General features: G+C 40.1%; 5 protein-coding genes, 2 non-coding genes and 1 pseudogene across 24 annotated transcripts; 4 read left to right on the top strand and 4 right to left on the bottom strand.

Annotated features, from left to right (window-relative positions):
* Positions 1-26,653: 26,653 nt before the first annotated feature.
* On the bottom strand, positions 26,654-37,228 carry LOC136157111 (protein adenylyltransferase SelO-like). The gene is made up of 6 exons (XM_065919141.1): positions 37,160-37,228; positions 33,078-33,124; positions 32,251-32,325; positions 28,121-28,250; positions 26,909-26,990; positions 26,654-26,662 (listed from the first exon to the last, which is right to left on the bottom strand). Exons 3-6 carry the CDS (start codon positions 32,270-32,272, stop codon positions 26,654-26,656), a joined length of 243 nt encoding a protein of 80 aa, XP_065775213.1. The 5' UTR covers positions 32,273-32,325; positions 33,078-33,124; positions 37,160-37,228.
* On the bottom strand, positions 29,508-30,665 carry LOC136158993 (unconventional myosin-Va pseudogene; annotated as a pseudogene).
* Positions 37,229-37,595: 367 nt separating the features above from the next.
* On the bottom strand, positions 37,596-44,693 carry LOC136157110 (protein adenylyltransferase SelO-like). Its single transcript, XM_065919140.1, has 7 exons — positions 44,627-44,693; positions 41,682-41,800; positions 40,923-41,051; positions 39,228-39,301; positions 39,093-39,149; positions 38,890-38,988; positions 37,596-37,602 (listed from the first exon to the last, which is right to left on the bottom strand). The coding sequence occupies exons 1-7, from the start codon at positions 44,691-44,693 to the stop codon at positions 37,596-37,598; spliced, it is 552 nt and encodes a 183-aa protein (XP_065775212.1).
* A 370-nt stretch (positions 44,694-45,063) lies between these two features.
* Positions 45,064-85,398, top strand: PDSS1 (decaprenyl diphosphate synthase subunit 1). Of its 2 annotated transcripts, none has more exons than XM_065921027.1 (11): positions 45,064-45,103; positions 49,665-49,729; positions 51,146-51,266; positions 54,413-54,543; positions 66,725-66,866; positions 69,132-69,243; positions 69,367-69,476; positions 75,964-76,044; positions 76,141-76,254; positions 81,557-81,637; positions 84,946-85,398. In XM_065921027.1, exons 2-11 carry the CDS (start codon positions 49,665-49,667, stop codon positions 85,084-85,086), a joined length of 1,098 nt encoding a protein of 365 aa, XP_065777099.1. In that variant the 5' UTR covers positions 45,064-45,103; the 3' UTR covers positions 85,087-85,398. The 2 variants fall into 2 exon arrangements, with proteins under 2 accessions (XP_065777099.1, XP_065777098.1); XM_065921026.1 differs by lacking the exon at positions 45,064-45,103 and adding an exon at positions 45,393-45,593.
* Positions 85,389-165,556, bottom strand: ABI1 (abl interactor 1). Of its 12 annotated transcripts, XM_065921025.1 has the most exons (12): positions 165,293-165,556; positions 134,600-134,767; positions 110,051-110,227; positions 107,998-108,012; positions 107,164-107,264; positions 105,873-106,013; positions 102,364-102,464; positions 101,370-101,450; positions 97,667-97,843; positions 94,593-94,679; positions 90,846-91,031; positions 85,389-87,338 (listed from the first exon to the last, which is right to left on the bottom strand). In XM_065921025.1, the coding sequence occupies exons 1-12, from the start codon at positions 165,407-165,409 to the stop codon at positions 87,163-87,165; spliced, it is 1,527 nt and encodes a 508-aa protein (XP_065777097.1). In that variant the 5' UTR covers positions 165,410-165,556; the 3' UTR covers positions 85,389-87,162. The 12 variants fall into 12 exon arrangements, with proteins under 12 accessions (XP_065777097.1, XP_065777086.1, XP_065777085.1 ...); XM_065921014.1 differs by lacking the exon at positions 101,370-101,450 and having other exon boundaries at positions 97,667-97,840; positions 165,293-165,555; XM_065921013.1 differs by lacking the exon at positions 101,370-101,450 and having other exon boundaries at positions 165,293-165,554.
* Positions 165,557-170,287: 4,731 nt separating this feature from the next.
* LOC136162006 (U6 spliceosomal RNA) lies at positions 170,288-170,394 on the top strand. Its single transcript, XR_010661858.1, has one exon. It is a non-coding gene; the product is annotated as a U6 spliceosomal RNA (small nuclear RNA).
* Positions 170,395-181,634: 11,240 nt separating this feature from the next.
* ACBD5 (acyl-CoA binding domain containing 5) lies at positions 181,635-212,944 on the top strand. 6 transcript variants are annotated; one of them, XM_065921007.1, is made up of 14 exons: positions 181,635-181,772; positions 183,263-183,431; positions 187,261-187,381; positions 188,969-189,041; positions 190,979-191,093; positions 191,191-191,223; positions 195,088-195,222; positions 196,121-196,324; positions 197,077-197,183; positions 198,631-198,898; positions 200,678-200,877; positions 202,242-202,286; positions 202,930-203,039; positions 210,975-212,944. In XM_065921007.1, exons 1-14 carry the CDS (start codon positions 181,683-181,685, stop codon positions 210,985-210,987), a joined length of 1,683 nt encoding a protein of 560 aa, XP_065777079.1. In that variant the 5' UTR covers positions 181,635-181,682; the 3' UTR covers positions 210,988-212,944. The 6 variants fall into 6 exon arrangements, with proteins under 6 accessions (XP_065777079.1, XP_065777081.1, XP_065777080.1 ...); XM_065921012.1 differs by lacking the exon at positions 181,635-181,772 and adding an exon at positions 181,871-181,921; XM_065921010.1 differs by lacking the exon at positions 181,635-181,772 and adding an exon at positions 182,917-183,073.
* Positions 187,702-187,808, top strand: LOC136161989 (U6 spliceosomal RNA). The gene has a single exon (XR_010661842.1). It is a non-coding gene; the product is annotated as a U6 spliceosomal RNA (small nuclear RNA).
* Positions 212,945-222,501: the final 9,557 nt, after the last annotated feature.

The raw sequence follows: 222,501 nt of genomic DNA, 5'->3' as shown, positions 1-222,501 counted from the left end.
TTGACATTTAAGACAAAAAGCAATTTCAGATTTTAAAACCAAAATATTTAATCATTAAACCTGGTAAGGTGCACTCAATTTTTCCTAAACACTGGGACCAATGGCCATGGAAAGGAAGGGCTCAGAGAGCAAGACCAGGGGACTGAGATAGGGAAAGGGAGAGATGTGTTTATTACGGGCTCCAGTGGTGACCCCTAAACCATCAATTCAAACATACAGAAATATAAAAGTGCAAACTTTAAAATGTTCTTGAGTTTTAGCATTCGATGATACATATTTTAGAAAAACTACAGAAGAGAATTAGCTGATTTTGTGGTCAAAATATTGATGCAGTTTTAGTGGACCGAAAGGTTGAATGCACTGTTTCTGTCTATCCCTGCCTTTGTTACGGGATACAAATGAAGACACTAGGAAGCAGATGGTCCAGACAGCCCTTGCTTTGCAGAGTTCGGCCTGCACAAGTTCCAGTTAGCACAATGTAGTTAACACTAGACTCCCCAGCATGGTTCGTATATGCTGCCATGGTATGTTAACCAGTAATTAGTTTTAACTAGTAAGTAATTATACAGAGTACAAACTTTGCTGTTAGCTTTTCAACCCACAAATCACTATATAAGGAACAGATACGTATCATGATCAGTGACCAGTTACATCCCTTCTTTCAATGCCTGTTAGGGATTGATCACTGAATATTTGTTATTCAGTTTATGTACAGACAGAAAAGTGTCTTAAGGTGATAAGGTATTATACATATGTGTCAAGTCATTAATGTTTGGAGATACAGAAATATTCATAGATTAATTGAAACTATGTCAGAATTCCTTTTAAATACTTGGGGATATATAAATTATACTTCAATGAAAACAATAACTAGAAATGGAAAGTGTATAAGGGTATAAATGAAGCAAGACTGATCATGCATTGATAATAAATTGGTTGAATGGTAAATCAGGTTCATTAAACTATTCTCTTTATTTTGGTAAATGATTGAAAATTACCATAATAGACAAAGCTTGAGGAGTACAATTAAATTATATTATTTGATATGACCCAAATTTCTAGGTACATGGTGTTAGATTGCTAGTATTATATAAAAATTTATAAATTCATTAAAAGATTGTCATAAATTTTTTTTTAGTTATTGAGAATAACTCAGGTGGTTTATTTATTTATTAATTAAAACAAAAATGATCACAAAGATGTTCCAGAGAGTAGGCCAAGTTTATTTGGTTTAAAAAAAATACATTACCATTATTATAGAGTGCAGTATTGTCAAGAAAATATAGGTGATCATTAAGAATTTATCAAATAGATTGTTCTATCCTGAATTTGATGACAGAAGTATTCCTTAATTGATTTGCCCCAAATTAAGATGAGCAGCTAACCCTGAGATCTCTGACCCAGGAAGGAGTTGGGGAGGAATAGCCTGCTCTCAGCTGCAGAATGCTTCTGGAAAGGATGGCGGAGAACTTGCTGGAGGAGGTGGACCTGGGAAACAATTTAAACTAGCTAAATACAGATTCTCTTACTAGGACCCTTATAAATTTTCTAAATTTTTGAAACAACTAGGTAAATTTTAAATGTATATGAAGCTGCTTAAACATTTTCTGTTTCACTACAACTTCAGCTACGGCTGTTACTTAAGATTTCTGTTCTTCCACAGAAAGTTCCTTAGGTACTAGTTTTTTTGCTAAAATAGGAGAGTGAATATGTACAGTGTCAATGAAGAATATGTATATATCATGATCATTTCTTAACTCCTTCACAGCATTAAGAGAATTATAATTTTCTAAAATAGTTATAAAAATAAGAGGATGTCAGTGATTTACACTATTTCCAGATCAAGGGTATGGATTCCAACTGATGCTGCTTCCTCATTTGCAATTTTGCCCTGTGACGTAAAGTGAGGCATCAAAGAACTCACCTCTTTCAACAATAAATTCTAGGATCGAAATGTGTATTTTCATTTAGTTATAATTAAGTCATGGGGATATACTGCATGGTGACTATAGTTAATAATACTTTACTGTATATTTGAAAGTTGCTAAGAGAATCTCAAAAAAAGAACAGCTCTCTAAAGTCCTCATCACAAGAAAAAAGTAGCTATGTATGGGGATGGATGTCAACTCGACTTACTGTGGTAAGCATTTCACAAAATACACAAGTATCAAATCATTATGCTGTACATCTGAAATTAACAAAATGTTACATGCCAACTATACCTCAATTTTAAAAAGTAAGGATAACACATAGTAAACCTATCTATCTCACCTGCTAGTTTAAAAGCTCCCTGAATATATTTTTATACTTTTCCACAGCACCTTGCAGAGAGTGGATTCTCAAGAAATGTTTGATGCAGAAGAGTAAACACAAGAGGTATGTGTCAAGGGTTATAGGTCTGAAGGTTTGACAAAATCTTCTTCTTTTCCTGCAATGAGAATTTAACCCCTGGCTAACTTTCTGGGTCCGTTCCCCTGATAACCTGATGAGTGTTTTGTCCACTGTATCACCATACAACATGGCTCATGACTGATAAATAACACTTGGCCTGGGATAACTGTAAACACCTGAGAGAAGGCCGGGGTCCCTTTCCTGTGAGGACTCGTGGGATAAGGCAGGTCTCTTGTGGGGATATTGGGAACTACGCCCACGGAGTTGTTATAGGAGCCACTGGTTTGTGTGGAACATTCAGCTCTTCAGCCAGGGCCACCCCTGCGCCTTCCCAGTGTGGATCATGTCCTCCTGCACCTGAGCTTTACCGCTGCCCCTTCCTGCCTGTGTGGACACTGCAAGAACTGCAGAGGAGGAACCTGATGGTGCTTGCTGGTAAGCTGTGTTTCTGTCCTATGTCTTTCTGATCAAGTGGGGCCAAGAGCAGCCTGTAGTAATCTTAGGAAGCTGAATGTCTACTTGAACCGAGGAAGATACCTCCCCACCCACGGTGGACACTGCATCCTTACTTATATAATTTTGAGGAGAGAGAGAAAACAGGGAATGAACAAAAGAGAGGGAAGGAAGGCAAAACAAGCCAACAAAACACCTTATTATAAACACTGTTTAGTTCCCCAGCTTAGACTGATTTATCTAAATATAATACTGACAACTCCTTTCTCTTTGTTTTTCCTTAATACTCTAAGAAGGTTACACTTTAAAATATTTTATTTTCTAAGATGAAAGGCTGGATTTTGTCAGGCTAATTGAACTACTGAAATGAAAAGTCAATGCAAGCTCCACATTAGAAATGGCAAGAACAGTTTCTCTGTCATGCCCGCTCTGGTGGGTTGTGGGGACTACACAGTACGCTGTGATGAAGAAGATTCTGAGGCTGTGACCCATCTGGGACAGAAAGAGTGTCGTGATCATCGACAACATCTGCAGGATCGAAGAGGGACAGCACGAGTGCCGGGATCATTCCTCTTCTAAAAAATATATTGTGTGTAATGCATCTTTAAACAATTAGGGAATATTTGAGATGCAGAAGGTATACAGAATAATAAAAACAAACACCTGTGTACCCTGTGTACTCAGCTTCCTAACCCAAACTTCCTCCTTGTTGCTAACCCATCATCCGTCCAAAGATGATGTTATCATCTCTGTTCATTTTTGTTACTTTTATCATATGTGCATATATCCCTAAAAACAAGATTTTACATGTGTTACATGAAATTGGGGTGGTGACACATTGTATGTATTCCTTTGCTTATTTTGCTAACATTATATGTGAGATTCATCCAAGCCGAAGAGTGTAGATGGTGCCTTCATCTTCATGGATGTCAAGACTCATTTCAGTGGACCCAGGTCACTAGAGCCATGGAAGCCTGGTGAAAACAAAACCTAACTCCCTCTGGAGAGATGCTCAAATCAGGTTTCACCAGATTTCTGAGACTAAAATCCAAAACCCCCAACGTGAACAGTGAATAGCAGAACCAGACCCTCAAGAGTTCAAATAATGTAGGTATGTGATATCAAATGAATACTTAAATTTTTAAACACATTAAAGAATAAATTTTGAAATAGAAGAAAATGCTCCACTGCTTTAAAGAAAAGAAAGAGAGAACAGGCAGTGAGAATCCTGGGAAGCTAGTGCTAGCAATGATGTGGTTTAGTAAGTCTGCAAAGAAGAAAAATAAGTGTGTTTAAAAGATGATACATTTAAAAATGAATAAAAATAAGTCCAGAAAAGTCAATGACCTTACCTCTGAAAAATCGTTCCTTTCTGCTTTTTGCACTGCAGATTCTGCCATCCAGTTCTTCAGCACGTACCTAGGAATAACAGCTTAAATAAAGAGGGAGAGAGGTGTATCATGGGACAATGATTACTAAGTTGACACAGGCCATATGAAATTACCACTGAAATGAGATAACCTTTATGAACTTTGCTGGAAGGCCCAAATGAGAACAATGATCAACATCAGTCAATTCTGATTGTTTACAAACAATGTACAGTATTCTGACCTTGTGGCACAGAAAAAACTTTGTTTAGCATTATGAGCAATATTATGGTTTATCTTTTCAGTGTTTCATCGATTTGGTTTTTCACCATGTTCAGTTCACTAAGCCTTTTATAAAGTGCAGAGAAAGTAGCAAATTCATCCTGTAGCCCAAGTGAAGAGAGGAAAAAAGTTGCTGCTTTTATCTTCAAACAGAATTAAGGTCTGACTCTAAGACTGTTCAATGATGATGTTGCCAAGGGCAAACAGGAAGGGTTACATGCAAGCAAAACTCTCTGTAAATTTATATTTTTTACAGTAACCATGCATTTTTTTCATACTAAAAAGTATTATAATAATGGGACATTGCAGAAACTATGTCTTTTATTTGAGATGAACCTTTTCCAAAATAATTTATCAAGTGGGTGGAGAGGAGGCAAGTTTATCCCCAGTGGCATAACAGGAATTCAGAGAGGACTCCCAATATCACCATTTTGTTATTCTCACCAGCATTCTTCTGAGTTACTTGAATGGACAGAACATACAAATTCCATTTCAACTTGGTTTTAAAGATCTGCAGAGACATGACAGATAATCTGAAATACAACTTCTAAAACAGAACTTCCCTGTGACCCAAGTAATCCTATTTCTTTAGGAACATAGTCTATGGAAGCAAATTTAAACAAATTCAAAAGCATTATTTATAGTATGGAAAATTAGAAACAACATAAATACCTAATAATAGGGGACTAAGTGAAACATTACACGCCCTTTTGTTAGGTAGTTAGAATAGGGAAAAGGAGTCCAGAATGGCAGCGGCTAAAAGACCTGGAAGGGAAAAGCCTGCGAAAATAGAACAAAGGAAGGTCCGAGGACCTGAGTGACAACCTCAGGTAAAACAACACTCCTGGCTGGCCCAATTTACATAAGACAGGCCCAGGGACACAGAAACACATAAAAAGAGGAGCCAAAGCCCTCTTCTCTGTCTCCCGCGCAATGGGGCGCTCTTCTCTTCGCGTCTTTGGGTCAACGTGCCCTCATGCCTCGAAGATGGATTTTCCTGCTATTATCTAAATAAATTGAGCTGTAACACTGATTTATTTAAGAGCTATAACACAGTCTGTCCTCCGTGAGCTGTGACCTGCCAAGGGGCTTTAATGTCCGTCACTCCAAATTTTTGTTGTGACGGGACAAAGAACCGAGGAGCATACACTCGCCTGACATCTATGGTGCCGTGACTCGGGTTTAACCTGGCTGAAACTGTTATGCCCGATGTCCGAATCCCCGAGCGGGAAGAGAGGAGGCTTCCAAGACAATGCAACTCGCAAAAAAAGGGAAGTTTATTACTGACTCGAGCCAGGGCCTTCTGCCGCATCCATCACACTGGTGCAGGGTCAGAAAAGCCCTGAGCCCAAGCTGTTATACAAATTTATAAGATATGCATAAGCGATTAGTAGCTGGCTTAAGCGGATTGGTTACATGTTTGCAAAGCAATTCTATTGGTACAGACTTTCGCGGGCTTTTTCAAACCTGGGCGTTCGCAGGCTTTTCAGCTCTCCCTTTGTTTCTTACTGGGCGCATATTGATTGGCTGGCTCCAGGTTACCTGATGGGGGTAGGGAATCTTACCATTTCGGGGGAAGCTAAAACTTAGGTCCAGGCTGCCTGTCATGGTATTAACCCTGGCAGCCTCACATTCCACCCTGTCTTCTTGTTCCTATAGAGGAGTCTTTCTCTTCATCCTGGGCTACCATCTGATATTGCTGCCTCAATACCATAATCTGAATGGTATTTAGACGTTCTTTAATAAATGACATTAGCCGGTTTAAAATACAAGGGCCAAATGTAAGTGTTAATAATAGCACTATAAGTGGGCCCAGGAGGGTGGAAACTAAGGTGGTCAGCCAGGGGGAGCGTTGAAACCAAGACTCAAACCATCCCTGTTGGGCCTCCCGTTCCCTCTTTCGTTGCATCAGCCCTTCTCTCACTTTTGCCATAGATTCCCTTACCACTCCTGTATGGTCTGCATAGAAACAACATTCTTCTCCCAGAGCCGCGCAGACCCCACCCTGTTGGAGAAAAATCAAGTCTAATCCTCTCCTATTCTGCAAGACCACCTCAGACAAGGAAGTCAAAGACTTCTCTAAGTGGCTGATTGATTTTTCTATGCGAGTTATATCTTCATCTATGGCGGCTCGTAGGGAGGAAAACCCTTGGCCTTGCAGAGACAGTGAAGTTATTCCTATCCCTGCTCCTGCCAGCCCAAGACTGAACAAGGCTGCCATGGTAATCGCACTGATTGGCTCTCTCTTTTGTCTTAGCAATTCCCGGTCCCAATGTGAGTACATAACCTCTTCAGAGTGGTATAGGATTTTTGGCATTACAGCAACCAGGACACAGAATTCTTGACTCTGGTTAAAAACCGTCACATTTAAACATGGGGTTAGCCCAGTATGTGAACAAATCCACCAACCCCCAACCTCTGGCACAATCCAATTTTTGCCATGGAAGCGTAGGTTACTAATAGTCTGGGCACAGAGGGGAGTTTTATCACGTGGCACTGTGCCCAAACAAAGTCCCTGTCCCCAAACTTCATTCATTGTGAGGCCAACCTTGCGTTCTTCCCATCGGCATTGGGGTGGGTTCTGGCCTGAAGACAAGTGGTAAGAGACATTGAGGCCTATGGCCTCATAGAAGGGTGGGTGAAGATTATAACAAACCCAACAGGACTGGGTCGCATTAGGGTTGGTATGGTTTAAGACCGTAAAGGCTGCATTCACTAAGGCCCATAGGGGGTCCTGAATTGTTGAGCTAATGGTAACAGCCAGAGGGCCAGGGGTTTCTGTCAGTTTGCCTTTAAGGCTCAGGGTAGAGGAGATGTTAAATGTTCCCAGCGAGCTTGGTCTGAAGGTGGTTGGCTTGGGGGTCGCCTAGTGCCCCTGTAATGTTTTGACCAGATTAGGACCTAAACTATGTACCTGCACTGGCTCAATAACCTGTTTAATGATTAAAAGCTCGCCTGGGTAGGGGCTGGGCCAATTTACATGAAGCTGAAAACCCCAAGTCAGTCCTGAGGTCCAGCGGTTTTCTTTTTTCACCCGTTCCTGGTTAAATTGTACTCGTACCTGAGGGCCCTGGTGTCTACGGTCCTTGAAGGTGAAGCTAACTAGATCTCTGTTTCCGACATCCCACCTCTTGGGTCACACAACTCCAGCTCCTGCAATAATAGCTTTCTATGCCACCACAGGTTTTCCAGTTATTTCTTACATAGCCCGGGCAAGCCCAGAACCCCAACCTATGGTTTTTTATCCCATCCCTATAGTACTTATCATAGAGACCGTCCTGCTTTGCGAAGAGGCTTGAGAGGTCGAAGTTCAGGTCCGGCCACCAGGTGTTCGGAGGGTGGATTCCTGAGGTCTCATTGAGCAGCTCATGAGTTTGCCCGTCGTTGAGTTTCCAGGTGATCTTAGCAGGTTGATGGGGGTTATGACTGGTCGCTCCTGGGTCGATGAGAGCTGCCATCAGCAGGCGAATTAGGAGGCCTCCCGGCGGGCGAGTTTCAGTTTCAAAGGATTTGACGGGTGAGGACTCGCCTTCCATTCTGCTCGCGCTTTTTCCTGTTCTTCCGGTGTGGCTTGCCGCACGTGATTGCAGTGAACCCAGGGTCCAATTCCATCGACCTTGACAGCAGTAGGAGTGGTAAGGAGAACAACATAAGGGCCTTTCCATCTAGGTTCTAATACTCTAGATTGGTGTCGTTTTACCCAAACCCAATCACCTGGGCCAATATTATGTGAGGGGAGGGCCCTCTTGTTTTCGCCCTCGTGTATCTCTTGAATCAGTTTCCAAACATGGTTATGCACCTTACTTAATGCCATCAGAGTTTGCTGGAATTGTCCCAAAGTAGGGGGTGGCAGGCATTTTCCTTCAAAAATAGGATACACAGGAGGGGGTTTTCCATACAGAATCTCAAAAGTAGTAAGATTCAGCTTATAAGGGGTGTTACGCGCCCGAAAGAGCGCAAAGAGAAGGAGGGTCACCCAGTCCCCACCAGTCTCTATTGCCAACTTTGTGAAAGTTTCTTTTAGGGTCCGATTCATTCTCTCAACCTGTCCTGAGCTCTGGGGATTATATTCGCAATGTAACTTCCATTTCATCCCAGAGCTTGGGCCAGCCCTTGTACAATCTGGCTCACAAAGACAGGTCCGTTATCAGAGCCCATAGTCACTGGCAGCCCATACCTAGGCACTATCTCCTCTAAGATCTTTTTAGCAACCACTATTGCTGTCTCTCCCTTAGTGGGGAAAGCTTCCACCCACCCTGAGAAGGTATCTACCAGAACCAACAGATAGCGGTACCCGTACTTGCCTGGCCTTACCTCAGTGAAATCTATCTCCCAGTGTTGCCCTGGCTTTTCCCCTCGGTACCTCGTTCCCGAGTGCTGCTTCTTCTCTGCCCTTATCAGCTGGCACGCTTCGCAGGCTTGAATTATCTCTGGTACAGTTGCGTTTTGTCGAGGGAACCTCAGGCAGGCCATCTGGAGAAGTGTTAGGGTCTTTCTTTCTCCCAAGTGTGTAGTTGTGTGCAGGTGTTCACACAGGTGGCGACCCAGGGTGGCAGGCAGTATCAGGTTGTTGTTTTGGTCTCGGTACCATCCATCTTGGTCATCCTTCTGGAGGGTGGTATCCTTGTTGATCCAGGCGAGATCAGGGAGGGAATATTCGGGAACTGGTGGCAGAGTCCTCATACCAGGAGGTGGAAGTCCCACGGCTAATATGGGGACAGCATAGTCCCGGCTAGCCGCTTCTCAAGCGGCCGCATCAGCGGCACGATTGCCCCGAGCCTTAAGGTCTTCTCCTTTCTGGTGACCGGGGACATGTACTATAGCTACTGCCCGGGGTAGTTGGACAGCCTCCAGGAGCCTGCGGATCTCGGCCAGATTTTTGACCTCTTTTCCCTCAGCTGTCCGAAATCCCCTTTCTTGGTATATGGGACCTTGAATATGGGCAGTGCTGAAAGCATATCGGCTGTCAGTATAAATGGTGACTCTCTTCCCTTTGGCTTGCTCTAGAGCCTGTATTAGGGCAATCAATTCTGCTTTTTGTGCAGAAGTGTTTGGGGAAGTGTCTCAGCCCATATCGTCTGCCCTAAATCATCAACTATGGCGGCTCCCGCCTTCCTTTGCCCATCTTATACATAACTGCTCCCATTGGTGAACCATACTAGCTCACTGTTGCTTAAGGGAACATCAGTTAAGTCTTTTCATGCCGCCAGGGCCTCAGCCAGTATCTCATTGCAATCATGGAGAGGGCGGTCCTTCTCTGGGTTGGGTAGGAGCGTGGCCGGATTTAGGAAGCAAGGGGTCTGAAAATGCACCCGTGGGGCATCGAGCAGCAAGGCCTGGTAGTGTGTCAAGCGGGCATTGGAGATCCACTTACCCGGCGGCTGCTTTAAAACCCCTTCAACAGCATGGGGGGTGTAAACCGAGAGTTGCTGTCCATACGTCAACTTGTCAGCGTCGCGGACGAGGAGGGCTGTAGCTGCAATGATGTGAAGGCAAGGGGGCCACCCAGCGACCACCGGGTCTAATCGCTTCGAAAGGTATGCTACCGGCCGCTTCCATGGTCCCCATTGTTGCGTCAAGACCCCCTTTCCTATTCCTTGCTTTTCATCTACAAACAGCTGGAATGGCTTATTTGGGTTAGGCAGGGCAAGGGCTGGGGCTTCTATTAGGGCCTGTCTAAGTGTCTGGAAAGCCTGTTTCATTGGCTCAATCCAAGTCCAGTTTGGGGTCTCTTTACTTCCCTCATACAAGGGCTGGGCCTTCTCAGTAAACCCCATAATCCACAGTCTGCAATATCCAACAGTCCCCAGAAACTCTCTCACCTGGCGAGGGGTTTTGGGCTCTAGTATCTGCAATATTGTTTCTTTCATGGCCTGGGTTAGCCACCTTTGCCCCTGCCTGATCTTATACCCCAAATAGGTGACCTCTTGCCAGGCTATTTGTGCCTTCTTTGCGCTAGCGCGATACCCCAAGATGCCTAGGGTCTGTAAGAGGTCCCCGGTGGCACGGCTGCATGCCTCCTCTGTGGTTCCAGCCAACATGAGGTCATCTACATATTGTAGCAGAATGACCTCTGGGTGGCAAGCCCGATATTCGCAGAGGTCCTCACTCAGAGCCTCATTAAACAAGGTAGGGGAGTTCTTGAACCCCTGTGGGAGGCGGGTCCAAGTTAATTGTACTACCGGTTGACCCTCCCCCTCAGTCCACTCAAAAGCAAATATCTCCTGGCTCTGGGCCGCCAGGGGTAGGCTGAAAAAGGCATCCTTCAAGTCCAACACAGTGTACCAAGTGTACTCAGGCAGTAAACTGCTCAGGAGCGTATATGGGTTAGGGACAGTTGGGTGTATGTCACTCACCCATTTGTTGACTTCTCGCAGGTCTTGGACAGGTCTGTAATCTGTCCCCCCTGGCTTCTTCACCGGCAGTAAGGGGTGTTCCAAGGGGATTGGCATTGCCTGAGAATTCCGGCATCCATGAGACATCGAATGTGGGGAGTGATCCCCTGCCGAGCTTCCTGGCTCATGGGGTACTGTTTCACCCTCACAGGAACTACCTCGGCCTTTAGCTCGGATGTCTCTGTTTGGCTAGTCCCATTCCTGCCATTTCTGCCCAGGCCAATGGGTATTTATGGACCCACAGTTGTACATCTAGTGCTATGGTCTCTGAGGGCTTAGGCGCAAAAAGTCTGTATTCATCTCTTAAGGTTAGGGACAAGACATGTATCGGTTGTCCAAGTCCATCCGTGACTGACATTCCCCCAGGGTCAAAATGGATCTGAGCATTAACTTTAGTCAACAAGTCTCTTCCAAGTAGAGGGGCTGGGCATTCTGGTATCACCAAAAACGAATGGGACACCTGGTGGGTCCCCAGATTTACTTTCCGTTCTGTGGTCCAACAATATCTTTTTGTCCCCGTGGCTCCTTGCACTAAGCTGGTTTTTTTAGACATTGGTCCCAGTTTTTTATTTAAAACAGAGTGTTGGGCGCCAGTATCTACCATGAAGCCAACGGGTTTCCCCTCCACATGTATGGTTACCCAGGACTCGGGGAGGGGTGCCGAGTCTTGACTCCCCTAGTCACTGTCTTCCCCCGCATATAGAACTCGAGTTCCAGGGGAAATTTTCTCTCTGTGGGTCATTCCTCTCTTTGAGTCCCTCTTAGGGCACTCATTTTTCCAGTGCCCCTGTTCTTTGCAGTAGGCGCACTGATCCTTCTTTAGGGCCTGCCTTTTTGGTTTTTCTTTTTCTCCCGTCCGGGGGTCTCGAGGTTCCCTCAATTCTGTTCCGGCCTTTATCCCCGCAGAAAGAATCTGGGCTAGCTCCCTCTGGTTCTTCCGGTTTTCCCTCGCCCTATGTTCCCTATCTTCTTTCCTGATCTTCTCAGCTAATTCCCTTTCCTCCCGTCGAATTCGTTCTTCCCTTTCTTCTGGGGTCTCCCTATTATTAAATACCTTTTCAGCTACTTTCAGTAAATCCTGTATTGTCTGTTCTCCCAATCCCTCTACCTTTTGTAATTTCTTCCTAATATCTGGGGCTGCCTGATTTACAAACGCTAACAGAACTGCAGCCCGTGACTCCTCAGCCTGGGGGTCCATAGGTGTATATTGCCTGAAAGCTTCCATCAGCCTCTCTAGGAAGGCTGCTGGGCTCTCAGTGGGCTCTTGCCTTACTAGATTTACCTTTGCCAGATTCGTCGGCTTTCTTGCTGCAGCCCGCAGGCCAGCCATTAGAGTCTGGCGGTACACTCGGAGACGCTCCCTACCTTCCACCCGCTCAAAATCCCAGTTAGGCCGCAACAGAGGAAACCCCTCGTCCAGAGATGAGGCTGGGCGGTTGGTCTCCCGTCGGCCCCTGGGACCCATTTCCGTGCCTCTGCCAGGATTCGCTCCCGTTCTTCCGTGGTGAAGAGCACCTGCAACAGCTGCTGACAATCGTCCCAGGTGGGGTTATGAGTGAACAAAATGGAATCTAAGAGGTCAATGAGGCCTTGGGGTTTCTCTGAGAAAGGAGGGTTCTGGGTTTTCCAATTGTACAGGTCACTCGTGGAAAAGGGCCAGTACTGATAGGTTCACTCTCCGTCCGGGTTAGCTGGTCCCACTCGGACGGGGAGCGCCTGAACAGTGGATGAAGGTAACTCTGGGTCCCCAGGGTCTTGCTTACCCTTATCTCCCTTAGTTTTCCCCCGGGTCCCTGATGCCGGTGTCCCCTCATGGTCGGTTCCCGTTGGCCCTCTTAAACCTCTCGGTTCACCCGTGGGAGCTTCTCTCCTCGGAGGGGGTTGCAAGGAGGGCACATAAGGCAGAGGCCTTGTCTCTGTTTCTAGATCTATCAGGTTTGGATAAGATGATTCCTGAAGGGCTGGTTTTGGGTCCTCTTTCTTTTTGGTTTCCTCCGGAGGGGTCTCCATCACCAGGACCTGTGAATTGGAGGAACTAGGAAGTGTGTGAACAAAAGGTTTTAACCATTTAGGTGGATTTTCCACTAGATCCTGCCAGACCATGACATAGGGGACCTGACTCGGATGGTCCCAGGGATCAGAAGCCATAATCTTCTCCTTCACAGCCTGTATGATGGACGGTTGAAAGGTGCCTTCCGGAGGCCATCCAACCCAAAAGGCGGGCCACTCTGCAGAACAAAAAGTTATTAATTTCCTTTTCTTGACTAGCAAAGACAAGTTATGGGCCCTGGCCCTGACATCCGAAAAATGGTCAGTCATGAGAGAAAGTGGGGTAGATTCTCTCTGACCCATGGTCAAAGAATAAATGGTAAGGAAGAAAGAGAGAGGAAGTCACTGAGAACGACCACCAAAAATCCTACCGGGAGTGGTGGCAGCCAAGAGGTTGGGCTTATGGTATGCTTTTGGAACTGTTTATGTGCCTACGTCGTTGCACGGAAGTTTTCTTGCTGGGGGCGGGCACCCTAGGGGTTTCTAGCCCGTTCCGTGACCCCCTTATCCTCTCACGGGAGTCTTCAAGTGGCAGGCGCCCTAATGGCCTTTAAGTGCCTGACCCGTGCCCACAAGAAGAATTTTAGGCCACGTCCTCAGTTAGGGATGTTAAAGGAGAGTTTCACCTGGTCGGGCTCTAGTTACTGAGGCTCACTTATTGTAGGGCCTTCAGAGTCCGCCAGAGTGTAGCCCTGGCCAGGATTCATCAATTGCCCCACAACCGTTCGCCTGTTCACTGAAACTCCCGAAAAGAAAAGGAGTTGAGGGCAGATCAGAGAAGAAGAGAAGGAGAATAAGTCAGAAGAGAAAAGAACGATGCCCCAGAAGAGAACGAGAATAGAGACAATGCCGGCACACACAAAAAGACGGAGAGCCGAACACAAACACACGGACAAACAAACGTCGGCCGACGACACAGCGCTGGATTTTCAGGCCCCCTGAATTTTCTTGCCTCCCGGTAGCAGATTCACCTTACCGAATGGCGTCCGCTGTTCACCAGACTCGGGGTCGGGAGAGGAACTTTCTTCCCCGCGGAGTCGGCTGCCTCCCAGCGCGTCCGCTGGCCTCGGCCTTATGCCAGCTGGCCCCCCCTTTATAGAAAGCCTTCCTGCAGAGTCGGCTGCCTCCCAGCGCGTCCGCTGGCCTCGGCCTTACGCTGGCTAGTCCCCCTTTATAGAAAGCCTTCCTTCTGCGCCAGATACCCTCCTGCTCCCCAGCAGGGCCTTGAATTTACTCTGCTCTTTCCTGAGCACCGGTGTTATTATTTATCCTTCCCCTTTGTCCTGTAAGCGTTCTCTTCTCCCGGTCAAGGGATCCCAGACGAGCCCCCAAATGTTATGCCCGATGTCCGAATCCCCAAGCGGGAAGAGAGAAGGCTTCCAAGACAATGCAACTCGGAACAAAAGGGAAGTTTATTACTGACTCGAGCCAGGGCCTTCTGCCGCATCCATCACACTGGTGCAGGGTCAGAAAAGCCCTGAGCCCAAGCTGTTACGCAAATTTATAAGATAGGCATAAGCAATTAGTAGCTGGCTTAAGCGGATTGGTTACATGTTTGCAAAGCAATTCTATTGGTACAGACTTTCGCGGGCTTTTTCAAACCTGGGCGTTCGCGGGCTTTTCAGCTCTCCCTTTGTTTCTTACTGGGCGCATATTGATTGGCTGGCTCCAGGTTACCTGATGGGGGTAGGGAATCTTACCATTTCGGGGGAAGCTAAAACTTAGGTCCAGGCTGCCTGTCATGGTATTAACCCTGGCAGCCTCACAGAAACAACCTCCGCGCGGTAGCGGGAACACAAGGAAAACCCAGCGCAGGGGAAGGCCCGTCGTGCTGGAAACCAGGGCAGCGAAAAACAAACTCAGCAGAAAGCCCACGCGGTTCAGATTCCAGAAGACCTCCAGTTAAGGTAGGAGGTCCTCGCTCCTGTGGCTGGAGGGACTTGCATAACAAAATCTTAATTCCTTTGCAATCTCTCATTTCTCGTTTCCTTGACCCCCCCGCGCACAGGCGGGTGGCAGTGGGCGCAATTGAGGGACTCTGGCCAGGCTACCCTTCGGTATGTCCCAAAGGCACTGTCTGCTGGGCCCCAGTAGCGGTTACCCAAGGCAGTGGTGGTTCTTCTGTCCCTACTCTTCTCTGTGCCGAGAATCAGGCCAAAGAAAACTGAGCATCGGTCAGATATCTAGCAAATTTTTCAGTAGGCTATGAAGGGGATTCCTTGGCACGTTTGTCCCACTGCTTTTTCCTCTTTTCCTTCAGCTCTTTCTCCTGGGACTCGAGCCCGACTGAAACCCAGGATGCCCAGCTCAGGCTCTGAGGTCTTACTGCAAAAATTCAGTGAGAGACAAAGCAATAAGTGGGAGGTGGATTTGCTAGGATTCAGAGAAGCGCCCATGCCCACTCTACAGGTTATGGGCCATGGAATGTGGCCTGGCTAGGTTTTGCAAGTGGGGTGAATTCATATGCCAATGAGTGGGAGGATCATCCCAGCCATTGGGGAACCACCCACACCTCCCTCTTTCAACAGTGCCTTAGAGTTCTGCCATCTCTGGGTGTATCTTTTGGCTTATGGATTGGGGATTAAGGTTTATTTGAATTTGACCTGTCATCTTGGACCCAATTGATTTTAATCGTGATGCGTTATACCCATGTGCTATGTCATTCTTTCAAAGGTTGTGCTCTTTCCCTCCTGTTTCATGCTCCTTTCCTCAGCCCCATCCAGGCCCACAGTGTTGCCTCTACAATCTACTAGAGGGATAGCCAGAAAATAGCTCGTCTTGGGAGGAAAGTACTGTATAATATCCAACCCCTTAATCCTACCTAGCACTGGTCACACTGGAGATCTTGGGGACGCCCAAACTCCAGTCCGGGGTTCCTAGGAGGTCATCACGCCTTGACCTGCCTAGGGATCTGGTCCTGGAAAAGTTGTCATGCCTCAACCTGCTTGGGGATCCGCTATTCCCAAGGGTCCCAGGAGGTCGTCATGCCTCAATCTGCCCAGGGACCCAATTCTTGGGAGGCCATCACACCTCGACCTGCCCAGGGATTCAATCTCTAGGAGGCTGTCACGCCTCAGCCTGCCTGGGGATCTGCACCCTGACCCAGGGACGCCTGGCTCTCAGGTTGCGACAGTACTAGGTAGGATGAGCTTACATCATGGTATCTATTCCCATCCACAGTGGACAAACCAGCAATGAGTTACAACCCCTTAATTCTACCCAGCACTGGTCACGCTGGAGATCTTGGGGACGCCCAAACTCCAGCCCGGGGGTCCCAGGTCATCACGCCTTGATCTGCCTAGGGATCTGATCCTCGAAAGGTTGTCACGCCTCAACCTGCTCAGGGATCCGCCAGTCCCATGGGTCCCAGGAGGTTGTCATGCCTCGACCTGCCCAGGGATTCGATCTCTAGGAGGCTGTCATGCCTCAGCCTGCCTGGATATCTGTATCCTGGCCTGGGGACGCCTGGCTCTCAGGTTGTGACAGTACTGGGTAGGATAAGCTTCAAAAAGTCTATTGTGGTTTGCCACAAATGCCATCAACTGGAACACTGGGTGGCACTCTGCCCTGGGGACCCAAGAGCCTGAAGGTCAAGCGCCAAGCCTTCCCTCACGATGGTTCAGGAGGACTGAAGTGGCCCGCTCCAGCCAGCCCGCCTGTCACAGATAACCATCATGGGGCTAGAGTCAAGGGTGCAACTGGATGTGGCAGGTAGGTCTGAGAATTTCTTGGTTGATACAGGGGCTACCTACTCTGTCTTGATCTCCTACTCTGGAGCCTTCTCCTCCCAAACCTGTACCATTTTGGGTGCTACAGGAAAAGCAACTACTAAAAGATTCACCCAAGTACTTCTTTGTTGCTGGGATGGACAGATATTTTCCCATGAGTTTCTGGTGGTCCCTGAGTGTCCTACTCCCTTAATGGGAAGAGACATACTCACTAAACTGGGGACCACCCTTGTGATGGGAAGCTTTTCAGCCCTTGGGGCCCTACAGCTTCTGGTTACTACTAAAGAACCCATTACACCTTCTTCAATAGAGAGGGACCAGAAACTATGGGAGGACAAAATTAACCCCCAGGTGTGGGACCAGGGGATTCTTGGACAAGCCCACCAAGACCTCAGGGGTTCAGAGATAGCCCCCACTTGTTTGGACAGGCCTTTAGCCAGGATCTCCTAGATCTGGACATGGGACCTAATGGGAAAACATTACAATATGTAGATGACCTACTAATCTGCTCTCCAGATGAGAAAAGTGCCCAACAACATGGAATTCGGGTTCTAAAGTTTTTGGCAGAAAGGGGATATAAAGTCTCTCATGCTAAGGCACAGATGGTCAAGACAAAGGTCACTTACCTGGGAGTTCAGATTACACATGGGTCCAGGAGGCTGTCCTCTGATCCAGTACAAGGAATCCTCCAGTTGCCCTCCCCCATGACTCGAAAACAATTGCGAGCTTTCCTGGGGCTAACTGGGTATTGTAGAATCTGGATACCCAGCTATGGTCGAATTGCCCAGCCCTTATATAAAAGCTTAAAGGGACGAGATGATTCAATCCCACTAAAGTGGGGAACTCCTCAAAAGAAGTCAGAGGCTACACTAAAACAGGCCTTAACTCAGGCACCTGCCTTGAGGTTGCCAGATCCAAAAAAGCATTCCAACTTTATGTCCATGAAAGAGAGGGAATAGCATTGGACATGTTAACTCAAAGGTCGGGATCTGAGCCCCAGCCTGTAGCTTACTTATCCAAGAGACTTGATCCAATTGCCCAAGGCTGGCCCCCCTGCCTTTAAAATCTTGCAGCTATTGCGATCATGATAGAAGATGCTTTAAAACTCTCCTTTGGGGGCAAAGTAACTGTTTTTACCAGCCACCAAGTAAAAAAACTCCTAAATGGGAGAGGCCATTTATGGATGTCTGATCAGAAAATCCTCAGATATCAGGTAATACTGATGGAAAATCCAGGCCTCACTATATCCCCTTATGAGGTTCTTTACCCAGCCACCCTCCTGCCTACCCCCGAGGGCTCTCTCCCCTTTCACTCCTGTCTAGAAACCTTGGACCACTGGACAAAACCCCAAGAGGGATTGTCAGAAGATCTTCTGACCAATCCTGAGGAAATCTGGTACACTGATGGAAGCAGCTTTGTCTTGGGTGGGAAAAGAAGAGCCGGATATGCAGTAGTCTCCAATTTTGAGACCATAGAGGCTAAGCCTCTGCCACCAGGTACTTCAGCCCAATTAGCTGAGCTCATAACCCTGACTTGAGTTTTAGAGCTGGGAAAAGAAAAAAGAATAGCCATTTACACTGACTCCAAGTATGACTTTCTGGTGCTACATGCACATGCAGCTATTTGGAAAGAAAGGAGCCATTTGACCACCCGAGGGTCCCCAATCAAATATGGTGATCAAATCCTTAGACTCTTGGCAGCAGTCCATCTGCCCACTGAGGCTTCAGTCTCCCACTGTAAAGGACACCAAAAAGAGAGCACTGACGTGGCACGAGGGAACCAAGCAGCTGAGCAGGCAGCTAAGAGAGCAGCATTACAGAACCATGACCTAATAGGGGTTGCCACCTTAGTTCCACAGACTAACTTGCCAAAAACTCCTTCATATACTGAAGGTGAAACTCTTAAAGCTAAGAGTGAGGGCTTTCAAGAAGATCATATGGGGTGGTTCCAAAAGGAGGGGCTCCTTTTTCTGCCTGGGAACCTCCAATGAAAGTTGGTTAACTCCTTACATGCCACCACTCATTTAGGAGAAAAGGTCCTCCAAAGATTACTAGAAAGGTCTTTCAGAGGAACAGGCTTCCAAACAACTATAAGACAAGTGGTCTCCTCTTGTCCCACTTGCCAATTAAACAACCCCCAAGGAGCTCAGAGACCCCAGCTGGCCCAGCCTGTCCAACGTCGTGGGGCCTATCCAGGAGAGGACTGGCAGATGGACTTCACCCAGATGCCAGTTTCTCAAGGGTATAAATACCTATTAGTCAGATACATTCACAGAATAGATTGAAGGCTTTCCCACCCGGACTGAGAAGGCTGAGGAGATAGTAAAAAAAAACTACTCCATAAAAAAAAAAAAAAAAAAAAACTACTCCATGAACTCATTCCAAGATTTGGTCTGCCCAGGTCATTACAAAGTGACAATGGGGTGTCATTTACTTCTAAGGTCACCCAAGGGGTCTCTAAAGCATCTCCATTGTGCCTGGAGGCCTCAGTCTTCAGGAAAAGTAGAAAGAGCCAACCAATTCTTAAAATCAACGATAAAGAAGATAACCCAAGAGACCTCCCTGGGATGGAAGGAGGCTTTACCAATAGCTCTCCTCCATACCCGTATTGCCCCTAAGGAACAGGTTGGTTTTAGTCCTTATGAGATGCTATATGGGAGACCTTTTGTTTATGTCAATGACTTCTTCCTAGATCCAGAGGTTCAGACCCTCCAGTCTTATACCATGGCCACTGGGCAATTTCAACAGGATATATGCTTGTGAGGTATGAACCAGGACCCAATAGATTCCAAGGAGTCACCACTACATGCTCCAGGGACTCAAGTCCTAACTAAAGTCTGGAAAGATGGGTCCCCAAAGGCTCAACTCCAGCCCACATGGAAGGGCCCCTGCCCTGTAATACTTTCTACTCCCACAGTGGTCAGGGTGCCAGGACATGACTCCTGGATTCACTACTCACGAGTCAAGCCGTGGAAGAAAACAGAAGAGGACACTCAATACACCTGTGAACCCTGGGAGATCTCAGATACCTATTCAGAACTACAAATGAGTGCCATTCTACGGAACACCCCCAAAATCTGTCTCTGGGGATAAGATTTCTCAAGACAGCTCTAAAGAGCCAACAAAGCTTGGCACAAATAATTCTCCAAAACAGACAGGAGATAAATCTTCTGATCTCTGAACAAGGAGAGACTTGAGCCATCCTGGCAATGTAAATTTAAAATTGACTAATGCCCCTACTAGTCCTTATTATGCCATACTGATGCTGCTTGTGATTGTTCCATGTACCTGTCAATTGTCTAACCTGTCTTGTCTCTGCCCAGGTCAAGCTGCAACATGCAGTGCCAGCTCAACAAAGATACAAAACTACAGCCGACCACGGAAAATATCACTCACCCTTAGGTGGACACCGCTATGAGGACTCTGAGGCCTGAGACTAGCAAGAGGGGGAGGCCCAATGCCCCTCACCATCCCAGTTCAGCAGGAAGTAGCCAGAGAGACCTCGATGCCCCTATTCCCAAAGAATTGGGCCTCCCATCTCTTGAGAGGGGAATGTTAGGTAGTTAGAGTAGGGAAAAGGAGTCCAGAATGGCGGTGGCTAAAAGACTTGGAAGGGAAAGCCCACAAAAATAGAACAAAGGAAGGTCTGAGGACCAGAATGAGAACCTCAGGTAAAACAAACAACACTCCTGGCTGGCCCAATTTACATAAGACAGGCCCAGGGACAGAGAAACATATAAAAAGAAGAGCCAAAGCCCTCTTTTCTCTCTCTCCAGTGCCATGGGGCGCTCTTCTCTTTGCGTCTTTGGGTCAATGTGCCCTTATGCCTCGAAGATGGATTTTCCTGCTATTTAAATAAACAGAGCTGTAACACTGAGCTGTAACACGGTCTGTCCTCTGAGAGCTGTGACCTGCCAAGGGAAAAGCCCCCGTCACTCCAAATTTTTGTTGTGACGAGACAAAGAACCGAGGAGCATACACTCGCCTGACACTTTCAAAGATATATTATGCAGTCACTAAAAATGTTACATTATAAAGGATGAAGTAGGAAAAGTGTTTATTTTTAGTTAAAAAAGCTCTAAAATTAAAAAAAAAGCTCTAAAATTATACCACAATGATTACTACAATATTTTCTCATTATCAATACACACAGAAAAAGAGAGGCCAGTAGGAAATGCATCAAAGAGTGATAGCAATTGTGTTTGAGTATGGGAGTCTTTTTATTCTTTCCACAAATTTGCATTTTCCAAATTTTAAAGAATTCATAGAGAACTCTTTTAAAATAAAAACACATACAGACAATAAATATATACAGTCCTTAGATGAAAAAGAAATTGGCATGCAAAGAAAACTGTGGAAGCAGTCAGATTAGGCAGAGGGAGTATAGTCACCCAATTTAAAGTTTGACAATCTTAACACATTAGAGAGACCTGGCAGTGGAATGCTGTGAAAATATGCTGGGACTGGGAGCTGCAAACAGAAGTACCTTGGATCAAATTACACATATACAAACTATTTGAAATCAGAAAATTGTAGATCTGCTTATAGAATTCTTTGACCAGTTACCTAATTCCATACAGTTTTTTAATCTGGTCTGGAACTTTCCCATTGCTCATTGTAGAAATTGAGTACACTGTTCAGCACTTATTATTTCTTTAACTCAAAGCTGCAGCCTTGAATTCACTGAAATATCTTTCATTTTTCCATCTCATTCATCCATCTCATGACCAAACAAATCCAAATCCTAAAGACAGGCATCATATTTTCTTCTTTCAATTTCTTTTTTTCTCTTAATTGCTGAGACTATCCATATTGAGCTGCCCTATAAATTCTGTATGACTACATCAATGTACGTAAGTGGCTGGCAACTGAACCCATGCTGAGCCCCAGATAGATTATTCACTTCCTTGTAAAAACTCTGCTTGCTTTTATTTCTACAATGTTGTCCTGAGTCAAAAAGCAATCTCATCCACTAACTTAGTGTGGAATATTTGCATCACCCTTATTTCATCCACATGGATCAGCCACGCTGATACCAACTTACTAGCTCTCCTCAAGAGTCCTCGGTAAGGCAGGAGAACTCCAGGAGTTGAGTCCTTCTGTCTTAACTTATTTGATCTGTTAGATCCCACAGTGCAAAAAGAACTAACTTCCATTTTTTTTCTTCCATTTCTTTTACCAAGCATGATGTCGCATGGTAAACTGAAAGCAGTATATAAAAGTGGTATTTTTTTTTTTAGCTCTATCATTTAGTGGATGTGTACTTTGGCCCAGGCACTGTAACAAGATAACTTACAAATATTATTGCACACGATCACAACATTCCTGCAAAATATGTCCCCTTTTCAAACAGCTGAGAACCTTGAAACTATATTATATAGCAAAAAAAATGGCAAGATGAGATTCATCTGTCAGATTCCAAAACTCATGTTCTTTGCACCATAAATGACATAATCTTCCTTGTCTCTCCACCATCTTTGAAGACCATATTATTTAAACATCAATTGGCAAATACATTGAAAGCATGGGTATCATACTCAAATTAAAAGTCACCTGCTGAAACTAGAAAGGCTTCTATTTGACACTTCAACTCCACTAAAATATATTCATCTAGAGTTACTGTAGTTAAAAACAAAACAACAAATTCAGTTCCTTCAAGTATTTACTTCCAGGTTTCAAAACCTATCACTTTTATATAGAAATCTTTAAAGACAAAAAAATCAAAAGGATTACTTACCTGTCATTCTTTTTCTTCTTTCAGAATCTGAATCATTGATGTTACTAAAAAAATGAACAAAACAAAGGACAGAATTAATCAGTCTCCCCAAATCATATCTTTTTTTCCAAAAGGGTGAATATTATTTCTTAAGACAAATATTGAAAAATTTTTTTTAATTACACTGAATCAGTATCTGAAAGGAAGACAGAAAATACTGTTTGATTAAACAATACATAAAATAATGCCTTATTTAGTTATTTGTGCTGTGCTGTGCTAAGTCGTTCAGTTATGTCCTAACTTTGCAACCCCATGGTCTGTAGCCTGCCAGGCTCCTCTGTCCATGGGATTCTCCAGGCAAGAATACTGGAGTGGGTTGCCATTCCTGTCTCCAGGGGATCTTCCCCACCCAGGGATTGAACCTAGGACTCCCGCATTGCCCACAAATTTTTTACTCTGTGAGCCACCAGGGAAGCCCATTTAGTTATTTGAGATAAGCCCAAAACTTTTATTTTTACCAATTAAATAATTCTGTCTTAAAAAATTTAAACTCCCTGGCACCCATTTTTATCTTAAGCACAGTTTTCTGAAAATAACTTGTTCTTTGTTACTCATGGACACCTTTATGAAAACCCTCAGCTGCCATTAAACTGTGAAAGGCTATTTGCTCCTGTGCATGCTGTGGTCTCCCTCTTCAACTCTTTCATGTCCTACCTACAATTTCATACTCTTTCATGTTTGTTGCTTCAGATTCATTGTGACGGGTATGAAGCAGAGTAACTTCTGACAGTTGTGTAAGATATGAGGACAGTTAACAGACACTGGAAGAAAGCCCAGGACATGCTGTCTTTCCAGAGCTTCAAGGCTTTGAGGGGGTGGGTCCTTGGGCTGTGTTATCAGAGTTGAGGTGAACAGAAGGGTACTCTCTGTGTGGGTGAGATGTTAGCACACACACCTCATCCAGAGCAGACTTCCCGGGAGTTAGAAGGAAATGTTGGAAAATGGAAAGGAAGTGAGGAATCTGATGGGTTGATGATGCTAAAGTAACACATTACATGCTCTTTCAAGAAGTGATTAGGTCACTTTACCTCTTCAGTCTCGAAAGGTACTGGGACACCCATGCAGGAAAGAGTTTGTGCTTTGAGATCATTTTCAGTGCCCAGAATTCCTAGAAGAAAATACAGTAATAGACTGCTTATTAATATTTGTTCAGTTTATTTTAACTGTATGTTCCTTAAATTGTATGTTCCAATATTAATAATTTATAACATCCAGATTTCTTTTAAGGTTCTCTATTTCAAGCAGAAGCAGTAAAAATGAATAATGTTTTCCTTTTCTTTATAAAACATTCAACTCTAATTCATGGAAATCCATGGAATAGAATGATTTAAGAGAAATAAAAAAATATACAAAGTTCTTATAAATAGACATTACATGTGAATACATATCAAAACCCTTCCTTTAAATAGGGAACTTTCTTAATTTATAATTTACTTTGAAAATCTAATTTGTAACTTTTATTTAGTTATCTACTAATTCATTATGTCAGCTATGTGCTAGGAACTGTTAGTTGAGAATGATATAAAAATTAATAGGACATAGCCTCTACTTTTTAAAAGGAAAATGTGTAAACAAATAATTCAGTGCCATTTGAGAAGTGTTATAGAAATATGCATAATGGTTAAAGAAACAGAAATAAGCAATTAGCTCTAGCTAAGTGTTACAGGGTTGAGAAAGTTTCAAATTCAGAAGACACAGAAATGAACTATTAAAATAAATAAAGGCATATGATCTCCTCTCCTAGATTTTCCCAATATTCAGTAATTTAAATATTAACACTTGTCAAGAACTTGTTCAGATCATGTTAACATTACTTTGTCTCAGTTTTCTACACATTAAATGATAATTAGTTCTGATAGGCAAATCATTACTAATTTTAAAATTATATCCAAGATGCTTAATAGTTAACATTTTGCTGAATAAGTAGACATTCTTTTCTTTAAATCACTCCTAAAAACATAATTTATGGCTATTTCACACCTGGGAGAACTATATATATATATATATATATATATATATATATATATATATATAATTTTATGTAGATATATACATGTATATATTTCTTTAGTTAACACAGAAAAGATCATAAGATATAATGAAGAAACTGAGATTTTTAAAAATATGGCTACGTTTTTATCTGAAATAATAAAAACAATGATCAATATAAAAGATTCACACCCTATAAGTAGATCTATATTTATAAAAATCTATAATAAGTAGGAGTCTTCTGGTTAGTTCAGTTCAGTTGCTCAGTTGTGTCCGACTCTTTGCAACCCCATGGACAGCAAGACACCAGGCTTCCCTGTCCATCACCAACTCCCGGAGTTTACTCAAACTCATGTCCATCATGTAGATGATGCCATCCAATCATCTCATCCTCTGTTGTCACCTTTTCCTCCTGCCTTCAATCTTTCCCAGTATCAGGGTCTTTTCCAATGAATCCGTTCTTCGCATCCAAGTATTGGAGTTTCAGCTTCCGCATCAGTCCTGCCAATGAATATTCAGGACTGATTTCCTTTAGGATGGACTGGTTGGATCTCCTTGCAGTCCAAGGGACTTTCAAGAGTCTTCTCGAACACCACAGTTCAAAAGCATCAATTCTTCAGTGCTCAGCTTTCTTTACAGTCCAACTCTCACATCCATACATGACTACTGGAAAAACCATAGTTTTGATTAGACAGACCTTTGTCGGCAAAGTAATCTCTGCTTTTAAATATGCTCTCTAGGTTGGTCATAACTTTTCTTCCAAGAGGTAAGCATCTTTTTATTTCATGGCTGCAGTCACCATCTGCAGTGATTTTGGAGCCCAAAAAAATAAAGTCTGTCACTGTCTCCATTGTTTCCCCATCTATTTGCCATGAAGTGATGGAACCAAATGCCATGATCTTAGTTTTCTGAATGTTGAGTTTTAAGTCAACTTTTTACTCTCGTCTTTCACTTTCATCAAGAGGCTCTTTAGTTCTTCTTTGCTTTCTGCCATAAGGGTGGTGTCATCTGCATATCTGAGGTTATTGATATTTCTCCCACCAATCTTGATTTCAGCTTGTGCTTCATCCAGTCCAGCATTTTGCAAGATGTACTCTGCATATAAGTTAAACAAGCAGGGTGACAATATACAGCCTTGTGTGTGTATATTGTACACTCCTTTCCCAATTTGGAACCATTCTGTTGTTCCATGTCCATTTCTACCTGTTGCTTCTTGACCTGCATACAGATTTCTCAGGAGGCAGGTCAGGTGGTCTGGTATTCTCATCTCTTGAAGAATTTTTCAGTTTATTGTGATCCACCCAGTCAAAGGCTTTGGCATAGTCAATAAAGCAAAAGTAGATGTTTTTTTGGAACTCTCTGGCTTTTGGATCTCTCAATGATCCAGCAGATGTTGGCAATCTGATCTCTGGTTCCTCTGCCTTTTCTAAACCTAGCTTGAACATCTGGAAGTTCATAGTTCACGTACTGTTGAAGTCTTGCTTGGAGAATTTTCAGTATTACTTCTGGTTAATATCCATATTATTCCATAAATGCAATAGATTAGTATTGAAATAAAAAGATGACACATATTCTTAAAACTAAATTAAGAACAGCCACTTTGGTAACAGTTCAGCAGTTTCTTTAAAAATTAAACATACATTTACTAAACAACCCAGCACTTCTACTCCTCATATCTACTCAAGAGAAATGAAAACATGTTCACACAAAAACTTGTACATGAATGTTCATAGCAGTATTTATTCACAATAGCCAGAAAATGGGAATGATCCAAATGTCCATCAACTAGTAACTGGATAAACAAAACATGGTCTATCCTTATAAGGGAGTTATAAAGTAATGAAGAGGAAATAATATTTTAAGATCTACTTAAGAGATCTTAAAAGTAATAAAGAGGAAAGAACCACTGATATAGGTTACAACATGGGTGAACCTAAAAAATATGCTAAGTGAAGAAGCCAGCACTAAAGACTACATATCATATGATTCCATTTATAGAGAACGTCTAGAAAGGGAAACCTTCAGAGACAGAAAGATTAGTAGTTGCTTGAGGACAGAAGCAGAAAAAAGGAATTCACTGCAAATGGGCACAAAGGGTCTTTTAGAGTGATGGAATTGCTCTAAAATCGAACTGTGGCACAGCTGCACAAATCTGCACATTATTTAAAAATCATTGAATTATACACTTAAAATGAGTGGAATTTTAGGGTATGTAAATTATGCCTTAACAAACCTGTTAAAGAAAAGTGAGTTAAGAAAAAAGACAAAAGGCATGAATAAATACCTGAGGAATGACTAGTTCCTGTAATTGGCTTTGAGTGATCTCACTGAGCTGCCGAAATGTCATTGTAAAGTCAGCTTCTGTCTTTTCCATGAGCTAATGAAAATAATTACATTTAGCAGCCTCAGTCATTCCAAGAATATAGTGTATTTGGTCAAATGTTAATCAGGAAATAAGATAAAATGATAACAAACTCACATGTAAGAGAAATGTAATTAAATCATCATCACCCTCAATTTTTCCAAGTAATCCCAATTTGACTTTGAACAGTTCTCTAAATCTAAAAGGAAAAACGCCAATTTAATTTGTTATTAAAATTCTTGCTATTTTAAGAATTGCCCTCAAACCAAGCAGGATGCTTTAATATGTGTTCAAACAAACAAAACTTGTATAATAAGGAACGGGACACTCCTTAAGAATCTGAGTGGCACTGTAGGGAGAAAAAAAGAGAGCATAGGTAAACCTTAATTTAATATTCACATTCTTGAATTACATTTTATGTGAACAAAGTGAACTTTCTTATATATTAAATAATGTTCGATTATGTGCTACTGATTCTATTTAGTGATTTAATTATATATCATATCTTAGAGAAAATTGTCCATATAAATTTACTGTCTCTAAGATTTGAAAACAGTACAGGTCAAATCATGTCACTCTTGAAATATCACTATATACAATTAGCTTAGAGGATGTCTCTCCATAATACCAAAAGAATTTGGCATATTTGACCCAAAACAATGCATGAGATACCTCACCCAGTACAATGATATTTTATTTGCCTGAATGGGATGGAGGGGAAAATAATGTGCAAATAGATGCTTAGTGAGGGAAAATATCTGAAAAACTTGTTCTCTTTTAACAATAGAGAAGGTGGCAGAGAAGGAAAGATAACTGTGGGGGGGTGGGAAATGCAGTAGTTTCCAAATCAAAGCGGGTAGGGTAGGGGGGAATGAGTGAGTTGCTCAAATCATTAAAAGGTAAGGAAAGTAGGGGGAAAGTTAAATCAAAGATAATGCTCAATGTAAAACAGAAGGAATAAAATATGTCAATTATTATAATCAATGTGAATAGCCTATATATGTCTGTTAAATAAGAAGTCTGACTACTTAGAAATTCAGAAAAACAGTAACAACCTATGGATCAAATAAGAAATAAACTGATTTCATAACACCTAAAAAACAATAAATAGGAGAACACTTAATCCTTATAACTATGGAAAAAGGCCAACACTGTACCCTCTCCCCCCAAAAATATATATATAAACATATATGTAGTTTGGAAGTCTTCATTATTAAATATTAAAGATTGTTTTTAAAATGTTTCTTGGTTTTCAAAAAGTGATCACTATACAGATAAATTTTCACACTGATTTAATTAATTTAATTAGTAGATTTTAGGTTTACTCACAGCTGCTTTTGCCTAGGATTCAATAATGGGTTTAGCACTTGTAACAACTTGTTTAAATTAAACATCCCAATATTGGCCTGATTTCCTATTTTATATCTTCTTCCATCATCAGATGTGTTTGGTACAAAATCTGTTTAGAACAAAAATACAACCGTTTTACAATGATGACAATTATAATAGTTCTTTCTTCATTTTTAAGTTTACATTTAAACTTAATGAATTTATATTTATTAGATAAAAACATTTCTGACATTTAAACATTTAACTCAAGAGTAATGTAAATATTTAATACCCATGCTCATGAAAATCTTTTAAAATATGAATATTTGCCTAATAGAGGCACACATTTCTAACCTATGAGAATTTCCAGGTTATCACGTGTACTTCACTCACCAACTCAACAGCATGTTCCCTCACCCTGATCCTATAACAGATCAGTAAGGGGCGAGGTTAAATTACTTGACCAAGGGCACAGATTAAGGATCCACCAGAAGTCAGAGCTCAGACTCATGTCTGTCTGACAACGAAGGCCCTTCTTCCCTACATGGCATCTTCTCTTAATAAGTAATTCTTTGGCTTTCTGGTTTTTTTGCCACTCCTAGGGGCTTGCAGGATCTTAGTTCCCAGGCCAGGGATTGAACCTGTGCCCTTGGCAGTGAAAGCTCGGAGTCCTAATCTCTGGACCACCCATGGATGGGAATTTCCATCTTTGAGGACTCAATATTGCATCCCTGTGGCACCTGGAAGATTGAGTAGCACATAATACAACTGTTTAATCAATGAACCCAATTCTTTCTACTACCTCAGCATTGTGTTAGCCATAATGGTTTATCTAAAATAAACCAGTGATAATTTTTTTTTTTTTTTTTTTTTTTTTTTTACAGTTTAAACAAATGAATTGGATTTTAATTCTCAGTGTGTAGTCATCTCTACATGGGGAAGAATATGTAAATCATAGTGAAGACACCATATCTCTCCAGTCATCTAATTTTTTTTCCCAGTAATCACTGCTAACAATTTCTTCAGTAACTTTTAAACCATATTCCACAGGACAAATAAACTTATCAATTCTGTTATGTGTGTCATGGGTCAAACAAGCTCTTCACTGCAGACTCACCAATCCAACTTTCACATCTAATATTTCCCACGTCTATTTATACAGCTCACACATATACCCAAGTTCTCTCCTCCCCCATCCCTTCCACACACACAAACAATCACTGTGAACCACGGATCTGAATCCACGTTTCTTCACTGACAGCTCAAAATTCTACTCTAGACAGTGTATCCCTCCAATAATTATCTCTCTGATAATTATTAATGTTAGTTAATAGAGAGACTTCAAACACATTGGTTCCATAAAGCATCAATAAAACTAAAACACAAATCAACTGTCATCACAGGAAGCTTGCTCTGAACTCACAGGGATTGTGCAGCTGTCTGAATCTCGAGACATAAACACAACATTGCCTAAGTGAAGGATGCCAGCAAGTATTCGGAAAATTCCCATCTGATAAGATTCACTAATTCCTAGCAAAGTGCAGGCCTGCCTGGTATGCGCCATCTCCTTGGCATCATCTACTCCTTCAATCATAGGACTGCCACCTTGATTCGTGTAATGAAAGTTATTTGCATCTCCTAATCGTAGCACTTTAAATTCAGGTAAGTTTGCTGAGGCACAAAGTTGATAGAAGATATGATAGTTTCTCTCCTCTTCTGCCTGGAACACCACTCTGGATTTTTCTAAAAGGTAAGTTCTCATATTGGCACCGATGATTCGATATCTCTTATCAAAACCAATCTCAATGTACTTCCCAAAACGGCTACTATTATCATTCCTGGTTGTTTTAGCATTTCCAATTGACTCCATGATGGGGTTGGAAGCCAGCACCTTTTCCTCAACATTGGCTTCACTGGCAGAACCACTGACTGTTGCAAAGTATCTCATGGCATACTTAGCTGAGACTGTTTTTCCTGCCCCAGACTCTCCACTTACAATGATGGACTGATTTCGTTCATCTCTGGCCATTTGCTTGTAAGCTTCTTCAGCTACTGCAAAGATATGTGGATCCATATCACCCATGTTCTGACCACTATATGCATTAATAATATCTTCTCCATAAATAGGCAGCTGTTCATAAGGATTTATAGCTACTAGGACTATACCACAATATGTATAAATAAGTTTGGAATCAATAAAGCGAACTCTGAGATTATGGAGTACAGCAGGCTCGTGAAGATAACTGAGGGCTGTGAGGTCATTTTCACCCACAAGTATGTCAGGGTTTCTTAAATGAGGCAGTTCCTTGGTCTTTGGATCCAGACGATATTCCAAATCCTTTCCATCCTCAAGGTGAAGCAGGAGAACTTTATCTCCTGGCTTATAATCTTTGAGCAGCTCTGCTGACTTCCAAACTTCCTCAGGATCAGGTATCCAAACCCTGGCAAACTTTGTGTAGAGCTCGGACGCGGCCATGGCGGGCCCCTCGGCGCCGACGCCCCCCGCCTGTGCGGAGGCCGCACCTCGCCTGGGCGGCCGCCCGCGCGGACTCAATTTTTTTTTTTAGTGAAATAAAGAATATACATGTAAATCATACATACCTGGATTATAGGCCTCCATAAAACCAAATGGATCATAGTCCATTGTAATGGATAACAAACTGAAGTTATCAGTATTACAAACACCTAATTACAACAAAATGCCAAAAGCATGATAATAAAATAATAAAGCATTTTTAACTGTATAAAACTATACAGAATAGGAAAGGTCATGAAGATGCATTTGTTTTAGAAATGAAAAAAATTAGTTTATCAACAGAAAGTTTTAACTGGTGAAGTCAAGTAGCTTAATATATATTAAAACTGTATTTTAAAATTAAATTTAGCCTTTTGTTGTATACTTCCCCTCCCCAAAGATTTCAAATACTACAGAGACAAAAGCCCCAAGAAATAAAAGTTCCTTTCATTTGTCCTGAATTTCTAGCATTATTTCAAAATATATGTAGTTTGGAATGGAACTGAGACTACTAAAGAAGTAACATTAATTTTCAAAGGTTGTGAGAGTGGGGGAAAGGTAAAATATCCATATTGGTACATATCCATATACCCCATAACTAACAGTCCTTAGCTGCAGACCACCAGCAGTGTGGGGAGGGAGTGTGACCTCCTAGGGGAGGGGGTTGTGGCAGAGTGTGGGGAAGGAGGGAGGCTGGGCGTGCATACACCAGCTTAATGTAGGAGAGTTGGACGTGGTGGCAGCAGTGCCCAGGGGAGACAGTTTCACCCTTTTTCACAGCAGGATGACTCTGCTTGTCAAAGTGTTCAGTATATATATATATATATATATAGACTCTCTAATCCAGTCATTCCACTTTTAGGAGTTTATCCTCAGAAACTCACCTTCAAATACAGCTGTATGGTGGTCACTGCAGCACAGTTCATAAAAGCAAAAACTCCCTGCTCACCACCCCAACCCATCCCAAGTGAGACACAGTGAGTATGTAATTAAGGCAGAGTTCAAGAGGTTTTGCAGCGTGAGAACCCTCTTTGGTATTTAGTCAGAGATCTTAGTATATATATGATTTGCTTTTCAGTATTCTCAGTTCAGGCAGATATTCCTTCCAGTGTAACCCTACACAGTGAATGGCTTCCAACACACACAAGCCAGCCCTATTTTTGTAGATGTATGAATACCATCCAAAGAATTGAGATGAAATCGTTACTAATGATCCTGGAAGATCAAGAATATCTTGGAAGACAGAACTCACAGGCACTTCTGTATATTTTAAATTCTTTACCATAAGCAGATAGTGCTTTTATGATTAAAGTTTTTTTAAAAAGGTTTTTAAAAGACCTAATATATACTCACAAGGTTAACAAGTTTTACAGGTAACAACACCCTCATCAAATCAAGGATGCTTATTCTATTTTGTGTATCTGTTCCATTCAAAATCATTTTAAACATGAGAGAATTGTTTCTCTTTTGCTAAAAACAAATTCATATATTATAAATGTTATCCCTGCTCACTGGTGGGAATATTTTAAAATAGACACAAAAAAGAAGTCTTCTGGCTTCAACAGATTGATTCTACTTTCTTATCAGAAGACTGAAACATCAGTAGATAACTTACCGTGAGCAAAATCAACAGACATCCTCAAGGCAATGAGCTGTGCCGTCTCAAACACCACAATAGAAAAAAAAAATCCTAAAATAAAATTAAGAAGATTTTCAGATTTCTCAGTAGTGTAATATGCTTTTAGGATCTTTCTGTTTCCAACATGAAAAGATCCTCTCAAAAGTGGGCCAAAAGATGATTAAAGGGATGGAAATTAGTACATGTAAGAAAACAACAGAAGAACATAGAATTATTGACCCAGAAATAACATATAAAAGACTCAGGTACAGTATTATGATCAGATTTTCTCCATGTACAGTAAGAAAAGGAAAAACATTAGAATTAAGCATAAAGGAGTTAAATGTAAACAAAATGAGTTATTAAACTTTGAAATGAGTCACCAAGAAAAATAATGGAATTTCTTTCTTTGGGGCTGTTACAAGAAAGAAAAAGTTTATGCAGATCAAAAAATTTCCATAAGAATAGAAAATCACATTTGCTTACGATGTACTTATTTTTTTTTTACAACCACTACTGTAGAAATATCTATATATCAAATGTGTGAGAAAAGAATATATGTGACCAAGTTACAAAACACAACATACGTAGTCAGGATGTAGTCACATCTGTTCTCTTTTTCTAGACACCTTTCAAACAGAACAACTTCCTTATCCATGTCTTGTTTGCGAGATGGTTCATCATCTTTTCCTTTCAGAACATGTTCAAAGTGCTCTACGTTTCCCTTTTTAACTTTAGTTTTTTAAGCACTAGGTTGTAACCACTGATGGTGGCCAGCCAATAGAGAAAACAGAGTATTGCCCTTTGTTTTAAAAAAAACTTACCATCTACTAAGGGGAAGTACTCCTGTATGATGAAGTCTAATAACAACCTAGAGATAAAGGGGAGATAGCCATCAGTGTTCCTCAGAATACGATATCGAATATCAATCATCTCAGTCCACTCCTGACATTCATGAATTCATTAGAATGCATGCTTATCATTTTAAAAAATAAAATAAGATTTTACGCCCAGCCACAGAGAAATATTTCTTCAATACCAATCACAACTGGCAATATGTTTCTAAGATCATATTAGATGCCATCTTATTATAATGCAACTCAGATTGGTTCAACGAACATCTACAGAGAACCTCCAAGTGCTAGGAAAAAGAATGACAAAACCCAAAACCAGACATTGAAGAGCATAGAGTCTATTGGGGAGAAAAATGTCTAAAGAAATAATGACCTCAATGTCTAATACATGCAATCACAGAAATATATAAAAAGGACAAAGATAACAGAGCAAGGAACAATTATCTATGTGTAGAAGGTCGTGTAAGGTTTCACAAATAAGGTTTCAAAGAAATTGGTCAATGTTTGAAGTTTAAATATTGAAGTTGTGTATCATGTTCCATTCCCTACTTTAAGTGACTACTCTGGTTAGTCGACTACTGGTGTTTCTTGCATTGGATGAGAGAGAATCCTGAAAAAAAGCTAGGGATTGCAGATATGATTTGGGAATTATTTAAACCCATTCAGAACAATAGGAATGGATTAGAATTTATTTAGAGTGGATTAGAGACCTGTTTCAGGCACTTGGGAAATAAAAAGGAATACATACATGGTTGTGGTAGCCAACATAGGCATTTTCAGGATAAACAGGTCACTAATATACATCAAATGTCAGAGAGAGAAGTGAAATATAATTGAAGGATGACCACCAGATGGAACAATTTCAGTGATCTGGTAAATCTGAGTGCAATGACCACCCCCCAGAAAAATGAGAAGTTAGAAGCAGCGCCCTTTGAGAGGAGACCCCTCTCTCAATAAGCTCGGATGACCCTTAGTTCAGTGTTGCTGTTGTTCAGTCGCCAAGTCGAGTCTGACTCTTTGAGACCCCATGGACTGAGGTATGCCCTGTCCTTCACTGTCTCTTGGTATTTGCTCAAATTCATGTCTACCAAGTCAGTGCTGCTATCTAACCATCTCCTCCTCTACTGTCCCCCTCTTTTGCCTTCAATCTTTCCCAGCATCAGGTTCTTTTCCAATGAGTCAGTTCTTTGCATCAGATGGTCAGAGTATTGGAGCTTCAGCTTCAGCATCAGTCCTTCCAATGAATATTCAGGACTGATTTCCTTTAGGATGGACTGGTTTGATCTTCTTGCTGTCCAAGGGGCTGTCAAGAGTCTTCTCCAGCACCACTGAGTCCAGTAAACACTTGCTAAAGAGACTTGGGAGAAAAGTCATGACAATGGTGATGACTTCTCTGCTCTTCTCTCTCTCCATACTCTTCGTGGACCAGGAATTTGGATTTACTAAGCTGATAACTTCTCTGATAGCTCAGTTGGTAAAGAATCCGCCTGCAATGCAGGAGACCTGGGTTCGATCCTTGGATTGGGAAGATCCCCTGAAGAAGGGAAAGGCTACCCACTCCAGTATTCTGGTCTGGAGAATTCCATGGACTCTATAAGTCCATGGGGTTGCAAAGAGTTGGACACAACTGAGTGACTTTCTCTTCACTTTCACTTTCAAGCTGATAACTACAGTGAGGATCCATGATCCAAATGATTCTAGTTTGTCCAAGAGAATTTTCTTATATTATTTCTAAGTGGCTTTTTAACAAATGTAAACAGAATTCCTCTTAAAGGAGGAAACGTTTTTGTTTGAAGAAACATCTTGCTAAGTCAGCTTTGAGGAAGACAGAATTTTGTGAGGGCTGATTCCGTAGGCCCCAAGACATCGGAGTTTGGTGGAAGCTACACTGCGTGACAGAAGGGGAAGAGCTTTTGATCTTTTGAGGGAGTTGTTCCTCTGTCTCACCTGAAGAAATCTTCAGTAAGATTTGTTCATAAATGCTTTGTGCAGTTTCAGTCTGTCGTTTGTTTGCTTTTACCCTGTTGAAGGGACTGGGTCAACCCAGTATGAAACAGGCATCACACATGTCAAAACTGGAGTCCGGGAAAGAAGACACATGAGCCAGAGCACGCATCCTGGGAACTCCAAATGTTGGAGGAGAGCTCTGGAACCTCGTGAGGCTGAAGAATTCAGGAGTTTGAGTTGCTTCCACCCAGTGTCTGGGTGGCACAGAGGCCCTCAGTTCCAGCTGGGTTTCATACTAGATAAAAACACTCCTTGAGAAGAGGGTCTATTGTTGGGAGCCATTATGGGAGGTCCCGCCCGTGACAAGGTCATGAAGAAAATACTGGGCAGGCAAGGCCATCCGGGATCCCATCCATGACGAGGTCATGAGGAAAATACCTGACAGGCAAGGTTGTCTAGGATAAGGGACCCTCCAGGTTGGCCTCGGCCTCTACCCCACCCTGTATCCTCCCCCTTTTCTGCTGTTGTTCTTGTTTGCCCTGCTGCGGATTCTTGTGTTGCCTGCCGAGAGCTCTCCTGCTCCTCTTTCACTGAATGAGGACCAACTTAAAATCCTAGTTAATAAATCTCCTGGACGTTGGTACCCTATGAAGGGGGCAGGGATGAAGGAAATGCTTCAATTCAAACCCTTTTGCTGGCATTCTGGCTTGTTTGATAAATGTGTGCTCTCATTGCACAAAATGCTCATAATTGTTCTAAACATCCTAAGCACAGTACGCTAACAAAAGAAACTATTAAGCATAGGCCCCTTCGCGGGGTGAGAAAAGCTCCACAAATATTATAGCCATAAATGTGCCTAATAGAAAATAGTTTAGATAGAGATTAGCTGGTGACTTCTTGCAGGTAATTAACTTTTAGACTAAGAGCCTGTTTTATGCCATATCTGTTGTTTTTGCAATCCTTTGCATTTCTGTTCTGTAAAAATGTAATCCTATCTAGTTCCCATGGAGATGACACCTAATAGAAAGAAAATAGATTAACCACAGAAAAGACAGGGTTGGCTACTGAAGTTGCTTAAAGTTGCACCAGGTGCAAGCCATAAATTGTCAACAGGCCTGAAAGCCAAAAGATATTATACATAGAGATTAACCATTAAAAAGGCCCAAATAGGCACAGAGCCCTTTGGGGGGCGAGGAAGCCCTATTAGAAAATACAAAAAATATTGTTTTAAAAGTGGCTATTAGATCAACGTTTGACTGATGTTAATGTGCTGAGGTTGTGCAGTGGGAACTATTGCTAATATAGTTAAAGATATAGTAAAATAAGAGTTTAGCCCTAGTGTAAAAAGAAGATAATTGTTAATTTTAACCAGGAGTGCTAAACAGGGGCTGCCTCACCAGAGCCGCAGAGTCTTTGTGTGTTAAACTTTTTAGATAAATTTAGCTGAGAATTTCTGCAAAAAGACTGACTTTTATGTTAACAGGATTGTATTTCTATTATGTTGCGACTTGCTATACCATGCAACTGCCAATTTTCTGTTTTCTGCTAACCTCAAGGCTAGAAGATAACGTACAAAAAAATCTATGGGAAAAGACTCTCATAAACAAAAAATACACAAAGCACACCTGGTTTCGTGAAGGACAAGCTGATGTAATGTTAAACTAAGTCTGTATGCTTATCTGCCCCTTAGAAATGTACCAACTTAGGGTATAAAGGCGATGTTGAAAAATAAAGCAACTGCCAGACTCTGCCGCATATCCTGGTCTCTCTCTCTCTCTCTCTCTTTCCCTAGCAGACCTGGCCCCATCAAGGCCGGTCCTACGTGTCTCTCTCTCGCTGACACCGGTGATCCTGAGGGTTCCCCTGGATCCTGCTGGGGCTGGACCCCGGCAGTCTACTGGGTCTAAACACATCTTTTTCAACCTCCTAGAAACCCACACGATGGTAGACACACAGCATATCTAATAGATGTTAAAAATATCTATTAATTGAAATTTGAGGTCTTACTTACAAGAAAACCAAAAATATTTTAACTTCACAGCACATAAACAAGTGTTTCTTCCCACTGTCTTCTACCATGAAAAAAAAAACACTGGTTTTCTAACCTTAGTAAATCCAGTTCACCATAATGAGTCAAAATTTCTAACGGTCCAATTCCAAACCAGGACTTTGCAACACACACACACTACTGCACCTGGAAAAGAAACACTTATTTTAGCATCAACTATTTTAAACTGTGCAAAAACAGCATAACATGCTCTTCTTAAAAATGAAATTACTTTAATAAAAAAGAATAGAGTGACTGAATTTATCAGAAAAATAATTAATTTACATCCTACAAAGGGCCAAGGCTTTCATCTCTTTCTTTACCTAGTAAAGCATGTAAGGCTGGCGGCCATTCTCAATAGCTCTGCTTTATAAGTAGTTAAATATTATTGGTTTTCAGGTCTTCTCCCTCGCCAGAGATTTAGAGACAGGTTTCCTTTGCTCTTTCTCTTTTTACTACTCTAGGGCACTTTCTGATGTTTTACTTCTGGCCTACTAACAGCTGAGGGGAAAGGTAACCAAACTTACTGGACGTAAACAGGAAGTAAGAGCAATTAGGATCTGAGGAAAGGTCTTGGGGTGGGGGTGGGGCAGTGTTGGGGGGGGTTGGGGGGTGGTCTCCTGGGAAGGAAGTGTATGAATGTTGGTGCACTGGTTTTATGACGTTTGGGGATGTTTTGCATTGGTTGTCCATGAATTTCCCATGTTCACTTCCCAGATGCTTTGCTATTTCAAAAGGATGGCTTAGTGATATAAGCATATGAGAAAGGATATTCTACTATCATATCATAATGCTGAACTTACATCATGAAGATCCACAGGTCACATTTCTGATCTTTTGGTTTTTAGTATTTTAAAGTCTTTACTGAATTTGTTACAATATTGCTTTTCATATTTTGGCTTTTTGGCTACAAGCCATGTGGGATCCTAGCTCCCTAGGGGTTGAACCTGCACCCCTTGCACTGGAAAGCGAAGTTTTAACCACTAAATCATCAGAGAAGTCCCCACAGGCCATGTTTTAGACTGCTGAGATGCCCAATATCTGTTATTCCCAAAGAAGTTAGTCTGATTTTATGTAAGCACTCTAAGAACTGTCATTACCTTGTTCTTTTGCAAGGTTTCCACTGTAGAATTGATCTCTCCATACCACAACATCACTCACAACCAGACCGAAAGGTAAGAGAACCATCCAAGTTGTACTTTTAACTGCTAGCAGGCTATCAAGAAGTTATAAGCTATACCTAGTTATGTATGGATGTGAGAGATGGACCATAAAGAAAGCTGAGCACTGAAGAATTGATGCCTTTGAACTGTGATGTTGGAGAAGACTCTTGAGAGTCCCTTGAACTGCAAGGAGATCCAACCAGTCCATCCTAAAGGAGATCAGTCCTGAATATTCATTGGCAGGACTGATGCTGAAGCTGAAGCTCCAATACTTTTGCCACCTGATGTGAAGAACTGACTCATTGGAAAAGACCCTGATGCTGGGAAAGGTTGAAGGCAGAAGGAGATGGGGACAACACAGGATGAGATGGTTGGATAGCATCAGCAACTCAATGGACATGAGTTTGAGCAAGCTCTGGGAGTTGGTGGTGAACAGGGAAGCCTGGCGTGCTGCAGTCCATGGGGTTGCAAAGAGTTGGACACGACTGAGCATCGGAACTGAACTGAAAACTGTAGGAAATAATGAGAAGTCACGCTCTTGTGGGTGTATCTGCTCACTTCACTGATGTGTTTCTGAAGGTAATGGGGTGCAGTCCTAAAAGCTAGCTTACAGGAAAGGAATTACCTTGCAGCTCTGCTGGTGGGAGTTCTGAGATAATGCAGAGCCTCACTACACAGAAATTCCCTTACAGAGGAACGAAGGACGACTCTGCCATTGCCATTTCTATGGGTAAAACGATAAAAAAGATTTTCAGTTACAATTCAGATAACATTAATTCTTACTTAGATGACTAAAATTAAAAAAAAAAAAAAAAACCCAAAATGTACCGGGAGTATGGGGTCTTTCCTGAGCCTTTTAACTGGAGCTCCCATTTTTCATCTTGCCTTAGGGGAAAAAAAAAACAACTAAATATTAGAAGATTTGTGTTAATATTTAGCAGAAAAGGTACTCTACAAGAAAACATGTAGTCCCTGTTCATGTAAATTCCAATAAGATGGACTCTTCCATCCCCAAACTGATCTGCCCATATCCCAAACTAAAAGGGAAAAGAGAAAATTATTCATGTTTATTAAACTTTAAAGTGTTTACTGTAATCTTATATTCAAAATTTCTTTGTCAAATGATACTGGAACAGTGTATTTTTAAGATTATAATGATCAACAACCTGAATAAAGGTGAAAATAAAATTCAATCCATAAGTTAAATTCATTTAAAAAATATAAATTAAAAAATATATATATATAAATTTAAGACATATAATTAATTTCTTCATCAATTTATAGCTGGGCTCAAGCTTGTTTGGGGTAGAATACTGACAACTGATCTATTTAATTCTAGAACATGAACTAGGAACAACTGTCAGTAGAAAATTTACCTGTACTATACATATACAATATAAAACCAGGAACATACATTACCTGGAAAAAACTGCTTTTGAATGGACACGATTAACTGTTTCCAGATTTTTGCATTCAGATTTGTTTGTGGTTGTTCAACTCCCGGCTATGCCACTTACTAGTTGTGGAAATTTGTTTGTTACTTAATCTCAGTGAGACTGACTTTTCACTTACATAAAATGGGAAAACCCTTGCCAGATTGTTGTAAGAATGAATGTTAATACATTAAAAATGTCTTGCACCATGTCCAACACACCCAAGTGCTCAAAAGATGGTAATTATTATTATTGTTAATGGTTACTTGCTAAGTTAAAGAGCACCCTATTTTCTTAAATTAATCAAACTCACAAGAAAGTCACAGCAATTTCAACAATTGGTTCTGATTTCTTTTATTTTTTTTTAGATCAGTCAGATTCCACACCTTGAACTTGCTTCAACATCTTGCTTTACTTCTAGAAGGCAACATTAGATATAAAGCAACATGTTTGCTTTATTTCTAATTGCTTTCTCATGTACAACATCCCCAATTAATCCCAATTTAATTTCTACCAGTTTCTATTAAAAGCAGTTCTAAAACTTTGCTCTACAGCTATTCTGGCAAAATTATATTTGTTCTTCTGAGGCTTTTATATTGATGCATCAGGCAACCTGACTTTGCTTAAATCTCTTGCCAAAAACTCCACAGAATGATTTTTTTTAGCAGTAATTCACAGAGCTATTATATTGTGCTGCCTGAGTTTCCTGAGTTCCATCAGAGAAACTTAAAAAATCACATCAGCTAATGCATATAAACATTTCATGACACATTCTTCTAGAAACATCTTGGTGAAGTTTCAATATACTAATATTAGAGAAATTAATGCAAGGAGAAGGAAATGGCAACCCATTCCAGTATTCTTGTTGGGGGAATCCCATGGATGGAGAAGCCTGGTGGGCTATAGTTCATGGGGTTGGAGAGAGTCGGACACGACTGAAGTGACTTAGCATGCATGCACTTCTGTAATGGGATAACATTTCCACCAGCTGCTTATATTTGCATAAGGAAGTGATACTGGGGCTATTTTTAAAAATTAATTAATTTATTTGGCTGTGCCAGGTCTTAGGCACTCGGGATATTCAATGTGTTGTGGCATGCGGAATCTTTTAGTTGTGGCATGTGGGATCTAGTTCCCTGAGAAGGCTTCAAACCCGGGTCCCTTGCATTGGGAGTGCTGAGTCTTAGCCAGTGGACCACCAGGAGAGTCCTGGTACTATTTTTACCTGGTGGTCGCCATATCTGTGAGCCAATGGAGTGGATCCAAATACTATCTTTCTACCACTTACAAGCTGGATAAAATCATCTGTTTCTGAGACAGATAAATCAAGGTCCAAAATATATTCCAGCACTTCCTGAGGCAGGGAAAAAAACAAAAAACAAAAAACTTCTTACAAACTTAATCCTTTGATAGTTTTTGAGAAAATAAACTTTATGGAAGAAGGAAAATTAAAAGAATAAACTTCTTACAAAATTACATTAATATCTTACCAGAAGAGACGTACCATACTTTCTAAGATTATTTATGCTACTTGGGAAAATTAGTTCTATTAGATAGTTCTAAAATTTTTGTGGATTTCTTATTATGCATGGTAAAATAATGTTCTTCCTAGCACATATTCTTTCAAGGAAGTAGAAAAAAGTAAATGTCCTATTTTTTTTAATCTCAAATTCATTTATATCTTGAGAGAACAATTTAGAATTTGTTATTAGAGCCCCTTTCTAAGAATTTAACTCATTTACCTCTTTTTTTTTCCCACAAAAGTGTATTTTCCTTGTAAGATAATTTTAAAATGAAACTGAGTTCTAGTCCCGGGAATAAGTATAAAAAAGTGATTTCTAAGAATGACATTCTCCAAGTTATAAAGTTTAAACACAAATCATTTATCAATAGACTAACAAGTTAACTCCAAAAAAAGTTACTAATTTTTTAGACAAAATTATAGTGAGTTAAGTATTTGTGTTGTGAAAAAGTAAAGCCTAACCTTTGAAACTGCTACAAGACGTACTCTTGATTGGAAAGGAGTGGAGAAGGCAATTGAAAAAACACAGTTTTTCACTTTATGCACATTATTTTCTTTAACAGGATCAGTTGGCAACACAGCTGATTAAAAAAAAAAAGACCTTCTTAATGTTCTCATTTGTTGCATATACAGCATTAATAATCCTTAGAAAGGCTACAGTTCTTCAAGAAAATCGACTGAAACTACTGTTTTGTTCACACTTTGCTATTTAAAGCTATCCTATTATTTTCAACCATTTTCTGATTCCAATCTCATGAGAAACTTCAAAACATTTGATACATGCCTGTTCACAATGCTAGAAATTTAAAAATTGCCTCTAAAGAGATATGTTTCATAAGGTACACTAAAGTACATATTTTAAAAGTTGTAGAGGAAAAAGGAGAACTTTGAACATGTTTACTTTTAAGTATAATTCTTAAAACCTTAATGTTTTCCTAATCTAAAGCAATTAAAACAAAAATATGAAAGAGACCAGGTGTATTACTAAAAGATATAAGAAACACAAAAATCTATGTTTCTGGATAAAGATATTATCAAGTTGTCACTGTCACCAAATTATTTACCAAACATAATGGAAATACAATCAAAATCCTAGTAGAATTTCTTTTTTGAAGAAACAAAGTGTAAATATAGGAAAATAAACTTTTTTTTAAAATAAGAGAGAGAGGAGCTTATCATTTTCAAACTTATAAAAATATTGCTATCCCCAAAATAGATGCAAAAATCAACGGGACTCCAAAAGCACAGAAAAAGTAATGTAAGAGTTCCCTGTATAATGAAAATGATTATTTTGAATCTGTGGAGAAAGGTGGCATCAGGTTGATTTGCTAAACTGTTTGGAATACCTCCTATTTATTCCACCTAAGCCTAGGTGAACTAAATACCAGTTATAATAGAAACAAGAGAATTCTTATATCTCCTCCATGGGAATAAAAAACAGGCAAATGTGGGTCAGATTTAGGTCTTCATAGTTTTCCCTAAGTACATGGTGAATAAGGCAGCATCGTGGGGAATTATCCACCAAGAAAACCTCTGATTAGTAGTAGATGATCCAAAAGCTTGTTCCTGCTAGGAGAGCCACTATGTGGAAATAGACTAAATTATATAATAAAGGCATTTTCTTTTATGGTGCTATACAATTTCAGTAGCGCATGACAAGTATATGATATTCAACTGATGGTTATGATTTCGTACTGATGGGCTCATACTTTGGCAAGGTAGTTCAGCTAATACCTGTGATCATTGACCACGGAATAAAAAAGATTGTTTCACAGGCACCCAGTCCTCACCCTTGTTACAGTTAGCCAACTCATCAGTCAGAGACCAAGACCCCAGCAAAAATTCCAAATATACGTTAATCCTTTTCAGAGAAATTGGTAATAGAAGTAAGGGTATCGTTCCAATTCTTCAGAATTCAGTGGGGCCTTGGAATATGAAATGCACAAAAATTGCTAACCTTTCAGTGCAACTATGTTTGAACTGCTTCTCTCAGTAAATGTTCTTATCACAGTTATATCGATAATTTTATCAGCTATCAAATAACCTCAAAATGAGGTATTTCTATGCAGTACTATGAAACAAGACATGGTTAATACATATATAACATTTTATATATAATCCTTCCTTGGCTGTAAAACCTAGTCCTACCTAGTGTTATGAACAGTATCTTCATGATGGAAATGTAGCCAATTCTGCAATATCAAAATAACTTTGAAAATATTTTTAGCAATACACTTATTCCAGTTTTATCAGTGTTGCTAGTTGTTTCTTTTGTTTAAATGCAGTGAAAAAGACTGCACAAAAGGAATCTCTTCTTTGGCAGTTAATTGCTCAGCATAGACAGTGTGTTAACTTCCTAGACTCATGCTTGACTTAGTTGGGTCAGAAGAATTACTTTGTATTCTCTGGTGTCCAATTGGTGGGTCATTGTTCATCAGAAGTTTATTTATAATGTTGGAGGCCTTGACTAATTTCAGCTGCTTTCCCTACTTAGCCTTGCCATTACTACATCTTTGTAAGAGCCAGGTTGTTGCTTTAATCTGGCAAACAATGTCTCAATGAAAGTGGCTTAACAGAATCATACAGAGCCCTGTTTTATCAACTATGTGAGCTTGGGCAAGACACTTAAGATGCCTATCTAGAAAAAAGGGCAAAGGATACTGTTTGAAGTCACAGGATTGTTGCAAGTTCAAAGGTTTACTGCAATTCTATTTTGGCAAATTCTACCTGTTGATTATTTCTTAATATGTAAACCTAGATCAAGATAAGCCACCAGGTGCATAGTAACAACCTTAATCTAAAGCACCTGACACATTTTTTACATAATTTTCAATATTGGAGTGGGGGAACACCTCAATAAAATGGACATTAAAAAACTGTATTATATTCTTTTATTCAGTTGAAAAACACTTTGAAGATAAATCTAAAAATACTGTGCTCAGCTTTTTGGGTACTTATGTTTTTTTAAGTGCAAAATGCATGGGTGAGAAGAACAAGAAAAAAATATCAAGAGAATCACAGTTGTCTGCTTGCTAGTCTGTTTTCTCATAGGAGAGTTGTTTTTTGTTTTTGTTTTTGAGGAGGACACAGCAAGTTTCTATTTCTGTATCCCTGATGCTTACACTGTCTCTGATCAACTTTGTGCGTTTATGTGCTTGTGTTGATTGATTATATCACAACTTCAGTTATAAAGGCTCAGACAGTAAAGAACCTGCCTATGCGGGAGACCTGGGTTCAATCCCTGGGTGGGGAAGATCCTCAGGAGAAGAGAATGGCTCCCACTCCAGTATTCTTGTCTGGAGAATTCCATGGACAGAAGAACCTGGAGGTCCACAGTCCAAAGACGCCCTGTCAGTACCATGACAAGAATAGATGTGGACATATGATTAAGGAAAGGGCTTTCTAACCCTTCTCGGGTATTAGTCTTGTCCATTCTCCAGTATCCCCTGGGCTGGTTACAAGTAGCTTCAACATTATCAAATAGGAAACAACTCCACACAGCTCAGTACACGCACGCGCGGGACTCACACATCCAGAAGTGAGCAAGACCGCCAAACTAGACCACGATATATCTATGAGGTTTTCAGAGGAGAGAGTCCAGAAGTCGAGAGACGAAGTTAATCTAGCTCCTCTTTCACAATAGCCCTGCTCGGGGTTTGACCTGTTCCTGAAAGATGCGAAAGGTTGGCATTTCCTTGCAAGCTAGGTCTCCATAAAGGACCGACAACGGCGTGGCAAGTGACGCCCAAGAGAAGCAGCGGCGGAAACTGGAGCCTCCAAATTAGGCAGCAAAACGGGAACCCGATCCTCCGCGTCCTATTTTCGCCTAAAAACACAGAAGGAAAGTTAAGGAGTGTTCGTCGGGCGCCCTGTAGCATTTCCAGGTGACAGCTGGTTTCCGCCAGGGGTAATTTTGGCGGTGATTGACGGAGGCACGGGCTGGACAGGGTCGGGAGAGGCCGCTTCCCGGGAGGAAGATCCCGTTGGCTTCTCCCGGGCCGGCGGCCGGCGGAGGTACGAAGGGTCCAACCGCCGCGGAGTACCCTTTGTGGCCGCCCCTCCAGCTCTCCAGCTAGACAGTCCTCCATGAGGAGAGCGAAGGAGCGGGGCGTGCGACGCCAAGCTCTTCCGGTGCCGGACTTCCGGCTCCGGGTCATGGGAGGAGGGTCCGCCGGGCCAGAGGCGGAGCCGCCGCCCTGCCGCGACTTTCAGACTCGGACCATGGCCTCGTGCTGGTGGCGGTGGCGGTGGCGGCGCGGCTGCTCGTGGAGGCCGGCGGCGCGGAGCCCCGGGCCCAACTCCGCAGACCACGCGGCACTCTCTGCGCCGCGGGCTGCCGCCGCCGCTGCCAGTGTCGCCGTCGCCCGCACGCAGGTGAGGTCGGGGAGCGCACGCCGCGGCCGGCCGCAGAGGTCACGGCGCCAATGACAGCGGCGCCGCGGAATGAATGGGGCGCAAGCTGCACGCGCGGCGGGCGGGGAACGTGGGGCCGCGCTGGGATGCCACCCTGGGTTGGCGGGGCTCCGAGGATGGGACCGAGCAGAGGGGTGGGCCCCCGGCGTCCGCCTGAAATGGGGGTGCCCCGCGCGCGGCTGCTGAGCGGAGTTCTGGGACCGGGGAGCGTCTTGGGTGTCAGGAAGGGGCAACGAGGAACCGGGTCCAGGGCAACGCAGGTGTGGCCCAATTTTCTCCTGGAGTCTGTGTAACGCGTGGAGAGCGTCTGCAGGTGTTTCCTTTCGAGTTAACAGTCAAGGCTTCGGGGGCAACCGAACTTAATTGGGATTTTAGGGCCAAAGGTGCTCTGAGCGCTCAGAGGTGCGGAGGGCTGGGGTAGCCTCGGAATAGGTCTCGTGGAGACCGTGGGGCTGATGCTCAGAGTGAACAGGAGATCGGTTGTGCGGTAGTTGCTTCGGAGGGAGGGCACAACTGAACGGGCTGGAAGAAGAGGCCCAAGGGTGTCGCAGAAATGGAGAAACCTTGATGTTTAAGTCTGACTTCTTGAAGTAGAGTCAGAGTCTGAGTACTAACCGTGGACTCTGGTGTTCTCTCCTGCTGCCTTTGGACTCCATCTCTTTTTTTCTCCCTTTGTAGTCAGTTTAGCTTCTGTGTATTGACAAGTTTCTGGCTCTGTGAATCCTGTTCTGCACTCTAGTGATTAACTTGCTGTAGGCTAAGCTCGTATTGGATAGTATAACCACGCAAGATCGATGGACTCACTGTCTTTTGGAGACTTCTCCCGTCACATAGTAATTGTTATGTGTTTGTTCTCATCTGCAAGGCTCATTTTTTTAAAAGTTTATCTCCCAATATGAAATACATAGCATTTCTAAGTACCTGCTTTTGGATGCATATGGGTACATAAATCACAGCTTATTCAGAACAGACACTTGAAGAGAGAATGGCAGTTGGGCTGGTCTACAGAAGAGACAATAAAGAGAGAATATGGGGAATAGAGAGACTGTGGGATCCGTGTAGGTGCTGTCCTAGCCAGGCTTCAGATATTCCTAGTACTGCAAATGAGGATGTTACTTGCAGAGAGGGATGCACCCACCACTGATGACAGATTCTTCTTTGATGCTCCTGTTTTAAAAAAAAAACAATCCATGCCCATTAAGCAATTATCTTAGCTACATAAAGGGTGCTTTCCTGGAGAGAATTGTTGGAGGAGCTTTGCCGATAATGCCAGTTCTGTATGTCTCTCTTTTTTATTCATTTTATTTATTTATTTATTGGCTGTGCTGGATCTTGCTGCGTGGGCTTTTCTCTAATTGCAGCGAGCGGGGACCACTGTCCAGTTGTAGTGCATTGGCTTCTCTTGTTGCGGAGCATGGGCTCTAGGGCGTGAAGGCTTCGGTAGTTTTGTCTCATGGGCTCAGTAGTTGGTCTCCCTGGCTCTAGAGTACAGGCTCAGTAATTGTAGCACGTGGGCTTCATTGCTGCCCAGCATTTGGGATCTTTGGGACCAGGGATCGAACTCGTGTCTCCTGCATTGGCAGGCAAATTCTTTTAACTCTGAGCCACCAGGGAAACCCCAATACCGTCTATTTCTGATTTTTGTGTCAGTGGTATTTTTCACTGTAAATTACTTCTGGTGTCTGCCTTAGGAGAGGGTGTGTTTTGGCCAGTTCAAGTCTCACAGGGCCTAAAGGCCCTTAGGGACAAAGTGCAGCAACAGTAAAGCCACGCCGGGCTCTGCCAGCAAAACTCCACTCTTAACTACTGTTTGTACGTTCTCTCAACCTCTTCACTGGGAGTGTTCGCATATCTTGTGATAGGACAAAAACCAGGGTTTGCCTGATTGTGCCAAATCACTGGTGTGTCTTGATTCTTACTCAACCTTTTTTTTTTTTTAAGTAACTTCATGGGAGGCAAGTTGAATTTCAGGGGAGAGTATGAGATGGAAAGATAGAAAATCAGATTTGGGAGATGGTTGATGTTTGCACTAGTCATGGCCCCTAGGTGGCCCCGGTTCCACAACACCCTTTTAATACAGCTTTTCTGTGTTATCTCTAACCTCACTTCACAACACCTCAGCTGAAGATAGCTTGGCTGATAGCTTGGCTGAGTACATCCTATAAATGTTCATAGCTAGGAGCTTTACGTGTAATTGCTCAATTAGTCCCAGCATCTTTGCCATAGATTTTATCAGAAAGCTGTCTCAAGGTAACTAGTAGGAAATGTTGGGATTTGAGCCAAAATCCACCTTCTAGGCTTTGAACAAGTTACACGTTGCTCAGTGATTAAGAGCCCTCTGTGCTAGCTGTGTAATTTTAACTCTTCACTGCACTTAGAGATTAGGTTTCAAATTGAATAAGTATTATAATAAATACTAAATTCATGTGAATTATTTACGTGCGAAGGCTGAAGAAGTAGGTTAAGTGTCACGTTGGGTTGAATTCAAAGGAGGTTTGTTAGTTTTTTTCTTTAGGACATTGTAATGCCTGGGATGTCATTAATGGATTTGTAGTGCCATGGGGAAGGTAAAACTCTGGGCCACCTTCTTCAACCACTGCCTGCCAGGCAAAGTCAGCGTTTACTGTCATTTTATTTTATTTATTTTTTAAAGAGTGGGCCATTTAAAAAATTATTTGACTGTCTTGGGTCTTAGTCGAAACACATTGGATCCTTCCTTGCAACATAGGGAGGATGCCTTGCTTCAAGGTATGTTGGATCCTGGTTCCCTGATGAGGGATCGAACCCACATGCCCTGCATTGCCAGGTGGATTCTCCCCCACTTGTCCACCAAGGAAGTCCCTATTGTCATTTTAATACGTCTAAAGCAGTGTGTGTTCACTAGAGAAAACTCAGAAAATATGAATTAAAAATGAAAAGCAAAAAAAAACTCCCATGATCTGATTTATTCCAAAATAACCATTTTTAATATCCCCCCCTTATATGCTTCCAAACCCTGGGTTTTATTTGTATAGTTATACAAAATTTTTAGTGGAATCACATAGTGCACAGTGTTCTGTAGGTGCTTTTTTCTTTTGATGTGTTGTAAACGTATCCGTATTATCAGTTTTTCAGACTTCTCTGAATTTCAAGTTCCCTGGCTGTATAATACGCAGCTGTCAGAGTTGAGCCGACGTTTTTGGAAAGTCTTGGTTGTGAGACCAACACAGTGGATCCATTTTCCTCTTGCTAGTGCTAAGTCTGTCCTTGGTCAAAATATTTTCTTTAAATATCCTATAAGAGTCCTTCCTACTCCAGATTAGTAGTTTTTGAAATGCCTGTGTCCCTGAATTCTTCAAGTTTGGCTGCTCTACCCCTGGCTCACCAGTGCCTGTCACATTTGCTGGCCCGCAGTAGTGCTCAGCAATTGTTGTCTGTTGTCACCACAGCCTCAGTCTCCTCAAAGCCATCTTCTGTTGTTCCTGATCACTGATTAAGTTAGTATTATCAAAATGTGCTGCTGAACTTGTTTGTTAATACTACTTTTCAAGAAGTACCATTCCCAAGTATATTCAGGAACGGTGGCTTGACATAGGCAGTGTTTGTATAACTAAAGTTCTCAACCCTGAAATCCTCTTTCACTGTCTGGGCAGGTGCTTTGGGGATCTTGATTATTGTCTTAAACCAATTTAAGATTTTAAGAGTGTAAGCCACACTAATCCTTACTACTCTCTGCCCAGTGTTAGTTAAATGGAAGGGAATTTCAGATCTGGAAAGATAGGTATAAATGTGGAGCAGTCTTTGGGGGAAGGGATAGATTATAGATGTTTTCTATTTCCTGCTTTTTTTCATATTTATATTTTCTGTAATGACAGATATTGCTTTTGTAACATGGAGGGGAGACATCATTTTTTCTGAAGTTTGCAGTCTCTAAATGGACAACTAAAAGATAAAATATTACTATTTTTTATAAATTACAGGAATTCTTATTTAGTGTTACAAAAGTTTTTCATAAATATTCTCTTAGAAGTTTCTTAATATTTTATTTTATAGATGTCCTATTGTAATCTTATGAAGAGTTTAACATCTGCCTTTCCAAATATGTATCGTGTATCACGGTAAGTTTATTATCCGTATTGCAGCTAAAATTATTAGTCATATATGTTGCCAGTAAATGTCTATTCTAAATTGTGGTGGGCTATTCACTTCAGGAAATTGAATGTGTTATTTAAGTGTCATAATACCTGCTTTATGTGATCTTGGTCTTCTTAAAAAAAAAAAAACAGTCATCCATTGGTGGGGCGGGGGGAGGAGGGGACATTGGTTCTAGAGCACTCTCACCTCAGATACCAAAATTAGGGATGCTCAAGTTCTTTATTGAAGAAGGCAATGGCACCCCACTCCAGTACTCTTGCCTGAAAAATCCCATGGATGGAGGAGCCTGGTAGGCTACAGTGTATGGGGTCTCGAAGAGTCGGACATGACTGAGCGATTTCACTTTCACTTTTCACTTTCATGCACTGGAGAAGGAAATGGCAACCTACTCCAGTGTTCTTGCCTGAAGAATCCCAGGGATGGCGGAGCCTGGTGGGCTGCCGTCTATGGGGTTGCACAGAGTCGGATACGACTGAAGTGACTTAGCAGCAGCAGCAGCAGCAGCAGAAAGTTCTTTATATAAAATGGCATAATATTTGCATATAAGCTACACACATCATCTTTTATACTTTGTCATTTTTAGATGACTTATAATACCTAATATAAATGCTATGCAACAGTTGCCTGAGCACGGTAAATTCAAATTTTGCTTTTTGAAACTTTCTGGAATTAAAATACACACACACATGTATTTTTCAATATGAGGTTGTTTGAATCCAAAGATGTAGAACCTGTAGATACAGAGGCCCAACTGTATAATAAAATGTAAACTTGGACTTCTCTGGTAGCTCAGGGTAAAGAATCCGCCTGATTCGATCCCTGATTGGGGAAGATCCCATATGCCTCAGAGCAACTAAGCCATGCACCAGAAGTTTTGAGCCAGTACCCTAGAGACCAGAAGCTAAAACTAATGAACCTTTGTGCTGCAGCTCCTGAAGCCCGTGTACCCTAGAGCTCATGCTCTGCAGCAAGAGAAGCCACTGCAATGAGAACCTGATACACTGCAACTAGAGAAAAGCCCTTACAGCAAGTGAAGACCCAGCACAGCCCAAAAAAAAAAATCTGACCTTTAAAAAAATGTTTACACTCAGAACACAGTGAACGTGGTTTATATTTCTTTTGATTTTGTGGCTCCCTAGGTCCTGGCTACGAAAATTGGTGTAGTGTTAAGCAGGATCAGAATTCTATATGATCTTTGAAATTATAATGAGCTTTTTGCATTCATGCTTAATTCCCAGCAAGTATCTAGGCTTAAATTTTCCATCTTCCAGCTCTGTTACATATATATGTATATGCATAGGTCTGTATAATTCTTACTTAAAAATGAAGTAACTCGGTAAAACAGTGACCAGCCTTCCATTGTGTGCGTTTCTGCTTAGGTTCCATCACACGACGCTGGGAGCTTGCAGCTGCAGTAAGACACAGAGCGGTGAGAAATACAGCGACCCTTTTAAGCTTGGCTGGAGAGACTTGAAAGGTCTCTATGAGGACATCAGGAAGGTAAGAGATTTTTGATGATACTCTGAAGTTAGGTTGATTTCTTTGAATTACGAAAAAACTGCAGGTTTCCCCGTGGGTGGCATGCCATTGCAGACCTGATTCCCAAATGTCTGGTTTTAAATGTTTCTTGAGCAGTGAGTATGGCGCAGTATGAAAGATGCGATACATGTCACCACCCAGAGGCAGGAATGGGAAACTTGAAAAAAAGAAGGTTCAGGCCACAAGTGCATGTCCACAAAGTCCTCTGACTCTTTCCCCCCAGGTCGGTCGCCTGCACCGGGCCTGGGGCAGCTCTGAAGCCTCCCGCGCTTCCTGCCACTGTCCTCCCCTCTGGTTCTGAATATCAGGGCCCCAGACAGGGCTTTCTTCATCAAGCATTCTGTTCCCCAAGCTTTCAGTGGCCCAGAGCCTCACGTGGAGTCTCCTCTGCTGCCTAAGGTGCTCAGGTGCCCCTGGCCAGCTTCCTCCCCATTTCAAGGTTCTGCATTTACCTTCTCCAGCCCCCGCCCCGCTCTCCTGTCTCCACGCCTCCACCGCTTCCAGTCCGAGGAACCACGGAGAAGCTGTGGAGGAGGAGCTCCCAGAACGCCTGCTCTGGGCCCGTTACAGTCCCCGCCACGACTGTAGCCTGCCTCCTCGCCTCCTCCAGCATCGTCCCTGTGTCTCTGGTTAAGTTCCATGCCCTTTGCCTCCCCCTTGGGGCCCTAGATTTTCTCCCCCAAGTCCCTGTTCTCCATGTTTGTCTGCAGACTTGCCCTCCTCATTCTCTTCTGGACCCATTTCAGATGCTCCAGCTTCTTCCTGTTCATCTTGTAAAGGACCATCCCATCACCCTGTGTCCTCCCGGTTCCGTTCCAGTATTCCCAGCCTTTCTCTGTCCTGCCCCTTCACCACGGCTCCACCACCGCCCTTTGCCTTCCTGTCCAGCCTCTCACCTGAAACTGCCGTTGCCCGCTTCTACTAAATCCAACAGGCCCTGCTGGCTTGTATCTTCCAGACTCTGAACGCTGGACCGTGTTCACCACAGCCCTTCTGTGAAGCCGGCCCTTGGCTTCTGCACTGTCCCTGTGCTCCTCAGGCCATTCCTCAGTCGGCTTCCAGGGCTCCTCTCTGTCCCCTCCAGTCCACCCCCTTTGATGTTGCTGTTCCCTGGGGTCGTTTGCTCCTCTGCTCCGTCTTCAGTTTACCCATTTCCGTGCTCAAGACTCCCGTGTAAAGGCCCTGGCCTAGAATGAACATTCTCTCCTAAACTCTGCCTGCTCCCTGGGCAGCGCTATGGAGTTGTCCATCACTGGCTCACACTGGCAGATCCAAAGCTCCGCTTCTTCCTATGAATTGTTTTTTCTCTCGTTTATTGTGTTGATGCGAGGTTGTCACCCCAGACCTTGGGGAGGACCCTCGACTCGGCCCTCTCCTTCCCCTCCACACCCTCCTCATCTCATCTCGCTCTCTCTCTTTTGAAAGTTGTTTTTATTTATTTTTGGTTGTGCTGGATCTTTGTTGCTGCACGAGGGTTTGTCTCTAGTTGAAGCAAGCGGGGTGCTGCTCTCGAGTTGGAGCACCCAGGCTTTTCACCGTGGTGATTTCTCTTGCAGAGCCTGGGCTCTAGGTGCACAGGCTCCAGTAGCTGTGGTTCTCCGGCTTAGCTGCTCTGCGGCACGTGGGACCTTCCCGGACCAGGGATCGGACCGGTGTCGCTGGCACTGGCAAGCAGGTTCTTACCCGCCGGACCCTCAGGGAAGTCCCACGTCGGTATCTGGCCTTCAGTCGCCAGCCCTGGGTTTCCGTCACCCCGCCGCCCCTGCCCTCGCCCCCGCCCCGGCCTCAGGCTGAGCCAGAGGTGCCTCCTGTGCGCTCCCAGCAGCAGCCCTCACGTCCAGGACAGGAGTCCTCACCCTGCCGCGCTCCACTGCGGTCCTGTTTCCCTTCCCCGGCCTAGACTCTGAGCTCCCTGTAGACCGCAGGTTGTCCCTCTGCGTTTATTATTGCCCTTGGCCCCGGGGAGGGAGTGCGCTTGAGCCCCGTGAGGGGCTGCCGGGCCCGTTTGTTGCTCCTGGGACACAAGCTCTGATTCTTCCCAGCACGTCCCTGAGGGACAGAGACAGGAGACCCACGTGCCCACCCCCAGGACAGCTCTCCCTCCTCTCCAGGAAGCAAAGTCCTCCTTAGCCTCTGTTCCCAGGCATAGCTTGTCTCCTCCATGAAGTGCTCGGTTTTTCTCATCCACACTGATCGCTCCATTCTTTGAACCTTAATGCATTTAACATACGGCCATTATTCAAGTTGCCACCATATCATTCACTGATTATTTCATATTTTAAAAAATTTTGCTTCCCTAATGCCATCGTAGGAGAAGGCAATGGCACCCCACTCCAGTACTCTTGCCTGGAAAAATCCCATGGACGGAGGAGCCTGGTGGGTTGCAGTCCATGCGGTCGCTAAGAGTCGGACACAACGGAGCGACTTCACTCTCACTTTTCACTTTCATGCACTGGAGAAGGAAATGGCAACCCACTCCAGTGTTCTTGCCTGGAGAATCCCAGGGACAGGGGAGCCCGGTGGGATGCCATCTATGGGGTTGGACAGCGTCGGACACGACTGAAGCAACTTAGCAGCAGCAGCAGCAATGCCATCGTAAGCTCCTTGCAGTCATGTGTAGCTTTCGTTGTACACTTTCCCTGTGAACCTTTGGCTTGTGCAGCTGAGAAATGCCTGAACCAGACTCTGATGCTGCCCTTGTCTCTTCTCATCTCGTCTGCCACCCCCTGACCTTCTGCTTCACTGGCTCCTACACTCCGCCTCTTTGTCCTCCTGCCTCTGTCCTCCAGGCTGCAAGCAGCCCTGTTTCTTTCCCGCTCCAGCTGTCTCCAGCCATCTGGCGTTCCCCCTCCGCCACTGTCACTCAGGGTCTCCGCCAGCAGCAGGCCCCCCAGCACCCCAGCCCCTGGCGGGGGGTGGCCAGACGCTGCTTGCGGCCTAGCCGCGGGAGCCAGCTTTGTGGCCACACAGTGTTGGCACCTCTTCCCACCAAGTGTTGGATTTCCCCGTTGAAATGAATGAGCTAAAATCAAAGCTGTGTGAAAGAAATTCCACTGACGTTTTGTGTAGTTATGCCGCCCTGTTGACGCAGAGAAACTTTGTTTCAGGAACTCTTCATCTCTACAGCAGAACTCAAGGAAATGTCTGAATACTACTTTGATGGAAAAGGAAAAGCCTTTCGACCAATTATCGTGGTGCTAATGGCCCGAGCCTGTAACATTCATCATAATAACTCCCGGTGGGTTATTTATTTTCTCTCCTCTGTTCTCTGTTCGGCAAACCTTTCTTCCCAAGGTTACCATTTATTTTCTTGTTTAACTAGTACCTTGTGTCTGCGAACTCGCTTTGTGGTGGGTAATTTCCAGCTTTGTGTTCCCAAGGTCACCCTGGAGTCTAGTCTGGGCATCTTCCTTTTCCACACTTTTTAATATCCATGGAAGAACAACTTCAGCAGCAAATAAACATTTTAGAAAGAATTTTCAAAGCTACATTGAGTTTTCTCATGCAGAAGTAAAGAATGCCAGCATGTATGCATACTTGTAACTGTGGTACACACGGGGCCCTTATTCCGAAGGTTAATGGTTATAAAGTCATGAGTTAGGCCCAGATTCTGGCCACCACACCCCCTGCAGAACCTGACTTCCTGTGGCCTTCAGAAACATGCCAAAGAAAATTTTTCTTAAAAGAAGACATTTTGGTTTTTGGTCTTCCAATTTCTGTGTTGCAAATATATGTAAAATTTTCAACTATTAAAACAACTGCCATGTTTTAATATTAAAGGAAACCTTGAAATGACAGAGGACTTACCTATTGCCATTATTCTTAAAACTCTTTGATAACTGGAGTGTCTTCACTGTGTTTATTTTTACATCATGCAATCTACTGATGGACACTCCAGTGGACCATAATGTGCTGGCACGTTTTCCTGGTGTTGAATGTTTGCATTCTGCTCCCTTTTATCTGTAGTTAGCTCAAGAAAAGATGTAGACCTTAGGGAGGGCCTAAGGTTTGCCATGCTGGGAAAGACCAAAGGCAGAAGAGGATGACGGACGGTGAGTGGTTGGATGTTATCACCCAGAGTTCAATGGGTATGAACTTGGGCAAACTCTGGGAGATGGTGAGGGACAGGGATGCCTGGCGTGATGCAGTCCATAGGGTCACGAAGAGTCGTTCAAGACTTGACAACTGAACAACAGCAGCAAAGCTTTGCCAGCACCAAATTTAAGGACGTTGTAAGAGTGGGTGTCAGGTGTTGCTTCTTAGCACACGCTGTGCCACTCCAGCTCCAGGACAGGACTCTGCCCAGGGGTGCCTCCCATTTGCCCTGAGACTTTCTAAGTGCTCACAGGTGAGCCTGAACAAGCAGCGGGACCTCTGGGGGCGGCTGTTTTCCCATCATCAGGACCACTTCACCCAGAAGGCAGAGCAGCAGAAATGCTCCCTCTGCACCATACTTGAAATGCCTCTCATGAGGTCTGGAACTGGGTTCCTCAGCCTTGCCCCTGCTGACATTTGGGGCCAGCGCAGAGTCGGACACAACTGAAGCGACTTAGCAGCAGCAGCAGCAGTCCTTTGCTATGGGGACTGTTCTGGGTCTTGTAGGGCATTTGGCAGCTGTACCTGGCCTCCATCCATTAGATACCAGTGGTACCCCTTCCCCAGTCGATGACAACTGAAAAATGTCTCCAGACAATGCCAGGTGTCCCTTGAGGAGCAGAATCATCCCTGGTTGAGAACCTCTGGTCTAGAGATAATGTTTATATCTTTAATTCCTCAGATTAACTTCTGATACAGCTCATCACCCTCAGAGATGACATGGGAAGGAAAGCGTTCTGCGTTGCTTGCTTTAAATCCTGTCAGCTGTTATCCCCATTGTCAGAGCCTTCAGTTTATGTCATTGAAACTGTAGAAATTGTTGGTTTGCAGGAATAAATGGGATACAGAAAAGGCATTGCTGGTTTAAAAAGTTAAGTTCCGTTCTGCCTTCCCTGGGGATATCCTGTCTCCAGCTTCATTCTCCCTGTGGTGGGGGCAGGGCTGACTGAAGACTCAGCACAGAGCTGTATCCAGCATTGAGATGTGTGTCGTGACTGGTGTGCATTCTGCTGGCACAGTCGCCTAGCACGTTACTCTCCAAGTCCCAACTTCTTGGGAATACTCACTTCCTAAGGACTCCTGTGGATCAGGCATTTAATGGACCGGGTGTCTTCCCACTTAAAGCAGGAGCAGGTTGGGAGCAGCGGGAGAGCTTCTGGAGAGCCAGGGCCATCTGTGGTTTTGCTGTAAGAGGTTTATTAGAACAACGTGAGCAAAGGTGGCTGAAGATCCTAGGCGGGGCCCCACACGCCTCTTTGCAGCGGAGGCCTCAGAACCTATTCACCTCTTGAACTACCTCCTTATCAGTGTCAGCAGAATTGCTTCATCATTTGACAGTTGAAGTTGAATGGCTCCTCTAAGGCTTGTCAGACATCTTCAGCCTACTTCTGTGTATTAAATAAGTTAAGGGTAATCCTGGAGGGGACTTTAGAAAACAAAATAGAAACCTTAAGAAATAGGGGGGGAAATGACCTTCTATTGCTTTATGTTTTTCCTTCATTAAGCTTTTTCACTTGTCCATTATACATTCACTACTAGATTGTTGAGAATTCTTAACCTGAGGTCCATGGAAGTTGTGGGGAGGGGGTCTGTGAGCCCCTGGAAATCACATGCAAAATTTGTACATTTGCATTTTTCTGGGGAAAGTTATCATTCAGTTGCTCAGTCACATCCAACTCTTTGAAACCTCATGGACTGCAGCACGCCAGGCCTCCGTGTCCATCCACCACTCCCGGAGCCTGCTCAAACCCATGTCCATTAAGTCGGTGATGCCATCCAACCATCTCATCCTCTGTCGTCCGCTTCTCCTCCTGCCTTCAGTCTTTCCCAGCATCAGGGTCTTTTCCAAGGAATCAGTTCTTCACATCAGGTGACCACAGTATTGGAGCTTCAGGTCAGTCCTTCCAAAGAATATTCAGAACTGATTTCCTTTAGGATGGACTGGTTGGATCTCCTTGCAGTCCAAGGAACTCTAAAGAGTCTTCTCCAACACCACACTTCAAAAGCATCAATTCTTCGGTGCTCAGCTTTCTTTACGGTCCAACTCTCACATCCATACATGACTACTGGAAAAACCATAGCTTTGACTGGACGGACCTTTGTTGGCAAAGTAATGTCTCTACTTTTTAATATGCTGTCTAGGTTGGCCATAGGAGCAGCATCTTTTAATTTTGTAGCTGCAGTCACCATCTGCAGTGATTTTGGAGCCCAAGAAAATAAAGTCTGTCACTCTTTCCACTGTTTCCCTATCTATTGCCATGAAGTGACAGGGTCGGATGCCATGATATTCGTTTTTTGAATGTTGAGTTTCAAGCCAGCTTTTTCACTGTCTTCTTTCATTTTCATCAAGAGCTTCTTTAGTTCTTCACTTTCTGCCATAAGGGTGGTGTCATCTGCATATCTGAAGTTATTGATATTTCTCCCTCCAATCTTGATTCCAGCTTGTGCTTCAACCACTCCGGCATTTCACATGATATATTTGGCACATAAGTTAAACAGGGTGATGTACTCCTTGACATACTCCTTTCCCAGTATGGAACCAATCTGCTGTTCCAAATCCGGTTCTAACTGTTGCTTCTTGACCTGCATACAGATTTCTCAGGAGGCAGGTCAGGTGGTCTGGTATTCCCATCTCTTGAAGAATTTTCCACAGTTTGTTGTGATCCACACAGTCAAAGGCTTTGGCATAGTCAATAAAGCAGAATATAGATGTTTTTCTGGAATTTTCTTGCTTTTTCTGTGATCCAACAGATGTTGGCAATTTGATCTCTGGTTCCTCTGCTTTTTCTAAATATAAACCTTTTCTAAGGGAAAGTATACATGGCTTATATTGTCAAAGGGTGGTGTGGCCCCAGAAGCTTAAGACTTAATCTTTTGTTTTCTTCTGTGTATCCTGGCAACCGCAGCACCTGGCCAGGTGCAGATAAGGAGACTTGAGTCCAGAACACAGAGCCGTGGTGGACTCCAAGCCATGTGCCCAGAGCCTGCCTTAAATGAAGGACCTTCTGCCCACACCGCTGGAAAGCCTTTGCTTCTCAGGCTCCTCAAGGGCTGTCCCAGCAGCCTAGAGTCCTCTCACCTGAGCCCGTCCACTTCCGGGGACTGGTTGACGAAGGACCATGCTAGCACCGGGACACATGGTGAAATGGCAGCAGCTTCAGACAGGCCTGCCTCGCAGAAATCCCTCCCCCACCTCACGCGTTCGTCCCGGGGGGCCAGAGGAGACAGCCTGTGCTCTGAACCTGAGAGTCTGCTTCCTGGAGCACCGCGCCCTCCAAAGGGTTCAGCAAAACCCAACTAGCTACCTGTGAGTCAGAGCTCACTTGAAGAGAGAATCCAGTTGAAAAACAGGCTCTGTGAGAAATAAGATTTCTGTGAAATGCTCTGCTTACTGACTATAGCACAATTAGTGTCTCCTCTCCAACAAGCCAAACCTGACCTCCTTAAATTTAAAGGTACCTGTTCTTACCATTGGTGTTGACATCGCCTGTTTCCCTTGGAAGCCTTCCAGCCCTGGAGAGTGGATGCCAGTACCAGTGACTGAGATAACAGGCCGCCTCCAGTTACTCAGGGCACGGATCTGTGGATCGCGACTGTACAGGCAGTCAGGTGCCACTGAATCCTGTGGTGCGCTTTGCAAACCAGACATTGATTAGATAGAACAGATCTATGCTGCGGTTTTGGTTTTGTTTTTGTTTTTGTTCAATAACGCAGTCTTCACATTAGTTAACAGGTCAAGTTTTCAAAGGTGAGAAAAGTCTTTTTTTAGTTCTACCACTTTATTGCTACCAACCCATCTCCCTCCACCCTCGTGCACACAGGCTCAGTCATGTAACCTCATGGACTGCAGCCTGCCAGGCTCCTCTGTCCAGGGACTTTTCCAGGCAAGAATACTGGAGTGGGTTGCCATTTCCTTCTCCTGAAAAAAGTCTTAAATTCAGTGGAAGTAACTTTTGTGATTCTCATGACAGCAAAGGAAATTACAAAAGCTTACTGTAGGAAAGCTGTAACAAAATAGTCATAACAGCACCAGCTCACTTGAATGATTCCTAGGGTCAGGCCGCTAAAGATTCTAGACCCATTCCTGGTCTAGAATGTGTGTGTTTTGAATCATTGAGCCAGCTACTGCTGTGGCTGTTTGTGGGTTAGGAAGTTTGGTGCCCCAGGAAATATTTTTGTCTTTAAGCCAGGAGATAACACTTTTGATGTGTCCATACTCATTATTAACATGGATCTACAAGTAAATATCAGTAACCTCAGATATGCAGATGACACCACCCTTGTGGCAGAAAGTGAAGAGGAACTAAAAAGCCTCTTGATGAAAGTGAAAGAGGAGAGTGAAAAAGTTGGCTTAAAGCATAACATTCAGAAAACTAAGATCATGGCATCTGGTCCCATCACTTCATGGGAAATGGATGGGGAGGCAGTGGAAACGGTGTCAGACTTTAATTTTTTGGGCTCCAAAATCACTGCAGATGGTGATTGCAGCCATGAAATTAAGAGACGCTTAGTCCTTGGAAGGAAGGTTATGACCAACCTAGATAGCATATTAAAAAACAGAGACATTACTTTGTCAACAAAGGTCCGTCTGGTCAAGGCTATGGTTTTTCCAGTGATCATGTATGGATGTGAGAGTTGGACTGTGAAGAAAGCTGAGTGCCGAAAAATTGATGCTTTTGAACTGTGTTGTTGGAGAAGACTCTTGAGAGTCCCTTGGACTGCAAGGAGATCCAACCAGTCCATCCTAAAGGAGATCAGTCCTGGGTGTTCATTGGAAGGACTAATGCTGAAGCTGAAACTCCAGTACTTTGGCCACCTGATGCGAAGAGTTGACTCATTGGAAAAGACCCTGATGCTGGGAGGGATTGGGGGGCAGGAGGAGAAGCGGACGACAGAGAATGAGGTGGTTGGATGGCATCACCGATTCAATGCACATGAGTTTGAGTAAACTCTAGGAGTTGGTGATGGACAGGGAGGCCTGGCATGCTGCGATTCATGGGGTCGCAAAGAGTCGGACACAACTGAGCGGCTGAACTGACTGACAAGTAAAGTCTGTAACAGAGGATGCCTACTGATGTAGAGAAGGCTTTAGTAAACAGAGGTTTGTCCATTTCATGGGTGAGGTCAAGCTCCAACCTAAAGGAACATCCCTGAAATCAGGACGACTGTAGGACTCACTCTTCTGGCTCCTGGCCCCCAGGGGAGGCTGAGTCCATCACTGAAGGAATCACCTTCTGCACTTTCATCAGCTGGGTCCAGTTTGCAAAACCCAAGTACTGCATCATTCAATGTCATCATGGGTCCTGTGGAGGAAGCCATCGTGGACAGGCTACAGGTCTTAGATGTCACCATGGGGGTCCCTCTCCACACGTCTCAGGACTCTGAATGCAGTGCTTCAGAGGCAAGAAAACTGCCAAGAGCATGAGCCCTGCATCGTTTACAAGGCAGCTTTGCAGGCATCTGTTTTTATCTGGAGGTTGATCTGAAATATTCAAGAGCTGCTGCTCTGGGATGTCAGTTCTTTTCTCCTGATTTTAGAACTGTTAATGGATTCATGACTGTAGGGTCAAGATTAAAACCACCACTCCCTTCAGAGAAAGATAGTTTTCACACTAGTCTGGTGCGCTTGTTTGAGTTTTCAGAGGAGGGTGACCCGCAGAGCGAGTCGGAGCTCGCAGGCGTCTCTGCTGTCCCTGAGATGTGGGGGGCACCACTGACGTTCATGGCAGTGGCGTCCCCAGCGTGCCAGTGAAGAGTAGAGCGGAACAGCAGGTTGCAGAGGCCAGAGGCCAAGGCCAGGACACAGCAAACTGGGGAAGAGGGAGAGATGCGGTGAGTGAGAGACGGGGAGGAACCCTTCCGTGGCCCCCTCACCCCAAGTTCAACAACATGCCACTGCAGAAGGGGAGACACTTCAAGGTTGTATCAATAATGTAGAAAAACAAGCTTTTAGACAGAAGCAGTAAAATCAAGTCATTTTAGGTATGAGATCACTGAAAAGGAAACATTTGAGCATCAACAGAAGAGGCTGGGGAAAGCAAGAAACTATTCAGCTGAAAAATTGCTCCCCGAAAGGCATCCACGTCCTAAGCCTTGGGACCTATGTGTTGCATTTTGTGGCAAGAAAATGGTCTTTGCAGGCGTGCTTTCAGCAAAGGATTGTGAAGTGGAGGCGTCATCCTGGATTTTCTGATGGGCCCTAAATGCAGTCACTGGTATCCCTAAAGAGGGGGCGGAGGAGACCGCTCACACAGAAGGGCATGTGAAGATGAAATGGAGGGGCTTGAAGGGGGCGCCTTCCAGCTTGTGGCCACAAGCAAAGGTCCCCAGCAGCCAGCAGAACTGGGAGTGAGGAGAGGACCCTGCCCTTGAGCCCCTGCAGGGAGCCCAGCCTTGCCAACACCTTGGTTTCAGTTCAGGGCAAGTTTTTGGACTTGTGGTCTCCAGAACGGTGGGAGAATTTTTGTCAATATAAACCAGCACCTTTGTGGTGACCTGTCACAGAGCCACAGGAAGCTAGTACAAACGCCGTTGTTCGCGTCGTGTCGTGTCCATGCGGGCCGTGTGCCCGGCGGGCTTCTCGCTACCTCTGGAGGCGCCTCTTCGGGATGCACCCCAGCAGGAAAGCAGAACCCCTTCCATGGTGTCGGTCGTTGAGGGGCCCACACTCGTAGCAGCCCGCCACCCGGCTCAGTGGCAGATAAGATAGAATCTAAAGTGCATCTCTGTGGATATATTGTTCAGTGTACTGAAAACCTGGCTATATATACTTCCATCAGGTAACAGTTCACATCCTGAAGAATTTTAGAGACAGAGACTTCGTTTGCCTTTTAAATAGAGAATTTCTTCAGTACCAAACTGATCGTGTCCATTCCTATCCTTGAAAACTCGAGATAACGTGGAGTGTCAGAGAAGAGGTCACCCTCCTGTGACTGCGCCCTTCAGAGCAGGGGACACGGCCTGCCCGCAAGCTGTGAAGAGCCTTGGAGAGAAGCTGGCCCGAGACCTTGCTGGAACTGAGCCGCCAAGTGCAGGTCACCTTTCAGGCAGACTTCTCATGCCTGCAGTTTCGAATCTTGGCCACAGGGGGGCAGCAGAGACCACGCTTCTGTCAAACTCCTCCTTAGGAACCGCTTCCTTTTGGGGCTTGCGGTAAGGCAAGTGAATGCCCCCCACTCACAGATCAGCATTTCCCTGACTTTGTGCGTCAGACTCAGTGGGCCTGCCACTTCAGAATCCCAGTTCCTGAGCCCTGTCATGAGAGATTCCAATAGCTGAATCGGAGGAACTTTCAGTCTGCATTTTCAAGAATATTGGTTTTTGACAAGATAGGCAAGAGGTGAGATTTAAGGAATACTAGAATAGCAGACCACTGCCTGGTACTGCCTCTCAAGAGGCACCAGAATACTGCCTCTTGAGAAAACTGTATGCAGGTCAGGAAGCAACAGTTAGAGCTGGACATGGAACAACAGACTGGTTCCCAATAGGAAAAGGAGTATGTCAAGGCTGTGTATTGTCACCCTGCTTATTTAACTTCTATGCAGAGTACATCATGAGAAATGCTGGGCTGGAAGAAGCACAAACTGGAATCAAGATTGCCGGGAGAAATGTTAATAACCTCAGATATGCAGATGATACCACCCTTATGGCAGAGAGTGAAGAGAAACTAAAAAGCCTCTTGATGAAAGTGAAAGAGGAGAGTGAAAAAGTTGGCTTAAAGCATAACATTCAGAAAACTAAGATCCTGGCATCTGGTCCCATCACCTCATGGGAAATAGATGGGGAGACAGTGGAAACAGTGTCAGACTTCATTTTGGGGCTCCAAAATCACTGTGGATGGTGACTGCAGCCATGAAATTAAAAGACGCTTACTTCTTGGAAGGAAAGTTATGACCAACCTAGAGAGCATATTAAATAAAAAGCAGTATCATTACTTTGCCAACAAAGGTCCGTCTGGTCAAGGTTGTGGTTTTTCCAGTGGTCATGTATGGATGTGAGAGTTGGACTGTGAAGAAAGCTGAGCGCCAAAAAATTGATGCTTTTGAACTGTGGTGTTGGAGAAGACTCTTGAGAGTCCCTTGGACTGCAAGGAGATCCAACCAGTCCATCCTAAAGGAGATCAGTCCTGGATGTTCATTGGAAAGACTGATGCTGAAGCTGAAACTCCAGTACTTTGGCCACCTGATGTGAAGAGCTGACTCATTGGAAAAGACCCTGATGCTGGGAGGGATTTGGAGGCAGGAGGAGAAGGGGACGACAGAGGATGAGATGGCTGGATGGCATCACCGACTCAATGGGCATGAGTTTGAGTAAACTCTGGGAGTTTGTGATGGACAGGGAGGCCTGGCGTGCTGCGATTCATGGGGTCGCAGAGTCGGAAACGACTGAGCGACTGAACTGAACTGAAGCTAGTGCTAACAAACAAAGTGAAACGCTTCTCTTTAGAATTGTCAGAAGAGAGAAACAGAAGAACATAATGAAATATTTGGAAGTAGAGCCTCCTGTAACCCACCTGAGAACTCTCTGGTCTTACAATCCCTGTAGTTTTAGGAATGGATATGCCTCTGACCCTGTTAAAGTGACAACCACATTTACTATTTAAATTTATCTGCCTCCTTCCCTTGTTGCAAGTCAGGGTAATCCATTGACAAGGTCTGATTTTCTTTTTGGAGCCACCTTTCTCACTCTCGGGTTTGCTTGTCATTTAAAGACAGCATTGCACATCAGCATGAATGGGAGGAGGAGGTCTTACCTCAAGTCAAATGTCAGCCGGTGAAGGGCGTGTGGGGAGGTCATTGTGTTATTCCGTCTGTGCCTCTAATTCTTCATTCTCACAGTGTTGTTGTGAATCTGATGAGGGGGAAACCCCGACGGTGGTGAGGGGCTGGCTGCCTCATCGCTCACTCTTGCAGGTGTGACGCGCAGGGGACAGGAACCTCTGCTCTCTGAGGTTCGGAGCCTCCTTTCTCCCGCCGTCTCGCCTGGCTGGCTTTTCCTGGCTCCTCTCCCAGGAGCTGGGAAAGTGTGGCTGCTCTTTCACAGCAGGAAGTAGAAACGGTGCCCGTTTTTTTGAAGGCATGATTCGGTTCAATACTTGGAAGATTTCGTCTTCACGCAGTGTGAGTTGTTTCCAGAATCTGTAAATTTGGCTTCCAGACCACTGTGCTGTGCTTGGGTATGCAGTAGCAGCATCTTCCAGACAGAATCTCACACACGTGAAAGCCTAAGTGTGCAGGAAAAAGTACATCAGATAAAATGAGGAAGCGTCGAAAATGTGATGCTATCCTATGTAGGGGCTGTGTCATGATGCCAAAGAATGTTCTAAGCAAGAATCCTGGTTTCATCAATTTAGGCATACAAAATGGCATTTTTACATACATACTGAGTCTTTCAAATTTCAAAATTATTTCAAGAAATCTTTGTATTTTAATATCTTAAAATTACAAAAAAAAAAAAAAAAAAAAACCACCCCAGTGTCTCACTGAGCACTGCCACTTTACTGCAGTTTCTCAGCAGGGCCCTTGCCTGCTGCTGTGATAATGGAAATGGTGCCCGACCTAGAAATGCCAGAGAAAGGCTAGATGACATCTTCCCAGTTGTTTGAAGGTGAGTCTGCTGTTAACCAATAGCAAGTATACGTTTCATCAGACTGAAATTCATTGAGAAAATATTCTAAAAAAAAGAAATAGTCTATTTTTAAAATGGCTGTAAAAGTCTGCATCTTTTCTTGTGCATTCAACTCAAAAAAAGATAAGACCCAGTAAATGTACCTGGAAAATATTTAAGGTCCAAGCTTCTTCCTGTAGGGTCTGTGAGTGTCTCACTGAGAGGTTTGGAGCAAGCTCCTAGAAGCCCTCGGAAGCTCCATTTTCTCAGTCACTAAAGTGGTCTTACCAGATCATTTGTCCCTCCCTACTGCAAAGGAGGCTGTGATCCAGAAGTATTTGGAGCAGGTATAATTGTGACATTAATAAATAATAAGTGGCAGTTTACAGTTTATTTCCAAGCTAAAAGCAGTTGGAAGGTTCTGAGGTTGAGTTGTAAAAATCTTAGGTAAGAGTTGCTGGCAAAGCACTATATTTTAAAATTATATTTAAAGCAAAATGGGAAGATAGTCTTCAGGCTGATTTAGTAGTTAAATTCCAGCATCTGTACTGTAGCTGTACATCATTTTTCATGGCTTTCTGCTAGAACTGAGGCATTAGAAGGAGCACTGGCTTTTGTAGACGTTCAGGTTAGATTTTTAAAGAAAACATCACATTTCAGGATCCCCTTCACTTTTCTCCTGAGAGAACGTGATATTTGAAAAGTAAGCTAGAGGAATAAGGGAAACATTTGGTTAGCATGTGTTTGATCCAGGCTTCTGTTTTTAGGTTCAGAAAATTCAGTTGGTTATTTTCCCAGTTTGATTTTCTCAAAATTCAGTTTTTTAAAATTTCCCTAGAAGATTGATGGTGATAATAATCATGAATAAAAAGAAATTGAAGCCCCCTTTTAGCTGTAGAACTCATCCATTTATCTTCTTGGAGTGCTTTTCCTGTATTTTGTGTTAAATATGGAAAATGAAAGTTTAAATTTCTAATGCACAAGTTAGACATGAATTGGAACTCATACTCCAGTATGAATGAATTACCAATTCATATTGATAACCAATGTCAGTGGCCAAGTGGAATTATGAATTCCAGCTATCTTGGTTATGGAGGTCTTCTTACTAAACATGTGGTCGTGGTGGTGGTTTAGTCACTAACTCGTGTCCGACTCTTGGAACCGCATGGACTGTGTAGCCTGCCAGGCTCCTCTGTCCTTGGGATTCTCCAGGCAAGAATACTGGAGTAGGTTGCCATTTCCTTCTCCATACTAAACGTGCAAGACGGTATTAAAAGGCTTGAACAGTGATTGGTGGTTCTTTAACACACAATTTTCTAGATTGCTTTTCACCTATCTTCCCCATCAACTCCTGAAATTTAGTTGTAATCTAATTGTAAACTTGATCAACTGGCCAAGACCACTGTTACAGGACATTTATTTTCAGTCCAGTGCCCAGACTTACAAGCTGTTTATCCTTCTTTTGTTGTTCATTATACAAATTCTACTTCTTAATGTGGTGTCCCGAAAGCATAATCTTGATTCACAGTATCTCCTGTGTTTTTAAATGTTCTCCAAATGATAGAATTGGCTGTGTAGGGAAGCCAAAGTTTTTATACAATTTCTCTTAGAGAAATAAAACTCTTTATCCTAGATCCAATGTCCACTTTTCACAAGATGATTGCTGAGAAGGTTATAGGCGGCGTCTCTGTTAAAAAGCATTGCTTTCTGTTAACTAGAAATGTGCAAGCAAGCCAGCGTGCCATTGCCTTAATTGCAGAAATGATCCACACTGCCAGTCTGGTCCATGATGATGTCATTGATGATGCAAGTTCCCGGAGAGGAAAACACACCGTTAATAAGATCTGGGGTGAAAAGAAGGTACGTGTGACTTTTTGGGTTTTTTCATCTTTCATGTTAAATGCCACACTCTTTGGATTGCATGTATTTTTCAGATTTGTCTCAAATGTTGAAAATATATTTCATCAAATGTGGTGTTCTAGCTTTCAAAATAGTTCCTTGTATATAGTTTTCATCTATATACAGATGTTTGATTGTAGATAACACCATAGAAAGATAAACTTACTATTTCTGTTTAATCACAGTTGTACATAGAATTTGGTTAAGGGAAGCATGTTTGTAGTTATCCAAAAAGTGTTGCATATAAGGAATCACACCTTTTACTCTAGGGCTCAGATTACTCAGATTCACCTGAATTACTCAACCACCACATGTGAGAGTGTCAGGGCAAGTAAATAAAACAAAAAAAAAGTATAAATACACAAAGGTGAGCGCGCGCGCACACACACGTATTCCCTCTCCATTCCTTCCCGTCCCTCACATGTCTGTAGTACCTGGCTCCCACCTGTTTGCTAACCGTATTCAGAGAAGAAGTAATACCTTAGTTACCATGTTTACATGCTGGTTTTGCTTTAGTATACACAATTCTGCTGTATAATCCAGTCCTGCAGTTTCAGTTGTAAGCCTCTTATCACCAGTTTTAGAGGAAAAGGTTTTGTGTCCTCTGACATGGCTTGCAGTTTGCTGTGTCCGTTTTCAGGGCCTGCTCTGAAGCCGTTACTACTTGAACGCTTTGGGCAGTGGAGGCTGAAGTGAACAGGTCGCCATTGGCTCCTGACTGGCCCCTCTCGTGAGTGCCTCTACTCTTGGGGGCCTCACTGCCTCTTGCAGCTGCGAGGCTGGCCCGCCCTGCCCGGGGCCACCTGAGAGTCTCCTCCCCTTGTCTGACCCCCAGACAAGCCTGCTGTGTGACCAGCAAAGATCCCTTCACACAGTACCTCCGCATGAGCCCTGCTTTCCTTTCACCCCTCATCCCAGCCATCCTCAGCCTGGCAGCTTCACTTCCCTTCTGGCCTCGGGGATCCCCGGGGCCGAGAGAGGGGAGAGGCAGAAGCTCGGAGGTCCTGAGCCTTCAGCGTCTCGTGCAGTAGGCCGGAGGTGGATGTGTGTGCCTGCAAGTCACGATGTGTACAGTGACTTCATCAGTGTGTATTTACAGTTATGTCAGGATACCTCGTACCGTACATGTTGTATAAAGTGATGTTTAGTTGGTAAACAAACTGAACATCACTAGTTTTTAAATGCTGGAGAACTAATAGACAATAAAAGCTTGGGACTTCTCTGGTGGTCCAGCAGTCAAGACTCCAAGCTTCCACTACAGGGCGCATGGGTTCAATCCCTAGTTGAGGAACTTAGGTCCCACATGCTGTGTGGAATAAAGCCTTAAAATGTAGTTATGTTGCATATTCTAGGGATTAAAATTTCCATGAACTCTTATCATTGGTAACTACTCTTTAACAATTATGCATATCTTTAAGTATGCAAATTAGTATACTTGATTATAGCATATAATTCAATCATATGATTTATAATTAGTTGCAAATACAGTGCAAACGTTTAACTCATCATCTAAAGAAAATTGAAAAAATTTTGATGCATGTTCAGTGAAAAAAATATTTTGTTCTGGAATGAGAGGCAGTGTAATAGTGTACTAAGAGCTTGGAACTTAGACCCAAGCTTCCATGGCTTAATTTTCATTGAGCACAGTGTGCGTGAGGCCATGGTGTGTGCCAGGTACTAGCTGGGTGATTCACAGTCTGTGCCCTTAGGGGTTTGGCAAATAGGAAAAAAGTGGGAAGACAGCAGTACCCAAGGGGCGCTGTGCTCACAGGTCAGACTGAGGGGTCTCAGTGGACCTCCTGCAGGTACCGCCTGAGCTAAGCCTGCAGGGGAGTCGCCAGGTGGAGGGGAGGGGCTTTTTGAGGAGAAGAAACAGTAAGTGCAGAGGCGCAGCCACATGATTTGAGGGGAGAACGAATGACCCAGAGCTAAATGAAGGCAGTGGGATGCATTTTGCTGCAGCCAAGGATGAAACCAGGGGGTCAGGCACTTCCCATCTCCAGGCGTTCATTTCTTCAGCTCTCAACTGAGGAGACAGACTGGGTTATCTCTGAGAGCCCAGAGATTCCAAACAGGGTCCCAAATGTGTAAAATAATCCCACTGAGGAAGAGGAAAAGCAGAGACCCAGGATGAACCCTCCCTCCTCCCATCCCGGACTTCTCTCCTGAGAAACTTTGGCTCCAGTGCTCAGACACTTTTCTGTAAGGGTTTTTCTTCTTTTCTAGGCTGTCCTTGCTGGCGACTTAATTCTTTCTGCAGCTTCAATAGCTCTGGCACGAATTGGAAATACAACTGTTATATCTATTTTAACCCAAGTGATTGAAGATTTGGTGCGTGGTAGGTTAATTCTGACTTTTCTTCTTTATTCATTCTTAGTATTTTACCAGCAACAACCCCCCCACCCCGCCCCTGCCAAAAAAATTTCCAAAACCCTCACCTGACCCCTTTTCTTCTTTGTAGGTGAATTTCTTCAGCTCGGGTCAAAAGAAAATGAAAATGAAAGATTTGCACACTACCTTGAAAAGACTTTCAAGAAGACTGCAAGTCTGATCGCCAACAGTTGTAAAGCAGTATGTACGTTCTGTTTCTTTTCAAGTTAAAAAAAAAAGGTCTCCTAACTCTTTCTTGGGAGCTAATTCTCATAGAAAAAGTTGCACTGGAGAATCTTAAAATAGTGACCAAAATCCCAAGAGTAATTGAGAAGAGAATTGCATCCCCAGACAGCAGAGAGAACTTCTGCTATGATTTTCATTTTTGCTGTTTAGGCATCAACTTTCCTCCTAGGAGTCAAATCAAAACAAGCTTTCTTATATATTCCCCAAATCTAACTTCCAAATGGGTGCGGCATTTTGAACAACTAATCATAAATGGTCTCCCTCATGGTTACCACACAGTTTTGTACGATTTACATGTAAAACGTGTAAAAGTGCTATGCTGTGTTCTTAAATATTGACCTGGGCAGAAATATCCAACTAATAGATTGTACCAGTGTTCTGTGTCCTCTTCTATGAGTAGTAAATCCCTCCCAGTTATATGGAATATAAAAAGCCCTTCTGCTTCCAAGTATAAGCTGAGCGTGAGCCATAACTTCTGTACCCCTTGCTTTCTCTGTGGCCTTCCCTCCACTCTTCACATAGTTTCCTTTTTTAAAAATCAATATTGTCTTTAATCATTCAGTGCTAGCCCATGAATGAGAGACAGTTCCCTGCCTAGAATTATTCATCTGACCGTCTTTCAGCCTAGCAGATACACAGGATGAAAACTGGGCCAAGTAAGAGTCCCTGTGATTAAAACAAGAAAGGGAGACTCCTAAGGGGCAAGTGTCAGTTGCTGCCATGATACACTCTTAACATAATTACAGTTGAGGAGAGCTTTTTCTCAGGCCTCTCAGGTGAAAAAGCCCCTTGCCAGTAATGTCTCTGTTTGGAAAAGTGTCAAGAAATGTGTTGTAATTGAGCCAAAAAAGAATGAGGACAACATTTCTTCCTAAAAAGACCCAATTGAAACCCAAAGGAATGTGAATTATGCAGAACATGATGGCCACAATCTCAGCCATTTTTGTCTTTTTATTGAAAGAGCATTTTTTTTCTTAATTTCCCAGAAATTGTGAGTGTGGTTTTCTAAAAAAAGAGAGATAAAAATAGAATAGGCCGGAGAATGCTAAATTAAAAAAAACAAAAAAAGATTTAAAATGGTGGCCTTCAATCTTAATTAATCTTAAGAACATTGATGTTTCATTGCTCATCATACCCTTGATGGCCAACGTCTCCATGAAGCTGGAGCCCAGCTAGTGTGTTAGGTGACAGTGAAATCTTCACAGGCCTGAGGCTGCAGAGAGGAGCACAGCCGTTAGTAGGGCAGTTGGATCTGAAACACTGCGGGTCATTGTCCACAGAGTGGACATTCCACAGGGCGGCAGAGCAGGCTGCCCCGGAGCCTGAACGGGAGCTCATGCACTCAGCGAGCCATGTCATCGGGGAGAGGCTGCATTCACTGTCCTCTGCTTAGGAAGCCAAAGACAGGGTCGCACGTGTATTTGTTCATAAAGAGGACCTCGTCCCCCACAGGTAGGAAGTACAAGTGGACCTGCATGTTAACAGGGCTCGACCCTCATTAAAAATGAAATGTCTCAAATGTCTCAGGCTGTCCACTAGGAGGCAGGCTGACATCAGCCCTGAACTGCCCACTTTTCTTGTGATTTATTCCTGAGCTCCAGAGCTGTTAGAATAATAAAGCAGAATGCTAGTGTGAGCTCCCTGAATAAAAGTTTCTATATATAAGTGGCTATGGGGAGAGATGTTCCAGAGGTGTTATTTATTCAAAACTGCTATTTTTATGTGATTTTGGTATTTAAAATGCAGACACGTGGCCTCTGAACACATGCAAAGCAAATTAGAGACACCAAAAAGAAGGGGCGAGAATTTAAACATCAGAATCATTAGAGAAGAACTGATGGAATTCAGGATGTCATGGGAATTTGAGGGAAACCTCTCAGCTTACAATTCATTGTCCTGAGGACTGTTTAATGAAAAATGGTATTAAATCTAAGAGAGGGCTGTTCAGGGTTGCTTTGGGACACTGATTGATGTTAAAACAGAAGTAACATTAAGAGGTGATTGGCTGTTTGTTTCTGTACATAGTCACGAAAACACTTTGTGTGGTTTACCAGTGAACACTGCCTTGTTCTCCGGAAAAGCTCCCGGGAATGAGACCAGAGGGCTCTGGTGGCCCATCCAGCGTTTTTCAGTCAGACAGTACTGAGCGGAGATCTGAACCCAGAGCTGGGTATGATAACCCTGCAGATTCATGTATTCATTCATTTTCTCGTGTTTTTTTCCCCTGAATTTCTGTCCTCTCGAGCGCCGCATGTGGCCTGGAATCAGTGGACTGTCTTCCTGGTGCCTTATTGTCAAAGCTACGGAGGGCCGCCCCAGAACCTTGGTTTGTGGGTCATAGCTGTAGAACGTCTATTTTTTTTATCATGGTATTCTTATCTAATCGACACATAGTCCTTATTCAAATGTTAATAGTTTTCATGATATTGTTAGAACAAATAGGAACGTTGTTTTCTGGCCCAGGATCTAGTCTAGGATCTCATGGTGCATTTAGTTGTCAAGAATCTTTTTTTTTCTTAATTTGAAATATAGTTGTATTTTTAGGCATATAGCAGAGTGATTCAGTGATATATAGATAAATAGATAGATATAAGATTATTTCCACTATAGGTTATTATAAGGTATTGAATATAATTCTCTGTGCTATATAGTAAACCCTTGTTGTTTATCTGTTTCACCTATAGTAGTTTCTGTCTGTTAATCCCATATTCCTAATTTATCCCTGCACCCTATGGTAAACATAAGTTTTTTTGCTGTGACTCTCTGGTTTGTATTCAATAATTCTTACTATTTTTTAGATTTCACATATAAATGATATCATATTTGTCTTTCTCTGACTTACTTCACTTAGTATAGTATTCTCAAGTTCCATCCATATTGCTGCAAGTAGCAGTATTTTATTCCTTTTTGTTACTGAGTAATATTCCATTGTGTGTGTATGTACACACACATACACGTCTTCTTAAACCAGTTGTCTGTTGCTGGGCACTTGGGTTGCTTCCGTGTCTGGGCTTTGTACGACTGCCGCCATGCACACGGGGGTGCGTGTGTGTGGCGCAGATGTGGTGCTGGGCTGCGGTGCTTGGGCTGTGGCCTGGGACCTGGGCTGCCTCTGTGGCCGGCCTGTCCCAGGACCTGTTGGCCCAGATCCAGCTCCAAGTGGGGGTGTGGGGCGGGCAAACCAGGGCTGTCGGCTGGGAATGAACGGCTGTGTGCTCCTCCCCGGGGCTGTCTGCCCGAGCCCCACGGTCAACATGGTTGCCTGTTTTCCCATAGCCGCGCTAACCAAATGTAGCCTTAGACTCGAGTGTTTGACAGCCTGATAGATGAGACATGGTGTTACAATGGAGTTCAAATTTACATTTCTCTTTTCTCAGTGAAGTAGAACTCCTTTTAAGATGCTGAAGGTCTGTTTTCAGTTCTTTAATTTTTGTGAATTGTATATTCATGTCTTTTGCCCATTTTCTTGACGGGTGGCTGGTCTTTTTCCCTTCTCAGTTTTAAAGAGTTCTTTATATATGAAGAATATTAACCCTTTATCTGTGATTTTATGTTGAAAAAGTTTTCTCCCAGTGTTTTCCATTGATTTCTGACGATCACCTGTTTTGGTATTTTTTTAATATAATGGTGGAGCTCCAATAATTTCCATTATTTTTATTTTTTTTAATTTTTTTCCCAATAATCTCCATTATTTTTAATAAGTAAGACCACAGTACGTATATTAACTCTCATAGTGATGTAAACACACCCTTTAAAGACAGAGGTGCTCGATAGATGTCAAGGGCTGTGCGCCTGTCAGTGTGATCTTTCTGATGGTTTTGAGGAAAGGTGTAGATGAGTCTCCTGAGAGGTGTGGGTCTTACCCCCACCCTTGACTCGTGCGCCCCATGGCCTGGCTGCGAACCTGCTTCAAACAGGACGGTTAGCTAAGCTCTGCTTTCTTCTACCTTCTCCCCTCCACCCTCCTCCAGGAATCAGAAGGAGGGCGTCTCTCTGAGGCTGAAGACAAGAAGCGTGCATGTCCACGTACCTCCTCTCTTTCTGTTCTGCGTTGTGTCACTTCTGATTTTCCTGGTTCAGACAGTCCTCGCGGGGCAGGGGGAGCAGACTGTGCCGTGGGGAGGGGTGCTCTTCACGTTGTAGTGGGGAAATCTGAGCAGGAATGTCCCTTTACTGCCTGGCTTTGGGGGGGACGGCGAGGCGGACTCGGGGCTTTCTGCTTCCTGAGCGCCGTGACTGGCCTCTCTGAGCCTCGACTTTGAGGCCCATTAAAGGCAGCGGATCCATGTGATAGGGACCTGTCTCTGAGGCAGACCGCCCGGGTTCGGTCCTGATTTCGCCTTCTCCTCGTCCTGTGACGCCTGGTCCCCGCTGTGTCTCAGCGCCGACCTCCTCAGTGACTGGCAACGTGAGAAACCTCAGGATAGCGCCCAGCACAGAGTGCTCAGTGCTTGTTAGCTTTTACCCTCGTCAAGCACAGAAGAGATATTTATAGGCTGTCGTGAGATCTAAGGTAATGCGCAGTGCTTATTGTATGTACTCTATACATTTTAACGCATTGAGTTTAGAAATAGAATGGCGTTTTTAAAGATCTTCGACTTCTCAGGAAGGAAGTCTGTATTTCTGTGCTGCTTTGTGCATAGGAAATAGCATCACCCTCTACAGAACTGCTTTCCGAGTTATTTCTGTCTAGAAAGGGGATGTCTTTGTTTTCTGGGCTCAGCATGTCCCAGGCTGCCCGAGCCTGGCTGCTCACTCATTCTCTCAGCCAGGTTGATGCGTCTCTTGACTTCTTTCAGAATCTCCGCACCGTCTCCCCGGGGCCTCCCGGGTCCCTCCCTGCGGCCCGCCGTGGGCCAGTGCCTGCCGGCGGTAAGGTCTTTGCTGCTGAGAGCAGTTGAGTTTATTATTCACTCAAGTAAGCGGCCGCCTGGCCTTTTACCACGTGTGCGTTTTTATCGAGAACATGTAACCAAACGTGACCCGGGCGCGGGCTTCACTCAGTCCCTGAAAACCTGCTCAGGGCTGATGTGCTCTGGCTGCAGCAGGCCGGGACACCCCCCGGCTCCTGTTGGCACAGCAGTGGCGGCGGGCTGGTCACGGTCTCGGCACACACTCGGCGTCACAGCTAGACGCCCGCACGGTGCAGGGGCATGGGTAGCACCACGTGCACTCCTTCCAGCCTCTGCTGTAGCTGCTTGTGAGCCTTGGGTTCACAGAGGAGGAAACTGACGCGCAGACAGACAGGATCGCGAAGGTCACGTGGGACCTGAGGGGCAGAAGCCAGCCCCCGGGCTCACTGTGGTGCCCACCTGCCTGTGCCTAGCGGGGTCCCCTGCCTCCCCCGAGGCCGACAAAGGTGAGGGCTGAGGTCAGACAGGAGCCCCAGAGGAGCTCTGTCTGGCTCCCGGGGCCAGTCCAGGCCCTCTCTCCCCTAGAGGAGTGTTCTCCCCCGCCCCAGCCCACCCCCATCTCTGAAGTGTGGCCGGGCCTGCTCTGCGTGCTTAGCAGAGCAGCGGGAAAAGTGCGGAGTGGCCAGTGCCAGCCGGGTTTTTGAAGTTTTACAGAAGACTTAGAAGTCCTGTTCCCTCACAGAACAGGGGAAAAAGCTTTTAGACAGTTACATGACTTCTTATGAGAGAAACATGGAAACAGTAGGATCAGGGACTGTCCTTAGGTAATGGAAGAACCATACCTGTGTCTGAAGCATGAGGCTTGAGGCTGTTACAGACACCAAGAAAAAACAGCTTTTCAGAATCAAGTGAAATCACCAAAAATGATTATAAGGACTATAAATGGGGCCACATCCTGTGTACGATTAAATCAGATTAAATCTCTACCCCTAAAATAAGGGTGAGTCAGTAGAAAAAATAAAAATAATCCCAACAGTTGGGCCAGGTTTGCCAGGCGCTGGAAGACAGCATTTCAGATACTGTAGTCTGTTTGGTTTGCACGTCAGAAAGGCTGACTAGCAGAACTGGTCTTTTTTTTTTCTTTTGGAAGTTGCTCTCTTTGCGACCCCATGGACTATCCATGGAATTCTCCAGGCCAGAATACTGGAGTGGGTAGCCTTTCCCTCCTCCAGGGGATCTTCCCAACCCAGGGATTGAACCCAGGTCTCCCGCATTGCAGAACTGGTCTAGTCCTATCTCATTTTTCCCTAAGTGGTGGGAAAGATGGCCTGTCTAGTGAAAGGAGGCGGGAAAGGCCAGTTTTCTTGAAATTTAAGAAAGCAGTCTGAGACTGAAGTCCTTTATTCCAGAGGTCAGACACACAGGTGCTCTGTCTGTGACTGGTCTGAGAGCGGTCTCCTGGCAGCACACCCAGCCTCACGGCCCTTTTCTAAGGAGGAGGAGGTGTGAATCCCCTCCCTGTGGGGACCAGTGTCCCCGCCACCCTGCCTCTGCCCTCCAGCAGCTTACCTCGGGATCCTCTGTTCCAGGTCTCTGTCCTGGGATGCCCTGACCCAGCGGTGCATGAGATTGCCTATCAGTACGGGAAGAACGTGGGCATCGCTTTTCAGGTTGGTCTGCTGTTCTGGAGGGTGCGGTCCAGCGGGCAGGGCGGGGGGGGGGACACTGGTGCGGCGGGGCTGTGACAGCCCTTTCTTCCTCTCCAGCTGATAGACGACGTCCTGGACTTCACCTCGTGTTCTGACCAGATGGGCAAACCGACCTCGGCCGACTTGAAGCTCGGGTTAGCCACTGGCCCCGTCTTATTTGCTTGTCAGCAGGTAGGTTTTATACCCTTCCCTGGGACACTTCCGGGAGGCCCTATGGGACCGGTACCTGCCGGGCACAGCTGATGGGAAGGTTAGATGAGAGGGGAGCATTTCTAACAGACTAGAGTTCTAGATGTGATCCCAAGTCCAGGACTGAAGCATCCAAGCCAGTCATTTTGCCTCTGAAATCTGTTTCCTTGTTTGTAACATGAAGATCATAAGCTTCCTTCCAGGGCTGCTGTGAGGATTACCTGAGATGATATTCTTGGCGATACTGTGTGCATTAAGTGCCGTGTGCACTTAAGGAAGGACTGCGATCATTTCTGTGTGTCTTGGGCACTGACAGGGTGGGTAGTTTCTAAATCTCCATTATAGGGAGACTTTGTGCATCAGAGCCCCTTAAATAGGCACAGGAAGGCTCCCGGCAGGAGTAACTCTCCAGTTCTAGAAATTTAACAGGACTGTTGGCTGCTCTCAGCGAGCCTCTGCCATTGCCTCAAAAATGTCAAGAACAGAGGGATGCACTGGGCCCACATAGTTTCTTCTTTGTCCAGATTGAGGGACTGTTAATTAAGGAAGGAAGTAAAGCTATCATCATCTTCCCCTTAATATGAATGAAAAACTGCAGAAGCTTCAGAGAGGCCTCGGTGACTCGCAGGGCGGACCCTTCCAGATCCTGCTCTGGCTCCTGGCCATGCTGCTTCTGGTTTGCCAAATGCTCTTTAAAAGAAGTAGGACATTAGCTGGTATTTGGACTTCTTTCTAATAGATTTTCATCTTCATATTTAATTCATTATTTAGGAAAGCTAAATGTTCATCACCAGGCTGTGAAATTTAGAATTAGCTCTGTGGTCCAAAATGCTGTAACTTATAGTCTGCTGAAGATTTTGCCTCTATTTCCCCAGAATTTACAAAGATAAATCATGTTTTCCATAGACCTCAGTGATTTCGTTTTTTTCTTATGGTCAAAGTTTTAAAAATTGGATCCATTTTGATATTCCAAAAACCAGTGACCTTGCTTTCACTCAGTTTCTGGTGCAAGAAAACAGAAGTTATCTTTTAGTCGTAAACGGGGGGTGGAGGGGGGGGATACTCAGAGAAGGCGGATGCCTAAGGGCAGCAGGGGACGGAGGAGCAAGGCTGGGGACAGAGGTGATGGGGACAGGCTCTGGGTGGCCTCTCGGGATGTTGAGGCAGAGGTGAGAAGTGTGAGGTCTGCTAGCAGTGGCTCCTTTCTTCTGACTTGCCCAGCCACAACTCAAAGTGACACGTTCTGACAAAAATCTGTCAGATCACCTTGTGTGCATTCAAGCGTGAGTGAGGGATTTTTTTTTTTTTTTAACCATGAGCTCACAAAAAAGCAGAGGATTCATGAGCCACATCCCTGTAAGGCCTCTGAGATTAGAAGGAGGAGGCACTTGCTGCAGACATGAGTCTCCTTCCCTGGCCCCGGTGAGGAAACGTGGGTGAGAAGCCCCAAGCTGGGCCTGGTGCTCTGAGCTGCTGCCCCCAGCCCCTGGGTTATCAGGATGCCTGGGGAACGCGCCTCTCCCTGAAGAGGCCTGCAGTCTGCTGAAACCCTTGGGGGGCTGTGCTGTCAGAAGTCTCCCCAGGTCTACGTAACTGTCCTGAGCCCCTGGGACTCAGGTAACAGCAGGGTCCCGCTTCAGCCTTAGGATGGAAAATGTTTGCCTCTTCTGATTGTGTTTGACCATGAATGTATTTCAGAAGAAACATGTTTACTTTCCTCTACTCAAAGGAGTATTTACTGATTCTGCCTGCAGATATGGAGGGGGTGAAGTCGGGGGGCAGTGGACCACCCCCACAGATTGACTTGTCAGTTATCTACAAGAGATTAAGAAGTGATGGTTTAAAAAAAAAAAAGGAAAAGGAACAAACAAAAGCATGCAGTGTGCGAAACCACAGTTCTGTATCACTGGGACAGCCCAGCTTCACGAGGTGCATGCTCCCTCACTGGACAGGCTTCTCCCACCTGTCCGGAAAAGGAGTTAAAAGGCACAGCCTTTGGAGTGAGGCCGAGCAGGGTGACGCTCCAGACAGGACTTGTTTCCCAAGCAGACTGATTGTTCTATCTTGTGGTGCATGGGCCTACAGTTAGTCAAATGTTTCAGTTCTTTTCAAATAAAACATCAAGTCTAGACTCTCCTAGTTCACACTGTCAAAAATTAAGATTTGTGGTCAGAAATTTGTCAAGATTTGTGGGGCTAAAATTGATTTGGGTTAAAATAAGTTCCATAAAATAATATGAGACTGTGCAGAATCTCCACTGAAGGAAAATGCATTGCTTTTAGAGCTTGTAAAGGATTACGTCTGATTTCACAGCTCTTCCCTGGGTAGGTAGTATGTCCCTTCTACAGATAAGAAAGTGATGCTCAAACTTGGCCAGAATGAAACCTCGGGTAAATGGTACAGCGGGCAGTTAAACGCTTTGCATCCTCTTAGACCAGTGTCGTGTCCCCACACGCTCAGAAGTACTGCTGCTGCCTGTGGGGATCAGCGCTGGTGTCCAAAGGGCCTGTCTGAGCCCCCAGAGGCCACCCAGAGCAGGGGACTGGCTTCTCCCATGCTGAAAAGGCTTTGAAGACACTCAGGAGTCTGTGTCGGCCTTTGTCGTTTGCCCATTTAGTGGAGTAATTCCAAGATGCCTGTCATCTTTTTCCATAGGTAGGTGTGTTTTGTTTGCAGGTTAATTAGTCTTTGAATTTTTCCACTTAAGAACATTGAGTTTCATTGCACCAAGACAAGCAACCTTGAGAGATCACCTTTCCTTTCATTTAGCATGCTGACTTGTCTTAAAATTGGAGTTTGTTGATAGAAACCCCTTCTGTTTGGAACTATTTTTGAAATCTCTCTGAAGGGGTTTTTTGGTCAACTGGGGATTTAAGGAAATCTTCCACATTTCTGGGAAAGTCCCAGAGATGACAGCATGCTCCCATGTGTATGTGTACATATACTATACTGTCTATAGAAAACACAAACCTTAACATTCAAATAAACCTTTAAAGAACAGAGGTTGGATTTCAAAATCTTTAGAAATCAAATGGAGGTTGTTTTCTTTTTTGGTGAGATAATATTTGTTCCCAAATACCCTTGAAAAGCTCTCTCCTTCCTTCTTCTGCATCTCTTCCTTCTGTGATCAGTCAGCAGACCTAAATGTCAGCCTGTAGTCATGCTTCCAACTGCCGACACCGCCACCACCAGCCCCGCACCAGCTGCACGGGCTTCTGCTATTGTGAGTGTCGCCGCCTTAGAGTCACCCCCAAGTTTTCCTTGATAACAAGCTCACCACCGTTTACTGACTACCCTTTGTCATTAGTTTATGGACAGACTTCACAGTCAGACTCTGATTTCGGCCACAGGTGACTTCCCTCTTAAAATCAGAGCCTAGGCAACAAGAACTTTGCTACTTCTCAGTACGTCTGCAGGCAGGCCAGCCCTCCTCCCACCTGGTGCATTTCTCATTTCTTCTCACAAGTTTCTGGAACAGGAACTCCTGGGGAAGAGTTTGATATTTGCATACTAAAACTGCACATACTTCATGCTTCAAAGGAAAGATGTAGTCAACACTCAATGGAAAAAAAATTTCCCCCAAATTTTGCTTTCTCAGTGCTTTTTATAGTAAAAGGAATCAAGAGAAACCACCCAATCAACACATTTTACTCCAGTTGTTGGTACTGCAGGAAAATGCTCATCTCCCCTAAAAAAGGTAGTTTTACCAGTTGCTGGACCAGTATGACATTAGCTTTGAGGGTACACAGCCTTCTAGAAATCCAGTTGTGAAATATGGTGTTAAGTAACTAAGACCCATGCCTACTTGGTTTGACTCTTACCACTAAAATTGACTGATGGGAGCTTTCCTATGAAACTTAAATTTTTTGTTCTTAAAAGACCAGTACCTGAACCTAATCACTGGTTTTCATTGAAGAACTAACTAGTTGCTGCTCTTTACATTTCATAAGCAGGTTATCAGCAGCCTCTCCTTTGTCTGGACATGTACTTTGCTCTGAAAGGAACAATCTTCATTTGTCATTTGCTGCCATCTAGTTGAAATTTTTCTGTGTGACCTATTTTCCCTTCCAGGATTACTAACACCATGGTGGTTCCAGGACAAAACTGACTTCATCCCCCAGGCGCCCTGCCACGGGAGCACTGGCCGCTGCCCTGAGCACTGCCTGGCCGAACACACACCTTGTAACCTCATTTCACAGACTAAGCAGTTAGAACAGATTTCTGAATGTAGCTCGGCTCCTTCCTAACATAGACGAGGAGGCGGAGGAGCTGGGCTGTGGCAGCAGCAGGCCTCGAGCTCGAGTCTCGAGGAGGAAATGACTTGGTGGCTTGGCTTCCAGGTTCTGTTCATGATGGCAGTTCCCCTACCTGGTTGCTAAGTACTACAGGACAGATTTTCTCTTCATTGCACCTTGGACCTGTTTTCTGTTTTCCTCTTAACTGCCATCGGCTTAAACTGCTATTTAGAATTCACTCCAGTAAGAAAAAAAATTTCACTCCAGTGACCTGATGGCTGCTTCTATCTCGGTCTCCTCTAACTCCATGGTTCTCAACCTTGGCTGCACATTAGAAATGCCCAAAGAGTTTTTAAAATATGACGCTGGGGCCAAACCCCAAGCCAGCTGAGTCAGAACCTTAGGGAGCAGATCCAGGCAGCTGCACCGGAAGCCTCCCCAGCTGACTGCAGGGCTGGCGGGCGTCTAGCAGTGCTGCCCCGGTCCCGTCCATGAGCTGAGCTTTTCCCAGCATTCCCTCTGCTCAGAGACCTTGGCATCTCTCTCAAGTAAGATGCAGCTTAGGACTAAAAGCAGAAGGCTCACCCTCGTCTTAGGCCGGTGATTTGATTTTCGTAGTGTATAGGCAGAGAGCAGCAGGACTGGCATCCCCTGGGAATGCACTAGGGCACCCTCAGGCCCCACGGCTGCTGAGTCAGAAACCTCAGGGGAGAGGCCCAGTGGGCCCCAGTGACCTGGGCAGCCGAGAGCTTGAGACCCCGAGGGAAGCCAGCAGGTGTTGGGGTGCACGCCATCTCCTCCCCTCACTCAGCGTTGGACGCAGGACAGAACACGCGGCAGAGCGAGCACCGGTCGGGGTGCGTCTCAGGTGCCTGGAAGGAGGTGTCCTCTTCACTCTGCTGCTGTGATTGCTACAGCTCACTCCCCCACCCCCATCATTTAAACCTTTGATCGTCTTTGTTTGTTTGTTTTTAATCTTTTCTTACAAACTGATGCTTTTAACATTTGATTTCTCCTAAGAGCTCTAAATAGGTTTTCTTTCTGGTTAGTTCCCAGAAATGAATGCTATGATAATGAGACGGTTCAGTTCACCAGGCGACGTGGACAGAGCGCGACAGTACGTATTACAGGTGAGACGATTTCAAAAGGAAGAGCGGCAAGAGTAGGTATGGTGCTGTAGAAGAGTTCTTTGGTAACCACATTAATGTAACGAATTTTAGACACAAGACCAAGTTTGGTCAGGGAGTGTTCTATGTTTTCCTCCAAGAGTTTTATTGTGTCTGGCCTATGTTCAGGTCTTTAATCCATTCTGAGTTTATTCTTGTGTGTGGTGTTAGGGAGTGTCCCTCCTGATTTCGTTTTACATGATTATGTCCAGTTCTCCCAGCAGCTTACTGAGGAGACTGGAAACCACTGTACAGTCGTATCTCTTTTGTCAGATGAAGTGACCACAGGTGCATGGGCTTTCCATCCTTTACCACTGACCTGCATTTGCTTTTGTGCTGGTATCGTTCTGTCTTTGATTACTATAGCTATGGAGTAGGTACAGTCTGAAGTCAGGGAGCCTGATTCCTCCAGCTTCATTTTCCTTAAGATAGTTTTGGTTATTCAGGGTCTTTTGTGTTTCCATACAAATTGTAAAATTTTTCGTTCCAATTTTATGAAAAACGCCATTGTTGGTAATTTGGTAAGGATTGCACTGAAGCTGTAGCTTGCCTTGGGTAATAGTCCTTTTGACAATATTCTTTCAAGAACATTGTATGTCTCTCCCTCTGTTCATGTTGCTTTTCGTGAGTATCTTCGTTTTCTGCATACAGTTCTTTTGCCTTATGTAGGTTTATTCCTAGGCATTTTATCCCTTTTGTTCCAGTGGTAAATGGGACTGTTTCCTTAATTTCTCTTTCTGATCTTTCATTGTTACTGTATAGGAATGCAAGCGATTTCTGTGTATTTTGTATCGTACAACCTTACTACACTTCATTGATTAGCTCTAGCAATTTTCTGGTGGCATATTTAGGATTTTCTATGTATAGTTATCATCGGAAAGAGAGTTCCAGAAAAACATCTACTTCTGCTTTATTGACTATGCCAAAGCCTTTAACTATGTGGATCACAACAAACGGTGGAAAATTCTTGAGAGATTGGAATACCAGACAACCTGATCTGCCTCCTGAGAAATCTGTATGCAGGTCAAGAAGCAACAGTTAGAACCGGACGTGGAACAACAGACTGGTTCCAAATAGGGAAAGGAGTACGTCAAGGGTGTATATTGTCACCCTGCTTATTTAACTTATATGCAGAGTACCTCATGAGAAACGCTGGGCTGGAGGAAGCACAAGCTGGAATCAAGATTGCTGGGAGAAATATCAATAACCTCAGATATGCAGATGACACCACCCTTATGGCACAAAGTGAAGAAGAACTAAAGAGCCTCTTGATGAAATAGAGTGAAAAAGTTGGCTTCAAACTCAACATTCAGAAAACTAAGATCATAGCATCTGGTCCCATCACTTCATGGCAAATAGATGGGGAAACAATGGAAACAGTGACAGACTTTATTTTTGGGGCTCCAAAATCACTGCAGATGGTGGCTATAAGCCATGAAATTAAAAGACGCTTGCCCCTTGGAAGAAAAGTTATGACCAATCTAGACAACATAAAAAGCAGAGACATTACTTTACCAACAAAGGTCTGTCTAGGCAAAGCTATGGGTTTTCCAGTAGTCATGTATAAATGTGAGAGTTGGACTGTAAAGAAAGCTGAGTGCTGACGAATTGATGCTTTTGAAGTGTGGTGTTAGAAGCCTCTTGAGAGTTCCTTGAACAACAAGGAGATCCAAGCAGTCTATCCTAAAGGAAATCAGTCCTGAATATTCACTGGAAGGACTGATGCTGAAGCTGAAACTCCAATACTTTGGCCACCTGATGTTGAAGAACTGACTCATTTGAAAAGATCCTTATGCTGGGCAAGATTGTAGGCAGGAGGAGAAGGGGACAACAGAGGATGAGATGGTTAGATGGGATCACCAACTCAATGGACATGAGTTTGAGTAAGCTCTGCGAGTTGGTGATGGACAGGGAAGCCTGCTGCAGTCCTGGGGCTACACAGAGTTGGACAAGACTGAGTGAATGAACTGAACAGACTGATGTATAGTATATCATCTATGGACAGTGACAGTTTTACTTCCTTTCTAATTTGAATTCCTATTTTTTTCTGATTGCCATGGTGAGGCAGTCACTGTTGAGTAACAGCACTGAGAGGACATCCCTGACTTGTTCCTGATCTTGGCAGAAATGCTCTGTTTCTCACCAGGGAGAATGTTGTTTGCTGATGGTTTATCATAGGTGGCCTTTGTGTTGAGGGAGGTTCCCTCCATGCCCACTTCCTGCAGTTTTTGTCTATCAGTTTTGTGAAAAGCTTTTCCTGCATCTGTTAGAGATGATCATATGGTTTTCACTCTTCAGTTTGTTAATGTGGTGTCCCACTGATTGAACTGCATATACTGAAGAATCCTTGCATCCCTTGGATAAAGCTCACTTGGGTCATGGTGTATAAGCCTGTTAATGTGTTGTCAAATTCGGTTTGGTAGTATCTTGTTGAGAATTTTTGTGTCTAAAATGTATCATATTTTGAGTCACTTGGTAAAGAAAATCAGAGTCCTTTCAGTCATGATACTACAGATATCTTGTTCTGAATGACAGCAGGAACCATGCTGAAGAAAATAAAATCAACTATATGTCTTGATTCTGCCATAAACATTTTGACATAATGGAAATAGTAAATATAATTATTTTATTAGTATTTAGCTTTTTGAAAGAACCAACATAAAAACGCAGTTACAAAATGGAATGCAAATCTCTATAGTGTAAAGATAGAGGAAAGAGAAGGAGCAGTGGTTTCTTCATCTCAGACGAGATGAAGTCAGAAGTTGATGCTGCATGATGACAACAGTGATCAATAGAGGAACTGAACACAGAGAGTCAGTGGTCAAGCTGGGAGACAGTATGGCTGGGCTTAAACCCCTGTCTTAACAGAAAGGCAAGAGATAATTAAAACAAAACTGGTGCCTTTGGAAGAAGGAACTGTTGATTTTCATCATAAGCTCTTCTGTATTATGACTGTATTATGTTAAGTTGTACTTAGAATTTTACTATATAAATTTTAATGTATGTGTAACTTAAAAACTAATACTTAAATGAAAAATAGGGGGAAAATAGATGGCTACTTGGTATTAATGCGTTTATACTGCTTGGCATGGTAACAGAATAAAAATGTGCTTCAGTCTGAGAAAGGAGGAGACAGAAAACATTAGAAACAACATCCAGCTGTTAATCAGATCTCAAGAGTATGTTTTAACTCATTGTAGCAGGAATTTAAAGAGCTGATCCCAGTGGCTGACATGCATCTGTTCTGTTGTATTTTGTTACACGTCCGGTAGAGTGACGGTGTGCAGCAGACAACCTACCTCGCCCAGCGGTACTGCCACGAAGCGGTGAGAGAGATCAGTAAACTTCGACCATCCCCAGAAAGAGAAGCCCTCATACAGCTTTCAGAGATTGTGCTCACAAGAGACAAATGACACCTCTTTCCGGTATTTCTGGCAGCTATTTTACCAGATTGTGCCTCAAGAATTCTGTGGAATATACTTTGCTTCATGTGCAGATAACCAAACAAATCATTTAAAAAGATCATTTCCTTATTAATGGGACTTTTTTTTTATTGGCGAAGTTTTTCAGAAAACTTTTTAAATGTATTTAAATCATCTGAATCTGCCATTCTTCCTGTAAGCTCTAATCGAGGTATCTTGATGGTTATATGTGGTATTGTTTACACAGTTATAGTAGCCACATGTAAAGCCATTACACAAATAAATAATCAATGTTAAAATTCATATGGTTTATCTTGTTTCACCATAGGCGTAAAGATCATAAAACTGAAGTCTACATTTCAGTCCACATTAGTTAGATTTTAACAGTATCCAAAATTTCATATAGGAGAATGGTTTATTATAAAAGACTGTACATAAAATTTAGACAACAGGTTATATACAAAATTAAGAGAACAGTCCACTTGATAAAAGGAAATGAAGAAGGTAGCTGATCACCAGTGATACTGAAATCATGTTTAAGATTAACAAAGGCAAAATGCGGATGCAACAGTCACATTGATTTGGTAGCAATAATGGCCTTTAATTTTCAGAAATAAACATCTTGCACTAGTCTTACCATTTACTATACTGTTGTAAGTCTGAAACGCCCAGTAGTACATAACTAACTTGAAATCCAAACAAATCACTGAAACACAGAAACCCACAACTGAGAGCTCTACTGTAATGCCCTAGGCAACAGAGAATCACACACGACGAGAAAGCACCCCTCGAGCCCTCCCTGAAGGGGAGACGCACAAAGTGCACATGTTGCGTTTCAATTAGTCAAAGTTTACGGCACAACTCTGCTGGTCAGCTACATCCCTGTTCAGTGATTAATACATGGCGCACCTTTCCCCCCATTTACTTTATAGTTAAAGTCTTTTTATGTTGCAAGTGCCAGGTAATGGGTTAAACAGTGCCTATTCAAAAATCCACTGCATTTACTTCTACCAAAAAAAAAAATGTAAAAGATAATTAGCATTTCCTATCATTGAATCAGTATATGACAGTCCACTGGAAAACCAGAGAACTTGGAGCAGTCCTTAAGAATCTCACCTACAGCATGTGCACTTTGACACATTATCTTAGCTTTGAAAAAGTTACTTTAGAAAAGGAATTCAGTAGACTGACTTGTAAATAACCATCTCTGATTTTAAATTCTGCAAAAATCAGCCACTGCTATATTGGGATAGGTTGAGATAAGGCTAAATTTTTTTCCAAGTTAATATATTGAGAAAATAGAACCATAATTCTGCAATAAATTGGTATCTTTTATTTATCATTATTTTTAAAGCAAACCAGTGAAGGAAAGGACAAAAACCTTTGGTTCACTTATGTATTTATGAATGGAAAAAATTTATAATGCAAATTCACTGATTAAAAAACTTAGGTACAAATTACAACATTACAGGTAACCCTTTGTTTTTGTTTCACGTGGAGAACTTAGAGACTCAGTTCATTTCAAGAGACCTAAGTACGAGTACTCCAAGTAAGTATTACACAAATTGGAAGCATCTTGGATTTTTTAAAAGTATATTTCAATACATAAATTTGTATGCATGCTTTAAACAAACAGTATATTTCAAGAATGAGCGCGTCTACACAAAAAGTATGACCAGCACCAGCATTTAAGTTTCTGATTTTCAGCATTAGTCTGACAGAGCGTTAGTGCCCGTGCTGCACTGACACGTGATGGCGCGATCTGAGTCACCATTTGTTAGGGAGGTCCCACACCCCCAGAGCGTTTAGGCTGGTCATCAGGTTAACAATGCGTAAGGAAGGACGTGAGCACAATCCGTGACAGGCAGCCTCGTGCAGAATGCTGTTCAGCGATCCGCAAACTGCCTCAGAGATTTATGCTTACAGGTAGACATTCAATTATACCAATAAAACAGCATGTTCTGAAAATATGGGCACATTTTAAAACATTTTAAGACAATTCTGTTAACCATAATAGTCCCACAGTATGACTGAGTGATAATAAGAACCTACTTTAAAAGCAAAAATTTAATCAGTATAGTGCATGATTGACTCCACATAGTTTCCTGGGAACAGACCAGTCACTCGATTGCAGACTCCTTCATACCAGCCATCGTCGTTTTTCTTTATTACATAGATGATTGCACCCTCCATAAATGACAGCTCATCATCCTTGTCTTTTGTATAATCGTATATTGCCACAACTGTGGAGAAGAATTGGAAGATCATGTGAGTGCATGATAGCCAACGTTTAAATGAATTTTTAAATGTAATGCCAACGAACAGTATAGCAAACCCAACCTCTTTATGAATACTCTTACTTCTTAAATCTCTACATCCAGGTAGGTCAAGTAACCAGCTGTGTGCCTAAATCACTAGCTTGATCTTCAGGCCAAACCAACAAATAACTCAAGAAGTCAAGAGTGTCTACCAACCTATTTAGGAAAGGTCTCTGGATTTTAGGTTTTATTACATGTTTCAATTCATTTGTTCAAATATCTACTAAGTGCCAACCATATGCAAAGCACCATTTATCAAAGTAACTGTTGCGTAAACCTGCAGAGCCGATCAGTAAACCAGGTAACAGCTCGCGCTGTCTAATTTAAAAATATACATATGTTGTGAAGTAAATTTCATCCCTCATCCCAGAAAAATACTCATGTGTTCATATAATTTATGGGGCTATACCTAGATTTAAATATATATATATATATTTATATACCTTAGAAGTCAGCAAAAATTTTTCTTTATTTTTAAAGGAGAAATAGGTAAGTAAAGACTCACATAAGACTTAAGAGAACATTTTTGCTATTTATTGTGTTATCTGTGATTATGCTGAGTACAAAATACCCATTTCCTTTGCAAACGGTGTTGTGGAAAGGAAAGGCATCAAAAAATCACTAGCTTTACAAACCACTGGTTTATTATTTTAAGTATTCCTTCCTTCTGGCTTTATAACATGATCATTCTGGAATATGCAATTTTCCAGTATATGTGAAAGAATATGTCATACAAAATTTTTTTCATTACCTCATGTAATCTTTTTCTTAAAGAGGATTTTTAAGACATTTAAGATATTCTGGAACTCATTTTTTCCTGAAGAAAGGTGGCTATGCTCCATAATTATTCTGAATCAATAAATTACAGTAAGGAAGAGACCCGAAATACTGATCCACAGCATCATTGATAAAGTAAAACAGGCAATCTTTTTTTTTCCCCTATACAAAACAGTATATGAAGTAAACTCAACAAGTACATTTTCCTCCATTTTAATCCTGCAGTGAAATCACAGTGTGGTAATCACAGACTCACTTAAACATGCCCAGTTTCAAAACACCAAAACATACAGAAAATAACATTAATTATCCTGGTAATTTTGGCTAAATAAACACCCAAGAAAACCAAGTGACTGCTAGAAAGAAACATTTTCTTTTGTATTCCATCACATTTTTAGTGGTATAGATGAGTTTTAAACTGATCATGACAATGCCTGATATCCTCAAAGTCATTCAGCAAAATTAAAACTATTTCCTCATGTTCTTAGTTCCACTTATACTAAGAGCTGATAAAAACACTGCACCCAACTAATTGTTTCTATTTGCCAAATCCCCTCTGTAAATGAAACTTAGTTGCCCCTCACCTTCCCTTCCCCAATGCATATGTTCTCATATAACAATTCTCACTGCTGAGTATTTAACCATTAACAATGCGTGTCCATCCTAGTCTGTAGTATCCTAGTCCACATAAAGTTCTGAACTCTCCCTTCTCTATATACTCACTGTAGGGTTCTGTGGGACTAGAAATCTAATATTCTTATCTACATCTGTCATGAATGCATGCGTGCTAAGTCACTTCAGTTGTGTCCGACTCTATGTGACCCTATGGACGCTTTGCAGCCTGCCAGGCTCCTCTGTCCATGGGATTTCCCAGGCAAGAATACTGGAGTGGGTTGCCATGGCTCCTCCAGACCCAGGGATCACACGTGCATCCCCTGCATTGCAGGTGGATGTGAGCCTCCAGGGAAACCCCTACATCTCTCTACATGATGAAAATTTGAAGATAGCTATCTAGTCCCTCTGAAATCTCCTTTTCCTCAACTTAGAAACAATGCTTTTAACTCATTATAGATACACTGTCTTAAATATTTCAACCTCCTGAATATCATCCTCAAAATTAAACATACTATTAGTCTAATATAAATGACTGAATCTGGCTTTTGCAATAGTCATGTCATACTGTTGGATTAACATATTCAACTGAAATCCTATTAAACCTAGTTTTAATCATCTTGTGACTTATAAAGGTGACTGGGCTTCCCTGGTGGCTCAGAGGTTAAAGCGTCTGCCTACAGTGTGGGAGACCTGGGTTCGATCCCTGGGTCGGGAAGATCCCCTGGAGAAGGAAATGGCAACCCACTCCAGTATTCTTGCCTGGAGAATACCATGGACAGAGGAGCCTGCTGGGCTACACTCCATGGGGTCGCAAAGAGTCGGACACGACTGAGCAACTTCACACACACACACAGAGACACACATTAAAGGCTTTAAATATAACCCTACTAAATACCAACTTTCTCATTAAGACCAGGGATCCATAAACAATGGCCCATGATCAAATTCAAACCAAAGCCTCTCTGTCAATAAATTTTACTGGGGCACAGCTACATCCTCACTTGTCTATGACTGCTTACTTTGTTTTTTTTCCCACTTTGGTTGCACTGCATGGTTTGTGGGATCTCAGTTCCCCAACCAGGGATTGAACCCAGGCCCTCAGCAGTGGAAGCGTGAAGTCCTAACCACTGGACCACCAGGGGATTCTCAACGACTGCTTTTGTGCTACAACAGTGGGGTTGAGTAGTTGTGACAAGCCTGAATGACCAGCAAAGTTTAAGATATTTCCTTTTGCCAATATATACAAATATCAAAGAAGTATGTTGTACACCTAAAACTAATATGTCAATATACCTTGATTTCTTAAAAAGTGTATTATTTGGTCTTTTCCAAAAAATTTGGTGACTCCTGATTTAAGACTCATTATTTCCTTCAACTTGTGAAGAGATTTCTTTAATCCTGCTCTATTACCAAGTATATTAACCATTGAAAGTGAAGTCGCTCAGTCGTGTCCAACTCTTTGCGACCCCATGGACTGTAGCCCACCAGGCTCCTCAGTCCATGGAATTTTCCAGGTAAGAGTACTGTAGTGGGTTGCCATTTCCTTCTTCAGGGGATCTTCCCAACCCAGGGATCGAACCCACGTCTCCTGTACTGCAGGCAGACACTTTACCGTCTGAGCCACAAGGGAAGCCCTATATTAACCATTATATCATTCCAAATCTGTTATGTAAATATAACTTGTCCCATTTCCATTGTTACTTAAATTTGCTTTTCCAAACCAAAAAATATGGGTCAAAACACAATTCAAGATTGCTTATGTTTATCACTCTCATAATAACCACAGCATATCTCTGTTTGAAGGTACATCAGAATCTAAATATGAAGTAGAACATTCGAGACTTTCTCAGTAAGATGTAGAATATTTACTGTTTAAAAAAAATTAAAATATTAGGAAATGTTTAGGAACTAAATCATCTTGGCTGAAGAAGCGTGTTCAAAAGGTAGAGACATACTGGACTAAGTGTTTTTTACAGCTCTGAAATACGATCATCGCTAGTTCCTTCCCATTACAGCAATTCAGTGATGACTGTACCTTACCTTTCTCAATATAATTCTTGGGGGCCCAAGCAGGATCCCCATCTGCATATGGGTCGTTATACTGAACTACCGCGGCCTCCTCATCTTCATAATCCACTGGTGGTGGAGGTGGCGGAGGTGGTGAGTCGTCAAACAAGGGGATGTCGTCTGGTGGAGGTGGTGGAGGTGGAGTTGGACTATCAGCAACTAAAAAATTCAGATACTTAATTGAAATCAGAAATCAGACGAGATGGAAATTGCTAAGTTAATAGAATTTAAGGAAGCTCTATCATATACAGCATGCACTATAATAATACATGCAAGATTAGAAATAAAAGCTTGGTGTGTTAAAGCATCTACTATTAAGAATAATTTTGCAATAATAAAATGAGCTAAAAATTAAAGGTATTAGGAAGTACTACAAATTAATGAATGCAGAGGTTAGGAGACAATATGTCTTTTTTTTTTTTAAATAAGACTACAGGAGTAAAGAAGTTCCCTTATTCCAAGGTTCAGGTCACAACAAATGTCACTCTTTAGTTAGCCTCTCTCCTTAAATAAGCCTTATGTCACACCTGTCATTTGGACTATAGTAAACATGAATGTTAGTTTAATGGTTTGATAACCATTTATTATGCACATTCATGTCCCCAATTTTGGTTTTTAGTTACCTTTAGTTGCAAAGAAATCTCTAGTGGGTGGATATGTGTTTATTTTTATTTGTTTTATGCAAGGGGAAAGAAAAGCTGTGGTGTTAGGTATGCTTCTATGTGTGTAGGTTTTCTATTATTTAAATTTTAACAAGAGAAAATAAATTTAAAGTTAAATAATTCTAAGCTAGCAGAAAATCTCATTAACTATTTTTTAAATGTCTGTATTCACAATCAACTTTAAAAAAAGATAATCAGCTTCTTAAATGTAGAAAGCAAGCTAAGACTTCTGTATTATTGTTTGTAAAACTAAGAATGGAATGAGGAAAAGACTCGATCCTAAAGATCCAATTTCCTAAGAATACATCCTCAATAAAGATTTTAAAAATAAAGTACTGCAGGAAGATGTTTAAAAAAAAAACAAAAGAAGAACTTAAATCATGTAAAATGATAAAAACAATTCATACCTCAAATTCTAGATGGCTATGGTATGTCTATGTGTGATTTAAATAAAGAGGCAAACAGTGAAATGGAAAAAATGTCATGCTAGAATTGTTTCAATGAATTATTATGATACCAGGTAACAAATGCTCCCAATATTAACGAATTCAGAGCTGAAGCACAACTAATTCTTAAATTTCTGATCCACAAACTTCTTAAAAAAAAAAAAATTTTTTTTTGATACAAAGAATAATGTAGTCTCCAGTATCTGAGAGAAGTAATTCAGAATTCCAACATATTAATAATTCCAACATACTGTCTCACGTGCCAATTTCTGGGGCTATTTATATGATAAAAGAAAATGGTTATCATCTATTCTAAGATAGTGTTAAAGTTATCAACACCCTATTTGCAGTAATGAGCTGAGAATATAACCAAAGAACCCAGATTTGAAACATACGCACATAAGAGCCCTACTGACAACCACTTTAATTCTGTGATTTCTATTTTATCCTATTTGGGGTGAGAACGAAGACTACTAGGAAACAAATCCTGTGTGCTGATGCTCATTCGGACAGCTCTCACACAGGTGTGTAGTTTATTCTTCCTACAAATGCTAGGATCCATTTTATTTCTGCCAATCCCTTTTCCATAAATTATTATTATTTTTATATTCCATAAAATTGAGATGAGAAAAAAATGCATATGAATTCATTCTGACATTAAAGAGTTATAGCTCATATCCTTAATATGGCTTAATGAATAAATTATGTATGTTTGCCTGAATTCTTTTTTTTTTTTTTTTGGGCCTGAATTCTTAAAGTATATTTACTCTTGATTTATAGACAACTTACTAGTCTAATTTTTCATTCAACTGTCTTTATACCCAACTGCTGTTAATTTACATTGGCTTATCTTCAAATTGCATACACTGGGGCAAGAGTCTTGTCATCTAATTCCCTGTGCATAATACTATGTCTAGCACCAGGTATAATTAGTTCAAAAACGCTTTCTGATGTTAATCGTAAACAGATGTAAACACACTGCTTTTTTAGACGCTCATGTCTTAAACTGAAACACATTTATTAATAGGTTAACTGCTCTGTGCATTCATTATCACCACTTTGTCAAAGTGAATGTTAAAGAACACAGAAAATTTGTAATTCATAAAACATTTAGTATACTGATACCAATTTATCAACAATCTTCCTAACATGCTTTCAAAGAAAACAGATGCCAAATACAGTGAGGCATTCTGTGGCACCAGGAGAATTACTGACTCAAGATCACAAGTTTGGGAGAAGAACTGAAATAGTATCATGGCCTCTAGAATGAAGACCATACATGTACATTACACTGAATGTCTATTTAAAAAAAGGATTACCAAAAATCTAATCAATGAGCTTTGAACTCACTAAATGGATGTTTATTATATGGCTATTTTAAAACATTTCCTAAAAATTCTCAGCTATTAGGCAGTTCAAAGGTTGAATTGGCTTTGTTTTAAAATTCTTAGAGCACCAAGAACCAGCAATTTACCTTTATTCACTAATTTTTTAAACGAAGATTCACGTATTTTTACATGTTTAAACACGTAAGTTTCCAACCAAATGTAAATGATAAGGTTGGTTTAGGCTCAGAAATTTTAGCAATTTGTGAAACTGTTTTATAGAAAGTCTATTAAATCACACATTTCTTAAAGATGGGGACTTTGTCTTAGACTGTGTATATTCCTCCCAGAGCCTAGGACATAACACTGAATAAACAAATACTTGACTGGACGAAGGGAGGAAACGTGGAGAATAACACAACAAGGTCAGGAGAAGTTGCAGGATGGAATTTGCCACAATGATTTCTCCTGGAAGATGGGCTGGTCATTTGAGTTACATATCTTGTTCAAACTGTTCTGAGATTTATCTGCATGGTGGTGAAGCCAAATGAAGTGAATTAGTAGTAGACCACATTACCATCTTCAGCATTTTTGGCATAATATAATTCAATAATAGTAATATTTTCCATTTTGCCAAATAACATTCACTATGATCATGTAGTTAGGATTATGTATCTCCCAGAATGTCAAAGTAATCAGGTGGTAATTAAAAAAAAAATACCTCTATCCTAATTCATATATTCAAAAGAATTTCCTAGTCAATCTGACCTTCCTTCAAAAAGACCTAAAAAATGTGACAACTCTGCCTGTTCAGAAATCATCCTCATGGGCCAAAACATAAAGAGGGCTCTACACAGATCATCACTTAAATGGGTGCATGGATGTAATTTACTTATTTAATCTCACAGTGTAACTATGCATCTTGATGAGTTTGCTGGCAACAGAAAACTAATTTCCCTAAAAACTATTGAAAGCTAGTAGTTTCCACACAATTTTAATTTGAGGCTTTGATTATGCTTTCCTTAAGAATCTGCAAAGATCTGATTTCATATTTTAGAGCATGTGAATACATAAGGAAATTGCAGTTGTGACATTCATCTGAGTCAGTAACCATGCACACAGAAGAAAACTGAAGATCGTGCTCTTCAGTTTCAATAACGGATCTGCACCTATTTTCAAGGTAAGATTAGCTTCTCAACAAAAGTAAGGAAAATGATGACTCATCAGCCATGCATGCTATAAGGAGACAGCCTCTACTCTTGGACAGCTCAGGTTTTCCAAACTTACTGTTTTCCTGCACCCTGGCCACGAAGCCTGTGAGAGGTATCTGTGGAGTCAATTGAGGCATAGGGGGAGGGGGTGGAGCAATAGAAACTGGCGGTGACAACACAGAATGGGGGAAGTAAAACAGATAAAGGAAAGAAAAGGAACAAACAAAAAGCAGAAGTCAGTTACAAGGACCACAAACATAAGTATGCAAAGAACAGTTTGTAAATGAAACAAAACAAAACAAGAAACAAAACAAAAACCTGCAGAAGCTTCATTTCCCACAAACCTAGAGCTGAGCTGTGCTTAGCCAACTGGTAATTTTATTAAAAAACAAATACATTTATTTTAATCCTACTGTTACATTGTTTGGGGAAGATTTAGATTTACCATCACCTTCACTTCCATGCAATGAAAATTTTAAATTCTAAGGAAAGACTTTAACAAAACAGGTAAGAATGAAATACCAATAAAGGTTTCCAGGATACTGTTAGTTCACCTTACCTCTCTAATCCTAACAAGTATGTCTAGCTTAAGGATAATGCTGTAGATCAGAATTCAAATAAACAAAACAAAAATGTTATGGAATAGCTGTTTATTCCATGTATAAATAAATGCATTAGTTATAGGTTTCCTTTAAAAACAGTTCTTATGTATCTATAGCATACATCTAAATTATATATAATATTATATATAACATGCATGTATGTTATAATAAGATTAATTATATAATGTATATTATATAATTACATGATAGTATAAAATATGATTCACCATGTAAATTACATGATTTAATAATAAACACATAAATTATAATACATATTATACAATTATATAACATTGTATGATTGATTATATAATATAATCTTATTATATACAGTAATATAATCTTATTATGTAGCTAAATATTTTCTATATATCTATATCATCTCTCTAGGAAAAATCCTTGTTTGTTAAAAAAAAAAAAAAAGGTTACTATTATTTTTAAGTTGACAATTTTAAATACACTCTTAAATTTACTAGGGAATAAGAGTGGTCCATACACCATGTTAATTGTTCACTGAATTTCAAGGATATTTCAAGGGACCTTCTTCCTTTTATATCACAAAATTCTGTTTATTGGTAGTCACCAAGAAATGACACTAAGTTGACAGGGAAAATTTATTGACTCCCAAAGATCATTTAATTGAAAGATTGTTTCCATTAATCCAATCTAAAAATTGTTTGGTTAAAAAAAAAAATTGTTTGGTAAGCATAAAAATCTGAAAGAGGTTCAGTGTACAAATAAACAACAAAGCAATGTATGTGTATTTATATTCATTGTATAGCTAAAAACAACATTCAATTCACTTTGAAATTAGTCCTGGTTCATTCTGATACTCTGTATACAGAAGTATATACATGTGTGTATATAATGTTCCAGTATATACACATTTATATATGACAGCTTTAGTAAATAAAAGATTATATACCTTTTCAATGTAAAAAAAATTTTTTTTAACTTCCACAAACATAAAAATTTAAAAAAATAACCCTTAGTAACTAGCCATGCTGGTTAGTACATAAAGAAAAGAAAGGTTATGCTGCAACAATACTAATCATATGCACAGAATATGCACATCAAAACACTAAAAACACTCACATGCTACCACTACAACACCAACAGTAACTCAGGTTGAAGGATAATTGATTTGACAACACATAATAAAGTTTAAAATGTGAGGCAAATTTGCTTTACATATCCAAAAATATGGACATTCAGTAATGACGATGTCTTCTTTGAGGGTAAGCAACCAACCCAAGCAGTGTTAAAACAGAACTACACAAACATGTATCAGGTGAAGAGTCACCAGAAGTCCTATTTGCGGAGTAAACTAAATAAATGTCTAAGTGTGGAAAAGAAAAAAAACACAAAGATGAGATCTAAAAATGCAGCATAATATGAAAAAAAAAAATTAAAGCTTCATGAAACTAGTGAGACTAATGATCAGATCAACTGCTCTGATGGTGGGATTCTCAGCCACCAGCTACTTTTCTTTACCAAAAGGAGACTAGGGAAAATGTGAGGTAAAATTCTAATTGGCAAAGTTTCTCAGGAGCTTGGATGAAAATTTCAGTCTGGAAAAGGGTTCTAATAACATAAATTTTGGGATTACTTGTGAATTATGATATTTCTGCTAAAGTGATTTTCAATTCTTAGAAGGTTTTTTGCTTATAACCACAATTAAGTCTTTAAACTAAAATTTAACCCCTCATGCATCATAAATAAAAAGAATTTAAAACCAACTTCCTGTGTAAATATGAAGTATTCAGTATTTTTTAGGTTACATAAAATAACATGCAGCTCCAGAAAGTAGCTAGAAAAACCACACGAGAAAGTGTGTTTCAGTCTATGTCTGGTGATCACTGTTTCAAGCCAATAACAAATACTGAACAACTGGCTCATTTCAGATTTCTCTTGGTTGGATTGAGCATCCTGATACGGAAAGTGAAATTACTGACTACTCACTCTAAGCAAGTGGAACTTTTTCACATTTTATGCCAAAGTTATTTTCTAATCTTATCAGCCTTTAAACACTGATTGCAGTTAGTGTTGAGATGTGCAATCTGAGGTGAACAGAAAGGATTTGTCAAAAGAAAAGTCCTCCCCACTGTTATAATTATTAGAGACAGAATAAGCAGGCATCAAGAATGGTTTTTAATGGTTTGGAACTCATTTCAGTATAGGTTAACAAGCTTAAAAGTGATAGCCAGCAATTTTGTTATATTATTGAAAAGAAAAATTGTCACAATATTTTTAATTTTACTGTTATCAAACTATCAAACATGCCAATATTTTAAAATTCAGCTTAATTAATTTCAGAGTCTTTCCTCTTTAGTTCTATTTATAGTATACTCAGTGAGTCGGAAGTTTTTTTGAAAGTGATAAGCAATTATTCTTAAAATGATAAAATTCAAGGTCTCACTTCTTAAAACAAAAATAAACATGAAATAACATGGTTTCAATTGTTGTCTATCACTGGCAAGAACAATTTAAAATAATTTCCTTCAAAAGGAGCTCCACTGCTGCGTGCGCCTGCTAAGCACAAGCTTACTTGAATTCTGAGAATAAAGTGGCCCTCCATTAACATGAGGCTGAGCAGAAAACTGAGCCGTCACAGAGGGGGTCCGTCTGTATCCACCAGAAGATGTCGAGGAGGTGGTAGAGTTGTGCCGAGAAATCTGCCTGGTCATTGTGCCATACTGGGAACCAGGAGCTGAGCCCGGGGCTGCTGGAAAGCATGAGTCAAAGGCAACCAACAAAGAACTTGAGCACTGCAGTAACCTCCGATGGCAGCACAAAGAGAAGCAGACTCTCAGCGAGAAACGTTTCTTATCACTTTTTAAAGTCCACAGCACAAAATAAAGAGAAAAGTAAAGATACAACACAAATAGCTCTATCTCTGAACTTACAAAAACTTACAAAAAAGCAGAAAAAACAGATACTGTGTGGAAAGTGCAAAAGTTAAGTATGAAACATTCTTCAACCTTTTAATTTAGCATAATCCCAAGTGGTATTTTGCTAATAAAATGTATAATCTTTTTGTTATTTTAGAACGTATAGTTTTTATATGTCAACTGTGTCTCTCCAACAAGATAAATATCAAATGACAGTCTGAGGTGAAAAGCATTAGTTTTTAGATGTGAATACCTTAGTATCTGGATTGTACACTTCTTCCTTTTCACTGGCAAGTCTACAGAAACGCAGTCTAAGAATCTAGCCAGCCAAACCCGCTTAAATTATAAAGTTTACACAGTTAAGCTTATTTTCCACATTTACTAGTAAATTTATTTGACTGTTTATCGTATTAGCAGTTATTATCAATATCTATTATAGTAAAATCATTTTTTTAGAGAAGCACACTTTCTAGCTTCAAAGCACCTGTCAGATTTGTTGTATATCTCCAAACTTTTAAGAATTATACACTTTACCCTATCACTGAAATTTCTGTGATTGATAAAACTGAAAAAAATTTTAAGACTGTAAAATATGGACATTTTAGGGTAGCTTTGGGTAGAAAATCCACTATCTTTTCCCACATATTTGGAGGGCTTTTTTTTCCCCATAGTACATCCAAAGCAATCTTTTCTTTTTTAATTTCAAGCATATTTAAAACTAACTTAAGTATTAACAATACTTAAAATTTTATTCAATGTCATCTTTATCAATATCTTCAAAGTTTAAAATTTTAAAGGTTAATATAAAGTTCAAAGCCTCTAAAGTTAACTATACCTTCCAGGCAACTTCAGGATTTATATCATTCTCCCAAACATCTAACCACGACTGAAGAAATAAAAAGGCAGAATCCTGGTTTCCTTTCATTTAGTCGTTTCATGTAACCTCTCCTAAGGCCATACAAATTATTAGAAAAATCATACAGCAGAGGTTGTTCATTAAAAGAAGTGCTAATATTTAACATTTTGGAGCTCCCAAGCCATAGGCAGTCACTGATTAAATCATCCACACACTCATTTTCTAAAACAGAGACACACTTTTAAAATAACTGTCTATTCAAATGCTTTTGAGAATGAGTAATTATGGACAGCTAAGTTTTCCAAGGAGCTAAGAGGTAATCCTTTAACCATTTTTAATAGAAATCTTAAAATGATTTTTTATATTTCTTTGACTTATATAAAAACTATACAAAATCCAGGTTACTTTTTTTGGTGATTGAAAACCAAATCGAGCTATTTATATAGTTCCAAACCAGGCCAATTTTAGAATTTATTTTAGTATTTTATTATGAAATAAGTCATAATGTTAAAGGGTATGTGACTGATGTATATATAATTATATATGCTATGTACATATAAATAATACATATACTAATGTATATTATATAACTATTTACAATGGTTATATATAATCTGTTTACATATATAAATATTATTTGTATATTTGGTTATACAGGATTATATATTCTGTTGGTTTGCTGTTTTCCTTTTATATTTTTTAAGATTCATTCATGTTGGTAAGTATATCGATATATCATTCATTTTTTTGCTTTATTTACATACAAACATGCCACAATTACAATTACTTATCCATTCCATCGTTAGACATCTGAATTGCATCCAGATTTTTGCTATTATTATTATACCACATTATGAACATTCCTAAATATGGTTCCTCAGTTTCTCTGAAACAGTGGTTCTCAAACACTGATCAGAATTTCATCTTAAGGGCCTACTGTGATAAAGCTGCTTGGCTCATCTCTGTTTCTGAATGAGGAGGTCTGGAATGGGACCTGAGAATTTACATTCCTAACTAGCTCCCACAACAATGATTCTGTTGATCTGGAAATCATATTTCAAAAGCCACTGCTCTAATACAGTGGTGGTTAAACTTTTTGGTCTTAGGGTCCACTCTAAAATTAGAGAACCTCAAAAAATTTTTATTGAAGTGAGTTACAGGAATAGGTAATTACCATATTAGAAATTAAATCTGATTTATCTTTAAAACACATGAATACACGTACACATTCCTTTAGCTGTCAAAAAATGATGCTTTCAAATGTTATGTAGCCTCTGGAAAATTCCACTGTGTCCTGGTACCAGAATGAGAATGAAAATGGAAACAAGTCTTAGTATTATTATGGAGATAGTTCTAACCTCTAAAATGCCAAGAAAGAATTTTGGCAACACCCAGCAGTCACATACCTATATTTTGAGAACCAGTACTCTAGGGGAAATATCTGGAAATGAAATTGATAATTCTAAGAAACCGGGTTCAACCTGGCTGAGTAACAACAAATTACTTTCTAAAGGGAGCATATTAATTAATAAATTCCCACCAGCAATGTACCTTACCTTTCTGTTACTGCACATGCTCAATGACATTTGGTACTAGGGGACTTTGACATGTTTACCTATCTAGTAGCTATAAAATAGTATCCAATGGTTTTTATTTTCTGTCTTCCTGATTATTAATTAGGTTGAGGGCATTATTTTTTCCACATGAACTTTCTGCCAACAGCTTCTTTACTAGGGCCTTTTTTTATTACTTCCTTTTCCCCTTTTCTTTTGAGTACAAGTGCCAATGTTTTTAAAAGAAGATGCTAGATGGTTTTATTTCACCTAAGCTCCATTATTTGAGACAGTTCTTTATCCATTTCCACCCAAATGCTACTGTGCATTTCTAGGCTGAATGGTTTTATATAGTCTATATTTGGAATTCTTATATGCTCAATCCAGTCTCCATCAACCTGGGAACAATTTAAATGTATTTTATTGATAAAAACTGTTTTCATGGCCCCCTCAGATGCCATAAATCCTCAACTGTATCCGAGTTTTTCAACTGTGAGCCACAGGAAAGCCTCAGAGCACCCCACACATCATTCTCTTTTCCATTTTTCTTCCTCCTGTCCTCCACCTTCACCCCACTCCTTTGACTGTTGTATACACCAGGGAGTTCCAAATCAAGTCTCACTTTAAAAAAATACTGCATCACTAATAAAAAAATTTGTTTTGAACAATCACTGCTATAATAGTCCTTGAAAGATCTAAACAAAACAAAAGCTAAACCACATTAAATTGGTTATAAACAAGGCAGAGACACATTTGACATCACAGAGAAGTTTCTGCGTAACTTCAGAGGCCTTTCTTTCACAAGGAGAAATTAGTGTAAATTAGATTTAATACTTAAAACTTTGTACTACCACCTACAAGCTAATAACCACAAAAGCTACCCGTGTAACAGGAGCTAACTATGAACTAGGCACAGTAAGTTAACCCACTCCAGTGGCTATGCAGTCTCACCTACCACAGTGTTCGCGGGGAGGGGTGGTGGAAGAGGTGGTGCTGGTGGAGCTCCAGGAGGAGGAAGGACAGAAATGTTTTCTAATAAAATAGTTTATAATTCAGGTCAGAGTGCAAGAAAGAGAACTAATAATTCTGAAACAGTAAGAAAGTACAATGCTTTGGAAAGAAGAAAAAAAGAGAGAAAGACACCCATATGCAAAGCATGTTCCAAAGAATAAGAATTTCACAAGGTAAAAAGGTCACTGAGTCCACACTTTCATTAACTATAAAATACGCCTATTTTTATAAGTAGCTTTTTCTCCTTTTTCAACAACATCCTTGAGAAACTAAGAATTTTTCCCAGTTTTAATTATCAAACTCATTTTTCAAATGTATATTTTAACACCAAAAAGTCTTCCTTTCATTTACTAAACAACCAAGGGACTAATCATAGCTCTACTCTACTGTGATTTCTTAAATTTTTATATAATCTAAAAAGTAAAAGAGCTTTTCCTAGTTTAATTCCATGTTACATTCACAGCGTTTTACTGACATAAGTATCGAATATCATACATAAAAACAGGAAAGTCACAACCAGCTATCACCAGAGTTGATACACCTACCAGCCTACAAGGCAACATCAAAGTTCAGTGATACATAATTCACATTAAAGACACTGATCTTTCACTTGAATTATCAACAATATTGGTTTGCTCTTGAAATAATAATCATCATTTCTGACTAGTGCCCAAGTATTTCTAAAGCAAAATGGCCCAAAAGTTATTTAATATGCTTTTTTCTTAATAAGTAAGGAGAAACAGCTGCAAAACTCTAAAGATTCTGAAAACCAATCAAAAATGGTTTTTAAATTTGTTAGCTTTCATTCTGGCAACAATCACATAAATTTAATTAATAGTTTTATCTAATGTAACTAAATTGCTTCAGACTTCCATAATAAAGCTCATAAATACTACCACATATGACAGTGGATTAGTGTGTGATGACGACACACCTGGTCCAATGGTGGGCGGTGAGGGTGTAGGCACGGCGATGGGAATGCCAATACTGCTGCTACCACTGTTTTCTCGGCTGCCGCTTCCTCCGCTGCTTCCACTGCGAGAGAGAAAAATCATGAAAACAGCAATTCGAGGGATTCCTTCAAAAAATACAATCAACTCAAAGCCACCAGACACTATTATGATAGATGTGTGTGTGCATATGTATACATACACTTACAGAGAAAGAAACGTTTTTAACTGTCCAATACAAATTTTAACTCTAATACTTGAAGTGGTTTTTGTGTTTCACTGTGTGTGTTAGTTGCTCAGTCGTGTCCGACTCTTTGCGACCCCACGGACTGTAGCCTGCCAGGCTTCTCTCTCCATGGAATTCTCCAGGCAAGAATACTGGAGTAGATTACCATTCCCTTCTCCAGAGGAACTTCCCAACCCAGGAACTGAACCCTGGTCTCCTGCATCGCAGGCAGGTTCTTAACCATTTGAGCTACAGGAAGTTCGTGTGTTTCACTATGTTTCTCCATCTACTGAAAAACCAATATAATCATATAGTACTCAGAACTGTAAGAGATCACTGAGAAACAAATGACCAATACAATCTAATATACAATCAATCAGCAAGGATTTATTTAAAACCTAGTATAAACAGCAGTAAACAAAGCAGACATGAACTACACGGTCATGGGACTCTTGGCTGAGAATGGGAAAACAGACATTAAAAAATAGTGGGACGGAAGCCACAAAAGATGCTATGGAAGTTAATAAAAACAGTAACCAACTTTAGTCTGAAATTAGTATGCACACCTCTAATTAATCTCAAAGAACAGTAATAAGACGGAAATTTTTGGAAAAATGAGCAAATGAAAAAGACAATAATGAAATTTCACCAAGGAACATCCTAGAATAGTGGATACTATTAAATTTTAACTTCTATGGACTCACTGTCTTTAGGCATACAACCTCACACTGACCAGTTTCAGTAACGTGAAGTGGACATGTTGTTGTTCAGTCACTAAACCATGTCCGACTCTTTGTGACCCCATGGACTGAAGCATGCCAGGCTTCCCAGTCCTCCACTATTTCCCTGAATTTGCTCAAAGTCATGTCCACTGAGTCAGTGATGCTATCTAGCCATCTCATCCTCTGCCACCACCTTCTTCTTTTGTCCTCAATCTTTCCCAGCAGCAAAGTCTTTTCCAATGAGTCCGTTCTTTGCATCAGGTGGCCAAAGTACTGGAGCTTCAGCTTCAGTCCTTCCAGTGAATATTCAGGGTTGATTCCTTTTAGGAGTGCACATGTACATATATGCAAATATACATATGTACCCATGTAGCCTGAAGCTCCATATTATATTTCTAAAACTCAACATCATTGGTTCAACAGGCCCAGAAACCCAGCAGAGTAATAATCTGCACTGTCTAGATTAATTTATTTTCTTCAGTACGACCCCTCTATAATTACACTGTCACATACTACAATATGATCCCTCTATAATTACACTGTCATATACTAACAGAAGGGGAAAAAATATTTATATAACAAAAATAGCTCTGGTGTGAAGGCCTCCCTCCTTCCAAGCTCGTCAATACTCTGCTTTGGGCCACCACCATATAACAGACAGATGCACTTATGTGCCTGTATGATTAACTAATCTGTATGCCTTTTTCTAACATGAAGGTTGGCAAGTTACAGCCTGCAAGCCAAATTTGGCCCATAGTGTGATTTTTATAACCCATGGGCTAAGAACACATTTTTATATTTTAATTAGTTGGAAAAAACCAAAAGAATAATATTTTATGACACATTAAAATTATGTGAAATTCAAATTTCAGTGCCATATATTAAGTTTTGTTGGAACACAGCCATGTTCATTCATTTACGTGCTGCTGATGGCTGCTCTCATGACAGAGCTGAGTAACTTCAGCAAAGACCATATGGACCACAAATTCTGAAGTATTGACAATCTGGCCCTTGATAAAAAAAGTTTGTTGATCCCTATTCTAACAGAACAAGTTCCTGAAAAAAAGAACCATATCTCACTGGTATATCCCTAGTATAATGAAGTAACTTAGTTGTTGAATATGATTAAATTATTACTACATCCACTACAGAGAAAAATCATGCTTTGATGTAATAATTCAATAATAAACATATAAAGAAACAATTTAAAAAACAATTTTGGTCTTCACTGAATTCATACTGTAACTGATACTGTAACTGCAGACATCAATATGACAATTTATTTACTAACAGAAATAATAACAACAAATAACAATTACCTAGCATTTGAGAGCCTGGTATACCCTATGTTAACTGAATCCTTCAAAATAATTTTACCAAGTTATATCTCTAATAAAACCAACCAAAACTCAAGGTAAAGAGCAGTTCCCTGCCCAAGTTATTGAGAGGTAAAAATTAAATTAAAAAATTAAACTATACAATAAAGTGACTCCCCAAATAAAGTAGTTACTTTAGGTGGAGGGAGGTAGAAGCAATCATTGGGAAAGGCCTGAGGCGGACTTCTGGGTTGTTGGTATATTCCATTTTCTCATCTGCATGATGGTTACATGACTATATTCAGTTTGTATTAATACACCAAGTTTTATATTAATAAATTATCTCCTTTTCTGAAATGCACGTTATGTTCCATACCAAGTTTTTTAAAATCCACTGGGCAGATTCCCTGGTAAATAATCCACCTGCCACTGCAGGAGACAAAGGTTCGATCCCTGATCTGGGAAGATCCCACATGCAGCAGGGCAACTAAAAGCCAATGGCGCCACAGCTACCGAGTCTGTGCTCGAGCGTCTGAGAACCACAGCGACTAAGCCCACGCACCATCACTGCTGAAGCCCACGCACTCCTGAGCTCATGCTCTGCAGCAAGAGACGCCACCACAATGAAAAGCTTGTGCACTGCAACTAGAGGAGCCCCTGCTCACCTCCACCAGGGAAAAGCCCGCACAGCAACGAGGAACCAGCACAGCCAAAAATTAATAAAATACATTTTTAAAAAATAAAGGGGAAAAGAAATTCACTGGGTAGTTATTTCTAGAACTTTTTAAAAAACCAATTTATATAATAACATATTCTACAGTCTATCAACTCTCCTAAGAAATTCTTCCTCAGAGCTTCAAGTTTAAATCTCATTGTATAGTTTCTGATATTCAACCATTTACCCAAAAAACTTCACAGTGGTTATCTTGATCATTTTTTTCCTAAATGACCATAAAAAAAAAATTCTTTAGGCTTTATCCAAATGTACATATGTATCTCTGTCAAAAAGAGGAAATACTAGCAATCTGCTAAGCAGTATAGATACTAAAAAATCTAAAAAAGTACAAGTTCATGGTATAAATGTACAGAAACGTATACAGTAGTATCATCCTCAACCTTACCAGCTATATTAGCATCAGAGGAGCACTTTACCTATAATTCTACAGGAGTTTGTCACCAACCAATAACATACATTCTCAGCTGTTCAAAGGCTCAACCTAAAAATTTACCTGTGTGTCCTCGGTCTCTGATTTAAAGAAGCCGTCCTGCCTGGACTATGCTGACTTCCCAGCCTCGCAGGACTTGTCATGTAGTCATTAGGAACTGTTGGAGGTTTAACAGGCTCAAGGGTTTTGTAAGGAGTATTTCGTCTAAAGAAGCATAATAGAGAAAGGAGTAATGGATGAGAAAGAGAAAATGGTATTTTCCCCCAAATCTGTGACTATCCCTTTATTACCAAGTATAACACAATTTTTTAAAATAATAAAGTTTGTTTTTAAAAAATGCTTTAATTGAAACATATGAATTTTGTTACTTTAACAAAAGCTAAAATGTTACCTTTTCTTAGGAAAACCACTGAGAAAGGTAAAAGTTCTAACTAATCTTATTTCTAAAAATAATAGCTATAACTTTTTAAATGCTCAGTAATATGAAATTTTGAAATACGTATGATTCCCAACTCAGTAGCCCACAAGGCACTGTCCTTATATATTGTGGTAGCTGAAAATCTCCTCTGCAATTTATTCCTACCTCAACATGGAAATATTAATATATGGGCAAGTACATTCTGGTCCCAGTTGTGATGCCATTACTTTCTCAATAAATGATTTTAACTTTTCTATTTAACAACTTCGTGTTTTTTTTTCCAGGGGCAAGGGGTTCACAAAATGAAAATAGAAACTAAGAGCCTACAAAAAAAGTTGGTTGCTATTAAGTAACGATTCTACCAGCCCTCCACCAAAAACAAGGAGTCTATAGTCTACGATAACGTGAATGATCTTTCAGGACTGTCTTACCAAGTATTCAGTATTTGCATTGCATTGAAAGTTGGGAATGAAGAAGGCACAAACTGTTATCTTTTCTACTTCTCCACTGGCCTTCTCACAAAGCTACTCTAGAATGAAGGGCCCCAAAATGACCAGCAGAAGCACAGTTAGAAGGATTCCCAGTAAAGATTCCCAAGTCTCAGGTGAAACAGAAATGGGGGATATGGAAGAACTGCAAGCTACCAAACCAAGGTATGCAAAACAGGCCACCTATTCAAAGTTCTGTAATATAAATATTGCAAATACATGTGAAGACAATATATACGGAAACCTCTGGTTATTTCATTTTAAGGTCAGATTTATATATATGTATATAAAATTTTTAATGAATTGGAAAATAATAGACAATGCTCATTTATACACATACAAAAAACTTTTCTAGTACAGAGTTCCTCAGAGAAATTACAGAACAGGCAGATTCATTTTGGATTTCCTTCATTGGATCTGAAGAACATAGATGTAACTGAGTCCTTACCCCAGCGTTCCCCGGCCTGACATGGGAGGACTCGGTGGTTTCTGAGTAGGAGGATTTGTTCTCGACAGTGTGCCAGTTCTTGCAGGCTGGTTATTTCCATGCTAAAATGTGGAAAGAAATGCTTTTATTTTTATATCAAATTGTTCTCTTGGTGTTTTGACACCATGTATTATTATTTTTTAAATATCAGAATGTGAAATAAGGATTCCCAGACAGCTTTAAGAACAGACTTTGGTACTATATTTTAAAAAGTCAAGATACCACTTGCACTTGGCTTTTCATATTATTTTGCACCCTTCATGCCAATTAATTGCAAAATACAGGTGAGATTACTGAATTTTATATATTATTTTATTTTTATACATGTTCACTGAGATCTAATTTATCTGCAATTCAAATATACAGTTTCCTGAAATTTTCAAAATGTGTGCATGAATATAAACTACAGATCTCAGTGTCAACTTGATAAAATATTCATCTGAAAAATCATCTCTATCCCAACAACTCAGTAACAAAGTCACATGTAATGTCTGGGAAACCTCCTAATTGTAAGTCAATAAAAGCAAGGCAACTATCAAAAAATGAGCAAAGCAATAAATGTTAGCAAAATTAATGTTCCTATATAAATGCAGATGTCAATATATCTTTGATATATTAACACATCCAAGCTAAATGTTGCTGATTTGAACTGGGTTTGAGTATATTTAACCCATATAAATCCTACGGGGAAAAAAGCAGACAGACATAGGAGAAGTTTTCAAGTTTTAGTGGCTCTGCAGCCTCTATCAATACAGAAGGAATACTGTGGATCAAATGATAAGTAGTATCTCTTACCTTGGCTTTTAGCCACTTTACGTTGGCAAAAAAGGGGGGAAAAAGTAGAAATTAATTCTAGATATCTTATCTGATAGGACAGTTACTTGATTCATGTTAATAAGCTTTTACCCAGTTATATTTCAAGTATTTTATAAAGAAAAGTCATCCACAAGCAGTAGGGAAATATTCATAGGTATCACATATTTATTCAAAGTAATATAATTCATAAGAAAATTACCACTTAATTATGCCAATCTCATGCAAATTATGTAATTTCTTAGGTCAGTATTTTATCCTATCAAACTAATTCAACTGAATCATGAATGATAAAAAACAAACTTTGATTTAAATACAAACACCATACCTCATTAAATGTATGGCTATTTTAATACATCAGTCCACAGACCTTAAGACTACTGGATAATGAATGCTCACGCTTCATTATTTGAATGGTAGTACAGAATTTTAAAGAGTGATCAACTGTAAATGTTAAAATCCAAAATTACAGGTTGCTTCCAAATGCAGAAAAGGACCTAGTAACTCAGGGTTTAAAACAAAATTACAATGCACCATAACATCTTAGCCAAATTCTAATTAAGGAACAAACAAACAAACAAATAGGGTCTGGAAACCATCTCATTTGTAGCTTAAGAACCAAATCCTAAGAGGCCAGCACTAGTAGATAGAGTTTGTTTTAGTTCTAAATTTCCTTCTGAACAAGTCTGACCAAAATTCAAAACTGAAAAAGAGCTGCTTTGATCCTAAAGGCTACATCTTTGAAACTTGGCCAGCTTATACATACGAACTAATGTGTCCAAGGCAGCCTACTTGCAACATGCCACTTAAGGAAAATTATCTTCAGATTGCAGTCTTTTTCTACACTGGAGAAAAAAGGGTTCCCTCAAGTTCTTTCCATCTCATCTGCCATTCTAAATTTGTATCCTATCATTTTTCAAGTGACCATAAAAGCAACATTAAGAAAAGCATCCAAAAATGGAATATACCTGGACCCATATTCTTATGGCTAGAAACCGTGCCAGAACTTTGGTATTCTTTAACATTTGTTGAGAATAACACGGCTCATTATTATCTAGATTAAACAATGTCTGGAATCCTACCTTGCCACTACATTTCACACCTGGATTTAGAAATTAAATTTGAATAGCCTCATTATCTTTGAAGAAAAGACATATTAATGTGATAGCATTATAATACACTAAATACTAAAGTAACTTAGAAATATTCTAAATATGACCATACGTCTTCCCTCATATGCTGTTTCAAGTAAAAGAGAAAAGCAAAAAATAGCATTCAAGTATAAACTAATCCCAAATGAAAGGGTGAAAGGACAACTTATTTGGGAATAAAAATTTTACTTGAATTCTGCTACTGTGTAATGGTGTAACCTTTAACCTGTTATGGAGCACAGCTTCCTCTGTTAAGTGTGTATAAATTTACACAAAGATGCTGGGAGTGTTGGAAGGAAATGATCTCTATACCTTACAACTCAAAATGTAATTGGTTAGCAACTTAAAAACTTTCACTTCAATGTCCCCCAAGCACGTTTTAGAAATAAAACATCTTAAGGAAATAAAACTAGGCTTTTCATTTCCTTCAGATCTCACTTCATTTCCTTAACATTTACATTTATGAATGAGTCCGTTTACCATCTCCCTGGAATCTAAGGTTGAAAACAATAGAACTCTCTTATTCCACCCTATCTTTAGACCCTAAGTAGATCATAAACTTCGAATACCACAGGAAGGAAAGTCTGTAAGATGCCAACTCCTCTTTGAAATAATTCACCAGTTCATTCCTCTAATAAAATTGAAAACTTTAAAAACACCATTCTTATGTATTATAAAACTTCAGTGTTTCCATTAATAAAACTGAACAACCCTTAGATCACATGATCTTTTCAAGGCTTGAAAAAAAAGACATGTGGAAAATCCTTCACAGTTATGAACCAGGCTCTGTAGCTATTATTATTAACAAATAATTTTAACTGTTTCTACTATGTATTCAAGTTTACTCTGAAACTGTATAGCCTGCAAACATTTAAGACACTTACCTTGACACCGTGGCCCACATCATCCAGAACCGTATAGTCAATAGGTTTCCGAATATACCTTACAGGTCGCTCCATGTTCGCAGGTGCTATTATTTTGTGAGTTCTTGATGTATTCTTATTTGTCGTCAAAATACCAATCTCTCTTCGAGCCACTTTCTCTTTATGAATGTCCACAGTCTATAAATTAAATTTGAACAAAGCAAGAAAATGTTGTTTGGCAGAGTAAATAATATATATAATGTCTGTATATTAAGACTGTATCACATGTATATTTTCCAGTGAATACTACTACATGCTCCCCTTCAAAGTTAAGCAAATTAATATCTTTGACGTCAAAACATGGAATCTCTAAAGCTGATTAAAAGCACCAGCTAAACTATTGGTTTTGATTCCAAAGTGATTCTGAGGGAAGCGATTTTCTCTCCCAAAGAGCTGGTATGTGTGGAAAGGGAGGACTCCTCCTCTGTGTTGCCTACACTTTGTTTTGTGGCGATACAGATCAGATAAATCAGTAATTACGACTAGATGAAGGAACTACTACAGTGACACACACACACACACACTTTATATGCAATTACTCTAAAGGTGTTCAGAGCAAGATATCCAACTAGGTCGAGAAGGCTTTAATAGAGTAAGTACATTAAAAAAAAAATAAACAGAAATATTAAAGACAAATTATGGAAATTATTTAAGGCGAAAAGAACAGCATATTACAGACAAAGGTTTAAGAAGCAAAGAAAAGACCAGGGGTTATGATTTAGCACCAAGGAGCCCACACATCTACAGCCTACCTAGGACTGGTCTTTATAGCTTTAAAAAAGGTGGGTTTTTGTTTTTCTTATTTAACTGTCAGTATTTTAAAAAAAACTGGATAGCAGTCAGCACATAAGAAATAGTTACACAACCACTCAACAGTTTAAGCTCTGGCCTAATAGTAATGAGTGGGTAGCCATTCCTTTCTCTAAGGGACTTTCCTGACCCAGGGATGGAACTCAGGTCTCCTGCATTGCAGGCAGATTCTTTACCATCTGAGCCACCAGTGAAGTCCCAATAGTAATGAAAAACCAATAAAAAATTCAAATTGAGCAATATCATCAGGTCTGCATTCTAAAAGATCCCTCTTGCACAGGAGGAGAGAGAGAAGACTACTGGGATGAGACGAGTTAGAAAGCAGTGAGAAAACAGAAGCACGTGAAATGAACTTAAAGTGGCTGGAGGTGGGGGGACTGTCAGGAAATAAAGGTTGTATTTCTGCACACCTTCTGAGAAGAGGTGCTGATTCCCCAGCCTTAGAAGATACAGTGTCTCCCCAAATCACAAAAGGCAGGCTTACTGTCAGGAGGCTTACTGCCCATTATAAAAGAGCTGGTCCCCTAAGCTGGGAGCTCCCTTCGGGGAACACACCTGACTGTACAGGCACCACCTGGCTGTCTGGGACATATCCTACAGAAAGTGGGGCTGGTGTCTGACAGTGTTGACTAAGACCACAATAATGACCTTGGTCTCTAACCTGGAGTCTCATGTCTTCTCCTCACATCTATGGAATTGTGGCTGGCTTAACTTGTGAGCGTCTGCGAAGGGTAAAATCTCAAACCCTTCACAATGTTTGAAGCTTCGGTAATGAAGATGGAGTGCTGACAAAGACAAAGCTTTTTAGAGTTGGAATGAAAGGATAGCTAATGAAAATTGAGAGAAGTCCATGGGAATTGTGAGTGAACATGATCAAATCGTGTGGTCCCCCATGCAGTATCTGGTCCTCTATCTCACAGCTTAGTAATGAGGCTGAACTGGGTAGTTAGCTTCAGGCCAAGTACCAGGAAGTAGTTTCAAAAGCAGCAGTCTGAATGATGCCCTGGCTACTGTCAGCTACTTACTAAGCTCACCTGATGGACCCTGAAAACAACCAGTAATATTTATCGGCAGAGGGAGGCAAGGGCACATAAGGTTCTTTCAGTATATCTATACTGAGCATGAAAGAAGGAAAACTGTAACCACTCTAAGCAGAACCAGGAGAACCTCGAATTCCGGCTAGTTTGCTTGGGAGACTGAGGGGTCGGAGGGGACACATAATGCTTGTTAAAGAAGAAAGGCAACAGCTGGTTATCTTCCTGCGCAGTCCCTCCTGCAGTTTGTCTTCTCAACCTTCTATTCATTCGAGATGAGGCAAAGACCTCACCATTTTTGACAGTGGGCCCTGTCTGCTGTGAGACAGCTTTGGCCCTTTGGGGAAACTTTCTCCAAAACAATCTCCCAAGGGCACTGATTCGTCCTGCAGGCTCTTCCATCCTAAATTGGGTTTTAAAGGATGATGAAGGTAGTTCACCAGAGAAGGAGAAACTCAGCCAAAGATTAAATTCTGTCACCCCTGCCAGCTTCAGGAAACTCCCAGTCCTACGCTGAAATCAAGCAAGAATCACAGAGCTGGTCTTTTGACAAAGGAGCAGCCAAGAGCCCACGTAAGGCGAGCTCCTAAAAACAATGATGCCACCGTGCAGATCAAGCCCAAGCCAACCAAAGAGTACAAACTCATGGCCCCCGCCAAGAAGTAATATGGCTGTAGCTGCTGAATAAAGGTGTTCCCAACAGAAATGGATGATGTCCATCAGCAATGATGACCTTGCCACAGAAAACAGAATGCAGGCCTTTAGGTGGGCCAGAAATGCTTGCAGCCACAGCACTGCTCAAAACAAATAAATTGACCTTGTTTACGGGAGCAGAGTCACTCTCTCCCAACCTCCCCATATACCCTTAAGAGAAAGATGATTAAGGGTTGGGCCAAGTTCTCCGGGTCCCCAAGGGAAACTGAAGATCAAGCATACCTGAGTGTCTGACATCACTCTGGGGAGGGCAGGACATTTTATAGCTGGCTGATATATACATATTGGAGCCCACGTCCCCATCCTGTGGAGGGAGAGGGTATCTGCTTTCAGCTATGAGGTTTGGGTGTGGTTCACAGTGGGAAACAGAAGCTAATGCGTCCTTCTGGGTGGAGTTCTTGGGACCAACTCGATGGATTACTGTTGTGCTTCCACCAATGAATGTATAATTGGTATCGATATTTTTCATGCTTGCACAGTGAATGCTCTTAAGAGTCAGAGGAGATGATGCCAACTGGGAAGAGTGGCATGTAGAAGAGCACTAGTGGTCCCAGTGCCCATCATCCTTAGGACCCCTCTAACTACAAGTGTCTGTGCATGGATGATTTTACGGACTGGAGCCTCTGGCAAGAGGAGCAGCCTCCATTGGAGGTGCCCCTTGGGTTTGGTGTATTCAAGAATGGAGCCAGTCCAGCTCCTATGACATCCCAGCTTTACATGAAAGAGTGGCAGCTACATCTTTAGGGAAAATGTCTCTTCCATACTGCCACCTAAACCAATGCTGTTGATACACAGAGGATCCTCTAAGTGCCTGGGCCTGGTACATTAATAATTCAACTAAGCTGACACCCTGTGGTGTTCTACAGACCATTGTGCTGTTTGACCTCAGTGCCAGCTACACAGAATTGAGAAGTGGGTATGGCTGCTATGCTCCGTGGGCGGAGCTCAAGGATGTTCTCACAGATTTGGCCGATATTCCATGATAAACCTTGTTCGATTTTTACTAATCTGAGGCAGGTACCCACTGGGAATAGCTGTTTGGGTCTGCTACTTGGAAAATGACAGACTGACATCTTAAATAAACATGGGCCATATAAATTGTGAAGACAAATTGTAGTTGCTGATCAGACCATGTGGGTCATTAACACATGGTCATGGTAAGGGCCTACGGTCTGACGAGGCCAGCTGCAGTTCAGCTGCTGATGAAGCCTGCACTGCCCAGGCCGCCATCACTGCCGGCAGATCCATCACCATTCCAGATCCACCAACACGTGGACCATCACTGAAAAGACGCAGAGTAAAGGATTCTGTTCCTGATGCAGAGGTAACCACTTCATCCCACACTGTGAGTCCAGGAGAAAGAGCCATCTGTCTCCTGGTGAGAGACGCCACATCTCCCACCACTGGCAGACTAGCTACATCTGACCTTTAACCCCATCTTCAGACCATCAGTGGTGCCTCTCCATCAAAGGCACTCTTTCATGTTATGGTGTTACAATCCCGATCCAATCTGCTGACTCCAGCCAAACCACCTGCCAATTCCTCCAGGTGTCTTTCCAACTGCCACCCCCAATTCCTGTAGCTTTTCATTCAGTCACCCCAAGGGGCAGATGAATGCCACCTGACTGGTGCCACAGGCAAGACAGATTTGACTGACTACCTTCAGGTAATCCTCCCAAAATAAAAACAAGTACTAGACTCAGTTATTTGTACTGAACTGGGAGCCCTGATGCCTACCATCTGTGCAGGAGAGGACACTGGAGAAACAGCTGGTCGGTGCTACCTAAGTAGGTCCCACCTGTGCTGCAGGGTGTGGGGGAGGACGGGACACACATTCTTTACAGAAGTCAGGCATTAACTTACCTCCCTCCAGCAATGTGGTGACTTGTACTTTACGGGTGGTTCTAAGAGACCCTCAAGCATTTAAGACCCTTAAGCATTAAGACCCTCAAGCATAGCTATTCTAGACTAGTAGGAGGGGCTCCCCAGAGGGATAACTGATTTGTTAATTATGTGCAGTCTGCTCCAAACTACATAACCCTAAAATGGGAGGTATCCAATTAGAAAGGGTGGTTTGAGCCGTCCCTGACTTAAGCTGAGGTGAACAATGACATCATATCAGCCCTGGAGCCATTCGGGTCAGGGTCAACTATTCGGGTCAGGCCAGTATTGTTATGGATGACAGAACCGCCCCAGACTTCCTTCCTGCAGACCAGGCCAAGGCTGTGCATTCCAGCATCCTCCTGAAGTAATTGCATCAGGTAGCAAGTCAGTGCAGAAACTTGAAGAGAAAGCCACTTGGCTCTCTAGAGCAGACCCTGAAGGGTTATGGTGTTTGTTCAGCTGGCTGGTCGAGGACCCTGGGGAGCCAAACTGAGGTCAATATTGCAGTTTGGCCTCATTCTGCTACCATGCTGATAGTACGTAAACTGAATTACATGTTTTATGAGATAAACTGAAGGGCTCTGGTCCCAGGTTCTGTCAGACAGATTACTCAGGGTGGTCAATCATAGGAAATTGTGCCAGAAGCCAAGAAGGTAGAGAAATGAGGGATGAATATTGTTGGAAGGCAATTACCCTTGGACCCATCACATTTCTGTACATCTTGTAGGTAGAGGCACTCTTTGTTCCAGACTATTTTAAGTACATCTACATAGTAAACAGCCAGGAAGGACAGAAATGTCACCCTCAGGAACAACAGGCAGGTTTGCTCACTGTCTCGTGCAAAAAGATGTCATCTTCCACCAGGATTAAGGTCAGGCAGGCTTTCTGCCCATTATGAAAGTCTGGGGAGCTCCTCTCCTGTAAGAGACTATACTACACATCCAGAAGCATCACCCACCCTCCTCACAGTCTATGGAGCTCAGGGTTGGGAAAAAGCATGGATGCCAACAACTCTGGCTCCTGCCCCTGTCATGAGTCATCAAGTCTTATGTCTCTGACTGAGAAGTCTGCGTCTTCTACCAACACCCATGAAACTGTGGAGGGAATTAACTTGTTAAACTGGAATTAGCTAAATTTGTGTGTATGTATGTGTGCACACATCTGCATGTACCCCTACATATCTCTTCAACACTTTTCTTTTCTAGCAGGTCCAGCACAAGATTAACCAGTACAAATTTTAACTAAATTTTGCTTGACATGGAATTAAAGTTTTGCTACTTATTACTCCACAGAAGGGAAAATATTGAGAGTTCATCAAAATATTAAAAAATATAGATCACCTCGGTTTGCTCCTAATCCCATAAATGCTCATTCTTTGTCTCCTTTACAAGATCACCTGACAGATAAGGTGCCTCCAGGTTTAGTCATAGGTTCTTCCCTTTTACAACCTGCCCCTGACAAATTCATCCACATTCAGGTCTAAATTACTACTACACATCCATAAGCTCTTCTCCATTTTAGACCTCTCTTCTGCACTACAGAATCATAAGAACACCTGTGATGTTCCTCTTGGATATTTCAATGGTACCTCAAAATGAATGTGCCCCAAATATACAAAATAAACAGAGTTGACTTAACCCCACTTCCTCCTTCAGTTCTCTATCAAGTTAAACAGTTCAGACATCTACAACTCACTTCATATCCAGTATCATTAAATCTTGTCACATTTTCCTTTAAGCAACAGAAATTTCTTTCCTTCTGTTTCCAACACTTCAATTTAGTCAATCTACTATCATCTCTCACCCTAGCTACTGCATCTGTCTTCTAACAGGTCCGTTTGCAGCCAATCTAGCCTCTTTCCAACTGTTCTCCATAGTATAACCACAGTGATCTTCACCAAAAAAAACTAAACTTGCAGACAAAATGAAAAAACCTGAAGCTATCTGCTTAGTCCTACTTAAAAGAACATCCCATACAGTTTCCAGTCTTCATGGGGAAAAAAAAAATTCAAAATGGCTCAAATATCACGGTGTCCACAAATCCCTTTAAAATCATCTCTTTTTTAAAATCCTTATTTCCTTCAAACACTGTAGAACTACTCAGGACACTATTTCCAATTATCTGAAAAATTTTTCTGAGTTTACTCCCTTACCAGTCTCCTAACTGGGAATCAGGAAAGTCCACATCATTACCTGATCAGTGGCATACAACCCTCCAAATGGCAGGAGTGAATACGGCAGCAGCAGAAGGGGAACAGGCCTGAAACATCTGTATGTCGGCATGATTATGTTCACCAAGCCAAAGTTAGCTTTCCCAGGGAGATTGGTTCCCTCTCACACTTGAATTTCCTTACTTTCACACTTTATATTTAGATGTCAAAAGCAGCAGCCTGATATAAAGAAAATTAATTTTCAATTCTAATAAACATAAAATTCAAGAGTCTCCCAAGTGGAGAGGGACTACCAGGTTGCAGCACCCTTACAGCAATCTCTGGCCCCATGAAGCTCAGGTGAAACCACTACAATAAACCAGATTTATTATAAAGCCAAAGTAAATAAGACAGCGGGGTTCTTAGATAAGAGTAAATAAATGGACCAATTCAACAGAAGACAGAGCTCAGAAACAAACTCATGATCATAAGGAACCTTGTTACCTTACCGTGACTGCACAGGGTCAAAGAATGCATTACTTAAATAGGGCAACTAGTTTGCCAGATAGAAAGAAGCACAGAAAATGGACCCCTACCTCACACTCACTAGAAGGAAAAGCCAATTCCAGATTAATTAAATATAAATGCAAATAAGTGGCAAATTTATATTTGAACTATTACATTAGTGAGAATGAACTACTATGAATGAAATATACGAATTACAGATAAATGAAATTACAGATAAATGAATGTAGAAACATAATGCTGAATTTAAAAAAGTTATGCAGTTTTGATTTTGACTACATATAGGCTGAATCTATTTTTATAAAACTCAAACCCAAACAAAACTAAACAATAACTATTTAAGGATACACATACATGTGATAAACTTTAAAAGGGCAAGAAAATAACAACACTCCTTGGGAGTAGACCAAAGCACACAGTAGAACTGACCATTTTCTAGTAAACTTTGGTGGCAGAATCACGTTTATTGTTTAACATGTTTATTGTTATAAATTTTATGTTACATCACATTTATTCTTTTGAATGTTATTAAGTATAACTTTTTGAAGTATTTAATTGCACAAAAAGCACAAACAAAGCAGGGAGGAAAAAAATGACTAATATTCCTGGAGCACCATCTTAAGACTCCATAAAAGAAACCTCACTTTAGCCAGCTGTATTTGGCAGGCCAAACAGAAGAAAGCAGACTGTGGCGGGTGGGAGTGGAGGTGGAGGTGAACACGATGATAACAAGCAAAAGGAACAAAACAAAAAAAGGCCAAGGGGCATGAAAACACAACATCTGCCTAGAGATAAGAGACAATTTAAAAGAGCATGAATAAAAATAGGTTGAACTGTACTCATATTAAGGAGTAACTAAAGACTAAAAAACTGGAAAACCAAATTTGACAGTTTCTTTTTAAAGGGTCGAGTGAGCCCTTAATAATATGGGAAGGGGAAGTAAATAGGAATAGGTCAAATAACCTGTGTAGAAAGCAAAGGTTCAAAGAAAAGAACATGCACAGTATTCCAGGAGTGATTCTATCTAGAAAGAAAAAGTTTTTTTAAAATGAATGTTGAAATAAAAAAGAAAAATTTCACAAGGAGACAAGATTTTTAAATTGCCCTTTTTTCAGATTTAACTATTTTAAATTATGAAATGCTTCAAACATATGACGATAAAACAAACATCCATATACACACCACTTGGATTAAATACAGATTATCATTTTGTCTTGTTCCCTTTTAAGACATGATTATTTAAAGTCATTGTACAGAAATACATTGTTTTAACTATACTCCCCCTTACCACTTTAGGAAGTTCCAAGGTGGTAAAGGGGGTAGGGGGTAAAGTTGGGAAGGAAGGAAAGAAAGCATATGCTCCTTTTAAATATATTCTCCAGAAAAAAATCCTTTTTAATTATCAAAAGACAGGCGGGGAAGAATATGACAGAGCAAAACTACTTAATATTTCACATATTTTCTACACTATCATATTGGAAGGGCTACCGTCCCCATAAATGCCAGTGCCCATACAGGGAGGCATTATAGGTTTCAAGCAAAGAAACTTGTATGTAAGTAAAATCACAATAAATGCTCATTGAAAGAGCAACTACAGAATGAAAACCAAAACACTTTTGCCCTGAATAGAAAAAGGAGGAGTATGAAAGGGGTAGAAAAAGTGTAAAAGAGGCCTGAGACAAGCCACACACAGAAAGCCTTCAGCCAAGAAAGAGACAATCTTTGTCTGTTACAGCTTCTTTTGGAGCAGACTTTGGAAATGGCCCTCTGCCCAAAATTCTGTGTTACAGGCCTTTGTTCAATAAGCCTGAAACAAGGTCCCAATCAACTGTGAAGTTAACTTGATTCAGAATGACCTATATATACACACACTATAAAAAAGATCTATTTAGAAAAGATGAGCTGCAAAATAAGACTCTGGTGGAAAAACATAATATAATAAAACACTCAGAATTATTCCAAAATATTTTATTCTGGGAAAGACTGAATCTGTCATTAACACTCTGGCCTGCAGCCAATTTTTCAGGACAACCCAAGGACATTTTTCTGTCCGCTAACCTCCTGCTTAACAATATAATGCACACTTTATAACACTTTACATGGCAATTATGTGTCCACCTCAAAAATATATATTTTTTGTTATGTGGATTTAATCATTTTACCCAAACCAGGATTTAAAGTAAATATGAACTTTTAAGAGGACATTAGGGGGGAAGGGGAGCCTCAAGGGGGAGGTGATATACATATAATTATGGTTGATTTGTGTTGTATGGCAGAAACTGACACAACACTGTAAAAAAATTTTCTCCCCCCAAAAAATTGAAAGAAAAAAAAAAAAAAAAAGAACATTAGGTCACAGTTCATCTTCTATACATCAGGTCATGAACTTGTACTTATTCCCAACTACTACTCCTTGTTGTTCTTCAGTTCAGTTGCTCAGTCATGTCTGACTCTTTGTGACCCCATGAACCGCAGCACGCCAGGCCTCTCTGTCCATCACCAACTCCCGGAGTCCACCCAAACCTATGTCCATCGAGTAGGTGATGCCCTCCAACCATCTCATCCTGTCGTACCCTTCTCCTCCTGCCCTCAATCTTCCCCAGCATCAGGGTCTCTTCAAATGAGTCTGCTCTTCGCATCAGGTGGCCAAAGTACTGGAGTTTCAACTTCAACACCAGTGTGATCAGAAGGATTAAACCCAACACTTCAAAGGGATTTGGCGTGTACTTAATAATAACCCCTTCCGAGCCTCATTTCTTTCATATTCATCACAGGAATATTTTTGATCCTGTAATTCTTACAAGAAAGGACATCATTTGGGGATATTCATAAAGAAAGACTAATTCTTTAAGGTACAAGTTGGTAGATTAACAGAATTGGCTACACTGGTTTTATATATTTACACACACACACATCATGCTGCTGTGCTATCTAGGTGCCCAGTTGCGTCCGACTCTTTGAGATTCCATGGACTACAGCCTGCCAGGCTCCTCTGTCCATGGATTTTCATGGGATTTCCCAGGCAAGAATATTAGAGTGGGTTGCCATTTCCTTCTCTAGGGGGATCTTCCTGACCCAGACATTGAACCTATGCCTCCTGCACTGGCAAGTGTATTATTTACCACTCTGCACCTGGCAGGTATGTACCACGTGCCACACACATACACATTTTTTTTTTCTTCTCCAGAATGATAAAGGGATATAAGAGGAGAAAATCAGTGGACAAGAACGTCCAACAAATCATTAAATATCAGAAAGCAAATGGAGGCAACGTTAACTAACTGAACAGAACAAGAGAAGCTAAAGCCCCAAACACCCACAGATGGCAAGGCAATTTATTCTAAAAGAAAAAAAATGACCCCTGAGAGGCTGAGAATTCGGAAGCAACAGGTTCTTTAGACTACAAAAGTGAGGGAAAAAAATCAAAATCACAATGAGATACTACTTGATATTCACTAGGATGGCTATTAAAAAAAAAAATAGATAAAACAGAGCTGAGCATGCGGAGAAACCGAAACTGGGACACACTGCCAGCAGGAATGTAAAACGGTGCTCCACTTTGGATGACAGTCAGCAGTCCCTCGAAGGGTTAAACACAGAGTTACCACAGGACCCAGCAATTCCTCTCATAGGTATATAACCAACGCAACTGAAAACGTATGTCCACACAGAAACTGGTACACAGATGTTCATAGCAGTGCTATCCGTAATACTCCCAACTGGAAAAAATACAAATACTCATTATCTAATAAATGGATACATTTGATATATCCACAAAATAGAATACTATTTGGAAGCAAAAAGGAATAAGCACTGGCACATGCTCCAATATGGATGAGCTTTGAAAACATCACGCTAAGTGAAAGAAGACATCACAAACGGCCACTTACTACATGATACCATTTATATGAAATACCCAGAACAGGCAAATCTATAGGGATAAAAAGTAAACGGCCAGTTGCTGAAGGCTAGGTGGAAAGAGAAGGCAGGGACTGAGGAGTGAGAGCTAAGGAGGATGGAGGTTTCTTTTGACGTAATGACAATATTCTAAAATTTCTGTGGCAATGCATGTGCAACTCCATGAATATAACAAAAGTCACTGAACTATACACTTTAAGTTGATAAACTGTATGGTATGTGAATTCTATCTCAATACAACTGTTTTTCTTTTAAAAGTGAGGAACAAAGGAAAGGTTACAACAGACAATGCAGAAATACAAAGGATTTTAAGAGACTATTATGAACAACTATATGGGAATAAAATGGATAATCTGGAAGAAATGGACAGATTCTTAGAAAAGCTCAATCTTCCAAGAATGAACCAGGAAGAAATAGAAATTATGAACAACCCAATTACAAGCACTGAAATTGAAGCTGTGATAAAAAATCTCCCAAAAAACAAAAGCCCAGGACCAGATGGCTTCACAGGAGAATTCTACCAAACATTTAGAGAAGAGCTAATGTCTATCCTTCTAAAACGCTTTCAAAAAACTGCAGAGGAAGGAACACTTCCAAACTCATTCTATGAGGCCACCATCACCCTGATACCAAAACCAAAGACAACACCCACAAAAAAAAAAACTACAGGCCAATATCATTGGTGAACACAGATGCAAAAGTCCTCAACAAAATTTTAGCAAACAGAATCCAACAGCACATCAAAAAGCTCATATACCATGAACAAGTTGGGTTTATTCCAGGAATACAAGGACTCTTCAGCATACACAAATCAATGTGATAAACCATATTAACAAATTAAAAGATAAAAACAATATGATCACCTCAATAGATACAGAAAAAACCTTTGACAGAAGTCAGCACCCATTTATGATGAAAACTCTTCAAAAAGTGGGCATAGAAGGAACCTACCTTCAATATAGTAAACACCATATATGATAAGCCTACAGCAAACATTATTCTCAAAAGTAAAAAACTGAAAGCATTCCCTCTAAGATCAGAAACAAGACAAGGGTGTCCACTTTCACCACTGTTACTTAACATAGTTATGGAAGTCCTAGCTACACCAATCGGAAGAAAAAGATATACAAGGAATCCAGACCAGAAAAGTAAAGCTGTCACTGTTTACAGATGACATGATACTGGACACAGAAAACCCTAAAGGTAGTATCAGAAAATTACTAGAGCTAAACAATGAGTTTAGCAAAGTTGCAGGATACAAAATCAATACACAGAAATCACTTGCATTTCCATATACCAACAATGAAAAATCAGAAAGAGAAATTAAGGAACCAATTCCATTCACACGTCAACAAAAAGAATTAAATATCTAGGAATAAACTCACCTAAGAAGACAAAAGAACTGTACACAGAAAATTATAAGGCACTAATGAAAAAATCAAAGATGACATAAACAAATGGAGAGATATTCCATTGTATCTCATTGTTCATTGTAGTACTATTTACAATAGCTAGAACATGGAAGCAATGTAGATGGCCATCAACAGATAAATGGATAAAGAAGTTGTGGACATACACACAATGGAATATTACTCAGCCATAAAAAGGAAGGCCTTTGAGTCAGTTCTAATTAGGCGGATGAACCTAGAACCTATTATGCAGAGTGAAGTAAGTCAGAAAGAGAAAGATAAATATCGTATTCTAACACATATATATGGAATCTAGAAAAATGGTACAGAAGAATTTATGTGCAGGGCAGCAGTGGAGAAAGAGACATAGAGAATAGACCTATGGACGTGGGGAGAGGGGAGGAGAGGGTGAGATGTAGGGAAACAGTAACATGGAAACTTACATTACCATATGTAAAATAGATAGCCAGTGGGAATTTGTTGTATGGCTCAGGAAACTCATACAGGGCTCTGTATCAACCTAGGGGGTGGGATGGGGAGGGAGATGGGAGGGAGGTTCAACAGGGAGGGGATATATGTATACCTATGGCTGATTCATGTTGGGGTTGGACAGAAAACAAATTCTGTAAAGCAATTATCCTTCAATAAAAAATAAATTAAAAAAAAAATAAAATAAAATTTAAAAAAAAGTGAGGAACAGAGCTAAAAGCTGGAGAATTAACTGTCTATTAGATTTGGGTAAGGCCTGTTCACCCCACCAAGTGACAGTCTCCGTCACACATTTATAGTTTCTACTTAAGCATTTTAGTTCCTCATCCTTAAACAGAAGACTAGAACCACCAGATCATCTGAGACAACACAGCGCGGCAGGGTGAGGGAAGACCTAAAGCAGAACAGAAACTAAAAAAAAGAACCCCCCCAAATTTTGCATAGATTAGAGGAATCCTTTTCTGAAAAGGATTTACATTACACGAAATATATATGTATGCATTATATGAAGCGTAAAAGATAATTCATTGACAAAAATCCAACTTGTGAAAAAGAAACAAACATTCTGAAAAATTATAAAGAACAGTAACTGATACACTGGAATTTATTTTTGAGATGTCTTCCAAAGGTAAAGAAACAAGATAGGAGAACAGCAGTAAAATATTAATTTAAAAGGACTAATATCTGAATCTAGAAAAAGTGGGAATATATGAATCTATGAATATTCCCAGAATATATGGGAAAACAAAAATAACACATAGCACCCCAAAATACAGCAGCATATCCCCCAAATGCCAGCATAATATACTTTCAAAAGACCAAGTTATAGCCCTGTGAAATTTCAAAATATCAGAGCTAACAAGAATAAATATTCCAAAGTTTTCAGAGAGAAAAAGGCAAGTTACATACAAAGAATCAGATACATCAGACATCTCAGTGACAATCCTGGAAGCTAAAAGAAATGGACTAGACTGCCTTTCAAAGCATGGAGGGAAAATAATTTTCATTCTAAAACCTAAGCGGTCCAGCATAGTGATAACAAAGCAGATTCTAAAGCCAGACTTCCTGGTTCAAATAATGCCATTTAATAGATGTATGATTCTGAACAAGTCAAATAACCTCTTTGAGTATCAGTTTCTTCATCTGTGAAGTGGAGTTGTTGTGAGGGTGAATTAACTCACAGGTGTTCACATGTGTAAAATATCTGATACACAGTAGTGTCTTAGTCGCTCAGTCGTGTCCAGCTCTTTGCGACCCCATGGACTGTGACCCACCAGCCTCCTCTGTCCATGGGATTCTCCAGGCAAGAACACTGGAGTGGGTTGCCATTCCCTTCTCCAGGGGATCTTCCCAACCCAGGGATTGAACCCAGGGTCTCCTGCATTGCAGGCCTGATACACAGTAGTTACTATTAAAGTGCTCTAGAGAACAAGGCTGAGTATAGGAAGGGGCAAAACAGATCTCAGCTTTTCACTATAATCCCTTTGGTAGATTCTGGCTGGCCTGGGCACACTCACATACGATCAGACAGGAGGAGGGAATTGTGAAACGAAGTCCAATGATAACTGCTCAGTAGAGAATTATCTATATGCCTTTAGCTCAAATGAGACAGAAAAATAGAAAACAGAAATTCGTATTGAAAGAGAACCACCTGACCAGACAGTCAAGAATGGAAACTGGAAGTAGTGAGAGAGAGAGTCTTGGTCTGGTTGAGCATCAGAAACAGAGTAACCCAGGATAGGTGGAGTCAGATTAAAAGAAAAAAGGCAGTTTGTCGATAAGAGCAAAACAGAGTACTCAAAGAAGAGAAACTGACTTTAACCACAGTTAAAGACAAGCTTGTTCAAAGATGAGATTCACTAAGGTTTTGGGGATTGGGTTTTTTTTTTTTCAAGGCTAAATTAAAAGCATTTAAAATTAAAAGATAACAGGAAAACAAAAAGGAATACCAACTGAGGCAATATGGCAGATTAGACACCTGAAAACTCTCACTTATGAACTGCCTAAAGATACTTGATAGACTCTTTAAAAATTCAGAGTCCAATATTAAATACAGCAAACAAAATTCAGGGAGGAGGGAGAAGGGGGAACTAAAGATCAGAGCAGAAAACATCAAAGAAGTTACTCCATAGAGGTTTGCTGGCCACTAACAGACTTAAGACTTACACCAAATGGGAACAAGGGCTTCCCTAGTAGCTCAGCTGGTAAAGAATCTACCTGCAATACAGGAGACCCCCGTTCAATTCCTGGATCAAGAAGATCCCCTGGAGAAGGAAATGGCTACCCACTCCAATATTCTTGCCTGGAGAATTTCAAGGACAGAGGAGCCTGGCAGGCTACAGTCCATGGGGTCACAAAGAGTAGGACACAACTTTGCAACTAACACTTTCACTTTCAAATGGCAACAAAACAGAAGGTGTCTTGGTTTGCTGAATGTGGGAAGGTAGAAGTGACATGGCAAAAGGATCTCTGCAGATGTGATTAAGAATCTTGAGACAGAAAGATTATTCAGGATTACTGATATGAGCTCATGTCATCACAAGAGTGTTTAGGAAACTAATACACACACACACATACACCCCTGAGGGGGAAGGGGAGGGCAGTTATCCAAGAAAGTATAACAAGTTCCCATGTTTTCAGGTACAAAATTCTCAATAGTCCTGGATTGATCATACCCCAAGAACACTTGGCAGAGTAACAGAATAAAACTGTCTAGGAATACGTCTTCAATTTATCTTACCAATGTATCACCCTCAGCATGCAGAGAGATCTCAAAGATGGTATCTTAAGACGGGCTCACAACCAAAACTTATAAAACATATAAGGAAATAATTCAGCATAAACGGGAGGCAGCATACACACACATATGCACATACATACATGTGCACACTTACACAGTAAGGCCTCCAGAGAATGTTAATCCGAAAGACAATGTTAATCCAGAAGAAAGGAAAGTAACAGAATAGACGACACGAATAAAAGGTACAAAATAATGGTGGTTCATCTGAATCCAAATAGTTCAATAACTACATTAAGTGTATATGCAGTAAATGCTCCAGTTAAAAGAAATGTCACACTATTTTTGTTTTTAATTTTTTATTGTTGGCTTGTGGAATCTCAGCTCCCCAACGAGGGATTGAACCTGGGCCATGGCAGGGAAAGCTGGGAGGAATGCTAACCACTAGTCTACAAGTGAACTCCCACACTGTATTTTTTTTATAAAATCCAGTTATTCCTAGAAGAGACAAATCTTAAAAGGAAAAAGTTGAAAGCAAAAGAAAGGGAAGGGTATATTCTGTACGTTAACATGTAGTAATATTCATGGTATCAAGACAAAATAGGCTATAATTTTTAGAAACTCTAGGCCAGAGAATATTTTATTCCATACTAATGCTGTCTTTCATCAAAAATAGATTTACATGAATTTACTCAATGGAGGTTTTATAATTTATACTTTGCTCTTTGAAAAGAACAAACTAAAAACATTAGAGAAGCTACTTTCATGCCAAGCTTGGAGAAAGGAGGGGACAATTTTAGAAAAAATGAGTATGTGTGACTGCACATAAAACTGCAGGTGGCTAGAAAGGAAATCAGCTCAAAGGAAATATAACTAAAAATAGGCTTAGAACAGTGGTTCTACTGCCTTCATTTGGATTTTCCAATTATTTCAGAGCTAAAATGCACACAATTTGTTTTTAACCAGGAGGGTTATTTTAGAAATAATTTCTGCCATAATTAAATATATTTATTTATGTCTCAGAAGTTCTCAAGTACCACTTATAACTCAGAGACCAAAGGATTTTTAAATGTGCAATGATCTTAATGGCAAAATATAGCACAATTAATTATTTTTACAAGTTGAAATAAAAATTCCTATGACAGTAAATTTGCTGGATCTCTAAAAAAACATTCTTGGGGTGTTATTCCTTGATGTGTGTCATGCCAGATTCTTTAATAGAATTCCTATATCTTTAGATATTATTATGAATTTACAAGCCCTAATGCTAGAAACACTTAGAAAAAGACTTAAAAGTAACCAAAAAAGTTTTCTTAACAAAATTGAAACAATGAAAGTGGTTTTTAAATAGGAAGCTACTGCCTCCAAAAAGTCTCTTTATCACATGAATTTACTCATGAAGAAACATTAAACATATCCATACTGACATTCTACAAATTAACTGGTCTATAGTTTTCAAAAGTATCAAGGTCAGGAAAAGTCCAGTGTAGGCTGAGGAACAGTGGTAGACTGAAGAAGGCTGAGGAGACAGGATAACTAAACGCTTCTGAACTGGCTCAGAGGGAGGAGCTAAGATGGCGGAGGAATAGGACGGGAAGACCACTTTCTCCCCCACAAATTCATCAAAAGATCATTTGAACGCTGAGCAAACTCCACAAAACGACTTCTGAACTGGCTCAATTTCCCATAAAGTTACTGAACAAACCGGCAGACTGCAGTAGAAATTTGAGTAGAGAGTAGTAATATATCCATGTTAATCACCTGATTTTGATGCTTGTATAACAGCTATGCAGTAGCATGTACTTGTGTCTAGAAAATACACACCCAAGATTTCAGGACTGATGGGGCACCACAGCAGCAGGTTATTCTCAAACAGTTCGAAACAAAAAAGTTATTTGTCCTATACTTGCAATTTTCTGTGAGTTTAAAATTGTCATTCATTCCCCTCCCAAAAAATATTTGATGTCATCTTTACTACTTCCTCACAAAAATGAGAGCAAGATTTTTTTTTTTTAAGTTCACTGATTCAGAGGTATTTAGCAATCAGTGTTCCATTAACCTATGAAGGAACACAACCAAGAAAAATTTCTCTAAGATAAGGATACAATGATTTTTTTCCCCATCAACTGAAATTAAAAGGGGACAGCCCCATGCAAAGCTATAATGAATTCTAATGGCTCTAAAGTCTCTTGCATTGAGCTTCTCTAAAGGGATTCTGAGACCTTCCACTATAATTTCCTTCCCTTTTATTTGTTGAAATTAACAGATGCATGCATGCTAGGCACTGGGATGATCACAGCAGAACCCTGCGGAAGGCAAAGAGAATAGGACAAATTAACTAGATAATTCTAATAATAAATTCTTTGAAAAGGAACTATAGGATGCTGTAAAAAACAATCAGCAGAGAATTCTAATAATATGCGCACAGGTAAGAGACAGGACAGAAAAGGGCATTGGGGAAAACCACCCTTTAATAAAATTCAGAGTAAGACCTCAAGGATGAACGGGGCGGGCGGGGGGGGGGACTTGAGCAGATGAAACAAGTCTGTAACAATGTAAGTCAGGTATGCAGAGAGATTTTTATCCCTAGAACTTAAAAATCCTAGATGGGTTAGTAATAAGGAATAAAGCCAAAAATAAAGGCAGGTGCCAGGCCTCTTAAAGAACCTTAAATGCTGTTAAAAAGATTTTAGGGTTTTTATTCTTGCAGTCCAGTCACTGACTTCCAAACCTTTTTTATTGTTCATCCTAATACACAGAATCTCAACATGTAATATAAACAAAAGCAGCGCTGACCTGGCTAAAGTGTAAAGAGGGTGCTCTAGAACTTCATCAGCTAAGCCTCCTGCTTCCCTAAGTGAGAGCAAAGGCAAAAACAAGAGAAAAGAGATGGGGCCAGTATGAGAAATAACATAAGCTGGGCTGCTTTAGCCAGACTTCCAATCAGAAACTAGTGAGATACTCTAATTAGAAGAATTCAAAGAGCATTTATAACAGAGGGACTAAACACAATGAATGAGAAGGGGTAGGGGAACAGGAGGTATCGGAGCCAATGTTCTCAGCAGGAAGAGCTAAAATCCTAAATCCAAAAGGACAAGGGCAGGAGGATCACTAGAATGAGGAGGACGAAGTCACCCAGACAAGGCCACCTTGAGAGGAACAGGGACTTGGCCTGGACACAGCCAGTCCACTGGGAAGAAACCAGGGAAATAAATGTTCTGAGCTTCCCTTCCTCACTGCTGCAGACCTGACCATGTCCACACGGGCTGTACTCTTTCTGAAGTCAGAAGTCACAGATGCCCATGGACATAATCCATATGGTAAGGCTCCCACGAAAAAGACCAGAGGGGAGAGAAAAATCAAGGAAGATCAAACAGAAGTTACCTGTCATATAGCAGCAGGCACAGAAGTACTAGGAAAGATCAAATCTACTCTTCTGGAACCATGAAATGCTTTCCATGAGGCCAAGGCAATTAAACTGAAGGTGAAGAGTGACCAGGAATTAGGCAGAGGAAATCGAGTAGGTACCCATTCCAAGCAAAGGGACTGGCCACAACAAAGGCACACTGCTAAAGCACTGTGTGAATGAGGCTGTGTGAAGCCCAAAGTTGGGAGGGGGGGGGGGGGGGAGAACGAAGCTAGACAGGCAAAAGGAGACAAGACCGTGCTTATGTCCATACCACACTAACCATCCAGCCTTTGTCCTGCAGGCAAAGTGTAAGGACTGACATGATATCACTTGAAAGAGGTATGGGTCGGTTTTTAATGAAAGTAACAGGCAAAGAAATTTTCCTCTTAATGGTAAAAGTCAATTCTTGCTCTTACTTATTGACCGGCTCCTGCCTAGCTGTTTCACAAGAACTGCAAGGCAGAGTGCAAGTGTGGAAATGAATGCAGACACTGATAATATCCAATTACAGGACCTAATCCATTTCAGCCCCTTAATTCTTCATACTTGGACTTTCTCAAGGAACAAGCAGGCAAAAATATATTCAGTGACCACACTGAGTACTATATTTAAGATTCTGCATTAAATAACTGATAATTCAAAATGTACATTAGGGTATGTTCATTTTCCTTTGAAATGGAGAACTTTCTAAAAACAACAGTAGTTAGTTCAGTTCAGTCACTCAGTTGTGTCTGACTATGCGGCCCCATGGACTGCAGCACTCCAGGCCTCCCTGTCCATCACCAACACCCAGAGCTTACTCAAACTCATGTCCACTGAGTCGGTGATGCCACCCAACCATCTCATCCTCTGTCATCCCCTTCTCCTCCTGCCTTTAATCTTTCCCAGAATCAGGGTCTTTTCCAATGAGTCAGTTCTTCACATCAGGTGGCCAAAGTATTGGAGTTTCAGCTTCAGCATCAGTCCTTCCAATGAATATTCAGGACTGATTTCCTTTAGGATGGACTGCTTGGATCTTCTTGCAGTCCAAGGGACCCTCAAGAGTCTTCTCCAACACCACAGTTCAAAAGCATCATTTTTTGGCACTCAGCTTTCTTCACAGTCTAACTCTCACATTCATACATGACTAATGGAAAAACCACAGCTTTGACTAGACAGACCTTTGCTGGCAAAGGAATGTCTCTGCTTTTTAACATGATCTCTAGGTTGGTCATAACTTTCCTTCCAAGGAGTAAGCATCTTTTAATTTCATGGCTGCAGTCACCATCTGCAGTGATTTTGGAGCCCAAAAAAATAAAGTCTGCCACAATTTCCACTGTTTACCCATCTATTTGCCATGAAGTGACAGGACTGGATGCTATGGTCTTAGTTTTTTGAATGTTGAGCTTTAGGCCAACTTTTTCACTCTCCTCTTTCACTTTCATCAAGAGGCTCTTTAGTTCTTCGCTTTCTGCCATAAGAGTGGTGTCATCTGCATATCTGAGGTTATTGATATTCCTCCCGGCAATCTTGATCCCAGCTTGTGCTTCATCCAGCCCAGCGTTTCTCATGATGAACTCTGCATATAAGTTAAATAAGCAGGGTGACAATATACAGCCTTGACGTACTCCTTTGCCTGTTTGGAACCAGCCTGTTGTTCCATGTCCAGATCTCACTGCTGCTTCTTGACCTGCATACAGATTTTTCAAGAGGCAGATCGGGTGGTCTGGTATTCCCATCTCTTTCAGAATTTCCCACAGTTTATTGTGATCCACACAGTCAGATGCTTTGGTGTAGTCAATAAAGCAGAAATACATGTTTTTCTGGAACTCTTTCTTTTTCAATGATCCAACAGATGTTGGCAATTTGATCTCTGGTTCCTCTGCCTTTTCTAAAACCAGCTTGAACATCTGGAAGTTCATGGTTTATGTACTGTTGAAGCCTGGCTTGGAGAATTTTGAGCATTACTTTACTAAAGTGTGAGATGAATACAACTGTGTGGTAGTCTGAGCATTCTTTGGCATTACCTCTCTTTGGGGCTGGAATGAAAAATGACCTTTTCCAGTTCTGGGGCCACTGCTGCATTTTCCAAATTTGCTGGCATATTGACTGCAGCACTTTCACAGCATCATCTTTTAGTATCTGAAATAGCTCAACAGGAATTCCATCACCTCCACTAGTTTTGTTCATAGTGATGCTTCCTAAGGCCCCACTTGACTTCACATTCCAGGATGTCTGGCTCTAGGTGAGTGATCACACCATCGTGGTTATCTGGGTTGTGTATATCTTTTTTGGATAGTTCTTCTGTGTATTCTTGCTACCTCTTCTTAATATCTTCTGCTTCTGTGAGGTCCATATCATTTCTGTCCTTTACTGTGCCCATCTTTGCATGAAATGTTCCCTCGGTATCTCTAATTTTCCTGAAGAGATCGCTAGTCTTTCCATTCTATTGTTCTCCTCTATTTCACAACCAATTAGTCCTCATTCACAAAAGACTAGATTTTTAGAAGTGCCACAGGGTAACTTAAAGTTTCAAGGATCTACTCCTTGTCAGACCCTAAAGGAGACACTAGGGACAAGACACAGTGATTAAAAAAAAAAAAAAGACACAGTGATGAACCCAACAAATGAGGTTTCTTCATCACTAAATTTACCTCTCAGAGAAGAAACAGGCATTAAATAGGTAAATACACAAACACAATCACAAATTTGTCACATGCCACAAATAAGAGCAACAAGGAAGAGGTGCTGAAAAAGTATTTCTAGAATTAGAACAAAAATATCCTTGTTCCTTTTAGTAAAAGCAACATCCAAGGATAGGAGACAAAATCAAACCACAATAGACTGATACATATATATGTTTCGAGGAAGAAGACTGCCACAAGATGCCAGATTTGAGAACTTAGTCTGTGAACTATCAAGAGAGAAAAGGGAGTCTCTCGAAAGGTATGGTAAGGAAAGCTTCTTTATAAGATGGAGGGAAAATGCTGAATGTTGATTAGAGGGCTAATGCAAGAGAGGTCAAATATTAATGGGAGAGAACAGATGATTAGCTATGATGACTAAAAATGCCAACATTCTATATCCAGGTATTAGGCTAAGTTCTTTACATGCAATTCCTTATTTCATTTTTTAATATCAGCACTAATGGGCCAACTCTGCATATGAGAAAACGAAACACAAAAAAGTTAGGTAATTTGAACAGATCACATGCAGACAGAACTAGGATTCAAACTGAGATCTTTATGAGTTCAAAGCAGTCTATACCACACTGTCTCATTCAAAAAATACTTTTTAAATCATCTCTTAGGTGTCAGTTAACTATGTACTGAGGATAAAAAGATGAACAACGCCTGGGGCACAATCAGTCAGTACATGGTACTTACACAGGATGGTCTTTACCTTTAAAGAGCGGAGGGGGAGACAGACATGGAGCTCAAGTCACTGATACCAGCGGGAACAAGTAAGACGGCATAGCACAAGGAGAGCAGCAGTATCTACCCTGTGCTAATAATCAGTGAAGACTTCAGATGGTGCTTATGCTATGCAGAACAGAGACAGAACAAAGTTCATGCCAAGTAAGACAAACAGATTACAGAAAAGAGGCACAAAACTGCATGCTATGTTTAGAAGACTTCAACAAGTTGAGCATGGCAGGAATGTGATGCAAATTGGAAGAGACCAGACCAAAGGGCCTTTTATACCACACTAAGATATCTGAGGTTTAAAACCATAGGAAGCAAAAAACCATTTCCAGGCTTTGAAACAAGACTGGCAACTGTAAAGACTCAGCAATTGACTAGGAGGTTCAAGCTGTAGCCTGGGGCACGGCTTAACAGACAACCAAAAGGTGAGAAGATCTGCAAAGAGATTCCCAAACTCACCACTTATTATCAGACCAGAAAAGGGAAGGCTCTAGCCCCTTTTTAGAAAAATTTCACTTATTCTAAGTGAAATGAGAGCACTCTTCAGTTATTACTGTTAATCAGGACAGAACTAAAATATGGTCTGGGCTTCCCAGATGGCTGGGAAAGAATCCACCTGCCAATACAGGAGACTCAGATTCAATCCCTGGGTGGGAAGATCCCCTGGAAAAGGAAATGGTAACCCACTCCATATTCTTGTCTGGAGAATTCCAGTGACAGAGGAGCCTGGTGGGCTCAAGTCCACGGGGTCAAAAAGAGTTGGACACAACTTAGTGACTAAACAACAATAAAAATATGGTTTAGCTCCAACTTTGTGAATAGTAGGGAGGAGTCTGAAGGTTTGCTTCCTCAACACCCCAAATAGATTATCTGTGAGGCAGAATGTGGATTTGGGTGATTCATTTCTCCAAAAAAGCATATTGAACAGAGGCAGGATAGCCTGCTGTCTGCCTTGAAAGTAAAGAACAGAGTCTTCAGTTTGAGAAGGATACGCCCATCCTTGCTTCAGGGCTGAATCACATCAGTCTGCCATCTGGCAATGGTGAGGGAAGATGGATATTCTCTTTTTTTGCTCAGCATGCTGCTCTGATTCAGGAGTTGTGTATTTCCCATCAAGCAGATACAGAAAGCAGCAAAAGGATACACCCACTCCCCTAGCATAATGCAAGCCATTATTCAGCTTCATCAATGAAAACAAATCAGAGAGAAATGAATTAGAACTTCAGATTTAACTTTCAAAACTAACCTCCAGGTACATTCCTCATTCTAAACAAAACAAACATCCTAGTCACCCTGAACAAGTCATCATGACTTTATGTAAGACCATTATCTCAGACTGGAATGCATTTGCACTCCATGTCTGTATGATCAAATGAGCAGGCTCCCATCAAACCCCAACTTAAACATCACTCCTTCAATGCCACCCAAAAGACATGCTCACAGGACTTATTTCTCCATTCAAATGTTTATTAAATATTTCCAGGTATTATACTGAATAGTATACAGACCAATCCTTCCTAAAGAAAAATTTTAACAAACACTACTGAATGCTTAGAATATGACAGGTTTAGTGCTAAGTTCTAGAAATTTTTTAATCCAATAACAATACAATCTACTGCTTTTCAAAAACTCCCTTAATACAGTAAAAAAAAAAAAAAAAAAAACAACATACATAATAAATGTGGCTTTTAGGGTAAATGGGTAAGGACAAAGAAAGAAATAATTAAGACCAGAATGAAAATCAATTTAATAGATGAAAGTCAATTCTACACACTTTGCTTAAAACTGAAGAGGAGGGAACACCGTCTAACGTTATTTGGTAAGGTCAGCGTTACACTAACACAAAGCCACAGACCAGTAACCACTGGGGTGTGTATCTTACCACAGAAGAGTCTCACTAAACTCAAAGCTAAAGCTGAAAGTGACAATGGCTAGTCAGTAAGATGAGTAAGGAATCCTTATTTCCAAGCTACCTACCATGCTGCTAGCTAACTAAATGTGACTTCAAAGCTTTTCACAAGCCATTACCTGTGAGATGTGATTGATGGAGGACTCCATTCTCCGGAGCTGAGAGGCCTGGATGTCCAGCAGCTGGAGCACATTGTTAGCCAACGCATTTATTTGATAAGCGACACTAGCTAGGGATTGGGTTGTATAGGCTTTGGTCTCTTCTAAAGCTTTCCTCTTGTCTGTAGCCTGAAATAAGAACAAAAAAGCCCAATATTTATTTTGGTTAACATTCATTAAACATCTGTTCTATAGAAAGGCAGCATTAGAATTATATTTTTTTAATAGAAAAGCCCAACTGAATCAAAGAACTTACCAGACCAGTTTGATGAACCACAGAGCACGCCACCCTCCGACTCTAGTAAAGGCAGGTGTCTCAAGTCCGCTGACTTACTCTGCCTGCACTGACCTCCCCATGTGTCCCCTCAAGGCAAGATATGACCTCCTCCAGGACCTGTGAGTCATAAATTTCTCCATTTCACTTTCCCTTACAGTCTTTTGTTGAACTTTGAGGTCACCATCCATGATACCCCAGGGCTCTACTTAACAAACGGTAACTTAACAGCAACAAAAAAAATCACAACATCCACTAGTACAATGACATGGACTAAATCCATTCTACCTTACAATTCTGCTTACATCAATGAACATCAGAAATCCAAACAACCTGTTAACCATTACAACCAAGCTTCTCATCACCACAAAAACTACTGTAATCTTATGACCCCATCCTTTACCCATCCATTTTCCCCAAACTCCAGTGCACAACTCACAGTCAGACAGTGAGAAATGTTCAGAGACCAATTTCAAAGCTAAGTTCAGAGAAAAATTCAAAGACAAGTGATAAACTCTGGGAGGGTGAGGGAGGTGATGGGTGGGGAGCAAGCAGGGTAGCCAGCAACTTATAATTAATATATAATCTAAAAACAAAAAGGCAGGGATAGAAAAAATGAAACAGATCTAAGAGTTCAAAAAAAAAAAAGGCAATGCAACCACTCTTAACCATGTTTAATAACATTCAACCTTGCTCGTCATAAAAAAGAAATGCAGATGCAAACTAATATGAGATAATATTCTCATCCATCCACCCAGCGAAAATCCAAAAGCAGGACAAGGTACTCTGCAAAGTTGCAGAGGAAGACTCTGATACACTCACTGCTGGTGATATCCAGCAAAATTACATACAGGCTTATATTTTGTCCCGATAATCTCACTTTTAGGAATCTCAAAGAATCACTGACAAAAAAATATATGTAATTATTCATTACAGCACTATTTACAATAGGAAAAGACTAGAAACAACCAATACAGCCACCAGTGGGGGACTGGTCACACGAATTATGGGCTCTCCAAACATCAGGGTACCACACTGCAGTAAGAAGTGATGCTGAGAGACACTGTTATCACCACCACACCCGAGCTCCAGAATGCCGGTAAGGTGAAAAAGAAAAAATGTTCATAGAATGCTACCCCTTATGAAATGAGCAAAGATAGAAAAATATATTTTTTTACTTTTTAAGAAAAAAGGATAAAACATAACATCTTTAAAAAATAACTGCATATGGGGCCACAGGTCAATAGATTAGTAAGAATATGGATAAGATTTTTTAAACATACCTTGTTTTTTAGATTTGCTTTTTGCAACTATGCAAACAATTTACACAATTATAAAACAAAATTAAAATTTAAAAAGGAATTCCCCAAAATTAAATGTCAAATTAATCAAATGGGCCTAACTGTGTATCCAATTAGTGGCTTAACCAGAGAGGAAATATCCTACAAGTGGCTTCAAAGCACAGTAATTTGATTGTACATCTCTAATGGGGTTTATCCTTAGGACAAAACAATTAAAAGAAGGAAGAAAAATACTGAATCTGTTTTCAGTTACTTTATTGCTGATGGTAGTTGTGGAATTATTACCCGGAGATTGCTGTTTGTGTGGTGTGGAATAAAGCAAGTTACTAAATATGTTCAGGTCATTGAGAACTGAGATTTGGGGCATAATTCAAAAGACATTCTGATGTAAGAAGAAAAAACCTGTGGTTCTGCATTTAAGCTGAAAACATTAATCTGAACTTAATTATTATTGTATCACATTTATCAATATCTAACCAAAAAGCCTAAATGGTGACTGTAGTCAGTAACACTGTACTGTAAAACTGGAATTTGCTAAGGACAGACCTGACATGTCCTCAGCAAGGAGGCGGGGGGAGGGTAATACACACATGAAGTGATGCGTGTGTTAACTAAGTACTGTCAATAGCAGATCCAGGTGCCACTTCCAGGCCTAGACATAAAAGCCTCCCACTCATGTTTGGATGCAATGGTTAAAGTAAAATGCAGTCCTACCAAAAAAACTGGTATGATGATTGGTATGATGGTATCACCAACTGGATGGACATGAGTTTGAGCAAGCTCCGGGAGTTGGTGATGGACAGGGAGGCCTGGCATGCTCATGGAGTTGAAAAGAGTTGGACACGACTGAGCAACTGAACTGAATCAAAAAAATTAAGCTGTATTTAACAGAAACCATTGTACACGGCTTCCATTTTTAAATTTAAAATAATTAAAATTAAATAAAATTTTAAAACTCATATTCTCAAACTAGCCACATTTTAAAGAGTTCAATAGTCATATATGGATTGTGGCCTTACTGGAAAGAGTGCAGTTCTAGTCACAGTTAATTTCCTCTATAAACCATGGATTTAAAAGTTAAGCCTGCACAAGAATCACTGTTTTCACTTATTTCACTTAAGTTTAGTATCCAATAGTTGGTCTCCCTCATTCTTTGATACTTTTGCTGTATTAACTACCAAGCAGCCTTAATACATCCAAAGGATCACACAAAATGGATTATAAACCAGAAGACTTCTCCACAGAGCTAAAACAGACATCGTTAATCAATTACAACAGTCTTCCTACAAAAGTCTAAACACTCTTAACTAATCACTCTAGGAGCTGACATGTGATTGTAACCAATCTGCCATCCCTGTCTTATGCCACTGACGAAGTTTGCTTAAAATGGAAATAAACATATGGCTTTAAAAGAAAAGTAATTATTTAAAAGAGCTAAACTCGAAATAAATAATGTAGGCCAAGAACTTAACAGGAAATTCCTTAGATAACTGAATTTTCTCAACAGCCCATATATAAAACTGTCTTCTTCCTCCCATATCCACCTGTGGAAACCAAGTTTTACTGAGTTAAGATCTGCTTGCTGGAGGAAAGAACATTTTCCTACTCCTAGCAGTATCTACTCCTATTACATCCTTTTCTTGCCCCTCAAGGTGACTACACAGGCAAAGTAATCTCTTACTTTTCACTGTTTAAAATGGAAATGACGATGCCATAAGCAATCTCTCTCATACCCATACATTTATCTTTATCCCCACCGCCTTGCCCTCATTCTCAACTTCCATCTATGACCAGAAGAAAAACCTCTCTCCCTCTATTACAACTAAGTACTTGAAGCCCCAAAGACACAAGAACAGCCTCGCCATAAGTATGCTTGCTTAAAAAGTAATACATTCTAGGTGAAAACAAATTACATGGTTTAATTTTTGCCTTTTCTTAAACAGAGAGAGAAATTTACAAAATTAATGCATTGTCATGGAAATGGACCTTACTAACATTTTAGTATAAGTTATTCAAGTCTCTCAAGTACATCTGTTTAATCTAACAAGAATATAAAACTAACCCTGTTTTTTTTCATTTAAAAATGTATAATGAGCATTTCCCCATGTGATATTCTTCTATTCCTATTCTTTTTCAAAAACTACATAATAATGGCAGTAACTGTTAGTTGACAGTTCTCCTTTTAATCAATGTGTGCAGATTCAAATCCAACTTCCTCTAAATAACCAAACAAGAGGTGGCATTATTTCCAAACATTAACCTCTAAGCCAACGTTAAGAACACCATTTCTAAGTTAGGGCCCGACTACTGATAAGACCTGGCACATGTCCTATAGCACTAGCCTGTGTAATAACATTTCAGAAAAACAGTTTAAGTTAAATTACAGTGTTCTTTTTCTCACTCACCTGAACCCTTCCCTAAAGTCTGACAGGAAGATCAGAAAATTATGTCTGTTCTGAGGAACAATCTTTCTCCATGTCTTAACTGCAAGACATAGGGCTTCCCTTGTGGCTCAGTTGGTAATCCGCCTGCAATGTGGACCTGGGTTCAATCCCTGGGTTGGCAAGATCCCCTGAAGAAGGGAAAGGCTACCGACTCCAGTATCCTGGCCTGGAGAATTTCACGGACTGTATGTGTATAGCCCGCAGGGTCGCAAAGAATCGACACGACTGAGCGACTTGCACTTTTAACTCCAAGTGGTTTAATGATCCTGCTCAGGTAACAAAACAGGGGTCTCACACATTAAAAAAAAAAAAAGTTTCTCCATTTTGCTTCTGTCTTTACTTTTCCTCCCACTCTTTGCAGAAATGACACATCATATCTTTTTAACAACTTTTAGTTTAACTCTAATCCAAACTTGCCAGAAACTTTTCCAATGTTATTTTTCCCACAGAATATTTCAAATATTTAAATAAGGTTTTTCCAATTATATTAATAGAATGAAAGCAATTTCATGGTAGTTCATTAAAAAATTACCCACATCTACCAAAACACACCATATTTCAATGACTCCAACAAAACAGCTATGTCAGATGCACCATTTTTATGTATCACTCAGAGAAAAACCGGCCACCTCCATTATGTCAGAATGCTTTCTTATGAAGAAATTTTATTTTATACTTAACAGAAAATGCTCTTTGGGATTTATTTAGATGGTGCGCTTTATATGTCACTCTTAATTATACAGTAATACCAGCTATAGATTCATTTTCAGATTTATCCAACTTCCAAAAGAAACCCTTTATATCTTTTATTTTGTATGATTCAAGATCCAACCAAACACGTTCACAACTCTTGACAGTCATGTCTATTCATTTTTTAAATCTAGAAAATCCCCTTCAACCCTGACCTTTTTTTTTCTTTCAAAACACAGTTTGTTTTAAAATTCCAGGCCAGTTGTCTTATAGGAAGTCCTACAATCTGGATTCATCTGATTGTTTCCTCATGATTAGATTCAGATTAAGCAGAGTGGCTACAATAATAATAGGTGATGCTATAAACTTCCCACTATAAGCAATACATCTTTTAAAATAAGGCTCCACTTTTATTTCCACAATTTTCTTCCAAACTCCTGACACCAATTCTGCAAACTTTGACGCTGGTGCTATCTTACAAGGGGATAACCAAAAAAAAAAAAAAATTTTTTTTTAAAGACAAAACCCGAGACTCTTTTCTTTCCTGAAATGGTCTTTAAACGTTTTGACTCTAGTTCTTCCTTAAATGGTTTGATGACAGGTTGCAATAATCCAGTTACCCCAACAGTAAAACCATCCAAATTCATACAAGTGGGAACAAAGACAACTGCTGCCTGGCTGATAGCTTTCTAAGGACAACATTAATTGAAAATGCATCCCAAGAACAGAAATTTTAAAATGTAGGGGTGAGGAGAAAGTTTCTTAGAACTGCTCAAATTTACTCTATAAGGTTAAGGTTTCTGTCAATTAGGAAGGATTTAAAATGTCAACTTTCAATACGTATAAGGAAGAGTACACAAAACACAACACAAATACACAAAGCAAAACATTTATCTTGCTAAATGAAGGCCACTGAAAGGTCTGGCTTGAGAGCATTTCCAGAGGGAACCCAGAATCCCTTTGTGGGAGGGATGAGAGGAGTCGGGACAAAAGAGTACACAGGCCCAATCCTGGCTGGAGCCATGGGGCTTAGGCTATGAATACGCTCAATACCTAGCTAACACTGAAAGGATCTAATTTTCTCCAACACAATTTCCATTCCAATAAAAGTAAAAAGGAAATAAAAAGAAACCCTACCAGGTTACAGCAAATATCCAGCATAAAGAATAAATTTTTTGCAGAACAATTCAGGTTGAAACCTAGACACTGTAACCAAAGCACAGCTCCTCCCCACCACCTCCCACTTAAGCAGCTGCTAACAGGCCTATGATCCTTTCATTCCCAGCAGAATCCAGGGAAAACCTCTGGTGCCTACTGAGTCACACAGCGCTGATGGACAGGAATGCGAGTTGTGGCGCATGCTCTTCTTTAACTGAAGAGCAAATACTAAACAATCAACAGCTAGGATCCTCATTAAATAACATTCCAAATTAAACTCTAACGTAGATTATGTTTTCAAACCTTCACAGGTCAATTTATATCTCCAGGGCACTTCCAATAACTAGATAATTAGGGTCTGAAATTTTAGGTTTTACCCTAATTATAGCCTCAATCAATGAATTATATTTATTAAAAACAGGCAAAATCTGCAAAAATCCAATTTTAGAAAGAGCAACTACATTTAAACACAAAATTAGTTAAATGTACTATTGACAGAATATATTCCACAGGAGTCCAAGACACTGGGTTCGTTCCATCAACTCCTTCCATGTTAACTAATTATCTTCTCATATAATCTTATTTCTTCTTAAAAGGAATTAAACTCAAAGAGCCATGATGAAGAAAGAGCACAGCTTGAACACACACTTTCACATTCTGCTGGAGGGTGCAATTAGACAGTAAATATCACAGTTCTTTAAAATGTATATATTCTTCACTTCTAGGAACTTACTCAAAAGAAATAAAAGGCAAAGGACAAAGAATCTGTATGTTCAAGTATGCCCACACCGTTGTTTAAAACAGCAAAAAAGAAAAAACAAAAAAACTAGAAACAACCTAAGTGGCCAATGATTGGTGTTTAAAATATTCATGTATTAGAGTAGAGTACCATGTAGTCAATAAAAGTAATCTAGATATTTACCAACAAGGAAAACGCATTAAGTTAGAATTCAAACTGAGAAGTAGAACCACTATGAGTTACAGAATAATTATAGAATTTTACCTTACACAATTATAGAAGTAGCTGGGAAAGCTGTGAAGGTCCCAAAGGGAAGTAGGAAGATCAGACAGTCATCGAGAGTCTATTTGAGACATCTGACACATTCAGCTACAAAAACATGGCTGCCAAGGAAAGACTCCTGGGGAGATCTGAGAAGCTGCAGGTCTCCCACCAAGTGAGTGGGCCTGACGCAGCTGGTAACCAAACTATCAGCAACCAGAAGAAAAGAGCTGGACGCAGAGCAAAAGAGATCAAGATCTGGCTGGACCTCACCAACACCGCCATGTCTCTCTCTGCATATCACCACAAAAACCTTCAGAGGTTTAGTGAGGGCTGCTTACACAAATTCTCTTTTGGCCAATTCTAGCCATACCCACGGAGAAGGCAATGGCACCCCACTCCAGTACTCTTGCCTGGAAAATCCCAAGGACGGAGGAGCCTGGTAGGCTGCAGTCCATGGGGTCGAGAAGAGTCCGACATGACTGAGACTTCACTTTCACTTTTCACTTTCATGCATTGGAGAAGGAAATGGCAACCCACTCCAGCGTTCTTGCCTGGAGAAACCCAGGGACAGGGGAGCCTGGTGGGCTGCCGTCTATGGGGTCACACAGAGTCGGACACGAATGAAGCGACCTAGCAGCAGCAGCAGCCATACCCAGCTTCAGCTTAAGTAAACTGATACAGTACTAACTACCATGGCACCCCCGGTCAATATGGTACACACACACCTCTGTCATCATATTCAACTCCTGAATGAAAACAACAGCAAAATCACACTCCAGTGTAACATGATGTAACCATCCCTTACACAACCGAAAAGATGATATCTCCTCAAAACAGAATACAAAGTCTATCTTCTCTTCAAGTAAAGTTCTTTCCTTTCCTGAGTTGTACTTCCCCTTTGATATCCTGTGACTTAAATACTGAAACACAAGGTTAACCAGTAATAACAAATCTTAAGAAGAATGGGGGGGGGGGGGGGGGCGGTGCGGGGAAGAAGTGGTTACTATATACATAAATATTAAGAAAGATACAGAACAAATATTCATAGCTACTGCTTTTCATTCTACAACTGGTCATGAGGTGACCAAGAGCAGCTAGTGTTTATTATAATTTTCTTCTCCCACTATCAATCACAGTTTTGTCTGCCCTCTGCACTCATCTCATCCGGTCACTGTTCCTTGCCTGTTGTGTCTGTGCTTAGTTGCTCATCTGTGTCTGCATCTTTGCGACCCCATGGACTGCAGCCCGCCAGGCTCCTCTGTTAATGTAATTTTCCAGGCAAGAATATTGGAGTGGTTTGCCATTCCCTTCTCCAGGAGATGTTCGGGACCCAGGGATCTCCTGTGTCTCCTGCATTGCTGGCAGATTCTTTACCTGCTGAGCCACTGAGGAAGGAAGTCCAGTGACCTAAACCTCCTTTACCATCAGCAGCCCTACTTGTATTGTGTTGCATTAGCTTTCCATCAACTTTTATAGTATAGGACTCGGGAGTGGTTAAGAGGCACTCCAGGGACCTCGTGCATTCCAGACATACTCCTCTCCACCCCCACTGTGTAGTAGCAACCCAATTTCCACTCGACGGACGGGATCAATCACGGTAGCCAAAACAGTAATGTCTTGCTTTGCCCGTTAGTTTACTGGCACAAGGAAGGCAAAGTGGCCAGGTGTTCAATTTCCAGTTTAACAGAACCAATGCTGCATTTCCCAGTAAAAGCATTCCTCTTTGGAACTCAGAACTCTACACTGGCATGCCCCAGAGTTGAAGACAAAGAAGAAAAAATTTTGCCAGCAGATCATTAGGGGTGATAGTGAGAAAAGGTCACTTTATTTCCACCTCTTGAGCCCCAGACCTATGAATGCTGGCTACAGGAGAAACCCCACCACACACCTGTGACTGATTCAGAGACCAGACCCCTTCTCAGAGAACACTACACCAGCACTGCAAAGAACTGCCACCAACAGGTGCAGTGAGTCTTCAGAAAGACATTCCACTGTTCTATCAATTCAGCTGCTTCAAGGTAATGGGGAAAAAGGTAAGACCAGGGATTCCGTGAACATGAGCCCAGTGCCACATTTCACTTGCTGTAAAATCAACTGCCTGGTCAGAAGCAATGTGATACAGAATACTAAGACATAATTAAGGCATTCTGAAAGTCAATAAGGAGTTTTGGCAGAAACAGTGCAGGAAGGGAAAGCAAATCCATGCCCAGAGCAAGCAGCTTTTTCAAGGAGAACAAAGTGTTGTCCTCTTTGTTATGGAAATAGTCCAATGCAAACCACTTGCCACCAGGTATCTGGCTGGTCCCTCCAGAGGAATGGTGTCATCCTAGGGGGTCACAGTGGTGGCACTCTACCATTAGCAAGGCGGTCATTCAGCGGTAGTGGGCTCCAGGCCAGCCGTGATGTTTCTGAAGATACACACCATCTCCGTGCCTGCCGCTGTGCTGTCTTTTTCACCAGCACTGTGGGCAACGACTGAGGTAGAAGGGGAAAGGCTGAAATGCAGATGTGCTATCCCACCCACCTGGTCATTAAGATCCTTCTCTGCTGAGGCTGCTCCTTGATGGGCATTCACAGTGAACCCAAATATTACTTTGTGTCCATTTGGAAGTATGTCTGTATATCTATTCCCCAAACTTCCAATTATGTTCCTTCCAAGCCCATAATCAATTAGCCAAACGATTAGCTACTGCCATGAATTGAGTGGGTCCACATCTCTAATCATCTCTCTTTCAAAACAAAACAACTAGGTGCACTGCTCAAAGATGCACCAGTGAGTTGCAACAAGGATTTACCATATAGCACAGGTAACTATATTCAGTATCTTGTAATAACCTATGATGGAAACTAATCTGAAAGAAAAAATATACATGTATACATATATAATCATTTTGCTGTATACCTGAAACTAACACAACATTGTGAATCAACTATACACCAATTAAAACAAAAAGGTCTGCCCATAGAGGGAATCCCCTTCACCACTGCGCTCTGGGTCACAGCTAACTGTGGCTATAAGATGTCCATGCTGGCACCAGCATACTAGTGTAGAACCATTTGTAAACTAGACCTAAGTTGTTTCTTCCTCAGTTAACTGGGACTCCTCATGAGGCCGTAAGTGTGGACTGAGAGGGAAGAAGCAAAGCAACAGGAGCTTAAGTATACACCTTGGGGAGTGTGCATCACAGGAGAAGGTCCATAAAATACTCAGTAATAAAAGCAAATTATAAAATGATTTGTGCCTGCTTTTTTTAAAAGAAATGACATACGTAAAGCAATTACCCTTCAATAAAAAATAAATTAATTAAAAAAAAAAAGAAATGGCATGGGGGAGACCACTGCCTCCCAGCCTATGATTCTAAGAGTGAACGAAGTACAGTTTTAAAACGTCAGTGAATCCACTGAAGTGTTCCCTCCAAGATTTGAACACCACATGAATTTTAATTAACTGGAAGGAAAAAAGGAATAGAGTGATAAAGTTTTCTGCAGATAGTTGAGGAGAAATAGTTCCTCCAGATGGTTCATTTTTGACCAATGAACAATTAAAGCTCTACATAAGGGATCCATAAATGGAGAAGAAAAAAAAAATTTTAACACTTTTCTCTAAGTTATTCTTCATATAGGAACAAATTCGTATCTTTAATTCATACGCAAATAAATGTGACTTTGCGAGGTAATTACTTAAGGAGTACAATGCATCGTTTCACAAACTACAAGGTAAGGTGGTAGTTAACACTGTCACGATCAGTACCACCCTTAATTAACTGAGTGGAGAAAACAAAGCGCTCCTGCTTTAAAACAAACAAAAATCAAGGTTCTATATATCAACAAAAGTAACCTGTGCTACCACTGACTGCCTATTTCTTCACACCAGCTCACAAAACAGTCTCACAGAATCAGTACTGGCGGTGTCCATCCTAGACTGATTCACTGACCACATTTTCCAAACCAAAAAATCACAACTAGCATGACACAATGTGACAAACTATATTTTCCCCTAATTTCTTCATCTATTATATAAAAGTGTAAGAATTACAGTGATATTAAGAATCAGTTAACAAGTCTTATTGAAAGCAGCTAAATTTTCTAAATTATAGCTATTCCCAAAAAATGTGAGACACAGAGTCATTTTTACAAGTATTAAAAAAAAAAAAAAACCTGAGACATGGACAGAGGGATATTCTGTTCCCATCCATCAGTTATAAAACAGAAAGAGATAAAAGAAAGACACTATTAACAAAATACCACATACTGAATACAAACCAAATAAGTTAACCATTTAGGAATCTAAAAACCAATTAAGGAAATACAATAATATTAAAAAGAAAGCCATCTAACAAGATATGTACAAGATCTATATGAGGAAAACAACAAAACTCTGATGAAAGAAAAAAAAAAACTAAACAGAGAATCCATGGTCATGCCTAAGAAGACCTGATACTATCAAGACATCACTTCTCCCCACCTTGATCTAGAGATTCAACGGAACTCCAATCAAAATCTGAGGAAGTTACTTTGTGAATACCAACAAAGTGATTATGAAGTATATAGGGAAAGATGATGTCAGACAGCTGAATATGATGTTCTTCATCACATCTACCTTCAAAAATTTTACATCCATCCTAGGACAAAAGGGAGCTGTGGGATCCAGAGAACAAACTGTAAAACTCAGGTGTAGTACAAGAGCAAGGAGAGCTGTTTTAAAACAGACTTGTACCCATGGTCTCAGCTGAATTTAAAACTAGCTCTATCCCAGAAGCCACTGCTATAGCCCCACTTAGCTTTGGTTCTGACACCAGCACCAGATGCCAGGGGCATAGGAGGACTCTTACCCACCTGAAACCAGGTAATACACATACAGACACCAGTCTCAGGGGTGAACCATGCACTGACCTGTGAACCAGCTCCAGTTCCTTGCAGCTGCAGTTCAGGAGCCCCTAGAGAACACTAATTTAGACAATCACCCAGAGAGGAGAGAATCTCTGTGAAAGTTCAGGAATCCTGTGGAGAATTTCCAGCCCACCACTGGAGCGAATGAAATGTGAGATAAGATGCACTGGAAAGGGTAAGAAGAACAGTCTGATTTCACCCATTTCACACATCCCTCCAAGGCAGCACAGCTCAGTGCCAAGAGAGCCCTTCTCAACCAATGACTTCTCCGCCGGGTCAAGTGAGAGCAGATGAGGGAGCCCCTGGCTTCCCAGCTGTGGGACACACTGCCAAAGCCCATTTCCTTCTCGCCCCATCCAGAATACTGAAGCGTGAACAGCACCTCTAGGAGGTGGTGAGTGGCTGGTACACAACAAATGGGATGTGGATCCTGCTGAGCATGTCAAAGATTCCACTAGGAAACCCAACCACAAGCTTCTGAAGATGCTTTGCCCACAGTGCCCCGCGTGCCCAACCTTCCATATCCCCACCTCATAACTGGCTCAAGAGAGTGCTCCTGACAGTGGCAGAGTGAGCTTCTGCAAAAGATCAGTGTGCATGCATAGAGAGGCAGACTGAACCTGTGGCCTGGGAAAGACCATAAACTTGAGCCATAAGCACCATCCTCAGAAAAGCAAAAAAGGATGCCTGTTACTTTGCAGGATCAAAAGAATGCAAGCAAGTTTAAAAATTCTGTCACAAGGAGGAGCAAGAAATGTAGAGCAGGCATATCCTTAGAAGATCTATCAAAGCCTTGGAATTCCTAGCAGATGTGACAAGATATTTCTCTCCTGCAGTCAATTAGTAAAGATGGAAAGAGGCGACAGCTCTACTTCAATTGTGAAGACAGCAACACAAGAATTCAAAGAATATGAAGAGACACTGCCAGAGGGAGACGGGCTGGACTTCTGTTGTTGCTATGGGAAATCTTGCTGTGTTGGGTTACATGTGAACTTGAATCAAAATGCCCTGAAGGCTGTGAGATCCTGTGTTCTTCTAGAACAGCATCGAAACATGTATATTATCAAGGGTGAAACAGATCGCCAGTCCAGGCTGGATGCATGAGACAAGTGCTCGGGGCTGGTGTACTGGGATGATCCAGAGGGATGAGATGGGGAGGGAGGTGGGAGGGGGGGGTTCAGAATGGGGAACACATGTAAATCCATGGCTGATTCATGTCAATGTATCGCAAAAACCACTACAATACTGTAAAGTAATTAGCCTCCAACTAAAAAAAAAAATAAAAAAAAAGAAGAATATGAAAATTCAAGAAAAAAGGACACCATCAAAGGCTCACAATATTCCAGTAACCAATCCCAAGGACAAGGAGTTCTGTGATTTACCCAATAAAGAATTCAAAATAGTGTTTCAAGGAAACGCAATGAGCTACAAGAAATCAGAAAGATCATTTAATGAAATCAGTAAACACATGAACAAAATGTGTTTAACAAAGAGATAAAAATCCTAATAAAGAAACAGGTTCTGGAGCTAAAAAATGCAATCAATAAAATTAAAAATGCAAGAGACCATCAAAAGCAGCATGTATCAAATAGAAGAAAGAATCTGTGAAACAGGAGACAGAAACTTCAAACAAAGGAGAAAAAAAAGAATGAAAAAGAATGAAAAATGACTACATGATTTGGGGGATATGATTAAAAGAAACAATTTGTGAATTAGTGGAGTCCCACAGGAAGAAGAGATGGAGAAGAGGGCATAAAGTATTTTTAAAGAAATAATAGCATAGGACTTCCCAAATCTGGAGAGAGGTTTGGACACCCAAGTTAATGGAACAAAGACCTAACAGACACATCATCAAAGAAGAGCCACAAATAGCAAATACACATAGGGAAAGATGCTCCACATCTTTAGGGGAACCCAAATCAAAATGAGTTATCACTACACATCTATCAGAATGGCCAAAATCTAGAATACTGACAGCACCAAATGCTGGTGAGCATATGGGGCAACTAAACTTTCATTCACTGATGATGTGAATGCAAAACTGTACAGTCACTTTAGAGGTGAAAACACAGATACATACACAAACCAGTACACGAATGTTTATAGCAGCTTTTATTTATAATTGCCAAAACCTAGAAGCAACCATGGAGAAGGCAATGGCACCCCACGCCAGCACTCTTGCCTGGAAAATCCCATGGATGGAGGAGCCTGGTAGGCTGCAGTCCATGGGGTCACTAAGAGTCGGACACGACTGAGCAACTTCACTTTCAATTTTCACTTTCATGCACTGGAGAAGGAAATGGCAACCCACTCCAGTGTTCTTGCCTGGAGAATCACAGGGACAGGGAAACCTGATGGGCTGCCGTCTATGGGGTCGCACAGAGTCGGACACGACTGAAGCAACTTAGCAGCAGCCACGGCAGAAGCAGCCAAGGTGTCCTTCACTGGGTGAACAGATAAACTGTGGTATACCCACACAATGGAACACTATTCAAAGCCAAAAATAAATGAGCTATCAAACCATGAAAGGACTCAGAGAAATCTTAGATGAATATTACTAAGTGAAAGAAGCCAATCTGAAAAAGCTACAAACTGTATGATTCACCTACATAACAGTCTTTAAAAAGCAAACCTTAAGAGACAGTAAAAAGATCACTTATTGCCAAGAGTCAGGAAAGAGGAGAGACGAATAAGTGAAGAACAAAGGATTTCAAGGCAGTGAAACTACCCCGCACTATAGCACAGTGGTGGACACGTCATTCTACGTTTGTCAAAACGCAGAGAGTGAAAAAAGTAAAATAAAAAACAAGGAATATACAACCCCAAGAGTGAATCCTAAACTAAGTAAACAAACTCTAGACTCTGGGTGATAATGATGTGTCCATGTAGGTTCATCAATTGTAATAAACATAACCATCCTGATACCTTTGATATTGATGTTGATAATGTGGGGGGCTGTCCATATGCAGGGGCAGAACAGTATATGGAAATCTCTGTGCCCTCCATTCAATTTTGCTGTGAAGCTAAACTTGCTCTTAGAAAGTCTCTTGGGGGAAAAAGAGTGAAAGAGAAAAAAATAAATCCATTCACTCAGTATGTCAGCTCAAGCACAGTTCAGATGCATCAGCAGTGTAACTAGTGCAGGCTGTAGAACAGAGCCCAACAAACTATGACCCTCAGGCCAAATACTTACCTTCTGCAAACAAAGTTTTACAAGAACACCTTCATACCTATTAATTTACATGCATCTCCGGTTTTCTTACTACAGTGACAGAGTTCAGTAGTTGTGACAGATCCCTTGGCCTGCAATGCCTAAAATATTGATATTACCTGGCCCTTTGGGAAAACACTGACCACTCTCGCTCTGAAACAGTGATTTCCAACCCGAAGTGGATACTGACATCCCTAGTGAGCTTTTTAAAAAATTCCAGAGCCCCAGACCCAACCTAATCCTTACCTCCCCTCTAAAAAGATTATAATTTACTTGGCCTAGGGGTAGGACCATTAGCTATTACTATACCAACAGAAAAATCTGTACAATAAAACAGGAAAATATACAAGATAAAAATCAGGATGCCCAGTAATACAGAAGATAAAGGCAGGAGCCTAACACAGAGAACTGCATGATAAACTGGAGCCGTAAGTCTGGCTCTGGCCTCCATGAGTCTGCAAAGATAAAGAAACAAGATCACTACATGATCTACCGTATCCACGAGGTCAAAACATTTTAGTGAAACTCAATTTTTTTCCTAAAACTTCAGCCTGACTGTAAAAAGAAAGCTTTATTATAATTTTTCTCTGTGATGTAAACATATCATTTATCCCTCTCATCTTATACACCTTATATACCTCTTAGCCCCAATAAACAAACAAAAATCCTAAGAGTGGCAGGATTTCATACAGACAGTACCATGCTCCCTGCCTGCCTTTCTTCTCTTTTTGAGGGGGTTTGGGGTTGGGTGGGGTGGGGTGGAGAGTGAGGCAGGAGGAAGAGGGGGAATAAGGATGACTGTAAGAAATGCACCACTAAACTGGAGAGAAGGTGACTCTATAGTCCACATTATTAAATACAAATAATAAACCCACTAATGCAAGCAGTCCCCAAGTTATGACACATGGTTGATACAAAAGTGATTTATTCAGACCTATAATTCATTTCTCCTGCATTTACAACTACTTTTGAATGGCATCTGTTGATTACAACAAATGTGTTCACACAAAAGAACAGAGAATATATCAGGACACAGCAAAATCATAATTTCACCTTAACAATGTTGCGGTACATTTAAAATGTGGTTTCTCTGTTTTCCAAGGTGGGAAATACTACACTGGTTTTCTACAGTTTAAGGACAGTAATTCAGGGATATTTTTGACTGAGCCTTCTATCTCCCCCACTACCCTCCCTGGCAACTGACACTATAAAAATCAAACAACTTTCAGCTCTTTCAAATGTGCCCTGGTGGGACTTCCCTGCTGGCCCAGTGGTTAAGACTCTGAGCTCCCAATGCAGGGGGCCCAGGTTCAATCCCTGGTCAGGGAACTAGATCCCACATGCTGCAACCAAGACCTGGTGCAGCCAAATAAATGAATTAAAAGAAAAAACAAAAACAAATGTGCCCTGGTGTGCATGTTGTACTTACTACTTAGATCCCTTGCTTCTTAACCTCCCCTTCCGTGTTACTCATGACTCAGACAAACTCACGCTATGAGGCATTTCAAACTTCCCTGAAACCCCCAAACAATGCACTGTTCCTTAAAATTCTCTCTAAAGAAAAAAAAAAATTCTCTCTAAAGGATCCTTTCTGAAAAGGACAGTTCTCAATCCACGTGTAAGTCACACATATTTTGAAGATATTTATACACACACACATAAAGCGATTCTAAGTGTCTAAAAATGCAGCGATCTGTAACAGGAGATTATGACAGAACATCAAAGTTAACATTAGAAGGAGAAACGTGCCCCTCGCCTCCTGACACAATAGTACACAGCCAGAGAGAACTCAGGGTCCTTCCCTTTTCTCTCTCCTGCTCCCCACTGCTGCCCACACTGCCAGCTAACATCAAGCCTTATTCCTATTCTCCAACCCACTGCTCTGCCAATCAATTCAATTGTGGAGGAGGAAAAGCTGGAGTGTGTTGGAACCAACTGTGTACTAACGACTGAAAAAGAGAAGGTCTATAGATTCACTTCTGTGACTGCAAATTAGTTTCTGTGGGCGTGCCAGCTTTATGCTGGAGAACGGTTCCAGGTAAAATAAGTCATCTCTGAGTTCTCCCTTTCCTATCCACCGTATCCCCTTTACCAAGCTTCCTGATTCTTCTGGCACCTATTACCTCCTTTTCTCTCTTAACTACAGGTATCTCAATTCAAGAAATACCCTTTATGTGTGGACAGATGCAACTGTCCCCTACCTGGTCACCCTGCATCCTCCTCCTCTGAGAAAAAGTGGAAGGACACAAAAACTGACAGCGGTTGGGAGGAGGGGTGAGCAGGCATATGGGAAGGAGGAGGAACGGGAACTTTAGGTTCTGCTTTGACTGCAACTGAATTATCAGACTCTTACAGGAATCTTTTCATTACCTAGATACTCCTTAAAAAAAAAAAAAAAATGCTGCCTGACATTTGTTCTTTCCATACGCAAAATGCTACTGACTGCCAAAACTAAAATCAAAAACCTTTCGAAAGCAACAATTTTCTTCTATACAGAATGTTTCCTCTTCCCTAAATTTAAGGCTTTATAACCTTCAATGATCTGTCATATAACTATACTACATATAATATTGACATCACAACACCTAGCAAAGAGTCTTTTACAGAGTATGCAATTAATAACTATTTGTTGAGCATGAAATAACTATTTGTTGAGTTACTTTTAATACAGCTCTACAGCCTCAAACACTCTTCCTTCTAGCAAAGAAAAATAAGTAGTCACAGCCTATCACAATGATTCTAGGCACTAGAAAGTTCAGATAATTCACCACCACTCACAACCATCGAGCAAGACCAGCCTCCCCCCATCTCCTCTTGAGCTCCTTCCAATCCATACGTACTCCAGCCTGCTTCCAATCTGTTCTCCACTCTAAACATGAGTCATCTTTAAAAAGTAAAAATGATAATGTCACCCCATTGCTTAAAATTCTCAATGTCTTATCAGCTTCAGAAAAAAAGACCAACACCCTTAGCACAGCCTATAAAACCATAATGATCTGGTCCTCACCTAACTCCCCTCAGATCACTATCCCCTCTTTGCTCACTATACTCTAGAGCACAAGGGTTTATATTAATAACTCATTCAAAATCATTCTGCTTTCCCTCACCTTTGGGCCTGCACATACAATGCTCCTGGTTCCCTCCGGTAGGGACAGCCCTGTTCCTTCCCTCACAACTTCTTGGTTAACTATCAATACAGTCACCCTTCAGATCTCAACCCCAGCATTACCTCCGTGGTATTCCAGGCTAGGTGGAACCACCTGACAGGACACTCTCATGTCAGCATGTGTTTCCCCAGATAAAATTTATTACAGTATGTGATTTGATTAGTGAGGGAGGCAGAAATTATAGCTGATTTGCACAATACACTCAGGGCATAACAGGCAGTCAAAAATTGCTGAATAAGTGAATAGGGGACAAACTAATATATTCTGTAATACAATGAAGTACATTACATATAATTATGCATGTTTCATTTTACTGGGCATTCCTAGGGTTCCAAACTTAGAAACTTGTAAAAATCTGCCTATTTCCTTTAGGATTTTTATGGCATTCTCTGATTATTCTGAAAGAATGGGAGTATCACCAGTCTGTCTCCCTAAGCAAACTCTGAATATGATTGATAATTAATTTTAATGAAACATGGAGCTGAAAACAAAAAGATTTCTCAACCTTTATGAAAAAGAAATGGATTAACCCCCCAAAAAATTTTTTATTAAAAGTATAAAAAAAACCTAAGAGGAAAAATGCCAGAGAAAGAGCTGAAACAAAAAGCCAGTTTTTTTTTTTTTTTAACGTTTTCTCCCACTCTAGTTGGGTTCCTTTTTTTTAAAACATAAATAAATTAGTACAGAAAAGGGATATATGTACCATAGGTAATACCAACAACAGATTTCTTCAAATCGAATTTGGAACATACTCAAATTAGAAAAAAATTAAATGATTACTATAAACAATTTAAGATCAGTGTTTCATATTACTTCATAAAAATCATATAAACAACTTCCTATTAATCAAATAAATTTATTCGAACAAATTACCAAACTTTTGGCATAGGCAAAATTTGGAGAAAACAGATATACAAAACTAAAACTATTTGAAAATTAGTGCTGAAAGGTAAAATATACAGAGGAAAAAATAACACCCAGAATATAAGAAACTAACAAAAATGATTAACAGAGTATATACTGTATTAACAGAATTCCTACAGAAGGAACTTTAAATTTTTTATGAGGTATTGCACAAGCTTTTAGTCAGAGATGCCCACTACAGACAGTGCTATACAATGATATTTAAAATTCAGACTCCCAGCATTACCTTAAATGGAAGATGTTAAGCCTACTAAACCAAACATTCATATTGAAGTTTCTCCAAGTGTGGTCTGCAGGCTACTGAGGACCCCTCACACCATTTCAGGAGATTCACAAGGTCAAAACTATTGTTTTCATGATAATACTAATGCTATTTGCCTTTTCTTCTGACATGATGTCTTTTTTTTTCTTCTGACATGATGTCTTTTAATATTCTGTGTGACAAAAGGAAAAATACTTTCAAATAATTCTGCTGCATTCTAAGTATAATAGGAAAAAGCACTTGTGCAAGCTAAATAAGTCATTTTTCCATGGAACTTCAAAAAACAACTTTAAAAACTACATGCTACCTCAAAAAACAACTGACAAACTATGGTTAATCATACTGGACATTTGGCAGACATCTTCCTTAAAGTGAATGAAGTAAGCCTATCATTTCAAGGAAAATTTTTGTTTGTTTTGTTTGGCAATGTTTGTTGCCAACAGTAAAATTCGAACTTTCAAGTAAACATTAGAATTTTGGAAACCTTTAATCCACCAATGTGAGCTTGGAAGCTTTTCAATACTTAAGACTCATGAAGATCTGCAGTGATATTAATGAATGTGATTTTTTTTTTTAGTATCCTGTAATGGAATGGGTCAACATTCAGAAGGATCCACATAACCAAGTGAAAAAATATTTTCCATCAAAATGACCCATGCAATGATTTTTAACATACTGGAGTATAAAATGTTGACACTGTTTCAGAGTCCACACTGCAACAAACCATTAAGAACTATTATCTGAGTTTCGATACAATATCAAACAAAATTATCCATAGCTCTATACATGGACTATTAAAATACTTCTCTCTTTCAAACTACATAACTGTATGAAGCCAGATTTTTCCCATATACTTCAACCAAAATAAAGTATCACAATAGGTTGAATGTGGAAGTAGATATGAGAATTCAGTTGTCTTCCAGCCACACACTAAAGAGATTTGGAGTCATGAAACTATGCCACTCTTTTCAAGCTTTTTTTTGTTTTGGAAACCTATGAATATTTTTCAAAAAATTACTATTTATATCATTTATGTTAAAACCTATCACATGTCATTTTAAACGAATTAATAAATGTTTTAAATTTCTCCATTTTAATTTTTGATACAGTACATACTGATAAATATAACCCATCTAAAAAACATTCTCTGGGGTCCTTGGCTTCTTTTAGGAGTACAAAGGATTCCTGAGACCTTTACGTTTTGGTACGGTTGATCTATACTGTGAATAGATAAAGACGTTCTAATTTAACACAATCTCACTTGTATTTTCTCTCTTCAGCCAAGACTGAACCTATTTATTCAATGTCTTGATATCTTAGTTATGACAAAGTAAACATTTCAACATACAAAACAAAAGGAATAAGTGGAAGTAAATCAAAGGGTTTTTTAGAGGAAACTGAAAAAATAACTCAGAAACAAACTAATGAAAAGCACCGGATTTACAAGACTAAAAAGTCAGAAGCAAACTAATAAAAACCATCAGAACTGTAACTTTGGACATAATCTAGTTTAAACTCATCCTTTTACAGAAGATAAGAGTTAGCAGGAGAAGGAAATGGCAATCGACTTCAGTATTCTTGTCCTGGGAAATCCCATGGACGGAAGAGCCTGGTGGGTTACAGTCCATGGGATTGCAGAGAGTCAGACAGGACTTAGTGACTAAATAACAACAATAAAGGGTTAAAGGTTGGTTAAAATACAACTAATCCGTGATAGAATGAGGATGAGAACTAACCTTCCAGACTCCTTGAACAGTCCATGTAAACTTTCCAGAGCTTATATACCAGGCAATGGGCAGGCACTGGAGATGTGGGAATGAACAAGACAAACCTGGTAAAGCTGCTTCCTTAGATGGAGATCAGCATCGTGTCAAACAAATGTAATGAGTGCACAGAGGAAACACACTGGATTCTAAGGGAGCACTGAACGGAGTATAAAGTGAGCTCATAGGGAAGAGGTCTCTAAGAAAGTAACCTTGTTACTGTCATCTACCAACATCCTCATCACTCCCTCCTTCGCTAAGGACTCACTAATTCATCACCATTCCTATCATTATTCTTAGTGATGTCAACATTCACTCAGATAATCCACCCCAAACCGTGGCCTCTCAGTCTCCAGACTTCCTGAACTAAAACATTTTCTTCTTCATCACTGTCAAAACCTCCCATGGTCATCACTACTACTTACACCATTTTCAAAAATCTAGATTTTTAAAAATCCTGTGTTCTGAATATCCAATTTCTTCTTCTATCTCTGCAGTTCATTTGCTCTAACACCTCAATTTCAACAATCCTTAGATTTCACAGGACTTCCCATTAACTAATCGTCCCAGTTTTTCATTATCTGCTTCGCAACTAAGACGTGCTCCAAGTATAAAAAACACATCAAATTCCAAAGACGTGGTACTTTAAAAAGAATATAAATATCTCATTAACAAACTGTGTTGATTACTTCTTGAAATAATTATATTTTGGATGCACTGAGTAGATAAAATGTTATTAAAATTAATTTCAACCTATTTCTTTATACTTTAATATGGCTATTATAAAAATTTTAAATCAGATATGTGGCTCACATTCTATTTCTGTGAGGCAGTGGTAATCTATTCTGTGATGACTCCTAAATATGGACCTCTACCTCTGACTCCTCCTCAAACTCGAGGGCCACCTACCCAGCCTACCTGCTTCACTGTCGAGTCTAAGGTGGAGGGAACACACAGCCACAAAGGGCGCTCGCCAGCCCCTGCCCGCGCAGCCAACACTGCAGGGGGGAAGTAACTCCTGCCCGGAGTCATCCTTCAGCCCCCCTTCCCTCATACCCACAGTCCGTCCACCAGCAAGCCCTGCTCAGCTCTGCCTTAAAAAAGCCAACCTCTCCCCTGAATTCCTCACCCCATAACAAAGTACAAGCAATTTTCATTCTCTGCCCGGACTAGTACAGTAATACCCTTCCTCCTGGAAATTCTGCTCTTGCTTTCCCTTCAGGATGTTTTCCACTCAGTAGCCTGAATGATTCTTTCAAAAAGTAAATTAAGTACTGCAATGATAACCGCATCACACCTGCAATAAAATCCAACCACTTTTCAAGGCCTACACGTGGTCTGACACCTGACAATCTCTCTGACCTCTCTCTCACCAGTCTCCTTCTCACTACCCTGTAGACATAACCCTTAGAAAGATTTTTCCCATCTCAGAGCCTCTGAACTTGCGTTTTTCCTAGATCCTCACAGGGAAGACACCCTATCCTCCAGGTCTCATTTCAAAGGTCATCTCCAGAGAGTATCACTTCCTCCTGCCCAATCCCAGTTTTCTGCATCCTGTCACCCTATTTAACTTTCCAAACAGCACTTCTCCTCATGTGAAAGTCTTTGTTTTGTGGGGAGGGGGGGGGGAATCCTCTGTCCCCTCTCCTCTATAATGAAAACTTCCTAAGGGGAGGAACTTGGCCTCACTATTTTATCTGTGTTACCTGGAAGGTACTCAAAAGATTTTGATCAAATGAAGAATGATTAATGAATGCAGTAATTTTTCACCTGAACTACAAGACCTGACACATAAGTGATATTTAGACCAAAAGGAACAAGTTTTCTAGTTAGAGAACACCATTTGCAAAGGTAGAGAAGAATGAAATTTCAAAAAACTGAAAGGACGTTATGACTGGTAAGACTAGAGCAACGGGATGAATGTAGCAAGACTAGAAAGACAGGATACATACCATATATGGCCTGATAGGCCTCACTGTGAGACTGCATATTTATGAAGAATCACTGACTAACTTTTAAGCAGGAGAGTGACATGATCAGATTTCCATTTTCAAAGTGCCAGTCAAACCACAGAATGGATAATGGGGATGTGATCAGAGGGGATATGTGGTAATGTAAAAACAGAAGTTAGAGCAGGTGTTCTAAGCTTTACAGTAAGGTAGTACAATGGAGACAGAATAGACTAATTTAAAGAGAGATTTATACAGTAGGGTAGTACAATGGAGACAGAATAGACTAATTTAAAGAGATATTTAAGAGGAAGAATCAACAGGACGTGGTACAGATCAATCAGTAGTAGTAGTTGGGTAAGGAGGTGCCAGGGAAGCATAATGGAGGAGCCAAGAGATAAATAAACAAAATGTGGTATAATATATATACACTAGAGTATTACTCAGCCATGAAAAGGAATACAGTACTAACACATGCTACCAAGTGAATGAACCAAGCTTGAAAACATTATGCCTAATACAAGTCAAACAGACACAAAAGGCCACATACTGTATAATTCTGTTCATATGAAATATACAGAATAAGTAAATTAATAAAGACAAGGCAAATTGGTGGATCCCAAGTGCTGGGGGCAGGGTGGTTGAGATGGGGACAAACTGCTTAACAGTCTCAGGATTTTCTGAGGAGCAATGAAAATGTTTTAGAATACACTGAGGCAGTGGTTGCATAACATTGAATGTACTAAACACCACTAAACTGTATACCTTAAAATTGCTGGTTTTATATTATATGACTTATAGTTCAATCTCTAAAACTGCATTATGAAGCAAATAATATAGCTATAATCTAATGAATCTATGGCAGGAGTTACTAACAAAACTGGTTGTAAATTTAAAATATACTATTTTAAAGCTCTCTACTCCTTACTGTCATAAATAAATTATAGTAACATTCATTATCTTTTCCCCCACATATAGCAGTTGTGCAGTGGATTTAATAAGACTTTTATCTTGTAGAGATACATACTAAAATATTTATGGATGAGATGATATGTCAAAGATGGACTTCACAAGAACAATAAAGAGACAGGAGAGGATGATAGATGGCCATGAGTTGGCAGTCATTAAAGCCAGATGATGAACATGTGGGGGTATCATTATATCATTCTCTTTATTTTTGAGTACATTTGAAATTTTCCATAATGAGTTTTAATTACTACACTAAAAATTAGTAAAATAGACTTCGGGGCTTCCCTGGTGGCTCAGTGGTAAAGACTCCACCTGCCAATGCAGGAGATGTGAGTTTGAACCCCGATTCAGGAAGATCCCACATGCCATGGAACAACTAAGCCCATGTGCCAAACACACATAACATTCCTTAGGATGTTTTGGTTTCAGGTTTTTTTCACAAATACTAGTTCACTACCAACTGTATCTCAGAAAATTTCATTTTGTAAATGAAGAAAAATGGTAAATTAGTTAAGCGTACCTATTTGGGTACATTAAAAAACTTCAAGTCTCCTTTCTATGGAATTAAAGTATATGTCAGCTATTTGCTTTAAAAACAAAATCCAGTAATCACCATTTTCCAAGACCCTTATCTTCTTAATTTTGTACTTTTAAAAAAAAATCCCTTATTTTTAGCATGATGTCTTATTAAATAAATATTAAGGTCTAAAAAAGTTTTAGCCCCAGGGCTTGACTATTTTTCTTCAAAAACGAAGTCATAACTTCAGTAAAAATTATAATCAACACTAAAAGGCATTAGAAAAAATACACAGCTCCCCCCAAATTCAAACTTTAAATGCTCCAAACTTCGAGTTTAACTATGACTTCGCCTCACTTTCTCTACTACCACTACTTTCATGGAATTGCAGTCTACATACATCTCTCCTAATATTTGACTCAACCTCTTATCCCAACATTAGCATCTTCCTCTCTGGCTAACACATTCTTGTCTGTTAACTCACAAATGTCTAATTCCTAAAATATAATTTAACCTAAGATAAAGGGTTATCCTAAATAGCCATAGAGGGACTGCCCCGGCCATCCACTGCTTAAGACTATGCTTCCACTGCAGATCTCTCTTCAGGGAACTAAGATCCTATATGTCAATAAATAAATAAATAGCACTGATCAGAACTCAAATGGCCCAAACATCTTTCTACTTTAAGGAGTATTAGCATTCTTCACCTATCAGAACCAACTGGAGAAAGCAGACACATAGAAGAGGAATTAGAAAAGTGTTCTTATTTGAAGGGATTATTTCAACAATTTTCTAAAACAAAAAAAAAAAACTTCTCTCCAAAAGACAAAAAGAAGCTAAAACTGAAGATCTAATCACAGACCAGAACTAGATCACAGAATCACATGTAAAGTTCTTAGTGGTGCTGTAGTTACAAAATGAAAAAAAGATGTTTGTTTTAATACAAACATTCAAATGATATACAGCCCTAAAGAATATTCAGTACTCTTGAGAACATTAGTAAGAACTGATATAAAACTCCACTCTTATGAATGGACTTTCATTAAGACCTAATATGCAAGGTCAGATTCTGCCTGTTTAATGGCAGCACTGTGTTCGTTGCTCGGTCATGTCCAACTCTTTGAGACCTCATGGACTCCTCCGTCCATGGGATTCTCAAAGCAAGAATACTGCAGAGGGTTGCCGTTAATGTTCAATTAATGTTATGACACAATATAGGTCAATCTAGCAAAATAACTGAGGATCTTCCATAAAATTACATAAAATTCCATTTTATTTTGTTTATTGAGACATAACTGACTTATAACACTAGTTCCAAAAAAAAAAAAAACCCCACTAGTTTCAGGTGTACAATATAAAAATTCACTATTAAAAAAAAATTCACTGTTATTTGTATATACTGCAAAATGATCACCACAGCAAGCCCAGTTAACCATCACCACAACTTTACGATTTTTTTTTCTTTCTTACAGTGAGAACCTTTAAGATTTGCACTCCTAGCAATTACACAACATTATTAACTAGAATCACCATGTTGTGCATTACTAAACCTTGTTTAATTCACATATTATACATTTCCAAACCACATCTCTAAATTTTCAAACCACTGTTTTACTCAAACTTTCAAGTGCAATTAAGATTTTTACCATTTCTAACCTGTCCTCATCTCTGCAATCATTCTGTCTTTACCTGAACACAATTTGTGTGGAAATCAGAACTACTCCAAATATTTCAAGAAGTTTTTTGTTTTGTTAGGCTCAGAGGTTAAAGCATCTGCCTGCAGTGCAGGAGACCCGGGTTCGATCCCTGAGTCGGGAAATCCCCTGGAGAAGGAAATGGCAACCCACTCCAGTATTCTTGCCTGGAGAATCCCGTGGAGGGAGGAGCCTGGCGGGCTACAGTCCATGGGGTCGCAAAGAGTCAGACACGACTAAGCAGCTTCACTTACCTCACTTACTTACTAATTTTTCTACAAATTTCCTTATCACAATCACAAAGCTGATTCAGAAGAGGAAAAAAAGGCAAAAACACACAAGAAAGGAAAAGGGACCAGTGAGCTCAGTGAAAAACTAGCCTACAATTCCTGTAATTCAATACTTCAAGTGCCAAAGCTACTATATTTTGTGATTCAGGCAAGTTCCCAAGTTACAAACATACCTGTTCTTATATAGCAACTTGGAACTCAGAGGAAACAACAGTAAAGTAGTTGTGAGGATCCCAGATACCACCCACAAGAGTCTGTTTATTTCATGATATTTCTGGACTCATTCGCATCTCTAGACAGTGTGATATTGAAAGAGTATGGCTTTTAGAGCCTGTCAGAGTTAGAGAAATCCTGACTGCCAATCCCTAACTGTATGATAAAACAAAAATTGATTTACATTTTCCAAGTCCTAATTTCTTCATCTGTAAGAGAATACTGTTTATCACAGAGTTTTTGCAAGGATTAAAGATAATACAAATCAACCAGCAAAGACTGTGACAGAGTAGGTACTCAATAAGCAGAAACAGGTGTTTGACTTCCCCTTTCTATTACCCTCTTCATACATTCTTTTTATCCACTTAGGATACAGAATCAGAAAATCTGGGTTTGATTCCAGGCACTATCCCATACATGATATGGAACTTTAAGCTAGGTATTCAATGTCTCAGAACCTCAGATTGCTCATTTGTTTAAAAAAGAAAAGGAAAGGAGAAAGAAAAAGATCATAGAATTACTGTAATACCTAAGTGACATCACTTTATAAACTGGAATAAACTATAGAGTACCAAAAGAGTCAGTTTTTACCTACTCCAGAGTGCTCCCACTCAAAAAATTACCTGCCTTCCAAGATTATGAGTCTAATGAGCAAATGAATACAAACTAACATCACAGGTAGAGGAAATCAAGCTAAACTAAGTAGCTCACTGATGGTATCCCCTCATCCTCCCAGACGTCAGGATATACTTGTTGACCCAAAAGAAGTCCCTATGGGGGGGATTCCAGAGGAAAAAATTAAAAAGTTCAGCTCTAAGAAAGACTTTTCTGTCCTTACTCAACCTATGCTGAGAAATCTTTCGTAAGCAGTTTCTGCTCCTTTTCACTTATATCTCCTTCCTACTCCCCCAGAGTCCCTATGACAAACGCAGTATGGACTCTGAAGTGGAGTGCAGAGAACTGGCCAGAACAAATGAATTCGAGTTGAACAGTGACTGTCTTTGACATAACCACTAGAAAATTCAAACTAAAGCTAGAAAAAGGCAAAGATTTTTCTTTATGTCTAAGTAAAATACACTTTCTATTTATTTTGAATACTAATTTCCCTTAAGAAATTCCAAAAGCCCTGTCCTTTTTAAAAGACAGAGGACTCTTCTGACGAGTTTTGTTATTAATAATAAAATTTAATAAAGTCAACAGGACCAAAAGAGCTAACAAAGTGCTCAAGGACTCAACTGCACTACAGCCAAAAGAACTTGCTAGCTAAACACCTTACCAGAACTGTACTTCCAAAGTGTAGGAAAGAAACAAAATCAAAACTAAATTCTCAGGATAAAAATCACTCAGGCAGTAATGTAACTCACCTTGGGTATAAAAAAATTCTCAAAACACCAGTGACCATATACTTTCTCCAAGTGAAGCTATGTTTACACAGGGTGTTGGCCATTACCCAAACAGTCATAGAAAGGATAAAGAGAGATCTCAAAAGACATCCAAACAGATATTTCCAGTACTATTTTATTTGTCCCCTCTCCATAGCACCATGGCAGATCACAAAACCAGCTACCACCACATCAACTCCCACCAAGTGCACGTCGTCTTTGGAGCCTGTCTGAGACTCCTGGGAAAGCAGCTAGTGACCAGCTTCCTGAGCCCACAGCTACAAAGATAAACACTGCTGAGCGTGAATTTCATCCTCCCCCCCCTCCCCCCCCCCCGCCGGGTACTTCTGAGTATCTCACTGGTGTTGAGGATCACCAAAAATAAACAACTTGGAGCCAGTGACAGTGCATCTTAGCACCATGGTACTAACATGCTTAAAAGACTACAAGAGAAACAGAATGATTTATTTATTTATAACGAAATTTTAGTGCTTCAAAATTACATGATGGTAGCAAGAAGAGAAAAGAAAAGGGGTCAAGGAAGGAAAAAAAAACAAAAAAACAGCACACAACTACCTGAACAAGAAATAGTCAACAGACAGGTCAAAACACGTTTGCATTGGCCAACACGTAGCAGTTACCACACCATATATTTGTCAGATTTCCCAACATGCAAAACAAAAAGAAGCCACCCCTTCATGAAGAGCCTGTCTGCTGACTTCCACAAAGAAATGACTTCTCTAGAATGTGGGTAATTTAACTTCCTGCGCTCTTCCTTTGGCTTTCAAAATCTTTAATATCTGCAGCAAACTGAGATTGACCTCAATTTTAAGGTTCTTCATATGAAATTGAATAAAACGTGTTTTTAATAACATTTTATATTTAATAACATTTAATATTTTTTTCTCCCTCCCTCTATTTAATATTTTTAATAAACTGTCAGTGTTTCTGTTTGAAAACTATATTCACATTCCTACTAGATTTAAGAATATTTTCTTAAAAGCCAAATATAAAGTTTGCAAAAACAAGTAATACAGTGGTTGTGGCAGGCACTCAACAAGTTTATCAGTGGAATTTCTAAAATAAAAGCCTGTAAAAAAAAAAAAAAAAGCCTGAAAAAATTTATGAGATAAATTCCTAGTAGTGCTACTGAAAATACGATGTTACTAATATGGGAATTGAGAAATATTCAAAATATTCTGAAAACAGTATCTCCTTCTAAAAATAAAGAGGAAAAGTATTTGCCAACACAGAGACGATTGGTTCTTAAAAATGATAATCACATGGGATGCATTTCTATAAATACTTTAGTTCTCAATTGCAATAACTCCAACCTTTCAAAGCACGTTTGGGTCATGCCTTTCCACTAACAAGCAAGTTTTTGGTGCCATTACATAGATACAAAGGACTCTGCTACTTTTATTTGCTTCTACTGCAAACTGTTAAGTTTACGCAGTTAAAGATCTACAAATTAAACTATCACACAACATAATTCACTTTCAATCATTAAAATAAAAGCAAACAACCAACCCTGCCATAGAAAAGTGACAAGAATTTTCTAATAAATTTTCAGTAACATATTTGACGTTACAGTTCTAGTTCAGAGACTCATTCTATACATGCACTTAGGGTGGAAAGAGGCAAACCTCAAGAAAAAACAGCAACCGGAGATTATACCGTTCTATTTTTACTTAAGAAGCCACCAGTTCAAGAACTTTTAGGGAAGAGAGAATATTCAAGCCATTTTTCCAAGTAGTTAAGGATAATTTGTGTTTTACACTAACGACCGCCCTAACAATCTCTAGCATATATTGTGGTGGGGGCGGAAGTGAAATTGATGAGAAGGGAAAAACACCCGACTTGAAAACCGACAGGCAGGCAGATTTACAAACCTTCAATTAAAGGGAATTCGGAGGTTAACTTCTCTACGCCCTCCCTCGTTCCCCACCCGCTTCCTCCTCTCCTCGGGGAGGTCTATGTGATGTGACTCATGACCAATTTTTTTAAAAAAATAAATAAATAAAAGACACACCCTCTGGGCTGAAACTGACATAATCGCCCCCACCCCACCCTCCCCCGATGCACCCCCGCTTCCCCTCCGGCTCCTGCCTCTCCTCGTCCCGGCCCTCGGCTCTCCTCTTGGTCGGCCGCTCCGAGACCCTCGGCCGGCGGCGGAGGACTCCGGGACGGAAGCCCAGCGGGTGGAAGGCGGCTGGAGGGCAGCGCGGTCCTGGGGGCCGAGCCCGCGCGGGAGGGGGACAGCAGCGGGGCGCCGGGCTGCGGCGGCCGCGGATCCGGGATCCCTCGCCCATTTTCTCTCTCGGCTTCTCGGGGTTTCAACCACCGGAGCCACTTCCTGTATCACAGCCCGACTTCCCCGAGCCCGGCCGCTCGCTATCTACCCCGGCTGAGCTTGGGGTTGGCTTTGGGCTTTGGGGTTGCCGCTGGGGTTAGGCAGTTCCCCACCCCGCCCAGTGGGCTGGTCACTCGGTCGGCCGGTGGCGGGTTCTTGGCCCAGGCGGCAGCGCCCGGCCGCCCGCCCGCGCGGCTCACCTGTATGTAGTTGTTTTCACAGTAGTCCGCTACTCGGGTCAGGTTCTGGTAACTCTCAATCAGCGCCCTCTTGCCGGACGGGATTTCCTCCTCTAGTAACATCTGCAGCTCTGCCATTTTCCACCCCTCCGCATCGCTTCCTCTCGCGTTAAAGAGACAGAGGCAACAGCAAGGTCCGCGGCGGCTCCGAGCACCTCACAGCCCGGATACAAACCGCCTGCCCGCCCTCCCGCCTGGTATTGTGGGACAGCACCTCCTTCTCTTCCTCCTCACTTTCTCCTCCCGCCTCCCCGCACTTCGCGCAGGCGCGGCAAGCTCGTCCTCTCGCGAGCTTTCCTGCCTTTCCCTCCCGCTTCCCCGGACCGTGGGATTTCCACCCCCCGCTTTGGCATGGCCTTCTGGGAATTGTAGTCTCTCACTTGCTTGCGGCCCATCAAAAGCGCATGCGTCCAGGGAGCCTCCGAAAAAGACCCGGGAGGAGAGCAATACAAGAGCTTGGAAAGAGGGTGGAGGTTTAAATCCGAAGTTTCTTAACAGCTCCGGGAGATGGCGCTACAGGGTGATTCTAGAGAATGAACCGGGATCCCCGAGAAGGCTGTGAAGCTTGGCAGAATTTGGTTCTCTAGGAATCAGATTTCATTCTGACAAGGATTCAGTTCAGTCGCTCAGTCGTATCCGACTCTTTGCGACCCCATGAATCGCAGCACGCCAGGCCTCCCTGTCCATCACAAACTCCCGGAGTTTACTCAAACCCATGTCCAACAAGTCGGTGATGCCATCCAGCCATCTCATCCTCTGTCGTCCCCTTCTCCTCCTGCCCCCAATCCCTCCCAGCATCAGGGTCTTTTCCAATGAGTCAACTCTTCGCATGAGGTGGCCAAAGTATTGGAGCTTCAGCTTCAGTATCAGTCCTTCCAATGAACACCCAGGACTGATCTCCTTTAGGATGGGCTGGTTGGATCTCCGTGCAGTCTAAGGGACTCTCAAGAGTCTTCTCCAACACCACAGTTCAAAAGCATCAATTCTTCGGCGCTCAGCTTTCTTCACAGCCCAACTCTCACATTCATACATGACCACTGGAAAAACCATAGCCTTGACCAGATGGACCTTTGTTGGCAAAGTAATGTCTCTGCTTTTTAATATGCTATCAAGGTTGGTCATAACTTTCCTTCCAAGGAGTAAGCATCTTTTAATTTCATGGCTGCAATCACCATCTGCAGTGATTTTGGAGCCCCAAAAAATAAAGTCTGACACTGTTTCCACTGTATCCCCTTCTATTTCCCATGAAGTGATGGGACCAGATGCCAGGATCCTAGTTTTCTGAATGTTGAGCTTTAAGCCAACTTTTCACTCTCCTCTTTCACTTTCATCAAGAGGCTTTTTAGTTCCTCTTCACTTTCTGCCATAAGGGTGGTGTCATCTGCATATCTGAGATTATTGATATTTCTCCCTGCAATCTTGATTCCAGCTTGTGCTTCTTCCAGACCAGCGTTTCTCATGATGTACTCTGCATATACGTTCAATAAGCAGGATGACAATATACAACCTTGACGTACTCCTTTTCCTATTTGTAACCACTCTGTTGTTCCATAACCAGTTCTAGCTGTTGTTTCCTCAAGAGGCAGGTCAGGTGGTCTGGTATTCCCATCTCTTTCACAATTTTCCACAGTTTATTGTTATCCACACAGTCAAAAGCTTTGGCATAGTCAATAAAGCAGAAACAGATGTTTTTCTGGAACTCTCTTGCTTTTTCGATGATACAGCAGATGTTGGCAATTTGATTTCTGCTTCCTCTGCCTTTTCTAAAACCAACTTGAACATCTGGAAGTTCATGGCTCACGTATTGCTGAAGCCTGGCTTGGAGAATTTTGAGCATTACTTTACTAGCGTGTGAGATGAGTGCAATTGTGCGGTAGTTTAAGCATTCTCTGGGATTGCCTTTCTTTGGGATTGTAATGAAAACTGAACTTTTCCAGTCCTGTGGCCACTGCTGAGTTAATCCTGACAAGGATTAAAAGGGACTAAATATGGAGAACTCCAAATCTTTACTTCCTCTATCTTTTTAGAGATAACGCGACTTAGGCTTTACTGTCTAAACTTCTGCTGACTTCAATTCACTTAAAATTTAGTCAATACTTGACATTGCCAGCTCTATACCAAGCAATGAAGTAAACAAGTTGAGTAAGGATAATCTGTACCTTTGGATGCGTGCTTAGTCCTCCCCCAGGTTCCTCAGTCCATGGGATTATTTGGACAAGAATATTTGAGTGGATTGCCATGCCCTCCTCCAGAGATTTTCCCTATCCACGGATCCAAACTCCATCTCTTACAGCTCCGCCATTGGCAGGCGGGATCTTTATCACTGGTGCCAACTGGGAAGCCCACTCTGTACCTTTAAAGACCCACAATTTAAAAGCAAACAGATACATATAATCTATTAAAAAATATTCACTATGTTGTACACGTGAAACTGAAAAGGAGTCCCCTTAAAACCAAGCTGCCTTACTGAGTTATGATTAATTTCTCTCTACAAAACTTTATTCAGTTTTTCCTCCCCTTTGACTTCAATCCTGTGCTAACAACACTAATCAACCAGCATCAGATAACTAAAGTTACTGCTGTTGATAACATTTTTTAATTAGTTAATTTTTTATTGAAGGATAATTGCTTTACAAAATTTTGTTGTTTTCTGTCAAACCTCAACATGAATCAGTCATAGGTATACGTATCTCCCCTCTCTTTTGAACCTCCCTCCCATCTCCCTCCCCATCCCACCCCTCTAGGTTGATACAGAGCCCCTGTTTGAGTTTCCTGAGCCACACAGCAAATTCCCATTGGTTGTCTATGTAACTCCAACACTTTGGCCACCTGATGTGGAGAGCCGACTCATTTGAAAAGACCCTGATGCTGAGAAAGAGGGAAGGAGGAGAAGGGGACGACAGAGGATGAGATGGTTAGATGGCATAACTGACACAATGGACATGGGTTTGGGTGGACTCCGGGAGTTGGTGATGGACAGGGAGGCCTGGCGTGCTGCAGTTCATGGGCTGCAAAGAGTCGGACACGACTGAGCAACTAAACTGAAGTGAACTGAATGTTGTTTCCATGTTACTCTTTCCCTACATCTCACCCTCTCCTTCCCTCTCCCCATGTCCATAAGTCTATTCTCTGTGTCTGTTTCTCCGTTGTTGCCCTGTAAGTAAATTCTTCAGTACCACTTTTCTAGATTCCGTATATGTGTGTTAGAATACAGTATTTATCTTTCTCCTTCAGACTCACTTCACTCTGTATAATAGGTTCTAGGTTCATCCACCTGATTAGAACTGATTCAGAAGCGTTCCTTTTTATGGCTGAGTAATAGTCCATTGTGTGTATATATACCACAACTTTTTTATCCATTCATCTATAGATGGACATCTAGGTTGCATCCATGTTCTAGCTATTGTTAATAGTGCTGCAATGAACAATGAGATACATGTGTCTCTTTCAATTTTGGTTTCCTCAGGGTATGTGCCTAGGAGTGGGATTGCTGGGTCATATGGTAGTTTTATTCCTAGTTTTTTAAGGAATCTCCATACCATCTTCCATAGTGGTTGTATCAATTTACATTCCCACCAACAGTGCAAGAGTTTCGCCTTTTCTCTACACTCTCTCCAGCATTTGTTGTTTGTAGACTTTTTTTGTTGTTGTTGTTCGTAGACTTTTTGATGAGGGCCATTCTGACTGGTGTGAAGTGATATCTCGTAGTTTTGATTTGCTTTTCTCCAATAATGAGCGATGATGAGCATCTTTTCACGTGTTTGTTAGCCATCTGTATGTCTTCTTTGGAGAAATGTCTGTTTAGGTCTTTTCCCCACTTTTTGATTGGGTTGTTTGTTTTTCTGGTATTGAGTTGTATGAGCTGCTTGTATATTTTGGAAAAATTAATCCTTTGTCAGTTATTTCATTTGCTATTATTTTCTCCCGTCCTGAGGGTTGTCTTTTCGCCTTACTTATAGTTTCCTTTGCTGTGCAAAAGCTTTTGATACCATTCTTAACGATGCACTAAAATCACTGCTCCATGGTCACTATTAAGGTACAAACTCAGGATGTCTCACTAGGGCAAGTTGAGCTCACAGACTATGGAGTCACCTGGCCAGAAACTCAAATGAGAGATTCTGACTCCTAAAATCACGGATACAGAAACGTCACAGAGCAATGAGTGACCCCAGTTTCTTCGTTCCTCCCCTTTAGAACACCTGTAACACAAAGACTAAGGTGGAGTAGATCTCAGGCTCATCTCCCGTTCACCTGCTTGGTGCCCTGCAATAAATCCTTGCTTTGCTGCAAACTTCCGCTGTCAAAGTTTGACTTTCTGAGCCATGAACACAAACCCTTTGCTTGCTTACAAAACTAAGATAATACTGTAAATCAGCTTTGCTACTGCTGCTAAGTGGCTTCAGTCGTGTCCGACGCTCTGCAACTCTGTGGACATAACCCGTCAGGCTCCTCTGTCCATGGGGATTCTCCAGGCAAAAATACTGGAGTGGGTTGCCATGCCCTCCACAGGATCTTCCCAAACCAGGGATCTAACCCGGTCTTCTGCATTGCAGGCAGATTCTTTAGCACTGAACCACCAGGGAAGCCATAAATCAACAATATTTCAATTATAATTTTTTAATTTTTAAAAATAAAAACAAACAAATTTTTTTTACTGCTATCACGGCCTAATCACTCATTCTTTAGGAGAATGTGTGTATGTTCCTATGCTTTTGAAGTTTTGTACACGTCCTCTACACCGTGTAAGATCATTTTGCTTTTTCAAAAATCATCAGCTGCTTTAAAATAGTCTTAAAGAACTTATATTCCAAGAGAAACATTAAATGCTTTTAATATAATTGACTATGAAAAATTTTGTCCAAAGGCTGAAAAACAAACTAAAAGTCACTTAAAATTCCATCTTTTCATCTCTCTGTGAAGTCATTTAGAACCACAGTAACTATAAGAATAATAACCGTGCTTGCTTCGGCAGCACATATACTAAAATTGGAACGATACAGAGAAGATTAGCATGGCCCCTGAGCAAGGATGACACGCAAATTCGTGAAGCGTTCCATATTTTTGACAAAACCCACTGAAAAATAAAAAATTAAAAAAAAAAAAAGAATAATAACCTACCCACTGAAAAATTTAAAAAAATAAAAAAAAGAAAAATAACCTGACAACTGAATGTTTAAAAATTGACCCATCAGTAGGTATTTATTGGATATTTCCTTTCCTAGGGGCCATAACACATTCAGCCCTCTACAAGGAAAATTCATGTCTCCTACCTGAAAGACGTAACTACTCCCCAGTCACCAGATTTTTTTTTGACCATGCGGCTTGCAGGATGTTAGTTCCCCAACCAGACTGAACTCAGGCCAGTACTGGAAGTGCTGAGTCCTAACCAATGCACCACCAGGGAATTCCCCGAATCAAGGATTCTAAGGTCCATAAATCAATAAATGAAATACTCAACACAATAATCCAAGGTAGATGTAATAGTCTTTTTTTTACTACTTATCATTAATCCACACATCATTTAGTCCAAGTTATTGAAATTTTATATTCTTTAATTTGGTCTCTACATGAGCCAGATTTAACCAAGGAAATCACTAAGCATTTCCATACACTGCAACATTTTAAAAACACTGGAGAATGATTGGGCAGGTGATGCCGCTTTACTGTTTTCAAAATCCTGTAAGATTTCTTTAATGCTTACAACTCCGAGAGATAAATAACCTAAAGCTTTTTTCTGTCGCTACCAAAAAAGTAAATTCAAGTTTATTCAGGTTAAGAGATTTAGCTAACGGCCCTGAAAATAGTAGTCAAGTTCTCTGACTTTTAGATTAGAGGTCTTCCTACTTTCCAGTTAAAACCATCTCTTAAAATATTTATGGTTCATATAAAGTCTAATCAATGAAGTGATCCCTCATAGGGTAATTGAGTATACTAACCTTGTATTTTTATTTAAAAAAATTAGTCTTCCTTATAATGATAGTCTGTAATAAAGCAATATTTCCTTTAAGACTAAATTAGGATTTGTGGGGATAAAGCTGTAAAACACAGCACCATACTGTAGTCATGGGTTTTCAATATCTTTTGACACAACTCAAAATAAAATATAATATTATATAATGTGAATAATGTGAATCAAGATGTATATATATATATATATATATATATATACATGCTAGTATAAAAGTTTCACCAAACTAATTATGGTATTCTGATTTTTCCTATTCTAATTCAATTTATTTAATGGTGGTAAGGACTATTAAATTGATTTCATGATCCATTACTGAATCATAACCCATAGTTTGAAAATAATTTTTTCCTTCCACTAAATTAAACAAATATGATTATTTACTAAGCATGTATTGTTATCATAAATTTCTTGTCATAAATTTTTAAAAATCACAGTTATTAACAGAGCAGAAAAAATTTATACAAAGATTTAATAGAATAAATTTAGCTAAATTAAAGTAAATAATCTGAATTGCTATATCAAAGCAATTTACCCTGTGCAATCCTAATTAAAATCCTACGGGTTTTTTTAAAGATTGACAAGGTGATTCTAAAACTTATCTTAGTGCAAAGGCCCTAGTACAACTGAGACAAAAGAAGAATGAAGTTAGAGGACACACACTATCAAATTTGAAGATTTACTTAAAAACTACAGAAATTAGGTCAAAGCGGACTTGGTGAAGAACTTACAAATAGTTCTTTGGAACAGACAGTAACTTACACAGAAACTTAATTTATGACAAAAGTGCCAATGAAATTCAAAGGGAGAAAGGATTCTTTTTTTCCCAATAAATGTGCTGGAGCCATTGGATATTTTTTCTCAAATGAACATTGAATCTACACACAATACTCCAAAATTTATTTAGGATATCAGTTCACTTCAGTTCAGTCACTCAGTCGTGTCCGACTCTCTGTGACCCCATGGACTGCAGCATGCCAGGCCTCTCTGTCCATCACCCACTCCCAGAGTTTACTCAAACTCGTGTCCATTGAGCTGGTGATGCCATCCAACCATCTCATTCTCTGTCATCCCCTTCAATCCCCGCCTTCAATCTTTCCCAGCATCAGGGTCTTTTCAAATAAGTCAGTTTTTCATCAGGTGGTCAAAGTATTGGAGTTTCAGCTTCAGCATCAGTCCTTCCAATCAATATTCAGGACTGATTTCCTTTAGGATGGACTGGTTGGATCTCCTTGCAGTCCAAGGGACTCTCAAGAGTCTTCTCCAACACCACAATTCAAAAGCATCAATTCTCCAGTGCTCAGCTTTCTTTATAGTCCAACTTTCACATCCATACATGACTACTGGAAAAACCATAGCTTTGACTAGACGGACCTTTGTTGGCAAAAACAATGTCTCTGCTTTTTAATATGCTGTCTAGATTGGTCAGAACTTTTCTTCCAAGCCAAAGATGGAGAAGCTCTATACATTCAGAAAAAACAAGACCGGGAGCTGACTGTGGCTCAGATCATGAACTCCTTATTGCCAAATTCAGACTTAAATTGAAGAAAGTAGGGAAAACCACTAGACCATTCAGGCATGACCTAAATCAAATCCCTTATGATTATACTGTGGAAATGACAAATAAGGGAATGGCAAACCACTTCAGTATTCTTACCTTGAGAACTCCATGAACAGTATTTAAGCTATATCACTTTCCAAATGTAAAAGGTAAAGCAATGTGCTTCTTCAAGAAAACACAGAGTAACTTCACAAGCTTGGGGCAGGCAAAGATTTCTTAACCAGAATACAATAGCACTACCAAAAAGGAAAAGAAAGAAAAGATAAACCACTTGTATTACGGTTTTATTTTGTGCATAACTGCTTTTTAATAAAGTGAAAAGCTAAGTCATTGTACTCATTTCCTATTGCTGCTGTAAAAAAAAAAATTACAACAAATTTAGTGACTTAAAACAACACTATTTTATCATCTTAAAGCCCTGGAGATGAGAGGTCTTGTTTGTTTCAAATTAAGATAGCAGTAGGCTTTTTTCCTTCCAGAGGCACTAGAGGAGAATGGATGACCTTGCCTTTTCCAGCTCCAGGAGGCTACCTGCATCCCTAGGCTATGGCTACTTCTTCCATCTTCAAGTCAGCAGCACAGCATCCTCAAAGCTCTCTCTGACTCTGCTTCTGTCATCACAACCCCTTCTCTCTGACTCTGACCATCAACCTGCCTCCTGTAAAGGCCCTGTGACTACATACATCCCACATAGATAATCCAAGATAATCTTCCCTTTTCAAGATTCTTGACTTGATAACGTAGGCAAAGTCCCTTTTGCCATGCTTAGGTGGTAATAAAATATATTACCTTAATAATACACTCACAGTTTTCAGGGATTAGGACACGGACATCTTTGAGTGGGCCATCAGTGAACCTAGTAGAGCCACCATTAAAATTAATACACTGCTCATGAAAAGATACTATTAAAAGTGAAAAGCTAAGCTACAACACATACATTTGACAGAGGACTTCTATTTGAACTACATTAAAACAAAACAAAGAAAACTCCTCCAAGTCAATGAAGAAAAAAACAGACAATGCAAAAACAGAAATGGATAAAAGAGGGCAACTGGAAAAAAAAGACAACTGCACTCCAATAAATATATGAAAAGGCACTCAACTCAATATTTACCAAGGAAACGCAGCTTAAAACCATAATAAGGAAAACCACCAGGATGTAGTGTAAAATTTAAAAGATTGTACTACACACCCATTAGAAAAGCTAAAATAAAAAATCCTGACAATAACAACTGCTACTCATAATGTAGAACAACTGGGGTCTCATATATTCAAAATGGTGCATCCACTTTGGAAAACATATAAAGTTTTATAAAGCCAAATATATATATACTTAATAAATAACCTAGCAAGCCAACTCCTAGATATTTACCCAAGAAAAACAAAACCTTATGTTTGCACAAAAACCATGTGAATGTTTATAGTTTAAAAAAAAAACTGGTAACAACTCAAATGTCCTTCAGTCAGTTATTGGATAAACTGGATAAACAAACCAGTTTATGAATAATATGTAATGATGTAACATGTAATACTATACACACAAAGTCATAGACGAATCTCAGACGCCTTTTCCTAAGTGAAAGAGGCCAGATGCTGCTCCCCCCCAAAAACACCAACAGTACCCAGCGGTGGCATATTACATCTAGCACGTGTGCGCACACACACACACACACACACACACACACACACACACACGGATATATATGAATATACAAGTGTAAAAAGGCACTGTCACTTTGGAAAACTGTTTGGCAATACCTGTTAAACCTAAATAAATACTTCCTTAAGGTCCACCAATTCACTTCTAGGTTTTTATTTAAGAAAAATCGGTGTATATATATATATAATCACAAAAGGACATGTACAAAAATGCTCAAAGCAACTTTATTCATAATAGCCAAAAAATGGAAACCAAAAGCCTATAAATAAGAGAAAGGAGAAATAAATGGTGGTATATTCATGTAACGAATACATGCAGCAATAAAAGGACCAAACTACTGATAAATGCAGGAACACGGATGCCTGATTCACTAGGTGTACTCTCAGAGATAAAAGATGTTTTATCAAGTAAAATTAATCAGACATAAAGAGTACATTGTGGCAGGACTTCTCTGGTGGTTCAGTGGTTAAGACTTCATGCTTCCGAGGCAGGGGGCATGGGTTCGATTCCGGGTCAGGGACCTAAGATCTCACATGCCCCACAGTGCTGCCAAAAAAAAAAAAAAGAGTACATTGGGTATGATTTCATTTCTATGAAGTTAAAAAACAGGCTAAAGTCATGGATGATGGCAACATTCAGAATTGTAGTTAGTTTTTACTAGGGATGGGCTGGAAAGGAACATGAAGAAATATTCTGGGGCACCAGGAATATTCTACATCTATTCACCACCTGGTTGGAAGTTGCAGGGGTGCATATGGAAATAAAAATCATCAAACTATACTCTTGATTTAATTAATTTGTTTATTTTTGGTTGCACCAAGTCTTCGTTACTGCCCAGGCTTTTCTCTAGTTCCAATGAGCAGGGGCTACTCTCCAGCCGTGCTGTGCAGGCTTCTCATTGTGGTGACTTCTCTTGTTGCAGAGCACAGGCTCCAGGGCACGTGGGATCAGTAGCTGTGACTTCTGGGCTCTAGGGCACAGGCTCAATAGTTGTGGCGCACAGGCTTAGTTGCTGAGCAGCATGTGGGATCTTCCCAAATCAGGGATCAAATCTGTGCCTCTTGCATTGGCAGGCAAACCCAGTACCACTGAGACACTAGGGAAGCTCAAACTTACTCTTAAAAGTGGTGTGCTTTGCACAATTTACTGCTCGTATATTATATTTTGGGCTTCTCTGGTGGCTCAGACGGTAAAGAATCTACCTGTAACACAGGAGACCTGGGTTCAATCCCTGGGTTGGGAAGATCGCCTGGAGGAGGGCATGGCAAACCACTCCAGTATTCTTGCCTGGATAATCCCCATAGAGAGAGGAGCCTGGTGGGCTACAGTCCACGGGGTTGCAAAGAGTCAGACATGACTGAGCTGAGTGACTAAGCACCAAGCATCTTATGTTTCATTTTAAAAGTGTAGAGAGAAAAATAATTTTTAAAAAATTAAAAAAAAAGAACCCCAAAAAATAAAAATAAAAAGTCTCACATGGGACTTCCCTGGTGATCCTATGGCTAGGACTCCAAGCTTCCAATGCAGGAGGGCTGTATTCCATCCCTGGTCATGGAACTAGATTCTGTATGCTGAAACTAAGAATTTGCATGCTGCAACAAAGATCGAAGAGCCCATGTGCCACAACTAAGACCCAGTGCAGCCAAATAAAGAAATATTTTAAAAAATTATGCACTGAGAATCACACCTGACTTCTAGCAACCAGCCTCCAAGGCAACAGATGTTATAAATTTCTTATAGACCTTGTAGATCTTCTATGCACATAAAAACAGTTTTTTTGTTACCTAAATTGTACATGGTGTTCTGTCTTCCTGCTTTTTTGTTCATTTAACCATACCATAGAGATCTTTCTATATTATACATTAAAACTGTCCCATCGTACTTTATGGTATTTCACTGAATGGATGGGCCATAATTATTCACTCAGTTCGGTGTGGAAGGACATTTAAAGTGTCTTCAAATTTTATCACCACAATCCTGCAGTGATAAGTTTTTATTTTACATAAGGAAATCTGGCCCTATGTATTATTAAAACATATTTAGATGCTGCTGTAATTTAAATGGTTTGGTAATGGCACATGAAGAGACAAAAAGAGCAGAAAGTCCAGAAAGAAGCCCTCAAAGATAATGAAACTTTGTATTTGCTTGTTGTTTGCTCTGTTTGCTTATGTAAGCACATGGGTGTGTGCTCAGTCATGTCCAACTCTTTTTGTGACTAAGCATGCACACTACAGTCTCACCAAACTGCTCTGTCCACAGGATTACCTTGGCAAGAAGACTGGAGTGGGTTGTCATTTCTTCCTCCAGGGGATCCATGTACTCATCTAAAACACACTGGCCTATTATGGAGAGAAAAACAGTCCAACCTTTTAGTTCTGATTAATCCTGGATAAAGACAGTTTACTGGATTTGGCTTTGCTGAAATAAATACAAAGCCTTGAATTTTCAAAAAAAAAAAAAGATTTGCATTGCAAAATTCATTTCTGTGAAGTAGGATTTCTCCATTTTCTCAGTGTTTTCAGAATTTCCAAGGGTGCATAACTTATAGAGTTGAGTTTTTATTGTGACAAAATATAAAAATAACACAAAATTTAAAAATAAATAAATAACACAAAATTTATCAATTTAAGCATACAGTTTAGTACTGTTAAGTATATTCACAATGCTAATGTACAACCATCACCTTCGTGCATCTCCAGAACTGTTTCATTTTTCCAAAGTGAAATTCTGTTCCCACTAAATAATAGCTCCCCATTCACCTCTCCACTCAGCCCCGGGCAACCAGCAGTCTACTTTCTGTCTAAACAAATTTGACTGTTGTACCTCATGGATGTATAACATTTTTCCTTCTGTGACTGGCTATTTTCATTTATCACAACATATTCAACATTTGTCCATGTAGCATGCATCAGATATTCCTTTATTTATCATATTCCACTGTATGTATATTCCACATATTATTTGTCCTCTTATCTGTTCATGGACACTTGGATCCACCTTTCAGTTATTGTCTAGTTTTGTTATAAACATGATTGAACAAATACATGTCTGAGTTTCTGCTTTTAATACTTTTGAATAGATGCCCAGAAGTGAAATGCTAGGTCATATGATAATTCTAATATATATGTGTGTTCTAATATAAAGAGAGAGAAAGAGATTTGGACTCAATTTCTGGGCTTCCCAGATGGCTCAGTGGGTAAAGGATCTACCTACAATACAGAAGACACAGGAGATGTTTGATCCCTGGGTTGGGAAGATCTCCTGGAGGAGGAAATGGCAACCCACTCCAGTATTCTTGCCTGAAAAATCCTGTGGTCAGAGGAACTTGGTGGACTATAGTTTGACGGGTCGCAAAGTCAGACTTAACTGAGCGACTAAACACACACACATCTTTCAGGGTCTTAGTTCCCTGACCAGGAACTGGACCCGGACCTTAGCAATGAATGTGCAGCGTTGAACCAGACCACCAGAGAAGTCCCTGACAATTCTATATTTAATTTCTTGAGGAACTGCCATACTGTTTTCCAGAGCTGGTGCACTATTTTACATTTCTATCAGCAATGCACAATGGTTCCAACTTCTCAACATCCTCCCAAAATTGCTATCTTCTGTTTTTTGGTAATAACCATTCTAATAGATGTCAAGTGGTATCTCATTGTGATCTTGATTTGCATTCCCTTATTGATTAGTGATGTTGAACATCGGTTCAAGTGCTCATTGGCCACTTGCATATCTGCTTTGGATAAATGTCTCTTCAACTCCTTTGTCTCTTTTAAAATCTGTTTCTTTTTGCTGCTGCTGAGTTGTGGGAACTAGTATTTTAAAGGGGGTTATTTCAAATGGAAAGTGGAAAGAGATGAATTATTCAATAAGCAATGTGGGGCAAACTGGGTAAAATTCTGTAAAATTACATATTATTACACTTTTCATATTAGTATTTGCTTTGTAAAGGGAAATAAAATATTCAGATAAGAATGTAGACCTTTGGTGTACCATATCCAGTCCCTCCACCCATCAAGGCAATCAGTAGCATGAATTTTGTGTTTATCTTTCTATTGAAAACTAATTTTACATTATTAAGCTTGTATAAATAATTCACAATTCTGTTTTTGTATTTTATATATTCTTCAAATTGATTTTTTTCCACTTCACATTAAATTCTTAGGCTTCAGAGTCGAATATGCTCCATTGTTTTTTCATTGCTGAAACCTGAAACTCTAATCTCTCAAAGTGATGGTTCTGGAGGTATGGACTTTGAAACGTAATTAGGTTTAGATTAATTCATGAACTTGGGACTCTCATGATGGGATTAGTGTCCTTATAAGAAGATGAAGGGAAAGAGACTTCTCTATGAGCGTGCATCACATTGAGGAAAGGACAGCAAGAGTAGCCACCTGCAAGCCAAGGAAAAGGGGCTCTCACCAAGACCCCTAGGCTGCTGGTACGCTGATCTTGGATTTCTCAGCTTTCACAATTGTGAGAAATAAATGTCTGCTGTTTAAGTCACTCAGTGTATGGTAGTTAGTTAATGCAAGCCTAAGATAAGTATTGATATTTTCTTTTTTTTAAAAAATTATTTATTTTTGGCTGTTCCACCCAGCATGTGGGATCCTAGTGCTCTGACCAGTGATCGAACCTGCACCCTTTGCATTGGGAGCATGGAGTCTTAACCATTGGACCATCAGGCAAGTCCCCATATTTTCTTTTTACAATTCTATTTTGAGGGTTTGTTATGTAAACTTTTCCTTAACACTCAATCATAACCAAGACCACTGTGCTGCATGACTTTAGGGGGCATCAGCTAATATCAATTAATTACAACATGAATGGTACCCTCTGGGGTTGTGAGACACAGCAGCTGTTTTATTTCTCTTCTAAGGACTTTAAAAATATATTTTATACATTAGATCCTTAATCTGTGTGGAATTTATTATGTGTGTTTCTGAAGTAAGGATCTTAATATTTTTGTTTTCCATGTGGGATTGTTCCATTGCTACTTAATAGTTCATTCTTTCTCCACTAATTTTTAATTCCTGTCTATCTCTGGCTTCTCTATTCTGTCCTATTAAACTAGCTTTCCTCAGTCACTATCACACTCATTAATTATAAGTTATTCTTAAGCATGCTATTTGGCAGTGCCAATATTTTGACACATGATGGTTCTACCCAAAGCTACAAAGATGAAAACTCTTCTCAAATTAATGCCAATATTTTGTGGTATAGATGGCTATTTGTTCAGTAAGCCCAGTTTTCTTTTAGGTAGAAATTTAAGTAGACTAAAAATTTTTAGTATTGTGTGAAGTGGGACCCATATTTGCCACTTTCAGAGCAGTAAGGTGATATTCACCATTTCTAGAGCTGGCGCCTAAAAATCTCCCCTGAGACTGTGCCTTCTTTATGTTTCTTAAAACCCTTAAATGTACTATTTTACCTTGCTTATGGTCATGTATAAGAAGTGGGCCCAGTCTTAATTATTAATTAAATATCTGTAGACAGACATGATCAAGAATACTTTATTTACTGCAGTGATCATTTTATAACGTATACAAAGATCAAACCATTATGCTGTACACCTGGAACTAATAGACTGTTGTATGTCAATATATCTCAAAAAAAGAATGCTTCATATTAGTCACTATACTGAAAGTACTGAAAGGCATTAGTGTTCCATGCAATACATTTTAGGTAGAATTACAGGATTATATAGGGCTTCCACAGTGGCTCAGTGGTAAAGAATCCGCCTGCAATGCAGGAGACACACCACTGGTTTGATCCCTGGGTTGGTAAGAGCCCCTGAAGGAGGGCATGGCAACCCACTCAAGTATTCTTGCCTGGAGTATCCCACCGACAGAGGAGCCTGGCAGGCTACAGTCCATAGGGTTGCAGAGTTCAACATGACTGAATTGACTAAGCACACATGGGTGGATATATAACTGGAAGGCGCTTTAGGAATTGATTTATCACACTCATCATTATATTTCGGTAGGAAGTACCACATCTAAACCAGAACAGATACATAAATGAGCTATTTTTTAAACACCTTTAACTGAATAACCTCAATTTCTTTTCTCTATGCTATTCTCCATGATTGGAAATCCATAGTACCAGCAAATGGATATACAAGAGGAGCCACTGGCAGAAAAATTCTTACTCATCATTACCTAATGACCAACTTATTACATAAATCTTACATCCTATTATAGAAACCTTAATGAACAGTTGCCAAAATGAAGTCTTAGATGTGAAATAAATACCCATGTCCTTTTACAAGAATGCACAACTGACTGAAAGTGGAAAGGCTATAAAATAAAAGAGCAAGCAAAGAGGAAGCAGTAGATATTAAACACATAAAATCTTCCTTGTTTGAATAAGTTGGAAAAATTGTTAGCCTCTTACACTTTAGTGTCCTAGAAAAAGTTTAAGACATAAAGCAAGAGTTTTTGTGGTTGACTGACTCCTGGCTTCGCTCCTCTTGTCCTTTAGTCATTAAGTGGTGTCCGACTCTTTTGCGACCCCATGGAGTGTAGCCCGCCAGGCTCCTCTCTCCATGGGATTTCCCAGGCAGGAATACTGGAGTTAGTTGTTATTCCCTTTTCTAGGGGATCTTCCCCACCCAGGGATCGAATCCATGTCTCCTGCACTGACAGGCCGATTCTTTACCACCGAGCCACCTGGGAAGCCTTCCCTACAGACTCCTGTACTCACTGCTACTTGTTCTTGGACAAATCCTTTAATATGTTTCAATTTCCTCATTGGTTAACACTCTACAGCGTTTCTGGAATATGTTATACGCTTGGCAAGTATTATCAGACACTTAGTAAGCCTCACTACCTAGGCCGTAACGTAACAGCAATGACCTCAACGTTTACTGAACTGAAACATCAGTTCAGTTCAGTCCCTCAGTCGTGTCCGACTCTTTGCGACCCCATGGACTGCAGCACGCCAGGCCTCCCTGTCCATCACCAACTCCCGGAGCTTGCTCAGACTCATGTCCATCCAGTCGGCAAAGCCATCCAACCATCTCTGCCATCACTTTCTCCTCCCGCCTTCGATTAGTAAACATCAGGAGCAAGCAATGAGACACCAGTTCTCCGAAGCAAGTCCAGTCCCACCAGGATTCTTCCGAAGACACCACAGACGGTCAATTCCCTTCGGCTGGAACCGGATGTGGTCTTTCTGGAAGGAGCATAGGAAGGCGGGATTTCCGGCCCAACGGCTCCGGCGTCTGCGGGAACTAGAAACCGAACCCGAACAGGTGGGAGGAACTCCCGCCGTGGGTGGCAGGTGTCCGGAAGCGCCGGGAGAGGGGACTACATTTCCCACAAGCCCGCGGGGTGGGCGGGGGGACGGCGAGGGGCGGGCATCGGGGACTTAACGGACAGGCCTTGCCCCCGCAGAATCAAGGTAAAGGCTGGCACTGCGACTCCAGGGGGAGAGTAGATTTGGAATAGTCACCCTCCTAACCCATCCCGAAGTGACAAAGGGACCTTGGCGACTTTGGGGTTTCCGGGCCGCAGGACTCCGCCCCCCAGAACCCAAAGCAGCGCCCCCACGGTGGGCCTGGGGCCGCTTCCTAGGTGCCTGACGATGAGGTTCGATGCGCTAGGAAGGCGAAGGCCCGGGGTCTACCCCTTTCTAGGGTTGTCGCGCCTGAACTGGGTCCTCGTTCACCCCTGCCCCACGCCCTGTCTCCCGTTAGCGCGGGCTGAAGCGGTACCGTGCCTGGCTCCTTGGGGCTCGAAGTCGGGGGGGGGGGGGTTGATGCTGGGGAAGGTGTTCTTCCTCCCCCCGCCCCGTCTAAGTAGCGGGCGACTTCCCCTCTCCTTTGGTTGTTGCTCGGACGTCCTTGTGTCGGGGCGGCTAAACCTGTCGAAGGCCTGCGAGCCAAGCACTGCTAAGCACCTCCACCCAGCATCCCTAAATCCTTTCCTCTACCGGTGTTAGGAAGATTGCCACCGGGAGAGGCGAAGTGACTTGCCCCTAGGTCGGTCACAGGACTTTAAATGGCAGAACTTAAGGCTCGCACCAAGCCTCTCGGATCTAAAGCGCTTTGCTTAAGCCCCATCACCTTTCTCCAAACCTTAACCTAAGACCCTGGGGACCACAGTCATTTTTTTCTTTTTTTTTTGCCCCGCAGAACACCCCCCTCAACCCCCTAGGCCGCGCGCTGCACCCCCGCGGCGGCCGCGCTGGCGAGAACACTTCGCTCAGGCCAGTTTAAACAGCGATCCCCGGGCCCTCCGGCGATCCACCATCCCTGCTCTCCTTTTCTGCCGTCTCTGGTCCAACTCCTCTGGGGAGGGACAGACAGCGCGCGTCACAGCCGCAGCGGCCGGGCGGGTGGGTGGAGTTTGCTGCGCGGGGGCAGCAGAGAGTGGGTCTCCCCACCTCCAAAGCTCTGGGGCGGGGCTGCCTGGAGGTCGCGGACCGACTGACGGACCTCGCCGGGATGGGGGGTGTGGCTGCTCCGCCAGGGTCCTGTGGGTGGGACGGCTGCACCGCGACCACCGGTGCCCTGGGCCCCTCCGCCTTCTGCTAGAGATGCTCTTCCTCTCGGTGAGTTGTTTTTCCGTCTGGGTGGCCCGGCCTCCCCAGCGTAGGTCACACCCCGGGGAGGAGGAAGGAGCCGGGCCATCACGGACGGTGTGGCCTGGAGAGGGCAGGGCCAGGGGGAGCTGGCCAGCTGCGCTTTGGAGTCCTCCTCCCTTCGGGAATGTTGATCCGCGGCTGCGCTCCATGTTTCAGTTTCATGCAGGCTCCTGGGAAAGCTGGTGCTGCTGCTGCTGCCTGATTCCAGGCGACAGACCTTGGGACCGGGGCCGGCGCTGGCGGCTGGAGATGGCGGACACGAGATCCGTGCACGAAACCCGGTTTGAGGCGGCGGTGAAGGTGATCCAGAGTTTGCCGAAAAATGGTACGTGCACTTGGGCCCCGCTGAAGAAGCCTCCTGCAGAGGCCCGAGGCCCCAGTTTTCTGAATCCCACCTCCTTGAACCTTCTTTCTGCTTCTGGTCTTGCTTATTTAACCTACTTATTTTCTTCCTTGATTTCTGCATGCAGTTGAAGGGAGGTATCGGATGTGAATTAACTGCCTGCTGATCTTTCAAGCCTGAAACAGATCTTAAGTAGTTTGTATTGTTGAAAAATCTCGTCACTTAATGACTGCGGATTTGGGTATGGTAAAATAAAATCTAGGATAGAGATGCCTGGGGTCGCATACTCATAAACTCTACTTTCTGAAAACTTTTCATATGAAGGAAAAGAAAAGAAAGAACCACTGTATTCGCGTGTAAAACGATTTCTCTTATTTAAAAAGTGCATAAATACTGTTTTTAAAAAAACTGTTTTGCTGTACTAGTGTTCTCTCTTTTACACTCATTTGGAGTCTTGCCTCTTTAGGTGAAAAGTCACTGGAGTTGTTCTTTGATATTTGGCCTGTCATTTTTCTGACCTTTGTCAAGATTTTTCTCTATGTGGTTTGATTATGACCTGTCTTGGTATGGTTTTCTTCCATGTTTATGCTGTTCAAGATTTTGCAGAGCTTTTTGAACTTGTGATTTTATGTCCTTTGACAAATGTTGGGAAGTTTAAGGCCATTATTCAAATATTTTTTTTTCCTGTGGAAAGGCTTGAAGAGGGGGACTTTGACTTTTCACTTAATCTTCCTGCATTATATGAATTATCTTTCACAATAAACTTGTATTTTTAAAATGATCCTTTTAAGTGCTGTCATTGTGCCTGAGTATAAAACTAACTGAATATAACACTAATATATTACTACAGTATTTAATGTCATGGTCACTATTTTCATGATCATTGGGCTGACTAATTCATTGGGCTAAGTTCAGTACTATTAGCAAACATTCATTAAGTGCATATAAAAAAGGTTTTGAAAACAACTATACATAAAATAACTTGTCATTTCATAATCTTCAAACATCAAATCGGAGGACACATGAGGGATTGAAAGAGAAGAGTGAATGAACAAAGTGTAAAGAAATAACATAGGAACTTAGGTATTGATTTTCAAAACATCTGATTGAGAGAGTTTATAGGAAGGCATGATGCTAAGAGTTTTGTTTAAATGGTACCTTCATCTTTATTTCTAAAACACATGTTTTTATACTTCTTGAGAACTGATAGGATAGATTTGGTTTGCTGTCTTTACTAGGATCATATATTGCTTATTAGGAAATCCATGTAAGTGTAAACATAGTTTGTATTATATAACATTTAAGAAGATATTGCAAAGTCAAGAACCTCTGCCAAATGGCCGCAGGGTTAGAGTCAAGAACCTCTGCCAAATGGCAACAAGGTTAGGCAATGTTCAGTACTGTAATATTATACCCTGAAATGAAATTGGTAATAATTGAAGCAGAACTATTGTTATAATGAGTCATTAATTATTTTTATAGTAAAGTTTTTAAGTTGTGTCATCTGTCCAGGATTATTTTGCAAATAATCTTAGAGTTTTTTGTTTCTTGTTGCATAATCTTTATTGTAGTGTAAAGTTATGAAGAATCCTGTAGCATCTTGTTTGGTATGCTCTTGGCCTTTAGAAATTTGTTTTCCTATATAGTATTTTAAATACATTTATATCAAATATATTATGCGTGAGCACCTTGAGGACAGAGATTATACTTTATCCACGTCTTATACACAAGATACATTCAGTATATGTTATTATTTTTTGTTGTAACCTAATATATATGTTATTCACCTTAACCAATAAACTTATAAATCTCAGTTGATTGACGTACTAAAGATATTATGAGATGAAGCTTTTGATGTTTTAAATTTGGGTTTGTGTTAGTGAAATAGGTAACCATTTTAAACTATAGTTTCTCCATTTATATCCCTCTCTGCTATGTAAAGACTGTATCACTGAAAATGAGCATATAGTGTGTACTTAGTTATTATTGTGATTTTGGAATTAATTATTTCTTCCTGGCCAAACCTGAACCTGGAGAAAGAAATGGCAACCCACTCCAGTATTCTTTCCTGGAGAATCCCATGAATGGAGGAGCCTGGTGGGCTAAAGTCCATGTGGTCGAAAGGGTCGGACACGACTGAGCAACTTCACTTTATTTCTTCACTAAACCTGAACCATCAGCTCTCAGCTTGTCTGTGTTGTAATTTTCACAATGTGTATGAACTATTAGCTTTCGATAACTTCATGTTATCAGATTATTATGCAATCTATGAAGTTTTAAAAATATTTTTACAGTTTTAATTTTTGTTATAAATTTTGGAACAAAAGTAATATACACTAAATGTAAATTTTTAAAAAATAAAAACAAGCAAAAAAGAAACTAGAAGCAATCTATATGCCTATGATCTAGCTATATCCTTTTTTAACATTTTGATGTGTTTCCTTCTACTCTGCTTTTTAGGTATGTAAGTATTTATTTTGCAGAAATGGATTGTGCTGGTTATACTGTTTTAAATTGCTGTTTTGTTCTCATTTCATAGTAGATCATGAAACATTTTTCATGCTGTTTTTTATATTTTTCTACAGTAAATTTTTAAATGATTTCTACCTGTCTTTATTTTCTGTATTTTAAATTTTATTACAAAATAACACATATTTTGTAATATAAAAATAGTGCAAGTGAAAGATGCCTCATTCCCCGTTTCTAAGTCCCAGAGATAATCAGTGAGAATAATTTGATATGTATATATCTAGATCACACATTCATGAATACAAGCTGGCTCTTACATATATGTACAACTAACACATTTGCTTATATATTTATTTTTTGAAGATGGAATAAGACAATAAAATTGTCTACAACCTTTCCACTTATAATATGGCATCAATGTAATTCCATATTAGTACACAAAAGACAGCAAAATTTTTAAGGGCAGTAGTTATAAATAATCCTGTCATATGTGTATCAAAATTATTTAGCTTGTTATAAAACATTTATATTCCAGTTTTTCTATGTTGTTAAAGAGTATTGCAACTTACAGCATTAAACAATTTGAAATTTTTAAATATAAAAAAGTGTACTGATATGCTAGAAACATGTATGAAGACTGATCTTTAAAAAACTGATGTGTCTAAAAACTATGGAAGTAGGAAATAAGATATGTATTTCATATTGGATTAATTCTTTTTCTACCACAGTACACACTGGTTGGCTGTAGCCCAACTTTGTAATCCATTGAGAATTCGAAAATCAAAAGAAGCTGAATTTCTTGCTGTTGCAATTTGAGTTAGCAGAGTATATATTTTTGACTTTTTCATTTATTCTAGTCAGTGTGATTTGTCACAATTTTTGAATAAAAATACCTTATTACAGTTGCATGATATAGTTATTCTATATTTTGGTTTTTTAAGTGACATTTATCAGTTATTTCGATTACACTTATAGCATATTTGTTCATTTATTCTTTTCTTTATTGAATTGTGAGGCATTGTTATGAAAGTGTAAAATCTCATAGTTTTTTTACTTGGCCCACGCTGTGTGGCATGTGGGATCTGAGTTCCCCAACCGGGGGTCAAACCTGTGTCCCCTGAATTGCAAGGTGGATTCTAACTCCTGGACAGCCAGGGAATTTTATTTTTAAATCAAAGGAATGAAGAAACTGAGCCATAACTTTTGTTTCTGTAAAATAGGAATAGTTGGAACTATTGATGAAGTATTAAAAAATCATTATTAGTATAGTTTAGCTAATTTATTGCATTAAATGATCAATTTTATTCTCCAAGTGATCTTACTTAATGTATGTTTCCAACAGGTTCATTCCAGCCAACAAATGAAATGATGCTCAAGTTCTATAGCTTCTATAAGCAGGCAACTGAAGGACCTTGTAAACTGTCAAAGCCTGGCTTCTGGGATCCTGTTGGAAGATATAAATGGTAATTTTGTGAAGAAAGCTATGAAAGAATTTTTAATAGCATAATTATCATATGACTGTTATTTATGTGGTTATGTATTATTCTGTGCATAAAGTATTCCAAGTATTGGATCCATTTTTATCCTTCATGTGCTCTAACACAATTTCACACAAATGGTAAGGTCTTGGGGAAGAGAGAAAAATAATAAAACCACAAGAGGTGGGTGTATCAAAGATAAAAAAGCATTTTCAGTTAGTCTGTTCCTTTATGGAATTTTTTATTTTTTATTTTTATTGTGCCAAGAATGTCTCGCAAACTGCATTTAAAAAAACCAAACTCTCGTGCTCGCTTCGGCAGCACATATACTAAAATTGGAATGATACAGAGAAGATTAGCATGGCCCCTGCGCAAGGATGACACGCAAATTTGTGAAGCGTTCCATATTTTTAAAAAAACAAAAAAACCCCACAAAACACAAACAAACAAAAAAACCAAACTCTCCTGCTTCTTTTACCTGCCAAGAAAAAGACTGACTTGGCTTGTCAGGTGATATGGTTTGCTTCGAGCCTTTGAGATAAGTAACTAGGAGCATGACTCAGGTTCTGGCTTACTTTTTATCTCAGCTATCACTTCAGTCCCACTGTACTTGAAATTTGATTTTTAATATATTTAACAGAATCACAAAATACCTCTGCCATGTTTCCAACTGACCAACATTTAATGTTCTTAAACAAAATATGACCATACATCATATAAGTCAGGAACAGAGTATGCTAACTGGCAGAGTAAGTCTTTAAGAGCAGTGTGTTTTGATGGCTAAGTTCACCCTGCACTGGAAGTCCTTAAACTCCTTTGAGGATTTCTTAGTCCTATACTTTCCTCTAAGATCTTTTTGAAAAGTCCTAAGATACTAGCTTAAAGGTAACAGCAATATGGTATTTAAACTGTTTGAAGAATATTTATTAATGATTTTCCTCAGAATTGACCTTTGGTGGAGTTAAACTGCTTCAGGAAAATATCTCTAAAAAGAGAGGTTTTCATTTTAGGCAAAAATTTCAAAAGGCTCTTCTCATCATCACTTTAAATTTTTCTTGTCCCTCACATTTTCAGTTTTTTTAGAAGTAAGAAAACTTTTCCATTTTTCAAGTGTCTATGTTAGACTCTTATTTAAATTAACCAAAACTTCTGTTCATTTGAAACATGACTGTGACAATGCTTATAAAATTTTCTAAAATGTTCATTTTTGTCAGTGTTCTTTATAATGATAAAGACTTTAAAGAGTTTTTAGCAAATAGTCATGAACAGTGTGTAGTATCTGTGGCCTGTAGTCTGTATAATGTGGCCTCTGTAATCTATTATATATATATATATTTTTTTTTATACTTCTTAGTTTTAGATACTACTCAATTTGCCATTTTACTCAGTGATATTTTTCTTCAAGTTTGGTGCATTTAAAGAGATCCTTTGGAAACATGTTAATGTTTATATTAGTAGCTTTAAGTAAAGCCTATTTTAAATTAATGACCCTATAGCAGTAACTGTAAATTGCATACTAAGCAATTGAAATTAGGTGTCTTTCTATTTTTATTTGGATATCTTCATTTCTAGGGATGCATGGAGTTCTTTGGGTGATATGACCAAAGAGGAAGCCATGATTGCTTATGTTGAAGAAATGAAAAAGGTAAGGAAAATAATTCATAATAGAAAATAAAACTTTTCAGGGCCACCTTAATTTTTACATCAGCCTAACTGCTTTGTTTTAAGGAACAAGGAGATTGTATTACATTAGAATATAGAATCTAGATTATTGACTTTATCAGGGCTTTATATCAAAGTTCATCTCAAGGTGCAGTTTTTTCTTAAAGGTAGATCACATCGTGGTGACATGGTATTTTGTTTTTTTCCATCTTTCCTATTTTTCTCTATAGTTGACTTCTGCAGAAAGTATATGAATAGAAGCCTTTTAAAATATTGACTTTCCTTTCTCAGAAGTCTGGGACTTACCTGGACTGTCTTTAAAACATTTCTGCTTTGATTAAGAAATAGGTAATAAAACTGCCCAACAGTGTTCTCATATAAGTGTTGACTCATAAATTGAGATGTTCCTATCAGTAGATTTCTCACTAACAAGCTTTTTTCTGTGAATGCGAAAATTCTTCAGAAGGAGAAGAAGATAAGGGTGCTTTCAGTTTGTCTGGTAACTAGTAAGGAGGGCATTCTTTATTAATTAGCTCTTCCAGAAGCAATTTAATGAAGAAATCACTTTAAATTGTCATTTTAAAGATGATCTTAATGCCTTTTTATAAAGGACCATATTTGTATGTTGCAATAGATTAGAAGTTGTGAAATCTAAATCTGTCTGATAAGGTAAAATAACCTTTCTTTATGAGAAAACCTGTAAAAAGGAATTGTTTTTGCCAGGTCCTTCGACAGTGTTAATCTCTTAGTAATATTCTTTATTTGGTAGATTCAGACTGATTTGCTTTGGTTTAATCTCCTCTACACTGCTCAGAGTTGTGCATTTTGTTACGTTTTCACAGTTTTATTTGGTGGACTTTGTTTATCTGTAACAGAGGTCAGAGCTCAGTTCTTTTGGTTGTTAACTCTATCAGTAGCACAACAAAGGAGCCTTTCAAAAGCAGAGAGAAAGATAATTTACAGCTTTGGTTTGATACCATTCTTTTTTTTTTTTACCTTAAATATTGTTATAATCTTTCCTCATTCCCTCCATTTTAATTCTTTAGTGGTAATTACTTTTAATTATATTTTGCAGATTGATACAGAAAAGACATATGTATATGTACATATATATATCCTGTTATTTAAAAATGGAAAGAAAACCAATAGTGGTATCATATTGAACATACTGTGCAGCAACTAGCTGTCTGCCTGTAAAAAAATATTATAGATATTTTCCCAATCAGCACACACAGAACTAATCTTAGACTTTTTAATATCTGTAAAATATTCCATATATAGGTAGGAGGTGGGAGGGAGATTTGAGAGAGAGGGGACATATGTATATCTATGGCTGATTCATGTTGATGTATAGCAGAAACCAACAGAATATTTTAAAGCAACTATCCTCCAATTAAAAATAAATTTCAAAAATTCCACATATAGAAATAATTTGCCAGTCACCACCTGATGACTGTTTATTTGAATGCTTTTTCATTTAATTTGCCTTGCCTTTTAACTCTGATGATTCTAAATTGGCCCATAGTTATGAAGATGTCTGAAAGTGGTTACCATTTCCTACCTTCCTTAAGTACCTTTTTAAATACCAAACACAAGAATTTTACTGTAGTCCCGCAGTTTTCTATTTTATTTTACATTAGTGCCTTTAGTGTTTAATGCACAATATATAGGTTATCATGTAAATTTTACACAAAGCTTATGTAAAGTAGTTTTCAAAATGACAACGCTTTTAAATCTTAGCCTGAAATTTTTCTAGGGTAGTGTATATACATTAATATGTAATTAACATAGATACTTTGAGGAGTCTGTAAAGGAACTTCTCAAATTTTATCAGTAAGTAAATTATAAATATATTATTTGGTCACAGTGTGGATCACATTAGTAGTTGGTTTTCACAAAATTTGTTTCATTTCATTACAGATTCTCGAAACTATGCCGATGACTGAAAAAGTTGAAGAATTGCTACATGTCATTGGTCCATTTTATGAAATTGTAGAAGACAAGAAAAGTGGCAGAAGTTCTGATTTAACCTCAGGTTGGACTCTTTTACCTAGTTTTTCATTGAGCAATTGATATATTATGTGTGTATTAACATTTGTATGTCTAATTTTTTTTTCACTTTCACATGCCAGTCCGACTGGAGAAAATCTCTAAATGCTTAGAAGGTAGGAATAAATGAAATCCATGTGAAAGTTTTGTTCAAAATTTATATGTCAAGAATTCTGCACAAATTTATATAACTTAACAAGCTTTTCACTCAAGAGTTTTTTTTCTAAGCAAATACATTGCACCAAGTTCCAAAATATTATAAACCCTAATTTTTAACCCTGAGTTATTAAAATATGACAGGTGGTTCATTTGTATACAGAATTGTAACAGAATTCATGGTTTTGTTTTTATGATTCATATTTTATATTTTCCATTTGCTTTATGAATTGCATTAGCAGTGCTATGACTGAAATGACTTGCTAGCTAATTTTAAGTGATTATGTTTATAGTATGGTCTAACTTTAGTGTAGCTAGAGTTTTAGAGTGTTTAAAACAAGATGTCAGTGAATTCACCTCATTTGTCTTCTTTGTTTTAGAATTGTGTTTTGATGTTCTCAGTAAAGAATTGAAAGGCTTATCTTTTATGTACTAGCAGGAGCTGAAAAATCTGCAGAATTGCTGGTATTAACTGTCCACATTTGCTCTTCAAATTGTTTTAGAAAGCCAAGTGAAATGAGCCAGTAAGAGTCATTTTAAATGACTATCATATATGTTTTAAATAAAAATCAGCTTGGCCATCCTTACTTTCTTTTTCCCTGGCATCCCATTCCATCTTTTACTAATTGATGGAAACAGTAATCTTCCTGTCCTGTCATAAGGCCTGCAGATTGTGTCTGCCATCATAACTGACGGTGATTTTTACTGTGTATGACTCAGTACCTCACCCTCTGTATCTGATTTGTCTACTCGAGGGGTCAAACATTAACAAATCACCTTCTTTATATTTCATACTTACTCAAGTCAGAAGTCAGAAAAGACTATCAATGTTTTCTTTCTCTGAAGTGTGTTTCTAGGATGCAGAAGGGAATACTTCTGGACCTGCTTTGGCTATGTCCAGCCTACAGCCAGAGGCAAATGTTGAAAAAACTAATGAAGTTTCAGATAATGAAGTCTCAGATCCACAATCCCTTAGCTATAGTTAAAAATTTCAAAAGGCTTGATAAAGCTTTTTTGGTAACCCATTTGGCAGAAAAACGTGTCCTAATATGTGTAGGAGGAGCAAACCTTGATCTGAAATGTCTTGAGACTATTTTTTTATTCTAATTTTGCCTATTACTATGTTTTGCTGTAAAAATATTATTTTTTTAAATTTTTTAGTGAGAGCTGCCTTAGATTCTATTGAAGGTGTTGTATAATACACGTTATATACAGTATATGACCTTTGCAAAGTTAGAAAACTCTGGATTTCAAACCATATCTAGATCCAAGGATTGTGAGGGATGTGGACCTACACCATAATTTATTTAACCTGTGATACTCTAAAGGAATTTAGATTGTTTCCTCTTCTGATTTTCAAAGCCTGCTGCTGAAAGTAACCATGTACAAATGTAATTTTACATAGGTGGAGCTATACAAGTAATAAATTATATTAGAAATATAATTGCTAAATCACAGGTTATGAGTGTTTGATGGGTGTTTCCACTTTTGTAAGATACTGCCAAACTGCAAGACAGTTGGTAATCTTGAATTTTTTATGTTTTTTTTTTTAAACAAAGAATCTTATTAGAAGTAGTTCTTTTTGTTCTTATTAAAAGCAGGCCAAGTAGAACAGATTATCTGTGTCACATGGGCTTTTTCAGAACATATGTAGTAAGTTTTGAAATCAGGAAATATGAGCTTTCCAACTTAGTTCTTTTTCAACATTGTTTTGTCGGTTCTTGATTCCCTGCATTCCCTATGCATTTCAGAATTAGCATGTCAATTTTTATAAAAATGCCTAGCCAAGATTTTGTTAGGGATTATAATGAATTATAGATCGTTTTGGGGAGTATTGTCAGCTGAATAATATTACCTTCCAATCCATTTCTTTAGATCTTCTTTAATTTCTTTCAACAATGTACTATCATTTGCAGTGTATAGTCCTTACACTGTCTTTTGTCAAATGTGTGGCTAGTTATTTTATTCTTTTTGCAGCTATTGTAAATTGACTCTTCTAATTTCATTTTTGGATTCTTTATTGGTAGTTTGTAGAAATACATTGATTTTTGTGTATTGATCTTGTATCTTACAACCTTACTGAACCATTTATTATTTCTTTTTTTTTCCATTTATTATTTCTAATAGATTTTTTTGGTAGATTACTTAGCATTTTCAGTGTACAAGAGCATGTCATTTGCAAACAGAGGTCATTTTACTTCTTCCTTTCCAATCTGGATGCCTTTTATTTATTTTTCTTGCCTGATAGCCCCAGGTAGAACTTACAGTACATCTTTGTCTTCTTCCTTGTTTTAGGAACAAAGCATTCAGTCTTTTAACATAAAGTATGATTCTAGTTGTAAGTTTTCATAAATGCCCTTTATCATACTGAGAAATTTCTCTTATATTCTCAATTTCTTCAGTATTATATTGTTGAGTGTTGGGTTTTGTCAAGTGCCTTTTCTGCATCCATTGTGATAATCATGTGGGTTTTGTCCGTTAGTCGGCTACTATGGTGTACTATGTTGATTTTTGGATGTTGAGTAGCTCTTATTAATAATTCTTCATGCTTTCTGCAGCTCTCATCTCAGAGGTGGTACGGGGCTGCTTCTGTTGCTGTCTGGTGTTTCACTAACAAACATGCATTTGATGACAGGGGTTAGGTGGTTCCCTGTTGCTTTCTTTGTTGAAGGTCTCTGTGAGTGGTGGGTGTTTCTTTATTTTACTTATTGTCAGTTTTTATTTATTTTTTCTGGTTGTCAGGGGAAGAGTAAGGGAGATTCAAAAGCTGTGCTATCATCATGATTCTCTGAGAGGGAACAGAGCTCAATGTTGACTATAGAGTTGAAGTTTTACTTGTTACTGCTACTGATTAGGGAAATTTAAATAAGGCTATAAGCCTGACTGTTAAAGATGAATGGAGATTTAATAGGTTATTTGAGATGCGTGGAAGCATCCAGAATGAACCTGTATAATTGAAAATAAAGCCCAGATGTTTGTGGAGGAAGGCCATTGTTTTTGGCCAAGAGCCACTTAGGATGCCTTCAATATCTCAGAGTTATGGAAATATAATCCCCAGTGTCTCAGAATGTGGTCTAGTAACCATCAGCATTGGCATCACATGGGATTTTTATGGAAATCCAGAATCTTAGATTACCCCAGATTTACCAATTCAGAACCTGCATTTTAACTAGATCTCAGGTGATTCCTATCCATGAAAATGTTTGAGAACCTTTGATGTATTTACTCTCAAGGTATGACTTTGGGTAATAGGACAATTTGCTCCTCTTAAGTGATTGATCGCATTAACTAATGCTTTTTCTTTTTTTAAACTCATGCTTAAAACAAAGATTAACTTTACATTTACTGTGTAAAGACATAGTAATGTAATTTGTGCACCTGAAGCCCTAAAGGTAATAAAAGGATAAAAAACTTTAATGCAGTCCAACCATAATATTCATGAGTGCTTTCAGGGCCAAAGGTGTTTATGTTTTCAGCATGCTAATATATGTAACAACTGTCTCTTCATTTACTGTGTATAAAGATCATTCATTTCTTACCTTTACATTTTGATCAGTGTTAAAATAATTTATCCTCTGCCTTGTTTAGAAAGAATTTAAGATAGTGTTACCATTTTGTTGTGAACAGATAACTGGAGGAATTAATGTAATGTACATATATTTATAGTTGAAGAAAATAATACTGTTAATTATATATTAACATTCTAACTTTTTACTTCAAGATTATTTTGTTAGTTATTTGTGAATTACACAAGGTATTATTTGTAAATTATAACATGATTGTGTGTTACAGCATAAAGTTGAAATGGTCATTTTGTATTTTAGATCTTGGTAATGTTCTAGCTTCTACTCCAAATGCCAAAACTGTTAATGGTAAAGCTGAAAGCAGTGATAGTGGAGCTGAATCTGAGGAAGAAGAGGCCCAAGAAGACACGAAAGGACCAGAACAACGTGATAGCGGTAATCTTTGGGCGATGGGCTGATCACTTTGCATTAACTAAGATGAAAGACTGTAGAGAGGTGGACTAACTTGGTATTGTGTGTGATCAGGGCGCGTGGAGGGCCTGGACTGGTGACCTCTAACCAGGTTTGTTGTGGACCAAGATGCTCTACTACAGAGGTCAGGGACAGCCAGCCCTAAGCAGAGATGGGCTGGTGTTCCCTGAAGGCTGACAAGGAGAGGCCACTCCTGTAAAGGCAGTGCCTGAAACGCTGCATTAGAAATGTATCCTGTTTATAAATATGCATGCTGTTACCAAGGAGACGAGACAATTCAACCCTCAATATCATGTCAAGAACAGCATGGGTTCCAGGGAATAGGATACAGGCAGAGATTCTGATGAACAGGGAATGATGGAATCATGGGGTATTGCATTGGGGGGGGCCTTGTGAGTAAGAGTACCAGTCATTCTTTGGGGGATTTTATAAAGGGTGGGCAGAAAGACACTAAAACAAACCATGCAGCTTAGTTTTGCCTTCACTTTCCAATAAAGTCTGACAAGTAATACCTTCTTTGAAGGCTCTTTTTATTGGCTATGTAGGCCTCTTAGTTTGACCAGGTCTCAAAGCAATTTGCCTATGTCTGAGAGAGTGAAAGAACCTTGAGAGAGTAACTCTTGAAAGGGATTTGAGGAGATTCACATGCAACCGAAGCAGTTTTGAAACCAACACAGTTTGGGTGAGCTCTCAGCATGTAATTAACCTATTTTCAAGGAGCATCCTGTCTCTCTGATCCAAGTAGGAAGCCCTTCAAAAGGATTATCTTAGGCTGGAGAAATGACTACCCAATATTAAGACATAGTGTACAGAAGTTTTCCTACAGTGAACTTTTATGAATCTCTTCCTTTTCACATGAAAGATAAGAAAATGATGAAGAAATCTGCAGACCATAAGAATTTGGAAATCATTGTCACTAATGGCTATGATAAAGACAGCTTTGTGCAGGGCGTACAGAACAGCATTCATGCCAGTCCTTCCCTGAATGGCCGATGCACTGAGGAAGTAAAATCTATAGATGAAAACTTGGAGCAGACTGGAAAAACTGTTGTCTGCGTTCACCAAGGTACTGTCCCCATCAAAATTTGTTTCTCCGGCTTCTTTCCTATGTATAAAATACTTTTTTAGTAATTTTAAGATATTTAGGAGCAGCTGAGAATTTTAATAAACCTCTTATGAGTAACATCTTTTATTATTATTATAAGGGTTATCTCTTTGAAAGACTGAATTAGGGCTAGGGCTTTTATATTTTTCTTAGACATTTTTTATTGTGTTTTTATGTGGCATTTTAAAATAAAATCTTGGAAATTTTTGCTTTTATTACTGATGTTTCTTTTAACTCATGCTCTAATTACATGACACTTTTGTTCTCAAGTCAGCAAGGTAAGTTACAGTCTTTTTATAAGTTAGGGCTCTAGGGATGAACATATAGTATGTATACAGTGAATTACTGACGTTGCTGCAATTCACTCAAGAAACCAAGAAATACCATTTCTTAATATAGCAACCAAACATGCATGGTTGCATCCCAGATTTAAGGCCCTAGCAGGTAGTCAGTTTTTTTCTTACGTGTTATTAGGTTTTTATAAGCTTGATCTGGACATTATCTTTGTAAAATTCCATGATAAAATACTTTGTAATCTTTTTACATAAAAATTAGATTGAATTTAAATTTTTGGTAAGTTAAAGTAAATCAACTTTCATATTTCTATCCCAATATGACAATAATATGGAGCCAATAAGTTTTGAGAATGAAATAAATGCATTTTTCTTCAATTAGAGAATAACTATTCTACCTGGACATTTGTTTATATTTAGATGTAAATGATGATCATGTTGAAGATATTTCAGGAATTCAGCATTTGACAAGTGATTCAGACAGTGAAGTTTACTGTGATTCCATGGAGCAATTTGGGCAAGAAGAGGTAAAAATAACATTTTTTTAATTGGTAAGTTTTCAAAGTGATATATTCAAATTCCATGCATAACTTCTGCTAATAACAGATGTGTATGCTTTTTACCACTTTGAAAACGTACCTGTAAAATGTTTAAACATTTGTATTTTGTTCTTTTGTGAGTCAAAAAATATATAAAATTTCTGACTATTCAAAATATTTAAATATTATAATTTATAATGTATTTACATTTATAAATATTCTGAGAGTGGTGGGATGGGAGGCAGAAGGTGAATTCCTTATGCTAGTCCCTATGTCTGAGACATTAACGGTCAAGAAGATTGAATAACTTAAATAAATCTGTTCTTCACGTTGACTAATACGTTAGACTGAAATTTTGAGTGGAAATACTTTTTAAAATTTCAGTTAATTAAGATTTGGTATTGATTAAAAAGAATTCATTTGAATCAGTTCTAATGAGATGGATGAAACCATTATACAGAGTGAAGTAAGCCAGAAAGATAAAGACCAATACAGTATACTAACGCATATATATGGAATTTAGAAAGATGGTAACGATAACCCTATATGCAAAACAGAAAAAGAGACACAGATGTATAGAACAGACTTTTGGACTCCGTGGGAGAAGGTGAGGGTGGGATGTTTAGAGAGAACAGCATCGAAACATGTATGTTATCAAGGGTGAAACAGATCACCAGCCCAGGTTGGATGCATGAGACAAGTGCTCCGGCCTGGTGCACTGGGAAGACCCAGAGGGATGAGATGGGGAGGGAGGTGGGAGCGAGGATTGGGATGGGGAACCCATGTAAATCCATGGCTGATTCATGTCAATGTATGGTGAAAGCCACTACAATATTGTAAAGTAATTGGCCTCCAACTAATAAAAATAAATGGGAAAAAAAAAAAACTTGATTTAAAAAAAAGATTTGGTATTGAAAGCGAACTTTGGAAAAATCATTAAAGTACATGAATTTTATTTTTCCTTTTTGACAACTTTTCCTGGTAACAGCTAAGGTGGTTTTGACAGTTGTATTTATGCCCCTCCCCCCCGTCTTTCCCCACCCCTATTCTAACACAGTTCCTTCTAAATTTCTTTTCAATTTATTTTATTTTTTATTTTAAAATTCATTAATTCATTATTTTTAACTTTATTGTGGTATAATTGATTTACAATGTTGTGACAGTGCTTTTTGAACACATTAACTGTAGGTATTTAAATGTTTCTTGGATGCATGACTCATGAGAACAATTCATTGCCAAGTATCTCAGTTCTTTGCTCATAGATGAATCATCTCCATCCCATTTCTTCCTTGCAGATGGGAGGCAGAAAATGAGTTGACGTTTTTTAGAAAAATAATATTTTCTATGATAACATTAAAAAAACCCACTTTTTAAAGCCAGTAATTCTTCACTTTTCATAAGAACTTGGTGATGTGTGACTGTTTTCCATTTGTAGTCTTTAGACGGCTTTATATCAAACAACGGACCATTTTCCTATTACTTGGGTGGTAATCCCAGTCAACCGTTGGAAAGTTCTGGCTTTCCTGAAGATGTTCAAGTACTTCCTGGGGACGGCAGCACTGGGGACACGCAAGTAGCAGCAGTTGAAGGCAAAGGTGAAGTAAAGCGAGGGGGAGAGGACGGCGGGAGTAACAGTGGCGCCCCGCACCGCGAGAAACGGGCTGGAGAAAGTGAGGAATTCTCTAACATTAGGAGAGGGAGAGGTATGTGGTACTTATGTTTTGTTCTCACTGCCTTTATAAAGGAATTAATGAAATGGGGAGGTTCTCGATAGGAGAGGCACCAGGACTGTCCTTGGCAAAGGGAGTGTTGAGAGTTATCCTCAGAACATCTGACCATTTTCCTTTATGTTTGGTTCTCTCCTTTGACTCTACAGGGCATAGCACTGTATTCTTTGAAGATATGGGGGAAAACATGTCTATTTCCGTATCTTTTATACACTTCTTTAAGGTAGCCAAATGTGTGTCCTGTCACCTTTTTTAAAATTTTTGTCTTTCGGCCGTGCCATGCAGCATACAGGACCTTATTTCCTGATCAGGAATTGAACCCCTGCCCCCTGTAGTGGAAGCATGGAGTCTTAACCCTTGGACTGCCAGGGAATTTCCCTATAATAATGTTTAAAACTTACACATTATATTAGCAAACATGTAAAACTTGTGATATCCCATTTCTGCAAGGTAAGGTAACATTGTAGTACCTTTTACACACTGCAATACAAAACTCTTTTGGACTTCCCTGGCAGTTCAGTGGTTAGGACTCTGCATTCCCAGTGTAGGGGGCGTGGGTTTAATCCCTGATTAGGAAACTAGGATTCTCAATGCAGCTCAGCCAAACAAACAAACAAACACAAAAAAAAGTTTCAGTCTTTCTTAAAAATAACTTGGCAACATTTATTAAAAACCACAACAGAGTTGTTATCCTTTCACCGAGAAATTCTTCTTTGAATTTGTCTGACCTAAAGAAATCAACAGAAATTTGGACAAGAATTTATATACAAAAATATTCATTGCAATGTTATTTGTAATCGCAAAAATTTGGAGTCATCTTAACTATCCAAAAGTGGAGAACAATTGGGTAAATTACTTCGTGGTCTTACTAATGAATTCACATAGCTATTTCAGTGTTATTGGAACTGGAATACAATTTTATTATTTAAAATAAAATTTGTTATGAACACACAAATGTTCATAATATCTTTTAAAAAGTAGTACACAAAATCACATATAAGGGGTAATGCCAATTCTGTAAATATATGTGTAGGGAAAAAAATGGATGGATCGATAACCACATGTTAATAGTAGTGAGGTTTCTATATGTATGTAAGTATGATGGAATTTATAAGAAAAATCACTTAAAAACCTTTGGGAGGCTTACAGTGACCAAATAAGAAAACATGGCTATTTGGTGTAGCTCTCAGTACTCTAAAAGAAACAGTTTTCATATTTTTTGATCTTGTTATTATACTAGTAAATCTTAAGAATTACCCAAATATGTGTATTATTTATATATTATATACATTGAGTCGTGTACTAGTTTATTAGGTACATTATAAAACCTTAGCAAAAAAACAGTAGGTGTAAATAGAAGTTTCCACCTATGTCAACTTCTTTGATTTTAGTAGTTTATTTTGTGTACTTTCTTATTGCTTCCACTTTTGGAAATTTAGATCTCAAAGAAACAGAGAAAAAATGAAAAAAAAACAACACACCAAAACCCAAAACCCAAACCCCACCATTTCTACTTTTATAAAAATGATTGTTGTTTAGGTGCTAAGTTATGTCCCTCTTTTGCAATTCCATGGACTGTAGCCCACCAGGCCCCTCTGTCCATGGAATTTCCCAGGCAAGAATACTGGAGTGGGTTGCTGTTTCCTGCTCCAGGGGATCCTCTTGACCCAGGGATCAAACCTGCGTCTCTTGCATTGGCAGGTGGATTCTTTACCACTGAACCAAAAAATAATTTATTTTGGTCTCTTAAAATAGGGCACAGGATGCAGCATTTGAGTGAAGGAAGCAAGGGTCGGCAAGTGGGAAGTGGAGGTGATGGGGAACGCTGGGGTTCGGACAGAGGCTCAAGGGGCAGCCTGAACGAGCAGATCGCACTTGTGCTCATGCGCCTGCAGGAGGACATGCAGAACGTCCTCCAGAGACTCCACAAACTGGAGATGCTGGCGGCATCACAGGTGGGCTTCTGCATTTGTCTTGTCTTAATCGGCTGTTGATCCTGTCAAACAGTGTGCAGCTGGAATCTGTGTTAATCTGATTTAAATGGACCACACAAATACTACCCAAACCTTATTTTAGCAGTTAAGTAACAAGTTATTTTTAGGGAACAGTGCTCAGATGATGTTTTATCAAGAGGTGTATTCAAACACACTGATAAAAATATTCAAACACACTGTTTTGAATGGTTTTGCTAAGAAAGAGATTCTGGTAGCACAAAATGCTACACAGTAACAATTTAGAAAATGGTTTTTCAAAAAAAAAAACAAAATGGTTTTTCAATGTTGAATGTGGAATTTTTTGGTACTGTGTGTTTAATATCTCTTTCTGGTTAGACTATTAAACACCATGGTTGTAGGAGCTATTTTGTTTACTGCTGATTAAGTATGGAGCCTCATTCCAAGTAGGGGGCACAGTAATTATTTGCTGTTACATTAAAAAATAAATCTGAAAAAAAAAAAATCTGATTTACAACATATCAGAGGAGATTAATGATTTTTAAAAGGTTCTACTTTTGAAAATATTATTTCAGAAAAGACTGTGCCAAAAGCCACATACCATTTAAAGTAATAGGAAATTTTCAGTCTATAAAATTAGGAGTACCACATTGGAAGTAGGAAGAAGAAGAATAGGAGAATAAGAATTGTCGAATAGTACAGTTTTAGGCACTAACAGAGACTGTAGCTGATGTCCTAGAGTCCATCACTGAAGGGTCATCGTTTTATAGTAGGCATGGTCCTCTGCTTTGACCTCTTTTTAAAATGCTCTGGGGGCAATACATTAACTTCCCCATTCTTTAATGTAAATTATTTTTAAGATGAAAACTTCTAAGCAGAGAGAAAGGAAAAGTTATGATTTGACCTCCACTATGGTTTGCTATAGCTGATCATGAATTTCCAAAACAAATATTTAGATATTGTTCACATAATCTTTACATTTTTTACATTCTTAATGATCAGGGCTGTAGTTCTTGAATGTTTGTCAGTTGGTAATTTATATGGAATTTAAGGAATTAAGAAATGTTGAGTAGGTAATTTACAAAGAGTGTAAAAGAAGTAATGGCTCAAAAAAAAAAGTAATGGCTCATTAATTTGAGGTTTTATTTTGATAATTTTATATTTGAACTACTATAAAACATAAAATGCCAAAGATAACTATTTGGCTGGCAACTTTAAGGGACTTTTAATTTGGTCACTGTGAGTTTCAGAAAATCATAATTAGAGAATAAACTAATATTTCAGGCTTTTTTTAAAAGACAGGAAATAGGGAAAAAGTACTGTATTTTTTCTGTCAAAGCTAAATCACTGTTTGTTTGTATTTATAGGCAAAATCATCAGCATTACAGATCAGTAATCAGTCCACTTCACCAGTAAGAAATTCTTTTCTTAAATTTAAGCGCCAGGGTTTCAAACAGGTTACAGTAAATATAGATTATATGATACTCTTAAGGTTTTCAAAATAATATTTACCATTTTGAACGTTGAGGTTTAAAATATATTTGTTTTAAAACAGAAAAGAGAATCATAGACTTGGAGAACAAACTTCTGGTCGCCTCGGGGGAAGGGTCGGGGGAAGGGAGCGTTTGGGATGGACATGTGCACACTGCTGTATTTAGAAGGGATAACCAACAAGGCCCTGCTGTATAGCAGAGGGGACCCTGCTCAGTGCTATGTGGCAGTCTGGACGGGAGGGGAGTTTGGGGAGATTGGATATATGTATATGTATGGCTGAATCTGTTTGCTCTTTACCTGAAGCTATCACAACATTGTTTGTTGATTGGCTACACTACTATACAAAGTAAAAGATTTAAAAAATTATATATCTATGTTTGTCTTGTAAGTCTGAAGTACTTCTGAAAGTCTATGTTATTGAATTATGCTCTAAAATTATCTCCCTCCCTTTAGGAGGAATGAAATCTTTTATTTGTTGTATATTTTTAAAATTATGAACTAGGTGTGTTTTTAAGTTTATACATGTAACAGATTGGTAACCAGCTTACTTTATTTTCTTAGAGACCATCTTGGTGGCCCTTCGAGATGTCTCCTGGTGCATTAACCTTCGCTATCATATGGCCTTTTATTGCCCAGTGGTTGGTGCATTTATATTACCAAAGAAGGAGAAGGTAATATGATAGTTTTATAATTCTAAAGTGAAAAAAGTGACAGTGTTAGTCACTCAGTCATGTTCAACTCTTTGCGACCCCATGACTGTAGCCCACCAGGCTCCTCTGTCCAAGGAACTCTCCAGGCATACTGGAGTGGGTTGCCATTTCCTCCTCCAGGGTATCTTTGTGCCCCAGGGATCGAGCCTGGGTCTCCTGCGTTGTAGGTGGATTCTTCACTGTCTGAGCCACCAGGGAAGACTGTTTATATTACGAGCTTACATACTGGTATATAATTCTAAGCAGTATGTATTCTAAGTGGTATGTGAACTCTTCCACAGCAGACAGAGCTTTCAGCAGTAGTCAGGGAGATAGGTCCATCTTACAGATAGGTCATCATACTGAACATCCTGTACTGATCTGAGACTGCGACTGCCTTGGTAATGATATCTGGTGGGTTGCTAGACACTTGTTAGATTAAAATTTTTTCACTTGAGAGCATCTAAAGAATTTGTACACTTTTGATTCATGCAACAAGAAAATGATTGATTACAGGCATAAGTTTTATGTCTTATGGAGAAATAATGTTCTTAACATCTAATGTTTATTTTGGGCCCTTTGCTAATATTAAAGGACAACAGATGAAAAATAATGCCTGCATTCATTCTTTCTGTACCTTAGAAATATGGACATTGGCACTTTAGAAAATGTTCACCCTGGTGGTTGACTGTCTCCAGAAGTAGGGCTTATTCTAATTTGAGAACCAGAATTCCAGATTGGATGCCAGGAAATAATTCAGATAAGACGGAAAATGATAAAATCATTGGCAAGTACTCTGAGGTTGTCTAGATGAGGAGTAATGTGAGGCCAAACTCTTGGTTCAAGAAAATCTTTAGAGCAATTTTTTGAGACACTACATAAACTGAATTACTTTCCCTGGATGGGCAGATGGACAAATGTTGGTCATTCTTGGCCTCACTGATTTTGTTTTTGTTGTTTTGTCACCATTTCCCATTAAGTCAGAACTGATGGGGAAAATAGAGAGGGTGTTTGGTGGTAAGATTTTAAGTGTTCTCTTACATATGTGCAGTAGAAACACATTTTTTAAAAAACTTACAAATTTAAATAATTGGACAAAACCCACTGAAATGTTGTAAGTAATTAGCCTCCAACTAATTAAAAAAAAAAAGTAAAAAAAAAAAGCTTAAAAAAAAAAAAAAGAATGTTGAGATGCAGCAGAATAAACTGATAAAAAATAAAAATAAATAAATAAATATATCATGCCAAAAAAAAAATTTAAATAATTGTATGTCTGTTGTATCTCTACCAAAGAACTCATGTTTCTAATTGCTGCACATGATAACAAAAGCAAAAACCAAATATTTACCCTTCTCTTATATCATAGGGGTAAACAGCTCACTACTCTTTTTTTTTTTTTAGCTCACTAGTCTTTAAGTGCTCTAGTGAGAGTACTTCATAGTAGAGAAACTGAAAATGCACGTGACCTCATTCAGTCTTCTTTGTTCTCTGCTTATGTTATGACAGTTTGATTTATGTTTATAAATGAACTCACTGTTTTCTGGTACATTAATGTTCTTGGAATATACTTACTGACTTACAGAAACTTAGGTGGGATTTCAGAAGCCTAAGCTGCTTTCTCAGTGTCATTTACCCCCTTTCTAAGCCATCTGTATATGTGATATTTCAGCTGTTAAGATATAGACTGTAACTTAAATCCTTTCTTTTTCCACACAATTTATGTTTCTACTGTGATGGTTGGGTTCTATACAGTATTTTAAATCCTAACATCCCTGATACCAGGAGGAAAAAAGAGCCAAACTGTTTTTCAGTAGGTGGTTATGCTGAATTTAAGCAGCTGGCAACAGTGGTGCTAATGGAAAGTGTGTATATATTTTGCAATGCCTTTAAGAATTCTTTTTCGTGTTTTCCTTTGTTGAAAGTTGGGGACTGGAGAATAGAGAAACTGGGCACAGGACGAAAAAAATGTAAAGCTTATTACTTCAGTATTATTTCACACAAGGTTGAAACAGCTTGTCACTTTATTAAAAACTGAAAAAACAAATTGTACTTTGCTTAGTCTCTGAAAATTACAGTTTTTCTAAAATGATTATTATTTTTTAATATTCCTCACTAGCGAAAGTATATAATAGTCCTTCTAAGTATGCCTTCTGGTTGTTGACGGATGTCTCTGAATGGGAAAACTTTTCTCTGTTTTTAATTTTCTGTTATATTATTATTGAATCCGTATCCAGTTTTCAATGTATCCTGAGTGTTGTCGTCCTTCCAAGTTGTAAATTATTTAGTGCTGTGCAACTGCATTTTGATGAGATAGTGTTTTTATGTATTGTTTGCTTACATGTGTAACAAACCAACTGAGGTTGGAGGTGGAGCCATGTTCGATTCGGAAATAAAGTTTTGGCTTTGAGGGGCTTTCAGTTCAGTTTAGTTCAGTCACTCAGTCGTGTCCGACTCTTTGCGACCCCATGAACCGTAGCACGCCAGGCCTTCCTGTCCATCACCAACTCCCAGAGTTTATTCAAACTCAAGTCCATCAAGTCGGTGATGCCATCCAATCATATCATCCTCTGTCGTCCCCTTCTCCTCCTGCTCTCAGTCTTTCCCAGCATCAGGGTCTTTTCAAATGAGTCAGTTCTTCGCATGGGGTGGCCAAAGTATTGGAGTTTCAGCTTCAGCATCAGTGCTTCCAATGAACACCCAGGACTGATCTCCTTTAGAATGGACTGGTTGGATCTCCTTGCAGTCCAAGGGACTCTCAAGAGCCTTCTCCAACGCCACAGTTCAAAAGCATCAATTCTTCGGTGCTCAGCTTTCTTTATAGTCCAACTCTCACATCCATACATGACCACTGGAAAAACCACAGCCTTGACTAGATGGACTTTTGTTGACAGAGTAATGTCTCTGCTTTTTAATATGCTGTCTGAGGGGCTTTAGGTATGTTTTAATCTGGCAGTTTTCATTCCAATCCTAAAAAATGGCAATGCCAAAGAATATTCAAACTACTGCACAATTTTTCTCATCTCACACACTAGTAAAGTAATGCTCAAAATTCTCCAAGCCAAGCTTCAACAGTACATGAACTGTGAACTTCCAGATGTTCAAGTAGGATTTAGAAAACACTGAGGAACCAGAGATCAAATTGCCAACATCCATTGGATCACTGAAAAAACAAGTGAGATCCAGAAAAACATCACTGCTTTATTGACTACACCAAAGCCTTTGTGTGGATCACAACAAACTGTGGATAATTCTTAAAGAGATGGGGATACCAGACCACCTGACCTGCCTCCTGAAAAATCTGTGTACAGGTCTAGAAGCAACAATTAGAACTGGACATGGAACAACAGACTGGTTCCAAATCGGGAAAGGAGTACGTCAAGGCTGTATATTGTCACCCTGCTTATTTAACTTATATATAAAGTACATCATGAAAAATGCTGAGGTGGATGAAGCACAAGCAGGAATCAAGACTTCCAGGAGAAATGTCAATAATCTCAGGTATGCAGATGACACCACCCTTATGGCAGAAAGCAAAGAAGAACTAAAGAGCCTCTTGATGAAAGTGAAAGAGAGTGAAAAAGTTGGCTTCAAACTCAACATTCAGAAAACTAAGATTATAGCATCCCGTCCCATCACTTCATGGCAAATAGATTGGGAAACAGTGACAGACTTTATTTTTGGGGGGGCTCCAAAATCACTGCAGATGGTGACTGCAGCCATGAAATTAAAAGACGCTTGATCCTTGGAAGAAAAGTTAGACCAACCTAGCATATTAAAAAGCAGAACATTACTTTGCCAACAAAGGTCCATCTAGTCAAAGTGATGGTTTTTCGAGTAGTCATGTATGGATGTGAGAGTTGGACTATAAAGAAAGCTGAGCGCTAAAGAATGGATGCTTTTGAACTGTGGCATTGGAGAAGACTCTTGAGTCCCTTGGACTGCAAGGAGATCCAACCAGTCCATCCTAAAGGAAATCAGCCCTGAATATTCATTGGAAGGACTGATGCTGAAGCTGAAACTCAAATACTTTGGGCACCTGATGTGAAGAACTGACTCATTTGAAAAGACCCTGATGCTGGGAAAGACTGAGAGCAGGAGGAGAAGGGGACGACAGAGGATGAGATAGTTGGATGGCATCACCGACTCGATGGACATGAGTTTGAGTCAACTCCAGGAGTTGGTGATGGACAGGGAAGCCTGGCAGTGTTTAACAGGTTTTTAGTCTAATAGGAAAGAAGATTAGAGAACATTGTGCATGGTTTGGAAGAGACAGGTCCGTGTTAGTGATGAAGACAGAGATCTAAAAATCTTAGGATGGGAAAAGTGTGGCCAGGAGACGGCCCATTCTGTATATCAAGCTCTGGCACAGTATCTGGCACATATCTGGCTTTCAGTAAATATGTGCTGAATACATGGCTAAATGCCTACTCTTGGTAGAGCAGCTGAAGTACCATGTGACATGGATAGGCTTTGATTTTATTTAACATATATACATCTGGACGCAAGCACACACTGAGATAATCCTATACACTTGTAAAGTAACTGCTTATCTATTTGTGTTAAGCTTTTAAAAAAATTTTTTTTACATGAAAAGTAATACTTAAGGTCCACTGCTTGATTTTTTTCCTCCCAGTATAGAAGAATGTACATTTTTAATAGTTGATTTAGTGTTAATTCTGCTATATAGCAAAGTGATTCAATTATGCATATATATATTTTATATTATTTTCCATTATGTTTTATCATGGGATATTGAAAATAGTTCTCTGTGTTTACAGCAGGACCTTGGTGTTTATCCATTCTATATATAATAGCTTACGTTAGAAAATTATAAAAGTAAATAAGATCCTATATCACTCTGCAGGGTATCTGAAAAACATTCTTTCTGCATGGTATGAAGAGTAACATCTGCAGCCCTGTTCAAAATTAGGCCCTGAACAGCCAGCCTCCTAAGATGGTAGCTCCTGTGGTACCATATTCCCTCAGATACCTAACCTGGTCATTCTGCTGTTAGAATTGTCCATGACCTAAGTCTTAAGTACTGATAGCAGGCCTTTCTTTTTTGACCAAGCCACATGGCTTGTGGGATCTTAGTTCCCTGATCAGGGATCGAACCCAGGCCATGTTAGTTAAAAGTGCTGAACCCTAACCACAGGATCGCCAGGGAAGTCCCTGAAAACAGACCTTTTTTTAAGTCCACAAGACTAATCTTCAAATGTTACAAGCAGACCTGGTCTCATTTTTTTTTTTTTGCACTTTGCACATATTCTAGTTTTTAAACTCTGAAGTTTTGTGACACCCCTGTTGTAAGCCTATCAGCACCATTTCCCCAGCATCTGTTCACTTCATGTCTCTTGGTCTTCTTTTGGTAATTCTTGAAATACCTCAGGCTTTTTCATTATTTTTTTAATCTGTTATGGTGATCTGTGATTAGTGATGTTTGATGTTATTCCTATGACTTGTCGAAGGTTCAGATGATGGTTAGCATTTTTTAGCAATAAAGCATTTTTGGAAGAAAAGCTATGGCAAACCTAGACAGTATATTAAAAAGCAGAGATCACTTTGCCAACAAAGATCCAATAGTCAGAGCTATGGTTTCTCCAGTGGTCATTTTTGGATTTAAGAGTTGGACTATAAAGAAGGCTGAGTGCCAAAGAATTGATGCTTTTGACTTGTGGTGCTGGAGAAGACTCTTTGAGAGTCCCTGGACAGCAGAGATTGTTATCAGTCAATCCTAAAGGAAATCAACCATGAATATTCACTGGAAGAACTGATGCTGAAGCTCCAATACTTTGGCCACCTGATGTGAAAAACTGACTCATTGGAATAGACCCTGATGCTGGTAAATATTGAGGGCAGGAGGAGAAGGGGATGACAGAAGATGAGATGGTTGAATGGCATCACTGACTCAATGGACATGGGTTTGAGGAAACTCCGGGAGATAGTGAAGGACAGGGAGGCCTGGTGTGCTGCAGACCGTGTGATTGCAGAGTCAGACATGACTTACAGACTGAACAATTTTCAATTGAAGGAATGTACAGGTTTTTTTAGACATAATGGTATTGCATACTTAATAGACTATAGTAGAGTATAAACTATGCACTGGGAAACCAGAAAATTTGCATGTCTCACTTTATTGTGATAGTAGCTTAATTGTGATAGCCTGTACTTTGAAGGGAAGCATGTTTTTAATTAATTAAAAATAAATACATGTTTAAAAAAAGTCAGGCCTAGGTTTCTGGGGCACAGAAAGCAGCATCTCAGCATTCCTGACAGAGCAGAGTTCAGTGGGCTGGGGGAAGGCAGGATACTATTCCTGTTTTCTTTTCTGTTGTTTTCTGTAACTTCTCTTATCCTGCCATACTCTCCATTATGCAAGTTAATTTTTTATAAAAGGAGAGACAGTTCATAAGTGCCTGAAGAAAAATCCCCAAATTCTGAAGATAGTAATAGTGACTTATGTCTATTACCCTATTACAGTTGAAGATTGGGGATTTCATAGATCAAGTCATGTGCTTTTTGGTAAATCTATAGAGGACCTTGTATGGCAATCTGCATCACATGAGTTCAGGCACCTACCTGTCAGCATTTCTGCTAATACCTCACTCGGGTAGTCTTTACAACCACCCACGATTCTGTTCCTCCAGAGGTTTTTTTTCCCCTTCATGTCATGAGTAATCTCCTCCTGTTATGTGAAAATCCATCTGATTATTTAAAATTTCACACACAGGTGTACATAAGATTTCTGCAGAGGATAAAGAATGTCCAGTTATGTACAATGTCATCCCTGCCAAGCTGTTGCTTAAGATTATTTCTACAGAGGTGGTGGTGTAGTCACCAAGCCATGTCCGACTTGCAACCCCATGGACTATAACCTGCCAGGCTTCTCTGTCCATTGGAATCTCCTGCCTAGGCTGCTGAAGTGGGTAGCCATTTCCTTCTTCAGGGGATCTTCCCAACCCAGGGATTGAACTCTGGTCTCCTGAACTGCAGGCAGATTCTTTGCCATGTGAAGGAGGGAAGCCCTCTACAGAGGGGAGGAATCAGTTTGTAATGAGAGTTTCAGGCATTTTGGCCTCTGCAATGCTGAGGAGCGTTTAGAAGTTTTACAGCTGTGGGTCCTTTCCCAGAGTTTAGATTACATGTGATTGTTGTGTCTTGTGCTCACAAGTTTATCCTTCCCTGGTAACTGACCCTGCTGTTAGTAAAACTGTCATATGTATCTGAGTTGTTGGTTCACATGTCCTTTCCACACCATCCCATCAATTAAACAGAGCTTTTTGAGGGCTGAGAGCCTGCCTCATGGATGGCTGATCCTCAGTCACTGGCACACTGCCTAGAAAGTAACAGATACATAATATGTGTTGATTAAATGAACAGTTCAGGTTGTGCATCTTAGCAAACTTTTTTTGTTTTAGGAAGTTTTTTGTTTCAGAACTTCCATTTTGATAAAATTATGAAATAATTTGCAAAAATCTGAACTGTGGAGTAGCCAACTAGATGAGATTCTAGAAGCCATAAGAGGAGGAATGTACATTTATTTTATTAAATTTATTTATTTTTAATTGAAGTATAATTGCTTTCCAATACTGTGTTGATTTCTGCCAAATATCAACATGAATCAGCCATAGGTATGCCTATGTCTCCTCGCTCTTGAGCCTTTCTCCCAGGGAAGGTGTATTTAAATTGTTTGTTGGAAACTATAACTTGGTAATGTCATCACTTGCAGCTGGATCTTTCCTGTCCAGCTTTAAGTGACATGAAGTAACTGCATAAGAGTCATTTGTAATTTCATGGTTTTATTTTGAATTTGAGTATTATAATTATGTTACCATTCTGCAAATTCTTTGGTATGGTGTCTCATATTCAGGTTGCATTTATACTCATAGGACCTTGTTTATTTTCCTCTTTTCAAAGAAAACTGAACTAAAGAAAATGACGTTTTGTTGAAGAAGTCTACTGGCCCTGGATAACCTCGGGATGATACCGATTGTGGAGCGCACACGAAAATCCTAGTTTGTGATGATTACATTTTTGTTGTCCAATAGTTTGGTTTGTGTACATATATACATATATATTTTGCACTACACAAATGATAAACATTTTAAGGACTAATATTGCTGATACTTGAATAATCAATCTCAACTAGGTGATAAGTAGCATAGATTTCCCCTACCCTTGACTTCAGAGGACATTAAATTATTAATTAGTTTGGTAACATGTTTACCTGATTATCGCCCATAGAGAATCATAAGCTGCTTTTCCCAGGTATAGTTGTGATGATGGTAACAGATTTATAACTGGGTATTTTTAACTTTCTAAATTAAATATGAGAAAATATGCAAACCAGGAGTGAATTTCAACTGATAAATCAACCGTCTTTCTAAGTTACTGAACTGCCATGCAATTTAGTAGAAAGAGACTGGGAAAATCTTCTCCACATCCACTCTGTGGACTGCTCAAGATCCCACTTGGGCATGCACTGCTCTGACTTCAGTGTTCAGGCATCATCATGACAAAGCAGAGCCCTGTGTACTAGGCTTTGTTTTTACAAATGATTCACAGAATAGACCTAACTGGCTAATGGCAATGATGAAGAGTGGGCTTAAAGTAGGTTTGTCAGTGTGTTGTGAGCCTGCAGATCATTAATAAGATTTGTATTCAGTTATATATACATGGATTCCTTTCTAATCATTTTCCTTTAACTGAGAACATCTTGTTTCTGTTTTATAGGGTGCTTTGAAATATAAAATGAAAACTTATTTATACTGTTTTTACAAAGGTCAAAAGGAAACACATGAAAAATCACTTTTCTGCAACTGGTATAAACCACACAGACTGGACTCTTAACCTCTTAGTGCCTCAGTTTTTCTTCGGGGTATAATATTGGAGACGTACCTATTGCTCAAGGGGTGTTGGAGGGATTTGCAAGCTAGCAGGCCATATGCTTCCATTTGAATAAGACACACCCAACTAATGTAAATTTAAGTTTCTCTCCCCCACCCCCCACCTATAGACTAAGAAGAAGTCTGTAATTTAGATTCTTGAAGGCTTTCTTTGGAATTACCCTTCCTATATACCTTTTGAAACTCCCTGCTCATGTAGATCTACCTTACTTATACTTCCAAGATTTCTCTGATTCAAAGGCTTAGTATCAAATGATTTTTAAATATTCTTGGTATGTGTGATGTTGGCTTTAGCATCATGTGTTCAGAGTGTTTTTGATAAGAGGGAGAGAAATCTGTCCCTAGTATAGAGGGTGGTTCTTTGTTTACCGGAAGAAAAAAGAATATGATTTGCTTTTCTGAAGACTGTTTTTTCCCTTGATTTTTTCTTACATGTAACTTGGTGTTTTTTTTTTTTAATTTTTTAATCCCATCTTGATTAAAATGTGTCTATCTAAATGGATCTACTGATATTTGCTTTTTAAAAGGTGTCCTCTATTTATTTAGGGGAAAAACATGAAGCCAGTTACTGAATTATATGTAACAATAAAATTTAAACCTGTGGATCTGGAATTATTCTAAACAATTAGCCCTCTATCTGGTATTAGAAAATAGTGACTTTTCGCTTAGTATATAAGGAAATAAGATGCAGAGTAAGAATGTAAGCAGTTGTGATTTGTGACAAGCAGTTGGAGGTAACTAGCTCCTAGGAATAACCGTTTGTATCCTATTCCAAAGTCTTATTTTATAGTTTGAAAAGCACTTTGCACACTGTTCTTGTATATACAAGTAAAGATGTAATTACAGGACGTAGTATTACTGCTTTGTTTAACAAGAATCTCATTTAACATTTAAGATTGACAGCTATGGTATTTTTTTAATGATAATACTTTTCTGTTTCTTTACTGTAAAACTAAGTTAAAAATAAAAGCTTAATGAGAATTGTTATGGTTTTTATTTCTTGTTACTGTTAGAAGTGCGTTGATTATATACTAAGGCTTAAATAAGAATAAATAGTAAGGATTCAGAGAAAGTAATTGTTTCTCTTTCAAAATAAAGCCATGCTATTACACATCATTTAAAAAAAAAAACGGGGTGAAGTTTAACTCATTTAGTCATTTGGTTGAGAGTGTTGCTGATCATGTGAAAATCTTTGTTTCAATTTTAATTCCAACTCAGTCGCTTCTCACAGCCTCTCAGTGCGGCCTTCATCAGCCATCTTAAATGCATACAGTTGGTCTTAGGTAGAAAATGGTGTTTTTATTTATTTATTTATTTATTTTTTTCATTTATTTTTATTAGTTGGAGGCTAACTACTTTACAATATTGTAGTGGTTTTTGCCATACATTGACATGAATCAGCCATGGATTTACATGTGTTCCCCATCCTGATCCCCCCTCCCACCTCCCTCCCCACCCATCCCTCTGGGTCTTCCCAGTGCATCAGCCCTGAGCACTTGTCTCATGCATACAACCTGGGCTGGCGATCTGTTTCACCCTTGATCATATACATGTTTCAATGCTATTCTTTCAGATCATCCCACCCTTGCCTTCTCCCACAGAGTCCAAAAGTCTGTTCTATACATCTGTCTCTTTTTCTGTTTTGCATATAGGGTTATCGTTACCATCTTTTTAAATTCCATATATATGTGTTAGTATACTGTATTGGTGTTTATCTTTCTGGCCTACTTCACTCTGTATAATGGGCTCTAGTTTCATTGATCTCATTAGAACTGATTCAAATGTATTCTTTTTAATGGCTGAGTAATATTCCATTGTGTATATGTACCATAGCTTTCTTATCCATTCATCTGCTGATGGGCATCTAGGTTGCTTCCATGTCCTGGCTATTATAACAGTGCTGCGATGAACATTGGGGTACATGTGTCTCTTTCAGATCTAGTTTCCTTGGTGTGTATGCCCAGAAGTGGGATTGCTGGGTCATATGGCAGTTCTATTTCCAGTTTTTTAAGGCATCTCCACACTGTTCTCCATAGTGGCTGTACTAGTTTGCATTCCCACCAACAGTGTAAGAGGGTTCCCTTTTCTCCACACTCTCTCCAGCATTTATTGCTTGTAGACTTGGATAGCAGCCATCCTGACTGGCGTGTAATGGTACCTCATTGTGGTTTTGATTTGCATTTCTCTGATAATGAGTGATGTTGAGCATCTTTTCATGTGTTTGTTAGTTATCTGTATTTCTTCTTTAGAGAAATGTCTGTTTAGTTCTTTGGTCCATTTTTTTATTGGGTCATTTATTTTTCTGGAATTGAGCTGCAGGAGTTGCTTGTTTATTTTTGAGATGAATCCTTTGTCTGTTTCTTCATTTGCTATTATTTTCTCCCATTCTGAATGCTGTCTTTTCACCTTGCTTATAGTTTCCTTTGTTGTGCAAAAGCTTTTAAGTTTAACTAGGTTCCATTTGTTTATTTTTGCTTTTATTTCCAATATTCTGGGAGGTGGGTCATAGAGGATCCTGCTGTGATTTATGTCAGAGAGTGTTTTGCCTCTGTTCTTCTCTAGGAGTTTTATAGTTTCTGGTCTTATATTTAGATCTTTAATCCATTCTGAGTTTATTTTTGTGTATGGTGTTAGAAAGTGTTCTAGTTTCATTCTTTTACAAGTGGTTGACCAGTTTTCCCAGCACCACTTGTTAATGAGGTTGTCTTTTTTCCATTGTATATTCTTGCCTCCTTTGTCGAAGATAAGGTGTCCATAGGTATGTGGATTTATCTCTGGGCTTTCTATTTTGTTCCATTGATCTATATTTCTGTCTTTGTGCCAGTACCATACTGTCTTGATGACTGTGGCTTTGTAGTAGAGCCTGAAGTCAGGCAGGTTGATTCTTCCAGTTCCATTCTTCTTTCTCAAGATTCCTTTGGCTATTCGAGGTTTTCTGTATTTCCATACAAATTGTAAAATTATTTGTTGTAGTTCTGTGAAAAATAACGTTGGCAGCTTGATAGGGATCACATTGAATCTATAGATTGCTTTGGGTAGTATACTCATTTTCACAATATTAATTCTTCTAATCCATGAACACGGTATATTTCTCCATCTATTTGTGTCCTCTTTGATTTCTTTCATCAGTGTTTTATAGTTTTCTATATATAGGTCTTTTGTTTTTTTAGGTAGATATACTCCTAAATATTTTCTTCTTTTTGTTGCAGTGGTGAATGGTATTGTTTCCTTAATTTCACTTTCTGTATTCTCATAGTGTATAGGAATGCAAGGGATTTCTGTGTGTTAATTTTATATCCTGCAACTTTACTATATTCATTGATTAGCTCTAGTAATTTTCTGGTAGAATCTTTAGGGTTTTCTATGTAGAGGATCATGTCATCTGCAAACAGTGATAGTTTTACTTCTTTTCCTATCTGGATTCCTTTTATTTCTTTTTCTGCTCTGACTGCTGTGGCCAACACTTCCAATACTATGTTGAATAGTAGTGGTGAGAATGGGCACCCTTGTCTTGTTCCTGACTTTAGGGGAAATGCTTTCAATTTTTCACCATTGAGGATAATGTTTTCTGGGGGTTTGTCATATATAGCTTTTATTATGTTGAGGTATGTTCCTTCTATTCCTGCTTTCTGGAGAGTTTTAATCATAAGTGGGTGTTGAATTTTGTCAAAGGCTTTTTCTGCATCTATTGAGATAATCATATGGTTTTCATCTTTCAATTTGTTAATGTGGTGTATTACATTGATTGATTTGTGGATATTAAAGAATCCTTGCATTCCTGGGATAAAGCCCACTTGGTCATGATGTATGATCTTTTTAATATGTTGTTGGAGTTTGCTAGAATTTTGTTAAGGATTTTTGCATCTGTGTTCATCAGTGATATTGGCCTGTAGTTTTCTTTTTTTGTGGCATCTTTGTCTGGTTTTGGTATTTGGGTGATGGTGGCCTCATAAAATGAGTTTGGAAGTTTACCTTCTTCTGCAATTTTCTGGAAGAGTTTGAGTAAGATAGGTGTTAGCTCTTCTCTAAATTTTTGGTAGAATTCAGCTGTGAAGCCATCTGGTCCTGGGCTTTTGTTTGCTGGAAGATTTCTAATTACAGTTTTGATTTCTGTGCTTGTGATGGGTCTGTTAAGATCTTCTATTTCTTCCTGGTTCAGTTTTGGAAAGTTATACTTTTCTAAGAATTTGTCTGTTTCTTCCAAGTTGTCCATTTTATTGGCATATAGCTGCTGGTAGTAGTCTCTTATGATCCTTTGTATTTCAGTGTTGTCTGTTGTGATCTCTCCATTTTCATTTCTAATTTTGTTGATTTGGTTCTTCTCCCTTTGTTTCTTGATGAGTCTGGATAACGGTTTGTCAATTTTATTTACCTGTTCAAAAAACCAGCTTTTACCTTTGTTGATTTTTGCTATGGTCTCTTTTGTTTCTTTTGCATTTATTTCTGCCCTAATTTTTAAGATTTCTTTGCTTCCACTAACCATGGGGTTCTTCATTTCTTCCTTCTCTAATTGCTTTAGGTGTAGAGTTAAGTTATTTATTTGACTTTTTTCTTGTTTCTTGAGGTAAGCCTGTAATGCTATGAACCTTCCCCTTAACACTGCTTTTACAGTGTCCCATAGGTTTTGGGTTGTGTGTTTTCATTTTTATTAGTTTCTATGCATATTTTGATTTCTTTTTTGATTTATTCTGTGATTTGTTGGTTATTCAGAGGCATGTTATTTAGCCTTCATATGTTTGAATTTTTAATAGTTTTTCTCCTATAATTGAGATCTAACCTTACTGCATTGTGGTCAGAAAAGATGACTGGAATGAGAAAATGGTGTTTTTAATACAAATGTATAACTTGTAACTTTTCTGCTTCTGCTGCTAAGTCACTTCAGTCGTGTCCAACTCTGTGCAACACCACAGCTGGCAGCCCATCAGGCTCCCCAGTCCCTGGGATTCTCCAGGCAAGAACACTGGAGTGGGTTGCCATTTCCTTCTCCAATGCATGAAAGTGAAAAGTGAAAGTGAAGTCACTCAGTCGTGTCCAACTCTTAGCAACCCCGTGGACTGCAGCCTACCAGGCTCCTCCGTCCATGCGACTTTCCAGGCAAGAGTACTGGAGTGGGGTGCCACTGCCTTCTCCATAACTTCTCTAGGTAGTGATAAAAGTGATGCTAGATATTTGTAACCCTTAAGATATAAGGGTTCTGTTGCCTGTAATAGGAACCTAACTACAGCAGCTTGAGTTTTCCTTATCTACAAGGAGTCCAGAGGTAGGAAGTCCAGGGCTAGTGATGTGCTCCTGCAGTGCCCTTAGGGACACAGGTTCCGTCTGTTTTTCTGTCCTGTCATCATTAGGGTGTGGGCCTTCTCTTTGTGTTTGCCAGATGACTGCTGTACATGTTGGTCCAATGTCTACAGTCAGTCAGTCAGTTCAGTCACTCAGTCGTGTCCAACTCTTTGAGACCCCATGAATGGCAGGCCTCCCTGTCTATCACCAACTCCCGGAGTTTACTCAAATTCATGCCCATCGAGTTGGTGATGCCATCCAGCCATCTCATCCTGTCGTCCCCTTCTCCTCCTTCCCCCAATCCCTCCCAGCATCAGGGTCTTTTCAAATGAGTCAACTCTTCGCATGAGGTGGCCAAAGTACTGGAGTTTCAGCTTCAGCATCAGTCTTCCAATGAACACCCAGGACTGATCTCCTTTAGGATGGACTGGTTGGATCTCCTTGCAGTCCAAGGGACTCTCAAGAATCTTCTCCAACACCACAGTTGAAAAGCATCAATTTTTCAGCGTTCAGCTTTCTTCACAGCCCAACTCTCACATCCATACATGACCACTGGAAAAACCATAGCCTTGACTACTCAGACCTTTGTTGGCAAGGTAATGTCTCTGCTTTTTAATATGCTATCTAGATTGGTCATAACTTTCCTTCCAAGGAGTGTCTTTTAATTTCAATGTCTACAGGCAGGCAAAGAAATGGTAACTTTCCCGGGAGTCTCACAGGACATCCCTTCACCATCTTCTTGGCTAGAACTGGGTCTCATATCTTTGTAAGAATATTATTTAAAGAATAAAATTGTTCTAGTTTATAGAGATACTAATTTTATAAGTTTTGCCCATACATGGGAAAGGCCATGTCATTTGGCCTTTAATATGCTGTCCTAAATTCTCTTCATTTTCTTTTCCCCTTCTTAGCTCTTGTGTTCTCTTGTTTTCACCCTGACCTTCTCTTTCTCTCCATTAATTCTCCTTTCCAATGGAACCACATTTTTCAAGCCGAAAAATGGTAAATGTTCTTTTCCTTTTTCCAAAGAAACAAAGAACTTTTAAATGTATCCATAATACAGGTGAGGTGTAGCCACTGTTGTTTTTTTCTGCCCAGCACCAATACCCCTGCTGATAAAACATCACTCTCCTCTTCCTCTATGTAATTCTGCCCCACCCCAAGCCACAGTAATGGGCACGTCACTCAGATCTGGCCCATGTCTATCTCATTCTCCTCTTGACCACAGTGACAATCCCAGGGAGGGGCATATGACTATCACTGAAGCAATAAGAGTTATTCTTCAGATCTATTTCACAGAGTTTGGAGAGAAAGTCTTTTCCAGAATCTTGCATAGTTTGAATCATAACTGTATGTAGCCCTTTCAGATTGGCTTCTTTCACTTTGCAATCTACATTTCCTTCATGTAATATCATAGCTTCGTAGCTCATTTCTTTTTGTTTTTATGGCTGTGTTTCAAAGAATTTTATTTACAAAACAAGTAGGGGGCCCTATTTGTCCCATAGGCTGTAGTTTGCTGACTTCTGATTTAGGTAATTCATCTCTTTTTAGCACTGATTAATATTCCATTTGTCTGGATGTACCAGTTTATTTATTCACATACTGAAGGACATCTTGGTTGCTTCCAAATTGTAATAATCATGAATAAAGCTGCTGTCAACATCTCTGAGTAGGTTTTTGTGTGCTCATAAGTTTTCAACTCACTTGGGTAAATACTAAAGAACATTGCTGGATTGCATGGTAGTTACCCTTAATTTTGTAAGAAACCATCAAACTGTCTTCCAAATGGAGTAAAAAATGGCAACCCACTCCAGTATACTTGCCTGGAAAATTCCATGAACAGAGGAGCCTGGCGGCTACAGTCCCTGGGGTTGCAAAATGACTGAGTGACTTTCACTTTACTGTCTTCCAAAGTGGCTGTACTTTTTGCCTTCCCACCAGTAGTGAGTGGGAGTTCCTGTTGCTCCACATCTTTGCCAGCAATGGGCGTTGGTGTTTTGGATTTTAGCCGTTCTGATAGGTGTGTAGTGGTTGTCTCATTGTTGCATTCTCTTTCTCTTTTAAGTTATAGCCTGTAAGGTTATAACTGAGAAATCCTGCGGATGTATATCTTGCCACTTGGAGGAGCCTTAAATAACCAACATCTAAATAAGCCTTATTTAAATAAGGCTTAAATAAGCTAACATCTAGACCTAGGAACTTAGACAAGAGTCAGAAAACATTGAGTTCAAGTCCTTTAATCCAGTTAACTCTGAAAACCCTACCCCTATATTTACATGGGTTAATAAATTTGCCTTCTTACTTAAGACAGTCTAAGTTAGGTTTCTGATACTTGGAAACAGAGTCCTGACTAGTGTAGATGACTTGGATTGTCAGGACTGAGTGCAGGCCCTGAAGCCAGACTCTCTGGGTTCAAATTCTGCACAGTCATGGAAAGTCCCTTACCTTGTGTTTCAGCTTCCTTAGCTATATGATGTGGATGAAAATATCTCATAGGGTTAATGTATGTATAAAGTACATAGATAAGATATAGTTCAGGATATAGTAAATGCTTTTAAACTGATAGCTACCATAATGATAGTAATACTGGGTTGGCCAAAAAGTTCATTTGAGTTTTTCCATAAGATCTTATGTATCAATATGTTGTATCAATAATTGGGTTATTATTTCACTATATTACATAAAAATCCAAATCCTTTTTGCAGAGATAGACACTGGTAATGTTGGTGCAAATGTACCAATTTTTTTTTTTTTTTTCCTTTTTAACAAGAGCTAGTCTTTTCATTATCCTCTGGTTACTATTCCTTCCAGTAAGAAGTGTCATTGATTTCTGCTTGGAGGCAACTACTTTCAGCACTTCTGGCTGTTTGGAACTTAGCTCCAAGTTCTAAATGTGTGAACTGCTACTTTTTGATACTTCTGTTTGGGGAATTATCTGTTTACTTCCACCTACTGAAAATGGAAGATTTCATTTTTTCCCCCCTCCCTTTGCAGTCCCAGCTCATGTGTGAATAGTTTACTGTTGATCACTTTGTTTCTGAAGGATGTGGTAAAAGATACAGATGAACTCTGTAGATGGAAGGGATGCAGGAAGTGGTGTGGAGCTTCCATGCTTCTCTCTAGGGGCACCATTCTCCCAGTGCCTCCTTGTGTTCATCAATGAAAATGCAGGGTGGGGCAGAAAATTAAATTGTCTAGAGAAAGGAAACGGACTTAATGTTTGATATTGCCTATGTGACTAAGCTTCCATCAGTTCAGTTCAGTCACTCAGTCGTGTCCGACTCTTTGTGACCCCATGAACTGCAGCATGCCAGGCCTCCCTGTCTATCAGAATCCCCTAAATACAGGGTTCAGAGAGCTGCTCTGCGTGCAGTATCTTAATTCCCCAACCAAGGATCAAAACCTTGCCCTCTGCAGTGGAAGCTCGGAGTCTTAACCACTGGACTTCCAGGGAAGTCCCAGAAAATTCCAAGCTTCTAATCATGGCTGGGTCTTTTTGGTGACCACCCTCTCTCCACCCTCTGCTACCCCCATTCGGAAGCCCACCCAGAGTCACGTCATTAGAACAAAAGGCACTGCTATCACCCAGGAAATCCCAGGGGATCTAGGAGCCCTGGGTGAGGAATCAGGGCCAAAGATCAAATTTGAGTACAACAAAAATAAATGCTCCCGGTGCTCTTATCACTTGGGAGATTAAAAGGTTTTAGGAACTCTGTGCTGGGAATAAGAGGCAGAGACCAATATATGTGTCTTCTATTATCTCTTACCAGTCTTTTTTCTTTCTCTTTGGATGCTTGCAGTGTTTTTTCCAGTGTCTGAAATGTCTCTGTGTTATATAACTTGGTATGTACAAGAAAGGTATCGGTTACAATGCTGCTGTGTAACAAACAAGCTCAGAACTCCTCTTCTTTCACCCTTCTCATCCCATCCATCAGTAAGTCCTGTTGATTCTACCTCTAAAATTGTCTTGAATCCAGATGGGCTGGTCCAATAGCCTCCTGTTCAGTCTCCCTCCTTTAAACGTTGCCCTGACCCATCCACTTTCCACAGTTAGAAGAATGACCCACACATGGCTGGCATGGTATTAACTGAAAGGAGGTCAGGTGGAAACGGTAAATATTTGCTCAGTCTTTTGGACTCTGAGTCTGTTTGTAACTGGTTAAAAATAAGATGGTTCTTCCTGACAAATAAGAGTGATCAGACCTGAAAATGGTCTTCAAGATGTTTTGGAGAATAATAGCAGAGTTTTATACAGCGACTATTTCCCAAACCCCAAATTAAGACAAATATTCTGAGTAGTAGGCCATACCGATCATTCATTAAACACCATTTAATGTACTTAACATGTTATTTGAATCCGTACTTGCTATTTATGTACTTCGTGTTATTTGATTCTGACAAAGGTACACCAAAGTAAATGCATTTTCTGTATTTGTTTAACAATTAGTGGAAGTGGGGAGAAAATTATTTTTAATTAATAAAAATTATACATAGTAATGGATGCACAGATTTCTAATGGCAGAGTCGTCTGTGTTCTTTAATGACACACACATCCACACAGTTGCCAAAACACTTCCTTTTTTTTTCATTCTTGTTCTGCCTCAAGTTTTTTGTTAATGAGTATCTGAACCCAGAACATCTTGACAGGTGTCTTAAAGGTTTGCGTGTGTGCTAAGTCACTTCAGTCATGTCTGACTCTTTGCGACCCCATGGACTGTAGCCCACCAGTATCCTCTGTCCATGGGATTCTCCAGGCAAGAATACTGGAGTGGGATGCCATGCCCTTCTCCAAAACCTGTGTCGCCTGTAGCTCCTGCATTGCAGGCAGATTCTTTACCGCTGAGCCGCTGGGAACCCCCAAAGGTTTAAGTTTAGGTGATAAATAACTTGGTCCCAGCAGACACCGTCACAGGATGCCAAGTTCCAGGTGGCCACTGCTGCAGCTGCCAGGGCTGTAACAGCAAACCTTTTTTAACCTTTCCACTTACGGCACCTCTCCTGCACCGGAAAGAGGTTCACTGCACGTCTCCCCTGATCTTTCAGTCATGTTTCAAATTCCTGGTAAGACTGGTGTCCTGGGAAGCTCCTTTCTACACAACACAGGTAGATGATCAGAGTTTAACCCACCTACAGCTTTTTACTGTGACAGAGCAGTGGTTTAAAACATTTGTGCTTGATTCCAAAACCACTATTTTTTCTGCTACTTGAAAATTCCATGGGAGAAAAAAAAAAAAAAAAGAGAACTCCATGGGAGGATAATC

Source organism: Muntiacus reevesi, chromosome 2 (genome assembly GCF_963930625.1).
Source record: "Muntiacus reevesi chromosome 2, mMunRee1.1, whole genome shotgun sequence".
NCBI classification, from domain to species: domain Eukaryota; kingdom Metazoa; phylum Chordata; class Mammalia; order Artiodactyla; family Cervidae; genus Muntiacus; species Muntiacus reevesi.
This window is presented reverse-complemented; position numbering and strand designations above follow the sequence as displayed.

Coding starts and splice junctions, on each gene's coding strand:
- LOC136157110 (XM_065919140.1), bottom strand. CDS start 44,693: ATGTTGAAGCTACTTGTAACCAGCCCAGGGGATACTGGAGAATGGACA. Junction 41,801..44,626: donor AAGACTAATACCCGAGAAGG/GTTAGAAAGCCC, acceptor TTTTTTAATCAG/CTGTGTTGCCAACTGATCCT. Junction 39,302..40,922: donor ACAGATATGGCGACCACCAG/GTAAAAATAGTA, acceptor TTTCCCTTTTAG/TTTGGGATATGGGCAGATCA.
- PDSS1 (XM_065921026.1), top strand. CDS start 45,441: ATGGCCTCGTGCTGGTGGCGGTGGCGGTGGCGGCGCGGCTGCTCGTGG. Junction 51,267..54,412: donor TCTATGAGGACATCAGGAAG/GTAAGAGATTTT, acceptor ACTTTGTTTCAG/GAACTCTTCATCTCTACAGC. Junction 76,045..76,140: donor ACGTGGGCATCGCTTTTCAG/GTTGGTCTGCTG, acceptor CTTCCTCTCCAG/CTGATAGACGACGTCCTGGA.
- LOC136157111 (XM_065919141.1), bottom strand. CDS start 32,272: ATGTCTGTTGATTTTGCTCACG. Junction 28,251..32,250: donor GTCTGTTGATTTTGCTCACG/GTAAGTTATCTA, acceptor TGTTCTAAACAG/ATTTTGTACCAAACACATCT. Junction 26,991..28,120: donor AATCCTAGGCAAAAGCAGCT/GTGAGTAAACCT, acceptor TTTTCCTTTTAG/ATTTAGAGAACTGTTCAAAG.
- ACBD5 (XM_065921007.1), top strand. CDS start 181,683: ATGTGGTCTTTCTGGAAGGAGCATAGGAAGGCGGGATTTCCGGCCCAA. Junction 196,325..197,076: donor TGTTGTCTGCGTTCACCAAG/GTACTGTCCCCA, acceptor GTTTATATTTAG/ATGTAAATGATGATCATGTT. Junction 202,287..202,929: donor GTAATCAGTCCACTTCACCA/GTAAGAAATTCT, acceptor TTATTTTCTTAG/AGACCATCTTGGTGGCCCTT.
- ABI1 (XM_065921025.1), bottom strand. CDS start 165,409: ATGGCAGAGCTGCAGATGTTACTAGAGGAGGAAATCCCGTCCGGCAAG. Junction 97,844..101,369: donor CCCCGCGAACACTGTGGTAG/GTGAGACTGCAT, acceptor CATGCTTTCCAG/CAGCCCCGGGCTCAGCTCCT. Junction 91,032..94,592: donor GGCCAGGGTGCAGGAAAACA/GTAAGTTTGGAA, acceptor TGAATTTTTTAG/TTGCTGATAGTCCAACTCCA.